The following is a 288,358-nucleotide window of genomic DNA, read 5'->3' as shown; positions in this document are numbered from 1 at the left end:
GGCCCAGACACAACCCGGCAAAGAGTGCTGAATTATTCTGCTGAAAGCTGAAATCTGTGACAGGTTATAGGCCCAGACACAACCCGGCAAAGAGTGCTGAATTATTCTGCTGAAAGCTGAAATCTGTGACAGGTTATAAGCCAAGACATAACATGGCAAAGAGGGCAGATAAAGTTTGTAACACTAAATTTTAGGTTGAAAATTTTCAATACTCCAGATAAAGGACATGGCTATAAGGGTTGGAAAGGTAACATGGGACTCTGATGTCTGTTGTCACCCAAAAGCCCCTCTGACATTCAGAAGTAAGTTGGGACATAGTTAGATTAACTTTGGGACTGGGAGGATTCAAAAAACACAATGTGCATTGCAAATCCCATAGAATCTGCAAATTTTCCAGAAATGGACTCACTAAGTAGTTGTAATCACAACCCAGCGCAGGATATAAGGTTATTACTCTCCCACAGCTCAGTGTGATAACCCGCACGCATTTCATGGTCGCATCTCAAGGTTATCATACGTCCCAGGGAGTGCCCACCAAAGACAAACAAACAAACTGCACTAAGGAACATGTGTCCATGTGGTTAATATTAGCACCTCACTGCCAGCGGCAGCCTCCTGACTCCGCTAAAGAGGAAATCGAACAGGATGAGTCAGTGAGACAAAAAAAATACATTTCTGAGTTTGGGTAAAGTCAGCAATATCAGGTTGTGATATGTGGCTAAGCAGCTGCTGTTATGGCCTCCAGATGTAAAAAAGTGGCCACTGTAAAGTGAGAATGTGCGGGGATATCATTCATGGCTCCTGCCACTTCATTGAGAGTTTTATGGGTGAAGTTCATTTCTAGTGAATTCTTCCAGATTTTATCAAAAAGTTGACTGTGCCCAGACTTCACATACCGTAACTAGGGAATGTGGGCTGTCATGTGGATGTTCCTTCCACAATGAAGGGGCATTTTACCATACTCACCATTCTAACATAGAACATAGCCAAGAATATGGTCATATAGCGCATACAAATGAGAGATCTTAACACCGGAGAGGGAAAAGGGGCAGGTGAGAAGGAACGAGTCTGTGAGTACTTACCAAGTAGCCTGTTAAAGTGGGTGATGATGGATGCAACTTTCTATGTCACAGTTACAGGAGTAAAAACTGGACTAAAGGGCTAAAGAGCTTATGCTGGAACTCTAAGGTCCATTGTTTACACTAGGTGTCACTAGAACAGAAAACCAAAGCAGTCTGTGGCTGGAAGCACATGGTGTCGGCACCTGTTGCTAGTGAAAGCTTTTGGGAGAAGGCTCAAGCATAACCATTCAGATACTGCAGGAAGTGAATTGGTGCCCAATCTTTATCATGTGCTAGACCCACAAGCTTGCCGTACTTCAAGAATGGCATGAGAACTCAAAAGAGAGGTTTTCTCCAAATAGTGAGCTAGTCTCTAAAAGGGTCAGCAGGATTTTGATACGTAATCTGAAAGCAGCATAATGTAGGGGTAGAGACCCTGCTTCCAGTGATGTGTCACTAGGCTTTTTTTTCCATTAAAATCAGTGTTTTATCAACAGGAGATTATTACTAGAGACCTAGGTGTCTCATGCCTCCTGGTCCAACCACACCCCACCATTAGCAGCTTTCTGTAAGTTTATAATGTACACAGAAAGCAGCCAATCAGTGCTGTGGGCGGGGTTATACACGGCTCAGCATTCTGAGCTCTGCTAGATCTTTTGCAGAGAAAAAAAAACTGTGATTCTATCACAACTGCTGTACCCAGTTAACTAAGTGATACATCACTGGAAATTAGGGTCTCTGCCCCAACACTATTCTTCTCTCAGATTACATAGCAAAACCTGCTGACAGATTCCCTTTTACGTAAAGCAGTATGGCTACATTTTGATGAGCTTGTGCTGCAGAGAAGACAGTGAGCCAGCAGAGTACATAGGCTGATAAAATCCGGCCCTACCATTTTGTGAGGGCCACGTTGAAGCCGTATCGGTCATCCTGAGTGGTTGGCTAGGGCTGTGGGAATGGCAAGGGCAATGCCTGGTGACGGCAAGACTGAGAGCGATCATTGTCTATGTGGCCTGAAAAAAGCTAGAGAAAAGTCTAATTGCCCGGTAGGTTTTGGGTGCAATCTGGTAGCACAGTTTGATTTCGGACTGACAATCCTTTTTTTTTACTTGGTGGTAATAGCCAAGGCTATTTTGGCAGTGACTCTCCCTTAGAGAACACATAAGATAAGTAAGGAGGTCCATGTGCAGACCTTGATTTCTGGTCTAGCCGTGGGAGTTTTCATAGGTATAGATGAGGCTATTGAGTCAAGGCCAGGAGATCTGCGGCTGGTTCACACATGGACCATAAAACTCAGAAAACGCACTAACTGCTTAATTCACTCCATATTGCAACATTATAAATTTGTGCTGTTACATGCACGCCTACATGGCATGACATTTCTTCTGTTGAATTATTTTGTTGATATTTTCCCAAAAAAGTTCCAAAAATTCTTTATAAAGGTTAAAAGAAAAAAATAACTTTTTTTCTGCTCTAGTCTCCATGGCCCATCTTCGTAGGAGGTCCACACAGCATATTAGATTATCTCTCCGCAGGAACATTTTTCAGGCATGATAACGAGCACCGATAGATAAACCACAGTAACATTTGTGGTCAGCCTCCAACCAAATTACATGTAAATACATTATCCCTGAGGCCAATTCTCAAACTTTGAAATGATGGAGACATGTAATGACATGATAATGTCTCTTCTTCTCAGTGCACAGATGAGTTTCCGAAACTCTGTGAAGAACAGAAGATTCATTAAAAGCACTGAACACTTTACGGACCCATCGGCTTGGGGCAGTTCTTGTCCCCAGCTAGGCACTTTTGTCCCTGTTGAAAAATGGGGATGCTCGATGGCCGCTCCATTCATTCTCTACATTGCTGCCAGAAAAAGCTGAGTGCAGCACATCCTCTGCATCTAACGGGGGTAACAATGCCCCATTCTGCCGATCAGAAGTTTCCAGCGGTCGGACTTGATCTTTCATGGATCCTTCTTTCCTGAGCCATTTTTTGTGGAGGAGTCTGAAGGCCCCCATTCATCATCAGATGGTAGGATGGTCCTTCTGAAATCGGTGGGATCGGCCGACTTTAACCACTTTCTACTATCGGACAGAATAGTACGTCCGATGGCAGTATCCCCCACTTTGATGTGGCCTCCGATGGTGAGCTGGGACATGTCAGCTGTTTTGAACAGCTGACATGTGCCCGCAATAGGAGCGGGTGGAATCGCGATCCCTGTGGTCTGAGCTCATAGCAAGTCTGTAATTCTGCTACATAGAGGCTATCTGAGCATCGCCTCTATGTAGCAGAGCCGATCAAGTAGTGGCAGCTTCTAGCCTCCCATGGAGACTATCAAAGCATGCTAAAAGTAATAAAAAGTATTTAAAAATATGATTAAAAAAAGTTCAAATTACTCCCCTTTTGCCCCATTCAAAATAAAACAATAAAGTCAAACATACACATATTTGGTATCACGCTTTCAGAATTGCCCGACCTATCAATAAAAAAAGGATTAACCTGATCGCTAAACGGTATAGCGAGAAAAAAAGTCAAAACGCCAGAATTACGTTTTTTTTTTGGTCGCCACGACATTGCATTAAAATGCAATAACGGGCAATCAAAAGAACATATCTGCACCAAAATGGTATCATTAAAAATGTCAGCTCAGCACGCAAAAAATAAGCTCTCACCAGACCCCAGATCACGAAAAATGGAGATGCAACGGGTATTGGAAAATTGCACAATTTTTTTTTAGCAAAGTTTGGAATTTTTTTTCACCACTTAGATAAAAAATAACCTAGACATGTTTGGTGTCTATGAACTCATAATGACCTGGAGAATCATAATGGCAGTTTCAGCATTCAGTGAACCTAGCAAAAAAGCCAAACAAAAAACAAGTGTGGTATTGCACTTTTTTTTTTGCAATTTCACCGCACTTGGAATTTTTTTTCCCAATTTCTAGTACATGACATGGTAAAACTAATGGTGTCGTTCAAAAGTACAGCTTATCCTGCAAAAAATAAGTCCTCACATGGACATATTGACGGAAAAATAAAAAAGTTATGGCTCTGGGAAGGAGGGGAGTGAAAAATGAAAATGCAAAACTGAAAAAAGCTCCCGGGGTTAAGGGGTTAATCTAAAGTACAAATGCTTCTCACTAAATTAGAATATCATCAAAAATTAATTTATTTCAGTTCTTCACTACAAAAAGTGAACCTCATATATGATATAGAGTCATTACAAACAGAGTGATCTATTTCAAATGTTTATTTCTGTTAATGTTGATGATTATGGCTTACAGTCAATGAAAACCCAAAAGTCAATATCTCAGTAAATTAGAATAACAAAAAACACCCGCAAAAGCTTCCTAAAGGTACCGTCACATTAAGCGACGCTGCAGCGATATAGACAACGATGCCGATCGCTGCAGCGTCGCTGTTTCGTCGCTGTGTGGTCGCTGGGGAGCTGTCACACAGACAGCTCTCCAGCGACCAACGATGCCGAAGTCCCCTGGTAACCAGGGTAAACATCGGGTTACTAAGCGCAGGGCCGCGCTTAGTAACCCGATGTTTACCCTGGTTACCATTGTAAAAGTAAAAAAAAAAACAGTACATACTCACCCTCTGATGTCTGTCACGTCCCCCGGAGTCCGCGCTGCTGCTCAGAGCTTCCTGCACTGAGTGTGTCAGTGCCGGCCGGAAAGCAAAGCACAGCGGTGACGTCACCGCTCTGTCATGATCTCCATGGCCAGAGAACTAGCATAAGCCTATATAGGAACAAGCTCTTGGAAGATGGTAACTGTACTGACCATGAACTAAACCTTACCGCACAACTAGAAGTAGCCAGGTAGCATGTCCTACTTTTTATCCCTATATGCCCAGCGCCGGCCGGAGAACTAAATAATGCTAGCAGAGGGAAATATAAGACCTGACTCACCTCTAGAGAAATGCCCAAAAAGGAGACAGAGGCCCCCCACATATATTGGCGGTGATTTTAGATGAAATAACAAACGCAGCAGGAAAATAGTTTTAGCAAATTTGAGGTCCGCTTTCTAGATAGCAGAAGACAGAAAGCACACTTTCATGGTCAGTAGAAAACCCTAACAAAACACCATCCAGAAATTACTTTAGGACTCTGGCATTAACTCATAATACCAGAGTGGCAATTCCTGATCAACAAGAGCTTTCCAGACACAGTAACGAAACTGCAGCTGTGAACTGGAACCAAAAAACAAAAACAAACAAGGACGAAAGTCCAACTTATCTAGTAGATGTCTGGGAGCAGGAACAAGCACAGAGAGGCTTCTGATAACATTGTTGACCGGCAAGCAACTAACAGAGAAGCCAGGTTATATAGCGACACCCAGATCTGATGAGAACAGGTGAACAGGAAAGATGATGACACAAGTTCAATTCCACCAGTAGCCACCGGGGGAGCCCAGAATCCAAATTCACAACAGTACCCCCCCCTCAAGGAGGGGGCACCGAACCCTCACCAGAACCACCAGGGCGATCAGGATGGGCCCTATGAAAGGCACGAACCAGATCGGAGGCATGAACATCAGATGCAGTGACCCAAGAATTATCCTCCTGGCCGTATCCCTTCCACTTGACCAGATACTGGAGTCTCCGTCTGGAAACACGGGAGTCTAGGATTTTCTCCACAACGTACTCCAACTCACCCTCAACCAACACCGGAGCAGGAGGCTCAACGGAAGGCACAACCGGTGCCTCATACCTGCGCAATAACGACCGATGAAAAACGTTATGAATAGAAAAGGATGCAGGGAGGTCTAAACGGAAGGAAACAGGGTTAAGAATCTCCAATATTTTATACGGACCGATGAACCGAGGCTTAAACTTAGGAGATGAGACCCTCATAGGGACAAAACGAGAAGACAACCACACCAAATCTCCAACACAAAGCCGAGGACCAACACGACGGTGACGGTTGGCAAAAAGCTGAGTCTTCTCCTGGGACAACTTCAAATTGTCCATCACCTGCCCCCAGATATGATGCAATCTCTCCATCACCGCATCCACTCCAGGACAATCCGAGGATTCCACCTGACCGGAGGAAAATCGAGGATGGAACCCCGAATTACAGAAAAACGGGGACACCAAGGTGGCAGAGCTGGCCCGATTATTGAGGGCGAACTCCGCCAATGGCAAAAAAGCAACCCAATCATCCTGGTCAGCAGACACAAAACACCTCAGATATGTCTCCAGGGTCTGATTAGTCCGCTCGGTCTGGCCATTAGTCTGAGGGTGAAAAGCAGACGAAAAAGACAAATCTATGCCCATCCTAGCACAGAATGCCCGCCAAAATCTAGACACAAATTGGGTTCCTCTGTCAGAAACGATATTCTCAGGAATACCATGCAAACGAACAACATTTTGAAAAAACAGGGGAACCAACTCGGAAGAAGAAGGCAATTTGGGCAGGGGAACCAAATGGACCATCTTAGAAAAACGGTCACACACCACCCAGATGACAGACATCTTCTGGGAAACAGGCAGATCTGAAATAAAATCCATCGAGATGTGCGTCCACGGCCTCTTAGGAATAGGCAAGGGCAACAATAATCCACTAGCCCGAGAACAACAAGGCTTGGCCCGAGCACAAACGTCACAAGACTGCACAAAGCCTCGCACATCTCGTGACAGGGAAGGCCACCAGAAGGATCTTGCCACCAAATCCCTGGTACCAAAAATTCCAGGATGACCTGCCAATGCAGAAGAATGCACCTCAGAGATGACTCTACTGGTCCAATCATCAGGAACAAACAGCCTATCAGGCGGACAACGATCCGGTCTATCCGCCTGAAACTCCTGCAAGGCCCGCCGCAGGTCTGGAGAAACGGCTGACAAAATAACTCCATCCTTAAGGATACCTGTGGGCTCAGAGTTGCCGGGTGAATCAGGCTCAAAACTCCTAGAAAGGGCATCCGCCTTAACATTCTTAGAACCCGGTAGGTATGACACCACAAAATTAAACCGAGAAAAAAATAATGACCAGCGCGCCTGTCTAGGATTCAGGCGCCTGGCGGTCTCAAGATAAATCAAATTTTTGTGGTCAGTCAATACCACCACCTGATGTCTGGCCCCCTCAAGCCAATGGCGCCACTCCTCAAACGCCCACTTCATGGCCAAAAGCTCCCGATTCCCAACATCATAATTCCGCTCAGCGGGCGAAAATTTACGGGAAAAGAAGGCACAAGGCCTCATCACGGAGCAGTCAGAACTTTTCTGCGACAACACTGCCCCAGCTCCGATCTCAGAAGCGTCGACCTCAACCTGAAAAGGAAGAGCCACATCAGGCTGACGCAACACAGGGGCAGAAGAAAAACGGCGCTTAAGCTCCTGAAAGGCCTCCACAGCATCAGGGGACCAATTAGCAACATCAGCACCCTGTCTAGTCAAATCGGTCAATGGCTTAACGACATCCGAAAAACCAGAAATAAATCGACGATAAAAGTTGGCAAAGCCCAAAAATTTCTGAAGACTTTTAAGAGAAGAGGGCTGCGTCCAATCACAAATAGCTTGAACCTTGACAGGATCCATCTCAATGGAAGAGGGAGAAAAAATATATCCCAAAAAGGAAATTCTCTGAACCCCAAATACGCACTTAGAACCCTTGACACACAGAGAATTAGACCGCAAAACCTGAAAAACCCTCTTAACTTGCTGGACATGAGAGTCCCAGTCATCCGAAAAAATCAGAATATCATCCAGATACACTATCATAAATTTATCCAAAAAATCGCGGAAAATATCATGCATAAAGGACTGGAAGACTGAAGGGGCATTTCTCTCCTTTCTCAGCCAAGGATTTTAACCCTTTAGTGGGCCGGTCAAACTGTCATGATCTCCATGGCCAGAGAACTAGCATAAGCCTATATAGGAACAAGCTCTTGGAAGATGGTAACTGTACTGACCATGAACTAAACCTTACCGCACAACTAGAAGTAGCCAGGTAGCATGTCCTACTTTTTATCCCTATATGCCCAGCGCCGGCCGGAGAACTAAATAATGCTAGCAGAGGGAAATATAAGACCTGACTCACCTCTAGAGAAATGCCCAAAAAGGAGACAGAGGCCCCCCACATATATTGGCGGTGATTTTAGATGAAATAACAAACGCAGCAGGAAAATAGTTTTAGCAAATTTGAGGTCCGCTTTCTAGATAGCAGAAGACAGAAAGCACACTTTCATGGTCAGTAGAAAACCCTAACAAAACACCATCCAGAAATTACTTTAGGACTCTGGCATTAACTCATAATACCAGAGTGGCAATTCCTGATCAACAAGAGCTTTCCAGACACAGTAACGAAACTGCAGCTGTGAACTGGAACCAAAAAACAAAAACAAACAAGGACGAAAGTCCAACTTATCTAGTAGATGTCTGGGAGCAGGAACAAGCACAGAGAGGCTTCTGATAACATTGTTGACCGGCAAGCAACTAACAGAGAAGCCAGGTTATATAGCGACACCCAGATCTGATGAGAACAGGTGAACAGGAAAGATGATGACACAAGTTCAATTCCACCAGTAGCCACCGGGGGAGCCCAGAATCCAAATTCACAACACCGCTCTGCTTTAGGGCCGGCGCTTACACAGTGCAGGGAAGAGGACGCCGGGGGACGCGAATGTAAGTATGTAGTGTTTGTTTTTTTACATTTAACACTGGTAACCAGGGTAAACATCGGGTTACTAAGCGCGGCCCTGCGCTTAGTAACCCGATGTTTACCCTGGTTACCCGGGGACTTCGGCATCGTTGGTCGCTGGAGAGCTGTCTGTGTGACAGCTCTCCAGCGACCACACAGCGACGCTGCAGCGATCGGCATCGTTGTCGGTATCGCTGCAGCGTCGTTTAGTGTGAAGGTACCTTAAGAGTGTTAGACCCTCCAGCCGATTTAACACCTTGTAATCCAGTAGAAAAAGTTACGCAATAAAAAACAAAACAAGAGTTCCCCATCCTTGGCCTATTTGAGGCATCCCAATCCATTTAACCCCTTTCTGACATTAGACGTAATGATCCTTCCATGTGACATGGGCCTATTTGACCAGGGATGGATCCAGGGCCGGACTGGCCATAGGGCAGTTCTGGCAAATGCCAGAAGGGCCGATGGCAGTAGTGGGCCGCTCGAATGTGCCGCTGTCGGCACACTCCCCACGCTGTCGCGGCACAGACGCCGGTACAGTTGAATGCAATGATGGAGGAGAGAGCGTCTGCTGACGCCCCCTCTCCCATCATTCCCCGCTCTGCCTGCCGCTGACACTGCGGGTGCGCGATGACGTCATATCATCGCGCACCTGCTGTGTGACCGGGCGGGCAGACTGCGACTGCTGAGAGTGAGACCAGAGCCAGAGCAGCGCGGGACACGAGGAGAGAGGTGAGTAGAGTGTTTGTTTGTTTTTTATCAATGAGTGATGACTGGATTGTGGAGCTATTGGGGGGGGCTGCCTGCCTGCATTACTTTCTATGGGGGCTGCCTGCCTGCATTGCATTCTATGGGGGCTGCGTGCCTGCATTGCATTCTATGGGGGGCTGCCTGCCTGCATTACATTCTATGGGGGCTGCCTGCCTGCATTACATTCTATGGGGGCTGCCTGCCTGCATTACATTCTATGGGGGCTGCCTGCCTGCATTACATTCTATGGGGGCTGCCTGCCTGCATTACATTCTATGGGGGCTGCCTGCCTGCATTACATTCTATGGGGGCTGCCTGCCTGCATTACATTCTATGGGGGCTGCCTGCCTGCATTACATTCTATGGGGGCTGCCTGCCTGCATTACATTCTAAGGGGGCTGCCTGCCTGCATTACATTCTATGGGGGCTGCCTGCCTGCATTACATTCTATGGGGGCTGCCTGCCTGCATTACATTCTATGGGGGCTGCCTGCCTGCATTACATTCTATGGGGGCTGTGCTGCATTATATTGTATGGTGTCTGCCTGCATTACATTCTATGGGGGCTGGCTGCATTCCATTCCATGGGCCTGTGCTGCATTATATTCTATGGGGCTGGCTGCATTCCATTACATGGGCCTGTGCTGCATTATATTCTATGGGGCTGGCTGCATTCCATTCTATGGGCCTGTGCTGCATTATATTCTATGGGGCTGTGCTGCATTACATTCTATGGGGCTGTGCTGCATTACATTCTATGGGGCTGTGCTGCATTACATTCTATGGGGGCTGCCTGCATTACATTCTATGGGGCTGTGCTGCATTATATTGTATGGTGGCTGCCTGCATTACATTCTATGGGGGCTGGCTGCATTCCATTCCATGGACCTGTGCTGCATTATATTCTATGGGGCTGGCTGCATTCCATTCCATGGGCCTGTGCTGCATTATATTCTATGGGGCTGGCTGCATTCCATTCTATGGGCCTGTGCTGCATTATATTCTATGGGGCTGGCTGCATTACATTGTATGGTGGCTGTGCTGCATTATATTGTATGGGGCTGTGCTGCATTATATTCTATGGGGCTGTGCTGCATTATATTCTATGGGGCTGTGCTGTATTACATTCTATGGGGCTGTGCTGCATTTAATTCTATGGGGCTGGCTGCATTACATTCTATGGGGGCTGTGCTGCATTACATTCTATGGGGCTGGCTGCATTACATTCTATGGGGGCTGTGCTGCATTACATTCTATGGGGACTGTGCTGCATTAAATTCTATGGGGCTGTTCTGTATTACATTCTATGGGGCTGGCTGCATTACATTCTATGGGGGCTGTGCTGTATTACATTCTGTGGGGGCTGTGCTGTATTACATTCTATGGGGGCTGTGCTGTATTACATTCTATGGGGGCTGTGCTGTATTACATTCTATGGGGGCTGTGCTGCATTACATTCTATGGGGACTGTGCTGCATTAAATTCTATGGGGCTGTTCTGTATTACATTCTATGGGGCTGGCTGCATTACATTCTATGGGGGCTGTGCTGTATTACATTCTATGGGGGCTGTGCTGTATTACATTCTATGGGGCTGGCTGCATTACATTCTATGGGGGCTGTGCTGTATTACATTCTATGGGGGCTGTGCTGTATTACATTCTATGGGGGCTGTGCTGTATTACATTCTATGGGGGCTGTGCTGTATTACATTCTATGGGGGCTGTGCTGTATTACATTCTATGGGGGCTGTGCTGTATTACATTCTATGGGGGCTGTGCTGTATTATAGTCTATGGGGGCAGTGCTGTATTATAGTCTATGGGGGCTGTGCTGTATTACATTCTATGGGGACTGAGCTGTAATGCTGGATACAGCTGTAATTATATGTTATATAGTCGTGTTACACTCCCCTCACTTCTTGTAGCCTACAAGTGTACAAAGATATTATACAGTCACCATGCGACAAGTGGGCCTGTGTGACTTCAAATGCCAGGGCTGAATTTTAGTCCCAGTCCGGCCCTGGATGGATCATTACGTTTATGCGATCGCCCGCGCAAACGGGTGGTGTGCGGGCGATCCCAGCCGGATGTCAGCTGATTCTGACAGCTGACACCCGGCACTAAGTGGCAGAAGGGGTCACGCACCGCTGCCGGCACTTTAACCTCTGAAATGCGATCAACCTGCAAAAAATTATTGTCCCATAGTGTGGTAAAGTAAAAAAGTAAAATAAAAGTAAAAAAAATTTTTTTAAATAATTGCAAAAATATTTTTTTTTTTAATTATAATAAAAAAACAAAAGATATTGTATCTATAAATAAATATTTGAATGAAAAAAATATAAACAATAACACATATTAAGTATTGCCATGTCTGCAACGACCCAACACAGTTCTTATGCACACATGACCTGATTTTCAGGCTTAAGTAAATCCTGTTCGTGACGCCAAAATAAGATGGAGCGCCCCCACATGTAAGGGCAATGGGGTACTCGGTACCGGGTCTATCTCTCTCGGTTCTGGGGATGTCACAGTGGCCCGACCCAGTCCATGGCCCTTCTGAGGGGCGTCCACTTAAAGGAGTAGTTGTTTGTACGGTGTTCGTGACGCCACCTGTGGTATTCGGTCAGAGTAACCGACGCTGCTAGGGGTCCGCTGGGGTGTTGGAATGGCATCCAAATGGTATACCTTCCCACAGGTGAAGTATGTCCTCAGGGCTTAGGACAACCCGTATGACAGGGTAGGCCTGGAGCTATTTTATAGGGACCCTAGAGACGCCCCTCTCCCACAATTTGCCTCCGTGTCTTCATAGGTATTAAGGTCGGGCAGCCAACTTGGAATCAACTGTCCTGCCGGTCTCTGAAGTAATGCATAGAGCCTATTACTCCCTCGGTGTTCCGGCCACCGGCTACGTGCCTCAGAAGGAGGCTGCCGATCTTGGGGCAGAACTCCTCCCGGTATTATCTCCTTGTGCTGTGACTTCGTTTCTCACTCTCCACAATATACTTCGCTTCGTGTCCTTTCTTAGGATGCTGCCGCAATGAAGTGCAGGCGCAGCTCCGTAATGTTCTATCACGTGCTTGGCCTCTGTCAGGATCCCACCTGTTGTGAACTCCGTTTTCAGGCTCCCTCTTGTGGTCACAGATGGTATTGTGTGACTTTGGTTTTTTGGCTCCCCCTGGTGGTTTGGTTTATTATCCTGCGGGTCTGGCTAGATCAGCTGCCTCGTTATTCACCAGGGAGGCTCCTATTTAGCTCTGCTTCACTTCCACTTGTTGCCGGCTGTCAATGTATTCAGTGCTATTCTGATTACTCCTGACTATCTCGTTTTCTGCCTCTTCAGGATAAGCTAAGTTCTGTTTGAATATTTTTTGCTCATCTGCCTGCAATATGATTTCTGTGTATGATGAGTCTAGTCCAGCTTGCTAATATGTGATTTCTTGTTGCTGGTAAGCTCTGGGTACGGAGTTGCTTCCCCCGCACCGTTAGTTGGTGCGGGGGCTCGAGCAATCTCTGCGTGGATATTTTGAATAGGGTTTTTTTTATTGACCGCACAGTTCCCTTCCTATTTTCTGCTATCTAGTATTAGCGGGCCTCATTTGCTAAATCTAATTTCATCTCTGTGTTTGTGCTTTCCCCTTAACTCACCGTTAATATTTGTGGGGGGCTATTCTATATCTTTGGGGTCATTCCACTGAGGCAAGAGAGGACTTTCTTTCCCTCCAGGAATAGTCAGTTTCTCAGGCCGTGAAGAGACGTCTAGGATTTTAGGTAACGTTCCACGGCTACTTATAGTTGTTTGCGGATAGGATCAGGTTGCGGTCAATCTAGTTACCACCTTCCCAGAGCTAGTCGTCTGTTCAGTAAGGGTACCGTCACAGAGTGCAATTTTGATCGCTACGACGGTACGATTCGTGACGTTCTAGCGATATCGTTACGATATCGCAGTGTCTGACACGCAGCAGCGATCAGGGATCCTGCTGAGAATCGTACGTCGTAGCAGATCGTTTGGAACTTTCTTTCGTCGCTTGATCACCCGCTGACATCGCTGGATCGTTGTGTGTGACAGCGATCCAGCGATGCGTTCGCTGGTAACCAGGGTAAACATCGGGTAACTAAGCGCAGGGCCGCGCTTAGTAACCCGATGTTTACCGTGGTTACCAGCGTAAAAGTAAAAAAAAACAAACCGTACATGCTCACCATCTGATGTCCGTCAGGTCCCTTGCCGTCCGCTTCCCGCTCTGACTGTCTGCCGGCCGGAAAGTGAGAGCAGATCACAGCGGTGACGTCACCGCTGCACTCTGCTCTCACTGTACGGCCGGATCTGTCAGAGCAGGAAGCGGACGGCAAGGGACCGGACGGACATCAGATGGTGAGCATGTACGGTTTGTTTTTTTTTACTTTTACGCTGGTAACCACGGTAAACATCGGGTTACTAAGCGCGGCCCTGCGCTTAGTAACCCGATGTTTACCCTGGTTACCCGGGGACTTTGGCATCGCTCCAGCGCCGTGATTGCAACGTGTGACCGCAGTCTACGACGCTGGAGCGATAATCATACGATCGCTGCGACGTCACGGATCGTGCCGTCGTAGCGATCAAAATTGCACTGTGTGACGGTACCCTTACTTAGCTAGTCCTACCTGCGATCCTTGCCACTAGGATCATAACACCCACCCCTGACAGGGACCCTCTGTCTGCAGCTCAGATATTCCTCCTTCTCCCCCTGTCTGCCTGACAGGTCCTCTCTGGGTCTAACCCAGGCAGCTTCTGTCTGACTTCCTATCAAACCCACCAGTTTTACCCGAGTGTGAGTAGTGGCCTAGTAAATAGAACCTTTGCTCCCCCTGGTGGACTGGAGTGTGAAGTGTAGTGCGTGACTGTGATACCTGGTCAGATGAACTCCTTTAGTACCATCAGACGTAATATCACTCCCCCTGGTGGAAGAGCGACATTACTGCAATGACCAGGACTCTGGGGCGCTGCATTACCATTATAAAAATGCAATATTTTGTGCTAAAAACATATTTGTGGGGAAAATTAGATTTTTTTTTTATTTTTATGGCTCAACGTTATAAACTTCTGTGAAGCACCTAAGGGTTCAATATGCTCAGCACACATCTAGGTCCGTTCCCCGAGGGGTCTAGTTTCCAAAATGGTGTCAACTGTGGGGGATTTTCATTGTTTAGGCAGATCAGGGGCTCTCCAAATGCGACATGGCATCCGACAATTGTTCCAGCAAATTTTGTATTCAAAAAGTCAAATGGCGCTCCTTCCCTTCCGAGCTCTGCCGTGCGCCCAAACAGTGTTTTTTTCCTTCATATGGGGTATCATGCCATTGGGTATCAGGAGAAATTACACAACAAATTTTGGGGTCCATTTTTTCCTGTTACCTCTGTCAAAATTAAAAAAAATTGGATCTGAAATCAGTTTTTTCTGAAAAAAAGTTAAATGTTAATTTATTTTTTTTTAATTCCTGTGAAGCACCTAAAGGGTTAATAAACTTCTAGAATGTGAGTTTGAGCACCTTGAGGGGTGCAGTTTTTAGAATGGTGTCACTTTTGGGTATCTGCTATCATATAGACCCCTCAAAATGACTTCAAATGTGATGTGGTCCATAAAAAAATGGTTTTGTAAATTTTGCTGTAAAAATGAGAAATTGCTGGTCAACTTTTAACCCTTATAACTTCCTAACAGAAAAAATATTGGTTTCAAAATTGTGCTGAGGTAAAATAGACATGTGAAAAATGTTACTTATTAACCATTTTGTGCGACATATCTCTGTGATTTAAGGGCATGAAAATTCAAAGTTGGAAAATTGCAAAATTTTCCAAATTTTTGCCAAATTTCCATTTTTTCACAAATAAACGCAAGTCATACCAAAGAAATTTTACCACTATCATGAAGTACAATATGTCATGAAAAATAATCTCAGAATCTCCGGGATCATTGAAGCGTTCAAGAATTATAACCACATAAATTCAGAATTGTCAGAATTGTAAAAATTGGCCTGGTCATTAACGTGCAAACCACCCCGGAGGTAAAGGGGTTTATGAACAGGAGGTTTACTCAGCCCTAGGCTATGCAGTCTTCTCTTTTTTCTTTTTGGCTACGTGCACACGTTGCGGAAAGTCCTGCGGATTTTTCCGGACTGATTTTGGTAATTCTGCAGGTAAACCGCACTGCGGATTACCTGCGGAATTACCGCAGATTTACCGCGTTTTTATGCGGTTTTTGTGCGGATTTCACATGCGGTTTTATACCTGCGGATTCCTATTATGGAGCAGGAATCCGCACAAAGAATTGACATGCTGCAGAATAAACAACGCTACGTTTCTGCGCGTTTTTTTCCGCAGCATGTGCACTATAGGTTTTGTTTTCCATAGGTTTACATGGTACTGTAAACTCAGGAAAAACAGCTGCGAATCCGCAGCGTCAAAACCGCTGCGGATCTGCAGCAAAATCCGCAACGTGTGCACATACCCTTGAAGTCCAGAATTATTGGACCGCAGGTCTGCTGGTTTTTGCTTCTTTGGAGTTTACTCCAGGCATTGGGGGTGCAATAAAAAATAGGTAGTTTCTCCATCTTCCAACTCTTTTGTAGTTTCACTCACAGGCATTTTCTAGACCCAGGCTCTTATGGGGCCTTCTTCCTGCATGTACACCACTGAATGCGCACCCTGAACCACACTGACCACAGCTGTGTCGGTTATAGGGACTGGTAGTCTTGGGGAAACCCCTCCTGTAGTCTTGGCTCTTCAATAGAGGAGCAGAAGTCTGACCTCCCTTTAGCAGGGGACACCTTCAGGCACACGTCCAGGTACGGTAGCAGTTTTCAACCAACCTGGGGACGAGCAGTAGGGGACACATCTAGCGGAGGCAATGGTTTCACCCAGAGGTGTATCTAGCCTTTCCAGCACCCGGGGTAAAGGATCAGTTTGGCGCCCCCCCCCCCCCTCCCAAGCCCTCCCCCATTTGAACCTTAACTCTATTGAAACTGTATGACCAAGCCAAGGTATATTCCTGAATCTCCATAATGTTAACATAGATACCAACAAAAGTAAAATTAATTGAGACATCAGTAGGTTAAGTGTTTGAATATCCATATTCAATAAGGAGCCCCATGTAATCCTGCATAAAGGTTAATAATGGCCCCATAAGATGCTCCATAGAGAAATTTGCCCCATATAGTGCTGCACAAACGTTATGGCCCCATAAGATGCTCTATACAGACACTTGCCCCGTATAGTGCTGCACAAACATTATGGCCCCATAAGATGCTCTATACAGATACTTGCCCCATATAGTGCTGCACAAACGTTATGGCCCCATAGATGCTCCATACAGACACTTGCCCCGTTATAGTGCTGCACAAAGGTTATGGCCCCCATATAGTGCTGCACAAATGTTATGGCCCCCATATAGTGCTGCACAAACATTATGGCCCCCATATAGTGCTGCACAAACATTATGGCCCCCATATAGTGCTGCACAAACATTATGGCCCCCATATAGTGCTGCACAAACATTATGGCCCCCATGTAGTGCTGCACAAACGTTATGGCCCCCATATAGTGCTGCACAAACATTATGGCCCCCATATAGTGCTGCACAAACATTATGGCCCCCATGTAGTGCTGCACAAACGTTATGGTCCCCATATAGTGCTGCACAAATGTTATGGCCCCATAAGATGCCCCTTACAGATATTTGCCCCATTTGCTGTTACTGCGATAAAAAAAATCACATACTCACCTGTCCGTCGCTCAGGCCCTCGGCACTTTCAATATTCACCGCTCCTCGTTCCAGCCGCCGCTCCATCTTCCGCCTCCTCTACATTGACGTTTAGGCAGAGGGCGCGCACTAACTACGTCATTGCGCCCTTTGACCTCAGCATCACTGCAGAAGACAGAGCGGCGGCTGGAACGAGGAGCAGGTGAATATCGCGCAGCGCAGCGCTCCCCTCCCCGTATACTCACCTGCTCCTGGCGCGGTGCAGTCCCTGCTTCCCCGGCGCTGCTGCTTCTTCCTGTACTGAGCGGTCACCGTTACCGCTCATTACAGTAATGAATATGCGGCTCCACCCCTATGGGAGGTGGAGCCGCATATTCATTACTGTAATGAGCGGTATCATGTGACCGCTCAGTACAGGAAGAAGCCGGGGCACTGGGCAGCCAGGGACCTGCAGGGACCGTGCCAGGAGTAGGTGAGTATAATTAGACAGCCCCCGCTCCCTGGCCCTGCCAACCCCCTCCTTGGACCGCCGCATCGTCAGGCGGCCCGCTGGCGCCCCCCCTGTCGGCTGCGCCCGGGGCACATGCCCCGACTGCCCCCCCCTGGATACGCCACTGGTTTCACCTCCCGGGTCATCTCCTCTTTGTCTGACCTCACCACTAAACGGAAGACTGCCACCACGGACCACCTTCTGGGACCATCTTCCTACACGAACATTACCCACTCCCCAAGCTATGGGATAGGTATTGACATTTGACGGAATGGCTGTTAACATACACAATGTGCCTGGGTCTGGGCATCACCGCCCTTCCTTAATAATAATAATAATAATTTTATTTATATAGCGCCAACCAGGGGCTGGCTGGCACTTTTCAGCCAGGGGGGCAATCACAAGGCGGTGGCCCTCCTTTTCCCTGCTTATATCTGGCCACTGCATTAAAGTAGCAGAGATAATAGGCTTTAAAAACAGGCTGGTACACAGATATGGGAACAGAACGGAGCTTGCTGCATAGATATGGTAGCAGAACCAAGCTTACTCCAGAGATATGGTAGCAGAATCGAGCTTACTCCAGAGATATGGGAACAGAACGGAGCTTACTACAGAGATATGTGAGCAGAACAGAGCTTACTATAGAGATATGGGAGGAGAACCGAGCTTACTGCAGAGATATGGGAACAGAACCGAGCTTACTCCAGAGATATGGGAACAGAACGGAGCTTACTGCAGAGATATGGGAGAACCAAGCTTACTGCAGAGATATGGGAACAGAACCGAGCTTACTGCAGAAATATGGGAACAGAACCGAGATTACCCCGGAGATATGGGAGCAGAACCGAGCTTACTATAGAGATATGGGAGGAGAACCGAGCTTACTTCAGAGATATGGGAACAGAACCGAGCTTACTCCAGAGATATGGGAGCAGAACCGAGCTTACTCCGGAGATATGGGAGCAGAACCGAGCTTACTACGGAGATATGGGAGCAGAACCGAGCTTACTACAGAGATAAGGGAGCAGAACCGAGCTTAATAAGTCTACTACATGGAACCAAGCCTGCTACATAGAAACTGGAGTAGAACCGAGATTACGACATACACACGGTACCATAATCTAGATCAGGGGTGTCAAACTGCATTCCTCGAGGGCCTCAAACCATGTGTGTTTTCAAGATTTCCTTCTCATTGCACAAGGTGCTGGAATCATTCTGTGCAGGTGATTAAATGATCACCTGTGCAATACAAGGAAATCCTGAAAACATGACCTGTTTGCAGCCCTTGAGGAATGCAGTTTGACACCCCTGATCTAGATTACTACATTGATACAGTACCAGAACCAAGCTTACTGCTTAGATATGGTGTCATAACGGAGCTTACTTACAAACATACATACGGCTACACAGTGCCTAGTACTATCACCACTACACAGCGAATACATATTATAATAATATCACCATTACCTCTACATGAAACTACACTCTATACAAAGACCAATGATGCCACCATACACTCCCTGACAGGAGTTATGTCGCTTATCCATGTTATGTAAATAAAAGCTTATAACCTGGCGTTAAATTCATCCATTGGTTGTATAAATTATTCTTTTGAAAGCTGAAACCCTCCGAAATGTGGTTTAGGTTAAGAAAATAAATGGTCATCAATGCAGAAATATTGATCAGTTAATGGACACAGAATGGTCAGATTTTGGCAAGACAAAAGTTTTGACGCCCACAGAAAGTAATGTGATATTCAAACAAATAATAAACTTAAAATACAAATATATGTTGCATAACATTGGTGAATGAAGTTGTGGTGCTATTAGAGTCATATTTAACCCCTTACCGACATCGGACGTACTATACCGTCCGATGTCGGCTCCCCTGCTTTGATGCAGGGCTCCGCGGTGAGCCCGCATCAAAGCCGGGACATGTCAGCTGTTTTGAACAGCTGACATGTGCCCGCAATAGCGGCGGGTGAAATCGCGATTCACCCGCCGCTATTAACTAGTTAAATGCCGCTGTCAAACGCAGACAGCGGCATTTAACTACCGCATCCGGCCGGGCGGCCGGAAATGACGTCATCGCCGACCCCCGTCACATGATCGGGGGTCGGCGATGTGTCAGGACAGTAACCATAGAGGTCCTTGAGACCTCTATGGTTACTGATCGCCGGTAGCTGTGAGCGCCACCCTGTGGTCGGCGCTCACAGCACACCTGCATTTCTGCTACATAGCAGCGAACAGCAGATCGCTACTATGTAGCAGAGGCGATCGTGCTGTGCCTGCTTCTAGCCTCCCATGGAGGCTATTGAAGCATGGCAAAAGTTAAAAAAAAAAAAGTTAAAAAAATGTGAAAAAAATAAAAAAAATATAAAAGTTTAAATCACCCCCCTTTCGCCCCAATCAAAATAAATCAATAAAAAAAAAAAAAATCAAATCTACACATATTTGGTATCGCCACGTTCAGAATCACCCGATCAATAAAAAAAGCATTAACCTGATCGCTAAACGGCATAACGAGAAAAAAAATCGAAACGCCAGAATTACGATTTTTTGGTCGCCGCGACATTGGATCATGAAAAATGGAGACGCTACGAGTATCGGAAAATGGCTCAATTTTTTTTTTTTTTAAGCAAAGTTTGGAATTTTTTTTCACCACTTAGGTAAAAAATAACCTAGTCATGTTAGGTGTCTATGAACTCATAATGACCTGGAGAATCATATTGGCAGGTCAGTTTTAGCATTTAGTGAACCTAGCAAAAAAGCCAAGCAAAAAACAAGTGTGGGATTGCACTTTTTTTGCAATTTCACCGCACTTGGAATTTTTTTCCCGTTTTCTAGTACACTACATGGTAAAACCAATGATGTCTTTCAAAAGTACAACTCGTCCCGCAAACAATAAGCCCTCACATGGCTAAATTGACAGAAAAATAAAAAAGTTATGGCTCTGGAAAGGAGGGGAGCGAAAAACGAACACCGAAAAATCCCACGGTCATGAAAGGGTTAATATTTTGTGGGACTTCCATGAGCTTGAAGGACTGCATCCATGCGGTTCAACAATGATTCATACAATTTATTAATGAAGTCATCAGGAGTAGCAAAGAATGCCATCTTACATGCCACCCAGAGTTCATCTAGATTCTTTGGTTTTGTCTTCCAAGCTTCCTCTTTCATCCTACCCCAAACATGCTCAATGATGTTCATGTCTGGTGACTGGGCTGGCCAGTCCTTGAGCACCTTGATCTTTTTTGCCAGGAGGAACTTTGTTGTAGAGATGAATGTATGAGATGGAGCACCATCCTGCTGCAGAATTTGACCCCTTTTATGATTTGGAATATAAGAGGTAGCTAATACTTCTTGATATTTTAGGCTATTGATATTGCCTTCCACCTTGCAAACGTTTTGCACACCCCCATACTGAATGTAACCCCAGACCATGATCTTTCCACCACCAAATGTAACTGTTTTCTGGGTGTATTTTGGAGCCATACGGACTTTAGTAGGTGTCCTGCAGTATTTGCGGCTGCTGTGCTGTAATTCTACTGAAGATTCATCAGAGAAATCCACCTTCTGCCACTTTTCCAGCGTCCATCTGTTTAGCAGGCTGTGGGGCTTTGCAAATGTCACGTGGTTTTTTTATTTGCCTTTTGTTTAGTTCTGGCTTCTGGCAACTGATACGACCATGGATGCCATTTCGAGACAGAATCATACAAACTGTTCTAGTTGACACAGGGACTTGAGGTGACCAGACCTGTTGGAGCTCTGCTGCATTGGAAGAGGGGCTTGCTTTGGATTTTCTAACCAAAAAACATTCCTCCTGAGCAGTTGTCTTGCGGGTTCTGCCGGACCTGGGCTTATCAAACACATCTCCAGTCTCTTCAAATCTTTTTTTAATGTACTTGACCCTGAGACACATTAAAGGTGCCCGCCACCTCTGCAGTGGATCTGGTCTCTTGATAATCCAGGCTTTGGTCCCAGGGTGGATTTTTGGCATGTTGTCAGGGCCTAAGTTGCAGTTCAAGTGAAGGTCTGGGGTGCTGGGTTTCTTTTTATACACACACACACACACACACACACACTAATTAACCAATCATTTACTGAGCACATGTGAGGATGTAAACTAGGATTGGGTGCATTATATGACCAGGCGACAAAACTTTTGTCTTAATAAAATCTGACCATTCTGTGTCCATTAACTGATCAATATTTCTGCATTGATGCCAATTTATTTTCGTAACCTAAACCACATTTTGGAAGGTTTCAACTTTCAAAAGAATAATTTATACAACCAACGGATGAATTTAACATCAGGTTATAAGCTTTTATTTACATAACATGGATAAGCGACATAACTCCTTTCAGGGAGTGTACACCTTTTACTACTTGTATACTACAATACTGATCATTAATTTAAAAAAACCACAATGCTAAGTGCCATTGTATACAGGAACTCTGTATTTACTGTCAGTGTAAAGATAATACAGTGATCACTCGTGACATTATACACAGGAGATCTGTATAAGGTGTCGGTGTACAGGTAATACAGTGATCACCACTGCCAGTGACATTATACACAGGAGCTTTGTATATAATATACAGTGTATAGTGTCAGTGTATAGGTAATACACTGACTCACTAGTGACGTCTCTAGCTGAAGTCATCTTTGCTTTTCATTTTCATCCAGCACAGACCGCCATCATTTCTTCCAGCCAGGACTCGTCTCTGCACAAAATAAGTTACCTAGAGCACCGCTTCCAGAGCACATTCCCCACTTTTTCCCTTTCTTCTACACTACACATCTCAATACAGAGGTGCACCCACAATCAATATATAATTGGTTATTATGCAACCTCATAGATTGTAAGCTTGCGAGAAGGGCCCTCATTCCTTTTGGTATCTGTTGATCTATGTGTTTATTGTTATGCTTAATGTCCATTGTCTGTACAAGTCCCCTCTAAAATGTAAAGTGTTGCGGAATATGTTGGCACTATAGAAATAAATTATAATTATTATTTATTATTATTAACCCACCTTTCCAAATATAAATTATAATCCACCACTGTGCACCCACTAACTATAAATAGCCACTTTCCCCATTTAATATATAAATTAATTAGCACCTGTACTCTTTCCCGCAATTCATTACCAGTCACTTCATCCTCAACGCCCCCCCACTATGTACCTACCACTCTAACCCTAACCCCGATTCATTATAGTTACATGCCCCTCCCGCCCCAATTCATTGTCATGTCTTTCTCTCCCACCCTCTATTCATTATCAACTGCTCTACCCCACATTCAATACATCATTTACTCCCCCACCCTTAAAATTCATTATTTGTTTTTCCCCTAGATCATCATTTGCTCTCCCCACCCCCTCTTCAATGATCATTTGCTCTCCCCACCCCCACCTTCAATTAAATTGCTGTCCCCTGTCCCTCACACTGAATTTGCAGTCCCCCCACTTTAATTTGAAGTCCCCTTACTTCATTCATTGCAGTCCCCTATCACCCCCCTCGCTTCACCTGCAGTGCCCCTTCATCATTTGCAGCCCCCTATCCCCCTTCCATTTAATCATGAGCAGTCCCACCTCAGGCACACTTCATCATGTGCAGTCTTGCAGTCCCCTTCCCCCCACTTCATCATGTGCAGTCCCCATTACCCACCCACTTCATCATGTGCAGTTACCCTTACCCCCCACTTCATGTGCAGTCCATCTTACCCCTCACTTTATCATGTGCAGTCCTCATTACCCCCCCACTTCATGTGTAGTTCACCTTACCCCCACTTCATCATGTGCAGTCCCCCTTAACCCGCAATTCATCATATGCAGTCCCCCTTACTCCCTCCCACTTCATCATGTGCAGTCCCCCTTACTCCCTCCCATTTCATCATGTGCAGTCCCCCTTACTCCCTCCCATTTCATCATGTGCAGTCCCCCTTACTCCCTCCCATTTCATCATGTGCAGTCCCCCTTACTCCCTCCCATTTCATCATGTGCAGTCCCCCTTACTCCCTCCCATTTCATCATGTGCAGTCCCCCTTACCCTCACTTCATGCACAGCCCCACTCTCCCTTCATCATGCGCAATCCCCCTTACCCCCACATCATCATGTGCGGCCCCATTCCACCATGTACAGCCCCACTCTCCCCACTTCATCATGTGCAGTCCCCCTTACCCCCCACTTCATGCGCAGCCCCACTCTCCCTTCATCATGTACAGTCTCACTCCCCCTTCATCATGTACAGCCCCACTTACCCCCTCACTCCATTATGTGCAGTCTCCTTTAACCCCCAAATTCCATCATGTGCAGTCTCCTTACACCCCCCCCCCCACTTAATCACTTGCAGTTACCCACCATTAAATTTATTTTATAAAGAAAACAAAAAAGTTTTTCATACTTACCTCAACCAGTCGCTCCCCTGCAGCACCTCTCTGCTTCTAGCTTTCGGGACATGACGGCGCGTGCGTGATGATGCCATCGCGCATGTTCGACACCTAACCTGGAAGTATAGAGAACATGAAGGGAGCAGGAGCTGTGCAGCCATCAAGGTGACAGCCAAGCATAGCTCCCGGCCCCAGCGCAGACGTGTGCGCTAACTGTGATGCGGCTATGTCTGCTGCCGACCGCATCACAGTACAGCGGACATGGCTGCGCACAATTTGCTGTGTGGCTGTAGCCACCACCAGGCAGCCGGCCCTGAACAGCTGCTGGGGGAGTGGCCCAGGGGGCATTTTCCTCTTTGCCACCTGGGCCAGTCAGTCCCTGGCGCCAACATATTCCGCAGCGCTTTACAAATTATAGAGGAGACTTGTAAAGACAATAGACATTACAGCATAACAGAAATCACAGTTCAAAATAGATACCAGGAGGAATGAGGGCCCTGCTCGCAAGCTTACAAACTATGAGGAAAAGGGGAGACACGAGAGGTGGATGGTAACAATTGCTTTAGTTATTCGGACCAGCCATAGTGTAAAGCTCGGGTGTTCATGTAAAACTACATGAACCAGTTAACTGCCTAAGTATGTAGCAGCAGGGCAGTTTCTAGCCCAAAAATGACACAGGGCGAGAGTAGGAAATTTCTCCCCCCCCCCCCCCCCCCCGGCACCGAAAATAATAAACATTATTTTTGTGGGCTTGAGTAATAAATAGAGAGCAGGCTTGTATCTTCCCTTTTTTTAATAAATTATAATTTGCCTTTAACTTATATAGAACTTGGGGAAAAGGGACAAGTATGCTAATTATTAACGGTGAGAACAAAGTTGTAGGTAAATAATATCTATTAATTATTTTGGAAACAGATCCTAAAAATTGTAGGTTGCAGATTTATGAGAAACTGACTCTTCTAGATTTAGCCGCTGCAAAAGCATTAATAGCTTCCGAATAATTCAGCTTTTCTGCCAGTTCATTTTCTAATTCCAGGTCACATTTACTAATCTCTTCTAAAAGGAGATTGGCGAGACTTTCCCCAGATGTATCAGTAGCAGGACGATAGCCAATAAAATGTTCCTTTATTGCTACGTGATCATCATCTATATCAACAAATCTTAAGGTGTATGACAACTGTTCAGTGTGACCTGCATCTTGTGTGCAGTCCAACATTATTGAAAAATACTTAGATCTTTTGGCTTTTTCTAGAATACATTTCTTCACCTGAGAGGCCATCAAGCAGATAATTTCATTTTGAATTAAATTTCCACAGTAATGTGTATGGATTTCCTGGGAAGTAATTCGTTTTAAATGATCTCTCATTACTGGTTCAAATTTTCCAAGAAGCTCTATAAGCCCAAGGAAATGTCCATTATTTGGTGTAAACAATGTATTTGACGATCCTCGAAAAGCTAAATTATTGGTTGCCAGGTATACAGTTACTGCCATAACTCTTTCCAACACTTCTCGCCTGGGTGAGGATGCCACCAGACTGCCAAAGATGAGGTAAGTCAGCTGGGCCCCCTCCCGGGTTTCATGCTGTGGGGCATGCCAAATCAGCATGCCCCAAGGGTGGTTGGGGGGGGGGCAGGTGTGGGGGTCCCCATCCAAAAAAAAAGGCTAGCCCAACCCATCCCATCCCTCAGACCCCCTCACCTGTTCAGTGTGTCAGTGCCCTCTGCCCTCTGAGTCTGAGCGCGCTCAGACTGCTAAATGGGGCTGCTGGGAAGGGAAGGACTAATCCATAGGCAGGGGGTGGGCATTTTTGCTATACTGCTACCACTGTCAGACTAGACTGCAGCCTGTCCTGTCCAGCATTGAAATTGGCAACAGCCAGGCAGCCTAGTCTGACAGTGATAGTGTGTGTGCTTAGCTCTTTGATCACTGTCTCAGGGAGCGCCCGTGCTCAGCCGAGAGCGCGGCGCCCCTGCTATCAGTGTGGGAGTGGCCGAGCTGCCTCATCCTGGCTGTTCATTCTCGCTGTTCATCCAGCGCGGAGCGGAGGTGAGTCATACCTCCCAACTTTTGAAGATGGGAAAGAGGGACAAAGTTTGCGGCGCGCTTTGCGCGCCGCGGCAAATTTTAGGCCACGCCTCTGACCACACCCATTCATAATTAGTCACACCCATATCCACATCCCAACCACACCCATTTAGCACTGCCGATCACACTGTTTCATATACAATAATTATAAACAAAAAAATATGGCCACACAGTGCCCCATACTGTATAATGGCCACACATGATGCTCCATACTGTATAATGAACACACATGACGCTCCATACTGTATAATGGCCACACATGATGCTCCATACTGTATAATGAACACACATGATGCTCCATACTGTATGACCGCACATGATGCTCCATACTGTATAATGACCGCACATGATGCTCCATACTGTATAATGACCCCACATGATGCTCCATACTGTATAATGGCCGCACATGATGCTCCATACTGTATAATGAACACACATGATGCTCCATACTGTATGACCGCAAATGATGCTCCATACTGTATAATGACCGCACATGATGCTCCAGACTGTATAATGACCGCACATGATGCTCCATACTGTATAATGACCCCACATGATGCTCCATACTGTATAATGACCGCACATGATGCTCCATACTGTATAATGACCGCACATGATGCTCCATACTGTATGACCGCAAATGATGCTCCATACTGTATAATGACCGCACATGATGCTCCAGACTGTATAATGACCGCACATGATGCTCCATACTGTATAATGACCCCACATGATGCTCCATACTGTATAATGACCGCACATGATGCTCCATACTGTATAATGACCGCACATGATGCTCCATACTGTATGACCGCAAATGATGCTCCATACTGTATAATGACCGCACATGATGCTCCAGACTGTATAATGACCGCACATGATGCTCCAGACTGTATAATGACCGCACATGATGCTCCAGACTGTATAATGACCGCACATGATGCTCCAGACTGTATAATGACCGCACATGATGCTCCAGACTGTATAATGACCGCACATGATGCTCCAGACTGTATAATGACCGCACATGATGCTCCATACTGTATAATGGCCGCACATGATGCTCCATACTGTATAATGGCCACACATGATGCTCCATACTGTATAATGGCCGCACATGATGCTCCATACTGTATAATGGCCACACATGATGCTCCATACTGTATAATGACCGCACATGATGCTCCATACTGTATAATGACCGCACATGATGCTCCATACTGTACAATGACCGCACATGATGCTCCATATTGTATAATGACCGCACATGATGCTCCATACTGTATAATGACCGCACATGATGCTCCATACTGTATAATGGCCACACATAATGCTCCATACTGTATAATGACCGCACATGATGCTCCATACTGTATAATGACCGCACATGATGCTCCATATTGTATAATGACCACACATGATGCTCCATACTGTATAATGACATACAGGCACGCAGCTCACACACAGGCACGCAGCTCACACGCACGCAGCTCACAAACACATGCAGCTTTGACACAAATGCATCACACACGCAGCCATCACACACACACGCAGCCATCACACACACACACGCAGCCATCACACACACACACACGCAGCCATCACACACACACACGCAGCCATCACACACACACACACACGCAGCCATCACACACACATGCAGCCATCACACACACACGCAGACATCACACACGCAGCCATCACACACACACACACACGCAGCCATCACACACACACGCAGCCATCACACACACGCAGCCATCACACACACACAGCCATCACACACACACAGCCATCACACACACACAGCCATCACACACACACAGCCATCACACACACACAGCCATCACACACACGCAGCCATCACACACACACAGCCATCACACACACACGCAGCCATCACACACACGCAGCCATCACACACACGCAGCCATCACACACACGCAGCCATCACACACACGCAGCCATCACACACACACACGCAGCCATCACACACACACGCAGCCATCACACACACAGCCATCACACACACACACGCAGCCATCACACACACACACACACGCGCAGCCATCACACATGCAGCCATCACACACACACGCAGCCATCACACACACACACGCAGCCATCACACACACACACGCAGCCATCACACACACACGCAGCCATCACACACACACACGCAGCCATCACACACACACACACGCAGCCATCACACACACACACACGCAGCCATCACACACACACAGCCATCACACACACACACGCAGCCATCACACACACGCAGCCATCACACACACACACACCCAGCCATCACACACACACACACGCAGCCATCACACACATCAATTCACACACACACAATCTCCTCTGTGATGCAGGGGCGGCTGATGTCCATGTGCAGCTCTCTGCTGAAGTCTTCAGTCTCCTGCTCACAGCTCTGCACTATCCCGGCACCTCCCCCGTCTCTCCTTCTCTGCCGGGATAGCAGCTAAGAGCAGAAGCCGGAGCTCCGTGCACACACAGCCAGAGGTAGTGAATCGCTGACCTTTCTTCTTGATTGCTGCAGGCTCTCTCCTTCAGCGTGGCAGCGCCGCACAGGGGGCGGGAGGGGGGGGGGGTGTTGCGCGGGCGGTCAGGAGGCAGCTTTTATATAAAAAAAAAAAAAAACAGGCTCTCTCTACGTCCCGGAAGTGGGCGGGGCTTCACCGGCGGCCGCAAATTCGGGATTTTAAATGCCCGAAGCGGGACAGCGGGACCCCGGTGCCAAAGCGGGACTGTCCCGCTGAAATCGGGACGGTTGGGAGGTATGGGTGAGTGGCGGCGCCGAGGTGGCCGCAACCATTATGTGCGGTGCGGGGGGGGGGGCGCGGCGACGCGAGGCGATGATCTGACCGCTCAGCTGTCAGATTTGCAGCTGAGTTCGGGCAGGGCGCGCCCGCGCTCAGCACTGAGCGCGGCATCCGCGCCCCTGACAGCCCTTAAACAGCAGCAGCAGCGGGCAGGGGACCACCGGGGCCCGAGGCCTCTCCTGCGCCCCCCGGCCCCACGGCGCCCCGTGTGGCCGCCCTGCCCGCCCTGTTGAAGAAACGGCCCTGTGTAGCAGTACAGACACAGAGAGCTATTAACTGCATAAAGTGTATGAGAACATGATGCGAGGAACCTGATTATGTTTTTTTTTTTAATAGGCCACACAGGGATAGTTAGGTTAATGCGTTGAGGCGGTAGGCCAATCTGAACAAATGAGTTTTTAGGGCACGCTTAAAACTGTGGGGATTGGGGATTAATCGTATTAACCTAGGTAGTGCATTCCAAAGAATCGGCGCAGCACGTGTAAAGTCTTGGAGACGGGAGTGGGAGGTTCTGATTACTGAGGATGCTAACCTGAGGTCATTAGCGGAGCGGAGGACACGGGTAGGGTGGTAGACTGAGACCAGAGAGGAGATGTAGGGTGGTGCTGAGCCTTACAGCTACATACATCCTGAGATGCCATTTTGTGTGGCCAGGGCTGCCACTAGGAATTTCAGAGCCCCATAATGGCAACATTTTTGGGCCCCCAAGTGACTCCACCCAGGTTTCACTCCAGCTCCACCTCCACCACTCGAACCTTCCACAGTCCCACCGCCCACTGTTGGAAAAACTCAGCTTCTGCACCATGTCCTCACCAATTAAATATTAACAGTTCAGATGAAACACCATATCACATACACAGCCAGCAGATTTTGTTCTGGCCAAAAGATTATTTAAGCCGCCACGACCATGACAAGGCAGACTCTTTTGGCCAGGCCCTACTCTACTCTAGCCTATTAAAAACTTCTTAAAATATCCAATACTCTTTTTACATATATAGTTTTATGTATTTTCCTTTAAGGAAATGCGTCACATACATTTTTTTTAAATGACCATTAATACCAAATACAAGGAACAAATACCGCCACACCATGATCAGACCACATATTACCACCACATAGTGACCGAATAATACAATACTGATCATTAATAAAAAAACAAAACAAATACTAAGTGCCATTATACACAGGAGCTCTGTATTTACTGTCAGTGTACAGATAATACAGTGATCCCAGTGGCATTATACACATGAGCTCTGTATATAGTGTATAGTGTACAGGTAATACAGTGATCACCAGTGACATTATACACAGGAGCTCTGTATATAGTGCCAGTGTACATGTGGATCGCCCCCAGGCGCAGGGCAATGGGGTACTCAGCACCGGGTCCCTCGGTCTCAGTTCTGGGGATGTCACGGTGGCCTGACCCGGTCCGTGGCCCTGCTGAGGGGCGCCCAATTAAAGGTGTAAGTTTGTACGGTGTTCGTGACCCACCTGTGGTATTCGGTCAGGGTGACCGACGCTGCTGGGGGTCCGCTGGGGTGATGGAATGGCAGCCAGATGGTATACCTTCCCACAGGTGAAGTATGTCCTCAGGGCTTCCGAAAGTGTGTGGATGATGATAGTGGTCGTTGTAAGGCACGATGAATAACGAGGACACAAAGGTTGCAGTCTCTTTACCTTTTACTGAAGACTTCAGTGTCCACAGTCCAGAGTACCGCTCACAGGGCTGGCTGAGTCTGGCTGGTCCGAAGGCACATCCAGAGTTCTCTTATCCAGGTGGAAATCAGTAGCCTTCCTACTAGCGCCTGTGTGTTGTAGTACTTCCCTGCTGAGCACCACGGGATAGTCGTCACAACTTTCGTGGATGTTTCTGATGTTCTCTCTCTCTCTGTCCCCCAGATGATATGGATAGGACAACCCGTATGACGGGGTAGGCCTGGAGTTCATTTATAGGGACCCTAGAGACGCCCCTCTCCCACAATTGCCTCCGTGTCTTCTTAGGTATTTAGGTTGGGCAGCCAACTTGGAATTGACTGTCCTGCCGTTGTCTGGAGTAATGCGTAGAGTCAGTACTCCCTCGGTGTTCCGGCCACCGGCTACGCGCCTCGGAAGAAGGCTGCCGACCTCGGGGCAGGACTCCTCCCAGTATTATCTGCTTGTGCTGTGACTTCGTTTCTCACTCTCCACAATATGCTTCGCTTCGTGTCCTTTCTTAGGATGCTGCCGCAATGATGTGCAGGCGCAGCTTCGTAACGTTCTATCTCTTGCTAGGCCTCTGTCAGGATCCCACCCCTGACAGGACCTCTCTGGGTCAAACCCAGGCTGCTTCTCCCTCAATGTTGTCTGGTCGAAGCCCAGTCTGCTTCTCTCCTAACTTCCTATCCAACCCACCAGTTTTACCTGTATGTGAGGAGTGCCCTAGTAGATAGAAGCTTTGCTCCCCCTGGTGGACTGGAGTGTAAAGTGTAGTGTGTGACTGTGATAACTGGCAAGGTGAACTCCTTTAGTACCATCAGACGTAACATCACTCCCCCTTGTGGAAGAGTGACATTACTGCAACGACCAGGACTCTGGGGCGCTGCACATGTAATACAGTGATCACTAGTGAAGTTATACACGGGAGCTCTGTATATTGGGTCAGTGTAAGGTAATACAGTAATCACCAGTCACATTATACACAGCTCTGTATATAGTGTACAGGTAATACAGTGATCACCAGTCACATTATACACAGGAGCTCTGTATATAGTATCAGTGTACAGGTAATACAGGAATCACCAGTGACATTATAAACAGGAGCTCTTTATATAGTAACATAGTTTTTAAGGTTGAAGGAAGACTTTAAGTTCATCTAGTTCAACCCATATCCTAACCTAACATGCCCTAACATGTTGATCAAGAGGAAGGCAAAAAAATCCATGTGGCAAACAGTAAGCTCCACATTGGGGGAAAAAAATTCCTTCCCGACTCCACATACGGTAATCAGACTAGTTCCCTGGATCAACGCCCTATCAAGGAATCTAGTGTATATAACCAGTGTACAAGTAATACAGGGATCACCAATGACATTATACATAGGAGCTCTGTATATAGTGCAAAGTGTACAGGTACTGTAATACAGTGATCACTGATGACATTGTACACAGGAGTTCTATATATAGTGTCAGTGTACAGGAAATACAGGGATCACCAGTGACATTATACACAGGAGCTCTGTATATAGTGTCAGTGTACAGGTAATACAGTGATCACCAATGACATTATACACAGGAGCTCTGTATATAGTGTACAGATAATACAGCGATCACAGGTGACATTATACACAGAAGCACTGTGCACAGTATACAGTGTATAGTGTCAGTGTACAGGTAACACACTGACTCACCAGTGACGTCTCTAGCTGAAGTCCTTCGTCTTTGATTTTCTTTTTCATGCAGCGCAGACAGCCATCACTTCTTCCAGCCAGGACTCATCTCTGCATAAAATAACACATAGTTACCTACATTCCCCACTTTTTCCCTTTTTTCTACACTACACAGCTAAATACAGACGTGCACCCACCATTAATATATAGTTGTTATGCAACCCATCATTCCAAATATAAATTATAATCCACCACTGTGCTCCCACTAACTATACATAGCCACTTTCCCCACCTAATATACACTCACCGGCCACTTTATTAGGTACACCTGTCCAACTTCTTGTTAACACTTAATTTCTAATCAGCCAATCACATGGCAGCAACTCAGTGCATTTAGGCATGTAGACATGGTCAAGACAATCTCCTGCAGTTCAAACCGAGCATCAGTATGGGGAAGAAAGGTGATTTGAGTGCCTTTGAACGTGGCATGGTTGTTGGTGCCAGAAGGGCTGGTCTGAGTATTTCAGAAACTGCTGATCTACTGGGATTTTCACGCACAACCATCTCTAGGGTTTACAGAGAATGGTCCGAAAAAGAAAAAAAATCCAGTGAGCGGCAGTTCTGTGGGCGGAAATGCCTTGTTGATGCCAGAGGTCAGAGGAGAATGGGCAGACTGGTTCGAGCTGATAGAAAGGCAACAGTGACTCAAATCGCCACCCGTTACAACCAAGGTAGGCCTTCTAGCATCTCTGAACGCACAGTGCGTCGAACTTTGAGGCAGATGGGCTACAGCAGCAGAAGACCACACCAGGTACCACTCCTTTCAGCTAAGAACAGGAAACTGAGGCTACAATTTGTACAAGCTCATCGAAATTGGACAGTAGAAGATTGGAAAAACGTTGCTTGGTCTGATGAGTCTCGATTTCTGCTGCGACATTCGGATGGTAGGGTCAGAATTTGGCGTAAACAACATGAAAGCATGGATCCATCCTGCCTTGTATGGAGCATCTTTGGGATGTGCAGCCGACAAATCTGCGGCAACTGTGTGATGCCATCATGTCAATATGGACCAAAATCTCTGAGGAATGCTTCCAGCACCTTGTTGAATCTATGCCACGAAGAATTGAGGCAGTTCTGAAGGCAAAAGGGGGTCCAACCCGTTACTAGCATGGTGTACCTAATAAAGTGGCCGGTGAGTGTATAAATTAAATTAGCACCTGTACTCTTTCCCCCAATTCATTACCAGTCACTGCATCCTCAATGCCCCCATTATGTACCTCCCGCTCCCCCGATTCATTATATTTACATGCAACTTCTGCCTCAATTCATTGTCATGTCCTCTCTCTCCCACCTTCTGTTCATTATCAACTGCTCTCCCCTACATTTAATTTATCCTTCACTCCCCCACCATCAAAATAATTCACTATTTGCTCTCCCCACCCCCATTTTCAATTAATCATTTGCTCTCCTCACCTAAATTCAATCGATGTCCCCGTCCCTAACCCTCATTTCATCATTTGCAGTCACACTCTCCCCTCACGTCATTGTTTGCAGTCACCCTACCCCCACTTCATCATTTGCAGTCCTCCACCCCCTCACTTCATGATTTGATGTCCCCATCCACCCTCACTTCATAATTTGCAGTCCCCCTCCCACCTCACGTCATGATTTGCAGTCCCCCTCTCCCTCACTTCATCATTTGGAGTCCACCTCCTCCCTCATTTCATCATTTGCTGTCCCCCTCTCCCCTACTTCATCATTTGCGGTCCCCTTCACTTCATCATTTGCAGTCCCCCATTCCCCCTCACTTCATCATTTCCAGTCCCCCTCACCCCTTCATCATTTGAAGTCCCCACCCCCTCCCCCACTTCATCATTTGCAATCTCTCCCCACTTCATCATGTGCAGTCATCTCCCTACCCTCACCCATTTAATTCATTATACAAAGAAAAACTAAATGTTTTTCATACGTACCACACAAATGATCATCTGCAGCTGCAGCTCTGGCTTCCTCGTACATGTTGGCACGTCACCTGACCAGAAGTCCAGAGAAGACGGAGGGAGCTGGAGCTGCACATTACAGGTTACATAGCCATGCACAGCTCTGAGAACTCTCCCAGGCCCCAGCGCCAACGTGTGCGGCGGAGGCCTGCAGTGCACAGTACTTTAGCGCACAATGGGACCTGGTGAGCAGAAGCATGAGGTGGGCCCTGGGCCCCCCTCTGTACTGCTGCTCAACAGGCCCTATACAGACGTAAGGGCAGTACTGCCCTGATGGCGGCCCTGTATGTGGCCCCCAAATATCTGGTCACAGATATGCTTGTGTGTGTGGCAAATGCCAACTTGTATCTCCCATGCCAAAAAGAAAAGGACTAGCTGAAAAAGGGATAGGTAAGTATTGTGTGTCCATCTATGGGCCCCCCACCATGACGTCCTAAAGAATTACAGACCACAAGCCCTTTAAACGAATACCCAGACCAGGCCCCTAACTAAACCAGACCCCTAAACTAGTATAGATCAAGGTCATACTTCCTTAACAAATATAGACACTAGACTAGACACCCTAAATAAATCTCAAATCTCAAATCAGACTGATACAAACTTACTAAACAAATAAAGACACCAGACCCCCTCCCCCCCAAAAAAAAAAAACAGGCCCTATTCCAGATGCCCTAGAGTAATATAGTCCTCAGACCACACCACGCCTAATCCCAGACAGAGCAGCCTAAAGACCCACCACCGAGGATTCCGTGAGCCAATTAGTAAACACCATAAAATCATCAGTAAATAAAAAGCCCATATCTCTGGAACTATAAACTATATGGCAGATTAAAAAAACAAACAAAAAAAAACAAACAACAGCCATATAATATTCAGGTGAACTGCGGGAATACGATAAGATAAAAAACTGGACACCTTTGACCTGGTGACAGAACCTCTTTAGATGGAGGCTTTGAAATAGAAATACTCCATGAAGTGCAGTATACAGTAGGGTGAACGGCACACCCTATTACAGTCATGGCCAAAAGTATTCACACCCCTGCAATTCTGGCAGATAATGCTCAGTTTCTTCCTGAAAATGATTGCAAACACAAATTCTTTGGTATTATTATCTTCATTTAATTTGTCTTAAATGAAAAAACACAAAAGAGAATGAAGCAAAAAGCAAAACATTGATCATTTCACACAAAACTCCAAAAATGGGCCAGACAAAAGTATTGGCACCCTCAGCCTAATACTTGGTTGCACAACCTTTAGCCAAAATAACTGCCACCAACCGCTTCCGGTAACCATCAATGAGTTTCTTACAATGCTCTGCTGGAATTTTAGACCATTCTTCTTTGGCAAACTGCTCCAGGTCCCTGATATTTGAAGGGTGCCTTCTCCAAACTGCCATTTTTAGATCTCTCCATAGGTGTTCTATGGGATTCAGGTCTGGACTCATTGCTGGCCACATTAGAAGTCTCCAGTGCTTTCTCTCAAACAATTTTCTAGTGCTTTTTGAAGTGTGTTTTGGGTCATTGTCCTGCTGGAAGACCCATGACCTCTGAGGGAGACCCAGCTTTCTCACACTGGGCCCTACATTATGCTGCAAAATTTGTTGGTAGTCTTCAGACTTCATAATGCCATGCACACGGTCAAGCACTCCAGTGCCAGAGGCAGCAAAGCAACCCCAAAACATCAGGGAACCTCCGCCATGTTTGACTTTAGGGACCGTGTTCTTTTCTTTGAATGCCTCTTTTTTTCTCCTGTAAACTCTATGTTGATGCCTTTGCCCAAAAAGCTCTACTTTTGTCTCATCTGACCAGAGAACATTCTTCCAAAACGTTTTAGGCTTTTTCAGGTAAGTTTTGGCAAACTCCAGCCTGGCTTTTTTATGTCTCGGGGTAAGAAGTGGGGTCTTCCTGAGTCTCCTACCATACAGTCCCCTTTCATTCAGACGCCGACGGATAGTAAGGGTTGACACTGTTGTACCCTCGGACTGCAGGGCAGCTTGAACTTGTTTGGATGTTAGTCGAGGTTCTATTTCCAACATCCGCACAATCTTGCGTTGAAATCTCCTGTCAATTTTTCTTTTCCGTCCACATCTAGGGAGGTTAGTCACAGTGCCATGGGCTTTAAACGTCTTGATGACACTGCGCAGGGTAGACACAGGAACATTCAGGTCTTTGGAGATGGACTTGTAGCTTTGATATTGCTCATGCCTCCTCACAATTTGGTTTCTCAAGTCCTCAGACAGTTCTTTGGTCTTCTTTCTTTTCTCCATGCTCAATGTGCTACACACAAGGACACAGGACAGAGGTTGAGTCAACTTTAATCCATGTCAACTGGCTGCAAGTGTGATTTAGTTATTGCCAACACCTGTTAGGTGCCACAGGTAAGTTACAGGTGCTGTTAATTACACAAATTAGAAAAGCATCACATGATTTTTCGAACAGTGCCAATACTTTTGTCCACCCCCTTTTTTATGTTTGGTGTGGAATTATATCCAATTTGGCTTTAGAACAATTCTTTTTTTGTTTTTTTCATTTAAGACAAATTAAATGAAGATAATAATACCAGAGAATTTGTGTTTGCAATCATTTTCAGGAAGAAACTGAGTATTATCTGACAGAATTGCAGGGGTGTGAATACTTTTGGCCATGACTGTATATCCCCAAATATCATGTCAGCTTCTCAGATTCATTCTCCCAGCTGAGATTACTTTGTTTGCCCACCCCAGCAGGGGAGCAAGGGATATTGTTCTCCGAGCCCAAGGCCTTATAGGCTCTTAGTGAAAGTGCAGCTATGTCTAGAAGGACCCCTGGCAAGTGCTAATCCCCCCACTGAGACAATTAATAGTCATGCACTTTGACAATGAAAACCAGACAACAGCAGTGTTTCTAGACAGCAGGTTGGGCATATCTATTTATGCGGCTTATATACCACATGAATTAACATATTAATGGCGCTTACAAGGGAATTAGTGAAAATACATTAAGGTACCTTCACACTGAACAACTTAACAACGATATCGCTAGCGATCCGTGACGTTGCAGCGTCCTGGATAGCGATATCGTTGTGTTTGACACGCAGCAGCGATCAGGATCCTGCTGTGATATCGTTGGTCGGAGCTAGAAGGCCAGCACCTTATTTCGTCGCTGGATCTCCCGCAGACATCGCTGAGTCGGCGTGTGTGACGCCGATTCAGCGATGTTTTCACTGGTAACCAGGGTAAACATCGGGTTACTAAGCGCAGGGCCGCGCTTAGTAACCCGATATTTACCCTGGTTACCAGTGTAAATGTAAAAAAAAACAAACACTACATACTTACATTCCGGTGTCTGTCGCGTCCCCCGGCGTTCTGCTTCCCTGCACTGTGTCAGCGCCGGCTGGCCGTAAAGCAGAGCACAGCGGTGACGTCACCGCTCTGCTTTACGGCCGGCGCTTACAGTGCAGGGAAGCAGAACGCCGGGGGACCCGACAGACACCGGAATGTAAGTATGTAGTGTTTGTTTTTTTTTACATTTACACTGGTAACCAGGGTAAACATTGGGTTACTAAGCGCGGCCCTGCGCTTAGTAACCTGATGTTTACCCTGGTTACCCGGGGACTTCGGCATCGTTGGTCGCTGGAGAGCTGTCTGTGTGACAGCTCTCCAGCGACCACACAACGACGAAACAGCGACTCTGCAGCGATCGGCATCGTTGTCTAGATCGCTGCAGCGTCGCTAAATGTGACGGTACCTTAAGATGAAGGGTTTGTTTCCGTTCAGTCTCATTATGGGGTTTATTTTATTTTTAAAAAATAAGTTTTAATATTATAGAAATCATAAGTTTTCCTACTTGGAAAGAGGCATATAGATCGGCGTCTGTGTAGAAGATTATATTTTCAATCGACAAATTCGCCGCCTCAATTGTGCACATTTGTTGTGGGTTCCATTGCAGAAATGTGAAATCAATTTTGATGCTGTGGATTTTCTCCACAGCGAGTAATAGAGGGTACAGACAAAACTAGACTCCAAACCAGTGAAGCCTAACTTTGTGGACTCAGTTTTTATCAAAATTCTTTAAAGGGGATCTGTCAAAATGATCAACCCTCATAAACTGTCTATATGGGCACACAGGTTATAGAAAGTTGCTTAAAATGATACCCTGATATCTGCGATCCGAAATCTTATTTCCAAGAAATACACGTTATTATCAATAACAGATCACATGATCTGTTAAGCTCTATGGGCCGGACATAGATCTCTGGGACAATCAGTCTCCAGAGATATTTTACATAAAAGGGAAGAGTTACCAGTGTGAGACATGTAATGACTGACAATCTGCTCTACTGATCTACATATTTCACACTGGTAATGCCCCTTTTTATTTAAAATAGGCTCTGGACTAAGATTCGCAGGGAGATTTATCTGGCAAATAGATCTTAACAGCTCATTTATATTTAGAAAAATATGGATTTTTCTGGATTGAATCATAGAATCCTAGGATGGTAGAGTTGGAAGGGACCTCCAGGGTCCTCGTGTCCAACCCCTACTCAATGCAGGATTCACTAAACCATCTCATACATATGTCCGTCCAGCCTCTGTTTGACGACTTCCATGGACGGAGAACTCACCACTAGGGTTGAGCGAAAGGGATCGGTCATTTTCATAAGTCGCTGACTTTTGGCAAAGTCGGGTTTCATGAAACCCGACCCGATCCCAGTGTGGGATCGGCCATGCGGTACACGATCTTCGCGCCAAAGTCGCGTTTCCTATGATGCTTAAAGCGCCATTTCTCAGCCAATGAAGGTGCACGCAGAGTGTGGGCAGCGTGATGACATAGGTCCTGGTCCCCACCATCTTAGAGAAGGGCATTGCAGTGATTGGCTTGCTTTCTGCGGCGTCACAGGGGCTATAAAGGGGCGTTCCCGCCGACCGCCATCTTACTGCTGCTGATCTGAGCATAGGGAGAGGTTGCTGCCGCTTTGTCAGAAGCAGGGATAGCGTTAGGCAGGGTAAATTAAGCCCCAAACCGCTTGTGCTGTAGCGATTTCCACTGTCCAACACCACCTTTTCTTTTTGGGACAGTGGAGGCTCGATTTCTGTGCAACAGCTCTGTAGGTTATAAGGCTCCCTGATAGCTGCGTTGCTTTGTGTACTCCACTGTGCAAACCAACTGCTTTTTTCAAAGCACAAATCCTGTTGCTCCTTCCTTTCTGCACAGCTATCTTGTTTGTTTGTCCACACTTTTGACTTTTGTGTGCAGCACTCCTTTTTATTGCTGCCTGACATACTTTTCTGAGATAACTGTAGGGAGATAGTAATTGTAGTACAGTCCCTTTTTTTTTTTTATATATATCTCTTCAAGCCACTTTTTGCCACAGAAAATATACTCTAATACAGTGGCCCAGATTTCTTCACAATTCTCCCAGAAAAAAAATAAAAGTGGGAGATTAAGATTGGCAAATCTGCATTAGTGCCAGTCCTGTGTGTGGCTTTTTTTTTTTTTCTGCCACAGAAAACCTACTGTGTAACAGTGGGCCTGATTTCTTCACAATTCTCCCAGAAAAAAAATAAAAGTGGGAGATTAAGATTGGAAAATCAGCATTAGTGCCAGTCCTGTGTGTGGCATCTTTTTTTTTTTTTCTGCCACAGAAAACCTACTGTGTAGCAGTGGGCCTGATTTCTTCACAATTCTCCCAGAAAAAAAAATAAAAGTGGGAGATTAAGATTGGCAAATCTGCATTAGTGCCAGTCCTGTGTGTGGCATCTGTCTTTGTTTTTCTGCCACAGAAAACCTACTGTGTAACAGTGGGCCTGATTTCTTCACAATTCTCCCAGAAAAAAAAATAAAAGTGGGAGATTAAGATTGGCAAATCTGCATTAGTGCCAGTCCTGTGTGTGGCATCTTTTTTTTTTCTGCCACAGAAAACCTACTGTGTAGCAGTGGGCCTGATTTCTTCACAATTCTCCAAGAAAAAATAATAAAAGTGGGAGATTAAGATTGGCAAATCTGCATTAGTGCCAGTCCTGTGTGTGGCATCTGTCTTTGTTTTTCTGCCACAGAAAACCTACTGTGTAACAGTGGGCCTGATTTCTTCACAATTCTCCCAGAAAAAAAAATAAAAGTGGGAGATTAAGATTGGCAAATCTGCATTAGTGCCAGTCCTGTGTGTGGCTTTTTTTTTTCTGCCACAGAAAACCTACTGTGTAACAGTGGGCCTGATTTCTTCACAATTCTCCCAGAAAAAAAAATAAAAGTGGGAGATTAAGATTGGCAAATCTGCATTAGTGCCAGTCCTGTGTGTGGCATCTGTCTTTGTTTTTCTGCCACAGAAAACCTACTGTGTAACAGTGGGCCTGATTTCTTCACAATTCTCCCAGAAAAAAAAATAAAAGTGGGAGATTAAGATTGGCAAATCTGCATTAGTGCCAGTCCTGTGTGTGGCATTTTTTTTTTCTGCCACAGAAAACCTACTGTATAACAGTGGGCCAGATTAAATCACTTGTCTCACATATCCCCCAAAAAAATTAAAATAAAGGGAGAATAATCTTGCCAAACCTGTGCATCTGTGCGAGTGCTGTCTGTGGTATCTGTCAGTCGTTTTGTGCCACAGGAACTATACCGTGATATAGTGGGCCTGATTCAATCCCTTGTCTCCCATATCAAAAAAAAGAGGGACATTTCTATTGCCAGTGTTTTTATCTGCGTCACTCCTGTTAGTGCCATATCTGCCAGCCTCTTTCTGCCAATCAAACTGTGTTGTTGTGTAATACAGTGGGCCTGATTTTTCACTGCATTCTCCCACACATAAAGAGGGACATTTCTATTGCCAGTGTTTTTATCTGCGTCACTCCTGTTAGTGCCATATCTGCCAGCCTCTTTCTGCCAATCAAACTGTGTTGTTGTGTAATACAGTGGGCCTGATTTTTCACTGCATTCTCCCACACATAAAGAGGGACATTTTTATTGCCAGTGTTTTTATCTGCGTCACTCCTGTTAGTGCCATATCTGCCAGCCTCTTTCTGCTAATCAAACTGTGTTGTTGTGTAATACAGTGGGCCTGATTTTTCCCTGGATTCTCCCACACATAAAGAGGGACATTTCTATTGCCAGTGTTTTTATCTGCGTCACTCCTGTTAGTGCCATATCTGCCAGCCTCTTTCTGCCAATCAAACAGTGTAGTGTAATACAGTGGGCCTGATTTTTCACTGCATTCTCCCACACATAAAGAGGGACATTTCTATTGCCAGTGTTATTATCTGCGTCACTCCTGTTAGTGCCATATCTGCCAGCCTCTTTCTGCTAATCAAACTGTGTTGTTGTGTAATACAGTGGGCCTGATTTTTCCCTGGATTCTCCCACACATAAAGAGGGACATTTCTATTGCCAGTGTGTGCATCTGCGTCACTTCTGTTAGTGCCATATCTGCCAGCCTCGTTCTGCCAATCAAACTGTCTACTGTAATGTAGTGGGCCTGATTTTTCACTGCATTCTCCCACACATAAAGAGAGACATTTCTATTGCCAGTGTTTTTATCTGCGTCACTCCTGTTAGTGCCATGTCTGCCAGCCTCTTTCTGCCAATCAAACCGTCTAGTGTAATACAGTGGGCCTCATTTTTCACTGCATTCTCCCACACATAAAAAAGGGAGATTTACATTCCCAACAAGTTCACGCACACCTTGTACCTGGTTTTACAGGACCACATAACGGTTGTTAGTTTGGTAACATTTTTCCAAGAATGAGGAAGTCTGGTGGAAGAGGTCGTGGCCGTGGGCGGTCATTGGCAGCTGGTAATGATGGTAGTGGTGGTGGTCGTGGAGCATCAGGTTTTCGTGGGAAAAGCAGTATAGCCCCTAAGTCTCGAGTTGTTGAGCCAGCGTCCTCGTCTGGCTACACAAGGCCTCGAAGGCTCCCTTTTCTGGGAGTAGGAAAACCGCTTTTGAAGCCGGAGCACCAGGAACAAGTATTGGCTTTCATTGCTGACTCTGCCTCTAGCTCTTTCGCCTCCTCCTCGGAAAGTGCCAAATGTCAGAGCAGTGCGTCGTCAGTGGATGCTCCCGGTCAGGAACAAGTCGCTTCCTTGTGTCCTTCACCCAGAACAACAGTGAAGGATGCGTCAGGCGACACAACTGGTTACTCCATGGAGCTCTTTACACATACCGTGCCTGGGTTAGAAAGGGAAATTGTTAACAGGCCATGCCCATTACAAGATGAATCGGACATGGAGTGCACAGATGCACAGCCACAGCCAGATTATTATGCTGTTCCTTTGACTCAGATCAGAACATTGCCTCGCAGTGTACTGATCCAGAATCTGACCCCGATGAGACTATGGAGCCCCGTCATGAACGCTATAGCACCGGCTTACACGGTGACCCAGAGGAAGGTGCACAGAACATAGAAGAGGAGGTCATAGATGACCCAGTTGTTGACCCCGATTGGCAGCCATTGGGGGAACAGGGTGCAGGCGGCAGTAGCTCTGAAGCGGAGGAGGAGGAGCCGCAGCAGGCATCAACATCGCAACAGGTTCCATCTGGCAGGCCCATATCTGGCCAAAAACGTGTGGCAAAACCAAAACCAGTTGTAGGACAGCGTGGCCATCAGGTTAAAGTAGCTCAGTGTGCAATGCCTGAAAAGGTATCCAATAGGAAGAGTGCAGTCTGGAATTTTTTTAACCAAGATCCCAATGATCAGCGCAAAGTCATCTGTAAGAAATGCTCAAGGACCTTCAGCAGAGGTCAGAATGTTAAAAATTTAAATACAAGTTGCATGCATAGACATTTAACCACCATGCACTTGCAAGCCTGGACAAACTACCAAACGTCCCTTAACGTTGTAGCACCCTCTCACAATGAAGCTAGTCAGCATCGCGACATCCCTTCCCTCACTGTAAGCCCACCGTTTACCACACCACCTGCAGGTAATGTTGCGGTTTCGTCGCAAGGCCAAAGCAGTCAGGGAATCACCAGGTTCGTGGTCGGAAAAACTGTATGTAGGGCACCATCAAGAATACCATCACCAACCCTCTCTCAGTCACCCATGTCCACCGGCACCCCCGCTAGTTCCACCGTATGCAGCTCTCCAGTCCAGCTCACCCTACATGAGACTCTCGTTAGGAAAAGGAAGTACTCATCCTCGCATCCGCGTACACAGGGTTTGAACGCCCACATTGCTAGACTAATCTCGTTAGAGATGATGCCCTACCGGTTAGTTGAAACCGAAGCTTTCAAAGCCCTGATGGACTACGCTGTACCACGCTACGAGCTACCCAGTCGACACTTCTTTTCGAGAAAAGCCATCCCAGCTCTCCACCAGCATGTAAAAGATCGCATTGTCCATGCGCTCAGACAATCTGTGAGTAGAAAGGTGCACCTGACAACAGATGCATGGACCAGTAGGCATGGCCAGGGGCGTTACGTCTCCATCACGGCACACTGGGTTAATGTGGTGGATGCAGGGTCCACAGGGGACAGTAATATTGGGACAGTTCTGCCTAGCCCACGGTCTAGGAAACAGTTGGCTGTAGGCGTTCGTCCCCCCTCCTCGTCCTCCAGCAGAAGCGAGAGCTCGTCCACAGACCGCAGTCGCATGACCACTCCATCCGCAGCTGCCACTGTTGCACACGAGGTGTCCAATTATGGAACAGCTAGTGGCAAGCGTCAGCAGGCTGTATTGGCAATGAAGTGTTTGGGCGACAACAGACACACCGCGGAAGTTCTGTCCAAGTTCTTGCAGCAAGAAACTCGGTCATGGCTGGGCACTGTACATCTTGAGGCAGGCAAGGTAGTGAGTGATAACGGAAGGAATTTTATGGCTGCCATAGCCCTTTCACAACTGAAACACATTCCTTGCCTGGCTCACACCTTAAACCTGGTGGTGCAGTGCTTCCTGAAAAGTTATCCGGGGTTACCCAACCTGCTGCTGAAAGTGCACAGACTTTGCTCTCACATCCGCCATTCGCCCGTACACTCCAGCCGTATGCAGAACCATCAGCGGTCTTTGAACCTTCCTCAGCATCGCCTAATCATCGACGTTGCAACAAGGTAGAACTCCACACTGCACATGCTTCATAGACTGTGCGAACAGAGGCATGCTGTTATGTATTTGTGGGAGGATACACATACACGGGCAGGCAGTTGGATGGCAGACATGGAGTTGTCAGCTGTGCAGTGGTCGAAGCTCCAAGACCTGTGTCAAGTCCTTCAGTGTTTTGAGGAATGCACACGGCTGGTTAGTGCAGACAACGCCGTAATAAGCATGAGCATCCCCCTAATGCGTCTGCTGATGCAAAGTTTGACCCACATAAAGGAACAGGCGTCTGCAGCCGAGGACGAGGGAAGCCTTGATGACAGTCAGCCATTGTCTGCTCAGGGAAGTCTACAGGACGAGGTGGCGGGCGAAGAGGAGGAGGACAAGGAGGATGATGGGGATGACTATTTTTTGGATGAGGAAGCTTCTCAGGGGGCAATAGAAACTGCTGGCGGTGCAAGGCCGGGTTCAGGGTTTTTGAGGGAGACAAGTGACGTTGATTTGCCAGAAAGTGCTCCTCAACCCAGCATATGCACTGACTTGACAACTGGAACATTGGCCCACATGGCAGATTATGCCTTGCGTATCCTCAAAAGGGACCCACGCATTATAAAAATGATGACAGATGACGATTACTGGTTGGCCTGCCTCCTTGACCCTCGCTATAAAGGCAAATTGCAAAATATCATGCCACATGAGAACCTCAAACAGATATTGGCAACCAAACAAGCTACTCTTGTAGACCGTTTGATTCAGGCATTCCCAGCACACAGCGCCGGTGATGGTTCTCACACGAGCTGCAGGGGGCAACAGGGCAGAGGTGTTAGAGGTGCACAGATCAGAAGTGGCGTAAGACAGAGGGGTTTTCTGACCAGGTTGTGGGGTGATTTCGCAATGACCGCAGACACGACAGGTACAGCAGCATCCATTCAAAGTGACAGGAGACAACATTTGTCCAGTATGGTTACTAACTATTTTTCCTCCATTACCGATGTTCTCCCTCAACCGTCATTCCCCTTTGATTACTGGGCATCCAAAATAGACACCTTGCCTGAATTGGCTGAATATGCATTGCAGGAGCTTGCTTGCCCAGCAGCTAGTGTGCTATCAGAAAGAGTATTCAGTGCTGCTGGTTCAATACTGACCGAAAAAAGGACTCGTCTGGCTAGCTACCCAAAATGTTGATGATCTAACCTTCATTAAAATGAACCACTCATGGTTTTCAAATTATTTTGCCCCACCTTTCCCGGCTGACACCTAGCTTTCCTGTAAAAAGGTCTTGCTTTGGGACTGGTGTTACTGACTGTTCCAATCTCTTAATTTGCAGCTGCTGTTTGTCCAGCATACGACATGTTTACACCTCCCTAAATGGCCTAACTCCCCCCACGGGGCCATGGTCTCGCCACTTGTCGCAAGCACCCGTCAGAGTGCCGTTTGTCTGAAGAGGTGGGTGTGCCCACTTTTGGTCGACGGCACTGGCACTGGGTCCCTCATAGTACAATGAAGTGTCTCTGGCGGTGGTGGCGCGCACCCAACGTCAGACACACCGTTGTAACATGAGGAGCCCTGAGCTTGTACCGCCGGCCAGGAGAGAGTGCCCCCCCCCCAAGGTCAAACAGTGCTCTACCACTTGCAAAATTATCTGTCGCTGCTCCACCACTGTTTAGTCTATGCGCTGAAATCCTTCCATGCCTGGCACAGACAATAACAATTTGTTGACATGTATGATGCTAGTTAAAATAGTCAGGGGCCCTGTCCTACATTTACACCAGTAAATACTTTGCGCCAAATTACAATGTCTGAAAGTCAGCATAGGAGCACACCCCTGTACCTAAGTATGCCACCCTTTTTTTTTTTTTTTGGTTTTGTTTTTGTTTGGGATACATTAACATCAATTTAGGTTTTGGGACTCTGAGTACTTACTGTGTCAGACACTCCTTCCAATTGTCCTCCGATGACCACACCAATGCTGCCTGTGTACCCCTGCCACCTAATGGAAGCTACATAGAGCCTATTTTATTATTTTAGGCCTAGGAATTCTGTCTGCGGTCCCTCCTTCCAATTGTCCTCCGCTGACCACACCAATGCTGCCTGTGTACCCCTGCCACCTAATGGAAGCTGCATAGAGCCTATTTTATTATTTTAGGCCTAGGAATTCTGTCTGCAGTCCCTCCTTCCAATTGTCCTCCGCTGACCACACCAATGATCCTCCTTGGTGTTTTCCTCCAGGTTTCCTTGTCTGAGCTTCAACCTTCAGGCTCTCATTAAGTATTTTTTAATGTCACACTGCAGTTGCCCTACTACTTTGGTTGGGGCCTAGTAACGGTGTCTGCCGCTCCTTGGTGTTCTCCTCCTCCTTGGTGTTCTCCTCCAGGTTTCCTTGTCTGAGCTTCAACCTTCAGGCTCTCATTAAGTATTTTTTAATGTCACACTGCAGTTGGCCTACTACTTTGGTTGGGTCCTAGTAACGGTGTCTGCCGCTCCTTGGTGTTCTCCTCCTCCTTGGTGTGCTCCTCCAGGTTTCCTTGTCTGAGCTTCAACCTTCAGGCTCTCATTAAGTAGTTTTTAATGTAACACTGCTGTTGCCCTACTACTTTGGTTGGGGCCTAGTAACGGTGTGTGCCGCTCCCTGGTGTTGTCCTCCACTGTATAAAGCTGAGCTTCAGTCTTTAGGCTTTCGGCCTATAGTAGCAGATATTAAACTGCATTTGGCCTTCAACTTTGGTTGGGCCCTACTAACGGTGTGTGCCGCTCCCTGGTGTTGTCCTCCACTGTATAAAGCTGAGCTTCAGTCTTTAGGCTTTCGGCCTATAGTTGTTATGACCCCAATGGCGAGGGTCTCAGAGGAACGTGGAAGTCTGCAGAATACAAAAATCCAGCTCATAGGGCAGTGGTAACTGGGTTGACCATATATCTACTCCTAACGCCAACACTAGAAGTAGCCGGGGATCATTCCTACGTTGATTCTAGATGACACGCGCCAGCCGGAGAATCTAGCTACCCCTAGTAGAGGAAAACAAAGACCTTTCTTGCCTCCAGAGAAGGGGACCCCAAAGCTGGATAGAAGCCCCCCACAAATAATGACGGTGAGGTAAGAGGAAATGACAAACACAGAAATGAACCAGGTTTAGCACAGAGAGGCCCGCTTACTGATAGCAGAATAAAGAAAGGTAACTTATATGGTCAACAAAAACCCTATCAAAATCCACACTGGAAATTCAAGAACCCCCGAACCGTCTAACGGTCCGGGGGGAGAACACCAGCCCCCCTAGAGCTTCCAGCAAAGGTCAGGATATAGATTTGGAACAAGCTGGACAAAAATACAAAACCAAAACAAATAGCAAAAAGCAAAAGGCAGACTTAGCTGATATAACTGGAACCAGGATCAGTAGACAAGAGCACAGCAGACTAGCTCTGATAACTACGTTGCCAGGCATTGAACTGAAGGTCCAGGGAGCTTATATAGCAACACCCCTAACTAACGACCCAGGTGCGGATAAAAGGAATGACAGAAAAACCAGAGTCAAAAAACTAGTAACCACTAGAGGGAGCAAAAAGCAAATTCACAACAGTACCCCCCCCTTAGTGAGGGGTCACCGAACCCTCACCACGACCACCAGGGCGATCAGGATGAGCGGCATGAAAGGCACGAACTAAATCGGCCGCATGAACATCAGAGGCGACCACCCAGGAATTATCCTCCTGACCATAGCCCTTCCACTTGACCAGGTACTGAAGCCTCCGCCTGGAGAGGCGAGAATCCAAGATCTTCTCCACCACGTACTCCAACTCGCCCTCAACCAACACCGGAGCAGGAGGCTCAGCAGAAGGAACTACAGGCACAATGTACCGCCGCAACAAGGACCTATGAAATACATTGTGAATAGCAAACGACACAGGAAGATCCAGACGAAAAGATACAGGATTAAGGATTTCCAATATCTTGTAAGGCCCAATAAAACGAGGTTTAAATTTGGGAGAGGAGACCTTCATAGGAACAAAGCGGGAAGAAAGCCATACCAAATCCCCAACGCGTAGTCGGGGACCCACACCGCGGCGGCGGTTGGCAAAGCGCTGAGCCTTCTCCTGTGACAACTTCAAGTTGTCCACCACATGATTCCAGATCTGCTGCAACCTATCCACCACAGAATCCACCCCAGGACAGTCAGAAGGCTCCACATGACCCGAAGAAAAGCGAGGATGGAAACCAGAGTTGCAGAAAAAAGGCGAAACCAAGGTGGCGGAACTAGCCCGATTATTAAGGGCAAACTCCGCCAACGGCAAGAATGTAACCCAATCGTCCTGATCAGCAGAGACAAAACACCTCAAATAAGCCTCCAAAGTCTGATTGGTTCGCTCCGTCTGTCCATTAGTCTGAGGATGGAAAGCAGACGAAAACGACAAATCAATGCCCATCCTACTACAAAAGGATCGCCAGAACCTGGAAACGAACTGGGATCCTCTGTCTGACACAATATTCTCAGGGATGCCGTGCAAACGAACCACGTTCTGGAAAAACACAGGAACCAAATCGGAAGAGGAAGGCAGCTTAGGCAAAGGAACCAAATGGACCATCTTGGAGAAGCGATCACATATCACCCAGATAACGGACATGCCCTGAGATAGCGGAAGATCAGAAATGAAATCCATGGAGATATGTGTCCAAGGTCTCTTCGGGACAGGCAAGGGCAAGAGCAAACCGCTGGCACGAGAACAGCAAGGCTTAGCTCGAGCACAAGTCCCACAGGACTGCACAAATGACCGCACATCCCTTGACAAGGAAGGCCACCAAAAGGACCTGGCCACCAGATCTCTGGTGCCAAAAATTCCCGGGTGACCTGCCAACACCGAGGAATGAACCTCGGAAATGACTCTGCTGGTCCACTTATCCGGGACAAACAGTCTGTCAGGTGGACAAGACTCAGGCCTATCAGCCTGAAATCTCTGCAACACACGTCGCAGATCCGGAGAAATAGCTGACAAGATAACTCCATCTTTAAGAATACCAACAGGATCAGCGACTCCAGGAGCATCAGGCACAAAGCTCCTAGAAAGAGCATCGGCCTTCACATTCTTTGAACCTGGTAAATACGAGACAACAAAATCAAAGCGGGAGAAAAACAATGACCAGCGGGCCTGTCTAGGATTAAGGCGTTTAGCAGACTCGAGATACATCAGATTTTTGTGATCAGTCAAGACCACCACACGATGCTTAGCACCCTCGAGCCAATGACGCCACTCCTCAAATGCCCATTTCATGGCCAACAACTCCCGATTGCCCACATCATAATTTCGCTCGGCAGGCGAAAACTTCCTAGAGAAAAAGGCACAAGGTTTCATAACAGAGCAACCAGGGCCTCTCTGCGACAAAACGGCCCCGGCCCCAATCTCCGAAGCATCCACCTCAACCTGAAAGGGAAGTGAGACGTCAGGCTGGCACAAAACAGGCGCCGAAGTAAACCGGCGTTTCAACTCCTGGAAAGCCTCCACGGCAGCAGGAGCCCAGTTAGCTACATCGGAGCCCTTCTTGGTCATATCCGTCAAAGGTTTCACAATGCTAGAAAAATTAGCGATAAAACGACGGTAGAAGTTAGCGAAGCCCAAGAACTTCTGAAGACTCTTAACTGACGAGGGCTGAGTCCAATCAAGAATAGCTCGGACCTTGACTGGGTCCATCTCCACAGCAGAAGGGGAAAAAATGAACCCCAAAAAGGGAACCTTCTGTACACCAAAGAGACACTTTGAGCCCTTGACAAACAAAGAATTTTCACGCAAAATTTTAAAGACCAACCTGACCTGCTCCACATGCGAATCCCAATTATCAGAAAAAACCAAAATATCATCCAGATAAACAATCAAAAATTTATCCAGATACTTCCGGAAAATGTCATGCATAAAGGACTGAAAAACTGAAGGCGCATTGGAGAGCCCAAAAGGCATCACCAAGTACTCAAAATGACCTTCGGGCGTATTGAATGCGGTTTTCCATTCATCACCTTGCTTAATGCGCACAAGGTTGTACGCACCACGAAGGTCTATCTTGGTGAACCACTTGGCACCCTTAATCCGGGCAAACAAGTCAGACAACAGCGGTAAAGGATACTGAAATTTGACAGTGATCTTATTTAAAAGCCGATAATCAATACAAGGTCTCAAAGATCCGTCCTTTTTTGCCACAAAAAAGAATCCCGCACCAAGAGGGGAAGAAGACGGACGAATATGTCCTTTCTCCAAAGACTCCTTGATATATGAACGCATAGCGGTATGTTCAGGTACCGACAGATTAAACAGTCTTCCCTTAGGAAATTTACTGCCTGGGATCAAATCTATAGCACAGTCACAGTCCCTATGAGGAGGCAGTGCACTGGACTCAGACTCACTGAAGACATCCTGATAATCAGACAAATACTCCGGAACTTCCGAAGGCGTAGAAGAAGCAATAGACACAGGCAGGGAATCCCCATGAATACCACGACAGCCCCAACTTGAGACTGACATAGCCTTCCAGTCCAGGACTGGATTATGGGTCTGTAACCATGGCAGCCCTAAAACAACCAAATCATGCATTTTATGTAAAACCAGGAAACGTATCACCTCGCGGTGTTCAGGAGTCATGCACATGGTAACCTGTGTCCAATACTGCGGTTTATTTGCTGCCAATGGTGTAGCATCAATACCCCTAAGAGGAATAGGATTTTCTAATGGTTCAAGAGTAAAACCACAGCTCTTAGCAAATGAGAGATCCATGAGACTCAGGGCAGCACCTGAATCTACAAACGCCATGACAGGATAAGATGACAGTGAGCAAATCAAAGTTACAGACAGAATAAATTTAGGTTGCAAATTACCAACGGTGACAGGACTAACAACCTTAGCTATACGTTTAGAGCATGCTGAGATAACATGTGTAGAATCACCACAGTAGTAGCACAAGCCATTCCGGCGTCTATGAATTTTCCGCTCATTTCTAGTCAGGATTCTATCACATTGCATTAAATCAGGTGTCTGTTCAGACAACACCATGAGGGAATTTGCGGTTTTTCTATCACATTGCACCGAATTAGGTGTCTGTTCAGACAACACCATGAGGGAATTTGCGGTTTTGCGCTCCCGCAACCGCCGGTCAATTTGAATAGCCAGTGCCATAGTATCATTCAGACCTGTGGGAATGGGAAAACCCACCATAACATTCTTAATGGCTTCAGAAAGGCCATTTCTAAAATTAGCGGCCAGTGCACACTCGTTCCAATGTGTCAGCACGGACCATTTCCGAAATTTTTGGCAATACACTTCAGCCTCGTCCTGCCCCTGAGACATAGCCAGCAAGGCCTTTTCTGCCTGAATCTCAAGATTGGGTTCCTCATAAAGTAAACCGAGCGCCAGAAAAAACGCATCAAGATCAGCCAATGCCGGATCTCCTGGCGCCAGCGAAAAAGCCCAATCCTGAGGGTCGCCCCGTAAGAACGAAATAACAATTTTTACTTGCTGAGCAGAATCTCCAGATGAACAGGGTCTCAGGGACAAAAACAATTTACAATTATTCACGAAATTCCTAAACTTAAACCTGTCTCCGGAAAACAGTTCAGGAATCGGTATTTTAGGTTCTGACCTAGGATTTCTGATAACATAGTCTTGTATGCCCTGCACACGAGTAGCCAGCTGGTCCACACTTGTAATCAAGGTCTGGACATTCATGTCTGCAGCAAGCATAGCCACTCTGAGGTAAAGGGGAAGAAGAAAAAAAAAAACTCAGAATCTTCTTTCTTATAATCCCTCTTCTGCAATGCATTAAACATTTAATACTGGCCTGGCAAACTGTTATGACCCCAATGGCGAGGGTCTCAGAGGAACGTGGAAGTCTGCAGAATACAAAAATCCAGCTCATAGGGCAGTGGTAACTGGGTTGACCATATATCTACTCCTAACGCCAACACTAGAAGTAGCCGGGGATCATTCCTACGTTGATTCTAGATGACACGCGCCAGCCGGAGAATCTAGCTACCCCTAGTAGAGGAAAACAAAGACCTTTCTTGCCTCCAGAGAAGGGGACCCCAAAGCTGGATAGAAGCCCCCCACAAATAATGACGGTGAGGTAAGAGGAAATGACAAACACAGAAATGAACCAGGTTTAGCACAGAGAGGCCCGCTTACTGATAGCAGAATAAAGAAAGGTAACTTATATGGTCAACAAAAACCCTATCAAAATCCACACTGGAAATTCAAGAACCCCCGAACCGTCTAACGGTCCGGGGGGAGAACACCAGCCCCCCTAGAGCTTCCAGCAAAGGTCAGGATATAGATTTGGAACAAGCTGGACAAAAATACAAAACCAAAACAAATAGCAAAAAGCAAAAGGCAGACTTAGCTGATATAACTGGAACCAGGATCAGTAGACAAGAGCACAGCAGACTAGCTCTGATAACTACGTTGCCAGGCATTGAACTGAAGGTCCAGGGAGCTTATATAGCAACACCCCTAACTAACGACCCAGGTGCGGATAAAAGGAATGACAGAAAAACCAGAGTCAAAAAACTAGTAACCACTAGAGGGAGCAAAAAGCAAATTCACAACAATAGTAGCAGATATTAAACTGCATTTGGCCTTCAACTTTGGTTGGGCCCTACTAACGGTGTGTGCCGCTCCCTGGTGTTGTCCTCCACTGTATAAAGCTGAGCTTCAGTCTTTAGGCTTTCGGCCTATAGTATCAGATATTAAACTGCATTTGGCCTTGAACTTTGGTTGGGCCCTACTAACGGTGTGTGCCGCTCCCTGGTGTTGTCCTCCACTGTATAAAGCTGAGCTTCAGTCTTTAGGCTTTCGGCCTATAGTAGCAGATATTAAACTGCATTTGGCCTACTAGTGTGGTTGGGCCCTTAAAACGGTGTCTGCTGCTCCTGGGTTTGCTCCTCCACTGAACAAAGCAATGCCGCCTGTTTAGTCCTGTTACCAATTTTGAACTGCATTTAGCCTACTTTATTCTTTGGCCCTATATCTGTGTTTCCTCCTCATCCTGCCCATTGCCCAGCCACTGCTAGATGAGTCTGCTGGTACATTGACCCAGACCACTACATTCCCCTTGCACTCTACACAGCCAGAATCTGACCCTGCTGAAAGTAAGGTTCCCCTTCCCGCATGCTATACCACCTTACACAGGGACAAAGAGGAAGGTGCAGATGAAAGTGCAGGTTCCTTCATCAGGTGGGGGGGCATACTCGTTGGCGACGTCACTGGCACAGGGCCCCTCAGAGTACGCAAAAGTGTCGCTGCCGGTGGGAGGCGGCCCCGCCGTGCAAACACACCGCTGTACTTTGAGGGGCCCTGTGCCAGTGCCAATGCCAACGAGTGGGCCCCCCTGCTTGCTCAGGATCACAGCACTTGCAAACTTGACATACTTACCTCTCACTGCTCCACCGCCGTGACGTAGTCCACGTTTCCTGGGCCCACTAAAAACTTGAACCAGCCCTACCCCCCACAACTTTAGCCAAATGACCCCCAATTTCCAATGCCTATCTATTATTATAAAGTAAATTAAGATTGACAAGCTTCAGTAACAAGAATGGATGTTTTTGCCATTAAAATGGGCACTGTAGGTGTTTTCCTGGCCTCCACTCACTGCCGACTATGCTTCCCCATTGACTTGCATTAGGTTTCATGTTTCGGTCGATCCCCGACTTTTCGCGATAATCGGCCGACTTCACTCGACTCGACTTTTGACAAAGTCGGGTTTCGCAAAACCCGACTCGACCCCAAAAAAGTAAAAGTCGCTCAACCCTACTCACCACCTCTCATGGCAGTCTGTTCCACTCATTGATCACCCTCACTGTCAAGAAGTCTTTTCTAATCTCTAATCTGTATGGAATAAGACATCGGATCACACATAACAAGGTATCAGTTTATTCAACTTCATATGACCTCCATGCCAATATAAATGGCTTAGGAAGGGTGATCCTACTGACAGATTCCCTATAAGTGTTTCCTTTACATTCTCTATAGCGTTGAGAGGGAGAGAAGTCAGCGCTTTCCATCACATCCAGCCTTTTAGCGAATGACCTTTTGCCTTATCTATTTTTATCGAGTTTGTTTCCTGAATCCTTCCTGCTTTTGGCCGTGTCCTTTAAAGTATGGGGAAGTATTTAGTGGGAACATCCTAATTCCACCAGCAATGCCCATTAAAGACCTTTAAACTTTCCTTGATAGATGTCTACAAGTGCTCGCAGTGGCCCCAAAAATGATTGTGTGCATCGCTTCCTGAGCTGAAGGATTGTTCCGATAATTTCCTCATTAGGATTCCTTGTCCTATGATGTTTCCTGAGATATACATGAAGATCAATGAACCTACCCTTGCTATTAAGTCTTGCAATTCACTCACGAAAATATATTGTATTTTTACAAAGGACCTGTCACTTTCCATAAATATGTAACCCGACCTATCAGTTACCATAAAAATGTATTTTTGTTATAATTTGGTGTAAATGCCGCTGTTCTCCTGAATCTGACGATGCTTTCTTTTGTTCCTGCGCCTCTCTATTCCCGAGATATGGCCCCTCTTCCCTGTTAATATAGTCTAGTTACCAAGTGGGCATGGTCTTCTTGAGGATGATGCCCACTTGTCTAACAAGACTAGATTTATATACAGGGAAGAGGAGGCCATATCTCAGGAACAAAAATGCACAGGGAAAAATGAAAAACATCGCCGGATTCACCAAATTATAACAAAAATATATTTAAATGGTAACTAATAGGTCGGTTTTGCCCAAGGAAAACGTAGCCATTTTCTTCTAGAAAAGCTGTCCCTGCTTTGCATGGGTTGTGTAGGATTAAATTCCCATGAATGGGGCAGAGTTGCTTCTTGAGCTTCTTTTCTTCCTGTGCCTCACTGTTCCTGAGATATGGCCCTGTCTTCCATATTTTTTTTAACCAAATGGGCATGGTTAACAAAAGCCAGAAGTTGATGACCATGCCCACTTGGCTAAAAATACTAGTTTTATATACTAGAAAGAGGGGACCATATCTCAAGAACAGAGAGATTGTTCCTGCACCTCTCCGATCCCGCAATATGGTTTCTTCTTCTTAACTGGTGTAAGATTTTTGGATTAAATAATGCTACTACTCATCAAAAATGAGATGCCCCTGCTGCATCCCATCACTCCCATTTTGCCGTAGCTCAGAGAAACTGGCGTTAAAACGTCAAAAGTGGCAACATTTTGGAACAAGTCTAAGTTGCTCCAAAATGTTTTGACTTTTCAAAGCAATTTACTCCAAAATTCTGGGGAAATTGCTTTCATGAGTCAGGGTCCCAAGAAATCACTTATTAAAATGCACCAAATTTATTATGACGAGCACTTCAATCTGCAGATTTTTTTACATCTTGCACCAAAGTGGAAATCTATGGCAGTAAATTTATGGTATAATTGACGCCAGTTTCTAGTAATAAAATAAAACTAATGCACCTAGCCATGAAAGGGTGCCACTTCCATAATTTGTTTTTTTCACAAAATTTGTGAAATAAAGACAAAAAAATATTTTTTGAGTTCTAATTCTACTGCTACTATATTCATTTTTTTTTTATATACTTTTTTGATCCTAAGTGGAATAGAAATCATTTAGTGTAGGGATCTTCTAGGACCAATTTATCTAGACTATCTGACTATTCACAAGGTCTCTTGAAGCGAATCCAAAGAGCGATAAGTTCAAAGATTAGAAAATATTGTGCTATTGAGTAAAATGGAATGTCCCACATTTCTCAGAGGGAATATGAAAAAACAGAAAAAAGAAAAAAAAAATCAGTTTCTCAACACAACTGTAGTAATCTGTCATCTGCACAAATCAAGGGTATTACCCGGAATACAATAATACTGTGCTTGGCATGAAATACACATATTTCACATAGTTTTACAAGTCACACTGAAAAACAAAGCAAGACCTGAAAATCATCACATGCTCACTCAGGTGACCATGGCTGCACCCTTGTAGCCGGGCGTGCTCACCATGGTCTACTCACAATGGAGCACTCACTTTGTACCCATGATCAAAGGGGCACAAACTAAGGATTTAGGAGGATTACTTTGCTTAAAATGGATCCTTAGAAAAGTATTCTATAGTTGCGCAGATTGTTAGGGGAGACGTTGATCGATTTTGGACATGTCTGGCGATGGCTCTCTCATAGAGAACACGGGAGCGCTCGCTTGGCAGAGTGCTCCAGAGTATGGGAGGCCCGGCCGAGATAGCCCCCTAATGTATATATCACCTCTTCCTTGAGAACACATACATGGCCAGCTGAACCAAACCATAGGAGGTAAGAGGTAATTCGATCTGCCCTGTCCCGGTTCACATCCAGTCGGGTCTTCACCTTTTATGTGGCATCCTGGGCGCCTCTGCCACTCACTAGGCTCTTCAACATTGAGAGGGATCCAGGATGATGGATCAAGGTTTCCACTTATTACCAGGCCAGTGCAAATCCACTTGTTCATCATAAGTCCCGTATTTTCAGAGGCTGTCCCGATTTTTTTGGGAAACACTTCTGTCAAGAATGTCTAGGGCTGTGCAGATGCAGGATTATGCAAATTCCATCCACAATTGGATTATGTTTGGGAAGTTCCTTGGTGTAATAGGGGGTGTTCCAGGCAGTACTTGAAGGGGTTGTCCAGGCTTTTCGCTCAAGTCATGCTGTGCGACTCCAGACTTTTGTCAGGATTCTTTAGAGCCGGTGGTGTTTGTGCAGGCAAAATGGCAACTGGAATAGCAAATGGTACAGATGAAGTAGACTCTGAGATGAAGGATTGGTAGACCGAGCTAAGTTTGTCACAGAGTCCAATGCAGAGCTTTCAGTGGTGGAGTAGAATTGACTCTATAACATAGTAGAGCTGAGTTTGTCACAGAATCCAATGCAAACCTGCTCAGCAGGGTTCTGAACATTTGATCAGAGCTGGATTAATTTGAAATCCAAAGCAGCACTGACCTGCAGTATAGCAGAACACCTAGCATTGTAGCAGAGTTGGATATATCACAGATCCAAGGCAGTACTGACCAGGACTATGGTAGACTATATGACAAACCAGGACTATAGTACAGACTAGGACTATAGCAGAGTATATAGCAGTATTTCACCAGAACTGGATTTGTCTCAAGTCAAGGGCAGTACTGAGCAGCAGCATAGCAGAGTACTGGATTTGTCACAAGTCCAAAGGAGTACTTACAGACAGTATAGCTGAATACCCAGCAATTTAGCAGAGTTTGTTGGTTGTCATGACTCCAAGGCAGTATTTACCTGCAATATATCAGAGCTGGGTTTGTCAAGCGTTCACGGCATGTCCAGCACTTGTAACTGCAGGGTACCAGCCAGGTAACAGAGCAAGATTTGTTAGACGACCATGGGAGCATAGTGGATACCAACTACCTGAATATTCCCACCACATGTTCTTGCCTTTATGGACTGGGGCATGATGTCAGAGCTGTAGTAGGAGGTGACAGCAGAAAGAGCAGGCAGGGCCCAATGCTGGATCTAGGAGAAATGAGCAACATAGACAATTACAGTAGTAGGAATTGCTAAACTAGGGCTTCGTGATATATTCAGCAAAGGGAGAAAAAAATATTTATAAAACCAAGCTTTTAATAATGTCATTAAAGCATATGCACCTAGAGGTGAAAGATAATGAACGACCAACCTATAAAAATTACATAAAGTGCAAGTGCTCAAAAATAGCCATTGCCCAATAAAAAACATTTGATCTCACCAAGTCTTGGTGAGATGTATCCCTCCAACATACAAGGTAGCAGTGTTATAATTGGACCTGGTACGGGATAGACCTGTTGTGCCCTGAGTATTACTCCAGCAAAAACAAGGACAGTATTTAAGTGTGGCACTGCCTAACCCCAAATAAATAACTCTTCCTATATACTATATGGTCCGAGTTTACACATTAAACTCCTGCCATTGTTTCATGACACTCAGCTGTTCTTGTCCGTTATATTGTCTCCATTCACTGGTTGTTAACTTTTTAATTAATAAAGTATTTATTTTTATATTCTACTTCACCTAATGTCATCTTTTTTCTTTATGTATATGTTGTATAGTTGATGATAGGGTGGTTTATGGTCCTATCTATGGGTACTAATTATTTACAATTATTTATGTACCATGTTTAAAAACGCTATAAGTGGTTATTTACTCCAACATACAAGGTAGCAGTGTTAGGCCATGTGCACACGTTCAGCATTTTTCACGTTTTTTTCGCTATAAAAACGTGATAAAAACGCGAAAAAAACGCTTACATATGCCTCCTATTATTTACAGGGTATTCCGCATTTTTTGTGCAAATGTTGCATTTTTTTCCGCGAAAAAATCGCATTGCGGAAAAAAAAGCAACATGTTTATTAAGGGTATGTGCACACTTCCGGATTTCTTGCAGAAATTTCCTGAAGAAAACCGGAAATTTTCTGCAAGAAATCCGCATTTTTTTTTTGCGTTTTTTTTTTTGCGTTTTTTTTGCGGTTTTTTTAGCATTCTGCAAGCGTAATTAGCTTGCAGATTGCTAAAGTTTTCCAAGCGATCTGTAGCATCGCTTGGAAAACTGACTGACAAGTTGGTCACACTTGTCAAACTTGACAAGTGTGACCAACTTTTACTATAGATGCTGCTTATGCAGCATCTATAGTAAAAGATAGAATGTGTAAAAATAATAAAAAAAATAAAAAAAATGGTTATACTCACCCTCTGCAGACAGCCAATCTCCTCAGCGGCGTCCGTTCCTATAGATGCCGGTGTGGTTCAGGACCTTCGATGACGTCGCGGCTTGTGATTGGTCGCGTGAGTCACATGAGCGGTCACGCGACCAATCACAAGAAAGCAACGTCATCACAGGTCCTGAACCACACCATCTATAGGAACCGAAGCGAGAGCATGCACCGGAGAGGCGGGAACACTTCGGGGGCCATCAGAGGGTGAGTATATGACTATTTTTTATTTAAATTTTTTTTTTTACCAATTATATGGTGCGGAATCCCCGCAATTCCGCATTTTTAGGCCATGTGCACACGTTCAGGATTTTTCGCGTTTTTTACACCGCATGCGAATGCATCCCCATACAATGCATGTCCCTGCGTACCCAATGTTAAAGATAGGTACGCAGGACGATGCAGAACGCATGCATATGTAGGCAGGGCGTAGGCGGAGCTTAAGGGAGGAACTACACAGCCATACGCAGACCAGCCACACGCAAGTGTGAACTTAGCCTAAGAGTATTTGCACTGTCTTTGCCACTGAGAGAAATCAAGGTACAGAAATTTCAGGTTGCTTGTAGGTAAAAGTTTTTTCAAACTAATAAAAAACAAATAAAAACTGTTGAGACACGGGGGGTCAACGAGAGCCCCAGACCGCTAGCTGAAATTGCAATGACCAGGGATCGTCCCGCGGAATGCCCGCACTCCCTTTAACGTGGGTATAACACTACTCAGACAACACAGGGTGAGGGTAAAACAGTGTGGCAATGCTTTATTGAACTACAAAACAGGCAGATAACATGTAGAACAGTCCCAGCAAAATACCCCAAGATGGTGCACATTGCAGTCTCACCTTTCCACTGACACACCGAAATAATGGCAGCTGTTTCTTCAGAGCTCCCAGGTTCGACTACCCCACATGTGGCACGCACACAGAGATGAGGTAACGAAATGCGTAGGAAGATGACAGTCCATTCAGGTACAAGGCCAGTTGACCCAAGGGTCACAACCTGGCTTCATCTTTCAGAGTCGACTACCCCATCTGTGGCACACACACACACAGAGGAAGTAACAATAAGCATAGGAAGATGACAGTCCATTGATGTAAAAGGTCAGATGAGACGAGTGTCACAACCTGGCTTATCCGAACATCTCCATGGAGCCAAGTAACTGGCGAGTTCCATTCTTAGCTTTCTCCAAACGTATCCATGGTTCAGCGATGATCAATGGAGCAGATCTGTATTCTTCCAACTGGGGTCAAGGTCCCCTAGGTTGTTTCCCGTAGAATGATTTGATCCGTGTCTCTTGTGATGGAGTCATGATGTAATGGCAGCAGTCATGTAGGGTCCCCTGGATGTTTGGTTGTCTTGGCAGAATCTCTGGTTGTCTCTCTCTTTATCTCAGTCAGAGAGGCGTGTCACTTCTTTTTATGATAAGGGGAAGAATGGTGACGGCCAAGTCACATTGTTTGATTATGTAATCTATTTGCACAGATTTTCCTCCATTTTAAAAATCAACAAACAACCTGGCCTAGAGAATATATAATTAGCATATCAGCAAACATTACTAGTCACCAAGGATTAGAGCACAATATGTTATATTAAATGCAACTTACAAATCAATATTACAGGCTTACGCAAGCAAAAGTCTGTTCTGTTTTCTTGACCAATACATAAATTCAAAAGCCAACATATAGATAACGGTCTATTATTCTTGGCTTGCCAAAAATAGTCGTCTGATTAATTAAGATACAATGCTGTGTCTCTACAAAACTATATACACAACGCGTTGCGACTGCTTTCAGCCATCTACAGGTGTATTTTTTTATTATTCTTATTTTTTTTCTCCTTTAGGAACTTTAGCACTGTTTTATCCTGGAAGGATTAGTTTTACCCTCCCAAAAAGACCAAAACAGGGGTAAGTCTTTTCCCAACACAGTCTTGTAAGGAAAGGTTTTTACTACCCCATCACATGTTTATCTTCCCCACAAGGAGTGTAAAAGGTCACCTCCACTGTCGAGTACTCACAGAGTTCACCATATATGCATACGACTCCGACTTTATCCCAGTGGGTTTTAGGCTGGAGATTAGCGATCCATGCATGAGTGTCACTAAGCTTCCTGAGTCCAAGAGAACCTCTGCCCGGTGTCAGTTGACACGCACCTGGCACAGATGGGGTTCACCTGCTGGGGCAATGGCATCCGTGGTGTAGACGGCCTGGGCATACATCAATACCTGGCAAGTAAACCCGCAGTCCATGGGTTAAGCAGTTGGGGAGCAGTTGACAGCCACATGTCCCGGTCCTTGGCACCGCTAAACACTTGATAGTGGTGGCAGCGCTGGTCCATGAGACCAGTATCACGACACAGCTGTTGGGTGACCCGGGACCAGGGGCTCCTTTCCTGTCCCTTACACTAGGGGGCGCCCTAGCTCGCTCTGCTTCCTGGGACACTTAAGATGGCGAAGATGACGGGGCCTATGCCCTTGACTTATCTCCTAAGTTAGCCCTCCGTCTGTTCTCTTCCCCCACCCAGGGAAGAGGGGGCGCTATTGTGCACCGCAGTACACCAAGCCGCCAAACAGGGCAACACAGACAAGGGTTAACAGAAAATTCTGGACATACAAAATATTCACTCACATATAACATGGAATCCACCGGGGTGTGCAGGAAGGGGAAAAAACAAAATAGAGAAGAATAAGGAATTATCACGCATACAAACCAAGCAACAGTCACTAATAACTCCTCCAACTCTCCTTCTCATACCAACTCCTTTCCCTTCTTTTGCATGCAGCAATAAAGCTAGCTCTGACGAGGATTAGTAACAGAGCCCAGAATAGGCTGCCGTCACACTACTGTAGTAGTATTTGGTCATTTTTTTACATCAGTATTTGTAAGCCAAAACCAGGAGTGGGTGATAAATGCAGAAGTTGTGCATATGTTTCTATTATAGTGACTTATACTTTATAGTTTTATACCTATAAAAAAACTGACTGGCACATCCAGACTAGTGTGAATAGGTGCATACCTGGAGCAGCTACCTTCATGTACAATATACAACAAAAAGGCAAACGTGATCCTCCGGATCACTGCTGGATATTCCATAACAGCCCGTAACACTCCATTGCCATGGGTGACTACACCACCGTATCTCTCGTGGGTCCATCAGTGCCTTTGTTTTCTCTGGCTTTGGCCTGTGTTCAGTCTCATAGAGATCTGTGGTGCAGAGACCTCATGCTCTTGAGCTTGCAAAACAAACACTGATGCACCCAAAACTAAACTGAAAATTTAAATGGGAATCGTGGACATGAACCACTCCCAAAATCCAGAGTGGAGGGAGAGACCCATCCCACTGCCAATCCTATAGGTCTCTCGAAAAACAAAAGCCAATGTAAAGTTTTCGTAAATCTGAACTGGTGAAATAACTTGACCAAGTTCACATTTACTTTTATTTTGCAATGTAACCACAGCTGTGGCGCTGTACAAAATGCCTCTATGCGCATCCTAGGAGATACATAACGGCCCTCGCATATAATTCCCCTCACTGTCTCACAGTATACGCAGGTACACAAACAGAATTAGCAGTTAAGTGCGAGCAAACTGTAAAGCGCTGCTGAATATGTTAGCGCTATATAAAAATAAAGATTATTATTATTATTAATAATAATTGTCACGAGCCATTTTTGGATTTGTGGCAGCTCTGGTTAAACTTTCTTTAAATGTAGCTTTTTTCCTTTCAGTCCATCGGGGGTTAATGTCAGTCCCCCCCTCCACTGGCAATCTGGTATAACTGCAGTGTTGCTGAGTCAGCTGATGTGGTGGTGACCACTCCCATCATTCTTTAAATGGTTACCTGATGCATCAGCTGACTGTTGGTGATGGAGTTTGTATCTTTGGAGACCAGCCTAGCAGGAGCAGCTCTCTGGTTTCAGCCACTTCTTGTGTTTGGAGTCCTGTTGCTCTGCTATCTGTGGTGTGGAGCTTGGCAGTGGAGTCTGGAAGCTAATTGCTGTATTTTCACCTTGTCCCTTTGGTGTTTGTCACTGTCCCCTGTGTTGTATTATCTGCAGTGGTGAGGCTAGAGCTCCTTGCCGGCCAGTGCACTAGCCAGAGCAGTATTAGGTGACAGCAAGGGACTTATGTTTGTGACGGCAGAGGGGGGAGGACCCGCTTAGGGCGTTAGGGGAGTGTAGGGACAGGCTCAGGTTTGAGCTCAGGTGGTGACCATCCCCCATTTCCCTATCTGTAGGGCCTTCCTCTCCCAATACCATCGTGTTGTGTGTGTTGCACCGTCCGCTGACTGACCACCCGTTCGGTTGCAATACGTATCGTGACAACAATATAATTTACCCTTTCTATGCATAAATCATTAAAATGACAGTATAGTGCCAGTACTTTAGTAATCGCCTACTCCGAACAGTTTTTGAAGCATCTCTTATAGAAGAGGCCTTTTCTCCTATCTAACTGGACCTCTATAAAGCTATTTATATCTGCACATTTATATTCATTTGTAAGATGGTACTGGTATGTCCTGAACTGAAGTAGAAGGGTCTTTGCTGGGCTGAGTTCCAAATAATCAGAAACATCATCTTGAAGCTCTTAAGGTACTGTCACACTAAGCGACGCTGCAGCGATACAGACAACGATGCCGATCGCTGCAGCGTCGCTGTTTGGTCGCTGGAGAGCTGTCACACAGACCGCTCTCCAGCGACCAACGATGCCGAGGTCCCCGGGTAACCAGGGTAAACATCGGGTTGCTAAGCACAGGGCCGCGCTTAGTAACCTGATGTTTACCCTGGTTACCAGTGTAAAATGTAAAAAAACAAACAGTACATACTCACCTTCGCGTCCCCCGGCGTCCGCTTCCTGCACTGACTGGAGTGCACGGCGCGGCGATCTGACGACCAAATAAAGTTCTGAACTTTAATCAACGACCAGCGATATCACAGCAGGATCCTGATCGCTGCTGCGTGTCAAACACAACGATATCGCTATCCAGGATGCTGCAACGTCACGGATCGCTAGCGATATCGTTTAGTGTGACGGTACCTTTAGGGAATGCCAATCTCTCCAACACAGGGTTTCCCTAAGTACTTAGAGATAAGGCCTCACGTTACCTAGCCCAAGATACTGTGTACTAGGCTGTCCTCACCAAGTTGACTCGTGTCAAGCTGAACTTTTCCCAGAGTCACCAACAACAGATCCAGAGTCATAACACCCTATCCAGACTTTCTCCAAGAATCTACAGCCTCACCTTCATCAGGACTCTCCTTTGACTCCACCCAATTGCCAAAAACCCCTGCGCTCCAACTCCGGCCTCTCACCGCTGCCCTCTACTGGCCAGATCATATATTACATCACAAATCTCCAACAATACAGTAAACTGTGATTAACCCTTACACTATCACACATTCTGATCAATACATTTTTTATAAAATGTATTAAGCACTCTACATACTGTATATTCTATTTAGACAGTTTTTCCCATATTTTCTCTCGATGCTCTAGAGCAGTGAAAAATTCCTTGGTGGGCGAGTGGAGCGCCCGCTAGGACCATCACGGCAGCAGTGAACCGGTCCGTGGTCCTGGACATCCAATAAAAGTCAATTAAAGGGGAATAAAGTTTATAGGGTTTTGGCTGTGACGCCACCCATGGAGTTCAGCAATAAGGAAAATGGCCGACGCTGCAGTTCAGGTCCACTGGGGCAGGTGGTGATGCAGCAGAGATGTTACAGCTCTCCACGGGTAGAGCTAGGCCCCAGGGCAGTTGAAGAGTTAAAGTCAATGATGGTAAATGTTGGAGTGCAGGGCAGGTGACGCAGTAAATAATTCTGAGGACACAGCAGGGTGCAGTTTCCACACTTTACTCACAGTTGTTAGATGCAGTCCCCAGAAGGGTGCTGTGACCTCTGGGTATGTGGTCCAGCCAGCTCTCAGGTAATTTGGGGTTCACTTTCCCGAGACTCCCTTTCTTATGTGCCTTCCCTTGCCATCTCTCTGCTCTGGCTTCGCCCTCCTGCCCTGCACCTCACACACAGTGTACCAAGCCAGCAGCCTCGTATCCTGTCGGGCAATGTCCTCCTGGTCTCTGTGTCTGCCACAGTCTCTGGTTTGCTAGCTGAGCCTTGTAGTTCCTCCACTAGTCTGGGGGCTGGTCACCCCCACTGTCACCTGGCCCTTCCACCTGACTACGATCGGAGTGCATTTGGGCGCCCAGGGTGGATTCCTCACTTCCCTGGCCCCTAGGACCCCTTCCTTCCTTTTCTCAGGAGCTTCTCGCAGACACTTCCTCTCTCTGACTCACTAACCCCTCCCTCTTGTTTCCATGACAACTCCTCACAACTGACACTCTGTCCACCCACACCCTCTACCTAATTCCCCCTCCAGCCTGAGATGGGGCCCTCCTTCAATAGGGTCCGCCCAGATCCCCTGGACTGGAGTGATGTGGTGTTAGATGCTAAAGTGTGGGTCTCGGGTAGTGCCCCCTCCTTACCCGAGAGCGGAGTACCACACCTCTGGCTGAGGTACAGTACCTCTGTGGTGACTGGATACTCAGGGGCACCGCATGAGCAGTATACAATCCCTGGTGGTCTAGAGGAGTAAAGGGATTAACAAATTCAGGGTGCTCCTATGGGATCCAGTCTTCTTAGGAAATGTAGTCCTAGGGCATTAACATGAATTGCACCACCTAAAACAAACACTACCTCCTCAACTATTACTAGTCTTCACATGCAAAGCATAAGGATTTTTTTGGTGTGGCGCACCTGAGGTCCAGTCGCCACAGAGGTACTGCACTTCATCAAGGGGTGTGGGACTCTGCTCTCAGGTAAGGAGGGGCACTACCCAGGACCCACACACTTACATTCAACATCACATCACTTTAGCCTGGAAAGATGGGCAGACCCTAGAAAAAGGGGCGGGATCTCACTCAGCCAAGAATGGTGGTGACAGTTGGAGGGGAGTGTGTAGTCAGTCTGTGGGGAGGAGGAGAGGAGAGCAGATGTGAGAGATTGTGAGAGGAAGTAGAAGGAGTGAGACGTGAAGAAAGGAGCTCCCAGAGAGAGGGAGCTAGAGAAAGGTGAAGCTACAGAAAGAAGAGAAAGAAGGGGTCCTAGGGGCATGGGTAGTGAGGAATACACCCATGGGGCCCGCATCCACGCCGACTATAGTCAGGTGGAGGGACCAGGTCGCAGTGGGGAACTGGCCCCCAAGACTAGTGGAGAACTACAAGGCTCAGCTAGCAAGCCGGAGGCTGCAGCATCTGCATGTGCTGCAGCCACATCCACACACATTCGCTAAAAAGGCAGCCACATAGGATCCAGGGGACCAACAGAGAGTGTCGCCCGACAAGATCTGAGGCTGCTGGATTGAGACACTGTGTGTGAAGTCGCAAGGCAGAAGGGTGAGAGCCAGCGCAGTGAGACAGCCATGAAAGGGAACATAGAAAGGGGGTTCTGGAAGGTGCACCCAATTTACTTGAGAGCTGGCTGGCCACAGACCTGGAAGACACAGCACCCCGGCTGCGGACTACAACTAAGAACTGTGAGTAAACGTGTGGAAACTGCACCCTGCTGTGTCCTCTGAATTATTACTGCGTAACCTGCCCTGCACTACAACCACCATCATCACCCTTTAACACCATCACTGCCCTGTGATGTAGCTCTACCTGTGGAGAGCTGGACAACACTGCTGCATCACCATCAGCCCCAGCGGTCTCTTCAAGCAGTGTCGGCTAACATCTTCTATTTGCCGAATACCACAGGTGGCGTCACAAACAATTCCCCTTTTCCCATAAACTTTATTCCCCTTTTCATCATCACTCTTTTATTGGATGCCCAGGGCCACGGACCGGGTCACTGCTGCCATGACACATTCCTTTAAGAACCAACCCGGTACCGAGTATCCTCACGGCCCTGGCGGGCGATTCATTTTGGCGTCACAAACAGGATGGACCGACCCAGCAAACTGGGTCCTGTACACCATAGACTGTGTTGAAATGTTTAATAGCCACCATTGTCATGCCACGCGGCGTGCAAGGAGAAGAGAAAGGCGTGTCATCGTGGGCGGGATCTGACCATGAGGCGCGAAGACTATGCCCGCGCACTGCAAATACTACGATACAACAAGGACATGTCCATCAGCTAGAGAGATCCGCCTCCTGATTTGGTATGGCGGGGACAGGAAGAAGAAGAAGGTTAGCCCACAAAGGAAGGAGAAGTAACAACACATGGTTGTTGCAAACAACCCGGAACCCAAGAATGCGAGTGGTGGCTACCCGGAGCGAGGGGGAGAAGCAGAGGACTTCCCCAGCTCATGGGATGAGGATCCGGACCAACAGCCGTGGAGTCGGGGCTCCTGGGAGCTCAGGTGGAGGAGCTGAGCCGCCCGCTCCTGGGCACAGAGCTGATCGCGGTGAGCAGATGGAAATCGGCCCTGTGGAGGAAGATCAAGCTAGAGGAGCAGCCAACGTCTCCAACCCCAGTGGAGGAGGAGACTGGCACCAGTGAGACCACAATAGCAGGTACTGGGACCGACCCTGCCCCGGTGACCGACCCGCTGCGGTGACCGACCCTGCTCCGCTGACCGAAGAGACTTTAGTGGGCCCACTTCCAACCCCAACAGCTCCTCCACCGGCTGGGTTTACTATAATCCAGCCTGGACCAGACATCAGGCATGGAGAATTGCCTGATGATTCCGCTGGAGCCCACAGGTACACCACTAGAGGTGAGCGGGGAGAAGGTGGTGTTCGGCTGGGAAAGGCCGGGGACTGAAATGATCGGGTTCCCTGGGGAGGCCCAACCAGAGGGGTCCCACATAGAAGTCCTCAGCTGGGAAGAATACAATCAGCAGCTAGCTCTTAAATGGGAGAAGGAGGAAGAGGAGCGCAGCGCCCAGTGTAAAGTTATGGAGGATCGAAACCAGCAGGCCCAGGCCCGCAAGGCCAAACAAGCAGACCAGGGCCCATGGTGGCAGGGCACCATGGTGGCTTTCCAGTTTAAGAAGGGCTGGGGCTTCATTAAGGAGTCCAGAATGCAGGTGGAGGTATTTGTCACCCGGCGGGACGTGGAATCGCACCTCCTGGAGGGACACCCTAATCGGGATCTTTACCCAGGGGACCACGTGATCTACACCCATCATTGGAGTGAAAAAGGGTGGTATGCCCTGAATGTCAGGAAGTGTAAGCACACAGCTCCTGATCCAGTGGCTGCCAGTCCTATAAGACAAACAATGCCAAAAACAAGAGAAGCCAAAATGGTCCCTGCTGCATCAAAAAGCGCTGCATCAGCCCCTGCAGTCCCAACCAGACCAACAATGCGTGATCAGGATACCCAAACTACAGTGGTAGGACCTGAACAACTGGTGATAACAGGTGTAATTATGCACCAAGAACTTTCCTGGCCAGGGAATGGCCAGCACCAGGTACTGCTCTGGAAGCAGAAGTGAGCAAGAAGAGATAGTAGTATGTGACTTTAAATAGTTAATAAAGTATAATAGTTGATAGTTAAGTTAACCTAATAAGGTTTAGTCCTTATTAATACAGAGACAATAGGATCATGGACAGTGAGTGACCAGAACTTTTGTTGTACATAGGTAGCACATCTTAATGTGCTCCTTCTTGGCTTTACATCACCCCTTTAAGAGTGCAAGTAGGACACTCTATCCCTTTAATAAAAGACCATGTTAGGGCTAGCAGAACGCACCAAATAATTAGAGAAAAGAAATAAGGTGCGTTCGCAGCCCGGGGTCCATCGTGCAGAGATGGAACCTGCTGCTAAGCAATGATGGACTATATGGCGGTACAATGAGGATACACACACGGGTTAGCTTCACCCTGTGTGAAAGAAGCGAACCCTGTTGCGTCACTGGGCCGCAGTACCGCACGTAACAGAAATAATAATTAAATAGCACTAGAGTGCATGCGATGCCGCACTGGCGGACGCCACTAACCACCCAGACTTGGGTTTGGAAAGTGCGGTGATAGCGCACGGCGCCACACTGGCAGTCACAGCAATAGACGCTGTTTGTGTACCAGTGTTGGTTACACGTCGGGCGCTAGATTACAATCATCCTCCTTACGCGAGCATTCAAACACAAGGGAGGAGAGCGACTTTCACTCACAACACACACACATAAACAAGTGTATACTAGCGCATGGCCGTGCGGCCATGCAAACCTTTTATAGCTGCAGCAAGTTCAGGACCTTCCTAGAGGACCAATGAGAACTGCTACAGTAACTGAGCAGCTTCAGGACCTTCCTAGGGGACCAATAGGAGCTACTGCAGTACCTGAGCATGTGACCCCAGACCTCCACTGAGAGGTCTTCCTTTGGGCATGCTCAGAAGGGGAAATGCAGGACTTAGTCCCAGAGATGTCTGCTCGCCGCTGATCAGTACAGGCTACAATGGCAGAGCCTGAAAAGGCAGCAGTAACCCTTTGCACAGAATCAGACTGAGCGAGACGCTGGGACCGACGTCTCCGCTGAGCAGGCTCCACTGCAGCTGATGCAGAATGAGTTTGAGATTCCCCCTGTGCGGGAACTCGACTCCTAACAGACCAAAGAACAAAAACCGTCTGGCGTGGCTGAAAAAGTGCGTTGGGGGTTTGAGGCGGGTCTCCCATATTGCACTAAGGACAGTGAGGCAAATGCCCGATACGGGGCCTCAATGTAATTTGTTGAACTTGATGAAAATTTTTTTTCCAGATTTCTTAGAAAAGTTTTTATTTATAGTAAAGCTAATTTGTTTAAGTCTAGTAAAGTTTAAAGTTATAGTTATATATTTCTATAATAGCTATATGTAACGTTTAAATGAAGTGTCTCCCATAAAGGGAAGAAAGTTCTCTAACTGTTATACCTGTTGTGATGCATCACAGAAAACTTTTGCTTGTGTAAACATATTTACTCTGTTAAAGCCCAAGGACGTGCTGTGTTTAACGGTGAGGGGGTATGTGGCACCCCTGAGGTCCGGTCGCCACAGAGGTACTGCACCTCATCCAGAGGTGTGGGACTCTGCTCTTGGGTAAGGAGGGGACACTACCCAGGACCCACACACATGCATTCAACATTACCATCTTTAGCCTGGCAAGAAGGGCAGACCCTAGAAAAAGGGGCGGGATCTCACTCAGCCAAGAATGGTGGTGACAGTTGGAGGGGAGTGTGTAGTCAGTCTGTGGGGAGGAGGAGAGGAGAGCAGATGTGAGAGATTGTGAGAGGAAGTAGAAGGAGTGAGACGTGAAGAAAGGAGCTCCCAGAGAGAGGGAGCTAGAGAAAGGTGAAGCTACAGAAAGAAGAGAAAGAAGGGGTCCTAGGGGCATGGGTAGTGAGGAATACACCCATGGGGCCCGCATCCACGCCGACCATAGTCAGGTGGAGGGACCAGGTCGCAGTGGGGAACTGGCGCCCAAGACTAGTGGAGAACTACAAGGCTCAGCTAGCTAGCTACAAAAAGGGGTGGGATCTCACTCAGGCTAGAGGGTGGTGACAGTTGGAGGGGAGTGTGTAGTCACTGTGGGGAGGAGGAGAGGAGAGCAGATGTGAGAGATTGTGAGAGGAAGAAGAAGGAGTGAGATGTGAAGAAAGGAGCTCCCAGAGAGAGGGAGCTAAAGAAAGGTGAATCTTCAGAAAGAAGAGAAAGAAGGGGTCCTAGGGGCATAGGTAGTGAGGAATCCACCCGTGGGGCCCACATCCAAGCCGACCATAGTCGGGTGGAGGGACCAGGTTTTGTGTGAGACACGCTCGGGCCCATGGATTGGGACACGGGTGGAGGGACCAGGTCGCAGTGGGGAACCGGCCCCCAAGACTAGTGGAGAACTACAAGGCTCAGCTAGCAAGCTGGAGGCTGTGGTATCTGTATGTGCCACATCCACACACATTCGCTGAAAAGGCAGCCACATAGGACCAAGGGGACTAGACAGACGTCACCCGCAAAGATCTGAGGCTGCTGGCTTGGGACACTGTGTGTGAAGTGAGGCGGCCAGGAAAGGAACATAAGAAGGGGGTTCTGGCCAAGTGTACCCCGAATTACCTGAGAGTTGGCTGGACTACAGACCTGAAGGACACAGCACCCCGGCAGGGGACTGCATCTAAGAACTGTGAGTAAAGGTGTGGAAACTGCACCCTGCTGTGTCCTCTGAATTATTACTGCGTCACCTGCCCTGCACCACAACATTCCCCATTACATTTAACACCATAACTGCTCTGGGACTAAGCTCTACCTGTGGAGCTCTGTAACAACTCTGCTGCATCACCATCAACCCCAGAGGTCTCTTTAAGCAGTGTCGGCCATCCCTAGCCGAGTACCACAGGTGGTATCACAAACTATTCCCCATAAACTTTATTTTCACCTTTTATTTCACGGACTGCATCACTGCTGCCGCGACACATCCCCCTTAAGAACTGTCCGATCCGGCCCCACGGCCCTGGTGGGCGTTCCATTGGCCCCCTACGAATGTAGAGGATTAGTATGGCCATAATATCTAAATCTAGCGAATAATAAAATACACAGATATAGAAAAAAAACATGAAAAAACATATAAATAAGTAGCTAGGAGTGGTGAGCGTAAACCTGTCGGAGCTTCATGTCAGAATCCTGAAAATGGGTGTAAGCCTGATCCGGGGATTACACATGCGGTTGCAATGGTATTTAGAGCCTCCTTCTTGACTCCTGTTTATTTGGGCTGACATGATGACAATGAAGGCTCGATGTCTACATCACTTTAATTACAAATCACCCCCTCGGGGGATAGCCATTGTCTGCTGGAACAAACATGGATTCAGCTGTAACCTTTGCCAGTGGTATCATGTAGCTCAAAGGAGACTGAGAGATTTCCATTAGCTTTTTTTTCAATGACGGCATACGGAACGGTAGGCGATGCATGCTTAGGGGCTTGGACTTCTTTGTAGTGGTGGCTTAAAAAATATCTAAATAACTTTAGAAGGTAAAATAAATGTCACATTCTCCCAGGATGGAGGAAGGAGTAACCGGAGGAGTATAAAATAAAGGTGCATCTCACAAAATTAGAATATCATCAAAAAGTTAATTTATTTCACTTCTTCAATACAAAAAGTGAAACTCATATATTATATAGAGTTATTACAAACACAGTGATGTATTTCAAGTGTTTATTTCTGTTAATGTTGATGATTATGGCTTACAGCCAATGAAAACCCAAAAGTCCTTATCTCAGTAAATTAGAATACTTTATAACACCAGCTTGAAAAAAATGTTTTTAAAATCCGAAATGTTGGCCTACTGAAATGTATATTGAGTAAATGCACTCAATACTTGGTCAGGGCTCCTTTGGCACCAATTCCTGCATCAATGCGGCGTGGCGTAGATGCGATCAGCCTGAGGCACTGCTGAGGTGTTATGGAAGCCCAGGTTGCTTTGATAGCAGCCTTCAGCTCGTCTGCATTGTGGGGTCTGGTGTCTCTCATCTACTTCTTGACAATACTTCATAGATTCTCTATGGGGTTATGGTCAGGCGAGTTTACTGGCCAATCAAGCACAGTGATACTGTTGTTTTAAAACAAGGTATTGGTACTTTTGGCAGTGTAGACAGGTGCAAAGTCCTGCTGTAAAATGAAATTTCCATCTCCAAAAAGCTTGTCAGCAGAGGGAAGCATGAAGTGCTCTAAAATCTCCTGGTAGACTACTGTGTTGACTTTTGTCTTGATAAAGCACAGTGTACCTATACCAGCAGATGACATGGCTCCCCAAACCATCACTGATTGTGGATACTTCACACTAGACCTCAAGCAGCTTGGATTGTTTGTCTCTCCACTCTTCCTCCAGATTCTGGGACCTTGATTTCCAAGGTCTAGTGGTCTAGTGTGAATATAAAATCAATGATGGTTTCGGGAACTTTGTCATCTGCTGGTGTAGGCCTACTGTGATTTATCAAGACCAGTCAGCGCAGCCGTTTACCAAGAAATGTTAGTGCACTTCATGCTTCCCTCTGCCAACAAGCTTTTTGTCAAAGGAACTTTCATTCTCCAGCAGGACTTGGCACCTGTCCACACTGCCAAAAGTACCAATACCTGGTTTATAATCAACAGTAAGGCCGGCGTCACACTAGAGAGTTTTACGGACGTATGAGAGGCGCAAAAACTACGCATTGTACACGGACCAATGATTCTCTATGGGGCAGTTCCTATCTGCCGTATATTTCTCAGCTGTATTTTACGGGCGTAGAGAATCTCAGCATGCTGCGTTTGTCAGCGTATTGCGCAAAAAATCCGCCAATGAAAGTCTATGGGGGTGAGAAAAATACAGATTACACACGGACCATCTGTGTGACTTGCGAGAAATACGCACCGGTGTTCTAGAGAAAAGCTGGCAATTCAGTGCGGTGTACAGTAAAATCACACTGACAGGTTAGAATAGAACAGATAAAATTAATGTCTACACATAGAATAGGTAGGTATATATACAGGTCCTTCTCAAAAAATTAGCATATAGTGTTAAATTTCATTATTTACCATAATGTAATGATTACAATTAAACTTTCATATATTATAGATTCATTATCCACCAACTGAAATTTGTCAGATCTTTTATTGTTTTAATACTGATGATTTTGGCATACAACTCCTGATAACCCAAAAAACCTGTCTCAATAAATTAGCATATTTCACCCGTCCAATCAAATAAAAGTGTTTTTTAATAACAAACAAAAAAAACCATCAAATAATAATGTTCAGTTATGCACTCAATACTTGGTCGGGAATCCTTTGGCAGAAATGACTGCTTCAATGCGGCGTGGCATGGAGGCAATCAGCCTGTGACACTGCTGAGATGTTATGGAGGCCCAGGATGCTTCAATAGCGGCCTTAAGCTCATCCAGAGTGTTGGGTCTTGCATCTCTCAACTTTCTCTTCACAATATCCCACAGATTCTCTATGGGGTTCAGGTCAGGAGAGTTGGCAGGCCAATTGAGCACAGTAATACCATGGTCAGTAAACCATTTACCAGTGGTTTTGGCACTGTGAGCAGGTGCCAGGTCGTGCTGGAAAATGAAATCTTCATCTCCATAAAGCATTTCAGCCGATGGAAGCATGAAGTGCTCCAAAATCTCCTGATAGCTAGCTGCATTGACCCTGCCCTTGATGAAACACAGTGGACCAACACCAGCAGCTGACATAGCACCCCACACCATCACTGACTGTGGGTACTTGATACTGGACTTCAGGCATTTTGGCATTTCCTTCTCCCCAGTCTTCCTCCAGAGTCTGGCACCTTGATTTCCGAATGACATGCAAAATTTGCTTTCATCAGAAAAAAAGTACTTGGGACCACTTAGCAACAGTCCAGTGCTGCTTCTCTGTAGCCCAGGTCAGGCGCTTCTGCCGCTGTTTATAGTTCAAAAGTGGCTTTACCTGGGGAATGCGGCACCTGTAGCCCATTTCCTCCACACCAGACTCAGTCCACTGCTTCCTCAGGTTCCCCAAGGTCTGGAATCGGTCCTTCTCCACAATCTTCCTCAGGGTCCGGTCACCTCTTCTTGTTGTACAGCGTTTTCTGCCACATTGTTTCCTTCCAACAGACTTACCATTGAGGTGCCTTGATACAGCACTCTGGGAACAGCCTATTTGTTGAGAAATTTCTTTCTGGGTCTTACCCTCTTGCTTGAGGGTGTCAATGATGGCCTTCTTGACATCTGTCAGGTCGCTAGTCTTACCCATGATGGGGGTTTTGAGTAATGAACCAGGCAGGGAGTTTTTAAAAGCCTCAGGTATCTTTTGCATGTGTTTAGAGTTAATTAGTTGATTCAGAAGATTAGGGTAATAGGTCGTTTAGAGAACCTTTTCTTGATATGCTAATTTATTGAGACAGGTTTTTTGGGTTATCAGGAGTTGTATGCCAAAATCATCAGTATTAAAACAATAAAAGACCTGACAAATTTCAGTTGGTGGATAATGAATCTATATAATATATGAAAGTTTAATTGTAATCATTACATTATGGTAAATAATGAAATTTAACACTATATGCTAATTTTTTGAGAAGGACCTGTATATATATATATATATATATATATATATATATATATATATATATATATATATATATATATATATATATATATATGTCAGTGAGACACACACACACACACACACACACACATATATATATATATATATATATATACACTCACCGGCCACTTTATTAGGTACACCATGCTAGTAACGGGTTGGACCCCCTTTTGCCTTCAGAACTGCCTCATTTCTTCGTGGCATAGATTCAACAAGGTGCTGGAAGCATTCCTCAGAGATTTTGGTCCATATTGACATGATGGCATCACACAGTTGCCGCAGATTTGTCGGCTGCACATCCCAAAGATGCTCCATACAAGGCAGGATGGATCCATGCTTTCATGTTGTTTACGCCAAATTCTGACCCTACCATCCGAATGTCGCAGCAGAAATCGAGACTCATCAGACCAAGCAACGTTTTTCCAATCTTCTACTGTCCAATTTCGATGAGCTTGTACAAATTGTAGCCTCAGTTTCCTGTTCTTAGCTGAAAGGAGTGGTACCCGGTGTGGTCTTCTGCTGCTGTAGCCCATCTGCCTCAAAGTTCGACGCACTGTGCGTTCAGAGATGCTCTTAGGCCTACCTTGGTTGTAACGGGTGGTGATTTGAGTCACTGTTGCCTTTCTATCAGCTCGAACCAGTCTGCCCATTCTCCTCTGACCTCTGGCATCAACAAGGCATTTCCGCCCACAGAACTGCCGCTCACTGGATTTTTTTTCTTTTTCGGACCATTCTCTGTAAACCCTAGAGATGGTTGTGCGTGAAAATCCCAGTAGATCAGCAGTTTCTGAAATACTCAGACCAGCCCTTCTGGCACCAACAACCATGCCACGTTCAAAGGCACTCAAATCACCTTTCTTCCCCATACTGATGCTCGGTTTGAACTGCAGGAGATTGTCTTGACCATGTCTACATGCCTAAATGCACTGAGTTGCCGCCATGTGATTGGCTGATTAGAAATTAAGTGTTAACAAGAAGTTGGACAGGTGTACCTAATAAAGTGGCCAGTGAGTGTATATATATATATATATATATATATTTCATACAGCGCTAGATAGCAGAAAAGCCGGTAATTCAATTGCCAGCTTTTGCTATCTCCTTCCCAAACCCGACAGGATATGAGACATGGTTTACATACAGTAAACCTTTTCATATCCCTTTTTTTTGCATATTCCTCACTACTAATGTTAGTAGTGTGTGTGTGCAAAATTTGGGGGCTGTAGCTGTTAAAATAAAGGGTTAAATCGTGGAAAACTGGCGTGGGCTCCCGCGCAATTTTCTCCGCCAGAGTGGGAAAGCCAGTGACTGAGGGCAGATATGTTGTCTCTGTCCAAATATATATGGACCTAACTGTAATTTTTCTAATTTTGGTTATAGACATTACCACAATGAATTTTAAAGGGAACCTGTCACCACGTTTTTGGAAGATGGGATAAAAATAGCGTTAAATAGGGGCAGAGGTGGGCGTTACATTAGTGTGTGTGTTATGCGTTTATTACCCACCTAAGTTGCCGAAATAACTTTGCAAAGTCTCCGTTTTCGCCTGTCAATCAGGCTGGTCAGGTCGCATGGGCGTTGTCTTCCCCCAGATTTGGCGTAGTTTTCCGTTGGTGGCGTAGTGGTGTGCGCATGCCCAAAGTCCGGAATCCTCTTCCAGGGGATTTAAAATAGCGCGGTGTTCGTTATTGCATTGGTGATCGGTGGGCGCGGCCATCTTCCTTTGGCCGCGCGTGCGCAGAAGCGGCGCTCTGCTGGCCGCGGCTTCAGGAAAATGGCCGCCGCGATATCCATCTGCGCACGCGCGGCATCCCGCGGCCATTTTCCTGAAGCCGCGGCCAGCAGAGCGCCGCTTCTGCGCACGCGCGGCCAAAGGAAGATGGCCGCGCCCACCGATCACCAATGCAATAACGAACACCGCGCTATTTTAAATCCCCTGGAAGAGGATTCCGGACTTTGGGCATGCGCACACCACTACGCCACCAACGGAAAACTACGCCAAATCTGGGTGAAGACACCACGCCCATGTGACCTGACCAGCCTGATTGACAGGCGAAAACGGAGACTTTGCAAAGTTATTTCGGCAACTTAGGTGGGTAATAAACGCATAACACACACACTAATGTAACGCCCACCTCTGCCCCTATTTAACGCTATTTTTATCCCATCTTCCAAAAACGTGGTGACAGGTTCCCTTTAAGCAAAACAATTCAGATGCAGTTGAAGTTCAGACTTTCAGCTTTCATTTGAGGGTATCCACATTAAAATTGGATGAAGGGTTTAGGACTTTCAGCTCCTTAACATGTGCCACCCTGTTTTTAAAGGGACCAAAAGTAATTGGACAGATTAAATAATTTGAAATAAAATGTTCATTTCTAGTACTTAGTTGAAAACCCTTTGTTGGCAATGACTGCCTGAAGTCTTGAACTCATGGACATCACCAGAGGCTGTGTTTCCTCCTTTTTGATGCTCTGCCAGACCTTCACTGCGGTGGTTTTCAGTTGCTGTTTGTTTGTGGGCCTTTCTGTCTGAAGTTTAGTCTTTAACAAGTGAAATGCATGCTCAATTGGGTTGAGATCAGGTGACTGACTTGGCCATTCAAGAATCTTCCACTTCTTTGCTTTAATAAACTCCTGGGTTGCTTTGGCTTTATGTTTTGGGTCATTGTCCATTTGTAGTGTGAAACGATGACCAATCAGTTTGGCTGCATTTGGCTGGATCTGAGCACACAGTATGGCTCTGAATACCTCAGAATTCATTCGGCTGCTTCTGTCCCGTTGTCATATCATCAATAAACACTAGTGACCCAGTGCCACTGGCAGCCATTCATGCCCAAGCCATCACACTGCCTCCGCCGTGTTTTACAGATGATGTGGTATGCTTTGGATCATGAGCTGTGCCACACCTTCACCATACTCTTCTCTTTCCATCATTCTGGTGGAGGTTGATCTTGGTTTCATCTGTCCAAAGAATGTTCTTCCAGAACTGTGCTGGCTTTTGTAGATGTTTTTTAGCAAAGTCCAGTCTAGCCTTTTTATTCTTGATGCTTATGAGTGGCTTGCACCCTGCAGTGAACCCTCTGTATTTACTTTCATGCAGTCTTCTCTTTATGGTAGATTTGGATATTGATACGCCGACCTCCTGGAGAGTGTTGTTCACTTGGTTGGCTGTTGTGAAGGAGTTTCTCAGGAGCACAGCTGCATTAGCAGGCTCCTGCTTGTAAAATTATTTAACCCCTTCAGATGGATTTACATCGTTGGACATGACTGTAATGGCGGAAAGGTATGGGATGTTGTTGTTTTTTTATTTTTCCTTTTTTACAGAACGAGGGTCATCGTTTGGATTAAGAGTATAATAAACTATTACAACACCCTGTGTCTTTATTTCATTAAAATACTTTATTCCTAATGTGTGTGTGTTTTATTAACCATTTACTCCTCTTGGATTAATAATGGATAGGTGTCTTATTGACACCTCTCCATTATTAACCTGGCTTAATGTCACCTTACAATAGCAAGGTGGCATTAACCCTTCATTACCCCATATCCCACCGCTACAGGGGAGTGGGAGGAGAGGGGCTAAGTGCCAGAATAGGCGCATCTTCCAGATGTGCCTTTTCTGGGGTGGCTGGGGGCAGATGTTTTTAGCCGGGGGGGGGGGGCAATAACCATGGACCCTCTCCTGGCTATTAATATCTGCCCTCAGTCACTGACTTTACCATTCTGGCGGAGAAAATTGCGCGGGAGCCCACGCCATTTTTTTCCGCGATTTAACCCTTTATTTTAACAGCTAGAGCCCCCAACTTTTGCACACACACACACTACTAACATTAGTGGTGAGGAATATGCAAAAAAAAGGGATGTGAAAAGGTTTACTGTATGTAAACCATGTCTCATATCATGTCGGGTTTGGGAAGGAGATAGCAAAAGCCGGCAATTGAATTACCGGTTTTTCTGCTATCTAGCTCTGTATGAAATATAAATATATGTATATATATGTGTCTCAATGACATATATATATATATACTGTGTACATGTTTTCACGAATATTTGAGCCCATGGATCCATTCTATGTCCATTTTGCAAGCCGGCGAGAAAATCTAGCTGTACGGATGCCATACGGATTACATATGGAGGATGACATGCGTACAATACGCTGCCACACCCTGCCTGTGGATGACATATGGATCACTGTTTTGGGATAATTTCTGCGCATTATGCATGTAAAGTACGGACCATATTTCCCTACGCTGAGTGTGAGGCCGGCCTATCGCTGTGCTTGATTGGCCAGCAAACTCGACGGACTTTAACCCCATAGAAAATCTATGAGGTATTGTCAAGAGGAAGATGAGAGACACCAGACCCAACAATGCAAACGAGCTGAAGGCTGCTATCAAAGCAACCTGGGCTTCCATAACGCCTCAGCAGTGCCACATACTGATCACCTCCATGCATGCCACATTGATGCAGTAATTGATGCAAAAAGAGCCCCGACCGAGTATTGAGTGCATTTACTAAACATACATTTTAGTAGGCTAATATTTCAGATTTTAAAATCAGTTTTTCAAGCTGGTGTTATAAAGTATTCTAATTTACTGAGATAATTACTTTTGGGGTTTCATTGGCTATAAGCCATAATCATCAACATTAACAGAAATAAACACTTGAAATACATCACTCTGTTTGTAATGACTCTATATGTGAGTTTTACTATTTGTATTGGAGAACTGAAATAAATTAACTTTTTGATGGATGATATTCTAATTTTGTGAGATGCACCTTTGCCATTGCTTCCATCATTATTTTGTTGTTCCAACATAGTACATTTCAACAATCTACGGGATAGGTGATAAAATGCGTGAAACTATATTGTGTGTATGCGCACCCAGATCCATACATCAGGGAGGGCTCAAAAGGTTCCTTTGGTCCACACGGGGAGACCAATTCTATTGCGGATTTCTTGATCTTAAAGTTGCACCACTGGGTGAGAATTGGTGATCACTGATCACTTATGGAACCTCTACTGCTTCTCTGAAGTTCTCCAATCTGGAAGGACCTATGGGCTTACATACACAACTCTTTTCATTATTTTCAGAACTATCAAGCAGAGCGCTAGGTGATAACTTAAGTTGGCACAATCTTTTACGCTGGCCTCTCGAATCTTCCCAATGACAGATGTTGGAGGAGATAAAGATTTCAACTGGTTGATAACTGGTTGATAACTTGTGTTCTCAAGAAGGTAAGCTACCGCCATCAGTGTCTTAAGCCCCCCATACAAATTAGATATCGACAGGTCTGGCAATCAGTCTAATGTGTAAGGGGCTACGGAAAACTGATTGTTGGGGGAAATGTCGATCGGATATTTCCAATTTCATAAATCTCTGACGACAAATCTCTCAAGAGAACAAGAGCCGAAAAATCTATCCACTGTGTGTAACAGACTTTACGCATCTCTTTCGTATGAGGGGGAACTGAAAACTAATTGCTAGTTTCTCCTACCTATTACAGTTGACCATGAGGTCCAAAAAATGGGAAACTGTTTTATCAGTTTATATTCAGTGGAACTTCTTACTAAAAAGGGATTGCCCCGAAGGTGCATTATGCCATTTACCGTGTACTCTGATGCAGTAACAAAAATGTGTAAGTTTGACCTCAACTTCCTGATGTTTTCTATAAATCTGCATCTCAGTGCTTTCTCCTGTAACCTGCGTGCCTCTATCTGCAAAATGATTTACAGGTTTACTTGGTAACATCTCCACATGGGGCAGGTGCAGCATGCCACAGGGAAATTCCTGCCTACATAATCAAATTATTTTATCAATTCATCCTAAATTGGAAAAACATGTTTATCAGATGGAAAAGACGAGAACTATGTACTTAAGACCCTCTCTTGAACGAGACCTGTCTGAAGGTCCCATCATTGAGGATTCCCACCGTTGTCCTCAATGGAAAAACCTCGTCATTGCAGAACAAGGTACTGGCTGCGTGGGAGAGAAGCCTCTGACTTGGGTCTAGAGCAGGTGTACACAAATATTTTAGGTTCAAGGGCAACATAGCCATATACTGAACCAATCCCAAGGGCGGCAAAAAAATTTAACTATGTACTTATATGAATATATAACCAGGAACACAATCAGTACATTATTATATCACCAGAACCAAGTTTTAATTATTATTATTATTATTATTATTATTTATTGTTATAGCGCCATTTATTCCATGGCGCTTTACAAGTGAGGAGGGGTATACATAATAAAAACAAGTACAATAATCTTGAACAATACAAGTCATAACTGGTACAGGAGGAGTGAGGACCCTGCCCGCGAGGGCTCACAATCTACAAGGGATGGGTGAGAATACAGTAGGTGAGGATAGAGCTGATCGTGCAGCGGTTGGTCGATCGGTGGTTACTGCAGGTTGTAGGCTTGTCGGAAGAGGTGGGTCTTCAGATTCTTTTTGAAGGTTTCGATGGTGGGCGAGAGTCTGATGTGTTGTGGTAGAGGGTTCCAGAGTAGGGGTGATATGCGAGAGAAATCTTGTATACGATTGTGGGAAGAGGAGATAAGAGGGGAGTAGAGAAGGAGATCTTGTGAGGATCGGAGGTTGCGTGTAGGAAAGTACCGGGAGATGAGGTCACAGATGTAAGGAGGAGACAGGTTGTGGATGGCTTTGTACGTCATGGTTAGGGTTTTGTACTGGAGTCTCTGGGCAATGGGGAGCCAGTGAAGGGATTGACAGAGGGGAGAGGCCGGAGAATAGCGGGGGGACAGGTGGATTAGTCGGGCAGCAGAGTTTAGAATAGATTGGAGGGGTGCGAGAGTGTTTGAGGGGAGGCCACAGAGCAGGAGGTTGCAGTAGTCAAGACGAGAGATGATGAGGGCATGGACTAGGGTTTTTGCAGATTCTTGGTTGAGGAATGAACGGATTCGTGCAATATTTTTGAGTTGAAGTCGGCAGGAAGTGGAAAGGGCTTGGATATGTGGTTTGAAGGAGAGATCAGCGTCAAGGATAACCCCGAGGCAGCGAGCTTGTGGGACTGGGGAGAGTGGGCAGCCATTTACTGTAATGGATAGGTTCGTTGGGGGGGTCACGTGAGATGGGGGAAAGATGATGAATTCTGTTTTGTCCATGTTAAGTTTCAGAAATTTAGCGGAGAAGAAGGATGAAATAGTGGACAGACATTGAGGGATTCTGGTTAGTAGGGAGGTGATATCTGGTCCAGAGATGTAGATCTGTGTGTCATCAGCATAGAGGTGATACTGAAAGCCATGAGATTCTATGAGCTGTCCCAGGCCAAAGGTGTAAATGGAGAAGAGCAGGGGCCCAAGGACTGAACCTTGTGGGACTCCGACAGAGAGGGGGCGAGGTGAGGAGGTGGTGTGTGAGTGGGAGACGCTGAATGTCCGGTCTGTTAGGTATGATGAGATCCAGGATAGGGCCAAGTCTGTGATGCCAAGGGATGAGAGGGTCTGTAATAATAGGGAATGGTCCACTGTGTCAAAGGCAGCCGACAGGTCGAGGAGGAGGAGAACAGAGTAGTGTCGCTTGCTCTTGGCGGTTAAAAGGTCAGTGGTGACCTTAGTTAGGGCAGTTTCAGTGGAATGGTGTGGCCGGAAGCCAGATTGTAAGCGGTCAAAGAGGGAGCAAGAAGAGAGATGGGAGGACAGTTCAAGGTAGACGTGTTGTTCCAGTAGTTTTGAGGCATAGGGGAGAAGTGATATAGGGCGATAGCTAGATACAGAGGATGGGTCAAGAGAGGGCTTTTTGAGGATAGGTGTGATGGAGGCATGTTTAAAGCTTGAGGGGAAAACACCATTTGTTAGTGATAGGTTGAAGAGATGGGTTAGGGTTGGGATGAAGATTGTGGTGAGGTTTGGGATGAGGTGGGTTGGGAGCGGGTCAAGTGCACAGGTGGTGAGATGCGATCTTGAGAGTAGAGTGGCGAGTTGATCTTCTGTAATGGTGGAGTAGTTGGTTTTGGAGGTGGAGGGTAGGGAAGTTGGGAGGAAGGGCTCTGGGGCTTGTTGACCAAAACTGTCTCTGATGTTATCAATCTTCTGCTTGAAGAATGAGGCAAAGTCTTCAGCAGAGATAAGTGAGGAGGAAGGAGGTGCTGGGGGACGGAGGAGAGAATTGAAGGTGTTGAATAACTGTTTAGGGTTGTGAGACAGGGAGGATATGAGTTTTGAGGAATTTTATGAGAAGGATTTGGAGAGTTTCTGCTCTTAAAAAAAAAATCAGTGTGAATGTACGCTAACTTTTAGTTTTAGTTTTTAGAGCAGAAACTCGCCAAATCCTTCTCATAAAATTCCCCAAAACTAAGAGATTTGAGATTAGGTTTTAGCATAGCCACGAAGCACCTTTTGGATTGCTTTATGTGTACAAGATCAGAACCATCATCAGCACATGAGTGCAACACCAGACCCAACATCAGTACCTGAATGCAGAATCAGAACCACCATCACTACATGAATGCAGAGCCAGAACCACTGCTGTCAGTACATGAATGGAACATCAGAATCACTGTCAGTACATGAATGCAGCACCAGAACCATAGTCAGTACATAAATGTAGCATCAGAATCAATACATGAATACAGCATCTGAACCAACATCAATACATGAATGCAGCACCAGAACCACTGTCGGTACATGAAAGCAGCACCAGAACCAACATCAGTAGATGAATGTAGTTCTGGAACCATCATCAGCACATGAATGCAGATCTAGAGCCACCATCGGTATGTGAATGCAGTGCCAGAAACACAGCAGTATATGCATACAGCACTAAGCTTAGTACAGCGATCAATTACAATTGAGGGTCAGCCCCATATAGATCTGTATTGCTTGAATCTACAACTCCCAGTGTGTCTTTATCAATGGTAAGGAGATGCTGTGAGTTGTTGTTACCAGTCATCATCAGACTGCGGACCATACATAAACAAACATTTACATCCAGGTACTTTACAGGTGAAATCTTCTCTGACTAAAGTCATTCCCATCCCTTTTGTCTCCATGTAGTACAGATACCATGATATTTCATGCCCAGAGCTATTCTCTGCAGACTTCTCTCTTCTCCGTCTTCAGTAGCCCTTCCTGACATGGTGTCCTTAAAAATAAAAGTATCATTATACTGCCCCATAAATAAAAATATCTCCCATGTTACATTCTTGAATAAATAATTGCCCCTCACTCTGCTACCTGCATAATATCCCCCACATTGCATTTCTGCATAATATCTTCCCACACTGACCCTCTGTATAATTTCCCCCCACACTGTACTTCTCCATAATGTCGCCCCACACTGCCCCTCTTCATAATATCCCCCTCACACTGCCCCTCTCCATAATATCCCCCACATTGCCCATCTCCATAATATCCCCCACACTGTTCCTCTATATAATGTTGACCCTGAATAAATAATTGCCCCTCACTGTATTACCTGCACAAAATATCCCCTTATACTGCCCCTCTTCATAATATCCCCCACACTGCTCTCCCCTATAAAAAGATATCTTCCCACACTGCCCATTTGTATAATAAATATCCACTCCACACTGCCCTTCTCCATAATATCCCCCCACACTTCACCTCTCCATAATATCCCCTACACTGCCGCTCTCCATAATATTCCCCTCAACACTGCCCCTAACTGTAATACTACCTCCACACTGTCCATCTCCATAATATTCCCCCCACACTGTCCCTCTGCATAAAGTCTCCCCACCCCCTACCCCTTTCACAATGCCCTTCAATTGCCCCATAATGTCCCCCATTGCTCCATAATGTGCCCTCGAAGAAACCCTAACCTGCCCCTCCCCCCCTCCCATTCATCTAATGTGATAGTACATTTAATCCTAAACTCCTCCTTGGAACGATTACTGGTGCCCGCCGGCTTCTCTGCCTCTATTGCATCGGTGACACCAGCAGTATGATGAGGTCAGCAGAGTGATGTCAGCAGAGTGATGACCTCATCATGCCGCTGCACTTTCGGGCAGGGGCTGATGCACGCTCAGCATGTGAAAGTGTTGGCAGGTATGCAAGGATGTACAAAAGGCAAATGGCACTGGGATATTGGGGTTAACAGCAGCCTGCCTTACATTTTTTTAGATTTTGACTAGGGTTATGGCGTTGATAATGAGAACGATCACCAGCCATGCGCGACCTTGCATAACATCTGCCAGAGAAATGCATGGCACCCCCCCAGTGCTGACAGCTGACCACAGGTGGTTACAGCGCTGGACCCAAGGCCATAAGCTGATCACTGGGGGCAGCTGGATTTAGAAAAGGGGGTGTCCAGATGGACTAAACCCTTCCTAGAAGGTTGGGGTCACCATTCTAATTGTCACCTATAGGACACATCTAATTGATCTCTAGATTTTACCATAGTTGAAAGCACAAATGTCTGGCATGAAGCTATAAAAATAACAAAGCAACAACAACAACAAAACAAGAACAATAACAACAACAACAATAATAATATTAATATCCCACTGGCGAGCCTATGTATGCAATGGTGCAATGATACCTCCCATACTAGTAGAGTTAAAGGGAAACCCATCTCCCTAGATCCCTCTGGCCCATTTCTTTTGAAGAACCCCGACCTGCCGTGTAGAAACAGTTAAATGCTATCTGACACTGAAAATAGCAGCCTGGGGTATGTTTTTATTCCCCCGAAGCCCCCCTTTCGTTCATTACTTCCTAGTTTCCCCTCAGTGAAGGTATACAGAGCGCACTCACAGTAACTTCATTCACAAGTAGGGGAGAAGAGGAGGAGGGGGCATGGAGGGGATTCCACAATGCCCCTGATGAAAAGAGAGAGGTCAACACATGAGACTCTAATAGTAAGAGCCAGGCGAGGGACAAACAGTGTACCTCGAAGACATCACCCGATAATAGGGGCAAGAATTGTGTTTCCCATTTGCCACATAGTAAAAATTTACAATCAATATTTGTAGTACTTGTATGACACCTGAAGGGGGCACAGTGGCTGACACATTTGGGGACACATGAGGGGGGCAAGGAACTGTATCTGGCTGACATCTGAAGTGGTATTGAGAATGGCAGAATAAAGAGGACCAGTCATCAGGTGAAAAGTCTCTCTTTTGGGCTCTAATTTTAGACTTCATGTTCCCCTGAGTATTCCACTTTTTTCTTTTTTTACAATCTGCCAAACTACCGTATCCCAAAGTTATGAGACTTTATTTAGTGCTATTTTTTAAACATTTTTTAACAAGGGGGAGTTGCTCACAGGTGAATAAGCAGAGTAGCCTACAGACACGCCCCAGAGGATCCTGTGCGCCACACTCAATCAGAAAAAACTAAAAAGGCCCATATCTCTGGAAAGGAATGGCAGATTTTTAAAAAAGGGGATTTCATAGGGGAACAGCGATAATAAAATAAGAACTAAACCTGGACACTTTTCACCTGGCACAGGTCCACCTTAAAGGTGGGCACTGTATCTGACAACCAAATAACTAGGGCTGGCAACAGGGGATTAAATCTGGCTGACAGTTTAGGGGGAAGTTGGACTGACACCTGGAGGCACTATGGCTGACACTTGACGAGACTAGCTTGAGGGGAGACACTGTGGGCAAAATGTAAAAGGGTACTGGGACTGACACCTGGAGAAGCAATGTGGACGGGTGTCTAAGGCTAGGTTAACAATTAATTTTTTAGGGGGATTTTGGAGTGGATCCTCTCCAGTAATACTGTAAACAGAGTAAAAGTGAGGGACCCCCATAAACCGTATCAGTTTGTGATTGTTCACATAAGAGAATTTGGCCATATACAGTGACAGCAGAAAGTGGGAATATAAACCATGGCATCAAGAGTTCCATTACCTTGACCAATCACACAAAGCCCCCATATGCAGTGGCAGCCAGAGAAGGCCCCAATTAGCAGTGTCAGTCAGAGAAGGCCCCCATAAGCAGTGTCAGCCAGAGAAGGCCCCAATTAGCAGTGTCAGCCAGAGAAGGCCCCCATAAGCAGTGGCAGCCAGAGAAGGCACCCATAAGCAGTGGCAGCAGAGATGGCCCCAATTAGCAGTGTCAGACAGAGAAGGCCCCAATTAGCAGTGTCAGCCAGAGAAGGCCCCCATAAGCAGTGGCAGCCAGAGAAGGCACCCATAAGCAGTGGCAGCAGAGATGGCCCCAATTAGTAGTGTCAGACAGAGAAGGCCCCAATTAGCAGTGTCAGCCAGAGAAGGCCCCCATAAGCAGTGGCAGCCAGAGAAGGCACCCATAAGCTGTGTCAGCAGAGATGGCCCCAATTAGCAGTGTCAGACAGAGAAGGCCCCAATTAGCAGTGTCAGTCAGAGAAGGCCCCCATAAGCAGTGGCAGCCAGGGAAGGCACCCATAAGCAGTGGCAGCAGAGATGGCCCCAATTAGCAGTGGCAGCCAGAGAAGGCCCCCATAAGCAGTGGCAGCCAGAGAAGGCCCCATTTAGCAGTGTCAGCCAGAGAAGGCCCCCATAAGCAGTGGCAGCCAGAGAAGGCACCCATAAGCAGTGGCAGCAGAGATGGCCCCAATTAGCAGTGTCAGACAGAGAAGGCCCCAATTAGCAGTGTCAGCCAGAGAAGGCCCCCATAAGCAGTGGCAGCCAGAGATGGCCCCAATTAGCAGTGTCAGTCAGAGAAGGCCACCATAAGCAGTGGCAGCCAGGGAAGGCACCCATAAGCAGTGGCAGCAGAGATGGCCCCAATTAGCAGTGGCAGCCAGAGAAGGCCCCCATAAGCAGTGGCAGCCAGAGAAGGCCCCAATTAGCAGTGTCAGCCAGAGAAGGCCCCAATTAGCAGTGTCAGTCAGAGAAGGCCCCCATAAGCAGTGGCAGCCAGGGAAGGCACCCATAAGCAGTTGCAGCAGAGATGGCCCCAATTAGCAGTGGCAGCAGAGATGGCCCCAATTAGCAGTGTCAGACAGAGAAGGCCCCAATTAGCAGTGTCAGCCAGAGAAGGCCCCCATAAGCAGTGGCAGCCAGAGAAGGCACCCATAAGCAGTGGCAGCAGAGATGGCCCCAATTAGCAGTGTCAGACAGAGAAGGCCCCAATTAGCAGTGTCAGCCAGAGGAGGCCCCCATAAGCAGTGGCAGCCAGAGATGTCCCCAATTAGCAGTGTCAGTCAGAGAAGGCCCCCATAAGCAGTGGCAGCCAGGGAAGGCACCCATAAGCAGTGGCAGCAGAGATGGCCCCAATTAGCAGTGTCAGACAGAGAAGGCCCCAATTAGCAGTGTCAGCCAGAGAAGGCCCCCATAAGCAGTGGCAGCCAGAGATGGCCCCAATTAGCAGTGTCAGTCAGAGAAGGCCCCCATAAGCAGTGGCAGCCAGGGAAGGCACCCATAAGCAGTTGCAGCAGAGATGGCCCCAATTAGCAGTGGCAGCAGAGATGGCCCCAATTAGCAGTGTCAGACAGAGAAGGCCCCAATTAGCAGTGTCAGCCAGAGAAGGCCCCCATAAGCAGTGGCAGCCAGAGAAGGCACCCATAAGCAGTGGCAGCAGAGATGGCCCCAATTAGCAGTGTCAGACAGAGAAGGCCCCAATTAGCAGTGTCAGCCAGAGAAGGCCCCCATAAGCAGTGGCAGCCAGAGATGTCCCCAATTAGCAGTGTCAGTCAGAGAAGGCCCCCATAAGCAGTGGCAGCCAGGGAAGGCACCCATAAGCAGTGGCAGCAGAGATGGCCCCAATTAGCAGTGGCAGCCAGAGAAGGCCCCCATAAGCAGTGTCAGCCAGAGAAGGCCCCAATTAGCAGTGTCAGCCAGAGAAGGCCCCCATAAGCAGTGGCAGCCAGAGAAGGCACCCATAAGCAGTGGCAGTAGAGATGGCCCCAATTAGCAGTGTCAGACAGAGAAGGCCCCAATTAGCAGTGTCACCCAGAGAAGGCCCCCATAAGCAGTGGCAGCCAGAGATGGCCCCAATTAGCAGTGTCAGTCAGAGAAGGCCCCCATAAGCAGTGGCAGCCAGAGAAGGCACCCATAAGCAGTGGCAGCAGAGATGGCCCCAATTAGCAGTGTCAGACAGAGAAGGCCTCATTTAGCAGTGTCAGTCAGAGAAGGCCCCCATAAGCAGTGGCAACAGAGATGGCCCGAACTAGCAGTGTCAGTCAGAGAAGGCCCCCATAAGCAGTGGCAGCCAGAGAAGGCACCCATAAGCAGTGGCAGCAGAGATGGCCCCAATTAGCAGTGTCAGACAGAGAAGGCCTCATTTAGCAGTGTCAGTCAGAGAAGGCCCCCATAAGCAGTGGCAGCCAGAGATGGCCCCAATTAGCAGTGTCAGTCAGAGAAGGCCCCCATAAGCAGTGGCAGCCAGAGAAGGCACCCATAAGCAGTGGCAACAGAGATGGCCCCAATTAGCAGTGTCAGTCAGAGAAGGCCCCCATAAGCAGTGGCAGCCAGAGAAGGCACCCATAAGCAGTGGCAGCAGAGATGGCCCCAATTAGCAGTGTCAGACAGAGAAGGCCCCAATTAGCAGTGTCAGCCAGAGAAGGCCCCCATAAGCAGTGGCAGCCAGAGATGTCCCCAATTAGCAGTGTCAGTCAGAGAAGGCCCCCATAAGCAGTGGCAGCCAGGGAAGGCACCCATAAGCAGTGGCAGCAGAGATGGCCCCAATTAGCAGTGGCAGCCAGAGAAGGCCCCCATAAGCAGTGTCAGCCAGAGAAGGCCCCAATTAGCAGTGTCAGCCAGAGAAGGCCCCCATAAGCAGTGGCAGCCAGAGAAGGCACCCATAAGCAGTGGCAGCAGAGATGGCCCCAATTAGCAGTGTCAGACAGAGAAGGCCCCAATTAGCAGTGTCAGCCAGAGAAGGCCCCCATAAGCAGTGGCAGCCAGAGATGGCCCCAATTAGCAGTGTCAGTCAGAGAAGGCCCCCATAAGCAGTGACAGCCAGAGAAGGCACCCATAAGCAGTGGCAGCAGAGATGGCCCCAATTAGCAGTGTCAGACAGAGAAGTGTTGTGAATTCCGTTCTCGGGCTCCCTCCTGTGGTCGCGAATGGTACTTTGGTGAGTTCGGTCCTTGGACACCCTCTGGTGGCTTTGAGTGGAATTGCTGATCTTTGAGGTTGGCTTTCTCAGCTGCCCTTGCTTATTGCTTCTGCTGGCTTCCCTATTTAACTCTGCTCAGGTCGTTAGTTCATGCCAGCTGTCAATGTCTCAGTACTGGTTCAGATCTCTCTTGGATTTCTCAGATGACCTGTCTACTCCAGCAGAAGCTAAGTCCCTGCTAGTTCATTTGCTGTTCATTGGTTTTGAATATATTTCTCAGTACATGCTATGTTTCTAGTCCAGCCTGCTATTATGATATTTCCTTGCTAGCTGGAAGCTCTGGGGGTGCAGAGCTGCACCTCCACACCGTGAGTCGGTGTGGGGGTCTTTTTGCACACTCTGCGTGGTTTTTGCAGTTTTTAATACTGACCGCATAGTTCCCTTTCCTATCCTCTGTCTATCTAGAGAAGATTCGGCCTCCTTTGCTAAAATCTGTTTCATTCCTGTGTTTGTCACTTCCCTCTTAGCTCACAGTCAATATTTGTGGGGGGCTACTTTTACTTTGGGGGATTTCTCTGAGGCAAGGTAGGCTGCTATTTCTATCTTTAGGGGTAGTTAGCTCTTAGGCTGTGAAGAGGCGTCTAGGGAGAGTTAGGCACGCTCCACGGCGATTTCTAGTGTGTGTGATAGGATTAGGGATTGCGGTCAGTAGAGTTACCACCTCCTCAGAGCTTGTCCCAGGTTTTCTGTTTTAACCATCAGGTCATTTCAGGTGCTCCTAACCACCAGGTCCATAACAGAGAAGGCCTCATTTAGCAGTGTCAGTCAGAGAAGGCCCCCATAAGCAGTGGCAACAGAGATGGCCCGAACTAGCAGTGTCAGTCAGAGAAGGCCCCCATAAGCAGTGGCAGCCAGAGAAGGCACCCATAAGCAGTGACAGCAGAGATGGCCCCAATTAGCAGTGTCAGACAGAGAAGGCCTCATTTAGCAGTGTCAGTCAGAGAAGGCCCCCATAAGCAGTGGCAACAGAGATGGCCCCAATTAGCAGTGTCAGTCAGAGAAGGCCCCCATAAGCAGTGGCAGCCAGAGAAGGCACCTATAAGCAGTGGCAGCAGAGATGGCCCCAATCAGCAGTGTCAGAGAAGGCCCCAATTAGCAGTGTCAGCCAGAGAAGGCCCCCATAAGCAGTGGCAGCCAGAGATGGCCCCAATTAGCAGTGTCAGTCAGAGAAGGCCCCCATAAGCAGTGGCAGCCAGAGAAGGCACCCATAAGCAGTGGCAGCAGAGATGGCCCCAATTAGCAGTGTCAGACAGAGAAGGCACCCATAAGCAGTGGCAACAGAGATGGCCCCAATTAGCAGTGTCAGTCAGAGAAGGCCCCCATAAGCAGTGGAAGCCAGAGAAGGCCCCCATAAGCAGTGGCAGCAGAGATGGCCCCAATTAGCAGTGTCAGTCAGAGAAGGCCTCATTTAGCAGTGTCAGTCAGAAAAGGCCCCCATAAGCAGTATCAGTCAGAGAAGGCCTCATTTAGCAGTGTCAGTCAGAGGAGGCCCCCATAAGCAGTGTCAGGCACCTACAAAGTGTAGAAATAGGTGGTGGCGCTCAGATAACCATGGTCTTAAATGGGCACGGGTGCACCTTATAACTTCATCACATAAGGAACCCATGCACACACATTTGGTAGTCTGATACCTGGTGCTTGGTGGCTGTGAAAGGGGGCCACACAGGTGCAAAACTCTCAGGGGAGCAAGCACAAGGTTCCTGAAGCTAGCGCTGTAGAGTCAGGGCAGCATATGTGCCCCATTATTCATTGGCCAAGCGCCACTTTCAACTATATTGACAACAACATGACATCAATACAGACGGCACAATGATGTCACCACCCTGCGCCTTTGGGGTCGAGCTGCTCTGTGTAAGAGGTACAAGAGGACTTGCAGAAGGTGAATAGAAGGTAAATTTTTTATTTTTTATTTTATTTACTTTTGGAGAATGCCCCTTGGGGCACCATTACTTCTTATTTCTAAGGGGGCACTCAGGGGGCATTAGTGGGCACTCATACCCCATGCTATCCCACTACATCGATACTTTTTGAGGCAGCACTACTATTTTTAAAGGGGGCTCTTAGGGAGCATTACTGTTTTATGGGGCCCTCATGGGGCATTCCTAGGTTAGTGGGGTGCAATACTTACCTTGCCCTGGGCACTAGAAACCCACGCTATGACACAGCATCATTACTTTTTAAGGTGGTACTACTATTTCTAAAGGTAGGACTAGGGGGCATTATTTGTTTTATGGGGGCACTTACTGCTTTAGGGGCCACAATACTGTCCCATGGGAACTAGCAACTCACGCTACCCTAAGGCATCCCTACTGCATTCGGGGGACATTATTCATATTAGGTGGTCATTTTACTGGATTAGGTGTAATACTTGCTTTCCTTTGGCATTGCCCTCTGGAGCTACATTACAGGATGACTACTCTTTAAGGTGGTACTATGTCTTGACCGGACACTAGGGGGCATTACTTGTTTTATGGGGGCACTTAGGAGTCATTAATACGAGGTAAGGGGGAGAAATACTTACCTTCCTCTGGCATCATTCACTCAGGACGTTTTATTGCTGGGTTAGGAAGTGCAATACTTGCTTTGCCCAGGCTGCTGATGTTCCCTGGGGGGCTACATGTATGGGGGTCCATAGCTGGCTGTATAGACCCACAAGTGATCAATACACTGCAGATCGGCAGCAGGGGGTGTGTGAGGGGTGGGAGGCTGGAGCACATGGAAGTGCAGGTCTGTGCTGGAGCTGTCACCGGGGGAGGAGGAGGAGTGGGCTAGTACAGTGTGCAGACTCAGAAGCCCACCAGGCAGATTGGGCTGGGGAAGGGGGGAGAAACATGGATGCCACTGGCAAACTGCAGAATTAGGGATCGCATTCCAGAGGGGAGTGAAATTGATCAGGGAGACAGGAGAGGAGGGAGGTGCCTTGGCTTTGGGGACTGACTCAGTGTAGACCTCAGCTGGATTGTGCTGGGAATGTTGTAGGACTTTCTTGGGGCAGGAGGTGAGAGGAGAGCAGGCTGGATGTGACCATGTCAGGAGGACAGGAAGACTCGCTGTGATCTGTCTTTGTATCACTTGGATCCTGGATACTTTCTTTTGGTTTTGAACTATTTACAAGGAGAAGAAGATACATGTGATCCCTCCCTGAAGGTAAGGCTCAGGCTGCTGGTTATCTCTGGGGACAATCATGGTGACCATCACATTTGACATCTGGGTCACTTATGTACAAGTTGTGACTATTAGGAAACTACAAGTTCCAGCATGTCTGGAAGTTTCGGGGTTATGGGAATTACCTTCATTTGTGATCAGTTTTGACCTAAATGGCATTTATCAATATGAAGCTGTGACATCTAGCTGTTGCCAAACTACAACTCTCAGCATGTCAAGCATGTTGATTAATTTCCTAAATGAAACAAATTGTATAACTAACTTATTGCTAAATTTTCAACACTTTCTCTCCACTTGCTTTATCCAAAGCTTCCATAGTAGCCCAAAAGTTGGCAGGTAGTGCTTTTATAAAGGGATGTCTGCGGTCTTCCTTGTAAGATATGTAGAAATATGGAGGCTTCCTGACTATGCACCTAAGCTTTTTGTCAGGGGACACATAGATTGGGGAGTTGGAATTTAATCACTTGATTCTTTTGTTCCTTGGGCAGATAAGCTGCTGTCAGAAGATGACCCCACATGGCAAGGTTTTCTTCCTCCTCAGTGTCTTCCTCCTCATCACTAAGGTGACATTACAGGTGATATTGGCCTTCCCATTTGGTCAATGCCTCCATATCTAACCTGTAAGGCGCATCTTGACTCTTCCTTTGGCAACAAAAAAAAAATGATTGAGCATGTTGAACTTTGGTGCCCAATCCTTTTGTTTTTAGGGGAGACATGTCTCTGTCAGACACCTGTGAAGAATTATTTCCCTCTTCCGATTCATGGTGTATGAAAATTAAAGAAATAAAAAGGGGGTGTCTCGTAAATGACATTTATCGTCTATCCACAGGATAGATGATGATTGTACAATCTCTAGGGAAGCTGCTGAAACCACCACTGATCAAGAGACCAAAGAAGTAGTGAGCATGTGCAACCACCACCACTGCTAGAGCTGCACATGCTCACTGCTGCTCCATTCACACAGAGGAGTTTGGGAGTGGTGGCGGTAGCAGCAGAAGCATCTATAACCTACAGATAGGTGATAAAATGTCATTTATGGGAATATTTCTGTCCGTCGTTGGTCATTTAAGGTTAAATTGCACCCATTGAACATCCATCACGATTGAAAGTGTTAATTTTGTTAGTTATGGTTGAGCGCCTTAACGCTTCGGAAGAACCGCTGTCTTTTTGCATCGTGGGAATGTAGCCTTGGATGGAATTATCTACATTATCTGAGTACTTGATTCACTGTCTGATAAGGCTCTGTTCACATATCCGCTCGGACATTCAATTTTAGGGACAAACAGAATAAGTGATCCGTTGCTTCATTTTTGTGGGGGGCTGACTGAATGGAAGATAAAGTTATGATTTAGGACTTTTTTTCCCCTATACCAAAAAAAACAACGCCATTTTTTTTCTTCCATTTACCTAGCTGATGAAGTGGATCACTTATTACGTTTGTATGTTCCTATAATGGAACAGACAAGCATTTGTACATGTGATCAGAGCCTGAAACAGTAAGTCAGGATGTTAGTACGCATGTAGACTATTTACATGAGAGGTCTACTAGAATTTTGGAAAAAATTGGAGGCTGGACAAGAATAGAGAAGAAAGTCTTCATTTTGAAGTTGCTCAGAAGCTTCTCGGAAGCATGTGTGTGGTCCATTTGGTTAATGTTGTCCAAAAGGTGATGTTACGGTGTCAGCTATCTGCATGGCCTTCAAGGCAGGATCGTAAAGAAATGATTGACCTCTAGAGCTCATTGCATCAGTGATAATAGAAGCCATGGTGGTATAACATAGGCATTGTTCAGAACTATGCCTATAAGGACATCTGATATGATATATAAATCTTCTTGAAATGAGCCTGTCAGCACAGAATCAATGCTCAAACCAAGCACAGTCACTTGGTGCACCCTTAGTGTGGTGGAGCAGTTCAGGACATCTTCTGATCTTCTTGTTTTGCATCTATCTCCATCCACTGGCTTGTGTAAAGTAGATGGTAAGGTGCGCTCAACTGTTCGGCCACGCCAACGGTTCACTGAGCATCTGTTCTTGGTTTGAATGGTCATTTTGTGCTGACAGGTGGTCCATTTTGGATCACTACGGTGCTTTCATTATTGCATTTGTGCCTTTTATTTGTAAAGTTTTTAGTGTTTTGTGCTTTTTTTTTCTTTGCGCTATATTCATCGTTCCATTTGCGCCCTTTTTGAAGTCCATTTTTTTGTGCGAGCCCATTTTTTTTTAGGTAGCCACTAGAGGTGGACACTTGAAGAATTACGGAATGTCTCGCAAAGGGATTTTAGGTACGCTTGAAATTTTGGTGCACATTTTCCAACATTTTAGCAGAACAATTTCCTACTACCGGTACTTATAATCTCAGAGAACACGGCTGAGGCTTTCAGACTAAAGACCTGTAGATAAGCTTACTCTGACAAGTTACCTGCCCTGGGGGTAGAGGAGGCGGGGGTAAGTGGCGTGTCTGATATCAGCGAGTGGCTCCTGGAGAGTTATTTATTTCCTCAAGCCTCGGGTATCAAAACTTACAGATCTTCTGATGTCTGCCTTACAAGTCCTAGCATTTCTTACTAGGAAAATGGTGACCATGAGGTCAGGCCCGTCTCCTATGTATTCTGTACCAGCTCCTTAGCTCTGACCAGAAATAATGTCGCTGTTAGTAGTTGTGGTCTGTAACCGTAGCATGAAAAAAACATGTTACAGTCGTAGTCAGAGATATGGAAGACTTTTTTTTTTAGAAACAGTGCCATTGTTATCTATAGGCTCTTCGGGGTATTGCAACTCAATTCTACCCCCTTGAATAGCATTCTTGCCAACCCAATCCATGGACAAGAGAGCACAGTTTGTGCACTGGAAGAAAGCAATGAAGTTTTTCGAATTTTACACAAGGTTTTAAAAAGGACTTTGCCATTTTTTTAGAAGAACTCTGGATTTAAGTAACACTCAAAGAAGAAGCTTAACCATCAGTATAACATTTTAAGGGGCTGTCTATAACTTCCCCGATACACTGGAGCCATAATGTGGCTTTTACATCAGGCCCAAAGTTCTTGGGGTGCGTGCAACATTTAAAGAGAAAATACAGTAAAAAAAAATGGGGCCCCTGGCATTTAAGATCCGCTTGCTCAATACTTATGGCCCTGTGCCCTGGATCTCTGCCAAGCGCCACCTTTAGTAGTAACCATAGCTCCAATACTGTGGCAGAGCATGGAGTGATAGGCTCCTGTCCGTACCCTACTACTTTACATCCCATAGGGCACAGACTGCTGTAGGCCTACAAGACGTCAGTGCCGCCTATGCAGGCACAAAGGTGACATCATTACTTTTGTAGGTGGCACTCATAGGCATCATTACTTTTTAAAGGGTGCACTACTGGGGCATTAACACTTCTAAAGAGGCTATTGTTAGGTTAAGGGGACAAAACATACCTTGAAGGTCAGTGATAAGCTTGGAATGCTTGTCAAGCAAGAAAGTGGGAATGGGGCCACATCTACATGGAATTGGCCCTTACTGCTTGAAACATCTCCATCCCTGTCGAGTCACAGTGGGGTCCCAGTATTTGGGGTGTGTGGCTTTCACTTTAGGTAAAGGTATGAAATGTTTCTATAATAACAGTGATAAGTAGAGATGGAGGCTGTAAGCAGATGCCCCCTTAATCTGGTGATTCCCCAGCTATCCCAGGCCGCAGCAGATGACATGGAGTGACAGGTATTTTCACACTAAGTAGGATGAGCTCGGTGAGAGGATGCCAAATACCAGAGGGGATGATTCCCGGTTAGTCACCATGGCAGATATAAACTACAAAGTGGCCCTTCTTGAAGGGCGTTTACACCTAATGTATATTTATGTACTAAAGCAATGAATTTATTTTTATTACTGTAGGAATTGAGGTTGTTTTTATAGAAAGCTACCCATATTGCACTATTTTCCCTGCAATGACTACCAGGATGGCAGCTTCCTTAAAGAGGGTTTTGGATCAGTGTCAAACAATTCACCTAGATACACATTCTGCCAGACATTTCTTGAACTGAGGAGTCTGAGTGGTTTCTGTAGCTGACAGAGCTGTCATTACTACGCTGTGAGGCCTTTATTTCTATTTTCTGGCAGCCATCTTGACTGAAATGATCTTACTTGTTTTTATATACCCTGTCAGGTGATTATGGAGGAGTTGCTCTTAGCATCCAATCAGGTGCCTAATTTCATTTTTCAACTTGCCTTAGAAAAATGAGAGCTGGAATGTGATTGGTTCCATTTATCCGGTTATGGATTAGGTAACCATTTTATTCTTTCGCCTCCTGAATAAATAAACCGTTACTAGTACAATCACATATGCCTCATTTATGAAAAGTTTGAGGTAAAATGGTCTTTGTTGCCCATCGCAACCAATCAGAGCTTAGCTTTTAATTTTTTAGCAGCAATGCTAAACTGAAAGCTGTGCTGTGATTGGTTACCATGGGCAGCAAAGAGCCTCCATCTTCTCTGACACATGGCCTATGGATGTTTACTAACAAAGCGTCATGGTGAAAACACATGGAGTAATGGACTTGGAAACGCGCCACTAAATTACTCATGCCAGGAACTCCTGGAATAGCTGGAAGGCCAAGGGACAGCCGGTACAATGTTAGCAGGGAGAAGCATGGATGCTACTGAGGCACCAAACTTGTCTGTAAAAAAATCTTCATGTTCTGTCCCTTGAAGTATTTTTTCCTCCATTGATTTCATGGCTGCATACAAAATCCATCCATCTTCTTTTTATTTTTAGATCATTTTAGGCCCATGGGATGGTTAGCTGTGATGTCAGGGTTGTTCGATCAGAAAATGACCTATAGTTTTTCCAATTTAGTCATTAGTAAACAATATACTAAACAATATATGATTGAATCATAAAATTACCGTATACAAGTCACATATGTAAAATATACAGCGAGGGACCATTTGTTATGTATAAAAGGGATTACGGTATGTTGAGTACATGTACGATGTCATAAAATTGTATATAAAAATAATACATAAATATATATATATATATAATTATTATTTTGTTTTAACTGTGTAGACAATTCTTCCCTCTGCTATAAAAGGGAGGCGGCTCTGTATAATATACTATACCGATGAAGAAGAAGAAGGGAACATACACCCTTGTCTTCACTCTGTGGCAATGTCCAGGAATTACCGCTCTTTTCCCTGTTTGGTTTGAATACAATTCTCAATAGATTATATCACAGCTCACTTTCTCCTCCTCCTCAACAATGTCTGATAACACCTTTATATTCAGTAGATAACACAGGATCCACCATTCACAATAGGCGATGTCACAGCTCACCTCCTCTCCCTCCTGTACAATGACTGATAACAACTCTATATACAGTATATAACACAGGATCCACCATTCACAATAGGTGATGTTGCAGCTCACCTCCTCCTCCTGTATAATGACTGATAACACCTATATATACAGTAGATAACACAGGATCCACCATTCACAATAAGTGATGTGACAGCTCACCTCCTCCCCCTCCTGTACAATGAATGATAACACCTATATATACAGTAGCTAACACAGGATCCACCATTCACAATAGGTGGTGTCACAGCTCACCTCCTCCTCCTGTACAATGAATGATAACACCTCTATATACAGTAGATATTACAGGATCCACCATTCACAATAGGTGGTGTCACAGCACACGTCCTCCCCTTCCTGTACAATGACTGATAACATTTCGATATACAGTAGATAATACAGGATCCACCATTTACAATAGGTGATGTCACAGCTCACCTCTTCCTCCTCCTGTACAATGACTGATAACACCTATATATACAGTAGCTAACACAGGATCCACCATTCACAATAGATTATGTCACAGCACACGTCCTCCTCCTGTACAGTGACTGATAACACCTCTATATAAATTAGATAACACAGGATCCACCATTCACAATAGGTGATGTCACAGCTCACCTCCTCCTCCTCCTGTACAATGACATAACATTTCTATATACAGTAGATAACACAGGATCCACCATTCACAATAGGTGATGTCACAGCACACCGCCTCCTCCTGTACAATGTCTGATAACACCTCTATATATAGTAGATAACAGAATCCACCATTCACAATAGGTGATGTCACAACTCACCTCCTCTTGTACAAAGCCTGATAACACCTCTATATACAGTAGCTACCACAGGATCCAATATTAACAATAAGTGATGTCACAGCTCACCTCCTCCCCCTCCTGTACAATGACTGATAACACTTCTATATACAGTAGCTACCACAGGATCCACCATTCACAATAGGTGGTGTCACAGCTCACCTCACCCTCCTCCTGTACAATGACTGATAACACCTCTATATACAGTAGATAACACAGGAGCCACCATTCACAATAGGTGATGTCACAGCTCACTTCCTCCCCCTCCTGTACAATGACTGATAACACCTCTATATACAGCTGATAACACAGGATCCACCATTCACAATAGGTGATATCACAGCTCACCTCCTCCTCCTGTACAATGACTGATAACCTCTATATACAGTAGATAACACAGGAGCCACCATTCACAATAAGTGATGTCACAGCTCACCTCCTCCTCATGTACAATGACTGATAACACCTCTATATACAGTAGATAATACAGGATCCACCATTCAGAATAAGTGATGTCACGGCTCACCTCCTCCCCCTCCTGTACAATGCCTGATAACACCTCTATATACAGAAGATAACACAGGATCCACCATTCACAATAAGTGATGTCACAGCTCACCTCCCCCTCCTGTGCAATGACTGATAACACCTCTATATACAGTAGATAGCAGGATCCACCCTTTACAATAGGTGATGTCACAGCTCACCTTCCTTTCGCTTCACATTAACCCTTGCACACGCTCATTAGAGGCTTCAGAGCATAAGATAGGGGAGGAGTTGGTTCATTGCTGCTAATCTACGTGTGAATTTCCAGAAACAACAGGAAGTCAGAATCTAAAAACATGCCTGTGTGAATTTTTTTTACAAAAATTAACACAAAAAACTATTTTTAATAATAGATCAATTTCTAATGACACATTACCTCTACAAGGCCAATTTTCTTCTGGTAAGAGGGGGAGGATGATCAAGGCGTTTCAGCCCTTACGCACCCTTTCTCCACCATTGCCTGTTGGAGGTGAATGCCCTGCAGCTATAAATTCTACTCGCTTGGCAACGCTGGTGGCATATTGTTAAAGCCAAAACAAAGGCAATCAGAGATTAGCGGGCACCGAGCCTAGAACCGTGACACTGACACCCAGGTGGTAACGCCATAAAATCTGTAACATCCTGCAGGAATGTCTGTGTCCTCGATTGCCTGCGCACGGGTAATCTCCTGACCTTACCTGCACCCCATAAACGGTCCTACAGGTTAGAGTGACACCGATGAATCACTCCGGGAACTGTCCAAAAACTGGATCCAGTCCCTGAAACTTAAGGAAACTTGGAGCTTTTACTCCTGTTTACTGTGCGGGGTGCCAGGTACAGAGAGATTGGTGGCCCCTGATGAACAGCTCATTTACTTCACTGTTTTGTTTTAACTCTTTACATCAGGTTTATCTGTTTTTTGTTTGTCTTTTTTGTTTTGTTTTTTGACTTTGTGCTTTTAATGGGCGTTTGATACTACAGTTTTTTTTATTCTTTTGTGCTTTTAATATACTACGGGGAATGGCCGGTTCTGCCCTTATTTTTCATTTCGAAGAATGCATTCCATGTGTCTTAAAGTTGCGTCAGGAGGGATTGTAAGGTCTAGGCAGGACATATGGAAGGGATTATATGGGGAGAATGCAGCCATTTTTTTATTATTGTTATTTTTCCTCTGGTGTCAAACCAAAAACTTTGTCTTGTTATAGAACGCAGCCATTATTTTATTACTTTAAATTATTTTTCCTCTTGTGTCAAAACAAAAGCTTTGTCTTGATATATATTTTTAAGACAATTTTATCATTCATGACCATATTAAAAAGAAAAAAAAAAGTTTGAATGGAACAGCACCCCTCTTGTTCAGTGGTTGTATTTGGTATTGCATCAAAGTCATATTAAGCTGTAATACCAAATACACCCTCTGGGCAATAGGGGCTCTTAATGAATGTTAAAAAAATACTTTTGGTTGCTTCACTGTACATATATAAGGGTGGGCATATTGATCCGTGTGCCCCCTAGGACCCATGGCACATTCTTTACTGACATACGATTAGTGGACTTTGCTCCAAAGTGATTAATTCCGAGACCAGGGAGCAAGCATGCAGCCATGTGAGCTCATGTTAGGCAGAATATAGGACAATGATACCAATGTCCTGATGTTCTCTGGCCCGGTGTCCAAAAATTGATTCACTATGAGCCTGTGATGGAAAATGGAAGTGCCGGCCATTAACCCATTATTACGTGATCCAGTTCTCCTAGTGAACCAGTACAAAACAAAACAAATGAGCTGGGTCCATTATCGGCAGCTGTTAGTGCTGTCAAGCCAAAGCGTGCCACATTCCTTGGCAGCGCACGCTATAAACATATACCAGCATTCGCCTCTTAAAGCACCAGCAAACCTCCAATACCGAAACGCTTCAACTATTCCCTACTCTATCTCAATGATCCCCATAAGACATTTTATTTTTTGTGTCCTCTATTTCTTTCTCGGTTTTCTTACCACAAACATTATTAGTAACCCTTAGTAGCCCATGTGTTAAAGCTAGCATTTATCATATGAGTTATGTGGACGCTGAATGCACCCTGGAAACAGAGTGCCCCCCTACACCTCTGAGTGCACCCTTGTAACAAAGAGTGCCCTACGTGAGTGTATCCTTAAATAATAATAATCTTTATATAGTGCTAACATATTCTGCAGCGCTTTACAGTTTGCACACACCGATGGGGTTAACAGTATGTCTTTGGAGTGTGGGAGGAAACTGGAGTACCCGGAGGAAACCCACGCAAACACGGGGAGAACATACAAACTCCTTGCAGATGTTGTCCTTGGTGGATTTGACCCCAGGACTCCAGCGCTGCAATGCTAACCACTGAGCCACCATGTCCCTATAAGTGCACCCTTATAACAAAGATTGCTTTCCTGAGTGTCTCCTGGAAATAAAGAGTGCTCCCTGGAAACAAAGAATGCTCCCCAGAGTGCTCCCTGGAAACAAAGAGTGCTCCCCAGAGTGCCCTCTGGAAACAAAGAGTGCTCCCCTGAGTCCCCCTGGAAACAAAGAGTGTTCCCCAGAGTGCCCTCTGGAAACAAAAAGTGCTGTCCAGAGTGCCCTCTGGAAATAGAGTGCTCCCCAAAGTATCCCCTGGACACAAAGCGTGCTCCTTGGAAACAAAGGGTGCTCCCCAGAGTGCCTCCTGGAAACGGAGTGCCCGAGTGTTCCTTCAAAACAAGGAGAGCACCTCTAAATCAAAGAGTGGACCCTTAAAACAAAGAAACATAGTGCCAACAACCCTCAACCCTCAAAACACAAGTATTGTTCTGTCTTCATACACGTTGATACGGTGTGTGATCTGACATACGGCATAAACCACTTCTGTCTCCCAAATAAGCGGACTGTTCTCTGTAGTCTAACTTGTTTATTGGTAAACATGAGCGTGGTAAAACTAGAAGAATACAAATGATATGTATAAGTATTGGGCTAAACGATAACACAACTGCAACTAACAGGGAAACATACAGTATGGTGCAACCTCTACATAACTACATACAGCAGATTTCTGGTAACCACATTTCCTGTGTACTGGCTGCTATACAGTAATCACATTCTATAGAACAATATATTACCAGAACAAGGATCGCAATCTTACCGGATAAACTAACCAGGGTGGCAGGTAAATGAAGTAGTTCCAACACAGCTGAATAACACGAGTGAACAGGAAATACAAGAGAAAAGGCTGGGGAATTCCCCAATCCCATGATGCTTTGCTGAAACCCACAATGCAACACTCTATTATTCATGGAAAACACAGGTTATAAATTTATCCACCACTGGGTGGTGCTATAACACAACAAAACCAGAACTATAATAATAGTTAACCTTTTAATGCTTGAAACGAACCCCTGTCCTTCATTAGGAAGGGCAGAACACTCCCCGCTTGGCATCAACCGATGCCACCTACAGGTTCTTTTGGCGAAAACAGTAAGACGAGTTCCGCCACTGGTCTGAGGAATAGTTTGCTTTCCCCGGACTTGCCTACTTTGACCTCGACCTTACGGATCTTCCCATCTTTGCTTGGGAATACTTTAGTGATGAGGCCTAGTGGCCACTCATTACGGTGTGACTGGCTGTCTTTCATGAGAACGACATCACCGGTTTTGATGTTTGGTTTGTCGGTCTGCCACTTCTTCCTTGGTTGTAAGGTGGAGAGGTACTGCTTCCTCCATCTGTCCCAGAAGGTATTGGAGAGACTTTGGACTTGTCTCCACTGTCGTCTGTAGAGGTCCTTGTTGCTAAATTCTCCAGGTGGAGCGCTGAGAACGCTGGCTTTCTGAGTAAGTAACATGGCAGGAGTAAGAATGGTCGGATCCTCAGAGTCACTAGAAAGTGAAGTCAATGGTCTGGCATTAATGATGGCTGAAACTTCTGCTAGGAATGTGGTCAAACTTTCATGTGTGAGTCTTGCACTACCTGCTTGCAAGAAAATGGAGTCGAGGATTCTGCGTGCTATTCCTATCATCCTCTCTCAGGCACCTCCCATGTGAGAAGAGTGTGGTAGATTGAAAGTCCAGGTACATCCCTGCTCACTCAGGTATCTTTCCACACCGGTGGTGTCTAGGTTGGAAGGGATTTGAAGTTCTTTCACTGCTCCTACAAAGTTGGTACCTCTATCGGAGCGTATGTGCTTCACGGGACCTCTGATGGCGATGAAACGTCGGAGTGCATTTATAAACCCTGAAGTGTCCATGGACTCAATTACTTCAATGTGGACTGCTCTAATGGACATACAGGTGAACATAACAGCCCAGCGTTTGGCATTGGCCTGGACTCTTCTAGTGTTCCGTGCAACCACAGACCATGGCCCGAATACGTCCAGTCCGACGTTGGTAAATGGAGGTTCTGTACTAAGTCTGTCTGGTGGGAGATTGGCCATCTTCGGCTTTTGAGTCCCGCCACGGAGTTTGCGACAAGTCACACAATTGTAAATGAGTTTACTCACGCATCGCTTTGCTCCGACTATCCATAGTCCAGCAGTTCATAGATTTCCTTCAGTAAACAGTCGTCCCTGATGTTTCACCAAGACGTGGTGGTGTTGCACAAGCAGGGTCGTGACATGATGATGTCCAGGAATTATTATAGGGTGTTTCTCCCCAAATTCCACTTCAGCTTCTTGAAGACGACCTCCAATTCTTAACAGCCCATCCTGGTCAATGATTGGATCAAGCTTCTTCAAGACACTATCTCTAGAAACAGGTTGGCCTTTATCGAGGTTATCTATTTCTTTGGCGTAGCATTCACGTTGTATGGTACGGATTATAAAGTTCTTGGCATTTTCCATGCTTGGAACGGTAAAAGCAAGCTTGCAGTGGTGCCAACCTTTGCAAGGTTTCTGGATGGCGGGTGACGTTGACTTGTAGGATCGAGCCACATGAATTAAACAAACGAGGGCACAAGTGAGTCCCAAGTTGAGAACCTGTTGAAGCGGTGGGATTTGAGGTGATTGTCTTTAGTCACAGTACGTAGAACGGATACCTGAGGGCGGATTTCCTCATCTGCCTCTGGATCCACCAATTCAAAGATGTTTGACTCGTCCACATATGGCGTAGAACGGTATAAGAATGTAGGGCCGGTGAACCAGGTTGTGTCCTTAAGTTGTCTTGCTTCAACGGATCTGGTTGCGTGGTCCGCCGGATTGTGGTGCGTGGACACATAGTGCCACTGTTTAGGTTCGGTGGATCTCCTGATCCTTAGCACCCGATTGCTGACATAGACATAGAAGCGACGAGTTTCATTGCAAATGTACCCCAGCACTACCTTGCTGTCAGTGTAGAACTCGACTTCCTTGATTTCCAGGTCCATTTCTGTCGAGATAAGCTCAGCTAACTCTACTGCCAGCACAGCTGCACAGAGTTCCAGTCTGGGTACTGTGTGTTCACGGAGTGGGGCCAATTTTGTCCGGCTCATAACAAGCCTTACGTGGCATTGTTCATTGATGTCAGTTGTTTTCGAATATGCCACTGCTGCAATTGCCTTGGTTGAAGCATCGCAGAAGATACAAAGCCTTTGCACCTTGATTTCTGATGAAGGCACAGAAGCATATGGTCGTGCCACGTAGAGACTTGACAGGGTTTCTAAAGAATTTTTCCATCTTTCCCACAATTCTTTTTTATCGCTGGGAAGCGGATCATCCCAATCGGATGTCTCTTGGGTGAAGTCTCTCAACATCATTTTACCTTGGATAGTTACAGGGGTTACAAATCCCAGAGGATCGTACAAGCTGTTCACAACGGACAGGACGCCTCTACGCGTGAAGGGTTTCTCTTCTTCGCTGATCTGGAAGGTGAATGCATCCTTTTTCAAATCCCAGAGTAGACCCAGGCTCCGCTGCATGGGAAGGGAGTCTGTGCTTAAATCCAAGTCTTTTAAATCGGTTGAGTAATCTTGAGAGGGAAAGGCTGCCATTAGTTTCTGGCTGTTGGAAGCAATTTTGTGCAACCTCAAATTGGATGAAGCGAGCATTTCTTGTGCCCTTTTCAGGAGACTGACTGCCGACTCCTCTGAGGGTGTGGATTTCAGGCAGTCATCTACGTAGAAATCCTTTTCCACAAAAGATCTTACATCCGATCCATACTTTGCTTCACCCTCTCTGGCTGAATGTCTAAGGCCATAGATAGCGACAGCAGGGGAAGGGCTGTTCCCGAAGATGTGAACCTTCATACGATATTCCACGATGTCCTTGTATGGGTCATTATTGCGGTACCAGAAGAACCTCAAGTAGTTTCTGTGTTCTTCTTTAACAAGGAAGCAGTGAAACATCTGTTGTATGTCGGCCATAAATGCTACTGCGTCTTTGCGGAAACGAAGAAGTACTCCCAGAAGTCTGTTGTTGAGGTCTGGACAAGACAGGAAGACGTCGTTTAAAGAAACACCTTCGTATCTGGCACTTGAGTCAAATACCACTCTTATCTGACCTGGTTTCTTCGGATGATACACGCCGAAAATAGGTAAGTACCAACATTCCTCGGAATCTTGAAGTACAGGTGCAATTTCCGCGTGGCCACTCTGGAATATTCTCTCCATGAAGGTAAAGAAGTGTTGTTTTGTTTCTGGTGCCTTCTGCAGTTTGCGTGTAAGGGAGACAAATCGACTGTAGACAAGTTCTCTGTTGTTGGGTAAGCGTTGCCTCTGTGGTTTGAATGGTAAAGGTACGACCCAACTCTTTGATTCATCTCTTACTATCTCTCGCTCCATGATGTCCAAGAACAGTCTGTCCTCTATGGACATTGCTACCTGGTTGTCTTCTCTTTTCCTGTGGAAAACTGTGCACCCTATATGATCTTGCTCACCGTCGCATGCATGGTCTTCACAGGAAGGATCAGCTAACGGACAAGGTGGAGGGGTGTGGTGTGGCAATTCTTTAACCAGGAAACTGCTCTCGCATGGCTGGAAGAGAGACGGGCGTCCATTCTCGAGGGTATTGGTGAGCATGCTGTTGACTGATGTCGGCCTGTGTGCTCCACCCAAACAGACATCTCCCACAATGACCCATCCTAGGTCAAGTCTCTGAGCATATGGGGCGTTTTGTGGGCCGTTGATCTCTCCTCTAGCCTTGTGGACCCGTAGTATGTCTCTTCCGAGAAGTAAGACAATAGGAGCTCCTTGGTCGAGCTCTGGTATCAGGTGAGCTATACATCTCAAGTGGGTGTGATGAGCTGCTACCTCTGGTGTAGGTATCTCAGACCTGTTGTCTGGAATCTGGTTGCACTCCAGTATTGATGGCAAGGATAAGCAGGTTTGACCGTCTATAGACTCTACTTTGAATCCAGTTGCTCTCCTCCCCGCCGTCTCGACAGTACCTGCACATGTCTTCAAGGAGTACGGAGAGCCGGGACCAGCAATGTTGAAGGTGTCGAAGAGAAAGGATTTAGCTAGAGACCTGTTGCTCTGATCATCCAAGATTGCATATACCTTGATCGCCTTATCCCGTTGGCTCGCTGGGAATACTCTGACAAGACAGATCTTTGAGCAGGATCTTCCTGCTACGAGTTCCTTGCAGATTTCTGTGCACCGAGAAGTGACCACTGGGGTGTCCACGTCGGGGTCCGTCTGTTTTTCGGCAGACTCTTCTACTCGTGACGATACCCCTGAGGGTGGTCCAGGATGTAAGGCCGTGTTGTGCTCCACACTACTACATTCTGTGCATTTCACACTGGTTTCACAGTTCTTGGCGAAGTGTGAGGTTGTCGCGCAGCATCTGAAGCATATCTTGTTTTCCTTTAGGAAACTCTTACAGTCTTCTAGAGACTTCTCCCTGAAGGCTCTACATTTTAGGAGAGGATGAGGTTTCTTGTGTAGGGGGCAGTGTTTGCTGAGATCCTGCGGTTTGTCCTCTTCTGGAGAAGACTTACTTGCCCTGTAAGGAAAACCTGTGGAGGTAACATTAGTTTTGTGGACTGCCACTGGTGTTTTACTGGGTTTTACACCAGAGGCAGCGGTACATGACATAGTGAAATCGAAACTAGGGTCATTTCTAACTTTAGCCTGCTGAGCAACAAAGTCTACAAACACCCTGAAAGGAGGAAATGGTACCTTATGAGCCTGTTTGTAACGGGACCCGTGACTGACCCACTTTTCTTGTAAGTTGTAAGGGAGCTTTTGGACAATCGGGTTGACACCTCTGGCAGTGTCCAGAAATGCCAACCCTGGTAGATCACCTTCTGCCTGAGCAGCATGTACCTCCATTAACAAGTCGCTCAGTTCCCTGAGCTTTTGATAACCCTTATTTGCTATCTTGGGGAAATCATCAATTCTTTTATACAAAGCATTTTCTATAGCTTCTATTGACCCATAACATTCTTCGAGTCTCTCCCACACCATACGAAGTCCTGTGTGTGGGTACTTTATGTTAATGTTCCTGATTCTTTTGGCGTGTTCAGCTGACTCGCTCCCAAGCCACTTAACCAGAAGATCTAACTCTTCACTACTGGAAAGATGCAAGTCTCTGATGGCATTCTGAAAAGAGGCTCGCCATGCTCTGTAGCTTTCAGCTCGATCAGTGAACTTTACAAGTCCCTTGGTCACCAGCTCCCGGCGGGTAAAGAACCTTGCAAAGTTCATAGTGGCTGAGTCTGTGCCGACGTGAGCTGGTGTGCTGTTGTTATGCGGTGTTTGTGGTGCATCCTCATACCTGGTAGGAGCTTCTGGCATAGGAAAGTCTGTATAAACCCGTTCAGTGGCGAAGGGTGTCCCTGTCAGTCTGGGTGGAGGCCGTACCTTCTGTTCCGTAGGACGGTAGTGGTGATCAATGTCGTTTCGCAGTATACTTTCCTGCTTCCAGTACGGTGTTTGGAGGAAGGATCTCTGGTAATCTGTATAGGCTGGTTGGTGTAACGGATCAGAGTTGTCTTCCACTTTGGAATGTTGGCGGACATATTCTGAGACGCGTTGAGCAGGGTCCTGATGATCAAGGTCTGGTCCGCGTATGTCGCTGCCTCGCTCGGATTCAGGAAACTCCACGGCTTCTAAAAACTCAGCTTTGGCTATTGCGGCTGCTGCTTCTTTTTCAGCGGAAAGCCTTTCTAAGGTCGCTTGCAGGCGGGCTCTTTCTGCTTCTTGTTCTGCTCGCAGGCGGGCTCTTTCTGCTTCTTGGCGGGCTCTTTCTGCTTCTTGGTCTGCTTGTCTTAACTTTAACTGCATCTCTTGTGCAGCGAAGGAGGATCTCACTTTCGCCGCCTCAGCTTCTGCTCGGGCGAGGGTGGCAGACCTTTTCGAGGAAGACTTGCTAGAGCGGCTTGTTTGGGACCTCGTCCTGAGTGAAGATGTTTGACTTGCAGACATTTTATGTCCGTTTGCAGGCTGTAGGACGTCTCGGAGCGGGTAGGGGTGACTTCAGCGTGGACTGAGACGTGTGGTGCTTGGTGGGCTGCACTCTCGGTACTTGTGACTGTATGGCGGCCGCTGTGGTATCTGCAGGCAGTGCGGTGTGGTACAAGCGGCTGCGTATGTGGTATTTGCTATCGCTGGCGTCTAGCCTCCCTTTACTGTAATCCCGGCGCCTAGCTCCCGTTTTATTGGCCTCCGCTGGTATTAAGTCTCCGTTTTACTGTTCTGTCTTCATACACGTTGATACGGTGTGTGATCCGACATACGGCATAAACCACTTCTGTCTCCCAAATAAGCGGACTGTTCTCTGTAGTCTAACTTGTTTATTGGTAAACATGAGCGTGGTAAAACTAGAAGAATACAAATGATATGTATAAGTATTGGGCTAAACGATAACACAACTGCAACTAACAGGGAAACATACAGTATGGTGCAACCTCTACATAACTACATACAGCAGATTTCTGGTAACCACATTTCCTGTGTACTGGCTGCTATACAGTAATCACATTCTATAGAACAATATATTACCAGAACAAGGATCGCAATCTTACCGGATAAACTAACCAGGGTGGCAGGTAAATGAAGTAGTTCCAACACAGCTGAATAACACGAGTGAACAGGAAATACAAGAGAAAAGGCTGGGGAATTCCCCAATCCCATGATGCTTTGCTGAAACCCACAATGCAACACTCTATTATTCATGGAAAACACAGGTTATAAATTTATCCACCACTGGGTGCTGCTATAACACAACAAAACCAGAACTATAATAATAGTTAACCTTTTAATGCTTGAAACGAACCCCTGTCCTTCATTAGGAAGGGCAGAACAAGTATTGATGTAATTTTAAAAAGTAACAGAGCCACCTCTCCTTCCAAATAATAAAGTGTATAGTTCCCTAATCTGAGCTAGTCTTCTTCTCTGCAGATCGAGTGGGCAGGTGGAGCAATGCAGGGGCGGCTTTACGCTGACATCTTTTAGGCCATAGAGAGTGGTGGGGTAGGGAGACAATGGCTTCTTGCTCTACCACGGGATCCATCACTTAAATGATACCAACATATAGTGCTGAATAAAAAATGACAAATACAGTGCTCACATAATAGTGCCACACAGTGAGCGCAGACCCTAATAGATCACTCATAACACAGGGCCTAATACCACAGCTTGGGATAAGTACCAGAAGAAACCTGCTGGTTTTGTGGCCAGGACTCTGTATACCCCATGCCACATGTGTATCGCACCTATTTCACAGGTGACGTTGGCCCATCCAGTGCATTTCCTTTGTGTAACCCGCGTCTTGTGAGCACGCTTGTACTTGTTCTTCTCATTTTCCTTTATCTATAATTATCCCTGTACCCAATAATCATAATTTGTCCCATCGTTCCTGTTGTGTTATTATAACCATGAGGCTGATATACAGATTACGGGGTGGAATTACATTTTATGGTGATAGTAATTGTGTACGTTTTATACCGTACTGTAGTATTTTTATAATCGAGTGTAAGTGTATGCATACAATCTTCCCTGTGATCTAGAGACCTAATTTATCGTGCCCCGCTTTTCGGGGCTTGTGTGCCATTGGGCCAGTTTGTGAGCACCAACACTACATGTTGTGTATACAAACCACAAATCTCGGGCTGACCAGGGGTCTCTTGACCCAAATTTACAACCCCATGGGTACTGTATATATGAGGTTGTATGTTGGGGTCAGGCATTGCAGTCCGTTTACAGATTGTGAAACACGGCCATCTGTGCCAGGCCTAATAAGGATCAAAGGGGAGTCAAGTGCCCTACCGGGCTTAGTATAGCTAATCCAGCGTGGGACTAATTTGTGCTTCATGTCAGATTAACAAAATTTATAGGACCATGAGGTTGTGGAATATTTTCCTTTACTGCACTTTGAAGCCTTTTCACAAAAGACTTTTCCTGGCCTAGTACACGGTGATTGTAAGGGAATAGTGGAGGACATTTTGAGGCCATTTGCCTTGAGGGCATCTTCAGTAGGCTCTTTGGCTTCATCTGTGGCAGACCCCTTGATGGACCCCATACATAATAGGTAGATTTTGGCTAAATGATGATTTGGCCAATGGTTGTCTGGCAGCTATCTCGTCCACAACTCTCCCATACACAGGAGAGCTTGCTCTGCCGAGAGCTCCTGTGTTCTCTACGACTTCTCTGGTGGCAGCTTATCCAACATGTCAGATAATAATAATAACAATTTTATTTATGTAGCGCCAACATATTCCGCAGTGCTTGATTCTTTCCTTTCCTGATATCATCTGTCAGTCTTGTGTCACATACACATTAGAATGTTGGCTGAGCCTGCTGATATTGGCGAATTCAGCCGTTAGTCTAATGTGTATGGTGGCCTTTAGGGACATCTCTCAGAGGGCCTTTAATAACAACTCTCACAAGGCCTTTAGGGACATCTCTCTGAGGGACTTTTAATAACTCTCACAGGGCCTTTAGGGACATCTCTGCAGAGGCTTTTAGGATATCTCTCAGGTGGCCTTTAGGTACTTCTCAGAAGTCCTTTAGAGACATCTCACAAGGCCATTAGGGACATCTCTCAGGGGACCTTTAGGGACATCTCTTGGGGGGCTTTTGGGACATCTCTCAGGGGGCCTTTTATGTACACCTCAGGGGGTCTTTAGGGACATTTTTCAGAGGATCTTTAGGGACATCTCTAAGAGGACCTTTAGAGATGTTTTTCAGGAGACCTTTAGGGACATCTCTCGGGGATTTTAGGGACATCTGTCAGGGGCTGCCACTCAAATTAGTTTTTGGGTACGTGAGTAAAGAACAGGAACTAGGTGTCCTGTAAAAGTAAGAATGATGACAGTAGTTGTCAGCCAGCTTTCTTGCAAATTAAAATGGGTTGTCCACTTTTGGGAACTTTTTTTAATTTAAATGCATGCGTTTGGGGTTATAAATCATTTTTGTAATTGGATTTTATTAAAAAGTTTGCACTGTTTGCCGTCTATAGCCTCTGTGTCTTTTACAGAGTGCTGAATGAGTTAACAGAAAATTAATCAGTGAGCTCCTTCAGATAGAAAAATGGGGGGGGGGGGGGGGGGAATTTGTTAATCTTTTATCGGTCTTTTTCTCACCTTCTCTCCTCTAATTAATTACCACAGACCACATCACAGTTGAATATGTAGGAAGAGAAAGAGCCTGTAAAAGCAAAATGGTACAAAAAATCTAATGGATCCCAGTTGCAAAAAGGACTTTGCATTTGTTTTTATGTACATGTTATGTTTTCTGCTGCTGTCTCTTTAACGTGCCGTCACACCAATATTGTGTACCAAGATTGTGGCGCTTTCTCATAATACTCATCCCGTTGACAGATTATGTCATTTCATATTGTTGCAATTGTTTCCCCACCCTAAGCTGCGAGCTGAAGATTCCCTCCAAATTGCAGAGCCGCTCAGTTCTTACAAGCCTCTGCCAGGTGGTTTATTTATGATAACTCCTCTAATAAAAGTCACAGATAGATCTCTGCCAGTTCATTCTCCGCTGGATGTCACTTGAACAATGCCTGGGCAATTACAGTCTTCCTTTTCAATTTACAAAATAAAACGTCCTGGTTGGAGGTCACTTGAAGGTCATTGTTCTCATGTGATGCAGATTCCCAGCGCTTTCATCCAGTGACGATCCTGGAGTAAAATTTGCAAATAATGGAGTCGTTGCCCAGTTTTCTACAAAACGAAATGAAGCTGGGTTGTAGGACTGTCCTCCTCCTACTCATCCTCCTCCTCGCCCTGCTCTGGTTTGTTTCATTGTAGTGTTTTGCATTCTGTTATAAGCAGAACTCCAGGTATTGCCAATGGCAAAGTTTGGGGAGTGCAATAGGCGCAGCTACCATGGCAGCAAATTTCTTAAGGGTGCATTTCAAAAGATAAGAAGCACCGACAATCCGGGCAGTTCTCATGCATCAGGTTTTTGGTCAGATGCCCCAGGCACTCAATACAGTTAAATCCTGTCATAGAGCCTGGTGCCATAGTGCTCCACCACTTGTAGGAAGCAAACTGATGTAGACCTATGGCCTACACGAAGTCAGGGTCCTGATGCCGATGGTGGAAGGACATCACCACTTGTGCCGGCCCAGTCTGTGTGCAGAGGAGAAGAGGACTTGCTCATTCAGATAAGAGCTGAATGGTTCAAAGGTGGCATTACTATTTTTAGAGGGGTTATTAATACTTTCTAAAGAATGCACTATTTATTTTAAGGGGGCACAATACTTCCCTTGCCCTGGCTGGCAACCCATCTTATGGCACAGTATACTGTCTATATGGAACAATATTTGAAACAGTATTTTTGACCTTCAGAAAATGTGTTGTTTTTGTTCTGGAATCGGCAGAGAAATCCAATGCAAAATCTTGGTTTTCTTTGGCTGATTTTCAGTTCAAAATGGCTACCTCCATAGAGTACCATCACATTTCACTACCTGTCATGGATGGCTTTTGAGGTTCAGATCCACAACACAGCCACTTCTTGTAAACCAAGTTAGGAGAAATGGTAACCTTCTGCTTTGAAAATATCGGCTTATATTTTCCACATCAAAATCCAAGCAATAAAGTAGAACCAGAATATACCCTAAATATTCCCCTTCACGGGTGGCCAAAAGGAGATGTAAAAATGGACTGACATGGGAAACCTGCAGCTTTTCTGAGGGGCTCTTCTTTGTCTTTTCTCAGTGATATACATCTGCCACAGCACTGTTTGATGTCTTGACCGTGATACTAAAAAGGTTGGAACATTTCTTCATCATTTCTGGTACGGATCTATCACATTATACTTGGCTGATTGTAAACAGGAGGACATTTAACATGAGATGACTAACACGGGATCAAACCCATGTACTGCGCACACTAAGAACATTCATAGAGCGTTCATACTGTTCCCTTCCTCAATAGAGGCCTCTTTGTAGGACTTCTCAAATGTAAATTGGACTCTCAGGCATGAATTTTAGACTATTAGTAAACACTCAGGGCTTTGGGCAATGACCGGGCTGACAAAGACTTTTTTTATTCAAAATGTCTCATTTCTTTCCTCTTACAGTATTTGCTTAACTAGAGAGAGTTTACACAGCTTGCAGGAGGTATTTAGTAGGAAATTGATATATTGTTCCCTGTCCAAGGTATATACCCTCTCCGTCCAACGGTGCTGTACAGGACTTTACTCCAGTTGGGCTGAGTTTCCAAATCTTATAGTACCCAATAATAAACTCATCCAAATGTAACATTCATGTTTTCACTTGAGATCAGACCTTAAGATCTGGGCTAGTCTAAAAAGAGTAACCTTTGACCTCCGCAAGTCACCATTGTGTTTAGCTTTCACTACTGTCCATGGGGTCCAAAAGTTGTAGCAATTGAACCAATTCTAAATCCACCCTATAGACATTAGACAAATGTCAGCCAAACATGCCAATATCAGTGGGTTTTGCCATTGGTCTAATTTGTACAGGGTGCCAGCTGACTTGTGGTTGGGAGAGATGTTAATCGAATGTGTCTGATTTCCGACTGTCATTCACATTGTTCTCCATGAGATAAGCCTCTGACTGAGCGACTTTCTCAAAGACAACACAGGAGTGCTCTTGTATATGGGAGATATGGCTGAGATGGCCGACGGCCATATGATCGTCCAAGGCATTGTTCTGTCGACACCTTGAAACTTTCCATACACATGAAGACCTAGAGTTAAACCAACTGTTGGCATCAACTCCCAACAAGGCAGTTAAGGTGCTTAGAAGTCAGTGCGAATGGTTCTACTTTCTCTGCAATGTACGGTGGTTTGTCATCATTGATGTTTTGTGGGCCTACAGGACAGAAAGTGGTAGAGCAGAAAGCCTATGGCTCCCTGCTCCACCATGCGACCCAACTGTATCGGTATATTTCAAAGCTCCTCTTGCCTGAAGAACTGGGACAACTGCACAGAAGTACAAGGCATGTTTCATGGCAATGGTATTTTTTTACATTCCTTTTGAAATTTTGCACCCAGGGCACCTTCCTCTGTGGCCCTTCCTACGCTAAACCACTGTTCCATCCATCAGAATGTAAAGTGTGCAAAGTAAGAACTTGTCTAATATGCAAAAAGTATCGAAAAACTTTAAAATGCAGATCCATAAATGCAATATCAAGATTAGATCTAAGAAGTGCAGGTGTGTGTAGTAACCCAGGGTACTTTGTACTACTCGGAAAAAAAATTGCACTTCCTCTTCTTGTACAGGTGGTGGATTTAGTAGTATACATAACTCTTGCGTCTGGGTTGGTATATCTTTTCTACTTCTAAGAAGGCAAGTGATCTTCAAGAATCTACTGATCCTGACACTTGGGTGAGAAGAGTCATGACCTACTTCCATAGTACCTAAGTTATTGCTTTGGCATCTTGGAGAAAGTAGTAGTAAATAGTCTTGGCGCAATTTAGTAATTGTCACAGTAAGAGCTTTTCCCTTACCAGTTGGCTGTGAAGACCTCAAATAACAAATTGATCAGGGCCAATAGATGGTTCAAATCACTTAATATCATTCACTCAAGAATCACTTTTATGGTCAGTTCTAAAGATGAGCAAATCTTGTGAAATTCACCCTCATTGTCAAATTTTTCTGCAAAATTTGATTTGCACCGAATCGATTTGCCAAGTCCGGCAAATTCTCCAATTTTCCTGAAATCAAGTGTGTGACAATCTGAGGTCTCCTAGTTCTGTACTGAGCATTTTCAATCTCTTTAATGCAAACACAGCCTTAGTAATGTCCACCGTATTTGTCTGTGGGCAAACACTGCGATTCTGTCCCACACTGTAATGTTTATACAGTGTTTTAAGTTTCCTTATATCTTTTGCTAAGCTGTGAGCTGTGATGTTCTCTCATTATCCAGATTCACTACAAATTAGCTGCTACATTCCCTGCCTCTGATTTTATAGAGACTATGCTAGTCCCTCTTGTTTGGCTGCTTCATACTATATGTTTGATAGCTGAAAGAAGTTATGGGGAAGCCCAAGTGACTGCACCTGAGGTTATGTTAGACTTTTCTAGCTCATACAATATTTTGCTGTCTGTGAGCAATTTTTAGGGGATAATTGATTTTCAAATTGTTCAAATTCAATCTGTCCATCAAATTTCCTAACATTCTACACCAATTCAATTGGCATCAAATTGATGTGTTAAATTTGGATTTTCCACTCATAAAATCCTCCGCGTAATACCATACCTGCTAAGTAGATAGTAGCAAATGTCATCTACACGTTGTCAAAGTCTGCACCAAATATGCAAAGTCTTAACTTACCCTTGAAGTCTTGGTCAATGTAGGCATAGGACATTGTGGGTAATGATACTTTCCGAACAGATGTGACCAGGTGATGGTAGTTAAATGGTGTCTGCTGAGTTACAAATCACTCAGCGACGTGTAATATGCAACTTTTACATAAAATATTGGACTTGTGACAGAAATGCAGCTGTGTTTGTGTTTCACAGTCTCTCGGTACGAAGACAGGACATGAGGAGCACGCACATGGGTGTCTCCATGAGCAGACATCATACAAAGCACATATAAAAAATACCACACCTTCTTCTTAACAGGGTGAAACTATGGACCAAGACGAGTCAGGGAATATATATATATTGGGATACATTCTGGAAATCTAGGATTGTGAGCTTTGTATGGTCTATCTTATCTAAGGTGTCTAAAATACTTCTGCATATACTGGAGGATTTATTCAATGAAGCTGTTTTATAAGAAGGTCCACCTCCCTAATTAATTGGAGTCCTAACGGAGAAGATGTGCTTTCTAGAAGCATCTTGAGAGTTTTTCTTGGTCATCTGGATATGGCCGGGGTCACAGTGCCGAGTATTGATGTGCGAGTTTCTCGCATTGCACTTGCACGTGTGACCCCGGCCTTATCCAGATGAAGAAGAAAGAAGTTGTAGGCAGTGCTGCAGATCAATTCCCTGACCCCACATTAAGCCAAAAAAAGGAACTTCTCAGCAGGTCATAACATAAACCTGGACCATTCACAGATGTTTTTTGTCCCTTTGGGGAACGTCAGTGAGTGCTCTATGAGTGGTAGAAGTCTCTAATTAATTTTTAGATTTCTTTAAACCGCATAAAAAAAGATAAGCAAAATTTATTAAGAATATCATATTTCATACACACGACACCAGAAGAACATTTGTTTTCTTGATGTCTCGTCCGGATGCTGGTTTACAGATAACGATATTGGAAAATTTTGCATCATTATTTTTGTTGAGATATTTCACAATGGTTACTTACAAGCAGTAAACTCTTTTTTTAACTTTTATTTTGGGCCAGATATGCAACTAGATTTAGTAATTGATGTGTTTTTAAAAGGGACTTTTACCAAGGGTGGCCACACAAATAATACGTACAGTGGTATACCTCAACAGGTGGCCACACAAATCATACGTACAGTGGTATACCTCAATAGGAATGTAAGCCCGCAAGGGCAGGGTCCTCTTCCCTCTGTACCAGTCTGTCATTGTTAGTTTGTTTACTGTAAGTGATATTTGTATTTTGACTTAACCTCTTCTCATGTACAGCACCATGGAATTAATGGCACTATATAAATAAATAATAACAATAGGTGGCCACACAAATAATACGTACAGTGGTATACCTCAATAGGTGGCCACACAAATAATATGTACAGTGGTATACCTCATTAGGTGGCCACACAAATAATACATTCAGTGGTATACCTCAATAGGTGGCCACACAAATAATACGTACAGTGGTATACCTCAATCGGTGGCCACACAAATAATACGTACAGTGGTATACCTCAATAGGTGACCACACAAATAATACGTACAGTGGTATACCTCATTAGGTGGCCACACAAATAATACATTCAGTGGTATACCTCAATAGGTGGCCACACAAATAATACGTACAGTGGTATACCTCAATAGGTGGCCACACAAATAATACGTACAGTGGTATACCTCAATAGGTGACCACACAAATAATACATACAGTGGTATACCTCATTAGGTGGCCACACAAATAATACATTCAGTGGTATACCTCAATAGGTGGCCACACAAATAATACGTACAGTGGTATACCTCAATAGGTGGCCACACAAATAATATGTACAGTGGTATACCTCAATAGGTGGCCACACAAATAATACATTCAGTGGTATACCTCAATAGGTGGCCACACAAATAATACGTACAGTGGTATACCTCAATAGGTGGCCACACAAATAATACGTACAGTGGTATACCTCAATAGGTGGCCACACAAATAATACGTACAGTGGTATACCTCAATAGGTGGCCACACAAATAATACGTATAGTGGTATACCTCAATTGGTGGCCACACAAATAATACGTACAGTTGTATACCTCAATAGGTGGCCACACAAATAATATGTACAGTGGTATACCTCAATAGGTGGCCACACAAATAATACATACAGTGGTATACCTTAATAGGTGGCCACACAAATAATACGTACAGTGGTATACCTCAATAGGTGGCCACACAAATAATACGTACAGTGCCTAAAAGTAGTATTCAACCCCCTGCAGATTTAGCAGGTTTAATAAGATGCAAATAAGTTAGAGCCTTCAAACTTCAAACAAGAGCAGGATTTATTAACAGATGCATAAATCTTACAAACCAAAAAGTTTTGTTGCTCAGTTAAATTTTTATAAATTTTAAACATAAAAGTGTGGGTCAATTATTATTCAACCCCTAGGTTTAATATTTTGTGGAATAACCTTTGTTTGCAATTACAGCTAATAATCGTCTTTTATAAGACCTGATCAGGCCGGCACAGGTCTCTGGAGTTATCTTGGCCCACTCCTCCATGCAGATCTTCTCCAAGTTATCTAGGTTCTTTGGGTGTCTCATGTGGACTTTAATCTTGAGCTCCTTCCACAAGTTTTCAATTGGGTTAAGGTCAGGAGACTGACTAGGCCACTGCAACACCTTGATTTTTTGCCTCTTGAACCAGGCCTTGGTTTTCTTGGCTGTGTGCTTTGGGTTGTTGTTTTGTTGGAAGATGAAATGACGACCCATCTTAAGATCCTTGATGGAGGAGCGGAGGTTCTTGGCCAAAATCTCCAGGTAGGCCGTGCTATCCATCTTCCCATGGATGCGGACCAGATGGCCAGGCCCCTTGGCTGAGAAACAGCCCCACAGCATGATGCTGCCACCACCATGCTTGACTGTAGGGATGGTATTCTTGGGGTCGTATGCAGTGCCATCCAGTCTCCAAACGTCACGTGTGTGGTTGGCACCAAAGATCTCGATCTTGGTCTCATCAGACCAGAGAACCTTGAACCAGTCAGTCTCAGAGTCCTCCAAGTGATCATGAGCAAACTGTAGACGAGCCTTGACATGACGCTTTGAAAGTAAAGGTACCTTACGGGCTCGTCTGGAACGGAGACCATTGCGGTGGAGTACGTTACTTATGGTATTGACTGAAACCAATGTCCCCACTGCCATGAGATCTTCCCGGAGCTCCTTCCTTGTTGTCCTTGGGTTAGCCTTGACTCTTCGGACAAGCCTGGCCTCGGCACGGGAGGAAACTTTCAAAGGCTGTCCAGGCCATGGAAGGCTAACAGTAGTTCCATAAGCCTTCCACTTCCGGATGATGCTCCCAACAGTGGAGACAGGTAGGCCCAACTCCTTGGAAAGGGTTTTGTACCCCTTGCCAGCCTTGTGACCCTCCACGATCTTGTCTCTGATGGCCTTGGAATGCTCCTTTGTCTTTCCCATGTTGACCATGTATGAGTGCTGTTCACAAGTTTGGGGAGGGTCTTAAATAGTCAGAAAAGGCTGGAAAAAGAGATAATTAATCCAAACATGTGAAGCTCATTGTTCTTTGTGCCTGAACTACTTCTTAATACTTTAGGGGAACCAAACAGAATTCTGGGGGGTTGAGGGGTTGAATAATAAATGACCCTCTGAAAAAACTTTTCACAATTTAAAGAAAAAAAATAAACAAAGAAATAACATTCTTTTTTGCTGCAGTGCATTTCACACTTCCAGGCTGATCTACAGTCCAAATGTCACAATGCCAAGTTAATTCCAAATGTGTAAACCTGCTAAATCTGCAGGGGGTTGAATACTACTTGTAGGCACTGTATAAATAAATAGTAATAATAGGTAGCCACACAAATAAAACGTACAGTGGTATACCTCAATAGGTGGCCACACAAATAATATATACAGTGGTATACCTCAATAGGTGGCCACACAAATAATACATTCAGTGGTATACCTCAATAGGTGGCCACACAAATAATACGTACAGTGGTATACCTCAATAGGTGGCCACACAAATAATACGTACAGTGGTATACCTCAATAGGTGGCCACCCTAATAATACGTACAGTGGTATACCTCAATAGGTGGCCATACAAATAATACGTACAGTGGTATACCTCAATATGCGGCCACACAAATAATATGTACAGTGGTATACCTCATTAGGTGGCCACACAAATAATGCATTCAGTGGTATACCTCAATAGGTGACCACACAAATAATACGTACAGTGGTATACCTCAATAGGAATGTAAGCCCGCAAGGGCAGGGTCCTCTTCCCTCTGTACCAGTCTGTCATTGTTAGTTTGTTTACTGTAAGTGATATTTGTATTTTGATTTAACCTCTTCTCATGTACAGCACCATGGAATTAATGGCACTATATAAATAAATAATAATAATAGGTGGCACACAAATAATATGTACAGTGGTATACCTCATTAGGTGGCCACACAAATAATACATTCAGTGGTATACCTCAATAGGTGGCCACACAAATAATACGTACAGTGGTATACCTCAATAGGTGGCCACCCAAATAATACGTACAGTGGTATACCTCAATAGGTGGCCACCCAAATAATACGTACAGTGGTATACCTCAATAGGTGGCCACACAAATAATACGTACAGTGGTATACCTCAATAGGTGGCCACACAAATAATACGTACAGTGGTATACCTCAATAGGTGGCCACACAAATAATACATACAGTGGTATACCTCAATAGGTGGCCACACTAACTACGTACAGTGGTATACCTCAATAGGTGGCCACACAAATTATACATACAGTGGTATACCTCAATAGATGGCCACACAAATAATACATACAGTGGTATACCTCAATAGGTGGCCACACAAATAATACATACAGTGGTATACCTCAATAGGTGGCCACACGAATAATACATACAGTGGTATACCTCAATTGGTGGCCACACAAATAATACGTACAGTGGTATACCTCAATAGGTGGCCACACAAATAATACATACAGTGGTATACCTCAATAGGTGGCCACACAAATAATACGTACAGTGGTATACCTTAATAGATGGCCACACAAATAATACATACAGTGGTATACCTCAATAGGTGGCCACACAAATAATACATACAGTGGTATACCTCAATAGGTGGCCACACAAATAATACGTACAGTGGTATACCTTAATAGATGGCCACACAAATAATACATACAGTGGTATACCTCAATAGGTGGCCACACAAACAATACGTACAGTGGTATACCTCAATAGGTGGCCACACAAATAATATGTACAGTGGTATACCTCAATAGGTGGCCACACAATTTACAAATACTGGTAAATGAGGAACAGAAGCAGAAAATACTATATACCCCACAATTTTGCAAGCATGTATTTTCATAAATATATAGACTGTCACAAAACAAATACTAGGCTAACACAAAGAAGATGTGCTAAAAATTATTATCAAAGAGAATATCTCCATATTAGCCATTATGTATATTACATAAAAATGCCTATATAAATGACAAATCATATACATTGGTAATAAAGTGTGTGAGTGCAGAGGTTTAAAGATAATGTGACTATAGTGTTCTCCACAATTAGAACACACACAGAAAGCAACCTCCTGACAAAGCCTACAGTAGGCTTTATGTGATCTACTATATGAGGGGATTATATCTGCATAGATGACTATTAGATGTTATATAAATCTAAGGGGTACAGTTTCTTCTTGTAAAGATCGTCGACTTGGCATATGGAGACTTTAAGGCCATGCAGTGCTCCTGTGGGAATATGACTAAGCAAGTAGCTCATTTCAAATTGGCACTTTGAACAAGAAGAAAACGTACCCCTACTTTGCCCTAAGGAGGGGTAAAATTCCTGAAACGCGTTTGCAAATGGAGTTTCTTTTTTGATGTCTTTTTTGACGTCTTTCTTCTTGACGCCTAAGTCATGTTGTAATCCCCTTTACGACACTAGAATTCTCTGTGCAGAGGTTACTGCCATTTATGCCATGAATCATTGCTGATCTTATTACAGTAATTGGCTCTTTTTATTGTTTATTTTTTTGTACTTCTGCATTATTAGAGGCTTGTGTTGTAACATTTTATGACTGGGTTGTGAGTAATATATCTGCTTACTCAGTTTTTACAAAATTTTGTCCAAAAAAAGACAGGGAGTGACCACCTTGTATGTTGACATTTCCTATTTGAGTTCCACTTTTCTATCTGGTCCGCACGCAAGGTGGGGCAAATGGGACATGTGACAGTTCTAAGAGAAGAGGTTCAAAATTTCTATATAACGACGTCAAATACTTTAAAAACACTATACTACAGATTATATAAGGGATTTGGATAAATAACCATCCGCTAGTTCATCTCAGAAGGGAATAGGCCTAAAAGAGAATCATCATAACTTATAAGTATGGATGTCTGTTGTGAATTTACCTTTTGGCTCCCTCTAGTGGCTACTAGTGATTTGACTCTGGGTATGTCATTCATCCCTTGTATGCTCACCTGGGTCGTTAGGTCAGGGGTGTTGCTATATAAGCTCCCTGGACCTTCAGTTCAATGCCTGGCAACGTTGATATCAGAGCTAATCTGTAGTGCTCTTGTCTTCTGATCCTGGTTCCTGTTTGATTAAGCTAAGTCTGCTTTCTTGCTTTTTGCTATTTGTTTTTGTTTGCATTTTTGTCCAGCTTGTATATAATCTGTATCCTGACCTTGCTGGAAGCTCTAGGGTGGCTGGTGTTCTCCCCCCGGCCGTTAGACGGTTCGGGGGTTCTTGAATCTCCAGCGTGGATTTTTGATAGGGTTTTTGTTGACCATATAAGTTATCTTACTACATTCTGCTATTAGTAAGTGGGTCTCTCTTTGCTAAACCTAGTTCATCTCTGTGTTTGTCATTTCCTCTTACCTCACCGTTATTATTTGTGGGGGGCTTGTATCCTACTTTTGGGGTCCTTTCTCTGGAGGCAAGAGAGGTCTTTGTTTTCCTCTTCTAGGGGTAGTTAGCTCTCCGGCTGGCGCGAGACATCTAGCGACCAACGTAGGCATGTTCCCCGGCTACTTCTAGTGTTGGCGTTAGGAGTAGATATATGGTTAACCCAGTTACCACTGCCCTATGAGCTGGATTTTTGTACTTCGCAGACTGGCTGATATCTCTGAGACCCTCGCCATTGGGGTCATAACAGTTTGCCAGGCCAGTATTAAATGTTAAATGCATTGCAGAAGCGGGATTATAAGAAAGAAAGTTCTGAGTTTTTTTTTTGTTTTTTTTCTTTCTCTCATTTTTTTTCTTTTCCCCTTTACCTCTGAGTGGCTTGTGATTGCTGCAGACATGAATGTCCAGACCTTGATTACAAGTGTGGACCAGCTTGCTGCTCGTGTGCAGGGCATACAAGATTATGTTACCAGAAATCCTATGTCAGAACCTAAGATACCGATTCCTGAACTGTTTTCCGGAGACCGATTTAAGTTTAGAAATTTCAGGAATAATTGTAAATTGTTTTTGTCCCTGAGACCCTGTTCCTCTGGAGACTCCGCTCAGCAAGTGAAAATTGTTATTTCTTTTTTACGGGGCGACCCTCAGGATTGGGCTTTCTCGCTGGCGCCAGGAGATCCGGCATTGGCTGATATTGATGCGTTTTTTCTGGCGCTCGGTTTGCTTTATGAGGAACCCAATCTTGAGATTCAGGCAGAAAAAGCCTTGCTGGCTATGTCTCAGGGCCAGGACGAGGCTGAAGTGTATTGCCAAAAATTTCGGAAATGGTCCGTGCTGACCCAGTGGAACGAGTGTGCATTGGCTGCAAATTTTAGAAATGGCCTTTCTGAAGCCATTAAGAATGTGATGGTGGGTTTTCCCATTCCCACAGGTCTGAATGATTCCATGGCCCTGGCAATTCAAATTGACCGGCGGTTGCGGGAGCGCAAAACCGCAAATTCCCTCATGGTGTTATCTGAACAGGCACCTGATTTAATGCAATGTGATAGAATCCTGACTAGAAATGAGCGGAAAATTCATAGACGCCAGAATGGCTTGTGTTACTACTGTGGTGATTCTACACATGTTATCTCAGCATGCTCTAAGCATCCTACTAAGGTTGTTAGTCCTGTCGCCATTGGTAATTTGCAACCTAAGTTTATTCTATCTGTAACTTTGATTTGCTCACTGTCATCGTATCCTGTCATGGCGTTTGTGGATTCAGGTGCTGCCCTGAGTCTTATGGATCTGTCATTTGCCAAGCGCTGCGGTTTTGTTCTTGAGCCATTAGAAAATCCTATCCCTCTTAGGGGTATTGATGCTACGCCATTGGCAGAAAATAAACCGCAGTTTTGGACACAGGTTACCATGTGCATGACTCCTGAACATCGGGAGGTGATACGTTTTCTTGTTCTGCATAAGATGCATGATTTGGTTGTTTTGGGTTTGCCATGGTTACAGACCCATAATCCAGTCTTGGACTGGAAGGCTATGTCAGTGTCAAGTTGGGGCTGTCATGGAATTCATGGAGATTCCCTGCCCGTGTCTATTGCTACTTCTACGCCTTCGGAAGTTCCGGCGTATTTGTCTGATTATCAGGATGTCTTCAGCGAGTCTAGGTCAAGTGCATTGCCTCCTCATAGGGAATGTGACTGTGCAATAGATTTGATTCCAGGCAGTAAGTTTCCTAAGGGAAGACTGTTTAATCTGTCGGTACCTGAACATACCGCGATGCGTTCATATATCAAGGAGTCTCTGGAGAAGGGGCATATCCGTCCTTCTTCTTCCCCTCTTGGTGCGGGATTCTTTTTTGTGGCCAAAAAGGACGGATCTTTGAGGCCTTGTATTGACTATCGGCTTTTAAATAAGATCACTGTCAAATTTCAGTATCCTTTGCCGCTGTTGTCAGACTTGTTTGCCCGGATTAAAGGTGCCAAGTGGTTCACCAAGATAGACCTTCGTGGTGCGTACAACCTGGTGCGCATTATGCAAGGAGATGAATGGAAAACCGCATTCAATACGCCCGAAGGTCATTTTGAGTACTTGGTGATGCCATTTGGGCTCTCTAATGCACCTTCAGTTTTTCAGTCCTTTATGCATGACATCTTCCGGAAGTATCTGGATAAATTTTTGATCGTTTATCTGGATGATATTCTGTTTTTTTCTGATGATTGGGACTCGCATGTGGAGCAGGTCAGGATGGTTTTCAAGATTTTGCGTGAAAATTCTTTGTTTGTTAAAGGCTCAAAGTGTCTCTTTGGTGTACAGAAGGTTCCCTTTTTAGGGTTCATTTTTTCCCCTTCTGCTGTGGAGATGGACCCAGTCAAGGTCCGAGCTATTCATGATTGGACTCAACCCTCGTCAGTTAAGAGTCTTCAGAAGTTCTTGGGTTTTGCTAACTTCTACCGTCGTTTTATCGCTAATTTTTCTAGCGTTGTTAAACCGTTGACGGATATGACCAAGAAAGGCTCTGATGTGGCTAACTGGGCTCCTGCTGCCGTGGAGGCTTTCCAGGAGTTGAAACGCCGGTTTACTTCGGCGCCTGTTTTGTGCCAGCCTGACATCTCACTTCCCTTTCAGGTTGAGGTGGATGCTTCGGAGATTGGGGCAGGGGCCGTTTTGTCGCAGAGAGGCCCTGGTTGCTCTACTATGAGACCTTGTGCCTTTTTCTCTAGGAAGTTTTCGCCGGCAGAGCGAAATTATGATGTGGGCAATCGGGAGTTGTTGGCCATGAAGTGGGCATTTGAGGAGTGGCGTCATTGGCTCGAGGGTGCTAAGCATCGTGTGGTGGTATTGACTGATCACAAAAATCTGATGTATCTCGAGTCTGCTAAACGCCTGAATCCTAGACAGGCCCGCTGGTCATTGTTTTTCTCCCGTTTTGACTTTGTGGTCTCGTATTTACCAGGTTCTAAGAATGTGAAGGCCGATGCTCTGTCTAGGAGCTTTGTGCCTGATGCTCCTGGAGTCGCTGAACCTGTGGGTATTCTTAAGGAAGGAGTTATCTTGTCAGCTATTTCTCCAGATCTGCGACGTGTGTTGCAGAGATTTCAGGCTGGTAGGCCTGAATCTTGTCCACCTGACAGATTGTTTGTGCCTGCTAAATGGACCAACAGAGTCATTTCCGAGGTTCATTCCTCAGTGTTGGCAGGGCACCCGGGAATTTTTGGCACCAGAGATCTGGTGGCCAGGTCCTTTTGGTGGCCTTCCTTGTCAAGGGATGTGCGGTCATTTGTGCAGTCCTGTGGTACTTGTGCTCGAGCTAAGCCTTGCTGTTCACGTGCCAGCGGGTTGCTCTTGCCCTTGCCTGTCCCGAAGAGACCTTGGACACACATCTCTATGGATTTCATTTCGGATCTTCCGGTGTCTCAGGGCATGTCTGTCATCTGGGTGATATGTGATCGTTTCTCCAAGATGGTCCATCTGGTTCCTTTGCCTAAGCTGCCTTCCTCTTCTGATCTGGTTCCTGTGTTCTTCCAGAACGTGGTTCGTTTGCACGGCATTCCTGAGAATATTGTGTCGGACAGAGGATCCCAGTTTGTTTCCAGGTTCTGGCGATCCTTTTGTGGTAGGATGGGCATTGAATTGTCGTTTTCGTCCGCTTTTCATCCACAGACTAACGGACAAACGGAACGAACTAATCAGACTCTGGAGGCGTATTTGAGGTGTTTTGTCTCTTCTGATCAGGATGATTGGGTGACCTTCTTGCCATTGGCTGAATTTGCCCTTAATAATCGGGCTAGTTCTGCCACCTTGGTTTCGCCATTTTTCTGCAACTCCGGTTTCCATCCTCGTTTTTCCTCGGGACATGTGGAGCCTTCTGACTGTCCTGGAGTGGATTCTGTGGTGGATAGGTTGCAGCGGATCTGGAATCATGTGGTGGACAACTTGAAGTTGTCACAGGAGAAGGCTCAGCGTTTTGCCAACCGCCGCCGCGGTGTGGGTCCCCGACTTCGTGTTGGGGATTTGGTATGGCTGTCTTCTCGATTTGTTCCTATGAAGGTCTCCTCTCCCAAATTTAAGCCTCGATTCATTGGTCCTTACAAGATATTGGAGATCCTTAATCCTGTATCCTTTCGCCTGGATCTTCCGGTGTCGTTTGCCATTCACAACGTATTTCATAGGTCCTTGTTGCGGCGGTACGTTGTGCCTGTGGTTCCTTCTGCTGAGCCTCCTGCTCCGGTGTTGGTTGAGGGCGAGTTGGAGTACGTGGTGGAGAAGATCTTAGATTCTCGTCTCTCCAGGCGGAGGCTTCAGTACCTGGTCAAGTGGAAGGGCTATGGTCAGGAGGATAATTCCTGGGTGGTCGCCTCTGATGTACATGCGGCCGATTTAGTTCGTGCCTTTCACGCCGCTCATCCGGATCACCCTGGTGGTCTTGGTGAGGGTTCGGTGACCCCTCACTAAGGGGGGGGTACTGTTGTGAATTTACCTTTTGGCTCCCTCTAGTGGCTACTAGTGATTTGACTCTGGGTATGTCATTCATCCCTTGTATGCTCACCTGGGTCGTTAGGTCAGGGGTGTTGCTATATAAGCTCCCTGGACCTTCAGTTCAATGCCTGGCAACGTTGATATCAGAGCTAATCTGTAGTGCTCTTGTCTTCTGATCCTGGTTCCTGTTTGATTAAGCTAAGTCTGCTTTCTTGCTTTTTGCTATTTGTTTTTGTTTGCATTTTTGTCCAGCTTGTATATAATCTGTATCCTGACCTTGCTGGAAGCTCTAGGGTGGCTGGTGTTCTCCCCCCGGCCGTTAGACGGTTCGGGGGTTCTTGAATTTCCAGCGTGGATTTTTTATAGGGTTTTTGTTGACCATATAAGTTATCTTACTACATTCTGCTATTAGTAAGTGGGTCTCTCTTTGCTAAACCTAGTTCATCTCTGTGTTTGTCATTTCCTCTTACCTCACCGTTATTATTTGTGGGGGGCTTGTATCCTACTTTTGGGGTCCTTTCTCTGGAGGCAAGAGAGGTCTTTGTTTTCCTCTTCTAGGGGTAGTTAGCTCTCCGGCTGGCGCGAGACATCTAGCGACCAACGTAGGCATGTTCCCCGGCTACTTCTAGTGTTGGCGTTAGGAGTAGATATATGGTTAACCCAGTTACCACTGCCCTATGAGCTGGATTTTTGTACTTCGCAGACTGGCTGATATCTCTGAGACCCTCGCCATTGGGGTCATAACAGATGTCTGCTGTTGAGTCTCATGGGTCCTTTTGTCACTTGGCCTACAACTTGACCAACCTCAACCAACACGTTTAGGCTTGTATTTTACTATTTTCAGATTATGGAAAGACAGAAACATTGCCAAATGTAAATCAAATCATCTCAGAAATGACTCAGGCAGTAGACTGTGCTTTTCTCTTCATTTCTGTCATTCCTTTTGTGCTTAAATCTGTAGCCCATCATCCATCATTTATGGAAGAGATATTTTTAAGGCTTTTTCCTTAGGGTTATGTCATTCACTCTAAGGGATTCAAGCACATGTTGTTTTCAAACCAACAACTAGGAGAAAATTGCTGATCAACCTACATATTTTCTCTGTGATGAAAGTCAACACCAACTCTTGGTTGCACATGACTCTCTCAATTATCACAGGGTGGGTTATGGACTGTGGAAAACTGGAGAGAACCCTGCAGCTATATGTGGTGAACCTTGATGAGCCCCGACAATCCTAGGATATGGTAAAATAAGATCCCACAGAATCATTTGGGTGATAAAGCTACAGTATAACAGTAGTGTTGGCTTTTCAGGAACCTCTTTGATGTTTTTCATATCACAGTAGCGATGATGTATGGGAAGAAATGGCTCCTTGACTCTCCAGAAAGATGTAGTTGAGGTGGAGAGAAAGAGACGTCTGTCAGTGTTTCGCTCTTTGGTTTGTGAAATATTTCCAAAATCTACAGTAGAGTTACATGCATGGTCTCCTCTCTGCAGTGCCAAATAGGGGACAAGGAGAACATCATTCTCTCGAGTAGTTTGAGTCCCAAAAGTAAAAACTCCACTTTTTGCACTTATATTTTCAATATACCCTAAATGTAAAATGTAGCGTTTTATTGTTGCCCTTGGGAGTAGCTCAATCTTATCATGTGTCCTCGGACCACAATAGTTTGAGAACAACTCTACAAGAATGGATTGTAGTCCTGAATTTTGGAGTGATTGTAAAATTCCCTTATAAGTAATCCTGTCTTTTCTTTATTTCCATAGGATGTCAAGTTTACAATCCTTGTTTCTTCACCTGTTGATGCTTCATCTTTGCCATGGGAGTGAAAAAGTGAGTTTGAGGAGGACACGAGATGATTCCCTCCCCCAAAATTTGTCATCAAGGCAGTAGTAAAACTCAGTTTATGTTTTGTGGTGTGTCCTATTGATTCTCCAAATTTCTTTAAGATTATCAGGTTAGGTCACCAATATATGATCATGAGGTGATGGGAGACCCGTGGCAGACCCACAAAATCAGCTTTTTTTTGCCTCCTAGTAGATATACACAGTTCATGGAGCGCCATGTTTTGCAGCTGCTTCAAGGTACTGAAGATCAGTTTTACATCCACCACTGCCAGAGGTGATAACAGATGATGTCGGGTGCTGACGCCTCACTAATCTTATATGACTTAAAGGGATACTATTAAGGGGGTAAGGCTATGTTCACACATTGCATTTTTGCTGCATTTTTTCTGCAGGCTAAACCCTACTCTCTTGGCAGTAAAGAAGCTGCTGACACAAAGCAGGTTTTGCTACGTTTTTCAGGATCCCAAAGTTCAGCTTTGCTCCCACCAAAGAAGCATGAACCCAGGTCACCAGTGCATATTTTTTGGTGTAAAAAGATTTTTATGTCTGAATAATAGTGACTATTAGTGATTTATGTGAACAAAAAAGTACACGAGTTCATGAAATAATACACAATTACAAATGTAACAGAGGGGCGAGGTGAATTGGTCAGGAATAGTTTACCTGAGACATTGGCAGAGCATTAAGTTTATAGGACACTGTATACTTTCACACTTTGAAGGGTCAGCCCTTGAGTTGGACAGGTATTGTTCAATCTCACACCTTGGTCAGCCAATGTTTAATTAATTTAATTAAACTGTACTAATCCTAACTGCCATTCTCAGGTGAGGAGACCAAGACATTATGGTTTAAACTTGGGAAAATCATAAAAGTAAATGGGTTTCACATACTGCTGTACATGCGTTTTTGTTACTAAAAACCCAGCAAACTTGATATCTGTGGTTTTTGCTGCGATATTACTGCGTTTTTGCACTTATTGTTTTCAGTGAGTGAAAAAACGCTACAACGATGCAGAAAGAAGTGACATGCTGCAGTTTTCAAAACGCAGCAGTTTTCGAATTCAGTCAAGAAAGAAAAACAGTGTGGGTGCATTAGACTTCTGGAATCTCATAGCTTTTGTTGGTACTGTAAACGCAAATTAAAATTTGCATTAAAAAATGCAGCAAAAACGCAGCGTGTGACCATAGCCTAATACTCAGTGGTATACTGCATCTGAAAACATTCTTGTTGCCTTCCTTGTCTTTTAGATATCTTCAGTTTAATATTGGCCATAGATTAGTTGGTCGCTTTAGCATGGTAGTACCCATAGGTTGGCTGATATCTTCAGTCCGGGATTGCCGAAAGATTTGTTGGTATCTCCAATTTAGCAGTTCTCATAGCTTAAAGCGGTGGTAAAGTTTTGTATAATTTTTTTAATGTTTTTGGCTCTTTAATTCTGAGTCTGGGACCTCCTCAAATTGCTCAAAAGATCTCTTAGAAGTCGCTCATTAGTGCCCAGCTTCTGCCTGAGAACGTACAGCACAGCATAGAACAAATGCAATGGAAAGCTTATAACTTACTACTGATTCCATATTCCACTGTGTGCACGTGCCTTTAAGGTGGATGTCAGTTGTTACCTGGCAGGTCTAAAACGTCTACCACAAACAGGCTTGGTGCAAGCTACTCTGCTTCCCAGAACTCTGGTGTTGCTATGGCTTTCACCCTTTAACCCCTATAGAGGGATCTGGATTTACACATGGGACCCTGGGCTAGAGCCACAGAGTCAGCTGCTGTTCGGTGGAGTAAGCTGGCAAGAAGGATAGTCATATAGTCGGGTCAAATCCAAAAGGTCCAAAATCATCAAGTAGGAGAAATCAGTAAATAAGCCAAGGTCAAAACAGAAAAACACTATACTAAACTGTACTAAACTGGAGCAGAAAACACAGATCTAAACCAAGGAAGCACAAAGCTATATCTGGCAGCTTCTCCAGCTGGACAGCACACACACCAATACTGCCAGACTAGACGGCACTGTAGATCCCAGCCACCCAAATCTAAGTGGCTGGTCAGAGCCTGTGCTGTCCAGAGCTTCTGGTTCCAACACATTTTCTATCACCAGCACAACCCGCAGAATGAATACGATTGTGTCTGGCGACAGAAGCAGACATCGCAGGATTAGGTCCTGGTGGAGATTTGATAGTGCTCAGGCAGAAACTGGGCGCTCTTGTCTTCTGAGTTACGCAATTCTAAGAGATATTAGATCGGTTTGGTCTTAGGATCCAGACACTTACTGATCTGCTCAGAAGTAAGGGACCTGAAACATTTATAAAAAAATGTTCTCTTTAATGGGTAGTTTTAGACTAGTAATACTCATCTTAAGTTTTAGTTCTTCCCATAGATTAGGTTCAAAGATAAATATTTTTCCTGTATCATAGATTAGTTGGTAATTTTAGTCTTTTAGTTGCCGATTATTAATTGGTCGTCATCAGTAGGCGACAGTCGTTCATTTTTTCACATTAATGTACACTCTGCACCTTATCTTGGCTGAAAAAAAACCAGGAACATAGAAATTTTTCCAAATTTATTGAAAAAGAAAAACTGAAATATCACATGGTCATAAGTATTCAGACCCTTTGCTCAGACACTCATATTTAAGTCACATGTTGTCCATTTCCTTGTGATCCTCCTTGAGATGGTTCTACTCCTTCGTTGGAGTCCAGCTGTGTTTAATTAAACTGATAGGACTTGATTAGGAAAGGCACACACCTGTCTATATAAGACCTCACAGCTCACAGTGCATGTCAGACCAAATGAGAATCATGAGGTCAAAGGAACTGGCCAAGGAGCTCAGAGGTATCAAACTAATATTCACCACAAAGTGCAAGGTGCATCAGACATACAACACTAAGAATGTGGAGTACATATAGTCAATGGGGTACCCCATTGACTATATGTACTCCACATTCTTAGTGTTGTATGTCTGATGCACCTTGCACTTTGTGGTGAATATTAGTTTGATACCTTTTTATCTTGTAAATTTACATTAAAAGCTGTATTTTAGCCCAAAACGCTGATAACAAATTACTGGTTGGATTATACCACAGGCTAAAAATCCAATGAGCTCAGAGAGAGAATTATGGCAAGGCACAGATCTGGTCAAGGATACAGCAGAATTTCTGCAGTACTCAAGGTTCCTAAGAGCACAGTGGCCTCCACAATTCTTAAATGGAAGACGTTTGGGACCACCAGAAGTCTTCCTAGACCTGGCTGTCCAGCCAAACTGAGCAATCATGGGAAAAGAGCCCTGGTGAGAGAGGTAAAGAAGAACCCCAAGATCACTGTGGCTGAGCTCCAGAGATGCAGTAGGGAGATGGGAGAAAGTTCCACAATGTCAACTATCACTGCAGCCCTCCATCAGTCTGGCCTTTATGGCAGAGTGGCCTGACGCAAGCCTCTCCTCAGTCCAAGACATAAGAAAGCCCACATGGTTTGCTAAAAAAACACATGAAGGACTCCCAGACTATGAGAAATAAGATTCTCTGGTCTGATAAGACAAAGATAGACCTTTTTGGTGATAATTCTAAGCGGTATGTGTGGAGAAAACCAGGCACTGATCATCAGCTGCCAAATACTGTCCCAACAGTGAAGCATGGTGGTGTCAGTATCATGCTATGGGGGTGTTTTTCAGCTGCAGGGACAGGATGACTAGTAGTCATTGAAGGAAACATGAATGCGGCCAAGTACAGAGATCTCCTGGATGAAAACCTCTTCCAGAGTGCTCTGGATTTCAGACTTGGCCAAAGGTTCACCTTTCAACAAGACAATGACCCTAAGCACACAGCTAAAATATCAAAGGAGTGGCTACAGGACAACTCTGTGACCATTCTTGACTGGCCCAGCCAGAACCCAACTGAGCATCTCTGGAGAGACCTGAAAATGGCTGTCCACGAACGTTCACCATCCAACCTGACGGAACTGGAGAGGGTCTGCAAGGAAGAATGGGGATCCTCAAATCAAGGTGTGAAAAACTTGTTGCATAAATCCCAAGAAGACACATGGCTGTACTTGCTCAAAAGGGTGCTTCTACTCAATACTGAGGAAAGGGTCTGAATACTTATGATCAAGTGATATTTCAATTTTTCTTTTTTGATAAGGTGGAGTGCAGAGTGTACACTAATTTGAAAAAAATGAACTTTTGTTGAATTTGCCAAATGGCTGCAATGAAGCAAAGAGTGAAAAATTTAAAGGGGTCTGAATACTTTACGTACCCACTGTATATATATATATATATATATATATATATATATATATATATATATATATATATATATATATATATATATATATATATATATATATTAGGGTATATTGCCTAAAGCCCTGCAGTGGAATGGTGAAATGTAGTTCCTGAAGACCTGACAAATTCCAGGCAGTCGGTGGTTGGCCTTTGTCCCTCTGCTTTTACACAGATGCTGTGTTACACTTATTGATGGCTCTTTAGATGCTCGGCTTATTACATCTCTTAACCCCCCCACTCCCCGTCCCCAGCAGGAAACCTCATTGTACTTAAAGCTTGACAAGTCATGCGTTGGCGATGAGGTTGGAGCGGATTTAAGACTTCTGCTTGTTTCTGTTTAGGGAAACGGTTGGTTTGTTAGATGAATATACACAATGACTACAGTTTTAGGTCATCCTAACCCCTGCTGTGCTAAGGGATAAACCTGAATATATGCATTTAATGTGGTCCTATGTCAAAGACATATGGAACAAAGTATGGAACAAAGTATGTCTCACTGATCCCTCAAGATCGTATGGATGTCTTAAAACAGTTGACCAAGGTGTCATCCCAAAAAATATGTTTTTTTTTATCTCATTGAATTTAAAATATGATTAGCCGAAAAGCAATTAGTTAAATGTTGGCAATGGACAGTGTTGTATTTTTTTTTTATTTTATTTTTTAGGGATGGGGAATTATATTTTTATATATTTAGGTACATACTTTTGCTCCGATTCAGAATTCTAGCGTAAAAAGCTTTGAAAAGTCACACCATTTTCTGACCAAGTCGGCACAGTTGGGTCGGAATAGGGACATGGCAGGGTATGATGACCCATGCTTGTCAAATTCAGGATGAGGGGTGCCTCAAATCTTACTCCACTTACCAACTGGAGTAAGATTTGTGGCGAGGCACACTTGCAGGCGCAGGTCACTTTGCACCTTGACAATTTCATTAAGAGACTTTCTCCTCATACTCCATATATCCCCCTCATCAAGACCGGCATGAGAAATGGCAGTCTTGATGAATCAGGCTCTTATAGCTGCCATATATTAGACAACAGTTGGCCAAACTCGTTGATATCCACAGGCTCCGCTGACAGTCTAATATGCATGGGGGCTTCCGACTCTGCCTTGACATCATCTCATAAGAATCCATCATATCCTATTGTGGTCTGCCAATACTTTTGTTCTTGGCAAGGTAAGCCACCGCCTGAGGAGTCTGACAGAGTTTCTGTCATAGAGAACACAGTAGCACTCCTGACAATGTTGGAGTCGGGAGAGCTAGCTGCCTGCTGAACGATTGGCTGAAACATCTGTCTATGAAACTCCTTAGACCAGGTTCACACTGAATACTGGTGTTACTGTTTTGGCACTGGTAGTGTGATGACTATTAATTTCTCATTGTAGTTTTTGCCGTGAACCCCAAGGGTTGTAGGCAACCTTGGCCTGACTAAAGTTGAGTATAACTGGTATATTTTCCGTCACCCTACTACAAATCCAAGCTCAACCAATAATCCAAATGTATTCAGTGGGAAGGACATTACCAGACATTTAGCTTGCAGGAGGACAAAGAGATGAGGCTAGTGGTGAGCGAATATACTCGTTACTCGAGATTTCCCAAGCACGCTCGGGTGTCCTCCGAGTAATTTTTAGTGCTCGGAAACTTAGTTTTTATTACCGCAGCTTAATGATTTACATCTGTTAGCTAGCATAAGTACATGTGGGGGTTGCCTGGTTGCTAGGGAATCCCCACATGTACTTATGCTGGCTAACAGATGTAAATCATTCAGCTGCTGCAAGGAAAACTAAATCTCCGAGCACTAAAAAATACTCGGAGGACACCCGAGCATGCTTGGGAAATCTAGAGTAACGAGTATATCACTAGATGAGGCATGTTGAAATTGAACAAACCCGATCCTTTTTTCTTTCTATTGTTGAGTGAGGGAGAGTCTCTGGACCCCCATACATATAAGATAGTTATCCGTATCCTGCAGAAAGCAACCAGTTCTGAAAAAATGTACCTGATATGTATAGACAACTTAAACCCCACAGGAGTCTGAGAATTACTGTTAGGATATAATTTCAGCATGGCCGAAAACTGGCCATAAAAGCAAAGAAAGGTGAAATCTTAAAATAATCTAATAAAGAAAAATCACAAATATTTCATGTCCTCATACCATAGCACACAAGTTAAGGCACAGGATTTATGGCTCCACCATCTACAGAACATATGATTGAATCCAGAATACTTTGGTCGTTTTCATAGTTAACTTTTGACACTTGATACCTCTACTCTTTTATCTTGGGCTTTGATGGTTTCTGCTCATGCCATGAGAAGACAAACTGGTCAACCTGCCCTTGTGATCATTCTTTGCTTGATGGACTAGTAAAACTAATGTTGTCATCCCAACTCCCCGAGACTTCGGTAACCTGACTCATATTATAGACTACTGAATGGTTTTCATTGCCGTAAGACTCTGTAACATGCAGGAACCATTAGCTCTCCACACCAGTAAATTACTCCTCTGCTTCAAAGGGCTGAAGATCTGTATTGTGTAATCCATTGGAGGTTTTCTTGAAGGTCTTAGATGTAGAAATTGGGAATAGGTGTTGGATTTGTTGCAAGTTTTATATGAGTTTGTGGTCAGAGAATGTCTTGTAGTCTGGACAACCTTAATGAGTTTTGTAAAGGCTAAAAGATCCTTGTTGGTAGCAGTAGAGTGACGGCTGTCAAATAAAAACTAGCTCTCGGTCTTAGTAGTGTATATTTTGGGACCATAGCACAAAATTAAGTAAAAGGGGTGTGGAAAAGGGGTCTGGTCCTTACTAGGAGCAAAAAGTGGCTTCAAAGATTTCTGGCAGACCTAACATGTCCATTTGTTTTATGTAGAGCATATTAATTTTAATGAAGACTGTGTAATGCATAGTTTCTCCTGTGGTGGTGATGTAGGGAAATCTAAGACTTGCAAAGTACTACCACAGATCATATCTGATAGCTGTGAGCCTTGAGACCTTTGTATAACCTTTTTCACTGAAGATGTCTGAATATGCTGTCTTTGTGTTTATTTAATACCTCCATTATGAGGGAACCATGCTTCACTGCAGATTAAAAGCTAGTAATGTTATCCCTACCAAAGCAGCTGTGGGCAGGTAATGCTTATTTCTTTTACCGACATGTTATGGATTCTAATCTGTTGATATGTTCTTCGAGGTCTAAATGCTGGGTAAAACTACCAAGGACAATGAAGTAACCGTCTTTTGTAGTTGTCACGCAGTATTGACTAGAAATGGCCAAACATTGTGTTGTCTAGTTTAGAAGACCCATTTATGCAATGGGATTCATCATCTATTGACCAGAGTTGAGAGACGTAATAAACAGTATCTCTCGCTGTGGAGGAACTGTCCCATCGCAGAAAACTGATTGATTTGAATAGGTACTGTGTAATTCTCAACTTCTCCTGTGGTGGCACTGCAGGAACACTGAACCCCTTACTGGTGGGGTTCTCCAAAGATCTCATCTGATCATTGGAATTCACTAGGAATGGGACACTTTTTTTGACCATATTATTGTCACTAGAGATGAGCGAATCTTTTCAAATTCACAAGTGTTGCCAAATTTTTCCAGAAAATAAGCCACAATAAAACTCCAAAGTTTCCAAATGCCTGAAAAAAAGACAAAATCCAAGATAAAGACATAGTACACTAAAACCCTAAATAGCAATAGTGCATGAAGATAACACATGGTGCTAAGTTAGCATTATTTTGATTAAAAAAATGTAAAAGCCATTCCACCTTGTCAAGATGACCCTATTCAGAACGGCCGTAACCTCTAGTATTAAAACCTTATCATATGTCAATTGATGTACATGTGGATAAGGGCTGAGAAGGACTAAGACCCGGCTAATGGACACCCAGCCATGGGGAACTATATGAATGTAATGTCCAGCTCAAAGAAAAGGAACGCCGCACTTTTATTTGCACAGAGTGCGAAAAAAAACAAACCTAAAGAGATGCACTGGTATATAAGTTGGTGTACACGCAGTTATGGGATAGCAGGCACCAAAACTCCCCCGCCTCTAACCACCTTCTCCACTTACCAAATAAATGACACGAAACACATGGTGTGAAGAAAAAAGGCTGCGGTATTTATTAATGGTTACTCAAAATTAAATATATTAAACCAATAAATAACAATAACATTCATTACTCCATAGACAATAAAACCATCCAGTCTCCGCCCAGAAAGCTGGGTGAGCAGCATCTAATAAATACCGCAACGACGTTAACTTAGAAAGGGCGTGCGGGCAGCTGTAATTAAGAAACCGGCTGCTGTAACTTCTTCTGGCAGGAATGCAGTGCTTAAGAAGTTCTCCTTGGCGCCGAAATCTGTCAACCAGTCAGACTCCTGTTGCTCATTTCTGCCTGTCACCTGAGGACTAGAAGAACCAATCACCAACAGGTAAATACCGTTAACATAAATCAAAGCTGGGGAGATATGAATGAACCTTAAACATTGAGAGAACTAAGGGGAACATACCAAAACTGGACTCTAATCCAATTAGCCAATAGAAAACATGGGGGGAGCTGGTGCCGCAATCCCGTTAAGCCCCCAAGCTATTTGCTCTAAAGGGGGGCTTGTACATGGGATAGCAGGCACCAAAACTCCCCCGCCTCTTAAAACCTTCCCCACTTACCAAATAAATGACACAAAAGCTGGGCGAGCCCCCACACGCCAAGCATGCCTCAAGCAAGCTTGGCCCCCCAAACCACCACAGCCTCTTCAATCAAACTGGCCAAACCCGTATTAAATACATCCAACCCAATTTCTGAGAGATGCACACCATCCTTCATATATAGACCTACCTCAAAACCTTCCAAATCCTTATGTCTATATGAGACTCCACCGAGCGAAAACAAAAACTTTGCCATACTTCGATTAAGACGTTTGCCATTCAACGCCATTCATTGCTGGACTAAATTAGGCGAGGAACTATCTCCGAGAAGCACAAAACGCAACGGGAAATAAACTTCTGGAAATCCCCCCAAAAAACTCCTTTGCATAGATCCCAACAAAGAAAGCAGTGGTACTTTGGTGACATAAATGTGGATACCTCTCTCAAAAGCCTGTATTTATGGGTAGGTAGGATCCTGCTGAAATTAAAACCACCACATGTTGAAGGGCGGAGTGCTCGGTCAGAGAGCTGACATACAAATGACAAAAGACTGACTGGCACTTCCAGGCTAATGTGAACAGGTTCATACTAGGAGCAGCCACCTCCATATACAATATACAGAAAAAAGTTGCACTCTGTCATGTTAAAGCATATAGACATGGAATATATGAAATATAAAGTTTGATGGGCCCCATTAGATGCTCCATATTAAAATATGCCCCATATAATCCTGCATAAAGGGTAATAAGGGCCCCATAAGATGCTCCATAGAGATATTTGCCCCATATAGTGCTGCACAAGTGTTATGGCCCCATACAGATGCTCTGCACAGCTACTTGCCCCTTATAGTGCTGCACAAGTGTTATGGCCCCATACAGATGCTCCGCACAGACATTTGCCCCTTATAGTGCTGCACAAGTGTTATGGCCCCATACAGATGCTCTGCACAGCCACTTGCCCCATACAGTGCTGCAGAAGTGTTATGGTCCCATACAGATGCTCTGCACAGCCACTTGCCCCTTATAGTGCTGCACAAGTGTTATGGCCCCATACAGATGCTCCGCACAGCCACTTGCCCCATATAGTGCTGCACAAGTGTTATGGCCCCATACAGATGCTCTGCACAGCCACTTGCCCCTTATAGTGCTGCACAAGTGTTATGGCCCCATAAGACGCTCCGCACAGCCACTTGTCCCATATAGTGCTGCACAAGTGTTATGGCCCCATAAGACGCTCCGCACAGCCACTTGCCCCATATAGTGCTGCACAAGTGTTATGGCCCCATAAGACGCTCCGCACAGTCACTTGCCCCTTATAGTGCTGCACAAGTGTTATGGCCCCATAAGACGCTCCGCACAGCCACTTGCCCCATATAGTGCTGCACAAGTGTTATGGCCCCATACAGATGCTCTGCACAGCTACTTGCCCCTTATAGTGCTGCACAAGTGTTATGGCCCCATACAGATGCTCTGCACAGCCACTTGCCCCATACAGTGCTGCAGAAGTGTTATGGTCCCATACAGATGCTCTGCACAGCCACTTGCCCCTTATAGTGCTGCACAAGTGTTATGGCCCCATACAGATGCTCTGCACAGCCACTTGCCCCTTATAGTGCTGCACAAGTGTTATGGCCCCATAAGACGCTCCGCACAGCCACTTGTCCCATATAGTGCTGCACAAGTGTTATGGCCCCATAAGACGCTCCGCACAGCCACTTGCCCCATATAGTGCTGCACAAGTGTTATGGCCCCATAAGACGCTCCGCACAGTCACTTGCCCCTTATAGTGCTGCACAAGTGTTATGGCCCCATAAGACGCTCCGCACAGCCACTTGCCCCATATAGTGCTGCACAAGTGTTATGGCCCCATACAGATGCTCCGCACAGACACTTGCCCCATTTGCTTTTGCTGCCATAAAAAAAAAAATCACATACTCACCTCTCCGTCGCTCAGGACCCCGGCACTTTTACCTGCTCCTCGTGCGGCTCCGTTTTCAGCACTGACGTTCAGCAGCACTCACTACGTCACCGCGCCCTCTGACCTGAGCGTCACTACCAGAAGACGATGAAGACAGAGCCGCACTGGAATGAGGAGGGGTAAATATCGCGCTGCGCTCCCCCTCCCCGTATATTTACCTGCTCCTGGCGCTGTGCAGTCCCTGCTTCTTCCCCGGCGCTGCATCTTCTTCCTGTATTGAGCGGTCACCGTTACCGCTCATACATTAATGAATATGCGGCTCCACCTCTATGGGAGCCGCATATTCATTTCTGTAATGAGCGGGACCATGTGACCGCTCAGTACAGGAAGAAGCTGCAGCGCTGGAAGAAGCAGGGACGTCCAGGGACCGCGCCGGGAGCAGGTAAGTATAATTACACAGTCCCCGCCCCCCCTCACCTGCCGACCCCCGGGTATGACTCGAGTATAAGCCGAGAGGGGGACTTTCAGCCCAAAAAAATGGGCTGAAAATCTCAGCTTATACTCGAGTATATACGGTACCCAGGAATTCAGACTTCATCCTAAGAGAAGTATTCACACTAGACACGTAGGATCCCAGCAGCGTGAGACCACCTTGTTTTTTGTTGCTGGGCATGCATGAATTGGCCAAATTATGTGATAAGCTTCTCAATTTCTTCTTACTATCCAGAGCAGTATTGCTATTCATATTTCATATATTCCATGTCTACATGCTTTAGCACTACAGAGTGCAACTTTTTTTGTATAGTGACATGCAATATGATAGCGGCTAGTTATTGTGAGGAAGCCCACCAAAGTCATGTGATCCTTCTCTGCCTGATGCAATCTTCTGCAATATAAAAAAAGTGGTGGTGGCCAGTTTAGGCAATTTGCACATAGTGAATCAGAAATTTAAATGCACATTCCTAAAAATTCATTATGAATTAAATTTGCTTTAAATCAATTTGCTCATCTGCAATGTTTCCCCTTGTAACTAGGTAGCATGCATTATTGAAAGCCATTACACGTGATGTTTGGGGTGGCTCTAGTACACACTTTGCATTCAGAGTCGCAATCAGAATTTTGCCTCTCTAATTTGCTGCCAAATGAAGATGTTACGTTTATCTGTTGCCCTGTGGGTGCAGGGTCTAGATTGCCTTCAGATGGCAGCACATGATGTATGGCTGACCGTAATAGAGCTTCTGCTGTCAGGAATCCCAGTGACAGCACATACCATTGTTACATGGGAGAATGTGAAGCTATTTCTGACTTGGCAAAATTTATTCCTCTTCCGTAACAAGCCATTGTCAAGCATTCCCTTTATAGATGATGCAGATCACAGCCCTGATAGGTCACGCAAAGTCAAAGACGAGTGCAGCACTATTGTGTCCCTCTCTCATAAATCTGTCCATGAATGATTTAGTAAATTGCTATCTGTTTGTGCTTCCAACAATCAAGGTCAAAAGTAATTATCTATTTAGTTAAAATGGAAATTAACTTTGTTTGTAGGGGAGCGTAAAATTTTGTATTGTACTTTGGATGGACCATACCATCTTAATATGTTTGGGGAATAATGACGTCTACGGGACATTGCTTTGTGATGAGTTGCTTATGAAGATGTTCGTATTAAAGTTTATGGAGGAGCTGACATCTATTATATGCTTTTCCCATCATCATTGAAAGGAAGTTATTACATGGGCGATTAGCTTTTTCCACCCATATGGTATGTTTCCATCTAACACGTGTTGTAGGAGATATATGAGAACAATGTGTGTTGGTGTAGACGTGACTGCCTTTTGCTAGGGGAATTCCATCCTCTGGGATTTGCAGAAGGTCTTAAAAAGATCTGGACTGGTGCTACATTAGTAAAAGTGTAGAAATATTAACCTCTTATGATATATGGTTAGCAAATAACTCTACAGGATGTGTTCAAAGCTAGTGGACGATTTTATAGCTGTCTTTGTGTCTCTATGCTTTACAGGTACCTCATCGGAGATCTCGACAAACTTTGGAAGATGACCAAGTGGAGAATAAAATAGCTGGCACATGGGGCTCCTGGGGAACATGGTCCTCATGTTCACAGACCTGTGGCTTGGGAGTCATCGAAAGAAGTCGTGCTTGCTTGTCTCCATATCAGCAAGTTTCTTGGGTATCAAGGCCAGAGCCAAACCCTCACAGCATTCAGCCACATCCAGAGCCACCTTTTCGAGATGAGAGGGACAATCTTTATTCTGTGGGGCCCGCCAGGCCATTGTACCCTCTTCATAGAGAAAGGGAGCCCTATATACCTAGAAACCCACCACCCAGTCGACATAATCAATTTAATCGCAATGCCCGAGAAGAAACATTTGCTGGTGGGTCTCAGCCTTCATATCCTAGACGGGAACAACCTCCTTATCACAGACCAACATCTAACCGAGGACGGACAGTGCCTCAGCCCTCAGAAACACTTTGGCAGCCATCTTCACTGGACATGCCGCTCAGACAAGATGCACTACGTGCTTCTGAAACCATCTCAATTCATAGAAAACCCCAGCAAGACGTCCCTTTTAATAGAAGGAACAACTCGCGTATGGATGACTCTGCACAATCATGGCCATTCTTTCCAGACTCCATCCCTCTTCTAAAACCTGACAGCTGGGAGGAAACCAACCCAGGACAAACATTTCCACCTCTATCTCCCACTAAAGAGTCTCGCTTTTCACGAAGGTAGGAAACTCATGATAAAAAAAGAACCTGTTTTTAGATCAAAGGTCAGGAATTCACCATCAGCTAAAGAAGGAATAACAATAGCAAAGATTTCTAGAATTTGGCAATACTTTACACGCTATAGAGGCAGTCAGTATGACTGCAATTCTACCTTTAGAAAGAGGGGTCCCAGCCTTTCCTTTAAAGTGGTAAGACCCTATGCAAGGACAGCCATCTCTTGATGCAGGGCACAGCATCACAAGGCGGCACAGGATATGAAGACTTTTTATATCTTGGATTACTGGGGAAACGCTCTTGTGTTCTTTATGTGAGATCTGCTACCAGACATCTCTGGTGACAACTTATCCCTAGAGAACAAAAAGATGGGCAGTCCAAAATCAGGCATGCTGGATTTTTAATTTGTAATGATCTGTCAGGGGCCCCAAACATATTAGATTGTTGACACAACCCGTCGATATTGGGAGGTTTGGGTAATGCTCTGCGCCTCGAGAGTCCTTTTGAGTCTTTAGTCCTTGGCCTTTTATATAAGCCTTTAGCTGTAAGCTTGCGAGCAGGGTCCTCACTCCTTTTGATATATGAGTTATGCTTATTCTGTAACATCCTTTTAGTCTGTACAAGTCCCCTCTAATTGTAAAGTGCTGCGGAATAAGTTGGGGCTATAAAAATTATTATTACAGCGGATTTGCCCTATTTTGCATGATAATTTTTCATCTTAATATATCTTTGATCATTTTTTACTGACCTGAGAACTGTTCACAAGTAGAATAAATCCTCTATAAAATATCTACTCTCTTGGCTTTGTGCTAGTTCTTTACCTACAGTTAAACTGTCTTCAGGTATAAATAACATATATTTATTGGCGTTAACCTATTGTCCACTTCCCGTGCTATCAGCCTATAAAACCTAGCCGCTTTACGGTGAAACATTGGTTTTGAGAACTTCGACTTTTTAATACATTTTTAATGCAGCAGCTGTTATTTTACAGAGTAGCCAAAGCAATTCTGACATCGGATAACAATCTTGTTTATTTAAAGTCCGTGCTGGAAATTTTTCAGCTTCATTTTTTTTTCTTTCACTTTTTTTTTTCTATACTGAGAGAGTTGGTTTAAAGCAATTAAATATCCTTTCAGCTTTCTTAATGCCTTGTATGGGCAGTTCCTTCACGGAATCTGTTTTCCTTTGTGAACACAACATTTGTGCCAAGAATTACGGATGAGGTGAAAGGGGATTTTGCATTTTATTTTGGTCAAATGATAACATGGTCATTATTCTGAGTCATGAGTTTGCGTTTCGTAACAAGTGATGCATATTAATTATCGTTATCGGTTGAACATCATATTTATTTGTGCCTGAACGTAATTCATGGCATGGGAGTAAATATCTTAATTTTTTTTTCCCCATAGGTCTCGTGTAAGAAACGTAATAAAGCCTGGGAGATATGGTTATGGAAAAGTACCATTTGCGTTGCCCCTACATACTGAAAAAGATGAACTGCAACGCTTTAAGAGACATCACAAGTTAATAAATTTTGGCACTACTGCTAGCCCAAAGAGAGAGCGAAAGAAGAGCTTAACAGCAACACAAAAGTCATTAGACAGCTTTGGAGAACATGGCAGTGAATCTCTAGGTCAAACTGTTGACTTTCTTGATGTGTCTTCGAAAAAGAGTGCTCCATCTTTGAAAAAACCCAAGAGATCTAGTCAGCCTCATCAAACTTCTTGGCCAGAAAAAAATTCTAATTCTTCAGCTGTGAATGGTTTTCAGCATAGACAATTTGAAGGAGAATCAGCAGAACATGGGTCACTTGTTGGTGGAGAAGGTGGAAGACAATATTTTAACCATCAAAGACATGACACAAATCTCCAGGATGCCGAAAGAGAAGATGATGATCTATTATATCCCACTGAACATGAGAAAAGTGGAACTAGCACCAGGACTATGAGGGTCAGTGAAAAGCTAGAACAGACGATATCTTCAACTCAACCTCCACTATTGACAAAGACTTCTAAACCAATGGAATCCAAAATAAATGGCCAAAGAATGGATACTGTAATGAGAAAACTTATAGATAGTCATCAAGCATTTAACGAGAAGAAAGATTACTATGAGGAGATAACACAAACTTCTGATGTTACAAATGATAAAGGAGTTGAACATGAACAAAACGGTCACAAATCTGATTCATCACACCGTCCTAGACCCCGTAGCCAAAGGCAAAGTCCATACAGGCACGGTACAGATGGTGGCAGGACATATCCGAGTATTTACAGAGACCATCCATCCAGACCTTTGCAAGGAGATGCTTGGGCCTCACTAGGAAGAAACCCATCCCTTACCTTCGAAAGAGGACAAGACCCTAGGCAAAGCCAACATCAGCATTCTGATGTTCCACTTTCCCTATATAATCCCGGAACAGAAGAAGAATTTCACTGTGCAGGTCCAAAGAAGCAATACAAGTCATGCACCCAAGAGGTATGGCAATATTCCATCCTAATTACTAGAGTTCATATAAGACAGCAGATTTTATGAACTATAAATGGTCTACAAGCCTTTCTAGATCTTGTTCTACAGGGTGGGCCATTTATATGGATACACCTAAATAAAATGGGAATGATTGGTGATATCAACTTCCTGTTTGTGGCACATTAGTATATGGAAGGGTGAAAACTTTTCAAGATGGGTGGTGACCATGGCAGCCATTTTGAAGTCGGCCATTTAGGATCCAACTTTATTTTTTTCATTGGGAAGAGGGTCATGTGACCATCAAACTTATTGAGAATTTCACAAGAAAAACAATGGTGTGCTTGGTTTTAACATAACTTTACTCTTTCATGAGTTATTTACAAGTTTATGACCACTTATAAAATGTGTTCAAAGTGCTGCCCATTGTGTTGGATTGTCAATGCAACCCTCTTCTCCCACTCTTGACACACTGATAGCAACACCACAGAAGAAATGCTAGCACAGGCTTCAAGTATCCGTTGTTTCAGATGCTGCAAATCCCGTATCTTCATAGCATAGACAATTGCCTTCAGCTGACCCCAAAGATAAAAGTCTAAGGGGACAGATCGGGAGACCTTGGTGGCCATTCAACTGGCCCACGATGACCAATCCACTTTCCAGGAAACTGTTCATGTCGGAATGCTTGGACCTGACACCCAAGATGGTGCACCACCACATTATGGGTGTCAGGTCCGAGCATTCCTACGTGAACAGTTTCCTGGAAAGTGGATTGGTCATCGTGGGCCAGTTGAATGATCACCAAGGTCTCCCAATCTGACCCCCTTAGACTTTTATCTTTGGGGTCATCTGGAGGCAATTGTCTATGCTGTGAAGATACGAGATGTGCAGCATCTGAAGCAACGGATACTGGAAGCCTGTGCTAGCATTTCTTCTGCGTTGTTGCTATCAGTGTGTCAAGAGTGGGAGAAGAGGGATGCATTGACAATCCAACACAATGGGCAGCACTTTGATCACATTTTATAAGTGGTCATAAACTTGTAAATAACTCATGAAAGAATGAAGCTACGTTAAAACCAAGCACACCATTATTTTTCTTGTGAAATTCTCAATAAGTTTGATGTGTCACATGACCCTCTTCCCATGGAGAAAAAAAAAGTTGGATCCAAAATGGCCGACTTCATAGTAGCTGCCATGGTCACCACCCATCTTGAAAAGTTTTCCCCCTCCCATATACTAATGTGCCACAAACAGGAAGTTGATATCACCAACCAATCCAATTTTATTTAGGTTTATCCATATAAATGACCCACCCTGTATTTTGTTTTCATAGTGTCACAATGAACGGACCTGCCGGACTGCCATAGAACTAGACTTAGATCATTTTCAGATCCTATGATGAGTTTGGTCCAGTTCTGTGGAACTACAGGAGATACTGGCCATCTAAAAGTTTCCTTATTCACAACATTTTAATTCCCAGTAGAGCTGAGCAAAAAAAATTGGTAAGATTCCTGGTCAAATATCCACTTTAGTACTCCTTATTAGGGCAATGTGAAGTTTCTCATAGCACTAGGGCACCTCTTGTGATTACTAGGAACATCATTATTACTAGGAACATCATGATTACAACATCATGTAAAGCCTAGTTGCTAGACCTTATGACATCGGCAGGGCCTAGTGATCACAAGTGGCATCCAGTTTGTTGGTGTTCGAATGACGTCCAAGGAAATTTGCACTGCCCTAGTGTGACTATAAGGAACCCGATCCTTGGTCTTGCAAATCTTTTTGTTCAACTCTTAATTGCTACTGCTCATCTTACACCAAATAATGACTATTTGGGCTTTGGACACATTGGTGTGATATTAAAATGGCCTTTATGCTCCCCAGTGACATAGTTTTTTAACTACGGTAGTTTATGATAGGGAGATCAAAAGAAGTTCTTATAGTTTTATGGTATTCAGAATAGATGGTTGGCAGACCCAAGCAATTTAACTAAATCACCCATAGACATTAGACTATCCTCATCCAAACCACCCAATATAGACGGGTTCAAGCGACAATTTAATGTGCAAGTTCGATTTCAGACTGTCGACCCTTTTGTTCTGTGGAGAGATTGCCGCCAACCAAAAGATTTAATGAACCATCGCTTGGCCGACAGCCATCTAATGCGTATTGCTGGCTTAAGTCTTTCAACATATCAGTCATTGCTACTGGCAGATGTTTGTTTACACATACATAAAGTCAATGAGAGTTTCGGAAACAGCTTAACATATTCACCTCACAGCAGCCACCTTGTTGGCATTAACATTGGTATTTAGCAAATTGGTGTATTATAATTCAGCGTGGGGCAAACTGCAGAGAAATAAGAATCCCATCTATGTGCATGTTCTGACGGCTCCAGACCTAAAATATCCCATTTGTGGGCCTGTTGTAAACATTTTTACTATTTGTGTGACAGTCAGTATAAATGCAACTAGATACATCTACTGTGAGCGGCCCTCGGCATTGTTCAAACAAGACCTAATTATAATTCAAGTTTGACATGTTGGCATTTGCCTCTCTCACAAAGCCTTAGCTGGGAAATATCTGCCATCTGCTTCAGCTTCTTAAAATCTCCATCACAGTTTTTGATTTCTTTTATTGAGAAATCGGTTGATTTGTAAGCAGTGTAATACTCCGACCTTGTGTCCAACGACAGTTCCTTGGAGGACCACAAAACTTTGTCACACTCAGCAATCATAGAGATCTGTCAAGTCCTGAAGTGTCAGCTAGCTTTCTCTAATCAGAGAAGTAGATCCTATTGTTATTGACATCACCCAAGATCGAACTGTTGACAGAACGATCATTTGGTGGACAGCAATCTCTCCCAACACCTCACAGGAGAAGAAAAGCATTAACCACAGAAATCCAAAATGCTGGATCCTTCTGTCTCTCAACATCATCTGGGAATTCGGAGGCCCCCATACACATTAGGTTCCTGACGATCCCAATGATATCAGTTCTTTCGGCTGACTTGTCTAACGTGTGTGTCGACAATAGGCACTTTACCATCATAGCTTCAGTTTTTAATATGGTAATGACTATGAATACATCCCAATATTTTACACAGGACAGGTGATAACTTTCTGATTATTGATGGTCCCACCAATCTCAACAATGGCAGACTCTGCAGAGCCATGGTTGAGTGGATTGGCAGCTGAGCTTGCACCTTCTATGCACTGCAGATGTTTGGATTGGTGGGGGTCCAAGTGGTGAGATTCCCAGGAATCAATGAGTTATCACCTATCTTGTAGAAAATTTCTTTGAAGGGAAGCTATCACCTGAAAATTGGTAGCTATTGTCTTAATAAGGTTTTTGTGTAACATGTATTTAAATAAAAATGGCATTGTAAATAATAATAATAATAATAATAATAATAATAATAGAAATAATAATAAATAGTAATTTTGCAATTTTCACACTGGCCATTGGGGCTTCATTAGACTCATACTTCCTGACCTTTGAGAAAGAATGTTCTACAATGCTCCATATTATCAGAGGCAAGGTTACAATGATAGATAACACCTCAACGCACAGCTGATCCACCGCTGACAACACAGGATCCACCAGTCACAGTAGTGTCATAGCTCCCCCTTTGAACATTCTCATTAGATGCTTCAATAAAAAATAGGAGTGGAGTTAGTTTATTGCTGCTATTGTATGTGTGTTGCTTCCTGAAACAACAGGAAGTTAGAGTCTAAAAGCCCCAGTGGCCAGTGTGAGAATTGCAAGAGTTGTATTTTTTATTTTAAATACACATTGTGACATGTAAAAAAATAAAAAATGTCAAAAATGTTTTAAAAATAAATTTTACAAAAATTTGATCTATACAATATGTCAATTTCTGATGATAGGTTCATAAAGTTGTTTGCCAAGAAAGTTCTTAGATTGCAGTGGAATCTAGATGAGAAACCAGTAGAGGTATGATATCGTGTAAAAAAACCTATTAGGAATTCTCAAAATATATGTAACTAGCCAGCAAGGAGATATTGTAAATAATAAAACATAACTTGTAATGGTGTTTTTTAAAAACTTAGAAAGGGCAACAACGTACAAAACCCACCAATAATGCTTACAATATAAAGTGCAAGTTCTCAATAAACCAATGGTCGTATAAAAGGTTTGGTCTCACCAATGTTCCTTGACAAACCACTATCATGCAGGCAGGATGTAGAGGCAGAATAGGTCAGGGGCCATATCTGTCATACCCTGTCGCTCCCCATGTATTGCTTGACAAGGGCAGTACCCAAGTATGATGCTGCCTTAATGCTACCCAAAAAAAAGAGAATGTAACCTTCGTACGCATTTCTTCCTCTGTGAAGAGGATTCATCAGGGCAGTAGGTGAACTGCAGGGGTAGAAGGGGTTAAAGGGTTAAAGACAAGCATAAGTACCACCGCTCCTAAGGGTTCTGACATGTCCAGTTAGACTCTTTTTAGATACCTGCCACTGCAATAACTTTGTTATGCTTGTCTTTAACCCCTTTTACCCCTGCAGTTCACCTACTCATACTTGGGTACTGCTCTTGTCAGGGCAGGTGCAATACATGGGGCACGAGAGGGTATGAAAGATATGGCCCCTGACCTATTCTGCCTCTACATCCTGCCTGCATGACAGTGGTCTATCAAGGAACATTGGTGAGACCAAACCCAAACCTTTTATATGAGCATTGGTTTATTGAGCACTTGCACTTCATATTGTAATCATTATTGGTGCTTTTTGTATGTTGTCCTTTTCTAAGTTGTTAAAAAACAACACCATTAAAAGTTATGTTTTATTATTTACAATCTCTCCTCGCTAGCTAGTTACAATGGATTCTTTGCAAAAATTTCCTTGCTAAAGAGTCTGACCAAGAAACATAACCCAGCTTGTCCAACACTACATGGCATAAGCCTGTGCCAGATGTCTCCCTCAAGAGAAACAGCATTGTTAGACAACAGAAGCTTCAGAATTGGCCCATCAGTCATGGAAACAAACACCAGGCCCTTATTTTCTAGGCTGTAAAACTTGGCACCACAATGGGCTTTTCCTTTTGAATTTTGCCGATGGTCTGGTGAGGTCTTTGCTCCGTTTATGGTGTATTTCAAAATCTGGTTTCCACTTTTGTCTCAAATTTCACCCATGGGTTTCTTGGGTCTATGGTAATCGACTTCCTAGAGTGGAGTCACCAATATGTGATATCTTTACTGATTGTGGACATTTTTCCAAATACAACAAAAAGCAAAATCTCTTCCTTTGTTTGTTTGCAGTCATGCCCGGCCGGTCAACTTGATGCAAGAACTTTACAATGTTCAACTTTTAACAACCAGGAGTTCATGGGTCGTCTGTATCAGTGGGAAGCGTTCACAGAAGGTAAGGGCATTTCACCGCTTCTGTAATACAATAAAGCCATTGTCTTATCTATGGGAAAGTAGATGCCTAGATCAGATACAGATATAAGTGATGTGACATTTCATCAGCCTCATGTATTAAAACATAGGCAGTCCTTTAGCCTCAGGTTTCCTTAACAGGAATGGAGAGCCATCTAATGTGTATATGGAGGAAGGACCTCCAGGCTTCTGGTGTAGGGTGGGGATTTAATGATTGGGCATTTGGATTGCCCCTGCTAAACTGAAGGGTCCGTACACAAGATATACCCATCAGCTGAACCATGGTTTGGCTGATCATTCTGCTGGCAGCTATCTCTCCCGGTCCCCCATACACAGGAGTGCTTGGTCACTACGAGAGAGCCACTGTCAGACATCTCTGGCATCGACTTATCTCTGACATTTAAGTTGGAAGGCCCTCATACACATTAGACTGTAGTCAGAGCCCGCTGATATCAGCAGGTTCAGCTGACGTTGGTGTAATGTGTGTGGCAGCCCTCAATTGTAAAGCATTTTTTTAGAGGTTTGGTCTCAGTTGGCAGTGACAGTTTCTCGGGTCACAGTTTCCATTAATGGTATAAACGGGTACTGGTCTATTTTCAGGTTTGGTTGAGCTTAGGAATAGACCCTTACCAGCCATCAGAGAAAGATTAGAAGAGCTTTTCCCAGCAATTGCTTGTCAGTAACAGTTCATTTTCAGGATAAATTGCATATCAGTCTCTAGTTTAAAACTGATTAGTACGACCGTCAAGAAATTAATTTTGGGGGTAGACTGCTAAAGACCTACTCTTATGCCCAAAGTCATTTGGAAATATTTTGATACAGCATATATTTGGTTCATTTAGAGTTAAAGAGGTTGTTCGGGACTTGGATATTGATAGGATAGGTCATCAATGTCAGATGGGTCAACGTTTGGCACCTGGCACACCAAAGATCAGCCATTTGTAACTCCCTTTTTGTTTGAATGTGCCCAGTGAATGGTGTTATAGTGTAGGGGTTGTTAAAAAGACCTGCTGTTTAGAGGGTTGAACGGAGAAAGTGATGAGAGAAGCTGAAGTACAGCAGGAAGGATGCAGAGAAGAATAAGGCTGCGTGTATAGAGTGGATGCCATATATAACAAGGCTGCAGGAGGTTTCCATTTCCTCTAATGGTTTATGCCCCTCTATCTCTAATATCCGTTATTGTTCCCTGTGGTATAATGGAACCAGCGGACATTCCCTCCCATCATTAAACAGCAAGAGACATAAAAGCCATCTGTGTGACATCACTGCGTGTCATGTAATACCAAGTGTCAATGCTCTGACTTACCCTACATCTGGTGCTTGAAAGGCGAGTAGGAGTTACTTAACCTACTGTAAAAATTATTTGGTCCCTGGCACTGAATTGCCAACAATGACTACCTCTGTTAATGACATATACTGTATATCTTGTATAAAGGGCCATTCCTGATTCCACCTCAGTAGCTGAAGGACTTATGGGCCTTTTTGGACCCCCCTAAACAGGATCTGTCACTTGCTCCAAAAAATTGTGTTAAAAACCTTGTAAAAATCCATGACCTCTACAGATGCTGTTGCTTTTCTGTTTAGCTCTGCGTTGCTCCATTGCAGAGATATTCACATTTGCTTCTTTTTGAGCAGTGTATGTGAAATCTCTGCCGGAAGTTTCTTCAGAGTCTTCTCTGGGTGGATCGCTTTCACCCCTCCCTCCCAGATGCTGTCAATGGCAGCTCAGCAGCTGGTCTAGCAGTGAAGCAGTCTCAGACACTACAGTGCTGTAACTGGCAACATCTGGGAGAGATGGATGAAATCGAACACCCCCAGAGAAGACTCTGAAGAAACATCCAGAAGGATTGCAAAGGAGAGATTTCACATAGTGCACTCCTGAAAAAAAGTGAATATCTCTAACACCTACACATACTATAGAAAAGTTATAAAACATCCCGATAGCTGGTAAGCACTGATGAACTTCTCTTGGGCCATAGCAGAACTTTTCCCTTCTCCTGTTAATTCCAAGTCAGAAGAACAGCGCTCCAGCCGGGTGTAATAATCCAATAGAAAAATCTTTATTCAGCCATGGTAAAGCAGCAACGTTTCGACCATAAATCGGTCTTTTTCAAGCATTGCTTTATGGTCGAAACGTTGCTGCTTTACCATGGCTGAATAAAGATTTTTCTATTGGATTATTACACCCGGCTGGAGCGCTGTTCTTCTGACTTGGAATATATACGTTACCCAGGAGGGTTCCCTGGATATGGAACGGGCGCCCCAATAAGTGAGTGCTGTCAGCCACTTGTATATTGTTTCTCCTGTTAATTGTCTGGTTGGCGTCTCTCACTCATGGGTTATCTACATTCTGCTAAGTTGGGCAGCATTTGACCTTTCGTTTTAGTCTCGTTTCCCTTGGTCAGTGGTCTAGGCAATCATCATTGTCATGTTACTGGCATTGTTATTGGAGCTATTACATAGGTCTCCTCTATTCTAAGAGTTCTCGCCCGTTGTATATTTTCCTACGTCTAGCTGGCCTGGTTGGTGAACACATGGTTAAAGAGAGTTTATGTTCGTGGAGCGTTGTGGTTGGCGACGACTTTCAAAGAACTTGTCTGATCTTTGATATGTTTGCCGAACTATGCACGTTTTGACCTCACTGATGTTCATTTTAGATACTCCACGTTCCTCACTCGTGTTGCCTCCTCCAACACATCTATTTTAGAACAAGGAACTTTTCTAGATACAAGTGCTGCCAAGCCCAGCAAGCTTGTTCTTCTACTAAGTGGCTCTAGCCCAAGACCTCTGCTGAACCTGTGACCCCTGGTTAGTCATCTATGTTTGAAGCATATTTCGAGTTTTTTTTATTCCAGGGCTAGGCTTTGATGGACAGTTCAAAGGTCTTCAGAAATTAATAATAAAGTTTGCAAAAATGTGTAGAGTGGTAGTTTTTATTAGGCTACTTTCACACTAGCGTTAACTGCATTCCGTCACAATGCGTCGTTTTGCCGAAAAAACGCATCCTGCAAAAGTGTTTGCAGGATGCGTTTTTTCACCATTGATTTACATTAAGCGACGCATTGTGACGGATGCGTCGTGCAGTGGCGGACCGTCGGGAGCAAAAAACGCTACATGTAACGTTTTTTGCTCACGACGGTCTGCTTTTTCCGACCGCGCATGTGCGGCCGGAACTCCGCCCCCACCTCCCCACACTTCCCCGCACCTCACAATGGGGCAGCGGATGCGCTGGAAAAATGCATCCGCTGCCCCCGTTGTGCGGCGGAGACAACGCTAGCGTCGGGAACGTCGGCCCGACGCACAGCGACGGGCCGAGCCCGACGCTAGTGTGAAAGTAGCCTTACAGATTATATGCAAATGAACTTTCTTGCAGAAGGAAAGAAGTACCGCTAAGGAGTGGTAGCTACAATATATGTCAATATAGGGATTGTGGGAATGCTTGAGTGAAAGAGACCCAAATATGGTCCTTATTTTCCATATTGATTGGGCTTTGGGATCGTGCACATTGACTTTATCTACACTGATAGGCTTGCTGCGTACCTGGTTGATTTGACATCTCACATTATGTGCACATCTATGTTCCCCCATGTATTTTGTAGGTTGTGGGGTAGAACTCATGTTGCTTTGCAAATTCTGCAGCTATTCTGCAAAATAATCTGGTTCTAAAGAGATAGAAATTGTGGCTTTTTGCCTGACCTGCATGAAAGGTTTGAGCAGTCAGGCACCACTTATGTATAATATCATTGGCACTGAAATCAGTGGTCTTCGTAAGCAAAGTCTCACATCTTTGGCCATGTCTTCATACTTGGTGAAAGCCAGCACTGTTAAATTCTACGGAGTCTATTTATTTACTGGCTAAGAGCATCCACCACTTTGAGACCTCTCCAAAAAATACCTTCTGACTCCGTAAACAGTGTATACCCAGCTTAAACCTTTAACTGGAGCTCGAATTGCTGAGTTGAGGACAACAAATGCTAGACTTCATGAGAATAATAAAAAAAATCAGTAATTTTTCCGGAACATTGGCAGGTTTCTGCCAACCTACTGCTTCGCCTGGGGCTTTGATGTTGCCACACGTGAATGTTACTTTAGTCATCATGTTCCTATATCGCATTTCTTCAGGTACATCAGCAGATAAGAGCGAACTTCTGATCTCGGGATTAGTTCTCTCTTTAGAAGTTTCCACTGAGAGTCGTGTTACACTCTCCGGGTCCTAGATTTTTACAGAAAACTTCATCTGCAACGGTTAGGACTTTCTCTGGTCTACCTCTAAGTAATGCCATTTAGTGGCCATTTTCTATAGCTGGAGGATTAGTGTGCAGAGGTTTTGGAATATAGTGTTTTTGATGTTTTGTAGATAATCTGTCTGTCTGCACATTGCTTACTAGGTAAACAGACTACGGTATGTCCCGTGTGTAACAATGTAGTGCTTTACAATGGTATGTATTACATAAGTGCAGACAACTTCAAACAAGCAGATTCTTTAGTTTCTTTTCAACTCCAGAATTGTAACCTAAGGGCCATAAATGTATATTTTATTCACTTGGAATAAATGCTGCTGTTCTACTTAATCCCACATTGATTTACTATCTTTTCTGCTCCTCTCTGTTCCTGAGATCTGGTTCTTTCTTACTTGTATATAAATCTAGCTCTTCTTTATAGCCAAACAGGCGTGGTCCTCAAGAAGACGCCCACAGAGTAAAGCTGAGAATCACACCCACTTAATTAAGTAGACTGGATTTATAGACAAAGAAGAAGGAGCCATATCTCAGGAACTTAGAGGTGCAGGAACAAAATATAGACATCTCCAGATTCAGGAGAACATTGGCATTTACATCACGCAAAACTAGTCAATATTCCTGGCAAGTGATAGGACCTCTTTAAAGTAGTTCAGTTCTTTTTTTTGTTACAAAGGTACCTAGTAGACTTGGCCCAAAATAATTCACACAACTAATTCCTCTGGCCATGCTAGTAATCTGTGGCCTCTGGATGAGAGCCTTGTGAACCGCCTCTTACCTAGCTGCATCTGCAGATTTTTTTTGACTAGCCGGCCTGGTGCTATGTCATTATTGTGGTCTGAAATCATGCCAGGCTGACTAATCAGAAGAAGAGCTGAGGATGACAGCAGGTAAGAGGCGGCTCTTACAGATCCAATCCAGTGGCCACCGATTACCAGTTAATGGACCAATCAATTCCCAATATTTCTAGTTGTAACCTGTGGAAGAATAAGCAAGCAACAAGTGTTCAATTCCACCACAGTGCCCACACAGGAGAAACGTTACTCGGTTCTTTGGGCACTTCTGAGTCCTCCACAGCTAAGAGTACTCTTTCTGGTCATCTAATATGATAACCAGATTTAGGAACAGAAATTATGTAGTTAGAAAAACTTCATCCAAGTATATGGTACCTGATGGAAATGTCATGTCACGTCCTGCAAGTCAGTCTCCAAGGTAAATATCAGGGCAGATGGTTCATTGAAATGGCACCTTGTATACATTAGCACATCTGCATACTACAACTGTGGCCTTCAGATTAATCCACCCTCTGACGTCTAAGTAGAAACATCTCCCCTGCGTTCTGTCGGCAGGTTGACTCCTTGTCAGGTTGATCACCCCTGATTTGTACAAGCGCGTGGAATGGCACATACCAGCACGGTGTGTCAGGCTGCAGGAAACATAATCAGTACCTTGTGCAATTAAAGGATTTCCACGAGCAAAGATCACTAATATCTTGTGCAAACTAACATCTGTCAGTCTATGAAAACACCAAGCCTCCAGAGTTCATATCAGATGGTCACACTGGTCATGCGTGTCCCTCGTACACTTTATACTTGTGTAGAAAACATCCGAGGTATTTAATAATTAGAGTATGAAAAATGAGACCCAAGTGGTGTAACGATATGCAAGATTATTCCAAAGGACACGTTTTTAGGGTACGAAATGTTCTAGTACTTCAGAAATTCAGTTGCAAGTTTGCAATCTCCCTGCAGCACTCCTAGAGGGGACCTAAGGCATTACACAGCTCCGGTCGAAATCAGTGTGATGTCCATGTAATGAAAGGATTAGAGTGAGAGACACTTTTGCAGGCTAATAGCTGACCACCTGCTGACATTGGGGCTACAAAAGAGACCTTTCTGTTTGCATGAACCCCCTTACTACCTCTTGTACTAGCCACAGTCGTATTCGCATATATTTACCCCAATAAGTGGAACACAAATGGGCATCACTTATAATAATAATCTTTATATAGCGCTAACATATTCCGCAGCGCTTTACAGGTTGCACACATTATCATCGCTGTCCCCGATGGGGCTCACAATCTAAATTCCCTATCAGTATGTCTTTGGAATGTGGGAGGAAACCGGAGTACCCGGAGGAAACCCACACAAACACGGGGAGAACATACAAACTCCTTGCAGATGTTGTCCAGGGTGGGGCTTGAACCCAGGACTCCAGCGCTGCAAGGCCGCAGTGCTAACCACTGAGCCACCCTGCTGCTCCACTTATTCATATATGCATGGAAGAGAATTTTTAATAGTTTTTAGAGACACATTATAGAAATTGTAAACTTGCACAAGACTCCCCCTCTCCATAAGTGGCACAACTTTTACTTGCTATTGATCAGGATTGTTCGTGCCTTGCTCTCAAGGGTTTGTATAAGTGAAGGCGCCTCCTTCTGCTTTCAGATTTTCAACAGGTTTTGAATATCAAACAGATTCTTTGTTCCGGGACTACAGGTGCCTCTCTTAAACCTATTGATCCTCTTCTCTTATTTCATGAAATCTTAAAGTGGGCTTTATACTTGTCAAAAATATGTGATTTTTATCTTTGTGTAAGATATGTATATTTGTACCTGGTGTAAATGCCGCTGTTCTTCTGATTCCAGCAATGTTTTTCTTTTCTTTCTATGCCTCCATGTTCCTGAGATATGGCCCTCTCTTCCCTGTATATAGAACTAGTCTTTTTAACCAAGTGGGTGTGGTTCTCAACTGTTATGTGGGTGTGTTCTTGAGGACCACACCCACTTGGCTTTAAAGACTAGATTTCTATACTGAAAAGGGAGGGCCATAGCTCAGGAACGAAGAAGCACAGGAACAAAAAAAGAGACATCTTTGTGTTCAGGAAAACAGCAGCTTTCACATGAAGGTGAAAATTCACATATTCATGGCAAGTAATAGGTCTTCTTTAAGTTGCTTTTTGGACAAGAACCACAGACTTTATTATAATCCCCTTTCTGCTCCTTCGCTATGGATTGCTTTTGAATTTTCCCTTGAGAAAGACCAATTAAATTGAAATTATTTTGTAAATATTGGGATCAGCGGGAGCCGTGTGGCCCTTGTGTTTCTGCGTGGAATGTGACATGGGGTCTCTGGGCACTGACAGCCCAGCGGAAACCCTTCAAAGTGGCTGCAAGGGTGATTAGCACGGAGTAATTGTAATCATCATTCTTTTTTTTTTCGTCTGCTTGTCAAGGCATTGGGGCTGGTGTACAGCACAATGTACAGACTGTGTGAACCGGGGTGATAATTACCAATAATAGTTTTAGTAAACACTTGTCAGTGAATTCGTGACGTATACTTCAATCTCACGGAGAAAACTACAAAGCATTGTGCAGGGAATGTACAGACCTCTCTGTGATTTCGGAAATTGGTGTTTGACAGTCTGCCATCCGGAATTGTGACTCACTGTCTGGCTCTCAGCTTTAGAAAAAAATCCCCCCAAATCCTATTATATACAAGATGGAAGGTTTAGGGTTTTCCAGGTGGTTCAAAAATTGTGAAAAATTGTATATTTTTGAAGAATTATTTTCATTTTCTTCCTGCCTGATAACTTGTGAAACCACAAGAAGTTATGGAACAAAGACATACACAACTTAAAGGAGTTGTCCACCTTCCAAAAATCTACAAAAATCTAATTTTAGTTCAGGTGTCCCAATTGTCAGGTGGTCACTCTGGTCTCGGCTTTGGAGCATCACTTCTGTTCCTGGCCTCAGAATAGGATGGCATTTCCTGTAGTGACACACTACTAGTGCTGTGTGTGGGAGGTCCTGGCTCACTGCATCATTTTAATAGCTAAGCCAGCCCCCTTTCCTGTTACAACCAATGCAAAGATAAGAGAAGGTAGCTGGCTGGCTTACCTATTGAATTAAGCATAGAGGGAGAAACTGCAGCTGCATCCCCAACTGTCCTCTCTTTTCTGTCTTATAGGGTTGTTCTCATGCTCAATATTCAGGAGTACACTGCTCCCCTTTCTCCTGGCTTCCTGCCTGCCAGGGAACGGTGTGCTCCTGATGACATTTCAGCATTGATTCGCCGCTGGCCTGCACTGGATGCTCTGCAATGCTTTGCCTCTTGCTGAATCCAGCCATCTTCATAGCAGCGCTTACAAGCGCCTTTGCAAAGAGCTTGCAAGCCCGTGCTTCTTGCCTAAGAAACCTACCACCTCTCATGCACTGTAGAGGTGGCCAGCAATCAAAGCAATGAGTAGTGGACTATAAAAATAACAATCCATGAGTTCTTGACAGCAGAGAGGAATTTTAATAAGAGGTAAATTGCAAAGGTGTTTTAGCACTTTTTCAATGTTTCTCATTTATGCTGATAAGAAAACCCCTGTAGGTTTTTTGGAGACTGAGGAGGTTTCTGACCATTTACAGAGAGCCCGTAGTCAGGTCAACAGGACTCTAGTTTTATATAGGCTTGGAGAAACTTGAACTGAGAGATTCACAATCCCACTGACAGGAGAGTGGAGTATGGATAGAATAAAGCCGCCGATTGAGGGTTAAGTAGTGAGAATTTTTTGTTTTCCATCCTTAAATACATAAAAGGGACGCAGTCCCATCTGTATTATAAATAACCAATTCTTCTTGGCTTTTTCTGGCATGTAAGCGCTGAAAGAAAAACACAAACACCCGAAAACATGTCAACAGTGAAAGATCCCATGCGCCTGCTCCAAAACTAACTGGCACGCTGTGTGCGCCCTTTGAGCCTTCAGCACCTGCTGCAGGATACCTGCTAGGTCTCAGTATAGGGAAAAACAAATCCGTTTATAAAGGTGAAATTCTTGCCCAGCTTAGTGGTACGGGGGACTATGGGGCGGCCTTGTCTGCCACCAGCTGTGTTGTTTCACTGTCAGTAGGCACAGTGAGGTCGGCTCTGGGGGCATGGGAGAATGGGCCCAGCGCTTGTTATGAAGGCAAGGTATGCAAAGAGATTAGAGTTTTCTTATATTGAGGACAACATATCAAAAGTCTAGCTGGACTCTGTATACTACACTCTGCTTCCTTCAATGCAGTCATTCTTTTGCCTAAAATGTACACAGACTGTGGAGAGTTCTTAGCTTTTACCACCTGAAATTCACTTTGCAAGTTAGATGTTGGTTATTGGAAATAATAACAATTTTAAAAGTCAGTAAAAAGGCCTTGCCACATGAACTAGGATAAGATGCAGAAACAGAAACTCAATTTACAAATCATGTGTTTCAGGGTGGCTGCGCCTCTTCAGTCTAAACCCGGAGAACACAGCCAAAACTAGTTTTCCTGCTGTGCACTGATGAGGAGCAAAAGCCCCGAAACATATATCTGCAAATGGAGTTTCTGATTTATTTTCTTATCCAAGGTCATGTTGCTAGGCTAGTTTATTGGTCAATGTTGACTTTTAGGATTGTTATCAACCTCAGCCTTGCCATATGACCTAGGATAAAAATAGTGATTAGCGAATGTGATCGGATAACGTCTTAACAAACAGGCAAGCCTCACATGTGTTGAGACTGTGTAACAGCTGGATATCATGCAGCCACAGGGACTCGAACATTATATACGAGAACTCCCAGATGTTGGGATAACACCCGAGTATGCCCGGATAAGACATTATTTGAGCTCTTTCGCTCCTCACTAATAAGCCAAAGTAGAAATTCCATTTGTAGACACATAGTTTGGGGTGTTTGCAAAGCAAGAGAACCCTGATATAACGAGTTCTCCTGCTTTGCACTGATGAGGGGCAAACACATTGAAACATGTGTCTGTCTTCTTATCTTAGGTAATATGACAAGGTTTTTTAAAGGGTCAATATTGACTTATAGGATTGCTATCAACCCTTTAATGAACCTTTCCATCTGACCTAGGATTAGAAGCCAAACCAGAAACTCTATTTGCAGTCACGTGTTTTGGGTTGTTTTCCCCTCATCCGTGTAAAGTAAGAGAACCCAAATAGAATCAGTTCTGCTGCTTTGTACTCATGAGGGACAAACACCCCAAAACACTTGTTTGAAAACTGATTTTTTTTGTTTGGCTTCTTATGCTAGGTCATGTGGCAAGGCTTGTTAAAGGGTCGTTATTGACATTTAGAATTGCTTCTTCCTATTGATGGCACTGGAGTTCCTGTCCTTACTCTATACTATAGGAGTTGGTTTCTTGTACAAAAAGACTTATGGAAGAAAGGTTTGATAAGAACTTCTTGCGGCCTACAATGGGCACAAGTCCGTAGTTGCCAACATCCATGTTGTTATACTAGGGACATTTAGTCTGGCACAGAAGTGGGCATTTGTTGGTAAGGTATGTGTAAACTATGTCTCTTTTCAGTCATACCACTTCTTTAGGGCGGGTTCCGTTTGAAGTTTGCTCCATACTTACTTGACGCTCTCAAAGTATGAGGCTGCAAAAATCCATGTGGTGGTAGGGGAAAGATTAAAACACAATAATTAAAAAGTATTGCCTTCAAAACCTGGAGTCTATTTTTCTTGAAAAACTCATTTAATTTTTCCACTTCCAAAAAATTTGGCCATATGGACCAGAGGAATCCGCAGAGACAATAAGAACTACCTACGACCTCCTCATAATCCAGATGCTAAATATTTTATGTATCTGGCAAATATAATATTGCCATGCTGTACCCATATATCACAATGTGATAAAACAGCAGGCGGATGTCTTGTGAAGACTACACCTCCTGAAGTCTTGCACCTGTCTTGCTATATCTTACTTCCAGTCAAGTGCACGTAAACATAGTCCTCCTCCACAACTGAGAACTGCAATAACTGGTGAAATATTGGCTGCCGTGGGGTAATATAATAAATCTCCAAATCTTACATTTACAAGCTTTAGACATGGATGTAAGTGTAGGAATGCAAAGGTTACAGTGTAACCCTTAGGCCTAAAGAAGCCAAAATGCTCCTCTGCCATATAAGAGGGCAATATCAGAACCCCTTAAATGGTGTTCCAATTTGGTGTATTTATGGAATACTCATAGGTTACACCAAAATGTATAGTAAATGTGGGTCTCACATCCACTGCGAGAATGGAGGCCTGGTGTGTGCCACTGTCATTGGAGTGGTGGAGAGGAAATTCTCGATTCATGTGTTTGGGAATTCCGACCAACTTTCCATTGACATGTAAAGGACGTATTTCCGAGATATGATGGGGACCACATGTACCATGCGTTTTTTTCCAATCTTTATTTTTGTCTCTATAACTGTTTACATATTCTTCATTTTTAACCTTTTTAATTTTTTGGCAAACAAATTTGTGAATGTTTCACGAGGAAACGAATGAAGTGTATGTAAACCTCACCCAAAGGTGGGAAGCTATTTTATGTTTGGGGGCCCAAGAGCTTTGTTACATCTCTAACGTCAGACTTTTTGGTGCCAAAAATACATACTAATGTTTGTATATAAACACAGTGCTCAACATAAATGAGTACTCCCCTTTTAATAGTAAGATTTCAGTCAATATCTCAATGAACACAAGAACAATTTTAAAATTTTGAAAAGACTGAGTTTCATAGAACATAGTTTTAACCCATAACCTGAAAGTAAGGTAATAATATAACTTAATTTATAAAATCTTCAGTTTTACTCAAATTAGTTAATATTAATAAAAAATAAGTACACTCAACATCAAAAACTACAACATCTAGTACTTTCTATGACCTCCATGACTTTTAAAGACAGCACCAAGTCTTTTATGCATGGACTGAACAAGTTAGTGACATATCGCAACATCTATCTTTTCCCATTTTTTAAGAACGACATCTTTTTAGAGCCTGGATACTGGATGGAGAGTGATAATAACTTGTCTCTCCAGAACTCCTCATAAGTGTTCGGTTGGGTTCATTTCAGGAGACAATTGGCCACTGAATCACTTTCGCCCTGATCTTCCTCAGAAATGCAACAGATGTGTGTTTTGGATCACTGTCATGTTGCAAAAAGTGCACGTCTGCCAAGGGCATGGAGTGATGGCAGCATCTTCAATATCAATACAGAGTAGTTCATCTGTGATTTCATGATACCATCAATGACATGTTGCCCCAACACCAGAAGCACTCACGCAACCCCACATAAGGACATTGCCACCACCATGTTTCTCTGTAGGCACCATTCAGTTCACTAAATTCATTTTTCCAAGTGAATACATTTTATTTTATAAAATATTTGTACTGGTAATAGCAGACTACAATGGGTAAGGTTGCACTAGAAAATGTGTTGGCCTCCCGTGGTCTGAGCTGTCTACGTTCTGGGCTAAAGATCTTTCTTTAGTTTGAAAACTGAAGTATGAAAGAAAAGCTTTGGCTGCTCTGAGAGAATCCAAACTTAGAGAATACCCGTGAAACATGGCCCTTATGCATTTTTGTAGTTTGATCCCAGTCTAGACTTGATCCCATGGTTGACTTGTGAGAAATATTATGTAAGAGCATCTTCACTCGTGATCTTGTCCATTGCCTATGTTTAGGTAAGGTCTATTTCAGTCTTTAACGGAGAGTTGGCACAAGTTATAGTTTATACTAAGCCCAGTGTGTGCAGATGGTCACGGTCAGCACCTCTCCTCCGTTGATGGGTGTTTACAGATATAAGATCCACGGATTATTACAGTTTATTTCTCAAGAAGTTGCTTTTTTAAAGATGGTTTCTCAGGGTCTTAAACAGTATTTATCAAAAATTTCTGAAAATGCTTATAAATATGTCCATTCTGCCCATTTTTATCAAAACTCTGATATTATTTGAACTTGTTGTAGTCACCTTTTCATATTCTGTAATTTCCTGGGGCCAGATAATTTATATACCGTAATTAGGAAATAGACCTTCAATGTTTCATGGTTGGTGGGGTCTGACCACAGGGATCTTAGAATGTTTAAGCAAATGAGCTTAATTTATCCTTCCTCTCACAGATCAATGGGGTTCACGGTGGTTGGATTATAATTTCTTTTTAGAGCACTATTGATCCCATTTTGCTGTACATGAGGAGGGGTTACATACAAAACACTAATAGAAATTACAATGAAAAAACTACTAGTGACAGCCATGTACAGAGAGGAGAAGACCCTACCCCCCACATATCCTAAAGTCTCCCATACACATTAGACTAATGAAACACACCGATATCTGCAGCATCGGTCAATGGTTTAATATGTATGGGGGCCTCAAGACTCTACCCTGACAGATGATGTTGGGGGAAAATAAGGATCTGGCATGTCTGAATTTGGACTGACAACCCTTTTGCCCTTGGTGAGATAAGCTTCTGCCACAGGAGTCTGGCAGCGGCTCTCTTGTAGAGTATAAAGGAGCGATCACTCCTATGTATGGCGAGAGCCAGCTGAATGATTGGCCAAACCATCATTCAGCCAACGGCTATCTATTATGTATCGGCCACTGAGGATAAGCCATATATTGTTTTAGTATCATAAAACCCCTATAATTTTGCATAAATGCTATGCTCCCTTTGGGGGCCATTATTTATGGTTTCATTTTATTAAAAAAGCTGATTTTGTAAAGCATCTTGATTAAAAATATCCAACTATTTTGTGTATAAAGCTCCTATGCATAGGTATATATCTCTATGGTAATAGTCCACTCACAAATGTTTTTAAAGGCCTGTCACTTGCCATAAATATTTTTTTGTGTGATGTAAATGCCTCTGTTCTCCTGAATTTGGTGTTGTTTTTCTTTTGTTTCTGTCCCTCTCTGTTTCTAAGATATGATCTCTGCTTCCTGTCGGTAAATCTAGTACTGTTAGCCAACTGGGCATGGTCCTCAGCTCTTCTTTGTGGGCGTTGTCCTCTTCTTGAGGACCACGCCCAATTGAGTAAAAAATCTTGTATTGCATACAGGGAAGAGGGAGCCATACCTCAGGAACAGAGGGCCTTAGGGACAAAAGAAAAACAGTGCTGGATTCAGGAGAACAATGGCATTTAGATAAGGTTAAAAAATATATGTATTTATGGAAAGTGACCGGACCTCTTTAAGTACCTGAGTAAATTGTGGTGAAATGTTATTGCCAGGGCTGCAGATCAATGTTGGTCTCAATGTGCATCTTTGTAATACATTGATGCCAGTGGTCTCCTAAAGTGAACAGTTTCTAGCTATTGAGGAACAATTATCCCTTACTTTCCGTTTATTGGGAGAACACCCTACCCTAGGCCACGTCTTAGGGCATTCATAGAATGAAGACCCTTGGCCCCAGCTTCACAAACCCATTGCGGTTGCATAGAGTAACCCATAAAAGGGTATATGCAATAGGTGGTCCAGTTGGGCAAACCTTTCAGTTACAAAGTCAGATTTAGTCAGCTATTTTCATCTGTACTAAACTTGTAGAACTCGGAAATATCTAGGAATCTTGATAACGGGCCATACATTTGATGGTAGCACTTGATGGCACTAGAAACACAGGAGGGGCGTCCAGCGTTAGTACTGTACATCTATTTACAAGGACATAGTGATGAATGCAGAGCATTCAGAGTGCCCAGATAAATAGACTGTTTGTTTGTGGCTAATTAGTGGCCTTTTCCATCTTGATATCTTTGAGTGGATACAACTTGTACAATTTATTTTTGGTTGAGTATTTTGACCCTTCCCACCTTAGATATGTCTAAATATACGCTTTGAATAATTTTACCTTCTGTCCCAGGGAGTTCTATATTTCGAAGTTGTTAGTGGGATGGAAATGGTAAACAATAAAAACAGGTTGTAGAAAAGTACAAAAAAAGTATTTTCTTTTTTTCTTCCAAACCCCAATCTTATCCATAGATTTTATCCAGTATATTCCATCTAGCATCTCTATCCAACGTAGGGGAATAGAACATAGCTGCAATACTAAACACAATCTAAGCTAATCTAAGAGTAAGGGTCTTTCTTAAAAACGTTTTTGGAAAAGAAGCCACAAATCTGCTAGTTGTTACAAGTCTGTTTTCTTTAACCCATCAACTATCAGCTCTATGGAATATCTAGCATTTATTGCATAGATGAGTTGGCTTCTTCAGATTGGGAGCTCCTCCTGGGAGTGGCTTATCATTTTGGCTCTGAAAGGGAGGACTTAAGCAGAGATACCCATTTTACAATGTCTACAGTACTGTTTGACAGGTGTTACCGTCATGAGAAATTGTAACTAATTTACTAAAGGTTTTGCACCTATTTTCAAAATGTTTACAAAATTGCGCCTTTTTTGCAATTTTACACCATTTGCCAGTTTTTGAAAAGTAGGAAATTAGGAAACAGGAATAGTATAAATCTATCTCATTGTATTTTGCATAAGAGACCTTGACTTTTGTAGTGCAAAAATCCTGGAAATCCACCAAGTATCAAAAAAAATTTGAAGTATAAAGGGGGCAAATACTTTTTGACAACACTGATCTATTATTATTATTATTATTATTATTATATTATTATATTAGTAATTAGGGTATCAAGTGGGACTACTTACAGATTGTATCTTAGCACATGTTGGTAGTAAGATCGAAGAATAAGCCGTAGAAATCCAAGTATGTTGGCTTTTGAGTTTGTAATTTTTTATAAGTCCCCATAAGCTCAAACATCTTTACTCTATATGTCAATGTCCTGTCGAGTTGTCAGACATTTTTTCAAGTTTTTAAGTGAAGGAATGTGACAGGAAATACAGTGAGGCCCTTACAATTTTTGATCCAGATGGAGACGTCTTCTGGAACAATCAAACATTGTGATGATGACAGCCGCTCTTGCCCCGATAATCAGTTTTCCCAGCTGTTCCCAGCTTCTGAAGAAGGATTCTATTTTGTCAAACTTCTTGAAACACTTTCTGCAATCTGCAAGTATTGAAGGGAAGGGGACTGCTGTGGGGGTAAAAGCTACTCCTTATTAAGGGCTTATGTTGATTTCATGGAGGGATCATTATGGGGAACTCCAGCTGCAGCTTTCAGTCATTTATATGACTATACTTAAGGTATCCACCTGAAGAGTCTTCATTCCCGTACATACAAATTACAAGATTTTTCATGGAAATCTTCATGACTATCAGTACTTCCCCACAAAGGCTCCTACAGGAGTTGTTATTCATTTTTTCTAGATTTCTTATAGCTGAATTTACAGAAATATGAGCCCCATTTTTAATTTTGCTTCTGATCTGCTAGATTTACTGCCTCAATCTTTTTTTATTGAATTGTTCTACTTGATAATAGGGAGTTTGGGTAACCTCTCTAACCTCTTATGTACAGGTCCTTCTCAAAAAATTAGCATATAGTGTTAAATTTCATTATTTACCATAATGTAATGATTACAATTAAACTTTCATATATTATAGATTCATTATCCACCAACTGAAATTTGTCAGGTCTTTTATTGTTTTAATACTGATGATTTTGGCATACAACTCCTGATAACCCAAAAAAACTGTCTCAATAAATTAGCATATTTCACCCGTCCAATCAAATAAAAGTGTTTTTTAATAACAAACCAAAAAACCAACAAATAATAATGTTCAGTTATGCACTCAATACTTGGTCGGGAATCCTTTGGCAGAAATGACTGCTTCAATGCGGCGTGGCATGGAGGCAATCAGCCTGTGACACTGCTGAGAGGTTATGGAGGCCCAGGATGCTTCAATAGCGGCCTTAAGCTCATCCAGAGTGTTGGGTCTTGCGTCTCTCAACTTTCTCTTCACAATATCCCACAGATTCTCTATGGGGTTCAGGTCAGGAGAGTTGGCAGGCCAATTGAGCACAGTAATACCATGGACAGTAAACCATTTACCAGTGGTTTTGGCACTGTGAGCAGGTGCCAGGTCGTGCTGAAAAATGAAATCTTCATCTCCATAAAGCATTTCAGCCGATGGAAGCATGAAGTGCTCCAAAATCTCCTGATAGCTAGCTGCATTGACCCTGCCCTTGATGAAACACAGTGGACCAACACCAGCAGCTGACATGGCACCCCACACCATCACTGACTGTGGGTACTTGACACTGGACTTCAGGCATTTTGGCATTTCCTTCTCCCCAGTCTTCCTCCAGACTCTGGCACCTTGATTTCCGAATGACATGCAAAATTTGCTTTCATCAGAAAAAAGTACTTGGGACCACTTAGCAACAGTCCAGTGCTGCTTCTTTGTAGCCCAGGTCAGGCGCTTCTGCCGCTGTTTATGGTTCAAAAGTGGCTTTACCTGGGGAATGCGGCACCTGTAGCCCATTTCCTGCACACGCCTGTGCACGGTGGCTCTGGATGTTTCCACACCAGACTCAGTCCACTGCTTCCTCAGCAATCTTCCTCAGGGTCCGGTCACCTCTTCTCGTTGTACAGCGTTTTCTGCCACATTTTTTCCTTCCAACAGACTTACCATTGAGGTGCCTTGATACAGCACTCTGGGAACAGCCTATTTGTTGAGAAATTTCTTTCTGGGTCTTACCCTCTTGCTTGAGGGTGTCAATGATGGCCTTCTTGACATCTGTCAGGTCGCTAGTCTTACCCATGATGGGGGTTTTGAGTAATGAACCAGGCAGGGAGTTTTTAAAAGCCTCAGGTATCTTTTGCATGTGTTTAGAGTTAATTAGTTGATTCAGAAGATTAGGGTAATAGGTCGTTTAGAGAACCTTTTCTTGATATGCTAATTTATTGAGACAGGTTTTTTGGGTTATCAGGAGTTGTATGCCAAAATCATCAGTATTAAAACAATAAAAGACCTGACAAATTTCAGTTGGTGGATAATGAATCTATAATATATGAAAGTTTAATTGTAATCATTACATTATGGTAAATAATGAAATTTAACACTATATGCTAATTTTTTGAGAAGGACCTGTAGACCACATTTTCAGTGACTTATTTTCATTTACATCATTTATTAATTATAGGATGACATCTTATGTCATCAGAAGACTCTTTTCAATGTAATTTTGGGAGGCCATTATTGTTTTAGTTTCCTATTTTGGTGTCCTGTGAATTCACCTCTCCACAATGTCTGAATTTTGATTCTTCTGCTGAAAGCTGAAATCCGCAACAGTCTTTTGGTGTTCTTGTGTTGATAATGATAAATGTAAAAGATCCTGGCACTCAACTTCAATGCGTGTAACTTGAAAATTTATTGCGTAGTACCAACAAAAAACGTTTCGGTCTATCCGACCTTCTTCAGTTACTACAGTATGTGAGAAATTAAATAAATAAATCAATAAAACAAAAATGATGGGTAAACAAAATAGAACAATAGGAAGGGACCAAGGAGAAAAACAACAAAAGTATATACAAAATGTAGAACAGGTCATATCTTAGTCTAGACATTTAGGATAAACATGGAAACCACAAAATAAACCTATTCCCAACTCGGGATATATTGGAGGCAGGAAGAGAAATATGGACTGGCGTACAGTACTTAAACGAAGATTGCGTGTCACTTCGTACAAATGTCCAGTGGGTATAGTTAGAGATACTGAGGAGTAAAGAAAGCAAATGGGTATCGGTGTCAATAAGGAGCAATACCGTGTGTGCCCCGACTGGGTGAAGGTTACCTGGCGTGCCGGTGCCCTGCACATGGGATGGGCTGAGAGCTGTGGAGAGAGGAGGTACCCTTACATATATAGGTAACCGTGCTGTGAAGCCAGCTGAATACCGGGCGCTTAGGCTACGTTCACATTAGCGGCGGCCGCCGCAGCGGCGCCGCATGCGTCATGCGCCCCTATATTTAACATGGGGGCGCATGGACATGCGTCGCACTTGCGTTTTGCGCCGCATGCGTCGCTGCGGCGCCCGGGCGCAGAGGACGCAGCAAGTTGCATTTTTGCTGCGTCCAAAATCAATTAAAAAAAGGACGCATGCGGTGCAAAACGCAGCGTTGTGCATGCGTTTTGCTGCGTTTTTGTTTGCGTTGTGCGCTGCGGCGCCGACGCTGCGGCGCACAACGCAAATGTGAACGTAGCCTTACAGATATATAGCGCTGTATGTAGTATGGCGCTGTGGGTGGGCAGCGGTGCTGTGGTTACCTGTATCCGTCCGGAGCTTGACGCGGTGTCCACCGCTGGTCAACGAATGTGCTGGAGTGAGGGAATGTTGAAGGTGCGCCCATTGTGTGAGCGCCGAGCGTCCACCGGAAGTGACTCACCGGAAGTGCGTCACTAAAACGCCGTGATTGGCGTGGATGGATTGTCCAGTGGGGCGATAGGAGGTAGTGATGGGGGCGGGTCCTGAGTGCTGTGCAGAGCGAGGATGTGGCTGTAGTGAGGTGGTCGCCTATGATATGCATTGTGAGCGCTTAGGGTGGTATGACATTGGTGACCATTCCTGTGACATCCATGATAGTGGGAGGCAGAGATGTAGTTGCGGTGCCTCAATAAAGGTGGCTCTAGAAAAACAGACATGAGTATTAGTATACTTCGATTAAAGACAAGTGTATACATTATGCATAATTACAGAGAAAACATTGTATGTGATAAGTGAATTAATTGAATACATTTCACAGTTTACACCAGGCAGAGAACCCCTCTTTGATTCTGGTTAATCATATGTAGAATGAGGTGATATGAAAGACACTGGTGGCGTGATCACAGAGTATCACATGATGTAGGCCTGTTCAGATGAAGGATAGCAAATCATAATCCCTATTAAGTCCCTTGGGGTGTAGGGTGTCAAGGGCATGAATCCAATACGCCTCCCGGCGTTTAAGGGAGGCTAGCCTGTCACCACCCCGTCTAGGAGATGGTACCTGTTCTATGACCTGGAATTTCATCTGGGATGTATTGTGTCCCTTGGAAATGAAGTGATGTGGTATTGGTAGGAGCATATTTCTGCATCTAATTGTAGACTTAGGTTTTGATATGCGATCGCGGATAGCCTGTGTAGTTTCGCCTACATATAACATCCCGCATGGGCACTTAATGAGGTAGACCACATACGAGGAGTCACAGGTAAAATAGTTTTTAATGGGGAAGCTTTTGCCAGAGCGCAGATGGTGGAAGGTGTTGCCCTTCTGTACGTTGCTACATTGTGTACAATGTAGACATGGGAAGGTCCCGAACCTAGGGTTCTGTAAGAAACGTTGTTTAGGGAGGTGTTTGTCTGGAGGTGTTGGCCAGACAAACACCTCCCTAAACAACGGACTCCGGACGGATACAGGTAACCACAACACCGCTGCCCACCCACAGCGCCATACTACATACAGCGCTATATATCTGTAAGCGCCCGGTATTCAGCTGGCTTCACAGCACGGTTACCTATATATGTAAGGGTACCTCCTCTCTCCACAGCTCTCAGCCCATCCCATGTGCAGGGCACCGGTACTCCAGGTAACCTTCACCCAGTCGGGGCACACACGGTATTCCTCCTTATTGACACCGATACCCATTTGCTTTCTTTACTCCTCAGTATCTCTATCTATACCCACTGGACATTTGTACGAAGTGACACGCAATCTTCGTTTAAGTACGGTACGCCAGTCCATATTTCTCTTCCTGCCTCCAATATATCCCGAGTTGGGAATAGGTTTATTTTGTGGTTTCCATGTTTATCCTAAATGTCTAGACTAAGGTATGACCTGTTCTACATTTTGTATATACCGTACTTTTGTTGTTTTTCTCCTTGGTCCCTTCCTATTGTTCTAATTTGTTTACCCATCATTTTGTTTTATCGATTTATTTATTTAATTTCTCACATACTGTAGTAACTGAAGAAGGTCGGATAGACCGAAACGTTTTTTGCTGGTACTACGCAATAAATTTTCAAGCTACACGCATTTAAGTTGAGTGCCAGGTTCTTTTACATTTATGGTATTAAGGTGTGGGAACCTACCTGTGCACCACTGGAGCTGTGCTCACGTTCTTGTGTTGATAATGGACATACCCTTGAAGTTCAGTAATGTATGCCTCTTGACTATTCAGTATTATATATCTATAATTATCTGCTGTACTTTATATTTTATGCATTCATTCGATGCCTCTTCACACCATTATACTTCTTCTTCCATAGCAGCTATGAAAGTCTTACGTTCTGCAAGATTGCTGTCTCATTACTGTAGAGGACATCAATCGATATGGATAAGAGTGCTTGAGACTTTGGAGAGCTTTGTGAGAAAACCGTTTCCTGAGCGCTTAGAGCGGCTGCATTAGTCCCCAGCAGCCTTTGTGTCTCACAGCCTAACGGCTCCCCTTACACACTCAGCCCTTTGTTCGCTCCAAGTATTTGCTAAATTACGTACCAAACATTGTGTGTGCTGGAGGAAGATCGGGCCCCCTTCACAAACATGGACTGCAGGCAGATCAAGAGCTAAATGAATAAGGCACTTTTGGACTTTTACCACATATTGCCCACTCATGTGTTTAACCAATTGGCTTCCAATGTGAATGCAGGCAAAGCTTGATGACTTTTTTTTTATTACGTGACTGTGGAGATCAGTCGCTAAAAACTAGTATTGGGGACAGCGGGTGCACTAGGACCGGATTATTTTGCAGGTAGGAGATATGATATACAGTAGATCTAAGTCTATAGATGACCTATGAATAAAGAGATGTAATTTCCAAAACGCGTCAGTGGGGGACTCAATTATTAGGAGAACAGATAGGGCAATCTGTCACAAAGACAGGGATCGTCGAACGGTGTGCTGTCTACCTGGCGCTCGAGTCCGACACATCGCTGATCGGGTGGACAGATTACTGGGAGGGGCTGGTGAGGACCCAGCGGTCATGGTGCACATTGGCACAAATGACAAAGTTAGAGGTAGGTGGAAGGTCCTTAAAGATGATTTCAGGGAATTAGGCTGCAAGCTGAAAGCAAGGACCTCCAACGTGGTATTTTCCGAAATACTGCCTGTACCACGTGCCACGCCAGAGAGGCAACGGGAGATTAGGGAGGTTAATAAGTGGCTCAAGAATTGGTGTAGGAAGGAGGGGTTTGGGTTCCTGCAGAACTGGGCCGACTTCTCAGTTGGCTACAGGCTCTACGCTAGGGACGGGCTGCACCTCAATGGGGAAGGGGCAGCTGTGCTGGGGGAGAAAATGGTTAGAAGGTTGGAGGAGTGTTTAAACTAGGGATTGGGGGGGAGGGTATTCATTTTATAGGAGGGGAAGATAGTGCAGATAGAGACCTGGGCACAAATAAGGAAGTTGGGGGTGGCGGTGGCATGGGGGGTGGGGTTAGAACAGTTAGTAATTTAAGAAAGAATAGAGGTACAGAGAGTAACATCAAGTGCATGTATACTAATGCCAGAAGCCTCGCCAACAAAATGGATGAATTAGAACTAATGTTGTTGGAGCATAATTATGACATGGTGGGGATATCTGAGACGTGGCTGGATGAGAGCCATGACTGGGCTGTTAACTTGCAGGGCTATAGCCTGTTCAGAAATGACCGTACAGATAAGCGAGGGGGAGGGGTGTGTCTATATGTAAAATCTTCCTTAAAACCCATCCTGCGTGATAATATAGGTGAATTTAATGAAAATGTAGAGTCCCTGTGGGTGGAGATAAGGGGAGGGGGAAAAAATAATAAATTACTGATAGGGATTTGTTATAAATCTCCAAAAATAATGGAAGCAATGGAGAATATCCTCGTAAAGCAAATAGATGAAGCTGCGACTCAAGGAGAAGTCATTATTATGGGGGACTTCAACTACCCTGAAATAGATTGGGGAACAGAAACCTGCAGTTCCAGCAAAGGTAATCGGTTTTTGACAACTATGAGAGACAATTACCTTTCACAACTGGTTCAGGACCCAACAAGGAGGGGGGCACTGCTAGACCTAATATTAACCAACAGGCCAGACCGCATATCAAATATAAGGGTTGGGGGTCACTTGGGGAATAGTGATCACAAAATAATAAGTTTTCATGTAACCTTTAATAAGATGGGTAGTAGGGGGGTGACAAGGACACTAAACTTCAGGAGGGCAAATTTCCAACGGATGAGAGAGGATCTTGGTGCAATTAACTGGGACGATATCCTGAGACACAAAAACGTTTATTAGCATCCTGGATAGGACCTGTGCACAGTATATACCGTATGGGAATAAACATACTAGAAATAGGAGGAAACCAATATGGCTAAATAGAGCTGTAAGGGGCGCAATAAGGGACAAAAAGAAAGCATTTAGAGAATTAAAGGAAGTAGGTAGTGAGGAGGCATTAAATAAATACAGAAAATTAAATAAATTCTGTAAAAAGCAAATCAAGGATGCAAAGATTGAGACAGAGAGACTCATTGCCAGAGAGAGTAAAAATAATCCCAAAATATTCTTTAACTATATAAATAGTAAGAAACTAAAAAATGACAGTGTTGGCCCCCTTAAAAATAATCTGGGGGAAATGGTGGATGAGGATGAGGAAAAAGCCAATATGCTAAATGACTTTTTTTCATCAGTATTTACAAAAGAAAATCCCATGGCAGCCAATATGACTAGTGATAATAATTCCCAATTTAATGTTACCTGCTTAACCCAGCAGGAAGTACAGCGGCGTCTAAAAATAACTAAAATTGACAAATCTCCAGGCCCGGATGGGATACACCCCCGAGTACTGCAGGAACTAAGTACAGTCATTGATAGACCATTATTTTTAATCTTTAAAGACTCCATAATAACAGGGTCTGTACCACAGGACTGGCGTATAGCAAATGTGGTGCCAATATTCAAAAAAGGGGCAAAAACTGAACTCGGTAATTATAGGCCAGTAAGCTTAACCTCTACTGTGGGTAAAATCCTGGAGGGCATTCTAAGGGATACTATACTGGAGTATCTGAAGAGGAATAACCTTATGACCCAGTATCAGCACGGGTTTACTAGGGACCGTTCATGTCAGACTAATTTGATCAGCTTCTATGAAGAGGTAAGTTCCGGACTGGACCAAGGGAACCCAGTGGACGTAGTGTATATGGACTTTTCCAAAGCTTTTGATACGGTGCCACACAAAAGGTTGTTACATAAAATGAGAGTAATGGGGATAGGGGAAAATATGTGTAAGTGGGTTGAGAGCTGGCTCAGGGATAGGAAACAAAGGGTGGTTATTAATGGAGCACACTCGGACTGGGTCGCGGTTAGTAGTGGGGTACCACAGGGGTCAGTATTGGGCCCTCTTCTTTTTAACATATTTATTAATGACCTTGTAGGGGGCATTCAGAGTAGAATTTCAATATTTGCAGATGACACTAAACTCTGCAGGGTAATCAATACAGGGGAGGACAATTTTATATTACAGGATGATTTATGTAAACTAGAAGCTTGGGCTGATAAATGGCAAATGAGCTTTAATGGGGATAAATGTAAGGTCATGCACTTAGAAGTAATAAGATGTATAACTATGTGCTTAATTCTAAAACTCTGGGCAAAACCATCAATGAAAAAGACCTGGGTATATGGGTGGATGACAAACTCATATTCAGTGGCCAGTGTCAGGCAGCTGCTACTAAGGCAAATAAAATAATGGGATGTATTAAAAGAGGCATAGATGCTCATGAGGAGAACATAATTTTACCTCTATACAAGTCACTAGTTCGACCACACTTAGAATACTGTGCACAGTTCTGGTCTCCGGTGTATAAGAAAGACATAGCTGAACTGGAGCGGGTGCAGAGAAGAGAGACCAAGGTTATTAGAGGACTGGAGGGTCTGCAATACCAAGATAGGTTATTACACTTGGGGCTATTTAGTTTGGAAAAACGAAGACTAAGTGGTGATCTTATGTTAATGTATAAATATACGAGGGGACAGTACAAAGACCTTTCTGATGATCTTTTTAATCATAGACCTGAGACAGGGACAAGGGGGCATCCTCTACGTCTGGAGGAAAGAAGGTTTAAGCATAATAACAGACGCGGATTCTTTACTGTAAGAGCAGTGAGACTATGGAACTCTCTGCCGTATGATGTTGTAATGAGTGATTCATTAATTAAATTTAAGAGGGGACTGGATACCTTTCTGGAAAAGTATAATGTTACAGGGTATATACACTAGATTCCTTGATAGGGCGTTGATCCAGGGAACTAGTCTGATTGCCGTATGTGGAGTCGGGAAGGAATTTTTTTCCCCATGGTGGAGTTACTCTTTGCCACATGGGTTTTTTTTGCCTTCCTCTGGATCAACATGTTAGGGCATGTTAGGTTAGGCTATGGGTTGAACTAGATGGACTTACAGTCTTCCTTCAACCTTAATAACTATGTAACTATGTAACTATGTGTTGTTCATGAAATAAAGCAGATCATTTTCTTAAAGAGGACAAAGTACCGGTCTCCTTTCCATACTGGATTTATTGCCTTTGTTTCTGGTACCGAGCACCAGTGGTTGAAGATTTGCAGGTGCAGTGAGCTGTAATCTATTTTTTCACAATGTCTATAGATGTGACCCATGTCCTATCATCTCGGCTTCTGCTACATGTGATTCATTAAAAGAATGCTATTTTAAATAGATTACAATTTTTACCATTTTATGGATAACAGTTTATTAAGATCTGGTATGCAGTGATTCCAGCCCATGATGGTTGACCAAACATGTGGTAGAAGTTGTTAAGTTCCTTCTTGACACCAGGTACATGACCCACTTTCATCCACCAAGGAAGGGCCAGGATTGTTAACACATCTATTGAAATATCTCATCTACAGTATCTGAAAAAAAACACTAGTGATTATACTTAAAGTGGACCAGTCAATTTCAAGGAATATGTAATATTTTTTAAAGGTGTAAATGCCATAGTTCTCCTGAATCCGGCGATACCTTTCTTTTCTTTCTTCTTCTCTCCATGAGATATGACCCCTTCTTCCCTGAGTGTAATTCTAGTCTTGTTAATCAAGTGGGTGTGATCTTCTATTCTCTGTGGGAGTGTTTATGAGGCTAATGCCCAGTTGGTTAACAAGACTAGGTCTATATGCAGGGAAGGAAGGGACATATCTCAGGAGCGGAGAGGTGCAGGAAAAAAGAAAAACATCACCGGATTCAGGAGAAGAGCGGCTTTTACACCAAATAAAATATATATACCGTATTTATGATAAGTTATAGGTCCTATATAAAAAAAGCAAGGTCAACTGATTTCCAATGATGAGCTTAAAAATACCCCTACGATGGCTGAAAGGTCCTAAGTATCTATTAACCATGCTCAAGACCAAAATGACTATGAACATCTGAATAAAATATTCTTTGAAGTTTGGGAGGAAACTTGAGTACTTCCTACATGAACTCTATTCAGATATTGACCTGGTTGGATTCGAAACCCATAACCCCGGTACTGCACTCCAATTATAACGTTGAAGTAATTTCCAAAAAAACAAAGTCAGACTTTAGATTCTTCAGTTCAAAAATAATGACATTCTTTAGAGATCAAAGTATTTTTTTTGTTTCATACTTCTAATCATTTCCAGATACTATCCCTGCATAGTGTGCACTGTATGCAGGACGCTACGTCATATGACCCTGTCCACACATGATAAAGTGAAGGCCACTTGCTTTCTCGGTGACATGCATATGAGCTTTGTGTGTTCTGATCTCACCTCATCATCTTCAAGGTGGAATGAAATATTAATATACACTCTGAATACTTGTCTCAGCCTACTCTTTAATAAGTCACATAAATGTTAAACGTGATGCTAACCATTTTTTAAAATATTTTTTTACTTATGTGGGCCATACACAAAAATGTTTTCCTGCTCTAACCAAACATCAATGTTACTAGACAGATTGAAGGAAAGTCTGCAAAAGTCTGGTGCAGTGTTAAACATAGTGAAGAACTAGTGGGGGGGAGCATGACACAGGAATTATTTCATTGGTGTTTGTCATGCTCTGCCCCTGAGGTTCTGCAATTGAATTAACACCATCTCTGTCTTGTTCAATGTATTGATTGGCACAATTTTCCTCTTAACTAAAATGTGGGCAGAGACAGCTTCTTGTCTGTGCAACGTGCCCTTATTTAAGAGGAGGTGCCACATATGATATAAGAAAGGCTTGTGATCTAATTTTATTTACATAAAAGAGTAAAACAAAGTATCTGATACTGTTATTAGATAGCCTCTTCATGCTTAAAGGTGTCTGGTGACTTTGTTAGTAGTATTAGAGCACTATTTCATGGTGGTACTATACAGTATAGTGAAGTGATGTTACTGTATGGTGATGTTATTTGGGTAACATACTGTATACGGCTTAAATTTACGCTTTACATGATAGTACACAAAAAGGGAGGCTTTTTGTCAGAAAGTCAACTGGTGCATCTAGAGGTAAAATGTTTTTATATTTTACATGTGGACTGTCAAGAAATGCAATAGTTAAATCAATGCATATCTCTACTATCAAGAATGGGCATAGGAGGTGAGATGCAGGAATGTGTGGCGCCAATTCCAGGGACCGTTTCATCACCCTCTCATTTATACAGGCTCATTGTCTGTCAGCAGCCATACTAAGAGTAAACATTGTAGACACCCAGGACTGTTCTTCGTGCCCTCGGCTCTACGTGAATAAAAGAATTCCTCGTATTGTTTCTCTAGACCTGGCTGAAAACATTCTCCGATATGGAGACGTTGGATCTTTCAGTGGCTGGGGTTTGATTGTGGACTGGTCAGCTTTACAATAATGGAGGAGCTTCACGGGTGACCTTGTTGTCTGTACCTGATGGCATCATGATCCAAAAGCTTGATGGGAGGTATAATCCGTTGGATTGATAACTCGACAGTGCATCAATTTACCACACCCAATATTGCTGCCATTTTTGATAATCATGCTGCCATTTTTGAACATCATGTAGTCCATGTTGGTACTGCTTCATGAGTCCTCATTTAAAAGATATGGACACAATTGACTTAACCGTATATATAAATTGCCTCTTCAGAGAGGACAAAGACTTGGACTTCATTGTCACCTATTGGAAGCAGCAATCCTAAAAGTTAGTATCAACCCTTTAACGATCCTTAACTAATGACCTAGGATAAAGGCCAAACCAGAATTGTGTTTCGGGGCACTATCCCTCCTCAATGCAAAGCAAGAGAGCTGCTTTGGTTGTATGACTGACATGCAAGTGTAATTTCCCAGAGGATCACTGCATGGCCCTTAAATCTCTGTACACTGGCATGTCAGACATACACTCTCCACAAGGAGATCAATTACTGCTTGGACTTAAATGTATGCAATTTTGACTCAAAATCATTTTTGCATTAGGGTTTCCTTGCTCTTATGGGTGGGTTGATAGCTTATTACCTTCATTATTCTTTTGGCTTCAGGAAAAAAACACGGTAAAAGCCCTGTTTGTGAACTTAGCTTTTTCAGTTGGATTATGACTACAAAGATAAGAATTATAATGTGTAAACTCTCTCGTCAGGATGAACTCACAGACGGATTCACAGTGAACTCATTCTGCAGCCAACAATAGAAAGTGTAATGGAGAAGCTAAAGAAGGCAAAACGGTGCAATAGTTTTAATGAAACCCAATTGAATAAATATATAAATACTGCCCCCAAAGGTGTCCATATTCTTAAGAGGGGCTGTCTGGTGAAAACAAGTAACTTACTGATTGGTTGGGGTCTTACTGCTGGGGCCTGCTAGGGCCTACTGAGGCAATTTTATCCCAGTAACAAAATGAAGTTGCCAGAATAAGCTGAACACCTCAGCTCCTTAAGTAATGTTTGGATTAGTGTTCGATCATGCACACTGCCCCTCCATTCTAATAGGGATGAAAGTGCCACATTCTGCCGATCATTAGGAGTCCTAGTGGTTAGACCCCAAACGGGCAACAAGATATCACCTATCCTTTGGTTCAGGGGCGGACACAGACGATTTGGGGCCCCTGTGCAAGAAATGTGTTTGGACCCCCCTCCTTTTATGGCTACCAATGTACAGCTATATACATACCATATTTTTCGGATTATAAGACGCTCCGGATTATAAGACGCACCCCAAATTTTGAGGAGAAAAATAGGAAAACATTTTTTTTCTTAATAAAATGGTGGTGCTTCTTATAATCCATGCGTGTTATTGCTTACTGGGGGTAGTAGCTGCGATGAAACGGGGTCCCAGGGTCGCTGCTGGAGGAGGGAGATGCTGCAGGCTGGGATGAGGGGGTGTTCCGATGTGGGCGCGCCACAGCAGGTGTCCGGTGGTGCTACTGCGGGTGTCTCCGCTGCTGCAGGTGTCTGGCGCTGCTGCTGCGGGTGATCTCCATCTGTGCATGCGCCGCCCCCAGTGCCATTTTCCTGGAGTCCACCGCACAGGAAACCATGGAACTGCGGGGGGCTCTGGCCTTTCACAAAATGTCAGCAGAGCCCCCTGCAGCATCAGAGACACCCGCTGCAGCAACGGGCATCATCGCCAGGCACCCTCGCAGCACTGGACACCCCTGTAGCACCGCCGGACACCCCCTCATCCCAGCCAGCGGCAAAGGTACCGGTAAGGTATATACACATTATAAGACGCACACCCATTTTCCCCCAAAATTTGAGGGGAAAAAGTGCGTCTTATAATCCGAAAAATACGGCATATTGCATAGTCTCCTCTCATTATGTATATTGCCACCCGTTATTACACAGTCCCCTCTCTTGTTATGTGTAACGCCGTCACTTATTACACAGTGCCCTCTCGTTATGTCCAGCATTGCTATTTATAGTGCCCTGGTCTATTTCATACTGCCCTGTTTTGTTAGTTATACACTGAAATGATAAATGATGGAGCGTGATAAAGCTTTTTTTCTGTTGGAGGAGGCTAAGGGTATGTGCAGATAGAATTCTATATACGGTATATATTATGTGAAGCAATACAAATGCTGCATCGGAGGAAGGATGGGGACAGGAGCCACTCTGAGCCTGGAGTTACTGCTGCAGTAATGGCAGGAGGTGTCTGGGGTCAGTGATTACAAGCAGTGAATTAGTGCCTGTGAGGCAGCTCCCTGCTATCTGATCGGTGCAGGGTCAGGTTTCTCAGCCATTCACTGCACCGACCAGGAAGCACAGAGCACACAGTCACTGCTGTCATCATGGACATGGTGCCTCCTGACACTGCTGCTCGGGGGATACTAACCAGCAGCAGTGACAACTCCCGGCCATCCCTCACCTTGTGCTCTGGAAGAACAGGCTGCAGGAGACCTGTGGCAAGCAGAGAACCCAGAGGACTGGAGGAGCTGCGCAGACCAGAGCAGAGGGGGTCTCAGCCACTCACTGAGAGGCTGAAGTTTGCCATCGAAACAAACTTTATTTAAAATGTATATGCTGCCTAGCCACGCCCCTGCATGTGGAACTGGGAAGCGATGCTGTGATTGTCCTGCTGCATAGAGCCAGCAGCAGCATCAAGAGAAGACGAAGGGGGCCCCGTACAGCGTCTCCTGCAGCGTGCAGGGCCCTCTCTGACAGCAAATGACCCCGGTACCGGCCGCCTTCCTCTCCTTTTAGTGGAGATGCTGCCGCTGGCTTTATGACAGAACAAAACACTTTTAACAGCTGATTGGGCCCCCTCCTCCTTCAGGGCCCCTGTGCAGCCGCACCGGCTGAACCGGCGGTATGTCCGCCCATGCTTTGCTTGCGTCATAACTAGAGATGCCTAGTCCACAATCTAGTTCGGCTCTCTCTGGCTGTGGCTAAAATTTCCTTAACCTCTGGTATCACAGGTTCAGCTTATCATCTGTGTGCCGATAGCCACACTGATGACTTCACACTGAGCCAGCGAATGAATGAAACAACGCTCTGAGGAACCTAAAAGCTCAGCAAATTCATGCAGTTCCTGTCCATGGCCAGAGAGCAGTGATGTGGACCAGGGTTGCGTGAAGCGATTCGCTCATCTCTACTGATAATTTGCTTTCACCGGACAACCTCTTTAAACCTTGCAAGGTCCCACACCATGAATGGTACCAAGGTCATGCTGGTTGATCGTTGTGATCAGAGTTGTTCTCCCTTTTGTTTACTTCCATAGCAGTGAAATTAATAATTCTTCTTAGAAAAATATTTAGAATTGAGAATTCTCAGTGGTTGATACCTTTTAATGGCTAACTGAAAAGATGGTAACAAATTGCAAGCTTTTGAGACTACTCAGGTCTCTTCATCAGGCACAGACTAAAACAAATTCTGAACTATCACATCTGATCAATCACACCGGATGAAGAGACCTGAGTAGTCTCGAAAGCTTGCAATTTGTTACCATCTTTTCAGTTAGCCATTAAAAGGTATCAACCACTGAGGACTCTCAATTCTAAATATTTTTCTATATACTGGCTAACACGGTACCAAGATATTTATCTTTCCTGTATCATAGTTCTTCTTAGACACTTGGACTAAGGGTACTGTCACACAGTGCAATTTTGATCGCTACGACGGCACGATCCGTGACGTCGCAGCGTCGTATGATTATCGCTCCAGCGTCGTAGACTGCGGTCACACGTTGCAATCACGGCGCTGGAGCGATGCCAAAGTCCCCGGGTAACCAGGGTAAACATCGGGTAACTAAGCGCAGGGCCGCACTTAGTAACCCGATGTTTACCCTGGTTACCAGCGTAAACGTAAAAAAAACAAACAGTACATACTTACATTCCGGTGTCTGTCCCCCGGCGTTCTGCTTCTCTCCACTGTGTAAGCGCCATAGCCGGAAAGCACAGCGGTGACTTCACCGCTGTGCTCGCTTTCCGGCCGGCAGGCGCTCACAGTGCAGAGAAGCTGAGACGCCGGAGGACAGACACCGGAATGTAAGTATGTAGTGTTTGTTTTTTTTTACGTTTACGCTGGTAACCAGGGTAAACATCGGGTTACTAAGCGCGGCCCTGCGCTTAGTTACCCGATGTTTACCCTGGTTACAAGCGAACACATCGCTGGATCGCTGTCACACACAACGATCCAGCGATGTCAGCGGGTGATCAAGCGACGAAAGAAAGTTCCAAACGATCTGCTACGACGTACGATTCTCAGCAGGGTCCCTGATCGCTGCTGCGTGTCAGACACTGCGATATCGTAACGATATCGCTAGAACGTCACGAATCGTACCGTCGTAGCGATCAAAATTGCACTGTGTGACAGTACCCTAAGTCTTCTGCTGCTTTTTCCTCACCAGATGTATCATTTTTAGAGCTACCTCTTATGGTATTATAAAAAATACCACAATGATAGTCGAGATGCTTTTTTGATCATTAGGTGCCATTAAAGTCTCAATGTTGGCAACCATATGAATAGCTTTTCCTTGATATGTTCATCTTCCGATCTTCCGATGAGGATTTTAGACATGGTAGTTATATCGGTTCATGGTCATGATAATGGTTCATCCATTGTGCCTACAGTCGTTTTCTTCTTCACGCTCACATTTTGCCACTTGTGCGATGAAGAAATCTCTTTACAGCTATAAATTTGGAAATCTTGTCTATGGAGGAAGCAGAAAATCCAGCATTGCTCGAGTTGCTCTCTATTATTTTGTTTTCCTAGCTGAGTGAACAAGGGGTCGGACAGAGAGCTTTTGTTAGCAGTACAAACTGCCATGGCTTATATGTGAATCAAGTGTTCCAGCAGCACAGGAATAAACAAACGGGCTGGAAAAAAAGCACAGGAGATTAAGCAAACTGGGAAAGACCTCTTTGTGTGTTGGGTCTGGGTCAACTTCTGTCTGGTCTCACTGGGACAGTCTCCGGCTGTTCCCCCGAGTACCAATCTTACAAAACTTTCCTGAGGGACGCATGCACAAAAAAGATCATGCAAACAGTTCATATACAGGGAATAAGATTATGCAGACACAAATTTTATTTTTTTACATATTTATGTACTGTTTTCCCTGGCAGATATTCTCTAGCTTAGAAGGAAATGTTGGTGCATACTCCATCTATAAAAGTTTATTGGAGAATTATCCGCGATTGTTTATTTGTGCATATTTTTATGATTAAATTTCATCCGTTTTATCTTAATATATGAATGTCTTGCCCTCAGTCCAGTCAGGAAGTGAAGCTTTAGCATTGTCCCTGGGGAATTTCAAAAAATTGTCTTCAGTGGCTTCCAACTCCAAGAACATTAAATATCACTCCTTCCTGATGTAACAGATCTTCCTTTGTCTTGTTCTGGCAGATCATTGAAGAATCCATTTTACAATATCTTTTTGACTTTTGGCCAGTTGTTCAACCATAGCTAAAAATTGGTCCACCAAGGAGACTTTTGGTGCCTACAGGAGCCCTGTATTAGGGGTTTTTCAACTCTTGCAAATGGAGTTCTTTGGGCTTTGATTAACTTTATTAATACCCCTTTTTGTAGAAGTTCAAAACCTCTTTAAGCTCTTAACCTCTTTAATCTTCCTTCTTGGTAACCTTATTGGCCATTTCTATGATCCTCATTGGCTGATTACAACATTTTTCATCTGTTTAAACAGGATATGTCACTTGCTCAAAAAACTGAGATAAATATCTTGTAAAAGTCCCTAAGTTCCCCTGATTCTACCACTCTTTTTCATTTTGCACTGCATCACTCTATTGCAGATATATTCACATTTCTGGCTTCTGGAGAGCAATAGGTAAAATCTCTACCTGTAGTTCAACTGTGTGTTTCTTCAGAGTCTTCACTTGGGGGCGTGCACTTTCATCCCTCCTATATGCTGCCAATCACTAGTCACAGGCTGCTATAGCAATCTATCAGTCACAGACAATGCCAAGCTGACATTGTAGAAACAGAAAAAAAGAGAACAGCCATATAGTCCCATAAAAAATAGATTTTATTAAATACCATAAAAACACCAAGCAAGAAAAGGCAATAATACAGGGGATGGACATGCATCCCTAACGGCCATAGATAACGGGTCTGGACATCAGCCTACAGTCTGCACAAAGGAAATAGTACATACTATATTATAGCAGATACCCATACCTCTTCAAAGAATACACATAATGGACAGTGTCCTAGTATGGAAAGCATTATATATCGGCATGGCAGAACTTTACATACCCAGCAATATGCACAGCAGACAAGGTGGACGGGCGACCAGATCTGACCCCGACGCGCGTTTCGGAGCGCGCAGCTCCTTCATCAGGGGGATGGAGGAGCTGCACGCTCCGAAACGCGCGTCGGGGTCGGATCTGGTCGCCCGTCCACCTTGTCTGCTGTGCATATTGCTGGGTATGTAAAGTTCTGCCATGCCGATATATAATGCTTTCCATACTAGGACACTGTCCATTATGTGTATTCTTTGAAGAGGTATAGGTATCTGCTATAATATAGTATGTACTATTTCCTTTGTGCAGACTGTGGGCTGACGTCCAGACCCGTTATCTATGGCCGTTAGGGACGCATGTCCATCCCCTGTATTATTGCCTTTTCTTGCTTGGTGTTTTTATGGTATTTAATAAAATCTATTTTTTATGGGACTATATGGCTGTTTGTTCTCTTTTTTTCTGTTTCTATTATATTTTGGCAGCTGGTCCCTATACGTCCGTACAGCATATTGGTAAAATTCTGGGTTATGTTATGATACACTGATTATGTATATCTACTAAATATGTTGGCTTCAATACTGCCAAGCTGACATTGGCAGCATCTGGGAGAGAGAGGTGAAAATGCGTGCACCCAGAAAAGAATGTAAAGAAATGCCCAGTTGCACTACAAGCAGAGATTTCACATACTGCTCTCCAAAAACAACAGATGTAAATTTTCTAGTATGGAGCGACATAATACAAAATGGAAAAATGCAGCACACTACCTGTGGGTATGAGTAGTTCTGTTTTTGGAGGAATACAATCATGTGTTTATAATACTGTACAGATTCTAACATAGCTGAGAAAATTTATAGGCCCCATATTCAGTGCAATGTTGATAGCCCTTAGTTGCAGGAACCAGAACTCTGTGAACCTCCTCTTACCTGCTGGCTTCTCTTCTGAGTAGTAGATTCGGTACTACCTTATTATTGTGGCACGAAACACAAAAGATACTGTGCCTGGCCAGTTAGGGTACGTTCACACAGGACTTTTTTGCTGCTTTTTTTTGCTGCTTTTTTTATGCTAATTTTCAGCTGCTTTTTACAGTACCAGTAAAGCCTATGAGATTTCAGAAATCTCATGCACACACGTTGGTTTTTTGTTTGATCAGTTTTTTCTGCTTTGCTGCTTTTTTTGGACATAGGGCATGTCACTTCTTTCAGCGTTTTTGCTGCGTTTTTGCAGCGTTTTTTCACCCATTGACTTGAATGGGTGATGAAAAAAACGCTGAAAAAACGCATGTAGCATTATTTGCTGCGTTTTTTGTGCAGAAAATCATGGCCAGCAGGAAGGGATCTCACAGCCAAGAGCTTAGGGGTGTGGTTAGTGAGGTGTGAAGAGCCATTGTGAGCCATTGTGAGGTGTGAAGAGCCATTGTGAGGTGTCCTGATTGTGATCTATTGTGAGGGAGTTCCTGGTAGTGAGGTGTGAAGAGCCATTGTAAGCCATTGTGAGGTGTGAAGAGCCATTGTGAGGTGTCCTGATTGTGATCTATTGTGAGGGAGTTCCTGGTAGTAAGGTGTGAAGAGCCATTGTGAGGTGTCCTAGCAGCTGAAAATTGGCATAAAAAAAGCAGCAAAAATCTGCAGCAAAAATCTGCAGCAAAAAAGTCCTGTGTGAACGTACACAAAAAACGCACCAAAAACGCACCAAAAAAACGCACCTAAATTAGCATAAAAAAAAGCAGCAAAAAAAAGCAGCAAAAAAGTCCTGTGTGAACGTACACAAAAAACGCACCAAAAACGCACCAAAAAAACGCACCTAAATTAGCATAAAAAAAAGCAGCAAAAAAAAGCAGCAAAAAAGTCCTGTGTGAACGTACCCTTAATCAGAAGAGGTGTTAAGGATGCTGGGTGGTTCCCACTCTATGGTATTTCTATGACAAATAGAGAAACTCAGCTTATTTTTCAAAAAATGGTGCCACTCTTGTCCGAAGGCTGTGTATGGTATTGTAACTGATTGCATATTCACCTGAACTAGTATCAGAAACAATACCAAACACAGCTAAAAAAAAAGGCGATAGTGGGGGGGAAATATCGTAACCTCTGCAACTTATCATAGAATAGAGTTATTAGTTGATGCCATACCCTTCAATTAAGGCTCTAGCTACATTTTGTCTCCATTCCCTGCTCAGGCTAATACTAAATCTTGTCTCGTCATTGCCTGCAGCTCTTTACGTAAGCTTTTCATCCTTTATCTTGTGCTAGTAAATGCCTTACAAGTAAAGGGTTTTTCCTGAAGAAATTGGAGTTCTCTGCTGGAGTCTTATAGGTATTCAAACCATATGGTCCTAGAAAATCTTACAAGTCCTCCTTGGTATCATAATCTGATGCTCCTGTGTCCATGCAAAGTCAGCTGAATACTATGTGACCATAAAATGGTAACAGATGTACATAAAAGCCTGGACTTTCTGTGGGACTGGGTGAGGTAGCGCCCATGGGTCTGATAAGAACAAGATATCCTCCCAATGCTCTACGGGATATTGATGCGGTTTCCTTGGAAATTTAAAAAAATAATAACATTAACTCCAAATTGATATTGATACAGTGACATATCCATTATCGCTTGGAGCACATGTCATAGATATGGCCATATGTAAGTTTTGGCCAACTTAACAATTACGAAAATGTAGGCCTTTGCTGCTGCTTGACACCACAACAGTCAACTGACCACGACAAGGAATCCTAGTTTTCCCTCTCATTTTCTCAAGGTTGGCATGGTTCATTTTAGAAGGTGATGAGAATCTACCGTGGGATGAGATCTTCAAAAGGTTGCAATGTATTTGAGGATTGAAAATAGGATCTGGCCACCAGGACATCATACTCTAAGTGATAGGTGATTATCCTAAATGGGATGATGTGAAGTACGACGTTAAAGGTTTTCTTCTTTACTTTGGGGCCAAGTCCTGTTTGTAAGCCACTGGTTGGGGTAATTGCCTACAGTATATTCCTTCTAAAACGCTGACAACCAACAGAATTTCTTATTAATAATAATAATAATCTTTATTTTTATATAGCACTACCATATTCTGCAGTGCTTTGCAGTTTGCACACATTATCATCGCTGTCCCCGATACGGCTCACAATCTAAATTCCCTATCAGTATGCATTTGGAGTGTGGGAGGAAACTTTTTTAACTTTTAAGACCCTCATACACTTTAGATAACCATTGTTTGGTCACCAGCTACCTTGCCCAACTCTCCCATACATAAGAACGCTTTCTCTACTGAGCCGCTTCTGTGGTTTCTATGAGAGATCCACTGCTAAACATCTCGACCGGCAGAACAAAAAGATCGGCGGTCCAAAATCGGACATGCAATCCGGTGATGTTGTCATTTACTAGATATGTATCAACCACACTTATCTGCTGGTTTCTAAAGTGCCATTATCTTCCATCAGAGATTATCCTGGAATACTGATCATACTTCCAATATGGTTTTAAGGTTACAAAACTGCATATTAAATTAGATTAATGTAGGCCAAACCTACCAATTGTGGTGGGACTGTCCAACATTTCATGTGTATATGATCTCCTGACTCTCTGGTGGCATATGTTGGAAGATTAGATTGGACACTTGGATTATGATTGGCTGTTCCTTCTGTTCTCTGGGTGCATAGATGAGTGTCTCCATTCATGAGACTCCGGTCCAGTGTACCGATCAGTGGTACCTGATGGCTAGATGTTAGGCTATCCTCGGTGTGGCTTTTGATTTATCAGGGCTGGTGCAACGTCATCTGTGTGACATGACCTCAGCTGGTAATCGATTCATGGGCCTTCTGCCTAGTCATAAAGTACTACTGACCTGACTGGACTGGAGTTCCCCAAATCGATCTGCTCATCAGGGAGGTTAGTGATCTAATCCTCCATTTCTACCAAGGCCTCATGCACATTCAACTGACCTGATCATGTATGCGTATTGGGGGATTAGATGGAATAGCTATGAGTGAGAAAGTCAAATCTAAAGTGTGTGGCTTTCATAGTAAAGAGTGTTGTGAATTCTATTTCTCGGACTCCCTCCTGTGGTCATGAATGGTACTTTAGTTAGTTCTGCTCTTGGACTCCCTCTGGTGGCTTTGAGCGGAACTGCTGGTCTCTGAGGTTTGCTTTGTCAGCTGCCCTCGTTTATTGTTATGCTGGCTTCCCTATTTAACTCTACTCAGATCGTTACTTCATGCCAGCTGTCTCTCTTGGACTTCTCTGAGGACCTGTCTACTCCAGCAGAAGCTAAGTCCCTGCTAGTTCATTTGTTGTTACTGCTGCCTGAATATATTTCTTAGTACTGCTAATTTCTAGTCCAGCTTTCTATCATGATATTTCCTTGCTAGCTGGAAGCTCTGGGGGTGCAGTGTTGCACCTCCACACCGTGAGTCGGTGTGGGGGTCTTTTTGCATACTCTGTGTGGTTTTTGTAGTTTTTTGTGCTGACCGCATAGTTTCCTTTTCTATCCTCTGACTATTTAGTGAAGTCTGGCCTCCTTTGCTAAAACCTGTTTCATTCCTGTGTTTGTGACTTTCCTCTTAACTCACAGTCAATATATGTGGGGGGCTGCCTTTGCCTTTGGGGAATTTCTCTGAGGCAAGAGTAGGCTTCTATTTCTATCTTTAGGGGTAGTTAGCTCTTAGGCTGTGAAGAGGCGTCTAGGGAGAGTTAGGTACGCTCCACGGCTATTTCTAGTGTGTGTGATAGGAGTAGGGTTTGCGGTCAGCAGAGTTCCCACTTTCCCAGAGCTTGTTCCGATTACTAGTTTACTCATCAGGTCATTCCGGGTGCTCCTAACCACCAGGTCCATAACAAAAGAGGTCTGATCTGATCTGGTCTGATTAGTGGGGCATGTGTCCTGGCCAGGGAGAAGAGGTTGGTCTGGATTATGGGTGGTCCTAAAATTTACCTTTGGCCCATATGGGAAGACCAGTAAAACTAAAGAACCATGCTAGTTGGGGGAACTGTTGGAGGTTTTGCATTAGGGCTTACAAGCTTTAAGTCAAGTCACTAGTCCTGGCTGCTAGGTGGTGTCACGGCGCCGCCGCTGCTGCTGCCCTGCCTGCCGCTCTGCCCCTTGCTCCCTTCTCCGCTCGCCAGCATACTCACCTGCTTCGGCACACTCCTCCTGCAGGTGCGTGTTCTTCCTTCTCTTCATGACTCACGGCAGCTTCTGGGATTCCGCCGGCTGCGCGTGCGCACCTCGCGCTCCAGCTCCCTCTGCGCATGCGCACTTCCTCTTTTGATATACAAGCGCGCCGCTTCTCCTCTCTTTGATTATGGAGGACCCTGACCCGGAAGTCCTTGTGCGTCCCATGTATTTAAGGTAACCCTTCCTCTGCCTCCTTGCCTGATTGTCATTTGTGCTACTAATGACCCAGGTCCTCTCTTGTCTCTGTGCGGTCCGTCCTGTGTCTCTGCTCAGTCCGGTTCGCCTAGTGTCTCTGTCATTTTCAAGTCTTCCTTGTTTCTCCGTTCTAGTCTGGCCGGTCCTGTGTCTCCTCCGTGTCCTGTCCACGTTCCGCCTCTGTCTCACCCAGCCATCCCTGTGTCTGCGTTATTTTCAGTTATCTTCTTATCTCGTTTCTTTCCAGTCCACACCAGTCCATCCAACGTCTTTTCTCGCTCGGTCAGACCTACGCTCTCCCTCTCTCTTTTGAACCTCCTATTTCCTGTCCCCAGGTGCCAGCTTCTGCGGCAATAGTCTCCCTTGGGCCAGCCCCTTACTCTCCCTGTATTGGGGGTGGTCTACCTGGCTAGCTCACCCCTGGGAGGTTCATTGTTGCGGATCTGCGGGTTCACTCTAGGAGTTCCAAAACCTTACAGTAACATCACAGGTGGGAAGCCAACAAGCCACTTTTACTTGCTCAATTTCAGAAAAGGGACTGCTATCAACTGTGTCGGAGTTTGAGATTATTACAAGGAAGAACTGCCCCAAATCTTTATAAATCATTAAAAAAATGTAATGCTATTCAGTTAAATGTTGTGCCAAGGGTCATCCGACTGCCCGAGGAGAGGCGCCGTTTGGGTAGACAAGTCTTCAATCTCTGACATAAGAAGTTAAAATAATTCCTTCTTTCCACCTGCCCAAAAAAACACATTTCCACCATTCACTGCTAAGTAAATGGAGGGAAGACTGCCAGTGTGGGATTAACCTCTCCAGTCCCATGAATGCCTTTTGCAGTCTGACTAATAGCCTTCCCTAGGATAAAGCTGTAGCGAGCTGCACACATGTGGTGAGTGCTTAGTCGTGCCAGATGTTCCCCCTTCTACCGACTTGTGCTTCCACCGCCCCCTATTCATTCCCAAGCCATCCAGCATAGCTGAGTAATGAGGAGGGTGTGCTTGATATGTTATAGAGCCTAGGTTCTATTTAAGCAATATGTCCAAATATACCATTACGTTATTACAGACGTATTCTGGAAAAAGGAAAGTATGGATGTGTTGAGACAAGATCGTCCCAAAAGATGGAAAAAGTTCATACAAAATTGGATTCCCATAGAACACATATTTGATAACATATTACAGTAGAATTGGCTATTAGATTTGGTTAGTTGAAAACCCGACCCCCTCCAAATATCAAGCATTTACAATTAAAGTTTAAACTTTTTTTTTTTTTTTTACTACATGCCAGCCATTTTCCCCAAATTTTCCACCACTGCCCCAAATTTTTAGATACATTACTCAAGGCAGTAAATTTAGGACATCCCAGGCAAAAAAGGGGCTCAGTTTTTGTAAACCCAGCCTTAAAATAAGTTGAGTCATTCACAACTTAAACTGCCTTATTACTGCCTAACAGGAATGTTGGTTAGGGCTCGTTCAGACAAAAGTGTATTCAATCTCTGTGTCACATCCGCAAATTTGAAGAAGTATAAATGCAGCATAACAGTCCATCATTATTACAGCTTGGCCCTCCTATTTTGGTTTCATTTGGCTCAAATTCCCCCAATAAAACATATCCATATTGGTCATTTTCTGGTGATTCCTCTCTTGCTGCGGACCAGGAGGCCAATCTCTGCCCTCTCTGACCAGTTCTGCTCCCTTTTTTTTTGGTCTGCCGTAACCACCACGCTCACTCTCCCACTACAGATTGGCGATGCACAACATCTTCTACGCCTTGGGCTCTTCCTAAAACCTCTGTAAGGTACCTCCTCCTGTAGTTTACAGATTGAGTCCCTATGTTTTTATTAGTGTGTGCCCAGACCAGAGACCTGGCTGAAAAGTTTGAGGCCCCAGGCATCACTGTTACCTCTGCAACCTCATGTCCCTTTTCATATTAATTGATGTGTCCAATGTTTTCTCAAAGGTAAAGAATGCATTTGGGGTCACCAATTCTGTTGAGGGCCATTCCTTTACATTAAGCAAAGTCTCTTCTGCAAGGGCGGCCACTGAACAAAGTTCACAGTAATGAAAGAATTGATTTACTGGTTACCTCCCTATTCCTCAGAGTCTTTTTGATTCTTTTTTTTGTTACATTTTTTTGCTTTTTTTTTTTTGCAGAGTGAAAGAAGCCAAAAATACCCCCCAAAACACATTAGGGATGAGGCCGGCTTGATCTCAGTACAAGAGCTAGATGAACACCCCGTACTGTTAACCCCATGACTCCCAATAAAAATATTCCCATAAACTAAGCTGTAGTTGCTGCAACTTTACTAGCCATTGTGTTTTTTTTACCTTTTTTTGCTACAAAATTTGGACAATATTAATAAAAGGCTCTAATAACCTAAATCAGCATTCAGATATCCAAATCATACATCATCTCAGCAGATAGACAGAAAAGGATTTCTGTCACCACCCACAATTTTGTTAATGACCAGTTATTTCAATTTTCATGGCTGAATATAACGTAAAGGTCGTCCTTAGAGACGCAGAAATACATATCCACTCAATTTATATTGTTTATGGTATTTTTACAACTAATGTAAATGTTACCTTTGGGGGGCCCAAAAAAGTAATGAAAAATGTCTCCACACTGAGAGCCAAGAGTTCGTAACCATTGCTCAGTGCTTATATAGGGCCTGTAGAGATTACACAGTAGTCACATTCCTATGACGCATCTCGGTGACGGGGTGTTTATGATTGCTGGCCGTCAGTCTGTCAGATGTAAAGATTTTCAATTTTACAGACGCAGGGAAGGCAGAAGCATCAAGTAGAATGTCTGCAGATAAAGAGGTCCAGTCATCTGACATAAATATGTATTTTTTTTTACCTGGTGTAATTATTGCTTTTCTCCTGAATCCAGCGTTGTTGTTTTTTTCTTTCTGCTCCTCTCCATTGCTGAGATATGGCCTTATATAAATCCAATCTTTTCAGCCAACTGGGTGAGGTTCTCATGAACATGCCCACAGAAAAGAATTGAGAATCCCACCCTTTTGGCTACCGAGGCTAGCGTTATATAGAAGGGAGAAGAGGCTATATCAGGACCAGAGAGAGGCAAGAAGAAAAGAAAAACATCGCCGGATTCAGGAGAACAGCGGCATTTACACTGAATAAAAAAATATATATATTTATGTCAAGTAGCAGGTTCACTTTAATGGAAACTTTGATCAAGAATTGTGCCCTGAATATCAATATAAGGAAACAATGTTCTCATGGGACATAACAATTGGCATTGGTTAAATCATTGCTATCTCCTTGGACTAGTATCAAGAGAGTTAGTTGCTGACCGGTCAACAACTATTTAATTTGTTTGGGGGTTTTATGTTTCACCCCATAAGAAATAGATCCTAGTAGAACTGATTGGCTCCAAACACCTCTCAAAATGGGGTTATTATCTGTTTGACATTTGGGACCAGGCTCGGACTGGCACACAGGAGAATTCTTTGTAGGGCCCCTGAGCAGGAATGGGCCACCACCCTCTTATATGAGCAGTACTTGGCACAAAACACTTGATTCACTATGTACAGAGGCAGCATCCTATTTATTTAACAATCAACCTAATTTATTGCTATAGAAATTTGTGAATGAGGATAACGTCACATTTGCATCTAGCTGAAACGTGGGGTCCTGGAGTTCATGTTACTGGTGGGCCCTTAGCATCCCAGTCCAACACTGTTTGAAACCCAGAGCTTTGGCCACCTGGAAGGTCCTCTGGTGGACTAGTCTGCCAGGCTTCTTATACCCTGCTCTGATAGATCGAGAGGAGTGAGCAAGATGTCCTTCATTATGAAACGCATCCATTAGTCATATGAGATTTTGCAGTATCCTTACAGCCCCCATACACATTAGATGGCTGTTGGCTGAACTATGTCATTTTGACCAACCCTCCCATACACAGTAGAGCTCACTTGGCTGAGCACACCTGAGTTCTCTGTAAGAAAGCTGCTGGCTAACATGTTGGCCAGCAGCTTATCTCGGTGAGTACTATGTGACCAGCAGTCTGAAATTGGACATGCTGGATCAATATCTTCCCCAACAATCAGTCAGCCAGTGCCATCATACACATTAGAGTGTCAGCTGAACTTGTCAATATGGGCCGAAATTAGTCTGATGTGTATGGGGGCTTTAAGAGGGCCTCCCCAGACTTGCAGGACCCAACAGGGGATAGGATGCCAGTCTTCAATGTAGAATCCCAAACGGGAGTCTCTTTGTGGCTCCTCTGTAGGTTTTCTTTATTCTTTGTCACCATAAGTGTGGATGAAGGAGAACATCTATCAGATCAAGACCTGACTGGGCACTTTTTTTCTTAAATTACCGTACCAAAGTAAATATTATTATTGTAGAAAAATTTATCTTGGTCCAATATGAGTAATAAAAAGTTTGAGAGATATCTAAGTTCTCACCAGTTCTCCATATCCACGGCACCTCTGTGTATTATGACATGGACGCTCAAGCCCGGTTTGTTTGTTTCATGCCCGGATCAGCTGTTCCTTATACTGAAGTCAGCTCATTGTCAGGCAAGATAAAATACTGTAAAACACAGAATGACCTTGTTGGAATAGATATGTGGTCTGGGACACAAACCACCACAGCCAGATGTCTCCCTGCTGTGCAGGGCTCCACACTCACCAGCCAGTGAATAGAGTGCGTTCTGCTTTCCATCTGGACTTCGAAGAGAGAATTCGTGGATCACATCTATACAAGAAGCCAGGGAGGTCTCACATAGCACAGAGCAGTCCTCATCTCCAGGGCTCTAATCCTCAAATATTTATTAACATCATTATTCCTTGAAGAAGAAAGGAGGGAACAAGCTGAATGTAACTAAAAAGTGTTTCAATATATTTGTGACCTCAACAGTTGCTTTTTTTATGGAATCACACCTTAGAATATTGTAAAGTCATCAATGATCTCAGTTTGGACTAACAGATGTGCTGCTCGTGTTTCCAAGAATCATTTCAAGATAATTTCTCTTTTCAATGGCTGCGACTGGGGTTGTCCACCAATGTTTTTGGCTTTGTAGCTTGTAAAATGTCAGACTCTTAGGCTATGTGCACACGTTGCAGATTTGACTGTGGGATTTTCTGTGCAGATTCTGCGTTCCTTGGCAGAAAATGCAGGTCAGAATCTGCGCCTTTTTTTGGTATGTGCACATATTGCAGATTTTTGTGCAGATTTCTTCCTTTTTTTTATCACTGCAAAAAGAATTGGCATGGTCCTTTTTTGAATCTACTGCGTTTTCGGTGCAGATTTTTCGGCACCATTAGCACAGCATTTTTTTTTGCCATTGATTTACATTGTACTGTAAATCACTTGCAGATCTGCAACGTTTCTGCGTGGAAAAAAAAGCTGCAGATCTGCAGGAAATCTGCAGCGTGTGCACATACCCTAAGTATCCTTCAGCCCGGTATCCTTAAAAGAGCTGGACCACTTGATTGTACCACTATGGTTGGGGATCACATTATCTATTGAAGCAGCTTCTGAGTTCAATCAGAGGAGCATCTGTTACACACCTATTTTGGCTATCCCACGCTTTGCTTCCTTCTCCTCGGTCCCCTGCCCTCTGTTGTGCTCCACGTTGGGTTTTGAAAGTTGCCTGGAGTGGATCAATGACATCATCTCCACAGACATATTTAAAGGGCCACTGTCACCCCCTCCAGCCGTTATAAACTAAAAGAGCCACCTTGTGCAGCAGTAATGCTGCATTCTAACAAGGTGGCTCTTTTAGTTTTAGGTTCAAGTATACCCAAAATAAAGCGTTGTGATACTTAGCCACAATACCGGTCTCTAGCCAGGGAGGCGGGTCCTCACTCCCCAGCTTGAACCACTACTCTGCCGTCACTCCAATCTTCATGGGCTTTCGTCACCGCCCCCTCAGCGCTGTTTACTTTTCAAAACCGGTGCCTGCGCTGTGTACTACTGTGCTGCGCAGGCGCAGTGAGCTCTGGCCATCTGACGTCACAGCCAGGCTTGCAGACTGCGCCTGTGCGGCCGCCCTGCTTGTGAATCCCAGCGCCGCACTCTGCATAATGCATAACACAGTGCGGGGCTGGGATTCCAAAGGTGGGTGGCCGCACTGCCCGCACAGGCGCAGTCTGCAAGCCTGGCTGGGACGTCAGACGGCCAGAGCTTACTGCGCCTGCGCAGCACAGTAGTACACAGCTCAGGTGCCGGTTTTGAAATGTAAACAGCGCTGAGGGGGCGGCGCCGAAAGCCCATGAAGATTGGAGTGACGGCAGACTAGCGGTTCAAGCTGGGGAGTGAGGACCCGCCTCCCTGGCTAGAGACCGGTATTGTGGCTAAGTATCAAAACGCTTTATTTTGGGTATACTTGAACCTAAAACTAAAACAGCCACCTTGTTAGAATGCAGCATTACTGCTGCACAAGGTGGCTCTTTTAGTTTATAACGGCTGGAGGGGGGTGACAGTGGCCCTTTAAGGTCTATTTAAACACATTCTTGTGACTTGGGATTGAGTTTCTAGACTTGTATGTTTGGTGTTCTCCACCTTCTGTACATACTGTTTTACTTGCTTCAATTCCTGCTGAGTGTCACCTAATTCATCCTGCTGCTCTTGATATTTCTGAGTATTCTCAGTCTTCACTGCCCACATGCCTTCCTACTTCATGCATCAACTCCCAGGGTCTGTGTACTCACCCGAATCCAAGGATCCATCTCACCTGGTGAGCCTAACAGCATCTTTGGGTGTCGGTCAATGAACTACAACATTAATGATAGCCTGACTGATGGAACCATGGATATTGTCCATGAATACTTCTCTTTTTGGAACTTATATGGTTTCCAAACGTTCTCCACCAAATCTTATCTTCATATGTAATGCCTTAACTTTTGACAGTCAGTCAGTCTGGCACCATCAGAGCTCCATCAAGAGTGCCTTTTGTAGACTTTGGAGTCTGTCACAAAAAGTGTCATGCTCTGTTAATCCAATATTTGACCTTGTTGCAACAAAATTGACCACTGGGTTAGCTCACCATGGTTTTGGGACATCAGATTAATTGACACAGTTTATTAACTTCTCAGACAAGTCAAAGGAGCAACATTGGTGGTAGGCCTTCGTAATGTAATCTCATTGATTTCCCAAAGGGTTCAGCTCTCCAAAATAGAACTTTTTGGAGTAATCAATGGGGGTTAGTCATTCTGGGAACCAGACCAAAGATTATTGATCCTCACCAAAAGAGAGTGATATTTGCCTTTAATGCCAAGACCCCTTTTTTGTCATTGTCTATATGATATGATTCTACAGCGCAGCACTCTGTGATTTTGTGAACTCCACCTAAAGGACACTAAAGTTCAAGAATTCATGTCCCAGCCCTACAGATGTTCAAGGGATTTTAAGGGTTTTCTGCTTTGTTTGTACTTGAGGAAATCCAAGCGTTAAAGATCATTTGAAACAAAACATATGGTGTAAAACATGTCTACCAAAGGGGCCGTTACCATTCACTTTTTAAATAATGTGCTTGACATGAGAATATGAGTAACGCCTTGTCTACGCCAAATATTATGTCAGTGTAAAACCCTTGTAAGTGATAAGACAAATGGATTCACGATGGCCGAGAAGGTGCCATGAAATGAGCCTCTTCCTCCGTGGACCCAATGACACCTGGCGTGTCTCTTTACTCATGGGCCAACTTCCACTAGTAAACAGATAATAACAGAGGCTGGAACATATACAGATCACTTACCGTTAAGGATTAGGTTTATTCAGCAGCTGTATAGGAGGTAACATCTTCAAAGTGTCCTCCACATCTGTCAGATGCTATTTTGGCTAAATATATTGGAATAAAGGTAAAAACAAAATAAACAGGACGTGTTTTTGAGTTTTGTTGTAGTAACCGAAATCTTACAATGATCATTTCCATTAGTTTTGCCTTGAAAATGAAGGTTTTATTTGAAAAGCAATTTCATAGTTTCATAGTGGTCAAACGAAGAAGCAAGTCCTTCGAGTACAACCTATGACCTAACATCTTGATGCAGAAAAAGACATGAAGACTGTATTTGTTCCATATTAGGACAAAAAAAGTCTATAGTCTTACTACTTGCACAGTAAAGAATCAATATTTTTACTACTGGTACAGTAATGAATCTATAGTTTCACTGTCAGAACAATAAAAAGTCTATAGTTTCACAGCTTTTATAGTAATGAATCTATGGCGTTACTTGTATAGTAAAGAATCTATAGTCTCACTGCTCGTACAATAAAGAATCTATGGTCTGACTGCTTGTACAGTAAATAATTTGCATCCGTGATGATGATTAAACCTTTTTTCCTCTAGTCTAGATGTAGAGGATGCCTACTTGTCACAGTTTAAGGTGTCAGTGTAAAATGATTTGTAACACCAGGTTTGATAACCTGTCTTGGTACTGCTGACCACCCATTCGCTTAATCTCGGTTGCTCTTCTCTGCACCCTCTCTACTTCTGATGCCCCATTCAGACAGTTGCAATGTGGCCACAGTTTGGCATCCTTACTATGGTTGCAACTTCTGGACCTACAATGAGTTTTTGTGAACCCTATATATGATATCAGGTTGGGAACTTGAAATATGTGGTTCTAATATGTATGGTAAAATATGTGTCTGAATTAGACCTTCATATCTGTGGACATTCGAGTACCAACTGTGATGCACACTGCGATGGCTGTTAATAGTGATGGTGACTCAGCTATCTATACCCATAGAGAGGAAGAAGAGGCCTCAGGAATGGCTGAATGTAACATTAAAACATTGAAGAAACTTATAGAATTACTAAACATATCATATCCTTTCCTTTTTATTTGCAGTGAGTGGAAATCAAAGGTGCGCCCTAAACTGTCGACCCATTGGCTACCGTTTCTACGTACGTCATACCGAGAAGGTCCAAGATGGAACTCCTTGTGAAGCTGATTCTCAGGATTTTTGTGTTGATGGGCAATGTCTGGTAAGTATGAGGTCTTAAGTCTCATGAGCCAGAATAGTGTTAGTTGTTCACTCTTGGATTCATAAGTGCCTCCGGTTTTCTTAATAATATGTCAAGTTTGTCCACATTACTGAAGAACCAAAGACGGTTGGACAATTTTACAGCATGCACTTTTTTATTTACGACCTCTGGATGATAAATTCGTGGGATTACCAAATATTGGGTACTATAAAATTTCTTCTTCACTTTCTTCATTATCTTGTTACTAACCTGTTACTTGACAAGAGGTAAAACCCAGACATTTTGTGAGAGGTTCTGTAGATGATTCATATTACAATGTGTACAAGGACAGGATGTTTGTGAGACCAGATTAACTACAAGAGTTGTGAAGAACCAGACTGTCATGGAGACCACAAGCCTTCACATGTAGATAATAATACACAAATTAGTAATGCGTAGCTCAACCGTGAATGATAGACCACAAAAAACACATTCTGCCTTGTCTAAGGAAAGGTTTATGTGCCTGGCCCTTAAGTAGAAGAAGTCTCCCCTATGAGTTATAGTAATAGACCGTTAGCACAACCGGTGAAAAGAGTTCTCAAGTAGGTTCCCAAACCATGCAATCTTGTGTAAACAACTTGGCACACTTTGTTTAGTCGAGGTGAAAAGATTTAATGTGATCCAAAAAGAAAATACATACAGTAGTCACAAACATTTCGGTCATCAATCTACTAGAGTATATAGAGAGTAATCATGAGGATCGAGCAGCAATACTTAAATTGCTCAGTCTGTATGTTTAACCTGGCTAGGATTAATCCTAGGTATTAGGGGCTGAAGTACCAAGTATCTGTAGGATGCTAGCAGGTGCGTAGGATGCAGTGGCATACAGAAGGCAGAGCAAGGGTTAGCAGATTCTTTATATAGATATGAGCAGTAATTATACAAGCAGAGGGGTAAAGGATGTGATTGGAGGATGGGGGAAACTCAAATGCGAAAAGAATATAACAGGTTAACTTATCAGTCTCTGTGCGGTGGAGGAAGGTGGCTGGAAAATCCTTCGGCGGCACCTCAGGAGGCACGAGATATCTCCGATCCGGTCCTGCAGATGAGCGATGTACTTTCTCCTACGCGATCTCCTGATACGTGTGCGCAAGGGGAGGCAGAGGTTATGGTCAGCGGCACAGGACAAGAAGCAGAGAGTTCAGTGAGCAAGGCCGCAGTAGGAGCACACAGTCTAGCGGACACGGCCACAGGCACAGGCCGGTCCTCTGCAGGCACCGCAAGGATGGGACTAAGCGGAGTCTCCATGGTGGTGAGTGGAGCGAAGTAATGTACTCTATCCGCGGGTCAATACCCAGTGAGGAAGTCTCCCTGGGCTGTGGGTAGGTCGCATCGTCAGTCTGGATAGCTGGGGGTATGGGCACAGCTAGCGGGCCTGGGTCCGTGAAGAGGGAGTTAACCATCTTACTACTCACAAGCTCGGTCCCCGCCAAGTGTCCTGTCTTCCCGCTCAAACTGCTATTTAAGTCCGACCCGCCCCCATCAGTCAGGTACCCAGTACTGCCCCGGTCAGCATTCTCTTCCCCTGCAACAATGATGACAGCCCCGACGGTTCCGGCCCAGACACGCAGGAGAGACCATTAACTTGGTTCTCCTCCCTACATATCAATGTGGAGTCTCAGATGTGGAAGACGCGGTGTCCACCGCATGTCAGGCTCGTCATTCCCTATGAGTTAGTCATGATGGCTGACAAAATCACACTTTGCTGGATTCAGCCTTGCCTTTAATCAATTATTCCTTATTTTCAAGTTGGGTGTCAATGGGCCACCAAGATTATTGATGTTGACTTTTCTTATCAGTTTTTTATCGAGGGTTGACATTTAAATCTATCTTGATAAACTCACAGATTCTCCTACAATTTACCAATCACATTTTAAAGATTGTTGAAGGCATTTTTTTTTGTCATTGAAGTACGTTTTTGAGACTGGCTGGGGTTGTTAAGTGTGTAGTTTAATAAAACACCTGGAATGTGATTTGGATTTGGTTTTACCCCAAAATTGGCTTTGCATTCAGTGTCCTGATTTGAGTTTTCTTACTAGACCCCAAGGTATAATAAATGAAGATGAACAAATTGTTGAAAAAAGTACTAAAATATTATACTCTCCTCACACCTCACTTGTACTGCCACTGTAATCTCCCGGCCCAGTCCTCTTCATACTCCCTTTGGTCTTCTGGCTCCGACTACTAGTAATCACTTGACCGACTCTGATTAATTCAATGCATGTCATTGACAGCTATAAATTGGGTTGGACGCCATGTGGTTACAATATACAATATACACATCAATGATAAGCGTGAGGACGGGTCAGCATGGGATGTACGTGAAACCAAGATGTCAAAACTGGAAGACTAGGCAGGGAAGAATAGATGAGTAGCGAGGTGAATACTGTATTATACTTTTTTTTTTATAAAAACATGGTAGCTAGGGAATTGAATTTAAAACGTTTTTGTATTCTTGAAAATTTTCTAATTTTTAGGAAATTTTCATGTTATTCCATTTGGATCAAATCAGTTTTGCTTATCTTTATTTTTAAGTCATTAATTCCTTCTTGGTATGAGACTTTGCACACACTGAAGGTTGGTGGTAAAAAATGACCATGGACACTTTTGTGATGGAATTAATAAGGTTAGTAGACATTGCTTGACTGTAGTTGGAATGTTTCCCAAACTCCTCAGGACTAGTCCTGACTCACTGCAGATAGCAGATATTGAGGGGAAAAGATGGATTGGGCATATTGTTGTTTAAAATGCCCCATCTATTGTTTTTACGGGAGATAATCTGACACCAGTGGTGTCGGGCAGGAATTTGTTCCCCTCTCCCTATCATGGGATCAGTAGAGTAGCTTTGGCGGAACAAATATTTGGCTAAAATCTATCTAAGATGTAAGGCCAACTTAGGAGAAACTAAGATTGATGGATGTCTGCATTGAGGTGTATTATTGGTGGCTTTTGTCTGCATGAAGACAAGGACATGCCTCTACTCTGGTGCTGCCCTTATATGTCTACTTTTCTAAACCAATCTGTTATACAGCAGCAGAACCAAATAGTGAAGATCCATTATTCATATTATTTCGAGCACTTGGCTTTGAGAAGATGTGGCTCCTGTCCAAATCCAGAGACGCGCATTTCATTATTCTGGACAAAGTCCCGCAGTCCTGAAGTCGAAATCTATTCTACCCCGCCCCCCAGCTGTTTCTTCAAGAAGACCATGCCACATCACATGTGTATGACCGGCTGTCGAACAACACACCTATTCTGTAGTTGTCTTAAATATCCCTACTTTCCTTACATCCAAGTCACATGTTTACTAAAATTCTATAACAGATTTTCATTCCGGCTGCAACCTAAATCACATAGATTTAGCCTGAAATTTGTCTTAATCCCGTTCAGTGCTTAGTGAGACTATGGGATTAACACTCTCTGACCTAGTGATATCATGGAGCAGTTAATATCGGAGACACATCACCCTAGTGAAGTAATAAAATTCCATAACTTAGAAAAAGGGACACTGGTTCATTACGTTTTAGCCTACTCATTAATTTTAAATTATTCATTGCTAGTTTGATTATTTTCCTTAATGTTGTGTATTATTAGGTAAGGATCTAGCCTTTTTCTAAATTTCACTCTAGCTGTAAAGAATCCTTTCCATGTCATGCCTGATTCTCCTATCCTCCATGCGTAATGTACCCTGATTGTTGGAAAGAATAATTCATTCAGGTGTTTTGTATTTGTAGATCTCTTTTCCAAGCTGAACTAGCCTGATTTTTCATGTTTTATAATAGAGTGGTATGCATAGAGAGGAGCCAAACTCCCAAAATTCTTTTTTGGGCAGATTCATTTGAATTGGCTGGCAGATTTGGTTAGGTTGGAATAAATTTTAATTTGAAATGAAAGTGCCGGGAAAGGGTTAGAGATAATAGCCGATTATACTCAACATTCTTACTGCGTAGCCACCCGACCAGTCCTCCACTGGCTCCCTTTAGCCTTGACTTGGACTTGGCAATGTTTTTTGGCACTGACTAGGACTTTTGTAGTCACTTGAGGTCTGATGCATATGCTTTGTGTCCCATGCGACCATGTAAGACCTACTCAGCGTTGTAAGACATTCCCAATTCCTAGATAAGACCGGGTGGGAAGCCAAGGACAGGTCAGTATAATGCTCTCTTGCTTTTTGACCCCTTCCCATTCCTTAATATAATCTAGCAAAATGGTAGCCGACTGATTGCCCTTTACCTGCATTTGAGTAAGTAGAATTCTGACGCATCCAAAATTTGGAGGGAATTTGTATTCAATTTGATATGCAAAAACCCTAGTCCATGCCCTCATCATCTCTCGCCTTGACTACTGCAACCTTCTGCTCTGTGGCCTCCCCTCAAACACTCTCGCACCCCTCCAATCTATTCTAAACTCTGCTGCCCGACTAATCCACCTGTCCCCCCGCTATTCTCCTGCCTCTCCCCTCTGTCAATCCCTTCACTGGCTCCACATTGCCCAGAGACTCCAGTACAAAACCCTAACCATGACGTACAAAGCCATCCACAACCTGTCTCCTCCTTACATCTGTGACCTCATCTCCCGGTACTTTCCTACACGCAACCTCCGATCCTCACAAGATCTCCTTCTCTACTCCCCTCTTATCTCCTCTTCCCACAATCGCATACAAGATTTCTCTCGCGTATCACCCCTACTCTGGAACCCTCTACCACATCACATCAGACTCTCGCCCACCATCGAAACCTTCAAAAAGAGCCTGAAGACCCACCTCTTCCGACAAGCCTACAACCTGCAGTAACCACCGATCGACCAAACCGCTGCATGACCAGCTCTACCCTCACCTACTGTATTCTCACCCATCCCTTGTAGATTGTGAGCCTTCGCGGGCAGGGTCCTCTCTCCTACTGTACCAGTTATGACTTGTATTGTTCAAGATTATTGTACTTGTTATTATGTATACCCCTCCTCACTTGTACAGCGCCATGGAATAAATGGCGCTATAACAATAAATAATAATAATAATAATAATATGTATTGAGTAATATTCAATTTATAGGAGACTATTAATATATTGGGATCTCAAGTTTTTATCTATTTTTATACACCATGAAATTGTATTTGCTTTTGCAGCTGCTCCTTGACATTGAGTTTTCCTGTTTGTCAGAATATACAAGTCCTTCTCCTCTTCTTTTATCTCCAGCTTAATTCCACTTGCAGTATATGCAATTATACCAGATTATTGGTCTTTTTGTAGTGTTTTACAATCATACTGAGTTTTACAGCGGTATTCTAAAATTTGGAAGTTATTCCCTATCCGTTGGTCTGATCACTTGGACCACCAATGATCCCAAGAACCAGCGCTCTTAAGAGCCCCATTTGAATGGAGTGGTGGTCGATCATGTGGCTGAACGTTGCATGATCGACCACCACTCCATTCACATGGGGTTCTTGGGAAGGTTCGGTAGGAGTCCCAGCAGTCAGACCCATAGTGATCAGGTAGCCAATGGCAAGTGGTCCTCTTTCTCAACACACTTTGGATCACTGGAAACCATTTAACCAATGTAGGCCACCGTGACCATTAACAGCTACTATCCATGTTGGTGCAATACCAGCTATGGCCATATAAAGGAGAGTGGTGATGTGTACACTACTGTATTGATTCTTCCGCTGATCGGTGGGAGTCTGGGAACTTGGGCCCCAATAATTATGCAAACAATTTACAGTAATTACTTTAAAAGTAGAAGTGGGTTAATGATAGGTTACTTTTTAACAATCTACAATATTTCGGATATTCAAAAAAGCACAACGTCTTCTCCTGAAGAGTAAAATATGACAGCAGTAATAAATGGGATGTAATGGAAAGTATTTTTTTTATTATTAATAACTGAAATGCACAAGCTGAAACCTGCAGAATAAAAGCCAATGGCTGGATTATTTTGAGATGAGACGTGGATGTGTCATGATTACTCTACCTGCTGTAAATCAGGGGGCGGAGGAGATGACTAAATCCAGCATTCCTCCCTGAAGAGCTAGTGGATACAGAATCATCCAGCCTAAAGCTGTAGAAACAAAACACTAAGACAACTCGCAGATGGACTTTAAGGCTCAGTTTGTCCAGTACACAGGTGTCGGTTTTGAAATCTTAATGAAAACCTGTCACTTGACCAAGATATGTGTATGTGTACCTGGTGTAAATGCCACTGTTCTCCTGAATCCGGCAATGTTTTTCTTTTTTTTCTGGCTCCTCTCCGTTCCTAAGATACGGCCTCCTCTTCCCTTTAAAGAAATCTAATTTGTCAGTCAGCTGGGTGTGGTCCTCAAGAACACACAGCCAATAGAGAGTTTATGACCATGTCCTCTTGGCTAAGGAGGCTAGATTAACATTAAAGATAGAACGGGCCACATATCTCAGGAGCGGAGGTGCGTAAGAAGAGAAGAAAACATCGCCGGATTCAAGAGAACAGCGGCATTTACACCATATTTATGGCAAGTGGCAGATTCTCTATATAGAGAATCTGTCACTACTAAGGCTATGTTCACACTTTGCGGTTTTTGCTGCGGATCCGCAGCGGATCTGACGCTGCGGATCCGCAGCAGTTTTCCATGCAGGGTACAGTACAATGTTACCCTATGGAAAACAAAAACCGCTGTGCCCACTTTGCGGAAAATCCCTTTAAAAACCGCGCGGAATTGCTGCGGAAAAAAAGAAGGAGCATGTCACTTCTTTCTGCGGATTCCGCAGCGGTTTTCAACATGCACCAATAGGAAAGTGCTGTTGAAAACCCGCAGAGGAATCCGCAGAAGAAACCGCAGGAAAATCCTCAGGGAAAACCGCAGCGGTTTTTCAATGCGGTTTTTCCAAATCCGCTGTGGAAAAATCTGCAGCAAAATCTGCAAAGTGTGAACATGCCCTTACTGGTTACATTCTTAAGTGTGTTGATCTATGATGTTATCTCCTTTTAGTCCCAATTTCTACAGTTAAAGGTACCTTCACACTAAGCGACTTTACAACGATAACGATAGCGATCCGTGACGTTGCAGCGTCCTGGATAACGATATCGTTGTGTTTGACACGCAGCAGCGATCTGGATCCCGCTGTGATATCGCTGGTCGGAGCTAGAAGGCCAGCACTTTATTTCGTCGCTGGATCTCCCGCTGACATCGCAGAATCGGTGTGTGTGACACCGATCCAGCGATGTCTTCACTGGTAACCAGGGTAAACATCGGGTTACTAAGCGCAGGGCCGCGCTTAGTAACCCGATGTTTACCCTGGTTACCATTGTAAAAGTAAAAAAAAAACACATACTCACATTCCGGTGCCCGGCGTCCGCTTCCCTGCACTCCTCCTGCATCCTGTGTAAGTGCCGTAAAGCAGAGCGGTGACGTCACCGCTGTGCTCTGTGGGAGATGCCGGAGATGTTCGGCGCTGACACAGGATGCAGGAGGAGTGCAGGGAAGCGGACGCCGGGCACCGGAATGTGAGTATGTGTTTTTTTTGGGAACCCGATGTTAACCCTGGTTACCAGGGGACTTCGGCATCGTTGGTCGCTGGAGAGCCGTCTGTGTGACAGCTCTCCAGCGACCACACAACGACTAAACAGCGACGCTGCAGCGATCGGCATCGTTGTCTGTATCGCTGCAGCGTCGCTTAGTGTGAAGGCACCTTAAAGGAATCTCCTGTTACAGATAGGTGCTGAAAGTTGGGAAATTTATAGCTATCTACTTGTTAAGCGTTTTTGGACTCCAAGGTGTGGACATGAATGTAGAGCTACATCTCAGTTACACCTCCAATTTTTACCACATGTTTACCCAATGGTGGCATGCTGGAAAAGCCATATGGATGCACCCTAAGGCTATGTGCACACGTTGCAGATTTTCCTGCGCATTTTTCTGCACTAAAAACCGCAGACCTTGGCAGAAAACGCAGGTGCGTTTTTTGGTGCGTTTTGGTGCGTTTTTGGTGTGTTTTTATACGGTTTTTAGTGCGGTTTTTGATGCGTTTTTCCCTGCAGATTGTCTGTGTTTTTGACACAAATAAAGCTTGAACTGCAGTGGGAAAAAAAAAAACACATGATGTCATTTCCTTGTCCAACCCTGTGAAAACATCAAAACGAGATGCGCCAATTCCAGCACTTAGCCCCTCTCTTCCCACTCCCGTGTAGTGGTGGGATATGGGGTAATGAGGGGTTAATGCCACCTTGCTATTGTAAGGTGGCATTAAGCCCGGTTAATAATGGAGAGGCGTCAATAAGACACCTATCCATTATTAATCCTATTTAAAGGTTAAATAAATATATAGGGGGACCCCCCCAAAAAAAAAATGACGTAGGGTCCCCCTGTATCTTTAGGCCAGAAAGGTTAAGCAGACAGCTGTGGGCCAATATTTGTGGCCTGGGAAGGGGTTAAAATACCCATGGCTGTTCCCAGGCTAGGAATATTAGCCCACAGATGTCTGCGTAGCCTTTATGGCTCTAAACTACAGGGGAGCCCGGAAAAAAAAATTGCGTAGGGTCCCCCTATATTTTTAGGCCAGAAAGGCTAGGCAGACAGCTGTGGGCCAATATTTTTGGCCTGGGAAGGGGTTAAAATACCCCTGGCTGTTCCCAGGCCATGAACATTAATCCCACAGCTGTCTGCATGGCCTTTCTGGCTCTCAAATATCGGGAGAGCCCCCCCAAAAAAAGTGTTGGGGTCCCCCTATATTTTTAGGCCAGAAAGGCTACGCAGACAGCTGTGGGCTTATATTCATAGCCTAGGAAAGGGGCCATGGATATTTGCCCCCCCCAAATAGAAGCCCGCAGCCGCCCCAGAAAAGGCACATCTAAAAGATGTGCCAATTCCGGCACTTAGCCCCTCTCTTCCCACTCCCGTGTAGCGGTGGGATATGGGGTAATAAGGGGTTAATGTCACCTTGCTATTGTAAGGTGGCATTAAGCCAGATTAATAATGGAGAGGCATCAATAAGACACCTATCCATTATTAATCCTATTAAAGGGTTAAAAAAAACACAGACACTAGAAAAAAATATTTTAATGTAATAAAGACACCCACTTTTTGACAAACCCTTTATTATACGCTCAATCCATCTGAAGACCCTCGACCTGCAAAAGAAATAAAAAAACAAACCAAATTCATACTCCCTGGCCCTGTCTGCAGAAATCCAACGAGGGTCCCATGACGATCTGCCATGGAGAACAGACACATCCAGAGATGTGTCTGCTCTCCACGGCTGCAGCAACACACTGACAGGAGCTCCGGCTCCTGTCGGTGTGTAACTGCGCATGCGCAAGAGTTTACCGGTGTTCATTGACCCCGGTACTCTCGCTTTACGGCAGTGCTGCGTGGGAAAGTTCACACGCAGCTCTAATGCCGTAAATAGAGACGCCGGAGCCGCTGAACTCCGGTAAAGGACGTGATGCACTGCTAGGAGCTTCGCTCCTGGTAGTGTATTGCCGGAGAGCAAGCGATCGGCGTGGGACACTCTGTATTGGATTCTGCGGACAGGGAGTATGGATTTGGTTTATTTTTTGGGGACTTTTTCCCTAGGGGACCGAGGGCTTCGCGTACCAGTGTGCTGTATGGTGAGTATATACTCTATGTTATATGTTGTATGTAATGTCTGTCATGTATGTTACGTTTATTGTATGTGTATGTGTTTGTATTTTACTGACAATTGTGCTAAGTCGCCGGACACAGGGACAACTCTCCCATCCTAATATCGGATGGGAGTAGTAGTCCCATACGGCGACTTAGCACAATTGGGTGGCACTATGGTCGCATGGGGACACACACACACACAGACAGACGCACACACACAGACTTCACATACATACACACACACACACATACATGCCTCCATGCTGACGGTCACACTCCGCCCACGCACTTCCGCCCACGCACTTCCTCTCGCTTCCCCGCACTTCCTGCTGCAGCAGTTTCTACACCCAAAACCGCAGAAAACCCGCAGATATTTTTTCATCTGCGGGTTTTACTGCGGGTTTGACCCTCACAATGGAGGTCTATGGGTGCAGAACCGCTGCAGTTCCGCAGAAAGAAGTGACATGCTGCGGAATATAAACCACTGCGTTTCTGCGCGTTTTTTTCTGCAGCATGTGCACAGCGGTTTGCGGTTTCCATAGGTTTACATGTAAATGTAAACGCAATGGAAACTGCAGCGGACCCGCAGCGGCAAAATCACTGCGGTTCCGCGGTAAAAACCACAACGTGTGAACATGGCCTAAGTTGTAAGTCAGACCTGATGTCGCCCGCGGATGTGCTTCCACGTTTACAGGTGCTATCATATACCCTCCTGATAATAAATGCAAGTGCATACTCAAATAAGGGATTTACACCTCAGTGTACGTTAGGCACAGCCAGGTTGGATGAAACCTTACATGTGGTTCGCAGCTTGCAGTGATGGTTTTAATGGCAGAGTTCTCCCTCATTTTGGTAGTTAAATTGTAGATCAAAGGCAGTGGCTTGAAACTTTCCTCCTCACCATGACATTATAATTAATGCCGGGATATCACTTTATAACTCCTTAGGGTTTTCTACTCCGTTACCTGCATTAACTCAATTGCTCACTGAAAGTTACACGATTTACATACTCCTGAGACTTTACATCACCAAGGCTAATTTCAAGCAAATTTCCTAATATTTCCATCTTTACTATAGACTGTAAAGGTTCCCATAGACCTTAGACGGCTGTTGGCCTCACTAGTAATAAACTTCCTAAAGCACATTAACGCAAAGTCTTGGCAGAACCAGATGACAATGTTGTGATAGTTTGGGGCCTCCTGTTCCTTCCCTACTAGACAATATCAGAGGAAGGATCAGGCATGTTGATTTTCAGCATGCCCAATCCTTTGTTCTCACGGGTTATAATCCAATACCAGAGGTGTCTGGCAGTAACACATTCCCCTGTCCCAAATTGGCTCTTCAGGTTCCAGTAAAGCAAGTGAAGACAAATAATGTTTTGAAGGATTTTGACTTCCCATTTTAATTAAGCAGGCCACCTTCAAGTAGTGGTTTATCTGGGCTTCTATGGCCTGAACCACAGGTGATCAACTGTTATCCTGTTACCCCCTGTGTCTACTAAGGATCCCAATGTGAAGGAATGACACTAAAGGCGATGTTCGGATGTGCTCCAAATTCCTCCTAGAAAACTGCGTTAAAAAAACTTGAAGTCTATTCAAAATCCAGTCCTGAAGAGGTTTTGAAAATGTATGGTGGAAAAAATGAAAGCGTGGACCACTTTTTTTAAGTGGATCCTCATGGAAACGTCTCCAAGATAGACAATGTCAAATCAATAGGCTGCAAAAAAAATGCCCCAGGAAAAAACTCTTCCAAAAATTCTTCAAAACTGCTTCAGGAAAATAACTTACCCAGAGGATAAGGAATGATATCCACACTTGATGTAACTTCTCTAACCGTACTATTACATGGGAGAGCTCCAAGAGGAGTCATCACCTCATCTTGTGACTAGGGTTGAGCGAAACGGATCGGACAATTTCAAAAGTCGCCGACTTTTGGCAAAGTCGGGTTTTGTGAAACCCGACCCGATCCCAGCGTGGGATCGGCCATGCTGTCGGCGATCTTCGCACCAAAGTCGCGTTTCGTATGACGCTTTCAGCGCCATTTCTCAGCCAATGAAGGTGGACGCAGAGTGTGGGCAGCGTGATGACATAGGTCTCGGTCCCCACCATCTTAGAGAAGGGCATGACAGTGATTGGCTTGCTTCCTGCGGCATCACAGGGGCTATAAAGGGGCGTGCACGCCGACCGCCATCTTAGGCTATGTCTCCACGTTCAGGATGGCCGGCGGGATCGCCGCAGCGGCGAAGCCGCTCGGCGCTAAGCCCCGCCCCCTTTCTGGGACGCGATCATGCCGGATGTGTTAACTCTTCACATCCGGGATGATCGCTCTCTCCCATAGGGCCCTGTGATATGCCTTGCGGGGACGCTGCGTCCCCGCAAGGTGTACGGACATGCTGCGATCTGAAAAGACGCGCAGCATGTCCGGAGTCGCAGGGCCGCCGCGTGCGGGTTTCCACGCATAGTGGAGACGGGATTTCATAAAATCCCCTCCACTATGCTGGAACATCTGGACGCTGCTTTTTTGACGCTGCAGCTCTGCGCAGCGTCAAAAAAGCAGCGTTTCCTGACCGTGGAAACATACCCTAACTGCTGCTGATCTGAGCGTAGGGAGAGGTTGCTGCAGCTTCGTCAGAAGCAGGGATAGCGTTAGGGAGGAAATATTAACCCCCAAACCGCTTGTGCTGTAGCGATTTCCACTGTCCAACCCCACCTTTTCTTTGCAGGGACAGTGGAGGCTAGATTTCTCTTCATCAGCTCTGTAGCTTATTGGGCTGCCCTAGAAGGCTCCCTGATAGCTGCATTGCTGTGTTTGTACGCCACTGTGCAAACTAACTGCTTTTTTCAAAGCAAAAATCCTGTTGCTTCTTTCTGCACAGTTCTCTTGTTTCTTTGTCCACAATCTTGTGTGCAGCAGTCCTTTTTATTGCTGCCATACTTGTCCTTTGATCATTGTAGGGAGATTGAAATTCTACTACAGCCCTTGTATTTTTTTATATATCTGCCAGCCACTTTCTGCCAATCAAACTGTGTAGTGTAATACGGTGGGCATGATTTTTTCCTGCATTCTCTCACACATAAAAAGGTAGATTTATATTGCCACTGAGTGCATCTGCGTCAGTCCTGTTTGTGGCGTATATCTGCCAGCCACTTTCTGCCACTCAAACTGTGTAGTGTAATACAGTGGGCCTGATTTCTTTCTGCATTCTCCCACACATAAAAAGGGAGATTTATATTGCCACTGAGTGCATCTGCGTCAGTCCTGTTTGTGGCGTATATCTGCCAGCCACTTTCTGCCACTTATACTGTGTAGTGTAATACAGTGGGCCTGATTTTTCTGCTGTCTCCCACACATAAAAAGGGAGATTTATATTGCCACTGAGTGCATCTGCGTCAGTCCTGTTTGTGGCATATCTGCCAGCCACTTTCTGCCACTCAAACTGTGTAGTGTAATACAGTAGGCCTGATTTCTTTCTGCATTCTCCCACACATAAAAAGGGAGATTTATATTGCCACTGAGTGCATCTGCGTCAGTCCTGTTTGTGTGGCATATCTGCCAGCCACTTTCTGCCACTCAAACTGTGTAGTGTAATACAGTGGGCCTGATTTTTCTGCTGTCTCCCACACATAAAAAGGGAGATTTATATTGCCACTGAGTGCATCTGCGTCAGTCCTGTTTGTGGCATATCTGCTAGCCACTTTCTGCCACTCAAACTGTGTAGTGTAATACAGTGGGCCTGATTTTTCTGCTGTCTCCCACACATAAAAAGGGAGATTTATACTGACACTGAGTGCATCTGCGTTAGTCCTGTTTGTGGCATATCTGCCAGCCACTTTCTGCCACTCAAACTGTGTAGTGTAATACAGTGGGCCTGATTTCTTTCTGCATTCTCCCACACATAAAAAGGGAGATTTATATTGCCACTGAGTGCATCTGCGTCAGTCCTGTTTGTGGCATATCTGTCAGCCACTTTCTGCCAGTCAAACTGTGTAGTGAAATACAGTGGGCCTGATTTTTTTCCTGCATTCTCCCACACATAAAAAGGGAGATTTATATTGCCACTGAGTGCATCTGCGTCAGTCCTGTTTGTGGCGTATATCTGCCAGCCACTTTCTGCCACTTATACTGTGTAGTGTAATACAGTGGGCCTGATTTTTCTGCTGTCTCCCACACATAAAAAGGGAGATTTATATTGCCACTGAGTGCATCTGCGTCAGTCCTGTTTGTGGCATATCTGCCAGCCACTTTCTGCCACTCAAACTGTGTAGTGTAATACAGTAGGCCTGATTTCTTTCTGCATTCTCCCACACATAAAAAGGGAGATTTATATTGCCACTGAGTGCATCTGCGTCAGTCCTGTTTGTGTGGCATATCTGCCAGCCACTTTCTGCCACTCAAACTGTGTAGTGTAATACAGTGGGCCTGATTTTTCTGCTGTCTCCCACACATAAAAAGGGAGATTTATATTGCCACTGAGTGCATCTGCGTCAGTCCTGTTTGTGGCATATCTGCTAGCCACTTTCTGCCACTCAAACTGTGTAGTGTAATACAGTGGGCCTGATTTTTCTGCTGTCTCCCACACATAAAAAGGGAGATTTATATTGCCACTGAGTGCATCTGCGTCAGTCCTGTTTGTGGCATATCTGCCAGCCACTTTCTGCCACTCAAACTGTGTAGTGTAATACAGTGGGCCTGATTTTTTCTGCTGTCTCCCACACATAAAAAGGGAGATTTATATTGCCACTGAGTGCATCTGCGTCAGTCCTGTTTGTGGCATATCTGCCAGCCACTTTCTGCCACTCAAATTTTGTAGTGTAATACAGTGGGCCTGATTTCTTTCTGCATTCTCCCACACATAAAAAGGCAGATTTATATTGCCACTGAGTGCATCTGCGTCAGTCCTGTTTGTGGCGTATATCTGCCAGCCACTTTCTGCCACTCAAACTGTGTAGTGTAATACAGTGGGCCTGATTTTTCTGCTGTCTCCCACACATAAAAAGGGAGGTTTATATTGCCACTGAGTGCATCTGCGTCAGTCCTGTTTGTGGCATATCTGCCAGCCACTTTATGCCACTCAAACTGTGTAGTGTAATAGTGCACAGATGCACAGCCACAGGTAGATTATTATGCTGTTCCATTAACTCAGATCACAACATTGCCCTCGCAGTGTACTCAGCCAGAATCTGACCCTGATGAGACTATGGTGCCCTGTCCCGAACGCTATAGCACCTTACACGGTGACACAGAGGAAGGTGCACAGGACATTGAAGAGGAGGTGATAGATGACCCAGATGTTGACCCCGATTGGCAGCCATTGGGGGAACAGGGTGCCGCTGGCAGTAGCTCTGAAGCGGAGGAGGATGAGCCGCAGCAGGCATCAAAATCGCAACAGCTTTCATCTGGCAGGCCCGCATCAGTCCCAAAACGTGTGTCAAAAACCACAACAGGTGTAGGACAGCGTTGCAATCCGGTGACAGTAGCACGGCGTGCAAAGCCTGAAAAGGTATTCCATAGTATGACAGGTACAGTGTGGCAATTTTTTAACCAAGATCCGAATGATCAGTCCAAAGTTATATGTAAGAAGTGTTTCAAGACCTTTAGCAGAGGGAAGAATCTACAAAGTTTAAATACAACGTGCATGCGTAGACATCTAACCAGCAGGCACTTGGAAGCATGGACTAACTACCAAACTTCCCGTACCGTTGATGCACCTGCTCAAATTGAAGTTAGTCAGCAACGCAACATTGCTTCCCCCACTGTAAGCCCACCGGTAAAGACACCACCAGTAACAAATGTGGAGGTATTGTCGCAAGGCCAAAGCAGTCAGGGAATCACAAGGTTCTTGGTTGGAAACACTGTAGGTAGGCCCACATCAAGAATACCATCACCAAGCCTCTCTCAATCTGCCATGTCCACAGCCACCCCCGCTAGTTCCACCATATGCAGCTCTCCAGTCCAGCTCAGCCTACAAGAGACTCTCGATAGGAAAAGAAAGTACTCTTCCTCTCATCCACGTGCACAGGGTTTGAACGGCTACATTGCTCGACTAATCTCGTTAGAGATGATGCCCTACCTAGCGAAGCTTTCAAAGCCCTGATGGCCTATGCAGTACCACGCTATGACCTACCCAGTCGACACTTCTTTGCGAGAAAAGCTATCCCAGCACTCCACCGACATGTCAAAGAACGCATTGTCCATGCACTGAGGCAATCGGTCAGTAGAAAGGCGCACCTCACAACTGATGCATGGACCAGTAGGCATGGCCAGGCACGTTACGTGTCCATCACGGCACACTGGGTTAATGTGGTGGATGCAGGGTCCACAGGGGACAGCCATAGTGGCACAGTTCTGCCTAGCCCACGGTCTAGGAAACAGTTGGCTGTAGGCATTTGCACCTCCTCCAGAAGCGAAAGCTCATCCACAGAGCTCAGTCGCACGAACACTCCATCCGCAGCTGCCAGTGTTGCACCCTTGGTGTCCCATTATGGAACAGCTAGTGGTAAGCATCAGCAGGCTGAGCTGCAAATGAAATGTTTGGGCGACAACAGACACACTGTGGAAGTACTGGCCGAGTACTTGCAGCAAGAAACTCAATCATGGCTGGGCAGTGTACATCTTGAGGCAGGCAAGGTAGTCAGTGATAACGGAAGGAATTTTATGGCTGCCATAGCCCTTTCCGAAATGAAACACATACCTTGCCTGGCTCACACCTTGAACCTTGTGGTGCAGTGCTTCCTCAAGAATTACCCTGATTTACCAGCCCTGCTCCTGAAGGTGCGCAGACTTTGCTCGCACATCCGCCGGTCGCCCATCCACTCCAGCCGTATGCTTAACCATCAGCGATCGCTGAATCTTCCCCAGCACCGACTAATAATAGACGTTGCAACAAGGTGGAACTCTACACTGCACATGCTTCAGAGGCTGTGCGAGCAGAGGCGTGCTATCATGTATTTGTGGGAGGATACACGTACACGGGCAGGCAGTTGGATGGCAGACATAGAGTTGTCTGGTGTGCAGTGGTCGAAGCTCCAAGACCTCTGTCAAGTCCTTCAGTGTTTTGAGGAATGCACACGGCTGGTCAGTGCGGACAACGCCATCATAAGCATGAGCATCCCACTAATGCGTCTGCTGATGCAAAGTTTGACGCACATCAAGGAGCAGGCATCTGCGGCCGAGGAGGAGGGAAGCCTTGATGACAGTCAGCCATTATCTGGTCAGGGAAGTCTCCGGGACGAGGTGGTGGATAAAGAGTAGGAGGAGGATGATGGGTCTGAATATTTATTGGAGGAGGATGCTTCTCAGGGGGCAATAGAAACTGGTCGCATTGCAAGGTCAGGTACAGGCTTTTTGCGGGCCACAAGTGAGGTAGATTTTCAAGAAAGTGCTCCTCAACCCAGCACAAGCAGTGAATTGACACCTGGAACTTTGGCCCACATGGCAGAGTATGCCTTGAGTATCCTAAAACGGGACCCCCGCATTATCAAAATGATGATCGATGACGATTACTGGTTGGCCTGCCTCCTGGATCCACGATACAAAGGCAAATTACAAAATATCATGCCACATGAGAACCTTGAGCAAATATTAGCTACTAAACAAGCAACTCTTGTAGACCGTTTGGTTCAGGCATTCCCAGCACACAGCGGCGCTGATGGTTCTCACAAGAGCTGTAGGGGGCAACATGGCAGAGGTGCTAGAGGTGCACAAAGCCGAAGTGGCATTGGACAGAAGGGATTTCTCACCAGGTTGTGGAGTGATTTCGCAATGACCGCAGTCACGGCAGGTACTGCTGCATCGATTCAAAGTGACAGGAGACAGCATTTGTCCAGTATGGTTACCAACTATTTTTCAGCCATTATCGATGTTCTCCCTCACAGGTCATTCCCCTTTGATTACTAGGCATCTAAACTAGACACCTGGCCCGAATTGGCAGAATATGCATTACAGGAGCTTGCTTGCCCAGCTGCTAGTGTGCTCTCAGAAAGAGTCTTCAGTGCTGCTGGTTCAATACTGACCGAAAAAAGGACACGCCTGGCTCCCCGAAATGTTGATGATCTAACCTTCATTAAAATGAACCAATCATGGATTTCGAATTATTTTGCCCCACCTTCCCCTGCTGACACGTAGCTTGCCAGAAAAATTTCTTGTTTTTGGCCTCCTCTTACTGACTGCTCCAATTCCGCCATTTGCAGGTGCCGAATGTCCACCATAGGCCATTTGTATACCTCCCTAAATGGGCTGACTCCCCCCACAGGGCCGTGGTCACAATGTGGCGCAAGCAACCGTGCGAGTGCCGTTTGCCTGGACAGGTGGGTGTGCCCACTCTTGGGCCACGGCACTGGCACAGGGTCCCCCATAGTACAATGAAGAGTCTCTGACGGTGGTGGTGCACAACCAACGTCAGACACACCGTCGTAATATGAGGGGCCCTGGGCCAGTACCACCGCCCATGAGAGAGTGTTCCCCCCCAGCTCGAACTGTGCTCTACCACTTGAAACACTTACCTCTCCCTGCCCCACCACTGTGTAGTCTGTGCTGTTAAATCCTTAAATGGCACTGCCATAACAAATTTGTTGCAATGATAGATGATAGTAAAAATATACAGGGGCCCTGGCCTCCATTTAGACCCCTTAATACTTTGCGCCAACTACCCCTGTCTACAACTCTGCAGAGAAGCCCACCCTGTACCTCGCTATGCCACCAGTTTATTTATGACCAATTCCTTGGCTGACATTTAGCCCACTTTAGTATTTTGGCCTACTAACTGTGTCAGCCTCTTCTAACAGTTGACCTCCGCTGAACAAAGCTATGCCACCTCTGTACTCCTGTTACCAATTGTGAATTGCATGTAGCCTACTTACTTATTTGTGCCTAGTAACTGTGTCAGCCTCTCATAACAGTTGTCCTCCCACGCTGAAACAAGCTAGGCCGCCTGCTTAGTCCTGCTAGCAGTTTTTAACTGCATTTAGACACCTTTTTTAGGTTAGGCCTCTGTCTGTCTGTCTGTCTGCTCCACACATTACAACTGTCCCCCCTGAAACAAGCTAGGCCGCCTGGTTAGTCCTGCTAGCAGTTTAGAACTGCATGAAGCCACCGTTTTTTATTTTAGGCCTCTGTCTGTCTGTCTGTCTGTCTGTCGGCACCACACATTACAACTGTCCCCCCTGAAACAAGCTAGGCCGCCTGGATAGTCCTGCTAGCAGTTATGAACTGCATTTAGACACCTTTTTTTAGGTTAGGCCTCTGTCTGTCTGTCTGTCGGCGCCACACATTACAACTGTCCCCCCTGAAACAAGCTAGGCCGCCTGGATAGTCCTGCTAGCAGTTTTGAACTGCATTTAGACACTTTTTTTTAGGTTAGGCCTCTGTCTGTCTGTCTGTCGGCGCCACACATTACAACTGTCCCCCCCTGAAACAAGCTAGGCCGCCTGTGTACTCCTCTTACCAATGTAGAACAGCATTTAGCCTACTTATTTATTTTGTCCTAGTAACTGTGTCAGACTCTCACAACAGTTGTCCTCCACCGCTGAACCCAGCAAGGCCGCCTGTGTACTCCTCTTACCAACTGTGAACTGCATATATCGTTCTTTTTTATTTTACGCCTAATCAGTGTGTCAGAGCCACTAATTACACTTGTCCTCCTCCGCTGAACCACGCTATGCTGACTGTGTATTCCTATTACAAATTTTGAACTTCAATTAGCCACCTTTTTTAATTGTAGGCCTACTCTGTCTGTCTGAGCCACTTATTACAGTTGTCCTCCGCTGAACAAAGCTATGCCGCCTGTATACTCCACTTACCAATTTTGAACTGCATTTTGCCTACTTTCTTATTTATGCCTACTAACGGTGTCTGCCGCTGCTTGGTGTTCTCCTCCACTGAACAAAGCTGAGCTTCAATCTTCAGGCTTTCGGCCTATATCAGATATTAAACGGCATTTGGCCTACTAGTTTGGTTGGGCCCTACTAACGGTGTCTGCCGCTCCTTGCTTGTCTCCTCCACTGAACAAAGCTGAGCTTCAATCTTCAGGCTTTCGGCCTATAGGAAATTTTAAACGGCATTTGGCCTACTTGTTTGGTTGGGCCTACTAACGGTGTCTGCCGCTGCTTGGTGTTCTCCTCCACTGAACAAAGCTGAGCTTCAATCTTCAGGCTTTCGGCCTATATCAGATATTAAACGGCATTTGGCCTACTAGTTTGGTTGGGCCCTACTAACGGTGTCTGCAGCTCCTTGCTTGTCTCCTCCACTGAACAAAGCTGAGCTTCAATCTTCAGGCTTTCGGCCTATATCAGATATTAAACTGCATTTGGCCTACTAGTTTGGTTGGGCCCTAGTAACGGTGTCTGCCGCTCCTTGCTTGTCTCCTCCACTGAACAAAGCTGAGCTTCAATCTTCAGTCGTTTGGCCTATATCAGATATTAAACGGCATTTGGCCTACTAGTTTGGTTGGGCCCTACTAACAGTGTCCGCCGCTCCTTGCTTGTCTCCTCCACTGACCAAAGCTGAGCTTCGATCTTCAGGCTTTCGGCCTATATCAGATCTTAAACTGCATTTGGCCTACTCGTTTGGTTGGGCCCTAGTAACGGTGTCTGCCGCTCCTTGCTTGTCTCCTCTACTGAACAAAGCTGAGCTTCAATCTTCAGGCTTTCGGCCTATATCAGATATTAAACTGCATTTGGCCTACTTGTTTGGTTGGGCCCTAGTAACGGTGTCTGCCGCTCCTTGCTTGTCTCCTCCACTGAACAAAGCTGAGCCTCAATCTTCAGGCTTTCGGCCTATATCAGATATTAACCTGCATTTGGCCTACTTGTTTGGTTGGGCCTACTAATGGTGTCTGCCGCTGCTTGGTGTTCTCCTCCAATGAACAAAGCAGTGCCGCCTGTTTACTCCTGTTACCAATTTTGAACTGCATTTAGCCTACTTTATTCTTTGGGACTATATCTGTGTTTCCTCCTTATCCTGCCCATTGCCCAGCCACTGCTAGATGAGTCTGCTGGTACATTGACCCAGACCACTACATTCCCCTTGCACTCTACACAGCCAGAAACTGACCCTGCTGAAAGTCAGGTTCCCCTTCCCGCATACTATACCACCTTACATGGGGACAAAGAGGAAGGTGCAGATGAAAGTGCAGGTTCCTTCATCAGGTGGGGGAGCATACTCGTTGGCGACGTCACTGGCACAGGGCCCCTCATAGTACGCAAAAGTGTCTCTGCCGGTGGGAGGCGCCCCTGCCGTCAAACACACCGCCGTACTTTGAGGGGCCCTGTGCCAGTGCCAATGCGAACAAGTGGGCCCCCCCTGCTTGCTCGGGATCACAGCACTTGCAAAGTTTTAATACTTACCTCTCCCGGCTCCACCGCTGTGATGTAGTCCGCGTTTCCTGGGCCCACAAAAAACTTGAGCCAGTCCTACCCCCCTCCCCACAACTTTAGCCAAATGACCCCCAATTTTCAATGCCTATCTATTATTATAAGGTAAATTAAGATTCACAAGCTTAAGTGACAAGAATTGATGTTTTTGACATTAAAATGGGCACTGTTGGTGTTTTCCTGTCCTACACTCACTGCCGACTTTGATTCCCCATTGACTTACATTGGGTTTCAGGTTTCGGTCGATCCCCGACTTTTCGCGATAATCGGCCGATTTCACTCGACCCAACTTTTGACAAAGTCGGGTTTTGCAAAACCCGACTCGATCCTAAAAAAGTAAAAGTCGCTCAACCCTACTTGTGACATCTAGCTGTGGGACATGGTGTGCCTGGAAGTTCAACAACCATACCATCTAGGAGGACCATTCACACTTTTTAGATGCTAAACTGGCCAGATGATCAAGTGGCTGAAGATCTGAATAAAACTTATTTTTATTTTTGTTTATTTCACATCTCCGTTGCAGAGATGGTAGCTTGATAATTTTAGATGCTAATTTCCCCTTCAACCAAGGGGGCCTTAGTGGAGATTCTTCACTTGGGGAGTTTACTTTGTCCCCATGTATGATGTTGCCCTGTTATAAGCAGGCAGCGACATACAGGGTTAAAAGAAAGAAAATATCCCAGATAAAGTCAGATTTAGCTTTCTTCTAACTGCGATATGGTAAAACTGATCTGTGTAACAGGTCACATAGAGATCTCACTGCCAAGACTTAGTGTGAGTACAAGTACAGGAGGAGGCACGGGCGTACATAGAAATCATGAGGTCCCCATAGCAGAAGTTCTATTTGGGCCTGACTCCCACAGCAAGAAATATAAATATTTGTCGGGTTCACAGAAGAGCATATCTCACAACTTTGCATCCTTCACAAATTAATTTTCCTCCTGTTGAAGTCCTAGATTCCTCTTTCATTGCCCCCATAAAGTATGATGCCAACAAAAGTGCCCCCCAAACATAGTATGATAATTCCATGGTAAATTTTTCCAGTATAATGACCTTACTGTTCCCCACCTCAACTGACAAGGCAAAGTATGGTGACTTCAACACAGTATGATCTCCCAACTGTGACCCCCACACAGCCTTCCATGCAGTATAATGGGCTTATTTGCAGTATAATGACCTCACACCTCTCCACACTGTATAATGGGCTGCATTAGTTCTGCATACAATAGAATGGCCCACACACAGCCGTCCACACAGTATGATGGACCCCACACAAACCTTCACACTGTATAATTGCTTGCATACAGTATAATGGCTCCTACATAGCCCTCAAAATATTATAATGGCTCCCCATAGTCCTCCATATAGTATATTCCGCCCCCCATAATCCACCATATATCGTAATGCAGGGGAGGGGAACCTCCGGCCCACGGTGGCTTTTCATGCGGTCCACGGGAGGTCCCCAGAGTCCGAAATGTCCGGACGGCAGCCGCATCCTGCCAACCCTTTAACTCCAAGTGCATGGCAAGCAGCGTTAATCACAGAACGCTGCCTGGCCTGCACATAAATGGTGTCATTGGTGTGGGCGGGGTTAGCGCTGGGGTGGGTGGGGCTAATGCAGGGGTGGGCAGGGCAAGCGCCAAATGCTCTCCCGTCCTACTGTCCCGGAAGAGGAGCTGCTGCAGCCAGAGTCCAGAGCGAACCCTGTGCTGGCAGCTCTGCAGGTGATCTGTGTGCCTCAGCTAATCTATGCTAATCTATGTGCTCTCTGTGATTTATGTGCCCCTCAGTGATCTCTGTTCCCCCTGTGATCTCTCTGCCCCCCGCAGCTATATGCCCCCCTGAGATTTCTGTGCCCCCCGCTATGTGCCCCAATATGATCTTTTTAAGCCCCCTGTAATTTCTGTGCCTCCCAGCTATGTGCCCCTTGTCATCTCTGTGCCCCTCCTGTGATCCCTGTCACCCCAGCTATGTGCCCCCTGTGATCTCTGTGCCCCCCAGTGATCTCTGCTCCCCCTGTGATCTCTCTGCCTCCCACAGCTATATACCCCCATGACCTCTGTGCCCCCAGCTATGTGCCCATCTGTGATCTCTGTTCCCCTGTGATTTCTGTGCTCTCCAGCTATATATCCCCCTGTGATCTCTGTGCCCTCCAGCTATGTAACCCCCTGTGATTTCTGAGCCCTCCAGCTATATGCCCCCACTGTGATCTCTGTGCCTCCCAGCTATGTGCCCCCTGTGATCTGTGCCCCATGTCATCTCTGTGCCCCTCCTGTGATCCCTGTGCCCCTCAGCTATGTGCCCCCCGCTATGTTTCCCAATATGATCTCTTTGCTCCCCCAACTATAAGCCCCCTGTGATCTCTGTGCCTCCCAGCTATGTGCCCCCGCGTCATCTCTGTTCCCCTCCTATGATCCCTGTGCCCCCTGTGATCTCTCTGCCCCCCGCAGCTATATGCCTCCTGTGATTTCTGTGCCCTCCAGCTATATGCCCCCTGTGATCTCAGTTCCCTCTGTGATCTCTCTGCCCTCCAGCTATATGCCCCCTGTGATCTGTGCCCCCCAGCTATGTACCCCCTGTGATCTCTGTTTCCCTGTGATTTATGTGCCTTCCAGCTATATGCCCCCTGTGATCTGTGCCCCCCAGCTATGTGCATCCCTGTGATCTCTGTGCCCCCCTGTGATCTCTGTGCCCACCAGCTATGTGCCCCCCTGTGATCTCTGTTCCCCCTGTGATCTCTCTGCCCCTCCAGCTATATGCCCCTTGTGATCTGTGCCCCCCAGCTATGTACCCCCTGTGATCTCTGTTCCCCTGTGATTTCTGTGCCTTCCAGCTATATGCCCCCTGTGATCTGTGCCCCCAAGCTATGTGCTTCCCTGTGATCTCTGTGGCTCCCAGATTTGTGCCCCCCTGTGATCTATGTGCCCTGTGATCTCTGTGTCCCCCTGCTATGTACCCCCTGCAATATTTGTGCGCCCATGTGATCTGTGCCCCTGTGATCTGTCCCCTCCAGCTATGTGCCCCCAGCTATGTGCCCCTCTGTGATCTCCATGCCCCCTGCTTTGTGCCCTCCTTTGATCTTTGTGCTCCCCAGTGATTTCGATGTCTGTGCTCTCTACTATATGCCCCCCTGTGATTTCTGTGCTCTCCAGCTATATGCCCCTCCCTGTGATTTCTGTGCCCCCCAGCTATGTGCATCCCTGTGATCTCTGTGGCTCCCAGCTTTGTGCCCCCCTGTTCTCCCTGTGCCCCCTGCTATATACCCCCTGTGATATTTGTGCTCCCATGTGATCTGTGCCCCCTGTGATCTGTCCCCTCCAGCTATGTTCCCCCCAGCTATGTGCCCCTCTGTGATCTCTGTGTCCCCCAGCTATGTGCCCTCCTTTGAATCTTTGTGTCCCCCCTGTGATTTCTGTGCCCCCCTGTGATCTTCGTACCACCCCTGGAAAAGCAACTGTGAGAAGCAACATGATCAGCATCACCTAACATTACAGCTGCACCAAAGAGAAGCAGATCCAGCCGTCACATTAAGGGTGAGTTACCATAATTAATTGTTTGACTAAATATACTGGGGTAATTTTCAAGGTGATTATTTCTATGTGGCCCCGGATGATGGTAGAAATTTCCAAATGGCCCCCGGCTGGAAAAAGGTTCCCCACCCCTGGTATAATGCACTCCCCATGGTCCTCCATGTAATAAAACACACTCCCCATGGTCCTCCATACAATATAATCCACTCCCTGCGGTCCTCCATATAATATAATGCACCCCCATGGTCGTCCATAGAATGTAATGCACTCCCCATGGTCCTCCATGCAATTCAATACACCCTTCATGGTCCTCCACATAGTATAATGCACACCCCATGATCCTCCATGTAATATAATGCATTCCCCATGGTCCTCCATACAATATAATGCACTCCCCATGATCCTCCATACAATATAATGCACTCCCCATGGTCCTCCATACAATATAATGCAACCCCATGGTCCTCCATACAATATAATGCACCCCCATGGTCCTCCATACAATATAATGCACTCCCCATGGTCCGCCATACTCTATTATGGCCACCAGTCACTGAGTAAAAAATAAAAATACAATACTAACCTCTCCTTGTTCCACCTGATTCTCCGGTCTACTGAGCTTGTAGTGTAAAGCACTGCACATTTCAACACAGCGCAAGCACTGTAATGACGTCATCGTGCCCCGTGGCTCTGAGACGGCAAGGAAGAATGATGGGGAGAAAGCGTCAGCTGACGCTCCCTTCTCCATCATCATTTCTTGTATGGAGGACTGCCGTCATTGGTAGTACTCCACTGGGAAGAGCATATTTGTGCTGTGTGTCATTACATGTGATGCTCTGCATCTATTCCAGGAATTGGGGAATAATGCCCCTGAATCTAGGATAGATACAAAGTGGTGTGTGACAGGCTGCATCTCTCATTTCCTGGTGCTCTCATGTGATTCTATTATGAATCACATAATAATGAAAAGCTGCAGCATGTCACCTACACCACTCTGCATCTATTCTAAGCACTGAGATAGATAACAGACAAAGAACAGAACACGACAAAAAATTGCCAAAACCAGAATGTATAAATATAATATAAATTTTAATTGACATAACCAAATACAATTAACACCAGGAGGAGAGGGGTAAAGAGGACACCCACTCGCACATGTCCAGAACCGGAAGCCCACAGGAGTAGCAGTAAAAAGGCAAGTAGGTATTATAAAGATATCACCATTAGTCTATTGCGTACCTGCCCAATTGATCAAACACTAGCACATCCCAAAGAAAAATATACAAACAATATTATATAAAGCAGCAGAAAGAAGCTGACAATATTACCAATGTGGATGGGAATCCTGTGGGCGACCTCCCCACTATCCTATCCTAAGCACTGAGATAGATGCAGAGCATTGTATGCAGTGACACACAACACAACGAGATCTCAATGTGACCTGTTTAGTCATATCAGACTTCCCAGATCAGTGAGAAAACCGATTCTAAGCTTCTCTGAGGTTATTTTCATTTTTTCTCCCCTGTATGATGCCACCTGCTTATGATTGGTCAACATCCTAGATGGGGAAAAAGTTAAATCCCCCAGGGTAGAATATCTACTAACACCCCCTTGGTTGAAGGTGAAATGAGCATATAAAATTAAGAACCTAATTTCTCTGCAATGAAGATATATATATATATACAGCTCCGACAATAATTAAGAGACCACTGCAAAATGTTCAGTTTGTCTGATTTTTCTTGATAGGTAGGTATATTTTTGAGTAAAATGTAAATTGTTCACTTATTCTATAAACTTCTGACAACATGTCTCCGAAGTTCCAAGCAATAAATGTTGTATTTTTTTTTCTGAAAAGGAGAAATGGTCAAAATTGGAAAAAAAAAACTGTGCTTTCAGACCTCAAATAATGCAAACAAAACAAGTTCATAATCATTTAAACAACAATACTAATACAACAATTTCTAATATTTTAACTCAGGAAGAGTTCAGAAATCAATATTTTGTGGAATAACCATAATTTTTAATCACAGCTTTCATGCGTCTTTGCATGCTTTCCACCAGTCTTTCACACTTTCACAAATGTAAGCAGTTCTTCTTTGTTTGATGTCTTGTGACTATCCATCATCATCTTGATTACATTCCAGAGGTTTTCAGTGGAGTCCAGGTCTGGAAATTGGGCTGCCCTTGACCCCTTAAAATTTTTCACTCTGTTTCATTGCAGCCATTTGGTAAATTCAAAAAAGTTCATTTTTTTCTCATTAATGTACACAATGCACCCCATTTTCACTACAAAAAAACAGAAATGTAGTAATTTTTGTAAATTTATTAAAAAAGTAAAACTTAAATATCACATGACAAAAAACTGACTGGCACATCCAGACTAGTGTGAATAGGTGATTACCAGGAGGAGCTATCTCCATGTACAATATACAAAAAAAGTTGCACTCTATCATGCTAAGGCATGTCAATGTGAAATATATGAAATATGAATAGCAATACCTCTTTTGAATATTGGGAAAAAATGTTTGAGACTCATCAGTTTTTGAGACCACCTTGACGATGGTTGATGGGCAGATATAATTTGGCCACATTTTATGCTAAGCGTCTCAATTTTTTTCCCTAATATTCAAAAGCCGTATTGCTATTGATACTACATTTCACATTGACATGCCTTAGGATGATAGAGTGCAACCTTTTTTTGTATAATGAAATATCACATGGTCATAAGTATTCAGACCTGTTGCTCAGTATTGAGTAGAAGCACCCTTTTGAGATAGTACAGCCATGAGTCTTCTTGGGAATGATGCAACAAGTTTTTGACACCTGGATTTGGGGATCATCTGTCATTCTTCCTTGCAATTCTTCTCCAGTTCCCTCAGGTTGGATGGTGAACATTGGTGGACAGCCATTTTCAGGCCAGGGTTTAGGTCAGGGCTCTGGCTGGGCCCGTCAAGAATGAAGCCACTCCTTTGTTCTGAAGCCACTCCTTTGTTATTTTAGCTGTGTGCTTAGGATCACTGTCTTGTTGGAAGGTGAACCTTCAGCCAAGTCTGAAGTCCAGAGCACTCTGGAAGAGGTTTTCATCCAGGATATCTTTGTACTTGTCCGCATTCATGTTTCCTTCAATGACAACCACTCGTCCTGTCCCTGCAGCTGAAAAACACCCTATAGCTTGATGCTGCCACCACCATGTTTCACTGTTGGGATTGTATTGGGCAGGTGATGAGCAGTGCCTGGTTTTCTCCGCACATACCACTTAAAATTATCACCAAAAAGGTCGATCTTCATTTCAGTAGACCAACGAATCTTATTTTCATTGTCTGGGAGTCCTTCATGTGTTTTTTTTAGCAAACTCTATGCAGGCTTTCATATGTCTTGCACTGAGGAGAGGCTTCTGTTGGGTCAGTCTGCCATAAAGGCGCGATTGGTGGAGGGCTGCTGTGATAGTTGACTTTGTAAAACTTTCTCCCATCTCCCTACTGCATCTCTGGAGCTCAGCCACAGTGATCTTGGGGTTCTTCTTTATCTCTCTCACCAAGGCTCTTCTCCCATGATTGCTCAGTTTGGCTGGACAGCCAGGTCTAGGAAGACTTCTGGTGGTCCCAAACTTCTTCCATTTAATGATTATGAAAGTCACTGTGCTCTTAAGAACCTTGAGTACTGCAGAAATTCTGTTGTAACCTTTGCCAGATCTGTGACTTCCCACAATTCTGTCTCTGAGCTCCTTGGCCAGTTCCTTTGACTTCATGATTCTCATTTGGTCTCACATGCACTGTGACAGGTGTGTGCCTATCCAAATCAAGTCCTATCAGTATAGTTAAACACAGCTGGACTCCAATGAAGGAATAGAACCATCTCAGGGAGGATCACAAGGAAATGGACAGCTTGTAACTTAAGGGTATGTGCACACGTCAGGATTTCTTGCAGAAATTTCCTGAAGAAAACCGGAAATTTTCTGCAAGAAATCCGCATTTTTTTTTTTGCGTTTTTTCCCCGTTTTTTTCGCATTTTTTTTAGCATTTTGCAAGCGTAATTAGCTTGCAGAATGCTAAAGTTTTTCAAGCGATCTGTAGCATCGCTTGGAAAACTGACTGACAGGTTCGACACACTTGTCAAACATAGTGTTTGACAAGTGTGACCAACTTTTTACTATAGATGCTGCTTATACAGCATCTATAGTAAAAGATAGAATGTTTAAAAATAATAAAAAAAATAAAAAAATGGTTATACTCACCTGTAGACAGCCTCAGCGGCGTCCGTTCCTATAGATGGTGTGGTTCAGGACCTTCGATGACGTCGCGGTCACGTGAGCGGTCACATGAGCGGTCACGCGACCAATCACATGACAGCGACATCATCGCAGGTCCTGAACCACACCATCTTTAGGAACCGAAGCGGCAGCATGCAGCGGTGAGAGGCGAGAACACTCCGGGGGCCATCGAAGGTGAGTATATGACTATTTTTTATTTTAATTCTTTTTTTTTGACCAATTATATGGTGCCCAGTCCGTGGAGGAGAGTCTCCTCTCCTCCACCCTGGGTACCATCTGCATATAATCTGCTTACTTCCCGCATGTTGTGCACAGCCCCGTGCGGGAAGTAAGCAGATCAATGCACTCCTAGGTGTGCGGAATCCCCGCAATTCCGCATTTTTAATGAACATGTTGCTTTTTTTTCCGCGATGCGTTTTTTTCGCGGAAAAAAATGCAACATTTGCACAAAAAATGCGGAATACACTGTAAATAATAGGAGGCATATGTTAGCGTTTTTTTCACGTTTTTATCACGTTTTTATAGCGAAAAAACGCAAAAAAACGCGAAAAATACTGAACGTGTGCACATGGCCTAAATATGAGTGTCTGAGCAAAGGGTCTGAATACTTATGACCATGTGATATTTCAGTTTTTCTTTTTTATTAAATTAGCAAAAATTTCTACTTTTTTGTTTTTTTCTTCAGACAAGATGGGATGCAGAGTGTACATTAATGTGAAAAAAAAATAAACTTTTTTGAATTTACCAAATGCCTGCAATGAAACAAAGAGTGAAAAATTTAAAGGGGTCTGAATACTTTCCGTACCCACTGTATGTACTGTATGTATATATATATACTGTATATATATATATATATATATATATATATATATATATATATATATATATATATATATATATATACACAGTACAGACCAAAAGTTTGGACACACCTCACTTAAAGATTTTTTTGTATTTTCATGACTATGAAAATAGTACATTCAGACCGAAGGCATCAAAACTATGAATTAACACATGTGGAGTTATATACTTAACAAAAAAGTGTGAAAGAAATGAAGGTCAGTCAGTCTGAAAAATTGGGAAAACTTTGAAAGTGTCCCCAAGTGCAGTGGCAAAAACCATCAAGCGCTACAAAGAAACTGGCTCACATGAGGACCGCCCCAGGAAAGGAAGACCAAGAGTCACCTCTGCTTCTGAGGATAAGTTTATCCGAGTCACCAGCCTCAGATATTGCAGGTTAACAGCAGCTCAGATTAGAGACCAGGTCAATGCCACACAGGGTTCTAGCAGCAGACACATCTCTACAACAACTGTTAAGAGGAGACTTTGTGCAGCAGGCCTTCATGGTAAAATAGCTGCTAGGAAACCACTGCCAAGGACAGGCAACAAGCAGAAGAGACTTGTTTGGGCTAAAGAACACAAGGAATGGACATTAGATGAGTGGAAATCTGTGCTTTGGTCTGATGAGTCCAAATTTGAGATCTTTGGTTCCAACCACCGTGTCTTTTTGTGCCGCAGAAAAGGTGAACGGATGGACTCTACATGCCTGGTTCCCACCGTGAAGCATGGAGGAGGAGGTGTGATGGTGTGGGGGTGCTTTGCTGGTGACACTGGGATTTATTCAAAATTGAAGGCATACTGAACCAGCATGGCTACCACAGTATCTTGCAGCGGCATGCTATTCCGTCCGGTTTGCATTTAGTTGGACCATCATTTATTTTTCAACAGGACAATGACCCCAAACACACCTCCAGGCTGTGTAGGGGCTATTTGATCAAGAAGGAGAGTGATGGGGTGCTACGCCAGATGACCTGGCCTCCACAGTCTCCAGACCTGAACCCAATCGAGATGGTTTGGGGAGAGCTGGACCGCAGAGTGAAGGGAAAAGGGCCAACAAGTGCTAAGCATCTCTGGGAACTCCTTCAAGATTGTTGGAAGACCATTCCCAGTGACTACCTCTTGAAGCTCATCAAGAGAATGCCAAGAGTGTGCAAAGCAGTCATCAAAGCAAAAGGTGGCTACTTTGAAGAACCTAGAATATAAGACATATTTTCAGTTGTTTCACACTTTTTTGTTAAGTATATAATTCCACATGTGTTAATACATAGTGTTATGGAAATATTTGGGTTGGATAAATTTATCCCTCTGTGTGTGCTGCGGCCGCTCCCAATTAAACTGAGTATTTTGGGCGCTCATCAAGAATGGACTGTACACAACTGTGACAGAACAACATTCCATCAATACTGATACTTTATTGTACATACATAGTTTTATATTTTCACATAGAAAGGAGTGGTTAGGGGTTGTCAGGGGTGGTTAGTTAATTACCATATTGTCTAGCTCCTCTGTCATTGGTTATCTAAACATATGTGGAATATTGTGATTAATGCTCATATGACTGCTGATTAAGCTGATTAAGCAACTAGAATTGAGCTCTCTGCATGTAGGACAGAGTTGAGACATCTGACACTGTTGGTCTGCCATTTCAGCAAGATTCAGCTATATTCTAGGCATTATTTCAGACATCTGACCCAACTTCCGCTTTTGAGATGGAAAACCCCCATACAATCTGTCTGGCTTATATCAGGCTTATATCAGTTCATTGTCAGCCATTTTAAGCCATTTATTATAATGTATATATTAGCTGTGAGTATATAAGTATATATTTGATTATAGAGGAGTATACATGCAAGTGAGATCTACATGATATATATATTTCTATCACAAGCCCCCCTTAGATATCACTTGCCCTAATCCTAGCCTCCTGTCCCAAACCGCTGCAACTCTTTTGTGCTGTCGGCGAACTGACATAAGCCTAACGCCTGTGCCCCACTCCGTACAGACTTTTCGCAAATGGGCGGTCAGGAGATCTGTCCCTAACGGGGGTTCGTTGCAATCAGTCTCTTAGTCAATAGCATGTGTAGTGAGCGATGTGTAGTCTTTATCAGGTAGGTCATCTTTTCGGTCAGGCCGCAACATCATTCTGGCTTGGGTGTCATCTTCTGGTAGGGGAGCTTTCTTGCCATGCGATGAGTGGATCCAAGTGGGTCTTCCCTCCAGTTTCACAGAGTTTGGTGTCATCAGCAGCACTTGAGCAGGACCATCAAATCTGGGATCGAGTGGTGTTCTCCTTGCAAACTTTTTCACCAACACCCAGTCTCCTGGCTTCTAGGAGTGCATACCGGACACTGAATCTGGATCTGGCAATGAAGAAAAAAACTCGAGAATGGATGTTAGCAAGTTTCTTGGTGATTTCAATTACATAAGCAGACAAAGTATCATATTGCATAATCAGCTGCTAAGGGAAAGGATACCCCTAACCTGGGACTAGACACAAACAAAATTTCATATGGTAACAGCTTTTCTGGGCCTCTGGGAGTGTGCCTAACACTGAGTAGTGTAATTGGGAGTGTGTAGGCCTAAGTCTGACCCTACTGCTGACTAGATCTCTCGTGTGAGGTTTGCTATGAATGCGGGTCCCTGGTCACTCTTTATCACTTCTGGGACCCCATAGCTGTATATCTCATCTCTGAGAGTAGCTTCTTTGCAGTAGTCTCTGCTGACTGGTTCCTCACTAACTGGAAAGCTTCTGGCCATCCTGAGAACACGTCCACGACCACAAGGGCATATTCGAATCCTTCACTTGGTGGAATTTGGATGTGGTCTGTCATGATCCCAATGGCAGGGAATTTGTCAACATAACACGGGCAAAAACAGGACGAGCTCTAGGGTGATGGAACCTGAGCTGACCGCGATCCTGAACCTCAACACTCAACTAACAGTAGCTGGGGAACGTTCCTGGGGGGCCCCTAGACGTCTCGCGCCAGCCGGAGATCTAGCTTCCCCTATCAGAAGAATCACAGACCTATCTTGCCTCCAGAGAAATATTCCCACAGAAATAGCAGCCCCCCACATATAATGACGGTGAAATGAGAGGAAGGCACAAACGTAGTTATGAAAACAGATTCAGCAAAATGAGGCCCGCTTAAGCTAGATAGCAGAGGATACAAAAGGTGAACTGCGCGGTCAGCTTAAAACCCTTCAAAATACCATCCTGAAATTACTTGAACTCATGTGCCAACTCATGGTACATGAGTGGTAATTTCAGACCACTAGAGCAACCAGCAGCAGAGAATTACATATCTGCAAGCTGGACTAAAAACATGAAAGCAAACATGAAACAGGGAAATCCAGACTTAGCTTGTCTTGAAGGCTTTAGGAGCAGGTAGCAAAGGTAACAGAGACACACTGATACATTGATAGCCGGCAAGGGAATAACAGGAAAGCCAGGTTAAATAGGAAACACCCAGCCTCTGATGGACAGGTGGAAACCAGAGACCGCAACCCACCAAAGTCACCCAGTACCAGTTGTAACCACCAGAGGGAGCCCAAAAACAGAATCCACAACAGTGGTCTATCTGGATCCTCTGGGAGAGATACAGTGGCCTGGCAAGATGATGTATGGGAACTTTCTCCATTCTTCCAGGGTTGCATTGGCCACAGGTCAGACAGCTGTTTATGAACTTGGCTGTTAGGGTGGAGATTTCTGGGGCGAACCAGTAAGCACCAATCGGATCATTCATCTGTGCCTTTAATCTGTGTGTGGGCCCATGTGCCCACTGGACCACGATAAGGTACATGCTTCGGGGTAAACAGGGTTTGTAGTCCATTGAGTATACCCTTCCTTCTTCATGTGTTGCTCACTTCCGCATCCAGCATTCCTTCTTGTCCTTTGGGGCTTGCTCTTGCAGCTTTTTTGAGCAGATCCCAGGATGTCATCTTGTCAGGTTTCCTGTCTTCAGCCGTCCTGTAGTAGCCGTCCGGCTCTACGACCTCTTCCACTTTTCCATATTGTCTTCCCTTGACTGCTTCTTTGGCTGCCATATCCGCCATGTTGTTGCCTTGTGCCTCTACTGTGCTTAGTTTTCCATGCGCTTTGACTTTTAGTACTGCCACCACTTTTGGAAGTTGAAGTGCGTTCAGCAGGTCCTTAATGGCTCCATGATGCTTCACGGTTGTTCCGCTTGCTGTGATGAAGTCCCTTGCAGCCCAGATGGGTCCGAAGTCGTGTGCTATGCCATGCGAGTACCTCGAATCGGTATACATTTTCTCAGTCTTGTCTTCCGCCATCTGGTAGGTCTTCATCAGCGCTATCAGTTCTGCTTCCTGGGCTGACAGACTGGGCGGCAGACTTCTGGACCACAGGATCTCTTGATTGCTGGTCACTGCACATCCCGTGTGGAATCTTCCTTCATCATCTGCAAATCTGGAGCCATCCACATAGAGGATAAACTCTGGGTTGGTCACTGGCTCTTCTGCCACCTTGGGTAGTCCTGCTGTTTCCTGTTGCATGATGCTGAAGCAATCATGGTCATCCGTCTGGAGCAAATTCAGATCCCTGCAGAAGGTATCATGCAGATTTTGATCAGACTTTTTATCTGAGGATCCGTATCTGTATCCCCCCTTGGGAGTGGGAGTAGAGTGGGCGGATTGAGGACTGTGCATCTGGAGATGGTGACATTGTTGGGCAGGAGTAGAGAGCACTGGAGGCGAAGATGCCTGGCGGTGGAGAGATGTTTTAGATGGGTTTGGTTGAGGATTGCTGAGATGTCATGCAGAGCCAGGATTTCCAGTGGTTTTTTCCACTGATGTCAGTGGTCCTGTCCAGGAGGGCGTGTGCTGCAACTGCTGCTCTCATGCGGGAGGAAGAGGCTCCCCTTGCAACTGGATCCAGGCAAGCTGAAAAGTAGTCCGAAAGTCTCTGCTTTCCCCCCTGAAGCTGCGTCAGGACTCCAGTAGCAAGGCCTTCTCTTCTCATCAAGTAGAGACGGAATGGCTTCTCGTAGTCAGATAGGCCTAGTGCTGGCGCTGAGACTACAGAACCTTTTAACTTCTTGAACGAACTGAAGGCCACATCTGTCTAGAGGAACGGGGTCACGCTGACGTATTCACACAGAGGCTGCGTTAGGACTGAGGTATCAGGGATCCAGGCTCTGCAATACGAAACTAGACCAAGGAAGGCCTGTAGCACCTTTGGAGTTGTTGGAGGAACCATCTTCTCCACTGTGGTCTTCCGGTCATCTGTCAGGCGTTTCGCCTGGTGAACAATACAGTGTCTCTGGAACGTAACTTGCTTCAGACACCACTGGACTTTGTTCTTTGAGATCTTGCAGTGCTGCTCCGCCAGGTAGAGTAGGAGATACAAGGAATGGGCTTTACACGTGTCAGTCAATTGCACAAACGAGTAGATTGTCCATGTATTGTAGCAGGGTTACTTCTGCATGTTCTGCTACCCAGTTGATGAGGACTGTGGACATGGCTTTGGTGAACTGTGGAGGGCTGTTCTGGGCCCACTGTGGCATCACTGTCCATGTGTGGTGTCCCCCCGGTGCATTAAGGCAAACAGGAACTGGTCTTCCGGATGAAGGGGAACACTGGAGAAAACATTAGCCAGGTCGGTCACTGTGAACACTTTTGCTGTGGCAGGCACATTTGAGAGCAGAGTGTGCGGATTCGACATAATTGCAGTTTCAAACACCGTGGCGTCATTCACAGCTCTCAGGTCATATACCATTCTGAACTTGGCTGGCTCTCCTTCTACAGTCTTTTTCTTGACGGGGAAAAGCGGGGTATTGCAAGGCGATGTGCGAGGAACAATGATTCCTATTTCCAGGTAGACCTTCAGTTGGTCAGAGGCAGCTTGACTCTAGGCCTGGCCTGGGCCTTACGAGGGTACGGGGTACATGGCTTGAGTGACACCCGTACTGGGGCAACTTGAGGTTTTCTCACATGCTGGGGTCCCTTAGACCATAGACTTTCTGGTACTACGTCCAGTACCTCCTTGAGTAGGCCTCATCGGTTGCTTAATGTTCTTGTAGGGCCGCCAGTATGACTCTTCTTGGGTCAGGGATGAAGAAAGTGTCACTGTCCCATCTTCCTGAAACACTGTGGTTGCCTTCAGCTTCTGCAGTTGGTTCGCTGCCAGCAGGTTGAGTGGAAGGTCTTTGACACCACAAACTGGGGCAGGATAGAGTGTCCTGGCTGAGTGCACACGCTCAGTGACTTTGTAAGCTGAGAATGTCTGACTTGACCATCAATGCTCATGCGAGACACAGAGGATTCTGATAGGCCGGTGGGATCAGCGAGTTCCACAGGTCTCATCACACTTCTGGCTGCACCAGTGTGCAGAAGAAAAGATCTGACAACGCCATCCACTTTCGGGGTAATTTGAGGCATTGGTCCTGCAGATGAGGTTTTACATGTCAGGAGCGTAGTGTCTTGTGGACCTGGCTTGCTTGCCCCTGTCCTTTGGATGGGGTACTTCATTGCTTTCTGCACTTCTTCCTTGACCTGTTTCTCTGGACCAACTCTTGGATTGCATGGCTCCAGTCTCTTCGGGGGTGTGGGTGCTTTGCACTGGTTCCGGTAATGGCCAAACTTGCCACAGATGTAACACTTGACACTTTTTCTGTCTTTGTAGGGTGGTTGCGCTTCCAGGTCAGTGGTCACCATGAGAGGGGCTGTCTTCTGCACCCCTGGTTGGGACTCAATCCCTTTGGCTACTGTGGACAACAGCATGATGGGTACTGCAGCGGCAGCGGGGTCCGGCCTGCTGATTGAAGCTGCAGTGGTAAGTCGGGGCCTGCAGGTGCATTCGTGGCGAGGCCCGGGGGTGCCATGAGACCGGCGGCTGCATCCAACCCAAGGTCTTGGGGCATTACAGGGGCTGTGGCTGCATCTGCCGTCACTTCTTACCCCTGGTCTGACATAGCTTCTCCCCTTTGCTAACCTTATTGAGGTCGGTGTCTCCTCTCTGGAGTCTGCAGCGGTTCTTCTGGTGTGTTGGTCGGCACTTTGCAGCGTCTTCACCTCTGGCTCCCCTTCTGGCGTTCTCAGCAGCACGGCACCCGTTTCCTTCTTCGCGCTCTTTGTGGTGCTATAATAGCGGCAGTTTTGGTGACAATCGGCAATAAACAGTCTCCTAGGCGCACATAAAACATTTTTGCTGGGTCAGTCCACTGCTATTGACCTGTTCTCAGGCCTAGCCACTATCAGTGGTTTCCTGATTGGCTGTCTCAGTCCATGCACAAAGGCCTGTGCCAACATTTGCCTGTGTATCTGGTCATGAATGGTGAGGCCCAAGTCTTTGAATACTTGCATTACTCTGCCATGAAACTTCTTTACAGTCTCTGTCTTATCTTGGCTCTTGGTTTTGGCTTGTCCTGCCAATCTGCCTTTGGCCCACTCTCTGAGCTGTTATATTAGCTGTGGCTCTGACTCCCAAGCGTGTACATCTAATTCTGCTGGAAGTTTGAATTGTTCCTTCATGATTGGCCAGAGTGCATCACCTGCTTCTATTTCCATTCATGGCCCAGAGATCATTCCAGGTGGCTGCATATGTTTGCTGCTTCTGCTACTTTCTTTGGTAAAATGGCATGGGATGCATCCCTGGGTCTGGAAGATTGTCACCTGACTTGAAGTGCAGTGCACATAGTGTAATGGTGGTGCCTCTATCTGCCCCTGCATTCTTGGTGCCTGTGGTTTTTTTTTTCCTAGTACTGGACAGCATGTATGATGTTCCCTCTTCATCTTCATCAGAGGAATAGTTGTGATAGCTTGTACTGGGGTCATACACTGACTGATTTTGGACTTAGAAGTTGCTTTTTCTTTTGTGAGGATGTCTCCCCCCTTGCTGAAGCTGTGATGGATTAGGCTTATAGTTTCATGTTGGTGTGAATGTAGGCAGCTCTGACCGGTGCTGAAGCTGTACATTATCAATACATGGTGATATCAGTCCTCCCCCCTCTGCACCCAGGGCTGAGCTGTCTGCTGCCTGATATGTCTGGGGGCTGCCCACTCCATTGTGTGTAGGGGGATTTTCACTTTCTTTCCCCGATATCACAAATGGCAATGTCTGGTTTGTGCCAGGGGCATAGAGGGAAACCTTGTGCTGTAAGCACTATATTGTTTGAATTGGGCGTTGGCCCAGCCGGCAACAAGGAGGAAAAAAAAAAAGAGGAAGAAGAGGGAGGGGTTGATGAGTGAGACAAAGGAAGAGAGAGAGAGAGATAGAGAGATGTGGTAAAGAGAAATGGGGAGAATCAGGGTGTGCAGAAGGACCACAGAGAGGAGGAGGGATGGGTGTCGAGAAGGAAAAGAAGGAGGAGATAGGTGTGGTGGGGGAGTGGAGAAGGAGGGAGGAGAAGATGGGAGGTGTGGAAGGGAGAGAGAGGGAGGAGAAGAGAGGAGTAGAGGTGGGTGTGGAGAAGGAAGAGAGGGAGGAGAAGAGAGGAGTGGAGATGGGTGTGGAGAAGGAGGAGTGGAGATGGGTGAGGAGAAGAGGGAGGAGATAGGTGTGGTGGGGGAGTGGAGAAGGAGGAGAGAGCATGGGTGAGGAGAAGAGGGAGGAGAAGATGGAAGGTGTGAAGGAGAGAGATAGAGAGTGGGAGAGAGAGAAGAGAAAAGTGTGGAGGAAGAGGAGAGGAAAAGAGAGCGAGAGAGAGAAGAATGCAGAGAGAGAAGACTGACAACAGAATGAGAACAATAGAGTGGAGCAATGATGCCTTCTCCCTGTAGGGAGAGACGGGGTGCACCACATACTGTGCAAAAAAATAACTACCTACTGCGCAGATTCTCCCGTCTCATACCCACAAAAATCACTTCCTGGTTTGCTCACATAACTTTCTGTACCACCTAAACGATGGAAGCTCTGCTGCTACTTCATACCATGTATTAGTATTCAGCAATCTAACATCAGCTAACTTCCCTTATTTTCCTTTCTACATCATGCCATTCCGCAGCTTGAAGTCTGCCATTCTAATGAATTTCACGTACTTTATACCTTCCAAAATCTTCACATACTTAACACCTTCGTGTTCTGCCACTATCTAGGGGCTGTTTGCTCATCAGGAAATAAAAGACTTTCCTGTTGCTCGTCCACTTTATTCCCCATGGCAAAAGCAAAAAAATGAAAAACACACAAAAATGAAAAAAACGGTACTAAAAAAAACTTCTAAAAATGAGTATATAAAACTCTAAGAAAAACCCAAAACGATAAGAAAAACCGTCAAAAACTTAGTTCACAACCAAAAACTCAAAATTTTGATACAAAAGGAAGGAAAAAAAACTTTTTCCCAAAAAAAAAAAAAAAGTTTTGATGCCTTCAGTGTGAATGTACAATTTTCATAGTCATGAAAATACAGAAAATCTTTAAATGAGAAGATGTGTCCAAACTTTTGGTCTATAGATAGATAGATAGATAGATAATAGATAGACCAAATGATTAGCAAAAAGGGAAATTTGCCTTCCGTGTGTGTCAATGAAGAAATGTTCAGGTCATCCCTCGTATTTTCCAATCTCACCAAACCGTGAAGTGAGAAATACCTACCCCTCGCCTACAGCAACTGTTGTTCTCAAAGCGGAAGCTGCCGCCTCATTAATCCTGCTACCCTCAGAAAGATAAACTGGACTTGTTCTTTCATAGATGTCACATGCTGGAGATATATACCAAGTGAGGGCAGAGAGCAGGGTCTGACTGTACAAATTTTGGCTGGTGAGAAGTAATATTTCACTGTAAGCTGTGGAGGTCTTGTAGACCACCCACCAGGACCATTCCTAGTGCTACTTGTCAAGTTCACACATCTAATTTGGGGGCAGCAATTACTATTGACTTTTTACACTTTTTTTAGTGACACCATACTGAGATTTGGAAAGGACTTCTCACCCACCATGATAAAAACTTATGATACCAACATGCTTACTAACTCCAGATATCATTTACGATTGACAGTTGAGATCTTCCCTCTCTATGAAATTACCTTGGGTTGCGCATGTGGGGAGTTTTTAACCCGTTGTTGTAGAAGGGCCACAAAACATTCATACCATCTATTTTCCTGTTTTTCGCCCTGCTCCAGTTGATTGACAGGCCGCTCCCATGTGTGTACATTGTAGTACAACGGTATCCACGCTGTGCAGTGATGAGGCAGTGACCCAGCAAAGTTCAAAGCAAAATGTGTTTAATGTACAAAGCACACACAGTGCACAGCACGCTGTATCCTTGGGATTGCCGCCGAGAAAACAAAGACAGTGCCATGGTCGACTGCACCACCGTGTACGCTGAGGGTGCCAGGTCGTTTGGCTACGCTTGGCCCTGTGTTGCCTCACATAGGTTGAGCTCTGCAAAGCCTTCTGCTCTGCCTGCTTGCAAGACCAAAACTGACACACCCCACACTCTGCTGCATGTGTCTATACAAAAGAACCTGTGGCCATCGGCCACATGGAAAACCTGGGGCCGGGGAGGAAACAGACTGCTCCACTAACATCCTGCAGTCCGTTTCAAAAATAAAAGCCCAGAACAGGTTTTCGTGTATCTGCCCTGGACACATAGCATGCCCCTGACCAATACTCACTTTTATTTTGCATTGCAATCACAGCTATGTCTGTGACTGTAAGGCACTCCCACGGCCTCCATATGCTTCTTTGCACATCCTCGGGGACACATAGTAATCCTCGCATATAACACTGGTCACTGTCTCACAACATAGAGATATGTCAATGAACTGGAGCAGGTGGGGCGTCATCAAACTAATCAAGTCTCTCCTTATAGTGCCCGACATTGTAAACTATGCTTTTCCAGGGTAAAACATACCTGGCTGAAATGGCATAGCCAGGCTCTGATTCATGCTTCCCGTGGTTCAGGCAACATTAATCTAGTAACTGGTTCCCTTTAATGGGCTTTGAAACATAACTAGCCATATTTACCAAGCCTGAAACCAATTTACATACATTTGTTTGGGGTTATTTGCTCCTCATCCGTGCAAAGCAGGGTATAGCTGGCTGTAAGATAAAAGTCTCTGCCAAAGATGTCTGGCAGTGGCTTTTTCATAAGAACACAGGAGCGCTGCTGTGTATGGGAGAGTCAGGAGAGATAGCTGATTGTTGAACGATGGTTCAGCCGACAGCTATCTAATATGTTTTAGGGGGGCTTTAAAGTATTAGCACCTCTAACTTACTATCATGAACACCATCTGGATCCAAGGAGTCTGATTAATCCAGGGAAACCCTGTTCGGCACTTATGAGGGACTAATGGCTAATATCCCTAGTCATGTAGACTCACTAGTGGTCGCACATTGACTCATAGGGCAGCTGCCCCCAATAGGTGGCTCTAGGTTTTTTCCATCTAGGAGAGAGCTAATTTGCAACATTTTTGGTTAATTGAATTTGCTCTTTGCTTGAATCTGGTATGCGAGGTTAGACATGCCCATGACCTATGGGCATTAGTTCTTAGAAAAAAAGCCCATATTTTTACCCACATGCCAACAAATTTAAGGTTCCTCTTTCAGCCATCTGTCCCTGGGCTACATGATTTTTTTTGTTGGAGTGTTTACATTGTCAGAACATATTGTTAACGCATTGTGTCTAGGCGTTGTCTTGGCACAATGTCCCCAACACGTTGCGATCTCCTCAACAGTTCCTTCTGTGTTCTTTCCTCATGGCATTTCAGGGGGCCTATCAGAGAAATTTGTTACCTTACCCAGCCCAGACTTGCTATGGGGGATCTTCAAATTGAGAAATTGGCATAATTAGTTCTACTTTTTGTATTTTTACTTGGATTGCAAGGTTCAGGTTACAGCCCTCTAAAGGAAAATGGGGGCAAGGAGAGAGGAAGGGGGAGGGTGGTGTTAAATGACTACACTGATTCCTATATTTCTCATGTTGGAAGGCTGTGCCTCGTAACCACACAGCTGTAACCACAACACGAATGTAGCTGCCTCTCTGGAGAGTAATGAGGGCTGTGGGCTTGACTTGCACACACTTTGCATACATTTCAGAGCTTATATAAAATGTTCCCTTAAGACAGTCGCTGGCATAAAGCCACAGAGACTGTGGGACAGGGAGGTAGTAAGGAATGTAATCTTAATTGAGTGTCAAAACAACCACAACACAAATAATTAACTCAATTATCAGATGAAAGGAAACATTTCCCATGTTCTAGAAAGTGAAGTGTGATTCTACAACAGAGCTGTGAGGCTACGTTCACACGATCCGTTTTTTGCTGCGGATCCGTAGCGGAATTGCAGCTACGGATCCGCAGCCGTTTTCCATGCAGGGTACAGTACAATGTTACCCTATGGAAAACAAAACCCGCTGTGCCGACGATCCTTTTTTTCGCTGGAAAATCCGCGCGGATTTGCCAACGGAAAAAAGAAGTACCATGTCAATTCTTTCAGCGGATTCCGCTGCGGGTTTCCAACAGCACCAATAGGAAACTGCAGTTGGAAACCCGCAGTGGAATCCGCAGAAGAAAAAGGACACAAATCCGCCGAGAGAAGCACCGCCGTTTTCCACTGCGGATTTCCCCGAAAAAGGACCGGAAAAATCCGCAGTGAAAAACGGATCGTGTGAACGTAGCCTGAAGGTGAAGTCTAAAGAGCCAAATGGAAATCACAGATGAGTTGTACCAACTACTGGATTAAGGAGAGTGGTTATTCCATTACAGTAGCTTCGGTCAAGGAGTGGAATAGATTTGGAAGAAATTTAGCAGTTCTAGAATTTAATGTGTTGAAAGCAGGAAAAAAAATGGGCAAGCGTAAAGATCAAAGCGACTTTAACAAGGTCCAAATTTTGATGGCTAGACAACTAGGTCAGAGCGCCTCCAAAATGGCAAATCTTGGGGTTAAATATGAGCAAAAGGATTCACACTACCCTGCTCCAGAGGCTTAGTAATTGCAATAAGTGCCCAAGATGCCCGCATTTGAGTGTCACCTGATGAATTTTGTTCTGATCTGGTCTACCTGCCATGGACCAGAGTAGAGCAATTATTTTTTGTTTTGATCACCTCTACTTTAGGTGTCTTCCCATTATCAAGTGATTGAAACCTACTAGACATCAGTGAATAAATTTGCAAGAAGGTGGAGGCCCGGCAAAAAAAATGTTTCGACATCCCCGCTTCCTCTTTTTATTAGACAGTCTGATGCAATTTCATGTGTGCGTCATGGCACAACGATAACGTTGCAGAAGGCCAGCTAATCAAAACAGGATCCAGGGATGGTAGGAGACAATTTGAATTGCTCATATCCATTGACCATGGAATACTAACCTGGCTGATTGACCAGGGTCCTACCTATTGATTCTCGCATCCCTAGTACCTGACAAAAATGGTCCATAGAAAAACTACGGGTGAATTGGAGAAAAGGACATGGCTACCTAATACTTACTGAATAAGGTGTGAAGGCTAGTCACAAAAGAGCTACTTGTCAGGTTTCATGTGGATGTTGACTTGACCTGTACCATCTAAGTCCTTTTTCCAACACTAGTTAGACTTTACATAGAAAGTATAGGCTGTTTACCAGTCATAACGTTTATAATTTATAAGGTTGAAAGTAGACACAAGTCCCCTAAGTTCAACCTATAGCCTAATATGGTAATCTAGGGGAAAGTATGAAGGACTATACAAAATTATATTTTTAGGTTGGATTAGAATGTCATACATTATCTATCAATCTATGAAAATGTCTCATTCCCACCTTAAAGGATTAAGGTTGTCCACAGCCTTGATCTCAAGATAAAACTATTGTTCTAAAGGTACCGTCACACTAAACGATATCGCTAGCGATCCGTGACGTTGCAGCGTCCTGGCTAAGCGATATCGTTGTGTTTGACACGCAGCAGCGATCAGGATCCTGCTGTGATATCGCTGGTCGTTGATTAAAGTTCAGAACTTTATTTGGTCGTCAGATCACCGTGTATCGTTGTGTTTGACAGCAAAAGCAACGATACCAGCGATGTTTTACAATGGTAACCAGGGTAAATATCGGGTTACTAAGTGCAGGGCCGCGCTTAGTAACCCGATGTTTACCCTGGTTACCAGTGTAAAATGTAAAAAAACAAACAGTACATACTCACATTCGCGTCCCTCGCCGTCCGCTTCCTGCACTGACTGACTGCCGGCCGTAAGTGAAAGCACAGCACAGCGGTGACGTCACCGCTCTGCTGTTAGGGCCGGCACTCACAGTCAGTGCAGGAAGCGGACGCCGGGGGACGCCAAGGTGAGTATGTAGTGTTTGGTTTTTTACATTTTACACTGGTAACCAGGGTAAACATCGGGTTACTAAGCGCGGCCCTGCGCTTAGCAACCCGATGTTTACCCTGGTTACCCAGGGACCTCGGCATCGTTGGTCGCTGGAGAGCGGTCTGTGTGACAGCTCTCCAGCGACCAAACAGCGACGCTGCAGCGATCGGCATCGTTGTCTGTATCGCTGCAGCGTCGCTTAGTGTGACGGTACCTTAACTGTATAAAGACACATATGATGCAATGTAGTACCCAACAGAGATGTATGACTACTTATTGGATCGAAAGGAATGGCAGAAGATAACAGACTAGTTTAGTGCCTCCAACTGATTATAAAAACAACATTGGCTTTAGACAGCAGACTCATTAGCAACTGAAGCGTGATCAAGTTCATGCAGAGAAAAGATTGTAGGTAACATAGTCGCAGACAGATCCATGGGAGACAGAGTCGTACTCCAAACATTCAGAGATGGTCTCCGGCAGCTATCAAGACCACATGCGAGAGTATAGAGCTTCAGGTCCTTGTGATGTAGAGCCAGAACCACTGGTCCAGTTCCAGCAAAAGTACATGACTGTGTGGAGAGACAATGGGATGTTTCAGAGGCCAAACACTGAGTGTCTGTTAACCCCATACCATGTCCAGAACTCTTGAAAACTTACTAGACAGCAGAGAGCCCAGGTCTCTGCATCCTGCAGCTTTTATTAAAATCAGCTTATTTCGAACAAAATCTAGCATGTGCTGTCCTTAATTAAAAACATATTTCATAATATAACCCAGAAATAAATTTATGATGATTAAAAACAGTTTTATTTCCCAGTAGTCTCCCGGTTGACCTTAGAGAAGTTCTGACAAAAGTCCAAAGAATTTCCTCCTTGATCATCTTATCACAACTACAAAACTCCTATGACAATGCCGAACACATCCAAAAGATGGTAGATGGAATAGATCCTGGAGTTTGTGTGTCCGTAAAGATGTAACATAAAGCTCCTTGGTCTCAGTGAAAACTGTTTCTGGGACCACCAACTATCTCCCTTCTCATTAAATGGTCTTCTCATATAGGGCTGAGGGAATTGCTGAGATCCACCATGCTCCAAGGCTGTTTAATTTACCAGTTGTGAAGACTCTGTATTTGTCACTTTGCATTTCTTTCTTGACATTGCTTTTGGACTATTTTGTGTTTAAGCTTTATGTGAACACAAAAGGACCCATTGGTGCTCACCAGATCTTTTGCCTCTTTACTTCTTCTATCATACATAATCTCCAGTTCATGCCAAGAGTCAGAGTGTCTGCATCCCTTCTAATGAGGTGCCTTTCTATAGCAATTCCAGAGAGTTGGTCTGGCAACTCTCTGATCCACTCCCATGAACTACTCCAAACCACAAAATAAAAAATCAAGACAAATTTAATGAAAATATGAGATGGAGTCCAGAATGTGATAATGAAGGACGTGTGTGGTCTAATGATGGACTTTTACGTGAACCATTGTCCACATATTAATTAATTAATTAATGTTTAATCCATGTTTGTGGTTCCCATTCCTGATATATTGCCTTTCTTCCCTGTATCGGAATCTAGTCTTTATAGCGAAGTGGGCTTACTGCTCAACTCTCCTTCCTGAGGGCCATGCCTAGTTGGCTATAATGGTTACATTTACATACAGGTAAGAGAGGGTCATATCTCAGAAATTGAGAGGCACAGGATCAAAAGAAAAACAACCCCAGATTCAGGAGGATAGCGGCATTTACAACAGGTTAAAATAAATTCATATTTATGTCAAGTGACATGTTTTCTTTATGTATGCATTTTTGATCAAGCTCAGCCAAAACATGGAAACCATGAACAAAGGCGTACTCATCCTGAGAGATACTCTTACATACATTATTTTTGGCACTCCGGAACTGATTTTTTTTCTGGAATGACTTCTATGAACATGTGGATGCATGATCTCAGATCTAATATGCAGTGCATTTCAGAATTTAGGTCAGTGTAACCCATAGAACTATCTCTGCTTACTGGCTGTGAACCATGTGTTACATCTGTGTACTCACCTACCACAGAGCTCCAGGAATATATTTTTAGTCATTTCCAAATATATACCAGTTGCCAAAATTGGTCCTTTAATAAAGGAAGCAAGTTCTTTCATGCGGGGGTTGTAACATAGAATCAAGCTCCAACTCCATACAGTCTACCTCTATTGTTAACAGAATATAAGACCTTTTGGCCTGACCACTCACAATCGCAATCAGAATTCAGAATGAAGAACATCATTTACTTCCATTTTTGCGACTCCTGAAAATAAACCATTCACATGGTGTTTTTCTGATCTGACCTCCAGTGATCATCTGTAATCTGTAGAGGAACCTGAACCTGTTTACTTTCCCTGCAGTGCATCGACAGTAGATATTAGGCATTACATTGTGACTTTTGTCCTGGTGGCTTTGGAAATAACACTATTATTTTTCTTCATTGCAGAGCCCAGGTTGTGATGGCATATTAGGATCGAATAGCACACTGGACACGTGCGGAGTGTGTGGTGGAGATGGCTCTACATGCAAGTTCATCACTGGGACTTTTAAGGACACTAATATTCCTATTGGCTACCACAAAATTCTGGAGATCCCAAAAGGAGCCACACAAATCAGTGTCCGAGAACTTACTTGGAGCCCTAACTACCTAGGTAGGAAAGACAGGAAACAGTGGAATAAAGAGGGCACTTTCACTTATTAGTTAAGGATACTACCATTGTGAACCATGTTTATGGTTTTCTGGAAGAATAATTGATGGCTGACCATGGTCAGTATGAATCAGGTCATAAGAGATCAAGGCACATGGAAGATAAATGAAGAATTTAGTAGAGTGGAAACTCGGCTCTATATGGGGATAGAAATTCAAACATGTAGAGAACTTGGTAGATTACATAAAAGAAGACTAAATAATTAAAACATTGATTTTAAGAGGTGAAAGGCAGCGGACTAGATATTGTGGAATGGAAGAGATTAAGGCAATATAGGATGTAAATCTTAGCACTGGCCATTGTTAATTACACAAAGGAAATGCACATTTCATGGCATTCTGGCATGTAAACTATGGTTAGATTAAATTTTTGCGTATGTATGAAAGACCCATATCTTCTAAATATGTTTTAGCTTTAAGAAATCGATCTGGAAAATCCATTATTAATGGCAACTGGGCAGTAGACCCACCTGGAAAATATGAAGCTGGAAGCACTGTGTTTTCCTATACCCAACCTGGACGTGAGGAACAAGAAGGGGAATCGTTCAGTGCCTCCGGACCCACCTCCGAAGCTCTTGACGTCTATGTGAGTATGAACGCATAAAAACTATTCTTGTCACACCATATTTCTTCCATACCTCATATGTTTCATTACTGCTACAATTTTCTGCTACAGGTTAGGGTTTGTAGAACAAGCCATGACAGTTTGAAAGACCGTTGGGCAATGTGGGTAGTTACAAACCACACATGTGGTATATGTGCTGGGACCCTCAACCACAAAGTTCAGTAGGTTTAATAGTTCAATCTTTTTGGTAGCATGAGTTCAAAATACATATCTTCATTATTGGTCATGGTCTTCTTTCCATACATGGGGTAGAATTTTCATAGGCAACAGTACGTTATAGTTATCTTTCCAAATTCAGCCTTATCTTTTATTTCAATAATTGCTCTGAGAATTTATTTAGCACTATATACTTTATGTCCAGTGATAAATCGCCCCAGGCTATGTAGCAATTTGTCCTTTTTACATCCACTATCTGGCTCACTCGGAATTTATCTTCGGCACTCAGGTGCCAAATGAGGTCTAATTGAAACCTTCTATGTTAACTAATTTACAATGGATGTGATTGCACCAGTTCTGGACCCTGTGCCAAGCGTGAGGTTACCTCATGTGCGATGAAAGAGATGGGCTGCTTGCTACTTCCTAGGGTGGGAAAAAATCTAGAGAAATGCTGCCAGACTGACGAAAGAACAGAAGTTCTGAAAACGTTTCAGATTCTAAATAACATATGGGTCTTGGCAAGAAGAACAGAGAAGTGGGAGATGAAGCAAGGTAGAGGAGTCCAGGTCTTTGGTTGGGACCAAATGCTATATAACTTGGTGGGCTTTGATGTGCAGTTGTTGAAATTCAGTCCTCGTGCTGACCTTGGGACCACAACTTGTAGAGTTATGGTTTTCTATGTCACTGTTCCGAATAGATATCTTCATCAATGAGATTCCTTCTAATTCCTCCTTCCCTGTTTGTGTAAATATCCCATTAATACAATGCTTACAGATCCCTATATGTTCATGTAGCTTTTCAATTCTGATTATTTCATTACCCTTCCCAAACTGACACTTTAACCTGATAATTATATATGTGGTACTGAAAAATAAAAAAATGTTCAAAACACGTCCAATAAATGTTCTGATGGGTGGGACGGAACACTATTGGCACTATCTATCTAGCAAAAATCCAAAGAAGCCCACTACAGTTGGTGCAAATCGATTTGCAGGACCTGGTCAATTGGACACGTTAGTAATATAAAGTCGCTGGAGGGGAACCCTAAGAACCACCTACTACCAAACGGAATGTGCAGCTCTTCTTTTGATTAACCAGCCTGGAACAACATCACACCGCAACAACGAAATCGCCTCAGGCCATTTAATCAATTTAATTTAAGAGGAGCCACGGATGCAGAGAGATAGAAGGCAGTTAGTAGGACTCCCGTCCAGTGGCCACAGATTACTGTTGGATCTTCTTGATTGATGTGCTCTGCTCTAAGGGTATGTGCACACGTATTTTTGAGGGCTGCGGATTTTTCCGCAGCGGATTTCATAAATCCGCAGGTAAAAGGCACTGCATTTTACCTGCGGATTTACCGTGTAGTTACAGCGGTTTTTATGCGGAATTTGTGTGGATTCCACCTGCGGTTTTACACCTGCGGATTCCTATTATGAAGCAGGTGTAAACCGCAGCGGAATCCGCACAAAGAATTGACATGCTGCGGAATGTAACCCACAGTGTTTCCGCGCGTTTTTTCCGCAGCATTGGCACTGCAGATTGTATTTTCCATAGGTTTACATTGTACTGTAAACGCATGGAAAGCTGCTGTGGATCCGCAGCAAAATCCGCAACGTGTGCACATAGCCTAAGAGGCCACCTTCTCCTACTTTCCAGATTAAGTTTTTGATATCTACCGTACTTAAGAATGCCAAGCTTAGAATGAAATCAGAAGTTGAAGACATGTACTGAACATGCAGAATAATAATACAATAAAGAGAAAAGGTGGCCATACCGTTAAGATACCTGTAGGCCAAACACCGGCAACCATCTCATGACCCATCTATACACATAAGTACTTGACCAAGCCTCCATATAATCTGTATAGACAGAGGCCTTAGCCTCTGGCAGCCTATCTTCCCTAGGAACAAAATGAGTGGGCATTGAAACTCCAAATGCACAATTCATCTCTACCTAGACACCATGTGTCGGCAGAGTATTTGAACCCCATAAACATTATCTGGTTAGCCTTTGCCACTGTAAGCAACAGGTTCGGCCCAGTTTATTATGTATAGGGGTCATAAAATAAAATTACACATTTATTAAAGTTGTTGTCTCATCTTTTTATACAGTCATGGCTGAAAATTTTGGCACCCTTGAAATTGTTCCAGAAAATGAAGTATTTCTCCTGAAAAATTATTGCAATTCCGCATGTTTTGTTAAACACAAGTTTATTTCCTTTGTGTATATTGGAACAATATAAAAAAAAACTGAGAACTTAATTTCATACAAAACCCCCAAAATAGGCCTGACAAAATTGTTGGCACTTTTTCAAAATTGTGGGTAAACACCTTTGTTTCAAACATATGATGCTCGTTCAAAATCACCTGTTGTTATGAGCAGTCTCAGAGAGACCCAGCAAGACTGGCACCAATCCAGCAAAAGCGCAGATGCACTGAGCGCAAGCTGCTCCAGCTAAGCAAGCCTTCAAGGGCCGGGGTACTCTTCACCTAGCTCCCAGTACATGGGAGGGGTCTTTAGCAGAGCCCATCCCAGGCCCGCTGTCACCAAGCATCTGGTGATGTGGCCGCAGCCTAGTTGGGAATAGGTAGATTCCTCTGTTTAAAACCCTGGGAGTGTAGCACAAAGAGAAAGGGAAACAAACTCTAAGACCAACCCTGAAAGAACGCAACCAAGACTGCAAGCACCACTCACAGACAACACGTAGGAACTGCCAGCCTGTTGCCAAAGGAAATGATAAGGTGTTGAATACCTTCCAATCATCCCCAGACAACCACTCCCTGCTAACCTGACAGCAGAATAGACACAATCCCGCCACTGCCTAGTACCAGACACACAGCGTCCCATGTTCCCCGGGCTGTGAAATCCGTGGGAGATACAGCATCTTACTTCCTCACAAATCAGATTACTCCAAAACGCAACACTCCATAAGACTGGGGTGTTTCCCTGCTGACGTGGTAGCTACGTCTCCAGGGTCATGACAGTGGCAGCGCTTGTGACCAGAGAAGCATAGCCACAGACCTGATCCATTCCCAAGTGGAAGCACAGGACCACAATTCCAAACACATGTGGCAAGTAACAGGTGTACTCACTATGAAAATCACAACTGAAACTAGATAACAGGGGAGAAGTTGCCTCAATCTTTGCATTATGTGTCTGTGTGTGCCACACTAAACATGGAATGCATAAAATGAACTGTCTAAGGACTTGTGAACCAAAATTGTTGAACAATATCAACATCTCAATGTTACAAGTCCATCTCCAGAGATCTTGATGTTCCTTTGTCCAACATATTCAAGAAGTTTACAACCCATGGCACTGTAGATAATCTCCCTGGACGTGGACTGCTGAGAAAAATTATGAAAGGTTGCAACGCAGGATAGTCTAGGTGGTCGAGAAGCAGCCCCGATCAAGTTCCAAATAAATTCAAGCTGTCCTGCAGACTCAGGGTGCATGAGTGTCAGCGCGAACTGTCCGTCGTCCTTTGAATGAAATGAAATGCTATGGCAGGGAACCCAGGAGGACTCCACTGTTGACACAGGGACATACAAAAGCCAGGCTCCAGTTTGCCAAAATGTACTTGAGTAAGCCGAAATCCTTCTAGGAAAGCAGACAGATGAGACCAAGATAGAGCTTTTTGGTAAAGCACATCATTCTAATGTTTACCAGAAATGGAATGATGCATACAAAGAAAAGAACAGAGTACATACAGTCAAATATGATGGAAGTTCAAAGATGTCTTGGAGTTGTTTTGACGGTGTCCAAGACATCATGAAATCTGAAGATTACCAAAGAATTGTGGGTCGCAATGTAATGCCCAGTGTCAGAAAGCTGGGTTTGCGTCCTAGGTCATGGATCTTCCAGCAGGACAAGAATCTCAAACATACTTCAAGAAGGCCTCAGAAATGGATGGAAACAAAGAGTTCTGAACTGGCTTCAGTGAGTTTGGATCTAAATCCCATTGAACACATATGTTGAGATCTTAAAATTGCTGTTGGGAGAAGACATTTTCAAATATGAGAGACCTGTAGGAGTTTGAAAAAGAAGAGTGGTCCAAAATTCCAATTGAGAGGTGTAAGAAGAAGCCTGTTAATGGTTTTAGGAAGTGATTGATTACGGTTATTTATTCCAAAGGGTGTGCATCAAAATATTAAGTTGAGGGCGCCAACAATTTTATCCGGCCCGTTTTTGGGGGTTTGTGAGAAATTTTGACTTTTTCTCTCTGTTTTTTGTGTTGTTCCACTACACACAAAGGAAATAAACGTGTGTAACAAACCATGTGCAATGGCAATTATTTTCTGGGAGAAATGCTTCATTTTCTGGAACAATTTCAAGGGAGCCAACACTTTCGGTCATGACTGTAGTAAATGTGTAAAATTGCCAGCCACTTGTAAAAACAAGTAACTTTGCAACTCATCTTTAATTAAAAAGTCTCCAGTCTTCCTATTCTCAAGAGTAGAGTGATTTTAAGTTCTGTCGTGCACAGCATGCTGCCAAAGTTACCAACCACCTCACTGTGAAGGTGAGGAGTGAGCGCTTGTAAATGCTTCACTTCCCCCATAGTGCACAGGCAAAGCTGTATCTCCTGGCAGGATGGGAGAGGGTACACCTCGGTATGGTGGCTCAGCCATGCTGCCAATCCGATACCCCGGTACGTCAGACTTCAGGAGTAGAATGGGCAAACCCGAACAGTAAAGTTCGGCTTCCATACTGAACACCTACTGTTTGGGCATGTACACCGAACACGGACTTCACCAGGAAATCTGTGTTACTGGTCGCGTTCAGCTGCTTGATCAGCAAGTGTTTGTCGTGCTGTCATGTGCATGACAGCGCAGCAAACACTACTTCTGATCGGTGGTGAAATCATCACCAACGGTCAGATAGCCGCGGTTCCCATCCTGTCAAAAGACAGCATGAGCGCTCAGCAGTGATCGAAGGTATAAAGTTCACCTCCGGTCACTGGTGTCAGCTGATTGGACTACCGCTCTCATCAGCCGATGCCTGCTGCTGCTAATAACAGTAGAGCGGGAGTGGCTGATGGGAGTATTCATCAACCAGCTCCTGCGCTGTAAATAAAGAAAAAAACAGCATGGGTTCCCTCGTATTTTTGATAACCAGTCATGCAAAAGTCACAGCTGGGGGCTATGACCCTCAGCTGTCAGCTTCAGCAAGGTTGGTTATCAAGAATAGAGGGGTCCCCAATTTTTATTTTTTAAATAAATAATTTTAGAAAACTGCGTGGGCTTCCCCCCATTTTGACAACTAGTCAGACAGCAGACAGATGGGGGTTGGTATTCTCAGGCTGGTAAGGGGCCATGGATACTGCCCACCCCCAGCCTAAAAATAGCAGCCCGCAGTTCAGCCAGGCTGGGAACACAGCCTCAGTGACAGGAGGTAACTTAGATGCAGTCACCGCCGGTCACTGAGTCTGCACTTGCAGCAGTTCAGTCATCAGTGGTTCTCAGCCTGGTTGGTTGCATCTTGGCACCATCCAGGTTGAAAACTGTTCATCCCCAGACATGGATTACGGTGTGGGACAGAACGATGGAGAGGTGAGGGATATTGTTGTTTTTTATTTTTGTCTTATTACAGGAGACGAGGAATTCAGTGGAATTAGGCATTAGGTGAGGACCGCCCTCTATACAGAGAGCGTCAGGGGCAGGCCCAGGGAAGACTATCACCATGACGGCCGGTACCAAGGAACAGCCCATTGGAAACACAAGAAGAAGATCTGGTTAGGGTGTCCTGGGGGGAGAGGACGAGACCGAAGTAAGGCAGGGTACAGGATATAAATGGGACGGCCAGGAAGGACCAAGAAGACCACACGGGAGGAGAGCCAGAGACTGGAGAGGACTGGAGTAGATGGGCACTAGAGGGAACACAAGAATGTAAGGAGAAAGGTTACACGGAGTTAGGTAACGCCGGGTACACACAGGGAGCACGGAATCGGAAGAGTCGGAGACGCAGGGAGCATACAAGGGCCTAAATCACAAGGGTGCACAAGTGATAATCAGGTGCCTCCTACAGGAAGAGGCTGCCTGATATACCCGGTACATACCACAAAGCTTCCGGGTAGGGGCCCTCCTGCGCATAAGGTATCAGAGGTGCGCGTGGCTGTGGACTAATCTTCGTGGTGCATGTGCGCATGTGATGAAATCCCGAATCTGGCCGCAAGACCGGAAGTGAGGACACCGAACGGCGCGCTCCAGGTCCAGAGACACGCCGGGACGCCGAAGCGAGGTAAGTATGACGGAGCAGTATGACAGTTATTTTTAAATAATAAAGTAAATGTGTGTTTTGTTTTATTTCTAATAAAATACTTTATTCTGGCTGTGTGTTTATTTACCATACAACTATAGGATTAGTAATGGATGGGTGTCTTATAGATGTCTCTCCATTAGTAATCCGTGGGCTTGATGGCACCTGACAATACAAAAGTGACATCAACTCCACAAATATGAACCCTACTTGCCACCGCTACAGGGCAAGTGGGAAGAGCCGGGAAAAGCGTCAGAATTGGCGCATCTAATAGATATGCCTTTTCTGGGCGGCTGCAGGCTGCTATTTTTAGGCTGGGGGGTCAATATCCATGGCCCCTTACCAGCCTGAGAATACCGGCCCCCAGCTGTCTGCTTTAGCAAGGCTGGTTGTCAAAAAGGGGAGGAACCTATGCTGTTTTTTTTAATTATTTAAAAAATATGGCATGGGGGGACCCCTCTCTTCTTGATAACCATCCTTGCTAAAGCTGACAGCTGAGGGTTACAGTCCCTAGCTGAGTTTTGCCTGGCTTTTTCAAAAATACAGGGGAGCCCATGCCATTTTAAAAAAAATTATTTATTTAGAGCGCAGAAGTGGCTGATGAATACTCCCATCAGCCGCTTCTGTTCTCACTGTTATTGGCGGCAGCAGGTGTCGAATGATGGGAGCAGTAGTCCCATCAGCTAACCGGAGGTGAACTTTATTACTCCTATCACAGCTAAGCACTCGTGCTGTCTTTTCAAAGTGTGGGAACCGCGGCTCTCTGACTGATAGTGATGATTTCACCTGGATCAGAAGCGGCATTAGCCGTGCTCTCATGCACATGACAGCGTGGCAAACACTGGATGTTCGGGCCCCTCATTCAAGTGAATGAAGTCCGGGTTCGGGTCCGGGTACTGTTCTGGACCCGAACTTTTTGTAACTGTTTGACCGAACCCGACCATCCAGGTGTCCGCCCATCTCTATTCAGGAGTGCACAGCTCCACTGGTAAGCAAGAAGCCAGGAGCTGCTTCTAAAGATAAGAAGTTAAGGCAACACATTTAATATAGTGATATTATTGTAATCTGGTTTACATTAAACCAGAAAGATTGATAATCTGGATGGGCAAACAAGTGAATTTTATATACTGTACTTCTGTATAACAATCTGATAATTTAGAATATCTGGAAATCCATAGATGGGAGTTATGAAAAAATAGAAGGAAATTTAATTTATTACTGGCCTAGATGCCTCCTGTTACAAATTTTATATTTATCTTTCCATATTTTAAAAATCTTGTAGAAAGAACGGAAATGTTTCCAGGAGCCCTGAGTTCCAAGTTTGGTTTTATTTGAAAGCCACAAAATATGGAACACAATTTTCTTATATTTCCTGTTTAAAGGGAAAGAAAACACAGTCCATTTATTTGTACAGTGGTGCATTTTATAGAAATTTGTATTGACCGGCAGGATTAAGCAATCCTTGAGGAACCTTACCCAAAACAGTAAAAATACACTGACAAACACTGTATATTTTCCCAAAGATCTTAGTAAACCATTCCTCCAAAATATTTCATAGGCAATAGAAAAAATTCACATTTTACTATGTCTATGTTGGATTATTAAATGTTCCGCGTTATCCAAATAATATTTTTGATTTGGTAGATACATAATAATTATAATGTAAAATCCCTTTAAAAGGACCTGTCATATGCCATATACAGTATTTGGAAATATTTTGCTTGGTTTCTATTTTAAAAAAATGTTATATATATTAATTTCAGGCCATCCAATAATTCAGAGTATTCGGTTATCATGCTAATGCTTATTTAAAGGGGATCTGTCACTTGCCTTTAATATGTTTTTTTCTTACCTGGTGTAAATGCTGCTTTTCTCCTGAATCCGGCGATGTTTTTCTTTTGTTCCTGCGTCTCTCCATTCCAGAAATATGGACCCCTCTTTCCTGCCTAGAAGTCTAGTCTTTTTAGTGGGCATGGTCTTCAGCTCTTCTATGTGGGTATAACAAGATCTACAGTATATGCAAAGAAGAGGAGGCCATATCTCAGGAACAGAGAGGCGCAGGAACAAAAGAAAAACATCGCTGGATTCAGGAGAACAGCGGCATTTACACCAAATAGAATAAATTACATATTTATGGCAAGTGACAGGTTCTCTTAAATTGGGTATCGGCGGATTATCTAATATTCTGGATTATTAGATGGTCTGAAATTGATACAAGCACTTTTTAAGAGGCCAAATAATCTTGTACAAACGGGACCTATGAGATTCCAATTTTCCAATATTCTGAATCATCGAATGGTCCTAGAAAATTCCACACAAGAAAAGTCCACACAGTGAAGTATAGAGAAACTAGAGGAAGGGAAATATTAACCCAAAATCTACTACTATTACAAAGTAATAATCAACAATCTTCAAATAACAGAATCCCGATTTTCCCATTACTGAGGTAGGAGAAGACAGCTGGTGCTCATAAAGATCTATGGAGGAGAAGGAGCTAGAAAATCTGCCTGCCTGTGGCTCCTCCCTTCTTCACTCTCCATAGAACTTCACAAGCACCAACTGTCATCTCCTCATCTCAGTAATGGGAATATCTGTCTTCACTGAATACAGAGTTTACAGAAGGAAATGTCAGTCCTGAAAGAAAAAAAAAACATCTATTCATTTTTCATACAAATGTTCTTATTTTCACATGTAGTACTAGAATGGCCTACTTGCTTAGCCACGATATAGGTGCAGAGGACGCATCGTTGGGTTCTGTGCCAGCTGGGTGTTGTGGGTTGGTTGTCCTCCAAATGGTACTAAAATGACTTTTAGGGCCCAGTTTCATTTAATTACAAGGCATATACCACGACAAGGGAGACTGATCATTTTTGGTGCCAGAGACGGGACACTGATAGGAATGCGACACATCCTTGCAGTCTCTAACAAGCCCTGTCACAAGGGCCATGAAAGGTTTATCCAAACACTAAAAAATCTCCAAAACAACAAAAGTAATCAGAAAGAATGAAATCTCCAACAGATTTTCAGCAGGAGACATGATATGGTGGATGCTGGATGGTGAGATCATCGCTGCTCTGCGATTGTAATTAGTTGGACATCCGCAGGCCGAGGCCTTTGCTTTTCTTTGCTGACCTGCGCCCTAGTTGGGACACAATCAGGCCCAATATAATGATTCATATCCTTTTGTTGACCGATGAGCTAATAGTTTCGTCAGCGTACAGAGGAACTTTGCAAAGATTTTCTGCTTTCTTAAAGGGGATCTTCAATTTTTGTTTTTGATTGGCCCTGTAATGCTAATGTAAAAAATAAAACAAATTCACAAATAGCCTTCGTTAAAAATATCCTATTGTTTTGTGTATGACGCTCCTATGTAGACCTGTGTGTCTCTATGGCAACAGACTACAAACAAAACCTGTGTGTAGTCTGGTCCTGAAGTCATGTGATAATCTGCTCTTTGAGCTCTCATCTTCTGTTTCTGGTTAGGAAAAAGAGGGGGCGTGACTTTGGCATCAGTAGTTACAAAAGAATAATCCATTGTCAACTCACCTAGTTTTACAGGGAAATCTCTTTGCAGCTTACTGACCGAGAAGGCAATTAGCAAGCGACAGGCTCTGCACTATACAAGAAGGACAGGTAGAGAGCGACAGACCCCTCACTACTCATGGAGGGCAGGTAGAGAGTGACAAACCCCACTCTACACATGGAGGGCAGGGAGAGAGTGACAGACCCCACACTACACATGGAGGGCAGGTAGAGAGCGACAGACCCCACGCTACACATGGAGGGCAGGTAGAGAGCGACAGACCCCACACTACACATGGAGGGCAGGTAGAGAGCGACAGACCCCACACTACACATGGAGGGCAGGTAGAGAGCGACAGACCCCACGCTACACATGGAGGGCAGGTAAAAAGGACAGACCCCACACTACACATGGAGGACAGGAAGAGAATGACAGACCCCACACTACATATGGAGGACAGGGAGAGAGTGACAGACCCCACACTACAGATGGAGGGCAGGTAGCGAGTGACAGACCCCACACTACACATGGAGGGCAGGTAGAGAGCGACAGACCCCACACTACACATGGAGGGCAGGTAGAGAGCGACAGACCCCACGCTACACATGGAGGGCAGGTAAAAAGGACAGACCCCACACTACACATGGAGGACAGGAAGAGAATGACAGACCCCACACTACATATGGAGGACAGAGAGAGAGTGACAGACCCCACACTACAGATGGAGGGCAGGTAGAGAGTGACAGACCCCACACTACACATGGAGGGCAGGTAGAGAGTGACAGACCCCACACTACACATGGAGGGCAGGTAGAGAGCGACAGACCCCCCACTACACATGGAGGGCAGGTAGAGAGTGACTGACCCCACACTACACATGGAGGGCAGGTAGAGAGCGACAGACCCCACACTACACATGGAGGGCAGGTAAAAAGGACAGACCCCACTCTACACATGGAGGACAGGAAGAGAGTGACAGACCCCACACTACACATGGAGGACAGGTAGAGAGTGACAGACCCCACACTATTCATGGAGGGCAGGTAGAGAGCGACAGACCCCACACTACACATGGAGGGCAGGTAAAAAGGACAGACCCCACTCTACACATGGAGGACAGGGAGAGAGTGACAGACCCCACACTACACATGGAGGACAGGTAGAGAGTGACAGACCCCACACTATTCATGGAGGGCAGGTAGAGAGTGACAGACCCCACACTACTCATGGAGGGCAGGTAGAGAGTGACAGACCCCACTCTACACATGGAGGGCATGTAGGGAGTGACAGACTCCACACTACACATAGAGGGCAGGTAGAGAGTGACAGACCCCACACTACACATGGAGGACAGGTAGAGAGGACAGACCCCACACTACACATGGAGGGCAGGTAGAGAGGACAGACCCCACACTACACATGGAGGGCAGGTAGAGATGACAGACCCCACACTACACATGGAGGGCAGGTAGAGATGACAGACCCAACACTACTCATGGAGGGCAGGTAGAGAGTGACAGGCCCCACACTATACATGGAGGGCAGGGAGAGAGTGACTGTCACGCGGGTACTGGGTAGACTACAGCTGATTACCCGGGCCCCTGCAATATCCCTCAGACTAGGGAAAACCCTGTCTGTCCCTCTCCCAGAATTTACACTGATGGTGTGCTTGTCTGGGCCGCCAGGCCTGACCCTGACTCCTGTTTCAGTCCTATGCTGAAACCTCCACCTTCCACCCAGTGATAAGACCACACACCAACTCCTACAGAAAGAACAGACAGGGAAAACTAAAAACGCACCACGCCGCAGACACACAGGAAAACACTATAATGTGCACAGGGCAAAACAAATACAAATATAGGACGGAGAAATATGACAAAGGATAATACACCACCAGATACGATATTTCTTCTCCTAGAACACCACTCCAGACCGAGATCACCAGGCACAAGGCACAAGCTATAATCGGCGATGCCCAAAGTCCCGAATAACTAAAGGCCATGGGCGTGACCCAGCCTCCAACCCGATTACCAGCTAGATTAACCCCGGACAACCTGGATAAAGTCTAGCCGGCGCCACTGAGCGTATAGAGGACGAATGTGGAATTACCGCTGTCTGTCGGACGACCTAGTGTGAATAGTGTCCGACATGACAGTGACAGACCGCGCACTACAGATGGAGGACAGGGAGAGATGACAGACCCCATACTACACATGGAGGACAGGGAGAGATGACAGACCCCACACTACACATGGAGGACAGGGAGAGAGGACATTCCCCACACTATATATGGAGGACAGGTAGAGAGTGACAGACCCCACACTACACATGGAGGGCATGTAGAGATGACAGACCCCACACTACAGATGGAGGGCATGTAGAGATGACAGACCCCACACTACAGATGGAGGGCATGTAGAGATGACAGACCCCACACTACAGATGGAGGACAGGGAGAGATGACAGACCCCACACTATATATGGAGGACAGGTAGAGAGTGACAGACCCCACATTACACATGGAGGGCAGGTAGAGAGTAACTGACCCTACACTACACATGGAGGACAGGGAGAGAGTGACAGATCCCACACTACACATGGAGAACAGGGAGAGAGTAACAGACCCCACACTACACATGGAAAGCAGAGAGACAGTAACCGACCACACTACTCATGGAGGGCAGGGAGAGAGTAACCAAGCTCACACTACTCATGGAGGACACGTAGAGATGACAAGCTCTGTACTTTACATGGAGGAAGGGAGAACGAAACAGACCATACACTACACATGAAGGGCAGGCAGAGAGTAACTGACCACACTACATATGGAGGGCAGGTAGAGAGCAACTGACTCCACACTATACATGGAGGTCAAGGAAAGATGACAGACCCCACACTACACATGGAGGACAGGTAGAAAGTGACAGACTCCAAACTACACATGGAGGACTGCAGAGAGTAACTGACCCCACACTGCACATGGAGGGCAGGCAGAGAGTAACCAACCCCACACTACACATGGAGGGCAGGGAGAGAGTAACCGACCCCACACTACTCATGTAGGGCAGGCAGAGAGTAAAAGACCCCACACTACTTATGTAGGGCAGGGAGAGAGTAAACTGACAACACACTACACATGGAGGGGGCAAGGAGAGATGACAGATCCCACACTACACATTGAGTACCCGTAGAAAGTAACAGACCCCACAATACAGATGGAGTACAAGGACAGATTAACAGACCCCCACACTACACATGGAGGGCAGGCAGAGAGTAACCGACCCCACACTACACATGGAGGGCAGGCAGAGAGTAACCGACCCCACACTACACATAGAGGACAGGTAGAGAGTGACAGACCCTAGCCTACACATGGAGGGCAGGGAGAGAGTGACAGACCCCACTCTACACATGGAGTGTAGGTAGCAAGTAACAGACCCCACACTACACATGGAGGGCAGGGAGAGAGTAACAGACCCCACACTACACATGGAGGGCAGGGAGAGAGTGACAGACCCCACACTGCACATGGAGGACAGGGAGAGAGCGACAGATCTGGTCTTGAGTCTGCATACCTACTAGCCTTTCCATAAAAAAAAAATAATGAACATTTAATCTCCATCCTCAGTCCACTCACAAAACACCCAGCAATGCCAACTTTTGGGAGGGGTGTACATAAACCTTGCCCAGTGGGATATCATGAAGATCCTGGCCCCTGTAGAAAGTCTCTATCACAGGTCATTCATCGTATTGTTTTTCTCATATGATGACAATGACCTGCAGGACTAACAAGTCTTGTGTCACATTGTGCAGTCCGGTGTAATTAAAAGTCACAATGTGCAGTCCTGTGTAATTATAGAGGTCACATTGTACAACTGTAGTGTCTGATCAGTATGTCAGAGTTTTTCGGATACAGCATACGTAGGGGCTGCAGCACCACCCAGTGCCAAACACCTCTTACTGCAGCTGTAGCCAAACTACAATTCCCAGCATGCTCGAGGATCTATGCAGCTAACTTTTTTTTCCATTTTTATTACAGATGATATTTCAGCAAGATAATCCTGGGGTCTCTTTTCAGTATTTTGTCTCCTCACCCTCTGTTTCTGATAACCCCGGGCATGTCTCCCATGTCCCATCTCAGGAATACGGTAAGAGACCCCTTTCTGGAGATTCATTATTTAGGAAGCGAGCAGGGTCTCTAGTGCCACCTATTGGAAGCAGCATTCCTAGAAGTCAATATTGACCCTTTAATGAGCATTGTCACATGACTCAAAGTCCCCAAATACATGAGGCTAATACCGGCAGGGGCCTTCCAGCTCATATCTCTGAGAAAATTTTGACGCACATTCCTTTTTTTTTCTTGGAAAGATAAGCCGCCCCAGAGTAGTCTATTAGTGCCTCACTCGTAGACTCCTATGTTTGTAAGTTCGATATGTATACAATCATTCGGCCCACAGCCATCTATAGTGTTCAGGCAGCTGTTTCTGGGTTCAGTAGGTGACACTAGAGACTGTTCTCTTCCTCTGTTTCTTCATAGGGAGACAAAAATGAAGGTGTGCCAGCTAACATTCTTGACCCATGGACCTCACCATCTGGTTTCATCCAGATTCTAACTTTTACCTAACATATATTCTCTCTGTAGGATCTCTGAGGTCAGTGGCTTCTAGCGATTCCCTGCCACAGACCAGCATACGAAATCACCCTGTGGAGGAACGTCCCCGAGTGGTCCCACCGCCTCAAGCAAGGCCACCACCACCTCCAGTCCGGCCAGCTGGCACTTTGCAGCGCAACATCCGCATCCCTCCTCTTTCGGCTCCCCCTGTCCACTATTGGCCAGAGCAACCTCAGTTTTTCTGGAGACGTGTTGGAAATACGCCATGCTCGGTCACCTGTGGGAAAGGTGAGTGGTCCTGCTACACATTGAATGGAGCTGTGCCGTACAACTCCAGACATTTGGTCACTGCTGGAGCAAACAACTCATCAATGGGAATATCAAGAGTTGGGACCCCCACTGATCTATGGTTGATGACTTATCGTAAGAAGTGAACCAGTGCCACCCCATAACTGACCAGTCAACCCAACTAACAGTCGAGTTCATCTAGTTATTTTGCACTTCAAGTCCCAAGACTGTCCTGCCAAAAACTGGGCAGATAAAGCCTGGTACTTGAAGGACTAACTGGCACCTTTATGTTGGGGTTGTCTGGTAGGATGGGTGCACTGTACAGTAGTATTTTTTAGGCACATGATGGCACTTTATTTTATTAATTTCAAAGGGAACATGGAAGGAGGCCCTACACAAACTTTGCTCCTCACACTTTGACTTGATTCCTTCAGCCAGGACTTGAAGCATTTTTTTGGTCAAAATATTTTTGCTTGTGAACCCTACCATATAAATACTTGAGATCATTTGGCAGATTTTTTTTAATCTCAGTAACACTTTTTTTTTTTTTTTAGGGTTCTGGTACCCTGTCCACCAGTGCGTCTCCAGGAGTTCTTTGGATGAAGTTAATGAGGATGAATGTGACTCATCAACAAAGCCGTTCCCTCAGGAGGAGGCCTGCAACACCCAGCCCTGCCCTGCATTGTGAGTGCAGAGCTTTATATATATACCTGATAAACAATAACTGTGAGACCACCTATATCTAACATTTACCATCAGACAGCAGAGTACATACACAGAGTGCAATCTCTATAGAGGACCCAGCATTTCAAAGATGCCGTTGAATACCATGAAGAGCTTAAAGAGTAACTAAACATTCAGGGTTTTTTTTTAGAATTTTGTCTAGTGTGGGAAGTTATGAAACTTTGCAAGTCACTTTATTAGTGGACTTGTCTTCATCCCTGTAAAAAGTGCATGTAAGTGGTTTCCAAACCCCTGCTTTTCCTCAGTGTATTTGCCTGCCTTCGGGTGCATTGATATCAGGGTATACTCATTTGGAGTACAGATGCTTGCAATTAAAGAGTCAGCAATTAAGAGTCATGGGTTTACCGTGACAGAGAGGAGTCAGAAGACTACAGCATCTGATTTCTCCTACTACGGCACTGATTAGAAGCACTTCACCTTCTTATTAAATGGTGTAAATTTATTTTAGCAGTGCAGGGGTTAATCTGCTCAGTTGAGAGCTCCTGGAAGCTTTCCTGCATTAAGGCTCTCAGCTGTGCACTGTTAGCCATTCCACTCTCCTATATAATCTGGGCCCTTGCTAGCATTCATTGTCAGAAAAACTTATGCTGCATGGCTGGAGGTTGTTGGTGATTGTTATTGGAGAAGGTGTTTGGTGGATTTATCTGTGACTGTTGCTAGACTTTGTGAGTGTTATAATTCTTTTTCTTCTCCTACTTTGGTTTAACCCCATCCTCCACTTCCCGATGTATACCTCTGTTATATGTGTGAGTATATTTGTATGATTGGTATTTTCATTTTATCCCTGTTTATATTACCTTGTTAGTCTGGTTGGTGTATTATGGTATGTAACAAGGCGGCATGGGGTGGTAGTCATGGGCGAGTCCACTAGGTCACAGTCAGTGAGCACCCCGACCCCTTGCACATGAAAAGACAGTTCAAGTCCCAGCCCTGTAGTACAGTCAAATTACCTTCAGCACTCGGTTGCTCTCTACACAGGAATGGCGTTCTCCATATGCCTCACATGGCACGCTCAGGTTCCAACAGTAGAAAACTTGTTTATTAAAGATGAAATGAAGGAGATATGACTTCCTGTGCTCTCCATAACAAAGTCTAGCACATCAGCAGCAGCTGCAGCTCCCATTCGGCTCCTGAAAGCTAACAGTCCCTTGGTGGGCACTCGCACAGTCCTAGTGCCCGTTCCAGCTGCTCAGCAGTCCGTTGGCAGCACTTTCTCCCTTCCAGTGGTGTATTCTGCTCCCAGCAGGGGAGGAAATTGCTGCTTCTTCCAGGCTGCTAACCTAGCCCATTTTTGTTAACCCTTAGGGTAAGTGCACACATTCAGGAATTTTCGCGGTTTTTTTTGCAATAAAAACGCGATAAAAATGCATAAAAACGCATACATATGCATCCTATCATTTAGAATGCATGCGGCAAAAAAAACGCATCGCGGTAAAAAAAGCAGCATGTTCATTAATTTAGCGGATTTTTCGCGTTTTTCCCCACTATTTAATGCATTGGGAAAAAACGCGAAAAAAACGCATGCGGATTTCTGGCAGAAATGTCCAAATTTCTGCAAGAAATCCTGACGTGTGCACATAGCCCTTACTGTCCCTGAACTAATCATGTTCAATACAATGCAGTACAATACAGGAACATGAAATAAAGAGAACAGTCACACAGTACATATACAATAAAACAGCAGTACGTGACAGTAATAAGTTAGTACATAGCCAAACTATCAAAGCACCGCATGGGGGACACGTGCACAACATAAAGGAGAGAGGGAGCAACTGGTCCCCACCACCTCCTTACACAGTACACTACTACTCCCCTCTTCCCTGGGTGGAGGAAGGGTACAGACTGAGGGCGGATTCAGGAGTTAAGGCAAGGTACGTGGCCCTGATGTCTTCACCATCAGAAGTAATCCAAGGAGCAGGGCGCCCTAGGGTACCCCTAGCATTAGGGACAGGGAAGGAACTCCTGGTCCGGGGACACTCGACAACAGTTGTGACATTAAAGGGAACCTGTCAGCAGATTTTGCCGCTATAAGATGCAGCCACTGCCTTTCAGGGCTTATCTACAGCATTCTATAATTATAATTCTATAATAGGTTCGACCTGCAAGTGAAGAAAAATAAGTTTTATTATACTCACCCGGGGGGGATAAGTCCGGTCCGATGGGTGTCGCAGGTCCGGGTCTGGCGCCTCCTATCTTCTTGCGACGACACCCTTCTGCTTGCTTCACAGGCTCCCTGGCATCTCGCTCCTGCACAGGCGTACTTCTCTGCCCTGTTGAGTAAAGTACTGCAGGGTGCAGGCGCTGGGCCTCTCTGACCTTTCCCGGAGTACTTTCAACCGTTAAGAGAAGTATGCCTGCGAAGGAGCGCCGATGCCGGGGAGCGATGAAGAAGCAGGAGGGCGGCGGCGCAAAAAGATGGAAGGCGCCAGACCCGGACCCGACACTCATCGGACCCCTGGGTGAGTATAATATAACTTATTTTTCCTCATTTGCAGGTCGGTCTGGGGGCTTATCTACAGCATTATAGAATGCTGTAGATAAGCCCTGTAAGGTGATGGCTGCAACTTGTAGCCGCAAAATCTGCTGACAGGTTCCCTTTAAGTCTCAATAACTGGGGATAAGAAGCAACAAAGTCTTACTTTAACTCTAGGGATAAGCTGCTGCAGGAGATTGTGCTGATAAACACTCAGATGAGGAGATAAGTTCTGACCCATCACTGCCAGCATCTGTACTTCAAATGAGCATGTCAAATGAGCATTTTTACATGTATGAAGTCAAATTGCCTAATAAATTGATATACAAAGTTTCAGAACTTTCCGTGCTGGAGAAAATTGGTAAATACAAATTAAAAGTTTAGTTACTCCTTAATTTCTGCTGCAGGGGAAATTTACACTTGCTGTTAGTTTTAAATCTTTGTCACCCTCAAACAAAATCTGTATTGCCTTACATAGCTCACAGTTAGGCCAGTTTTACACTGGCATAATTCAAGAAGTTTTTAGAACAGCAGGTCCTGGTGCCGGTGCAGATGGGTTACAGTTAGAATCATGATGGCAGAAGTGGTCAAACTGGCAAATGGAGCAGTAGAATAAGGCTGCAGTCACACTATTAGTATTTGGTCCGTATTTGACATCAGTATTTGTAGCCAAAACCAGGAGTGGAACAATTAGAGGAAAAGTATAATAGAAACATATGCCCCACTTCTGCATTTATCACCCACTCCTGGTTTTGGCCTCCAAATACTGATGTAAAATACTGACCAAATACTGCTAGTGTGACGGCAGCCTAAGAGTCATTGCAACAGGTTAAGTAGAGTAGACACAGCAATAAGGAATCAGGGTAGCTGAGCTGTGTTACCAACTAATTTCATTGTAGCAGAACCGGTACCGTGATGTAGCACAGTTTACTGAATGATGAGGAATCTGTGTAGATTTTAATATGGCAAAGCTGGCACAGTGATGTAGCAGAATAGACTGAGCGATGAGAAATCTGTGTAATAGAGTCGAGTCAGCATCAGAGTTTAATAAAGCAGAGCAGACACAGTGATGTAGCAGAACTGACTCAAGGCTGAGAAACCAAAGCTGAGTCACTGTACTCTCTAAAGAGCTGATCTGCAGTTTTAGGTAGCAACTACTACATATTGAACAGAGCTTTGCCATCTAGTGTTAACATTGGAATGCCATCAGAGTTAATAATAGATGATCTGTGGGGCGGCTGGATGTTGAGACACCCACCACCGATCTTATATTGATGACCTTTCCGAAGGGGTAAATTGCATACCAGAAAATAAGAGCTGAGGTGCAATTTTCAGCAGAGGCCAGCACAGTGATGTAGCAGCGTTCTCTCAGTAGATCTGAGTCACCAGAGTTTAATTTGGCATTGGTTACAGGAATTTAATTAGAACTGAACAGACCATATATTTTAAAATATAAAATACATGAACTTGATACCTGCCAATAGGGTATGGAAAAGGTCTATTGGAAATAAGCATGGCTTGGCGATAAGGAATGATCTGAGGTTTGGTCTGACCCCAATTTTCCAAGCATGAAAGCAGACCTGATATACATTTCAGTTACTTGAGACCCATTTTACAGCCATTTTCACTCAACTTCAATGTTCATAATCGTTATCCAAGGGCTCTGCATGCCAGACAGTCTTGGTCTTTGGCAATGTGAACTGGAAGGCGCTGAACTGTCTGAGTCACCATGGAAAATGCATTGTACACTGGCAGCGTTCTAGAAAGAAATATTTCGTCCAATTTGGGTGATTTTGTTATCCAAGAACAGGATATCAAAGATTTTGTAGAAGCAAAAGAACAACTATGAGAACCATATGAAAGGTTTCTACTTTTTTCATGTTCTTCGCTTCTTCTCAGCTGGGACGTTGGTAACTGGTCAGTTTGTAGTAGGACGTGTGGCAGTGGGATACAACACCGGCAAGTCTTGTGCCGACAGATGTACGCCAACCGGACCACTATGGTTCACCCACAAAGGTGTGGCAACTTGGCCAAGCCGAATGTCACCCAGACGTGCCAACTGCGTATCTGTAGCCACTGGGAGATCCAAAGCAACTGGAGCACGGTAATGGACTGCCGAGGAAGCCGCCCGTAGAGAAGCTGGATAATTAATGAGAAGATAACTTATATTTTACCCACAGTGTTCAGTCATGTGTGGCCTTGGCCAGAGGACCCGTCATGTCCGATGTATCAGTAATCAAGGGGACATTGTTGGAGAAGGAGAATGCAGCAACCGTCTCCGCCCGAGGAACAACGAGGTGTGCGATATGGGTCCTTGCGTCCGGAGCTGGTTCCACAATGACTGGAGCTCCACAGTAAGTCTACGCTTATAACCGTGTGACCTATACAGCTATATACTCATATCCACCCCAGACCACGGCCATCAGGGCAGGACGATAACCTTTAAAAGGGGCTTTCACCATATCAGACAATGAGTGTGGACAGCTCTATAACTGCAACTTGGGTTGTCAGTCTCTGACAGTGGCATTAAAGGGGTGCATTCATAGTGTCACCCTCCGCATTGGGTCTCCACATGCTGGGCTTCATAGGAAATGTGGTATAGCAGTATACAAGCGATTACAAGTTCAAATCCCCTAGGGTGGCTAAGTTTTCAATCCAAAAAGAAAAAATGTAAAAAATCATATTCATTATCACTGCTTCTGTAAAAGTTCAATTTATGAAAATCTAAAAGTGATTTTACCCATTAAAATGTAAATGCTGTATAGAATAGAAACAGGCGAAACCCCAGAATTGATCATTTTCAGTTGCCACACTTCTGGCCAAAAATGTAATAAAAAGCTTTCAAAATGTTGTATGCACCCAAAATAGAAACAATAAAAACAGGCTCTCATACGGCTCTATAGACCAAAAATAAAATCAGGAAAAAAAGTTAATGGTCTATGAAAAATAGTGAAACCAACCAATTTTTATTAATTTTCTTGTTTTTTACAAAAAGTTTAGAACTTTTTTTTGCAAATTTAGTATCGCTGTAATTTTGCTGACCTGAAGAATCTTCTTACAAGCCATTTTTATCTCTCAACAAAGGCCGTAAAAAATAAACCCAAAAATGGGAAAGAGCCTTTGGAAAAAACATGGTTGCTTTGTATCCAGAAAGTGATTTTCTAATTTTTCATAACCTATTTGAAGTTGGATCACCTTACGTCTACTAAAGTGGGATTGAGACATTTAGTGCGTTGCTTCATTGAGTACCCGTTGAATGCTCAGTCCATCACTTTTGGATGTCCCATGTGTTATACTTCTTCTTGGGTGTCACAATTTGCAGTGTTCTTCTGAATGCGGACCTGGGATCCAGCGCCGTTCGGTCTTTTGTCTCTCGAGTTCTCCCAGTGACGACTCCCAAGATGGCTGCCCAGGAAATAAACCTTCCGACATGCGAGTGTGCAACAGTGGGCCGTGTGAGCGAACAATAAAGTGGTACACCGGACCTTGGTCTCAGGTACATAGTCCTGCTTCAGATCATTATCCCCTCCAACCCCCCAAAATTAAGGTAATTTTCACCAATGGGGTCTCATTCCTAATTTGCTACAGTGCTCTGCAGAGTGTGATGAAGGTTCGCAGAGACGTGATGTGATCTGTGTCAGTAAAATGGGCTCAGACTTTAATGTCAGCGATCCATCCGAGTGTTCCCACCTAGAGAAGCCGCCAAGCCTACAGTCATGCAATGCCGGATCTTGCGGGTCACGTTGGTTCACCACACCTTGGAGCACCGTGAGTGGGGACATTAGCACCATCATAATCTAAAATCAGTTTCATACCATTGACCTCATTCTTGATTTTTTTTCTTCATAATGCCCTCTAGTGTTCACAGTCTTGCGAAGGTGGCATACAGGTAAGGGAGGTGCGGTGCCTTGCAGCTGACAAGACCTACAGCCATCAGTGCGACTTGGATTCTAAACCTGACGAGAAGAAAGCATGTAATCCGCAGCCCTGTTCCTCTGTACTAGGTGAGGAGAGAGAGGGAACCGTCCAGCCTTGACCTGACATTACCCTTGCCGACCGCTCCAGCAGCTCAGAGGTTAATAAATCGGAAATGCTTTGCAGTGCGCACAAGTCGATGATGGCGGCTTGATCATTAGAACCCATTCCTAATCAATATAGACATTAGCTGTAGTGGCTGAGCTTAGTCTGTCCTGGCTTTATTTGATGTGCGTTGTGGAATTAACTATGTGGCACAAATATTCTCAATTTTTGCTTCCATGCCATCTCCATGTCCTCACTAACATCATCTCGAGTGGAGCATGAGAAGATCAAATACTCTTCTCTTGCTGATGTAGAAGCTTAAAAAATTTCCATAAAGTTCAAAAAGTTTCCAAATTCTTGGCACGTCAGAGTCTCTTGGTTCCATTTTCCAGGATCGCCTGCTTCTCTTCAGTATAGCGACAGAAGCCAAGAGGAACATGTCACAAAATTTCCAATTCACTGATCGGGAGGGAAAAAGAGGTAGGAGAGACATACATCTTTGAATTTCTCGCCTTTCTAAGCTATTTTATTAAATATTAGCCTACTGACAGGACATACATGCTATACAGTGTCCATGAACATACGTGTCCATTGGTGTCCTTGATCTTCAAGGGAACTTGTTACAAATGTTCCGGTTTTTAGACCTGGAGGGAAAATGACAGACAAAAAATCCACAGATGTGCTTCTCTCCTGCATCTTTTTATCTCAAGATCTTGACATTTTGTGACCTGTACTTTTGAAGATCATAGACAACCTATGGCATGTACTGTGCCTTGCAAAAGTATTCGGCCCCCTGGAACTTTTCAACCTTTTCCCACATATCATGCTTCAAACATAAAGATACCAAATGCATGTTTTGGTGAAGAATCAACAACAAGTGGAACACAATTGTGAAGTTGAATGAAATTTATTGGTTATTTTAAATTTTTGTGGAAATTCAAAAACTGAAAAGTGGGGTGTGCAATATTATTCGGCCTCTTTACTTTCAGTTCAGCAAACTCACTCCAGAAGTTCATTGTGGATCTCTGAATGATCCAATGTTGTCCTAAATGCCTAATGATGATAAATATAATCCAACTGTGTGTAATCAAGTCTCCGTATAAATGCACCTGCTCTGTGATAGTCTCAGGGTTCTGTTTGAAGCACAGAGAGCATCATGAAGACCAAGGAACAAAACAGGCAGGTCCGTGATACTGTTGTGGAGAAGTTTAAAGCCGGATTTGGATACAAAATGATTTCCAAAACTTTAAGCATCCCTTGGAGCACTGTGCAAGCGATCATATTGAAATGGAAGAAGTAACATACCACTGCAAATCTACCAAGACCCGGCCGTCCCTCTAAACTTTCATCTCAAACAAGGAGAAGACTGATCAGAGATGCAGCCAAGAGGCCCATGATCACTCTGGATGAAAGGTGCAGAGATCTATAGCTGAGGTGGGACAGTCTGTCCATAGGACAACAATCAGTCGTACACTGCACAAATCTGGCCTTTATGGAAGAGTGGCAAGAAGAAAGCCATTTCTCAAAGATATCCATAAAAAGTGTTGTTTAAAGTTTGCAACGAGCCACCTGGGAGACACACCAAACATGTGGAAGAAGGTTCTCTGGTCAGAGGAAACCAAAATCAAACTTTTTGCCAACAATGCCAAACGATATGTTTGGCGTAAAGGCAACATAGCTCATCACCCTGAACACACCATTCCCACTGTCAAACATGGTGGTGGCAGCATGATGGTTTGGGCCTGCTTTTCTTCAGCAGGGACAGGTAAGATGGTTAAAATTGGTGGGAAGATGGATGGAGCCAAATACAGGACCATTCTTGATGAAAACCTGTTGGAGTCTGCAAAAGACCTGAGACTGGGATGGAGATTTGTCTTCCAACAAGAGAATGATCCCAAACATTAGAAAGGCCAAGTCAAAGTCCAGACCTCAATTCAATCGAGAATCTGTGGAAAGAGCTGAAAACTGCTGTTCACAAACGATCTCCATCAAACCTCACTGAGCTCGAGCTGTTTGCCAAGGAAGAATGGGCAAGAATTTCAGTCTCTCGATGTACAAAACTGATAGAGACATACCCCAAGCGACTTGCAGCTGTAATCGCAGCAAAAGGTGGCGCAATGAAGTATTAAATTAAAGGGCCGCATAATATTGCACACCCCACTTTTCAGTTTTTGAATTTCCACAAAAATTTAAAATAACCAATAAATGTCGCTCAACTTCACAACTGTGTTCCACTTGTTGTTGATTCTTCTCCAAAAATTTACATTTGGTAACTTTATGTTTGAGGCATGATATGTGGGAAAAGGTTAAAGTTCCAGGGGGCCGAATACTTTCGCAAGGCACTGTATGTTCCACTAGTGGCCTAATGGTTAAAGCACAGCTTAGGAAGGCAGGAAATACACATATGTGTGTCCCTCCTGCATCTTTTTCCCTCAGATCCATAAACTGGAAATGTTGTGCCATGTTTCCTTGGTTTCCTTGGTTAGCTATACTGAAGAGAAGCAGGAGATTCGAATATACTGCAAAAATGGCTAAAAGATAGCTTAGAAAAACATGAAATACACAGATGTGCGCCTCTTCTGAACCTAAGTTATCTTTGAACCATGTAACCTAAGACAGCTCTCGTCATGATACTCTATTCAAGACGTAATATGGCTTTGTGATACCTGATGCTCCAAATCGGGAGCCGGTGAGGTCACGTCTACAGATAGCTTCTGGCTTGCATGTGCGAGGAGCAGGCATCGATTCAACAGAATAGGACAGCTGCTCAATATTTGCCTCTCCACATCGGAAAGTGAGTGGATTTGCACCAGTCTAATTCTAAAGAGTAGAACAGATAGGCTGTATCAGGAAGATACTGTTGACGTGACTTCACCGGCCCTGCTTGCCTCCCGATGCCGAGCATACCGTACTCCAGTTGTGGTCTACTGATATGTGCGTGCATGTGAGTTGAAGATATTAGAGGATGTGACATCTGGAAATGAGCATGGCCAGGTTATCCCAGTAGGCTCCTCTGAATCGTCAAGAACGGAGACCTTCTTTGTTATCTCACCCCTTTTACCAATCATCTAAAAGTAAGAGTGCCCACCACGAAACCCCAAAAATCCCAAATAAGCACCAAATGCATGTACATGTAGCACGTGATTGTCTCTGTAAGCTTTTGCCTTTTCTTGGTGTAACTTTTCCATCTTCCCCTATCCAGATGACAACTGCCGCGATCGATATCACAACTGCGCCGTGGTGGTGCAAGCTCGGCTCTGTGTCTACGCCTATTACAAACAAGCGTGCTGTTCTTCCTGCGCCCATTCCCTGCAACGAAGGACGTCTGAGAAGCGATAGCAAGCAGGTCGCCGGCCCCACATCCCCCACCACCTCACCAGATTTTATATTTTATATATGCAGGAGAGACAGTATTTATTACCTCTTTAGCTCCACGTCCGGGATCGGCTCTTGCCGAGGTTGAAATTTCCCAACGGAGAAGTGACTAAAGACTGAATTGTATATTTGCTTTTTAAATGTTTACCTCTCGCTCACGTGGGGAGAGAAGAGTTATTTTTTTGCTTTCCCGATTCTTTTTTTACGGTGCTACATAATAATTGATATACCGCCACCTGCATTTACCGCAACTGTGACTTCTGGGAAACTGATCATGCCATGGGATGTTGGCACCATATAGGAATCATGAAAAAGGGCAAGGCTACTTAATGACAAGGCTGCTTTCTCCCAAGAAAAGTGCCACACCAGTCCATAGGTCGGGCTTGGCATTGCAATGAAGGGAACGGGGCTTAGCTGCAATGCCACAACCAACCTGTAGACAGGGGTGGTGCTATTTTCGTAAGAAAGTGAGCAGGTTTCTGTTCTCCTTTACTGTTTCTGCAGTAAGGGGTGAGAAACTGTCACCCAAGACCCCTTTTTATATGGGGCTACATACAGATTTTTGTAACATGACTGCAGGAGCCTCAATTATCTTTATAGCCCAGGCCAGAAAATAAAATTGTACAGGTTTAATAGGAACTGTACTTTCAACAAACTTTGAAAAAAACAATATAGGAACTTTGTAATATATTTTAGCAAAAAAAATCTGCTTCTTTCTCTACTTATGAGCCACCTCTTCCTGTCCCCTGCTTTCTGGACTCATCATCTACACTGGGGAAAAAAAAAGCTTGTTAAAGGCAAGGCGGCACAGTGAGATGTCCGGTTACAGCTCATATTATACTCTTGAGAGAGAGAAAATGGGCATACGGAGACACAGACATTAAATTGTTACCTTGTTCCGGTGCTGGAGTCACATCTATACTGCTTAGTACTTCTGTACAATTTCCTTTATGCTGCTTCTGTCTAGAAAAAAGAGCAGGAATATGTGTGCTGTGTATGAGAGACATCATTGTAGCTAGTCTCTTCTCACAAGCACAGAGTAAATTGCAAATAAAAAGAGAGAGAGCCTGCAGAGGGGAAAACGCCAGCTGCAAGTCATATAATGGCCTGAAGTAATGTTACTCCATATGACAGCTTAGTCTGTACTTGAAAGTACAGTTTCCTTCTAAGAAAAACATGGCTGCTTTCCTTCATAAATACTTTATTGACTCTGAGCTATAATTCCAGACACAACCAATCACCAAGAATGGCTCTGTTTCTGGAAGACAAAAGGCCATGATTTTGTAGCCCGGAACTAGCCCTTTAAATTCTTATTTTTGAGTTTGATCCGCCATATCGTACTGTTATTATCACAAGTGTTTTCTGTAGATTTTAATTTTACCCCATTGTAATTTATAGAGTTCCCGCCTGACTGCCAATGTCTTCCTAGATACTAAGTAGTAAATAATGGCATCCTCTTTAGTGCAGTGACCCCCATTTATAATGATGGTGAATTGCATAGAAAAAATGTCTGCCTCCACCTCATGTGGGCAATAGGTGCGTGTCCTATGATCAGGGATTTATTCATGGTGCTTTTATCCCCTTCCCCTCCAACTTACTGTAAGTTTCCATACATTTCAGGACAATTACTGTGAATGTCGGACAATCACTGTCACAAATTTACTGTCACTGTTGCAAAGGGAGCGACCAATGACAGGCCAACACTCCTGCACTTACATGATCACCAACAGTTGCCAGCAACTGCATGCAGAACAGCAGGCTGGAGGCCACTTTCTTAGTGGAATGTAAGAAGTGATGTAAAATGATGGCATTTCATAAACAAATCCATTATTAGCCTTAAAGGAAAAGACAATGTGTGGCAGAAGACTCACTAATTATACAGAGCCAGGTTAAGCTATGAATAGTCCTGGACAACCCTTTTAAAAGGACCCATTACTTGTGATTAATATGTAATTTTTGTATCTGGTGTTAATTCTGCTGTTTTCCTGAATCCGGCGCTGTTTCTCTTTTGTTTCTGCGCCTCTCCGTTCCTGAGATATGGCCTCCTCTTCCCTGTATATAAATCTAGTCTTGATAGTAAAGTGGGCGTGGTTCATAGCTCTTCTCTGTGGGCGTTGTCTTGTTTACCACACCCACTGTGCTAACAAGAGTAGATTTATATCCAGAGAATAAAGGGCGATATCTCAGGAATGGAGAGTCATAGGAACAAAAGAAAAACAGCAGCATTTACAGCAGGTAAAAAAATGGCACATTTTTGGCAAGTAAAAGGCCTCCTTTAAACAATGAAGATCCCCTTTAAGATCTCCACTCACTACACGAGAAATGTAGTACTACATGGCACTATTACAAGCGAATGGAATATAGCACATGGTCACAATGTCCTCCAGAGCTGTAATCACTATTCGCAGCAGCTCTTTTCTCCAGAAACTCCCCCGCTTTTTGGCATCCATATGTCCTAATAGGCCAGAGTATCTTCTGAATCACCCAAAAACCTTTAAAAAATAAGAAAATTGGTTGGACATTAGTCATTTCAATAGTCTACAGGATATTCATGGAAACTGGTCACTTTAACTTGAAATCTCACAACCTAAAATTTAATTTTTTACTCTTTTGCTTAAGGTTCTTTTGTAAAATTTCCACCGTCACTGTTTAGTCTATTTTGGGGAAAAATCTTATGAAACCATTGCTAAGTATTTCTTCTCTATGCTGAGATCCATATTTCAGCTGTTACATCATTATAAGCCGTGTCCATTGTTTTCTTGTACATTTTTTAATTTATTTTTTAAGAAAAAAGATTATATGTTTTTGTTTCTCATGGAAAGAGATTGTAAAGAAAAAATATTAAATTTTCTTGAAAATTTGTTTTATTCTCAGATTTATTTGTTCATTATGATTAAATATTTCTGGTCTATAATGTATGTGATGGAATTTATTAATTGTAATGCAAATATATTTCCAGTCTTGTGAATAGCTATGTTCACACTGGACTTAAAAATCTGCATGAGATACGGATTTAATATTGATTTTGCTGCACATTTTACCCTATGTTCTCTTGAAAATATACCTTTAAAGACTATGGTTACTTTTAGTTAATAAAATTAGGTTTCAGCTGATATCTAGTTTGACCATCTGATATGCAGTTTGCAGTCTGATCCAAGTTTTGGATTTTTTCTTATAGGAGTGTCTCTCCCAGTAATATAGGCTGGAAGTGAAGTCTATGTGTATCCAGGGTACTGCTTCTATCCTGCACTTATTTATTCCTTTTCTATAGCCTGTATTTTCTGCCCTCTCTGAGTCTCTAAATGCTTTATCCCCTCTCCAGTGGAACTTTATGAATACCTCCCTCCCTGCTGCTATCTCTAACACTGAGAGAAGGGGATGGGAAAACCAAGATGTTAGAATTGAGCAGGAACTCTGGCCTATATGTATCAGTTCAATGTCGCTGTCAGCCTGTTCCAACCGATAAACACTGGGCACTGATGGGTAGCCATGATATTCATGGGTCTGCTGAAGAACCCCATGCCCGTCATGACAGTATTCCTATGAAAGCCAGCCTGTGGCTGGTGTTCATAGGAGACTGTGATTTTCCTATATACAGCAATACTGTGGTGTTACTGTGTATAGTACAATCGATCCAACTATTGCTGATTCAAGTCCCCTAAGGGGACAAACAAGTACAGGAATATGTTAAGAAGGAAAAATCAAAGTCAAAATCACTCTCCTTTTACCCCATTAAAAATAAATTAAATAATACACAAAGTCGTATCAAAATCTAAAATTTATTAATACAATCAGTAAATTGTATAACAAGAAAAATTAGCAAATTTCCAGAATTACATTTTAGAGCCAGAACAGCACCTAAAAAATGCAATAACAGGCGACCAAAGCATCGTATCTACCTCAAAATGGTGTCAATAAAAATGACAGCTCGAGGCGCAAAAAATAAGCCCCCACACAGCCCATACCCTGAAAACTGAAAACAAGAGGGGTCTTAGAAAAAGGCGACAAAGGCAAATTTTTTTTTTTAAGCGAAGTTTTGATTTTTTTTTTATCCTTTTAAATTAAAGAAATATACTTTCATGTTTGGCATCTGCGTACTCATGCTGACCTGGAGAATCATAGTGTTGGGTCATTTTTACCATATAGTGAACATTGTAAAAACTAAATCCCCAAAAAAACTGCAAAATTGCGCTGATTTTTGCAATTTTGCTCCATTTTTTTACATTTTTCATTTAATCACGTGATAAAATAGGCTTTTCATTCAAAAGTACAACTCGTCCCACAAAACAAAACTGGAAAAATGGAACAATGGAAAAATAAAGTCCCTCCAGTGAGAAGGGGGAAATTATACGGACGTTATGAAGTGACATCATCATGTCACCAGACGTGCAGGCGCGTCTCCTTCTCTTTCAGGCCCGGTCACATTTGCGTCCTCTGCAATAATTACGCGTCTGGTTATATACAATATACAAGCTGGGGGCTGAAGACCAAAACTACAAACAGTCATAATTCATTTCCTGCCAGCAGATGGCGATGGCGCACTGTTTTAGCACACAAAGTGATGTAACTTTAAATCTTCGTAATGCAATTTGTCCACTGGATGGCAGTAGAGGAGAAGCTGCATTTCCAGAGTTTTGGAGGTTTTTATGGAGCGTTCCTTTAATTATGTATTAGAGAAAATTTCAATATTAACTATCCTGTTATCATATTAGGCTATGGCTGCAGCTATTTTTCTACTCTAGTTGGTTGCAAAACGTGCACGATGTACACAGACCCTTGCTTGCCTTCTTTCATTCTACTCAATCCGTTGCAGAATTAGGGGTAGTATTAAAGGGTTCACTTATTTTTTATTAAAACTGCAAATGTACTCTACATCTAATGTTTAACCTTAAAGTGCCCCTGTCAGCAGGATTGTGCTCAGTAACCTACAGACAGTGCCAGGTCGGCGCTGTTATACTGATTACAATGATGCCTGGTAATGAAATCCGTCTTGTGGTTGTTGTTTAATCTTTATTTTCAGTTTTGAGTTAATGATATGCTCGTGCCCCGGGGCGGCCTGTGGGGGGTCTTCATGTGGTGCTCTGATTAGGTATTCATAATGCAGACTGCTGACAGGACACTGAACCCTCACTGACCCGCCCACTAGTTTACATAATGAATATTATATATACATAATGAATATGTGCAGGGCCCCGGCTGGCTCCTGCCTGCAGAAGTTTTTTTTTTTTCAGTATGTATATATAATATTCACTAGATGGTGGGCCGATTCTAACGCATCGGGTATTCTAGAATATGCATGTCCACGTAGTATATTGCACAGCCCATGCAGTATATAGCCCAGCCACGAAGTATATTGCCCAGCCACGTAGTATATTGCCCAGCCACGTAGTATATTGCCCAGCCACGTAGTATATTGCCCAGCCACGTAGTATATTGCCCAGCCACGAAGTATATTGCCCAGCCACGTAGTATATTGCCCAGCCACGTAGTATATTGCCCAGCCACGTAGTATATTGCCCAGCCACGTAGTATATTGCCCAGCCACGTAGCATAATGCCCAGTCACGTAGTATATTGCCCAGCCACGTAGTATATTGCCCAGCCACGTAGTATATTGCCCAGCCACGTAGTATATTGCCCAGCTACGTAGTATATTGCCCAGCCACGTAGTATATTGCCCAGCTACGTAGTATATTGCCCAGCCACGTAGTATATTGCACAGCGACAGAGTATTTTGCCCAGCCACATAGTATATTGCAGAGGGACAGAGTATTTTGCCCAGCCACGTAGTATATTGCTCAGTCATGTAGTATATTGCCCAGCCACGTAGTATATTGCCCAGCCACGTAGCATATTGCCCAGTCACGTAGTATATTGCCCAGCCACGTAGTATATTGCCCAGCCACGTACTATATTGCACAGCGACAGAGTATTTTGCCCAGCCATGTATTATATTGCCCAGCTACGTAGTATATTGCCCAGCCACGTAGTATATTGCCCAGCCATGTAGTATATAGCACAGGCCACAGAGTATACTGCCCAGCCACGTAGTATATTGCCCAGCCACGTAGTATATTGCATAGCGACGTAGTATACAGCACAGAGCCACGTAGTATACAGACTTAAAATAAAAAATAAACATATACTCACCTTCCAAAGGCCCCTTGAAGTCCTGGCCCAGTGTGCGGTGCACGCGGCGGCTTCCGGTCCCAGGGTTGGTATGAGCACAGGACCTGTGATGACGTCGCGGTCACATGACCGTGACGTCATGGCAGGTCCTTGTCGCATACCATCCTTAGCACTGGAACCTGCCGCTTGCATGGAGCGGTCACCGGAGCATCGCGAGGAGCGGGAAAGGCGGCGGAAGGTGAGTAATGATTTTTTATTTTTTTATTATTTTTAACATTAGATCTTTTTACTATTGATGTTGCATAGGCAGCATCAATAGTAAAAATTTGGTCACACAGGGTTAATAGCAGCGTTAATGGAGTGCGTTACACCGCGGCATAACGCGGTCCATTTGCGCTGCCATTAACCCTGTGTGAGCGCTGACTGGAGGGGATAATGGAGCGGGCACTGACTGCGGGGAGGAAGGAGTGGCCATTTTGGCGCCGGACTGTGCCCGTCGCTGATTGGTCGTGGCTGTTTTGCCATGACCAATCAGCGAGTTGGATTTCCGTGACAGACAGAGGCCGCGACCAATGAATATCCGAGACAGACGGAAGTACCCCTTAGACAATTATATAGTAGATTATGGGGGTGGGTCAGTGAGGGATCAGTGACCTGTCAGCAGTCTGCATTCTGAATATCTCATCAGAGCTCCACATAAAGACCCCCCCACAGGCCGCCCAGGTGAACCAGCGTATCATTAACTCAAAACTGGCATACATATATGCAAGGTCACTACTATGTAGGATAATCCATGAATTTCTGACAATTACGGTTCTGACTTCTGGGATCACTACCGATTCTATGAACTTGTCAACAATTTAGTGCTACTCCCAGCCACCCATTTGTGCAGAGAACTGATCCATCCACTCAAATGGTCTTCAACCCACGGAATAGGACATATTAATTAATTGACAGATTGTCTGACTCAGGGCCAACACACAGGCAATTGCTGTGGCTCTGAATAAACAGAGGTCCCACTCGCAGTCAGCAGGGGTGTAACTACAGAGGTCACAGCTGCGACGGTCTGGGACTGGCAGGTAAGGGGTCCGCCGGCACCAGTGCAAACTTCAGCTGGATGTTCATCATCGGATGCACATTCAGTTGAAGTGTACTGCAGCACACAGACCCATCGGGTTCATGTGTAGCAATACACGCTGCTGGCCAATCAGAGACTGTGCATTATACTACATGGATGACTATGGGTTGTGCATTATACTATATGAATGAATATGGGCTGTGCATTACACTATATGGATGATTATGGGCTGTGCATTACACTAAATGCAGGACTATCAGCTGTGCATTATACTACATAGATGACTATGGGCTGTGCATTACACTAATGGAGGACTGTGCATTATACTACATAGATAACTATGGGTTGTGCATTATACTACATGGATAACTATGGGCTGTGCATTAAACTATATGGATGATTACGGGCTGTACACTATGCTACATAAATGACTATGGTAGGCAACAAAACCTGAGAAATGGATAAACAGGGGACCCAGACAAGAAGATAGGTAATATTTAAAAATTAAATTTTATTATAATATAATATAGTAAGCAATAATCCACATGATAAAAAATATATATATACAAAATGCGCACGTATGCTGGACCAAAAACCATATAAATATATATAGGCAAAATGATTAAAGGTTGAACAACCCCAAAGGTAAAATAAATATAATATATTTCATAAAAGTCATGTACTGTGTTAAGAACAAAGGTGGGGGAAGGGGAAAGGATAAAATGTGAATTCTAAAGGAAAAAATCCAAATATAAGAAAGTGAGGACTAAAATTAGCCTCAAAAAAGTGCACAGTGCCAAATAGTAGTACGTGCGCCCCGACGCGCGTTTCGGAACGAGTCCTTCGTCGGGGCGCACGTACTACTGGACCTATTAACCCCTGAAAGGTATATACTCATTTACTGTGTTAGCAATTTTGCTTTGTTTACATGCACTTGCTCACCTTATGTCTTGTAGAGTGTAAGGATTTATTCTGGGGCTGGTAGACCCTCACCTTACATCGTATCATTTATTAACTATTTGGCACTGTGCACTTTTTTTGAGGCTAATTTTAGTCCTCACTTTCTTATATTTGGATTTTTTCCTTTAGAATTCACATTTTATCCTTTCCCCTTCCCCCACCTTTGTTCTTAACACAGTACATGACTTTTATGAAATATATTATATTTATTTTACCTTTGGGGTTGTTCAACCTTTAATCATTTTGCCTATATATATTTATATGGTTTTTGGTCCAGCATACGTGCGCATTTTGTATATATATATTTTTTATCATGTGGATTATTGCATACTATATTATATTATAATAAAATTTAATTTTTAAATATTACCTATCTTCTTGTCTGGGTCCCCTGTTTATCCATTGCTCAGGTTTTGTTGCCTTACATATACGTTGAGTGGGTTCCACTTTTTTCTCTTCTCTCACTGGCACGACAAAGGATATATACACACATATATATATATATATATATATATATTTATAAGTTATTTATATTTGTGCCGTTTTGAGTGTTTTCTTTAATAAATGACTATGGGTTGTGCATTATACTATATGAATGACTAAGGGCTGTGCATTACACAATATGGAGGACTATAGGCTGCACATTATACTACATGGATGACTATGGGCTGTGCATTATACTATATGGAGGACTATGGGCTGTATATTACACTACATAGATGACTATGATGACTATGGAGTGTGCAGTACACTATATGGATGGCTATGGGCTGTGGGTTATACTATATGGAGGACTATGTGCTGAGCATTATACTATATGGATGATTATGGTTTGTGCATTATATCACATGGAAGTCTGTGAGCTGTGTATTATACTATATTGAGGACTATGGGCTGTGCATTATACAACATGGATGACTATGGGCTGTACATTATACTACACGGATGACTATGGGCTGTGCATTACACTAATGGAGGACAGTGCATTCTACTACATAGATGACTATGTGTTGTGCATCATACTATATGAATGATTGTGGGCTGTGCATTACACTATATGGATGATTATGGGTTGTGCATTACACTATATGCAGGACTATCAGCTGTGCATTATACTACATAGATGACTATGGGCTGTGCATTACAATGTATGAATGACTATGGGCTGTGCATTAAACTATATGGATGACTATGGGCTGAGCATTATCCTACATAGATGACTATGGGCTGTGCATTACAATGTATGAATGACTATGGGCTGTGCATTAAACTATATGGATGACTATGGGCTGAGCATTATCCTACATGTATGACTATGGGCTGCGCATTATCCTACATGTTAGGGCATGTTAGGTTAGGCTATGGGTTGAACTAGATGGACTTACAGTCTTCCTTCAACCTTAATAACTATGTAACTATATGTACATGGGTGACTATTGGCTGCGCATTATCCTACATGGGTGACTATGGGCTGTGCATTATACTATATGAATGACTATGGGATGTACATTATACTCTATGTATGGTATTGTCGAATTTACAATAGCCATCACTCATGTAATGTAAGAAGTAAGTGAATTTTTTGGCATTGTACTATACCTAGATTTCTTATCTGTGCTTCATGAATCGTGGTGTGTGTTAAACTGACCCACTGAGACTCTATCGCCAGGGGCACACGAAAACCTAGAGCCGGCTCTGGTGTTGCTTGTCACTTGCAGAGGTCAGAATCCCAACAGTCTTAAAATGATGGCATCAATTAGCAAAATGTGACAATACCTATTTTAGGATCTCAGACCATGATTTTTTTAAAGGTGCGAATAATATCCATAAAGGTCAGTTTTATACAATATCAGGCTTTGGGCAGCAAGTTAAAGCGGTTGTCCTGTTTCAAAGATTTTTCCACAATAGGCTCAGGAATGTAAAAAAAACAAACAGAGCTCTTACCCTCACCCTCCCAAGGTCCACCACTGCCTTTACTTACTGCTCCAGTCTTTGTTGATTGGCTGCAGAGGTGGCATTACGTCAATAGTGCTGCAACCGATCACTTGAAGATGTAGACAGACAGCACAAGCCACTGAGCTCAGTCCTTCTTTGCAGCAATGAGAGGCCGGTCTTGACCCTTCAAGGATAAGAGCTCAGTTTGTTATTCGTTACGCCCCTGAATCTACGGGGGAACAATCTTTGGAACTGGACCACACTATATGGGCACTATGTAGCGGTGCTGTGCCCTTTTGCTCAACTGGGTCCCCAGTGGCCAATAACCCCCATTGTTAATGTGCTACGTGTTGGTTAACTCGTTGCTCATAGTCTATAAAGAATGCACTGAATTTCTGACAACCCCCCAAGAAGCAGGTTTTGACCCATCAGCAGGCGATGAGTGGCCACGTTGGCATATCTACGGTGTGTATGGAGGATGATGGCATATTTTCGGAATATCTCATGTACATATGAAGTTGTGATCTAGGTGCTACAAGGCCACGACAGAAAGAAGTCAAATCCGTCCAATGAACGAGTCAATATTCACCATAAACAACAGTTGTCGGGTGGGAGCTTGCTGAATAAGGGTTTACATGGAGAAAACAGCTTATGTTGTGTTCTCGCAGCCTTGTTACTGCTTGTTTAGAAGATCATGAGTGTGAGGCGTGATACGAGCGATGCCAAGAATTCACAGCACGGACATTATTAGTCATGACAGTCACAATTTGCCCAAAAAACAACTTGTTGTTAGTGCAGGGTTAGTAAATACCTTGTCACATAAACAGGTCATATTCAGGTGGGTATAACACATAGGCCCTGGTCAACGGTGGAGAGCCGCCAAGATCATTTCCAAATCTTTTTTGCCACCACAAAATGAGCAATGAGAGTCTAAAATGTATTATGTAATTTCATACTATGCATAGGAGATCAATCGGGACTTCAAAAAATTATAAAAATATATTTTAAAGGGGACCTGTCACTTGTCAATACAATATATATATATACATTTACCTGGTGTAAATGCCGCTATTCTTCTGAATCCAGCAATATTTTTGTCTTGTTCCTGTGCCTCTCCGTTCCCAAGATATGGCCTCCTCTTCCCTGTATATAATTCTAGTCTTGTTTGGCAACTGGGAGTGTACATCAACTGTTCTCTCTGGGCGTATTTGTGAAAACCACGCCCCTGTGGCTAACAATAATAGATTTGTATAAAGGGAAGAAGATGCCATATCTAAGGAATCAAGAGGTCCCGGAGCCAAATAAAAACATCGCCGGATTTAGGAGAGCAGCAGCATTTACAAATTATACATTTATGGCAAGTGACAGAGCGTATTTAAAGGAGCAAAACAGTGGAAACAAGCACTATGGCCAGCAAGTGGCAGAGATTGACGAGGGAGGAGTAAATGGGACAGAAACAGGTAAGTTCTTCAAATATAAGGCAAATCAGTGTCTGGTTTATACTTATGAAGGACGTGGTTGCGCTGTATGTAGGTGGTACAGATGGCTGTCATATAGGGTTGGTTGGTGTATTCCTGACATCTTATCTTTGGAATCTGGAACCAAATATATGGATCCAGAACTTGCAGTTTCTTCCAAACATTTGACTCCTCAACTCTAATGTGTTTCAAATTCGAGGAGATCTTGTTCTCTGCACAGAAAACCTTGAAACTCGTTGTAGACTGCGATCTACACAGCTACACTTGTTAGTTAGTATGCTTCTTCATTACTGGATGACCTTGATAAAAAGCGACCAACCCAAAACTTATTGTCTCACAGAGCCATAAGTTCCGAAGGTGGTGGACACCCTAGAGGTGTAGTTTGGATGGCGAAACATGGGGTGGCACTATAGCTCTGAATGCACTTATTAAAGTAGGACACAAAAATGTGTTTTGTCTGATAGGTATTATTATTGGATTGATAAAATTGGACTACATGATGATACAGAATTTCTTTTGCCAGAACATTTAGATCAGTTTATTCCAACTATATCATTCTCCCTCCGAGCAGATCTTATGATGGACCCTTTCCCAGCAATCATATGACCAGCCAGCGCCTGTTTTCGTCTTAGAAAAATCACACGAAAGAACATTTTGAGGAGTTTCTTCATTCCTCGTTCTTTGTGGTATGTGAGGAATGCCTCCCACAGAAACTCTGACAACAATAGGAACAAAGAGGCAAAAGGCAGCTTCCTTGAGAACCAGGGATCCTCTTTGAGGTTTTCTCACCACTGCATTGTCAATAAATACATAAAAAACCAAGGAACAAACATGAGACAAAACCTAGTTCAAAAAAACTATTCTAAGGTCAAAACAAAGCAGCAAGAAAGATATCGTGGAAATAGACTAGAATCTATAGACCTGAAACTATTGAACAGCAAACAACCCAAACAGACGATGGTCAAAGAATAGAGAAAATGTTGTATCAGTACCTACGAATTTCATGGAAAAGTCCTTTAAGGTAGAATGATCCTCAGAATGATACCACTCATGAGGAGTTTGACGTTCACATACAGGTGACCACGAGGCCAATGATTACTGTCTTCTCAGTAGCGTATAATAGACTTCCCATCAAAATGATTGAGTAACCGTTAGTGATTATGGAGGACTAAAATGCTCGAGTGCTCGGTCCTTGAATCGAGCAAGTCAGACGCTCGGACGGGCTCAACTCAAGTACCGAATATAATGGAAATCAACGCAAAACTCGAGCATTACTCCAGAAAACCCTAACAGGAGGGCTGAGGGGGCAGAAAAATCACTGAAATGGATGAAAACAACACGGGGAAGACACATGGACATATCTCTGACTCCCAGGTCGCTGCTGGGAACAATGTGGTCAGAGTATTAATCCACTTTTATGGACTGACAATAAAACAAAACCGAAGATAAAATGGATTTTACAGGAAAAAATGTTAGGAAACATTCTTTCCTTTCCTGTATAATGACTTGTATATAAGGCACAATGGCAGGCACTGTACTGCTTAAGGAGGGTGCCTCTGACTGCGGTGCCCCCCCACCCTATGGTTAATATGGCACGCTCCTGCTCCTTCCCACCCACTATTAGGTTAAGGGGGTGGTTATTAAATGATGGGGCCAATGAAAATGGGAAGTGTCTAGTACAGCCCCTACCTGGTGCTTAAAAGGGGGCATTGTGCCTTTTCTCATCCTCTTCCCCCTGTTCGGGTCCCGGAGGTGCTTGGCCCACCCCTCTTCCCACTTTTATGGTTGTGTTTTTATGATTGTTAAAATATGTTTTGTTTTTTCTAGTATTCAAGTCACAGCGGTAAATGAAAGAAAGGACACATGGTTACGGCTCGTCGGCTGAATTGCCTGTGAATATGCAACAGGGCATTTGGAGGCGATTGCGGTTTAGTAAATTTAAGTGCCTTTCTAATGGTTGAAATAAATAATTTGATAAAGCTGTGACCGACCTTCACCCATCACTTAGGCTAGTTTCACACTAGCGTTCAGCAGGATTGCGGATGGCAGCCTTCTTCCTCCGTTAAGCCCCGCCCACTGCTGCACCTCTTCCTTCAGCTCCGCCAACGTCTGCATGCATCCTGCGTACCCTATCTTTAATATTGGGTACGCAGACCATGCGGATGTATGCGGATGCCTCCGCATGCGTCATTTGACGCTGCACCAACCGCAACAAAATGCAACATGTTGCATTCGACGCAGTTCAGCGCAGCATCAAAACGCATACATCTGGATCGCCCTACCAGGGCAGCGGGGTATTCGGTACCGGGTCCGGTCTTAATGGGGATGTCACGGTGGCTGCGACCCAGTCCGTGGCCCTGGGCGCCCAATTAAAGGGAAAGGTCTTTAAGGGGATTTGTAATGTCTAAGTTCGTGACGCCACCTGTGGTGTTCGGGTCAGTTGGGACCGATGCTGCTTAAAGGGGTCCTCTGGGGTGATGTTGTTGCAGCAAGATGGTAACGCTTCCCACAGTTGAAGCGGGGTCCCCAGGGCTCCCAATTTGTGTGGCAAAGATGGTGTATGCCAACGAATAAGTGGAGGACACAGAGTTTGCAGTCTTTTACCTGGTTTACTGATAGTAGCAGTAGTAGTCCTCAGTCCAGGGTACCAAGTGCAGAGTAGCAGTGGTCCGGCAGGCTTGGAGGCAATAAGAGATCCATTTACCAGGTGAGGTTCGTAAGCCTTTCCTGCTAGCGCCGTTTAGTTGGTTAGGTCCCTGCTGCTTGAAGCTCACTGCAAGTTCCCTCTCTCCTGTCCTAAGACAGATGTCTGTACGATAGGCAGTTTGAGCCTGTTTATAGGACCTCTTAGATGACCCGGCTCTTAAGGTCACTGCTTCACCTCAGACTTGTTACAGGCAATTGACATATAGTGCTTTGCCCTCCGGTTCTGTCACGCATCCTGGAGAACAACACGACCTCGGGCTCCCGGTACCCGGCTTCCGCTGTTCCCCTCCTGAGCCCTTTCCTTCTCTGTGCTTCTTTCCTCTAAGCTCCTCCACAATTCAACTCTCCTCCTGCTTCTCTTTCCAGGGGTAACAGCTCCCTCGTGGCTGCTTGGCCCCCACGTCTGCTCCAGACGTCCTTCTGCTCTCCTGGAGACCAACTGTCTCCCTCCACTGTCTCCCTCAGACTGGCTAAGACTGACTGGCTCCTCCTCCAGACCAAGATACATAAAGTGTAAGGAAAATCCCCTGAATCCGGGTCCTGAGCTCCCCCTCCTGGCCTAGATTCAGATGTGTTGAATGTGAGTGCCTTACCTGATAGAGAGAATCTCCCTTGCCTCCAAGCATGATATCACCCTCCCAGAAAGGAAGACAATATCACTGCAACAACCGGTTACCTGGGGTGTTGCACTCCCCCCGTTAACTCCAGTACTCCCGGACTGGGAAAAAGAAAACATAAACAAACAGGCATTAATAAGACATGCAGAACATTTTTGAATGCTTAATAACAGGTATAACAAATTGATATTAACTGTGGCTTCCCTATTTGGGAGGAATTAATATTTGAACGTTACAAACATTTTAGAACCGATATATTAACTTTCAAAAATATATAAACATACTATCATAGACTGTGCAAAGCAATTACCCTCTAAGGGTACACTATCATCTCAACTAAAGTGCCTCACTTCATGTGTCCATCAACTACCTTTTCAGGTATACTATCTCACATATTGTTGTGAATTCCGTTCTCGGACTCCCTCCTGTGGTCATGAATGGTACTTTGGTTAGTTCTGCTCTTGGACTCCCTCTGGTGGCTTTGAGCGGAACTGCTGGTCACTGAGGTTGGCTTTGTCAGCTGCTCTCGTTTATTGCTGCTGGCTTCCCTATTTAACTTCACTCAGATCGTTACTTCATGCCAGCTGTCAATGTTTCAGTATTGGTTCAGATCTCTCTTGGACTTCTCTGAGGACCTGTCTACTCCAGCAGAAGCTAAGTCTTTGCTAGTTCATTTGTTGTTACTGCTTCCTGAATATATTTCTTAGTTCTGCTAATTTCCAGTCCAGCTTGCTATCATGATATTCCCTTGCTAGCTGGAAGCTCTGGGGGTGCAGAGTGGCACCTCCACACCGTGAGTCGGTGTGGGGAGTCTTTTTGCTTACTCTGCGTGTTTTTTTGTAGTCTTTTGTGCTGACCGCATAGTTCCCTTTCCTATCCTCTGACTATTCAGTGAAGTCTGGCCTCCTTTGCTAAACCTGTTTCATTCCTGTGTTTGTGACTTTCCTCTTAACTCACAGTCAATATATGTGGGGGGCTGCCTTTACCTTTGGGGAATTTCTCTGAGGCAAGGTTAGAC

The 288,358-nt window shown here is 44.5% G+C and overlaps 1 protein-coding gene across 2 annotated transcripts; it reads left to right on the top strand.

The window, feature by feature from the left end:
• The first annotated feature begins 93,114 nt into the window (after nucleotides 1-93,114).
• ADAMTSL4 (ADAMTS like 4) lies at nucleotides 93,115-275,300 on the top strand. 2 transcript variants are annotated; one of them, XM_077257769.1, is made up of 17 exons: nucleotides 93,115-93,295; nucleotides 129,846-129,912; nucleotides 142,789-143,516; nucleotides 144,920-145,988; nucleotides 151,264-151,366; nucleotides 199,621-199,757; nucleotides 246,101-246,305; nucleotides 246,775-246,947; nucleotides 260,966-261,074; nucleotides 261,569-261,826; nucleotides 262,381-262,510; nucleotides 266,943-267,147; nucleotides 267,224-267,397; nucleotides 268,366-268,539; nucleotides 268,632-268,811; nucleotides 268,903-269,047; nucleotides 272,266-275,300. In XM_077257769.1, the coding sequence occupies exons 2-17, from the start codon at nucleotides 129,847-129,849 to the stop codon at nucleotides 272,400-272,402; spliced, it is 3,993 nt and encodes a 1,330-aa protein (XP_077113884.1). In that variant the 5' UTR covers nucleotides 93,115-93,295; nucleotide 129,846; the 3' UTR covers nucleotides 272,403-275,300. The 2 variants fall into 2 exon arrangements, with proteins under 2 accessions (XP_077113884.1, XP_077113887.1); XM_077257772.1 differs by lacking the exon at nucleotides 272,266-275,300 and adding an exon at nucleotides 269,048-269,202 and having other exon boundaries at nucleotides 93,158-93,295; nucleotides 268,903-268,932.
• Nucleotides 275,301-288,358: the final 13,058 nt, after the last annotated feature.

The sequence above is a fragment of the Ranitomeya variabilis genome, chromosome 1, assembly GCF_051348905.1.
Source record: "Ranitomeya variabilis isolate aRanVar5 chromosome 1, aRanVar5.hap1, whole genome shotgun sequence".
NCBI lineage: Eukaryota > Metazoa > Chordata > Amphibia > Anura > Dendrobatidae > Ranitomeya > Ranitomeya variabilis.
Note: the sequence above shows the minus strand (reverse complement) of the source record. Positions and strands in the feature narration are given on the sequence as shown.

Coding starts and splice junctions, on each gene's coding strand:
- ADAMTSL4 (XM_077257769.1), top strand. CDS start 129,847: ATGTCAAGTTTACAATCCTTGTTTCTTCACCTGTTGATGCTTCATCTT. Junction 143,517..144,919: donor GAGTCTCGCTTTTCACGAAG/GTAGGAAACTCA, acceptor TTTTCCCCATAG/GTCTCGTGTAAGAAACGTAA. Junction 246,306..246,774: donor TTGGAGCCCTAACTACCTAG/GTAGGAAAGACA, acceptor AATATGTTTTAG/CTTTAAGAAATCGATCTGGA.